This window comes from Ursus arctos, unplaced genomic scaffold (genome assembly GCF_023065955.2).
Source record: "Ursus arctos isolate Adak ecotype North America unplaced genomic scaffold, UrsArc2.0 scaffold_6, whole genome shotgun sequence".
Taxonomy (NCBI): domain Eukaryota; kingdom Metazoa; phylum Chordata; class Mammalia; order Carnivora; family Ursidae; genus Ursus; species Ursus arctos.
The window spans coordinates 27,745,978-28,034,335 of NW_026623078.1; the positions used below are offsets into that span (position 1 = coordinate 27,745,978).

The window sequence follows — 288,358 nt, forward strand, 5'->3', positions numbered from 1 at the left end:
CATGAGAATACCAAAGCCAAACATTAATTTCCTGTACAGTATCTTGAGGCTCATTCTTAATTGTAACATAAATCAAAACGTGTCCTTATGATTGCGGGGGTCAGAGATGTATAATATATCTTTGAAGCCCATTTTAGGACTTCTCTAAGTGGGCATTTGCAAATATACCTAGTCATGTCTTTGAGGTTAACAGGAACTGTTTGTGGTTTCCCAAAGAGACTACATTTTGATAATAGGTTTAGTTTGTTATGGAGATAATTCTACACTTAAGTGTTATTTATTGTTTTAAGACGCAAATTTTATTTTATGAAAGTAGACCTAAGTAATTTTTAAAGATATAAACTTAGTAGATTAAGTTTATACTAAACCTCAATTGGTAGAACATAAAGATCTACATGGTGTAGGGGACTTGTAATTTTTTTTCTTCTAGATATGTTCCTTTGATGGTAGACAAGGATTAGAGAAAAATCAAAAGATGTAGTTTGCAGGGTTGTTATATTTTCTGTTTGCCTGACCTAGTACAGAGCTTGAAAGCTACCTTTATTATGGCTATTATTACTTTTAAAAATTAATTTTGATAGATAGTAGCTGTAGAGTCATAGACATCTTTCTGAGTATCTTGACATCTTGGCTTGAACCAGCAATTGATTTTCATTCTGTTGCAGAAATTTTGATTTGAAAGCCCAAAGATCTGAGTTTGATTCCTTGCCTTGACTTTATTACCTCTGTGACTGTGATGTATCATTTAATCTCTCAGTTTCTGTGTATGTTGAATGAGAATTCTGCAGTAACAACAACTATCTTCCTGGGCTATTGTGAAAAATCAGCGAAATACCATATATGATAGTGTTTTATAGATTGTAACCATTTCTGAAATTTTCTGTTTTTGACATTCTTCCCCCAGTATGCAGTATATTTGGAACTTAGTTTTGATGTCATTATACCTTTGTAAAATTGCTTCCACATGTACAAAATATGAATACTCACATAAAAAACCTGGAATTATATCACAAAGAAGTTTAACCCTTTTGTGTGTAACAACATCTTAGTTTTTCATTATTTTTTTTCTTGTGTAGTGTGTATTGTTTCTCATATGTAGACAGTAGGATCGATAGAGACTGCTAAATACAACTAGTTATTGATGAGATCAGGATTAAGGCTTAAACTGCAAATCACTTTCTGGCCTTTAGAAATATGCATGAATATGTGCATGTAGTGTATATATGTGAACATGCATTTTTTTTTTTTAGTGGGGGAAGGAGCCAAGGGTCTTTACTGGAAAGAAGAAACTTTACAATTTGAGTAAGTCAGTGCAAAGGCTCAGTGGACCAACTGGTGGGGGCATTAGCTAGTAATGGGTTCCACAGCTAGGGCATTGCTAGGTCTCCCCTTTATGCAGCCACACCAGATGATGTTTACTCTTCACAGATGCAGCCCACTATTGTTTTTTGGTGATAGGTGGGACTAAATTAGGGACTTCCTTGGTTCCTGAAGCTGCCTGGGGCTAGCATATTGTATGGGTCCAGTCCCTTCTGTTCAGCCATCATAACCTTCCTGTCTAGCCCATCCACCTTCTTGCCATCAACAGGAACACCACTTCCAGATGCCATGGACTGCAGGGACTGCATTGGGACCATGGGCCCCGAGGGCTTGTGTGACCAGCACTCCAGCTCCACAAAGAACCTTGAAGCCATCATGCCTATTATAATGCATTTATATGAATGGTAAGATTTCATTAAATAATTGTTGGTAAGTATTATTTCTCTTAATTTTTTATGGACCACAGAATCTCTTAGGTATGGTTGCTTTAAGATTAAACACTAGTTTTACTTACAGTTTTTGTTTTTTGTCTAGTAGTATGTCTTGCTAAGTAGATTATAAGCTTACATAGATCAGGGATTATATTTCTGCGACCCTCAGAGGACTTTGCATAGAGTTTGCAATAGCAGCGTAGTTATGTTACTTTTCTGATTCCCTGGAAAAACCAATAGAATAAATTTCATTCCATAGAGCACTAGGAAAATCATCTGATTCTTTTTGGGGGCAATGAATCAAACTATCAGTGTTTACTTCTGAGGGCTGTCTGTGTTCAGCACTGTGCTAAGAGAGGGCTTGGTAAATATCTGTTGCTTAATTGATCGATCACCTCCAGACAGTGATTTGTGTTTTTGTGGTAGTCAGTGGATGAAAAGTCCTTTTCAAAAAATTTTGGGTAAAAAAACTTGTTTGCATTTTCCAAAAATATAAAGATTATTGTGGTAGTCTCTCCTTTTGAAAAAAATAGCTTTATTGAGGTATAATTCATATACAATTCACCTATTAAAATGTATACAGTTCAGTGTTCTTTAGTGTATTCACAAACATTTCAACCATTACCACAAGCAATTTCAGAACATTTTCATCACTTCAAAAGAAACCCTGTACCTTTATCTATCCGTCCTGTGATGGTTAATTTGTATGTCGACTTGGCTGGGCCACACACAGGGCCCAGAAATATGGTGAAACACTATTATGGATGTTTCTATGAAGGTGTTTTTGGATGATATTAATATTTAAATATATGGACTTCGAGTAGTTAGTCCTCTATAACATGGGTGGGCCTCATCTAATCAGTTTCAGGGCCAGCATACAACAAAAGACTGATTTCTTCTAAACAGGAAAGACTTCTGATCTTCAGACTTGAACAACATCATCAGTTTATCCTGGGTCTTCAGCCTGCTAGCCACCTTGCGGAATTTGGACTTAAGAGCCTCCACAATTGCATGAGTCAATTTCTTAAAATAAATGTCTTTCTTTATATATACACATATCCTATTGATTTTGTTTCTCTGGAGAACAGTAATACAACCCTCCATTCCCATCTTCCCTTCCGCTGCTCCCAGACCTAGGCAACTACTAATCTACTTTCTGTCTATGGATTTCCCATTCTGAATTTTCATTTGAATGGAATTATATAGTATGTAGCCCTGTGACTGGCTTCTTTTACTTAACGTTGTTTTCAAAGTTTATTTATGTTGTAGCATGTATTAGTACTTCATTTCTTTTTATGCAGAATTATATTCCATTGTATGAATAGATTATATTTTGTTTATCTGGTTGTTCATTAATGGACATTTGGGTTGTTTCTGCTATTTGGCTATTATAAATAATACTGCTATAACCATTTGTACAAGTTTCTGTGTAGTCGTGTTTTTGTTTCTCTTGAGTATATACCTACAGGTGGAATTGCTAGGTCATATGGTAACTTTATGTTTATTTGAAGAACTGCCATTCTTCACCAAAGTGGCTGCACCATTTTATATTCTTATCAGTAGTGTATGGGGATTCCAATTTCTCCACATCTTCACCAACACTTATATCTGAGTTTTTGATTCTAGCTGCCTAGTGATGGTATCTTATGGTTTTGATTTGTATTTCCCTGATGACTAATGATGTCAGGCATCTTTTCATAAACGTGTTATTGGCCATTTGTATATCTTCTTTGGAGAAATGTCTATTCAGAACCTTTGCTCATTTTTTTAGTTGGGTTATTTATCTTTTTGTTACTGACTAGTGAGTGTTCTTTATATATTCTAGATTCAAGTCCCTTATCAAATATGATTTACAAATGTTTGCTCCCATTCCATGGGTTATTTTTTTCACTTTCTTGATGGTGTTTTTTGAAGCACAAAAGTTTTAATTTTGATGAAGCATAATTTATCAATTTTCTTTTGCTATTCATATTTTTGGCATAATATCTAAGAATCTTTTGCCAAATCCAAGGTCATCAATATTTTTTTTTAAAGATTCTATTTATTTATTTGACAGAGACAGCCAGCAAGAGAGGGAATTCACAAGCAGGGGGAGTGGGAGAGGAAGAAGCAGGCTCCTAGCGGAGGAGCCTGATGTGGGGCTCAATCCCAGAACGCCAGGATCACACCCTGAGCCGAAGGCAGACGCCTAACGACTGCACCACCCAGGCGCCCCCAAGGTCATCAATATTTGCCGCTATGTTTTCTATTAAGAGTTTCATAGTTTTTATTCTTACATTTAAGTCTTCAATCCATTTTGAATTAATTTTTGTATATGGTGGGAAGAATCCCACTTCATTCTTTTGATCCAATTGTCCCAGCACCATTTGTTGAAAAGACTATTCTTACCCCAATGACTGGTCTTGGCACCCCTGTTGAAAATCAGTTGGCCACAGAAGTATGGGGTTATTTCTGGACTGTCAACTCTATTCTTTTGGTCTATGTTGTCTTTGTGCCAGGACCACACTGTGGTGACTACTGTTGCTTTGTAGTAAGCTTTGAAATTGGTAGTGAGTTTTGAAATTGGGAAGTGTGAGTCCTTTTAGTTTTTTTTCTTCTTTTTCAGAATTGTTTTGACTATTCTGGGTCCTTAGCAATTTCATATAAATTTTAGAATCAGCTTGTTAATTTATACAAAGAAGTTGGCTGGGGTTCTGATAGGGATTGAATCCATAGATTAGTTTGGGCGGTAATATTATTTTAACAATGTTAAGTCTTTCAGTCCATGTTTGTGGGATGTTTTCCCATTTATTTAGATCTTCTTTAATTTTTTTCAGTAGGGCTTTGTAGTTTTTAGAGTATGAATTTTTTATACTGCTTTTGTTAAATTTATTCCTAAGTATTTTATTCTTCTTGATACTGTTGTGAATGAAATTGTTTTGATTTCATTTTCAGATTGTTTACTGCCAGTGTATAGAAATACAACTAATTTTTGTGTATTGATCTTGTGTCTTACAAACTTGTTAAACTCATTTATTAGTTCTAATAGTTTTTTAGTGGTACCTTAGGATTTTCTATATAAAAGGGCATATCATTTGCAAGTAGGAATGGTTTTACTCATTCCCTTACAATCTGAATGTTTTTTATTTCTTTTTCATATTCAGTTCTCTTGGCTAGAACTTCCAGTACAGTGTTGAATTAGAAGTGATGAGAACAGATATCTTTGTGTTGTTCCTCATCTTAGGGGGGAAAGCTTTCAGTCTTTTACCATAAATCATGATTTTAGTTGTGCGTTTTCATGAATGCTCTTTATCAAGTTGAAGAAATACCCTTCTATGTATGCCTGATTTATTTAATGTTTTTTATCATGAAGGGGTGATGGATTTTTTTCAAATTCTTTTGAGATGATTTTGTGATTGAGATGATTATTGATGACTTGTTTTTTGTTCTGTTGATATGATGTATTACATTACCTGATTTTCCGATGCTAAACCAACCTTGAATTCCTGGGATAAATCCACTTGGTTATGGATCTTTCTTTTCTTCTTTCCTGGCACTGTCTTTATCTGTATATTGTGCTTAATGGTGTTTCACATTTCTCTGAGGCTGTTTATTTTTCTTCATTCTTTTTCCTCTGTGTTCTTTAGTTTACATAATATCTATCAATCTATCTCCAGGTTTATCAATTTTTTCTTCTGCCAGTTCAAATCTACTGTTGATCCCCTTCTAGTAAATTTTTAATTTCAGTTATTGCATTTTTAACTCCAGAATTTCCACTTGATTCTTTTAAAAAACAATTTCTATCTTTTTTTTGATTTTTCTATTTGGTACAAGTGTCGATATACCTTACTTTACTTCTTTAAACATGGTTTTCTTTATTTCTGTGAACATATTCATAATGGCTACTTTGTAATATTTTTCTTTTAAATCACACCTCTGGTTGCTGTTACAGGAAGTTTCTGTTGCCTGCTTTTATTTTTTCTGGAGTATGGGTCATACGTTTCTGTCTCTTTGCATGCTTCTCAATTTTGTTGGTATTATTGATATGGTAATTTTTATGGACAATTTACATAATGTATTTTAGTAACTCTGGGCACTGGTACCCTTATTCTGGAGCTTGTTATTGTTACTTACTTGTTTATTTGTTTAGTAATTGGCTGGATCATTTTAGTGCAATCTATCCCCCCCCCCCCCCCCACCAAGGTTAAGAATCTGGTGTTGCTCCTCTGGGAGGCATAGCTTTTAGGTGTGCCCACAGTCACTTTGGGATGATCCAGCAGTGGTAGGGCCCTTCACCACTCTTTCCCTGACCATACTCAGCTGTTAAAACTCCAGTAATTGCTTCCTGATTGCTCTGTTTTTTTTTACAAAAATGTCCTAGGGCATAAATTCCTCTACAAATGAATCTAATCGAACTGTGGCTCTTTAGACAGAATAGTTTCAGAGATCAGTATGATATTTGTTCTGACCCCAGGAGGGCTCCTCCCAGCTGTCTTATTCCTCAGTTCTCTAAACTACTAACCAGCCCACAGCCTAGGCCTTTTCTTTATTACATACACAGTTCTCCTTCCAATTGCCTTTTACCACAGCCTCCCCTATTCTTGAGAGGGCTCTTAGGTTAAACTTCTCCAAGATCTTTTGCAAATGAACTCAATTTCTTTGTGGAGGGATCAGGAGCTATCTGTTTTATGGCTGCTTCTTCCTCAGGCAAAATCTCTGGGCTAGGACTGTAGCTGGGAGTGGGAACAATGGCAAGCTTCTCTATTAGTGACACTCCACTGTAGGAGCCTCAGTTCCACAAGTAGGAGTTTGGTGAAAGGAGGGAGCTCCCACCTCTTGACCGTACTTTCCTGGGACTTACCTCCAGCAATAGGCAACTGGGGACAAGATGAAAAACACTGAAATCTTGCTAGCTTCCAGGAAGAAAGTTCCTCCCTCTGGGAGACAACTAGGGAAAGAAGGAGCCACGTGTTTCTAGCTACAGCAGTCTTGAGTGGAGTGTCTGCCTCACTGTGCTGGGTGTGGGGTGGAAGAAGTAAGTGGTCTTAATTCAAATACCACAGACTCTCACCTATCTTTTTTTTTTTTTTTTAAAGATTTTATTTATTTATTTGACAGAGAGAGACAGCCAGCGAGAGAGGGAACACAGCAGGGGGAGTGGGAGAGGAAGAAGCAGGCTCACAGCAGAGGAGCCCGATGTGGGACTCGATCCCGGTACGCCGGGACCACGCCCTGAGCCGAAGGCAGACGCCTTAACGACTGCGCTACCCAGGCGCCCCTAAGACTCTCACCTATCTTATAGGAAATTTCTTAGGTTTTGTTGAATAGATGTTTCTTCATTTGCTGTTTACACATAGGATCATTTCCAGAGGCTTTAATTGCTTGCTTTTTAATAATTCTCTCCAGTTTGGGAGTGAGTCAGTGGAGCTCTTCGTACTGTTATGACACTTTCATAGCAGTCTGTTGCTCTTGACAACTGTCCACTAACCTGATATTGTGAAGATTCATTCAACTCAAGACAATGAAAAGTCTCTTAATTCATTATGGTAATTCAGGGCCTTTCAGGCGCCCATTTAAATAGAACTTTTTCATATGAAACTGTCCAGATAATATCAAATCAGTGATGCTTGGAGACCCAACTCCCAGTTCAGTTCTTTCTAAACACTTTTCTTATGATACTATGGTAACATTTTTGTCTTTCTCAAATAATAGTTGTATTTAGACATTGACCTTTTTAAGTCAGTCTTGGTGACGTGGTTTCTTGGGTTTAAGTTTGGAGTAGCTGAACAGCTAGCATTTTAAGTTGTCACTCACCCCCTTGTTTATGTTACTAGCAACAGTCAAGCCGGCAGGCTTGGGCAGTGCAGTTATAGAGTAAAATAGAATTCTGCATTTGTGCTCTTACTCAACTGGTACTTTATGTGGATTTGGCTGGCTAATCTAGAGGCAAATCTCTGACATGTTGGCCTGTATTACTTGTGATTATTAGGGACAGGCAGAGATCCTTCATTTTCTACTGCTCAGTAGTAATGTGTAAACAAAGAGCAGAAGCCCTTTTTAGCTCTATTGTATGGGAAAGCATAGAATTTCTTTTTTTTTTTTAAGATTTTATTTATTTATTTGATAGAGCACAAGCAGGAGAAGAGCAGAGAGAGAGGGAGAAGCGATTCCCTGCTAAGCGGGGAGCCTGGACTCGATTCCAGGACCCTGGGTTATGACCTGGGCTGAGGGCAGATGCTTAACTGGTTGAGCCACCCAGGCGCCCCAAGGAAAGCATAAAATTTCTATTTCCATCCCAGAAAATACTCAAATATCTTTTTATTGTATGTATCATTCTTCTATGAAGGAAGAAATACTTTACCTACATAGAAAGCAAACCTGAGTCATTAACAGACAACAAGGCAAGATTTAAAATGCTTATAGATTAGGGATATACTGTATGGTGACTAACATAACATAATAAAAAGTTATTATAAAAAAATAAAATGCTTACAGATAATTGTAACAAATTCGCAATATTAAGAGACAGAATTCTTACGTTTTATTTTATTTACCATGCTAATCACTCAGATCTGATTTTTTCGCATCTTTCACTAGGTTTAGATAAGCTAATGTCAAGAAAATACCTTACTCTTGGTTATAATATACAAACGTGTGCTTTCATTATATACCTCATTCCCCTCCCTGTTCATGGTTGGTACATTTAGCCTATATAGGGACTTCGAGAAACTTTAGAGTTAAAAGTTTTTCCAGTTTTCAGTTGAAATGAGTTTGTGGTTTTGCCAGAATTGTCTTGCCAACTGTTTTCTTTTTGACATTGAAGAATGTAAACTTTTATCATGGAATTTCTCATACAACTCAGGTCCATGCACTATATAGCTGAATTGTGCTGTATTGGCCCACGTATACTAGGCCTTATTAATAGAACTCACTTCTTCAGGAAATAACAGCTATTTAAAAGGGGGATAGAAGACAAGGAAGGGAAGGAAAAGAAGGAAAAAAGAGCAATTCTTCTAAGGACATAGTTGAGACATGGGATATATGCAGATGGATTTTTTCCCTTTTTGTGAAGAATTTCGAAAATCAACGGACAGATCATGTATCATTCTTGATCTTGTCATTTTATTTATTTATTTTTTTAGAGAGGGAGAGAGGTGAGGAGGGGCAGAGGGAGAGGGAGAAAGATAATCTTAGGCTCCATGCCCCACACCCAGTGAAGAGCCCAATGTGAGGCTTGATCTTACAAACCTGGGATCATGACCTGAGCCAAAATCAAGAGTCAGATGCTTAACTGACTGAGCCATCCAGGCGCCCTTTGACCTTGTCATTTTAATCTAGCAGTAAATAGAAAACGAATGTGTTTCTTTTTCCTTTAAGGTATGGCCACAACATACTGCAAAAGCATTTTCAGTAAATTAAAGATAATCTATTTTTTCCTCTGTTTTGGCTACTGTCATTGTGTAGAAGGACAGCATTCCATGGAGTTGTTTTAATTACCCTGTTGGTATGCACCGTGACATCTGGTGGCATTGGTGAGCTCACCTGATGGAACACAAAGAAGCCTGATTTATGAACCTATAATTGGGTTTCCAATAAACATTTGTCAAAATAATGTATTAGTTCAAACCAAAGCCTTCTTTATTTATTCATATAAAAGAGCACTTAACTTTCAACAAAGAATTGCCTATATCAAAAACACTCTATAAATGAATCAAATTTATGAAGACACGGTTCTAGAGGGTGACCGCTCACAGACTACAGCTTATTTTAACTCTTTAGAGGACTTAGTGTCCTAGCTTGCTTGTTTTCACCATATACTTTCATGTTTTTACTTTCAAATAATGTGTATTTTAATATTCACTTGTTAAGGTACTTGTTCCAGAATGAATACAGTGACTTTTAAAAATATTTATTCAGTTGTGAAACTAGCATGTCTGTAGCAGGTATTATTCTATAGCTATTTCAAATTCTGTTACAACATATTTTTATCTGTTCTTATTCTGTGTATTAAGTAAGAACAAAATGTATATGCAAACTAGTTTGCAAATTGCTAAGGCTTCTGATGAGGAAATTATTACTGATCTTTATTTTAAATATTTTAGCAGTTTTACTTGTTTACTCATTAATAGATTAGTCTGTTTCTGTTGAAAATTCACACTGATAAGTAAGATATGTAATTTATACAGCATGTATCCCTTGGAGACTTCACTTCGTAGAGTACATTATTACAAAGCACCATATAAAGCATTATTTTAATGTTTAATAGTTACTATCTTCTTTTTTTATTGTAGTATGATGTACATAACATTTACCATTTTGACCAGATTTTTTAAGCTTTTATTTTAATTCCACTTAGTTAACACACAGTGTTGTATTAGTTTCAGGTGTGCAATATAGTGATTCCCAGTGCTTATCACAAGTGCACTCCTTAATCCCATCACCTATTTAACCCCTTCCCCCACCCACCTCCCCTCAGGTAACCATCAGTTTGCTCTCTATGATTAAGAGTCTGTTTCTTGGGTTTGTCTCTCTTTCTTTTTTTTCCTTTGCTCATTTGTTTTGTTTCCTAAATTCCACATGTGAATGAAATCATATGGTATTTGTCTTTCTCTTACTGACTTATTTCACTTAGCATTATACTCTCTAGCTCCATCCATGTCATTGCAAATTGCAAGATTTCATTTTTTTTATGGCTGAATATAATATTCTATTGTATATATGTGTGTGTATATATATATATACACACACATACATACATACCACGTCTTCCTTATCCATTCATATGTTGATGGATGTGTGGGCTGCTTCCATAATTTGGCTATTGTAAATAATGCTGCAATAAGCATAAGGGTGCATGGATCCCTTTGAATTAGTGTTTTTGTAAGTTTTGCGTAAATACCCAGTAGTGTGATTACTGTATCATAGAGTGGTTCTATTTTTATCTTTCTGAGGAATCTCCATACTGTTTTCCACAGTGACTGCACCAGTGTGCATTCTCACCTACAGTGCAAGAAAGCTCCTTTTACTCCACATCCTCACCAACACTTGTTTCTTGTGGCTTTGATTTTAGCCATTCTGACAGGTGTGAGGTGGTATCTCATTGTGGTTTTGATTTGTGTTTCCCTGATGATGTGTGATGTTGAGCATCTTCTCACATGTCTGTTGGCCATTTGTATGTCTTTGGAGAAATGTCTGTTTATGTCTTCTGCCCATTTTTAATTGGATTGTTTTTTGAGTATTGAGTTGTATCAGTTCTTTATATATTTTAGATATTAAATATTGAGTATGTCATTTGCAAATATTTTCTCCCATTCAGTAGGTTGCCTTTTGGTTTTATTGTTTCCTTCTCTGTGCAGAAGCTTTTTATTTTGATGTAGTTTATTTTTGCTTTTATTTCCCTTTCCTCAGGAGACATAGCTAGAAAAATGTTGCTGCAACTGGTGTCAGAGAAATTACTGCCTGTACTCTCTTCAAGCATTTTTATGGTTTTAGGTCGCACACTTATCTCTTTAAACCAGTTTGAATTTATTTTTGTGTATTTTCTAAGAAAGTGGTCTGGTTTCATTCTTTGGTGTGTAGCTGTCTAGTTTTCCCAACACCACTTGTTGAAGAGACTGTCTTTTTCACATTGCATATTCTTTCCTCTTTTGTTGAAGATTAATTGACCTTATACTTGTGGGTTTATTTCTGGGTTTTCTGCTGTGTTCTCTTTATCTATGTGTCTGTCTTTATGCCAGTGCCATACTGTTTTGATTACCACAGCTTTCTAGGATATCTTGACGTCTGGAATTATGATACCTCTAGGTTTATTTTTCTTTTTCAGGATTGCTTTGGCTATTTGGGGTCTTTTGTGGTTCCATAAAAATTTTAGGATTGTTTAGTTAGTTCTGTGAACTAGAATGCTGTTGGTATTTTCATAGGAATTGCATTAAAATTGTAGATTGCTTTGAGTAGTATGGACATTTTAACAATATTTGTTCTTCCAATCCATTAGCATGTCTTCCCATTTCTTTGAGTTGTCTTGAATTTCTTTAATCAATATTTTATAGTTTTCAGAGTACAAGTCTTTCATTTCTTTGGTTAAGTTTATTCCTAGGTATTTTATTCTTTTTCGTGCAGTTGTAAATGGGATTGTTTTCTTAATTTTACTTTCTGCTGCTTCAATATTAGTGTATAGGAATGCCACAGATTTCTTTACATTGATTTGTATCCTGCAACTTTACTGAATTCATTGATCAGTTTTAGTAGTTTTTTTGGTAGAATCTTTAGGGTTTTCTGCATATAGTTTCATGTCATTTGCAGATAGTGAAAGTTTTACTTTCTCCTGAATGATTTGGTTGTCTTTTATTTCTTTTTGTTGTCTAATTGCTGTGGTTAGGGCATTCAGTACTATGTTGAATAAAAGTGGTGAGAGTGGTTGAACTTCTTTTATAGAAAAATGTGTGATCAAGTCAGATCTGTGTCTTCATTTGTTAAACAGACATAAAGGAATTTAGAAAATCCTTTTCTCTCATATAAAGCCTGACTTTAAGGACTATTTCTTATCCACATTGACTTGAAAATTCTATTTTGTGGTCCAAGTGATTACTAACTTTTATTTCTCTTTATTTTAATGCTGCAACAACCTTCATATCACCCCAATTTACAAGGAAGATAGATAATTTAGGATGTCTTTATGCTATATAATATATATATATATATATATATATATATATATATATATATATACTTCAAAAAATATTATGCTTGCTGTCTGTAGATCAAGTGACTATTTTGGTTAATCTGGCTTGCTCATGACATTAGCCTATAAATGAAGATGAGGTCAGAATAAAATGTGGCCTATGGCTATTGATAGTAGACTGGTAATACATAAAATATTCCTTGGCTGTGTCCACTAATGGTATGCTGTGTTTAGACCTTGAGGGAACCCACTCAAACTTGTTAAGCCCTGTGTCCTGAGATTTGAGTAAAGCAGATGGTCCAGTCCTGCTATAGCAGGAAACTTTTAGACCTGGCAAAAAGACAATTTTGGATATCGACAGGTATTTGTAAGATCTTTTAAAAAATAAATAAAAATTGGCTTATAAAAAAGCCAAGATAATTTTCTAAATGGGTTTTAAGCAGAATAAAATATACAAAATAAAAATGTTTTGCTTGCCATATATAATGTACTGTTGAACACTTTTATAGCTAGAGTTTATTTAAGATGGTCCAGCTAAGTACCAAACTTTCGTTATACATGGGAAAGTTAATACCATAACACCCTGAGAATGTCTCTTATGTTTGTGTAATTAAAGGATGTTTTTCTCTGTTAGACTATAAGCAACTTGAGACCAGAACTGTGTCTTAATTACTCTTGTATTTATGGAGTCTAGTGTGATAACTGGAACATTGTAAATACTTAAGGTATGTTTGCTATCTGTGTAGATCTTTCTTGATCTCTGAACAAAAGACTTGTGAAAGAGAACACAAAAGAAATGATGTACATCTCTTTTTAGTGTTATATGCTTGAGATAATACCCCATAATGAAGGAACCTAATGATTCAAATTTCAACTTGTGTTGGCCCTGAAAGGATTTTGAATGGCCCAGTTTAATGATAGGCAGGGATAGTAGGGAGAAACAGATTTCTTGGCAATCAGATATAGTATAAAACACTGTGAAATGCTTTGGTTATCACAGCCTCCACAAGCTAACAAGCCAGGAATCCTATAACATTTATGACACTGATAAGAGTTTAAAAACGTATGCTGTGTAAGGTTTCATTTGATGGACTGCAAATATTCTGAATGGTGATATCTCCTGGATATAATACCATACTGAAATACCATGGCAACTCTTTCTTTTTATTCATACAAATATTTACAAAAATAAAAATAAAAAGATCTTGTGAGAAGGTGAGCAGAAAAATTAGTCCTTTGATTTCTAATTTATGAATTGTAAGCTTTCACTTTTTAGGACTTGAAAAATCTTTCAAATTTCTCCATTTCTAGCCAGGTATCAAATAAAGGGGGATAGTTTGGTATGAAAGTTTAAAGACTTTTAAGGACAAAGAATTATTGGCTCCAGTTGAATAATTGTTTTGAGAATTGATATTATTTTCTTAATGTTATGTCCATAAGTTTGATAGGAAATTAATAATCATGAGAACATTAAAGGTTATTTATGCATGTATGGGAAATGTATTTTTTTAAAAGATTTTATTTATTAGAGAGAGAGAGCATGTGCGCAAGCATGAGGTGGGGGAAGCAGGGGCTAGGGGGGTGAGGAGGGGCAGAGGTAGAGGAAGAAACCAATTCTCCACTGAGCAGGAAGCCCAACACAGGGCTCTTTCCCAGGACCTTGGGATCATGACCTGAGCCGAAGGCAGACGCTTAACTGAATGAGCCACCCAGGTGCCCCAAGGGAAATGTATTTTTGTAATAAACCTACTACACAGTAATTACTATGAGAGGTCTTGTTACTTTGTAAAAAGCCCCAATATTATGATTACTGAGTGCTCAGAAATGTTCCTTGAGGTTATAAACAGATCTAACCAATAGATATGGTGAGGTAAACAATTTATAAATGTCTTTGAGGGGTTTTTAATTTGGGTTGCCCAGCTGAAAAAGGAGTATTATTTGGCATGTCTATGGATATAATGGTATGCAGGGCAACAGGGCTATGGCCTAATTCAGCCAGAGAACATGCGTTAACATGTTGGCTCTGTCCATGATGAATTATGCCTGAAAGAAGTTAACTGAGTGTGATCTACTGGCCATGGTCATAGAGCAACACAGCTTTTTTTCTTCTTCCCAGCAGGCTGACTTTTCTTTTGGCACAGCACTTAACAAACTCCACATGCAAAATTGGGATCGTGATTATTGTAAAATGGACTCAACTTGTACATTTTGGGAAAAGGAAGAAGTGCTTGGATTGAATCTTGTGTGTGAATTTTTTGGAATGTGTGTGGATCAGACTCTGGGAAGGAAATTGATAGCTTCATGGTGAAATTTGGCATACTATTTCTAACTTCCATTTGTCAGTTAAAAAGAGGAAGTATTCAAAGTCAAAAACACAGATTTATTCGCTACCTACAAAGACAATGAATGGAAAAAGTGTGTCATTGTAATATTTGGAATTAAAGTCCAGCATGAAGTCAAGCTATTTAATTAGTCCTTAAGCCAGTTGGTTGCAATGGACTCTTCATTTCTTTGTAATCCTTGTTAGGCTTAGTAAGAAAGCAGAGGTTGGCTGTTAGTACAGAGTCATCTTTATGTAGAACAAAAGTATGGAGATTTAAAATCTAGAGCAGCGGTTCACTAGAAATTATTTCATATAATTTTCTTGGGATTCTTTTTTTTTTTTAAAGATTTTATTTATTTATTTGACAGAGATAGAGAGAGCCAGCGAGAGAGGGAACACAAGCAGGGGGAGTGGGAGAGGAAGAAGCAGGCTCATAGCGGAGGAGCCCGATGTGGGACTCGATCCCAGAACGCCGGGATCACGCCCTGAGCTGAAGGCAGACGCTTAACCGCTGTGCCACCCAGGCGCCCTTCTTGGGATTCTTTTAATAATACCTTTCTACTTTTTTTTTTCTTTGCCCAAAGGATAGACACGAGTCACCTTTAACAGCACATTTGTTTATTGAGGTCATACCTCCAATTTCATGCTTGATTGAAGTTCTCAACTGATGAGTTGCCAGCTTTCTAGATTAAAAGTACCACTTAAGACCTTATATTTCTAAGAAAAATAGCCTATGAAATGTGTATACAAAGCATTTATTACAGACTAGACTAGAATATGCTTCAGTAGCAAACAATGCCCAAGTATCAGTGGTTTATCATAGCAAAGACTTAAGTCTCGCTCATGCTACATATCCACAAAGGATCTCTGCACAGCTTGACAGAGATTCCCTTTTGACAGATGCTTTCATGATTACACGGGAAAAGGAACATGTTATATCATACCCTGGCACTTAAAGCTGCCACTTCGTATCCATTCACATTTTATTGACCAAAGCAAGTCAATATTTGCCTATCCCAAAGTCTCAAAGATATTCTCCTGTATTTTCTTCCAGAAGCTCTATAATTTTCATGTTCAAGTCTGTGAGCTATTTTGGGTGATTTTTGTTTATGGTATGAGGTAAGGATTGAATTTCATTTTTTTTTTCATATGGCTTTCCAGTTGTTCCAGCACGATTTGTTGAAAAGACTGTCCTTTCCCCTTTGAATTATCTTAGCACCTTTGTAAATAATAAATTGACTACACACACACACACACACACTCAGCACACACATACACACACACACACACACGCCCATAGCTGCTGGTCTCTCCTGTTCTCTTGCTCTGTATGTCTGTCCTTAGGTCAATACATACTGTTCTGATAACTGTACCTGTAAGTATTGAAATAAGTAGTGTAAGTTCTACAAGTTTGTTCTTCAAAATTATTTTCATTGTTCAAGGTCTTTTAATGTTCCATATAAATATTATAATTAACCTGTCAGCCTTTACAAAGAAGCCTTCTCGGATTTTAATTAGGATTGCTTTGAATCTTTTTGGATCAGTTTAGGAAGAGATGATTTATGTCCTCATCTGTATAGGTCTTCAATTTTTCTCAGCTATATTTTATAAATTCAGTGTACATATTTTATTAAATTTATCTTTAAGTATTTAATTTTCAGGCTAATCAAATGGTATTATTTTCTTAATTAATTTTTCATGCTAGGCTATATAAATACAACTAATTTTTAAATATTGGTTATATATCCTGTGAACTTGCTGAGTTCACTTATTAATTCTAGTAGCTTTTTCTTCATAGATTTCTTAGCATTTTTTATGTATACAATAATTTCTTTCACAAATTAAGACAGTTTTACCTTTTCCTTTTCAAACTGTATGTCTTTTGTTTCTTTTTTTTGCATGATTTCACTAGTAGCACCTCAAACACAATGTTGAACAGAAGTTGTTAGAGCAGATATCTTTGCCTTGTTCCTGATTGTTGGGGGAAAACTACTGTCTTCATTATTAAGTATGATGTTAGCTGCAGGTTTAGTAGATACCCTTTATCAAGGTGAGGAAGTTTCCTTCTAGTCCCAGTTTTCTGAGATTTAAAAATTATGAATGCATATTGAAGTTTGTAAAATGCATTTTCTACATTTATTGAGATGCTCAGATGTCTTTTCTCCTTTATTCTGTTAATATGGTGAATTACATTTTTTTTCCACATTATACTAACTTTGTATTCTTGGGAAAACCCCACTTGGTCATAATGTATTATACTTTTTATGTATCACTGGATTTAATTTGCTTATATTTTATTAAGATTTCTACCTCTATGTACATGAGAAATATTAGTCTTAAATTTTATTTTATTATAATGTCCTTGCCTCTTATTATTATCAGGGAAAGAATTGTCTCATAAAATCAGCTGAGAAGAGGTCCCTCCTCCTCTATTTTCTAAGTTCTTTCTAAAGAACTGATATTATTTCTCTCTCAAATATTTGAGATAATAATAACTCACTTGAATAAGTGAAGCCATCTGGGCCTGAAATTTTATTTTAAGAAGGGTTTAATTCTAAACCAATTTCTCTAATTGATATGGCAGCTATTTAGAATTTCTATTTCTACTATAATCAATTTTGGTAATTTGTGTCGTTAGGAATTTGTTCCGTCTAAGTGATCAAAGATTTTTTTCCTTAAATTTCTTTGCAGTGGTCTTTTATTCTCTTTTAAGTGTCTGTAGGATCTTCATGATTTTCCTTCTTTTGATCCTAATATTAATAATTGAGTTTTTTCTTTAAACTAGAATTTCTTTTCAATTTCATCAGAATTTTCAAAGAACTGGTTTATATTTCATTGATCTTTTTCCTTTTGTTTGTTTTGTTTTTATTTTGTTCCACTCTTTTTTTTTCCATTTCTTTTTGTCCCTTTTATTTATTATTATTTTTTTAATTTTTTTTATTATTTATGTTAGTCACCATACAGTACATCCCTGGTTTCTGATGTAAAGTTCGATGATTCATTAGTTGCATATAACACCCAGTGCACCATGCAATACATGCCCTCCTTACTACCCATCACCAGTCTATCCCATTCCCCCACGTCCCCTCCCCTCTGAAGCCCTCAGTTTGTTTCTCAGAGTCCATAGTCTCTCATGTTTCATTCCCCCTTCTGATTACCCCCCCTTTCTTTATCCTTTTCTTCCCCTACTGATCTTCCTAGTTCTTATGTTCCATAGATGAGAGAAATCATATGATTGTCTTTCTCTGCTTGACTTATTTCACTTAGCATTATCTCCTCCAGTGCCGTCCATGTTGCAGCAAATGTTGAGAACTCGTTCTTTCTGATAGCTGAGTAATATTCCATTGTATATATGGACCACAACTTCTTAATCCAGTCATCTGTTGAAGGGCATCTCGGTTCCTTCCATGATTTAGCTATTGTGGACAATGCTGCTATGAACATTGGGGTGCATATGGCCCTTCTCTTCACTACGTCTGTATCCTTGGGGTAAATACCCAGTAGTTCAATGGCTGCGTCATAGGGTAGCTCAATTTTTAACTTTTTAAGGGACCTCCACACTGTTTTCCATAGTGGCTGTACCAACTTGCATTCCCACCAACAATGTAGGAGGGATCCCCTTTCTCCACATCCTCTCCAGCAATTGTTTTTTCTTGCCTTGTCTGTTTTTGCCATTCTAACTGGCGTAAGGTAGTATCTTAGTGTGGTTTTGATTTGAATTTCCCTGATGGCTAATGATTTTGAACATTTTTTCATGTGTCTGTTAGCCATTTGTATGTCATCATTGGAGAAGTGTCTGTTCATATCTTCTGCCCATTTTATGATTTATTTGTTTCTCGTGTATTGAGTTTGAGAAGTTCTTTGTAGATCTTGGATACCTGTCTTTTATCTGTAGCATCATTTGCAAATATATTCTCCCATTCCGTGGGCTGCCTCTTAGTTTTTTTGACTGTTTCCTTGGCTGTGTAGAAGCTTTTTATCTTGATGAAGTCCCACAAGTTCATTTTATCTTTTGTTTCTCTTGCCTTTGTAGATGTGTCATGAAAAAGGTTGCTTTGGCCAATGTCGTAGAGGTTGCTGCCTATGTTCTCCTCTAGGATTTTGATGGATTCCTGTCTCACATCAAGGTCTTTTGTCCATTTGGAGTTTATCTTTGTGTATGGTGTGAGAGAGTGGTCAAGTTTCATTCTTTTGCATGTAGCTGTCCAATTTTCCCAGCACCATTTATTGAAAGACTGTCTTTTTCCCACCGGATGTTTTTTTCTGCTTTATCAAAGATTAGTTGCCCAAAGAGCTGAGGGTCCATTTCTGGGCTCTCTATTCTGTTCCATTGGTCTATGTGTCTGTTTTTGTGCCAGTACCATGCTGTTTTTGTGATCACAGCTTTGTAGTACAGCTCGAAACCTGGCATTGTGATGCCCCCAGCTTTGTTTTTCCTTTTCAACAGTTCCTTGGAGATTCGGGACCTTTTCTGGTTCCATACAAATTTAAGGACTATTTGTTCCAGTTCTTTGAAAAATGTCCTCGGTATTTTGATTGGGATAGCATTGAAAGTGTAGATTGCTCTGGGTAGCATGGACATTTTAACTATGTTAATTCTTCCGATCCATGAGCATGGAATATCTTTCCATCTTTTTATGTCTTCCTCAATGTCTTTCAAGAGTGATTTATAGTTTCTAGAATATAGGTCCTTTACGTCTCTGGTTAAGTTAATTCCAAGGTAACGTATGGTTTTTGGTGCTATTGTAAATGGGATAGATTCCCTAATTTCTCTTTCTTCAGTCTCATTATTCTTGTATAGAAATGCAACTGACTTCTGAGCATTGATTTTGTATCCCGCCACGTTACTGAATTGCTCTATAACTTCTAATAGTTTGGGAGTGGCTTCTTTTGGGTTTTCCATATAGAGTATCATGTCATCTGCGAAGAGAGACATTTTGACTTCTTCTTTGCCGATTTGGATATCTTTTATCCCTTTTTGTTGTCTGATTGCTGTTGCAAGGGCTTCTAGTACTATGTTGAATAATAGTGGCAAGAGTGGGAGTCCTTGTCGTGTTCCTGATCTTAAGGGAAAGGCTTCCAGCTTTTCCCCATTGAGAATGATATTTGCTGTAGGCTTTTCATAGATGGTTTTTATGGGATTGAGGAAGGTACCCTCTATCCCTACACTCTGAAAGGTTTTAATCAGGAAAGGATGCTGTATTTTGTCAAATGATTTTTCTGCATCTATTGAGAGAATCTGTTGTAAATTCTTGTATTCATCTATGTATCTATTTTTCTGCTGGTACGCTACCATTTTGATTACTACAGTTTTATACTATAACTTGAAATCTGGAATTGTGATACCTCCAACTTGTTTTCTCTAAGATTATACTGGCTATTTGGAGTCTTTTGTCGTTCCATACAAATTTTGGTATTACTTGTTCTAGTTTTATGAAAAATGTTTGTATTTTGACAGGGATTGCACTGAATCTCTAGATTTCTTTGGGTAACATGGATATTTTAACAATATTAATTCTTCTAATCCATGAACATGGAATATCTTTTCATTTGTGTCATCTTTAATTCTTTTAATCATTGTTTATAGTTTTCAGAGTACAGGTCTTTGCACTTCTTCTGTTAAGTTTACTCCTAGGTATGTTTTGGGGGGTACAATTATAAATGGGATTGTTTTCTTAATTTCTCTTTCTGCTTCTTCATTATTAAGTGTATAGAAATGCTACCAATTTCTCAGTATTAATTTCGTATCTTTTAACTTTACTGAATTCATTTATTACTTCACGTTTTTTTGTGTGTGTGTGGAGTCTTTAGGATTTTCTCTATGTAGTATCATGTCATCTGCAAATAGTATAAGTTTTACTTCTTCTTTACTGAATTGGAATGCTTTTATTTCTTTTTGTTGTCTACTTGCTATGGCTAGGACTTCTCTTACTATGTGGAATAAAAGTGGTGAGAGTGGACATCCCTGTCTTGTTCCTGACTATAGAGGAAAAGCTCTCTGTTTTTGCCCATTCAGGATGATATTAGCTGTGGGTTTTTCATAATTGGCCTTTATTAGGTTGAGGTATGTTCCCTCTAAGCCTACTTTGTTGAGGGTTTTTATCATGAATGGGTGTTGTACTTAAGAGGCCTTTTTTGCATTTATCAAAATGATCGTTTGGTTCTTATCCTTTCCTTTATTAATGTGGTGTATCATGTCGGTTGATTTGTGAATATTGAAACCACCCTCACAACAGGAATAAACCCCACTTGACAATGGTGAATGATTTTTTTAATGTATTGTTGGATTTGGTTTGCTGGTATTTTATTAGGAATTTTTCCATGTTCATCAGGAATATTGGCCTGTTGTGCCCCCTTTTTAAATGGAGTTTTTATATGATTTTGGTATCAGGATAATGTTTGCCTCATAGAATGAATTTGCAAGTTTTCCTTCCTTTTCTATTTTTTGGAATAGTTTGAGAAGTATAGGTATTAACTCTTCTTTATATGTTTGGTAGACTTTACCTGTGAAGCCATCTGGACCTGGACTTTTGTTTCTTGGGAGTTTTTTGATTACTGATTCATTTCTTTGCTGGTTTTTGCTCTGTTCAAGTTTTCTATTTCTCCCTGTTTCAATTTTGGTGGTTTATATGTTCCTAAGAATTTATGCATTTATTCTAGGTTGTGCAATTTGTTGGCATATAGTTTTTCATAATATTCTCTTAGAATTGTTTATATTTCTGTGATATTGGTTGTTATTTCTCCTCTCTCATTTGTGATTTTATTTATGTAGGTCCTTTCTTTTTTCTTTTTGATAAGTTGGGTTGAAGGTTTATCAATTTTACTATTTTTTTCAAAGAACCAGCTCCTGGTTTCATTTATCTGTTTTATTGTTTGTTTATTCAGTTTTAGTTTCTGTATGATTTATTTTGGTTGTAAGGTTATTATTTCCTTCCTTCTGCTGGCTTTAGGCCTCTTTTACTGTTCTTTTTCTAGCTCCTTTAGATGTAAATTTAGGTTGTTTATTTGAGATTTTCCTTGTTTCTTGAGGTTGGTCTTTGTTTCTGTATACTTCCCTCTTAGGACTGCTTTTGCTGTATCCCAGAGGCTTTAGGCAATTATGTTTTCATTTGTTCCCATGTATTTTTTTTATTTCTTCTTTGATTTCCTGGTTGACTCATTCATTTTTTTAGTAGCATCTTATTTAACTTCCATGTATTTGTGGTCTTTCCAAAGTTTTTCTTGTGGTTGACTTCTAGTTTCATAGTGTTTTGGTCAGAAAAGATGCACATTATGATTTCAATCATTTTGAATTTGTTGAGGCCTGTTTTGTGATGTAATGTGTGATCTCTTCTGGAGAACGTTCCATGTGCACTTGAAAAGAATGTGTATTCTGCTGTTTCAGGATGGAATGTTCTGAGTATATCTGTTAAGTCCACCTGGTCCAGTGTGTTATTCGAAACCATTGTTTCCTTGTTGATTTTCTGTTTAGATGATTTGTCCATTGATGTAAGTGGGGTGTTAAAGTCCCCTAAAATTATTGTATTACTATCAATGAGTTCCTTTATGTTCATTGTTAATCGTTTTATATATTTGGGTGCTCCCATGTTGGATGCATAAATATTTACAGTTGTTATATCTTCTTGTTGGGTTGTCTCCTTTATGATTATATAATGCCCTTCTTTGTCTCTGGTTACAGTCTTTGTTTTAAAGTCCAGTTTGTCTGAAATAAGTATTGCTACTCCAGTTTTCTGTTGACATCCATTTGCATGATAAACGTTTCTCCATCCCCTCACTTTCAATCTGCAGGTTTCTTTAGGTCTAAAATGAGTCTCTTGTAGGCAGCATATAGATGGGTCTTGCGTTTTTGTTTTTTTTTTTTAATTATCCATGCTGACACTCTATATCTTTTGGTTGGACTGTTTAGTCCATTTAAATTCAAAGTAATTGTTGATAGACATATTTATTGCCATTTTATTACTTGTTTTGTCATTGTTTATGGATATTTTCTCTGATCCTTTTTTGTCTTTGTCACTTTTGGTCTCTCCTTTGAAAGAGGCCCCTTTAATATTTTTTGCAGGGCTTGTTTAGGGTCATGAACTCCTTTTGTTTTTGTGATTCTGGGAAACTCTTTATTTCTCCTTCTATTCTGAATGGTAGCCTTGCTGGATAGAGTATTCTTCACTACGGATTTTTCCTATCCAGCACTTTGAGAATATCATGTCACTTCCTTCTCGCTTGCCAAATTTCTGTTGAGAAATCTCCAGCTAGCTTAATGGGTTTTCTCTTGTAAGTTAAGGACTTCTTTTGTCTTGCTGCTTTTAAGATTTTTTTCTTTATCACTATATTTTGCAAATTTAATTACAATATGTTTTGTTGTTGGCCTGCTTTTTTTGATCTTATAGGAATTCTCTGTGCCTCCTAGATGTCTGTTTCCTTTCCCAGATTAGGGATGTTTTCTGCTATTATTTCTCGAAATAAATTTTCTGACCCCTTTTCTCTCTTCTGGGACTCCTATAATATGAATATTATGTTTGATGGAGTCACTGAGTTTTCTAAGTCTTTTCTCATGGTTCTTCTTTCTTTTGTTCACGTTCATTATTTTCCATTATTTTGTCTTGAGGTCACTACTTTATTCTTCTGCTTCTTCCAGCCTGCTGTTCATTGTATCAAGCCTGTTTCCAGTCTCATTTATTGCATTCTTCATCTCTGATTGATTCTTTTTTTTAACTCCTTTATCTCTTTGTAAGAGTCTCACTGATGTCTTCTTTTCTCAAGTCCAGTGAGTATCCTTATGATTGTTGCTTTAAATTCTCCATCAGGCATGTTACTTATATCTGTTTTGCTTAGATCTCCGGCCTTGGCCTTATCTTGTTCTTTCATTTGGGATAAATTCCTCTGTCTTGGTATTTTGTCTGAGTCTCTGCATGTCTCCTGCTCCTGAAAGTAATGGCTTTGTAAAGAAGAGGTCATGTAGTGCCCAGGGCCTGGCCCTTCAGGGAGTGTCTCCGGTGTGTGCTATGTATACTCTGCTCTTGTGTTTTTGCTTCTCTGTCCTCCAGGCCAGTCATCTGTGGAGGCTCTCCTTGCCTGCTGTGGGCAGTGTTTGGTCCCTGGCCTGAATGTGGTGAGTTTTAACTAGGTGTGCTCTGGTCTGCTTGTGAAATGAGACCTGACACCAACACCACCAGGAACCTGTGGAACTCTGGTTGAGAGATGTGGTTTGGGCAGGCATTTGTGCTAGTCTACTGGGGTAAGGGCCCACTGCATTGGGACTGAGGCAAGCTTGACTGGGAAGGGCAGTCCCACCAGAGCACAGGGTGGTGGGGCTTGGTGTAAGCAAGTTAGGCAGCCAGTGTCAGCACTGTCTTCCTGCAGGTGGCTCTATGTTTATGCTGAGGGGAGAGGATGGGGAATGGCACTAGAGGTATCTTCGGGAACACTGCCACTTAGGGATATGCTCAGAGAAGAGCAAATAATCTCCCCACTGTGTGCCACAGGCTTTTTTCTGATCACTATTTCCACATTGTGCAATGTTTGCCTGCCTTCTCTCAAGAAGCAGGGCAGTACCCTCCAGGTTCTATCCCAGCCAAACCTGCCAACATTTAAAAACTCCAGGCTTTAAGCCCTGCTAGTTGCAAAAACCCACAAAATTCAGCCCCTTTTGTTTTCCAAGCCAGTGGCTTTGGAAAATGTTCTCCTTGTGCATTTCCCTGTGTGCTCCTCTCTCTCTTGCCCTTGTCTATGACCACAGCTCCCTCCCCTCTGTAGCACCTGTGATCCATTTCTTTCCTAAACTGTATCTCTGCACTTCCTACCTTCTTTAATGTGGCCTTTTCTCTCACTTTAGTTGTGGAGTTTGTTCTGTCAGTCTTCAGTTGATTTCTGGAGTATTTAGGATGATTTGGCAGTTATCTAGTTGTGTTGGTGGGACAAGATTTGCCTAGGGTCCTTTTACTCCACCACCATCTTCCTCTCTTTATCAAAGTCTTTTAGAGTAGAAGGTTTTAATTTTGATGATGTACTACTAGTCAATTTATTTTTTAATGAATTGTCCTTTCTGTTTTATCTTTAAGAAATTTTAGCCTAACCCAGGAATCAGCACACTGTGACCTGTAGTCCAGATCTGGCCTGCTGATTGTTTTTGTATGATTTGTGTGCTAAGAATTATTTTAATTGAAATTTTTGAGATAACTGTAGATTCATGTGCAGTTGTAACAAACTGTAACAAGGTGTCCATGAGCACTTACCCTAGTTTCTCCCAATGGTAAGGGTTTTTAAAACTATACAATTTAATATCACAACCATGATATTAACATTGACACTATCCACAAACCTTATGCAGATTTCCAGTTTTACTTGTACTCATTTGGGTAAGAATGGTTTTTACATTTTTAAGTAAACTCCGAGCCCAATGTGGGGCTCGAACTCATGACCCTCAAGAGTTACATGCACTATGCACAGTTTTTACATTTTTAAATGGTTGAGCAAAATCAAAAGAGTAATATTTCTTGATGTATGAGAATTATATGAAATTCATATTTTAGTGTCCATAACTTTTATTGGAGCATAGCTACATTCATTCATTTATGTATTGTCTATGACTGCTTTTGCCCAATGATAGAAGAATGGAGTAGTTGTGACTGAGACCGTATGTGGTGATCTCATTGCCTTCTACTGCTGCTTAGTGGACTATAAATTGCAGTGATGCAGTTATAACTTGACAGCATTTTGTGTACCATGTATCACTGTAAATTGACATTATATTTACTTTTTAATTATCAGTGCATTCCGATCATGTCACAGCAAGAAGAGAAAAGTGGACTTTGAATACCATGTCTATAAGGCACAATGGAGGTTAAATTATCTTGTTAACAAACTGGATGGTAAAGCATTGTATTTATCGTGCAATGACACCATAGCTGTGCCGAAAGAATGCAATATACATAGACACTCTCAGACCATTACAATATTCCCAACTCACAGGAAAGAAATAAGAAAAATTAGAAAATTCAATGTGGAATATCTCATCATGGTAAAATTTCTTTCCAAAAATAAAAAATAAGGCTGCAACCAAAATAAGTTTTTGAGTGGCCCATTTGTTAGCCAAACAAGGATTTCTGATGGTGATTAATTAAATCATGTTTGTAACATTTGAAAAAAAAATGTGTCTAGAGAAAACATTTGTTTAAGATAATTAGTCTTTTGACAAAAGCAATTTCTCAAAGACTTGAGGACATTAAGAGTAACATCAGTAGTCAGTTACGAAAGAAGGCAAATTATTTCAAATGGCTTTCCTTGGCTCCTGATGAGTTGAAAATGTTGTTGGTATTTCTCAATCATTTCTGTTTATTCAAAGATTAAATACCAAGTTTGAAGTGATAAAAGTATTAACCCTATGAATAGTCTGCATGGAATAGCTACAGGTGAGAATATTTTCAAATAAGTTATGAAATGCTAATCAGTACAAACTGAAGGTGGTATCTGCTAAAAATGTATTAACAACTGATAGTGGTAAAAATACGTGTGAAGCAGGAAAGTTTTGGTTGAACAAATTAACAAAGCTTTTGGAAAGCAAATCTGTTTAAAGCCTTTGGTTATTCAGTAGTACTTCACAGGAAATATTTTAGTCTATCATTTGTTATTGAACCGGTAGTGTTAAGAGTGAACTTCATTCACTCTTGTGACTTAGCCACTGAGTTCTGTGAATTTTTTGTCAGAAACAGAAATGAAATATCCTAGCTTGCTCTTCCACATAACAGTTCAATGATTTAGCAGTGGTAATGTTTTATTGTGATGTTTTTGAGCTCAAGGCCAAGATTGAAATTTTTCTGAAAGAGAAGAATCTCTTTGGATTACTATTATCAAGTGCTGAATTTGCAAATTGGCTTTTGCTGCAACTTAATAAAGTTTATTAGTGAGTTCAGTCTAAAATTACAAGGAAAGCAGTGCTTACATGAGTAATTTGTAGAAGGCAGAGTCATCTTCGTTTCTGTTGTTTGAATCACAAGTAATGTTAAGCTACTTTATATACCTTCTGTACTGTTGAAAGTTAAAACAAGAAATGCAATCTTCATTCCTACACACATTTGTAGCAGATATTTTTTCCAGCAGCATTTTTTGGACTATGATGCAAATGTATAATGATAAATACACTCAATTAAAATCATATAATTCTAGATCAGCATCAGTATTTGGTAGTGCCTATCTGTGTGAAAGACATTTTCAAAGGTAAAAAAATCTATAAAATCTCATTACAGGTCAACATTAACAGGTGTACACTGCAATTATTTTTTAAAATTTATTTTTTATATTGAGATATAAAGCACACATCATAAAATTCATCTTTTTAAAGTGTACAACTTGGTAGTTTTTAGTATTTTCACAAGGTTGTACAATTACTATCTAATTCTACAACATTTACTTCTGTACCAAAAAAACACCTCTTACCCATTAGTAGTCACTAATTTTCCCCTTCCCCCATCCCTTGCAACCACTGTTTATTTTCTGTCTCTATGGATTTGCTTATTCTGAACATTTCATATAAATGAAATAATAAATATGGCCATTTGTGTCTGGCTTCTTTCACTTAGTATAATGTTTTCAAGATTTATCCAGTGGTATCCAGTTTCAGTGCTTACGTTCCTTTTCCTCGTTGAATAACATTCCATTGTATGTGTGTATCACATTTATCCACTCATTAGTTGATGGGCATTTGGGTTGTTTACATGTTTTTTGCTATTACGAATAATACTTCTAGGAGCATTCATGCACAAGATTTTGTTTGAGTACCTATTTTCAATATTTTTTAGGTATATACTTCATAGAGGAATTTCTGGGTGTTGCGGGTTAAATTGTACCTTCCCAAAAGATATTTTGTAGTCCTAACCTTTGGTACCTGTGACATGACCTTATTTCGAAACAGGGTATTTGCAGATGTAATCAAATGGAGATGAGGTCATACTGGATTAAGGTGAACTCTAATCCAATGATGAATGTCCTCATAAGAAGAGGGAAATTTGGAAAGAGAGACGGACATACACAGAGGAGGCAGCCACATGACAAAAGCACAAATTGAAGTGATGCAACTCCAAGCCAAGGAAGCTAGGATTGTTGACATCGGCCAGAAACTAGAAGAGACAAGGAAGGATTCTTTCCTAGAATCTTCAGAGGGAGCATGGTCTGAAATCACACATTGATTTTGATTTTTTTCATATGTATGAAAGAATAAATTTCTACTGTTTAAGTCATCCAGTTTATGCTAATTTGTTATGGAAGCCCTAGAAGACTAATACAGTGGGTCATATGATAATTCTGTTTAACTTATTTAGAAATGTCCAACTGATTCAATAGCAGGTGCACCATTTTGCAATCCCATCAGCAATGTTTAAAGGCTCCAGTTTCTCCACATCCTCACCAACGAATTTTTTTTCTTTTCTTCCTTCCTCCCTTCTTCTCTCCCTCCCCCCCTTCTTAATTAATTAAAATTATGGACATTCTAGTGGGTGCAAAGTGCTATCTCATTGTGGTTTTGATTTGCATTTCCTTAATGAGCAATGATGTTCAGCATCTTCATTCTTTTGCACGTTGATATCCAGTTGTCCCAATACCATTGGCTGAAAAGATTCTTCATTCTCCACTGAATGATCTTGGTACTTCTATCTAAAGCCAATTGACCATAGATATATGTGTTTACTTCTATCTCAACTATATTCCTTTGATCTATATATGTCTTTATACCAGTATCACACTGTCTTGATTACTATTGCTTTGTAGCAGATTTGAAATCAGAAAGTGTGAATCTCCCAGCTTTGCTCTTCTTTTTCAAGAATGTTTTGTCTAGGGGCACCTGGGTGGCTCAGTCGTTGGGTGTCTGCCTTCGGCTCAGGGCATTATCCTGGCATTCTGGGATCTAGACCCGCATCGGGCTCCTCCACTGGGAGCCTGCTTCTTCCTCTCCCACTCCCCCTGCTTATGTTCCCTCTCTCGCTGGCTGTCTCTCTTTCTTTATCAAATAAATAAATAAAATCTTTAAAAAAAATGTTTTGCCTATTTTGGGTCCGTAATTCCGTGTGAATTTTAGGATCAGCTGGATATTTCTGTAAAAAAAAAAAAAAGGCAGTTTGAATTTTAAAAGGGATTGTGTTGAATCTCTGGATCGATTTGGGGAGTACTGGTATTTTAACAATATTAAATGCTCCAATCAATGAACACAGGATGTCCACCTATCACTTGTGTCTTTAATTTCTTTCAATGATATTTTGTGATTTTCAGTGTAAATTCTTACACTTCTTATGTTAAATTATACCTAAATATTTGGTTTTTATTTGATGCTTTTGTAAATGAATTTGTTTTCTTCATTTTCAGACTGTTCATTGACAGGGTATAACTGATTTTTGTGTGTTGATCATGTATCCTGAAACTTTGCTAAACTTACTTATTAGTTCTAAGAGATTTTTTCTTTTCTTTTTTATTTATTGAAGTGAAATTGTTATATAACATTGTTTCAGGTGTACATTATAATTTGACATCTGTATATACTACAAAGTTATCACCACTAAAAGTCTAGTTATCATCCATCACTATACAATTGACCCCCTTTATTCATTTCACCCACTCTCCACTCTCATTTTGGTTACCCCCATTCTGTTCTCTGCATCTATGAGTTTATTTTTTGTTTTGTTTCATTTGTTCTTTTGTTTTTTGTGTTTTTTTAGATTTCACATGTGATGAAATCATGTTGTCTTTTTCCTCTGACTTATTTCACTTAGCATAACTTCAAGGTCCATCCATGTTGCCACAAATGGTTTTGTTTCTTTTTTATGGCTGAGAAGTATTCCATTCTCTATTCCACATTTTTTTCTTTAAAGATTTTATTTATTCATGTGTGTGTGTGAGAGAGAGAGGAAGAAGAGCACAAGCAGGGGGAGGAACAGAGGGAGGAGAAGCAGACTCCCTGCTGAGCAGGGAGCTCGATGTGGGGCTTGATCCCAGGACCCCAGGATCATGACCTTTAGCTGAAGGCAGACACTTAACCAGTTGAGCCACCCAGATGCTCCTATACTCCACATTTTCTTTCTCCATTCATTTATTGATGGGTATTTAGGTTGTTTCCATTTCTTGGCTATTGCAAATAATGGTGCAATGAATATAGGGGTGCATAGATCTTTTTGAATCAGCATTTTTTATTCTTTGGATAAATCCCCAGAAGTGGAAGAGCTAGATCATATAGTAATTCTTACCATAATTTTTTTGAGGAATCTACATACTGTTTTTCTTAGTGGCTATGCCAATTTATATTCCCATCAACCATGTACAGTGGTTCCCTTTTCTCCACATCCTCTCCAATCCTTATTATTTCTTTTCTTTTTGATAATAGTCATTCTAAGTGGTGTGAGGTGATAGCTCATTGTGAGAGCTTTTGATTTGCATTTCCCTAATAATCTGTGATGTTGAAGATCTTGTTGTGTGTCTGTTAACTATCTGTATGCCTTCTCTGGAAAAATGTCCATTTAGCTCTTCTACCCATTTTTTAATCAGTTTTTGTTGTTGTTGAGTTGTGTGAGTTCTTTATATATTTTGGATATTAACCCCTTGTCAGATACATGATTTGGAAAAATCACCTCCCATTCAGTAGTTTGTCTTTTGGTGTTGATAATGGTTTCTTTTGTGTTCAGGACCTTTTTGGCTTGATGTAATTCCATTTGTTTATTTTTGCTTTTGTTTCCGTGGCCTTTGGAATCAGATTCACAAAAATATCACTAAGACCAATGGGAAGGAACTTAGTGCCTATATTTTCTTCTAGGAATTTTATGGTTTCAGGTCTTATATTCAAGTCTTTAATCCATTTTGAGTTAATTTTTACATATGCTGGAAGATAGTGTAGTTTCTTTCTTTTGCATGTTGCTGTCCATTTTTCCCAACACCATTTTTTGGAGAGACTGTCCATTCTCCATTGTATGTTCTTGGCTCCTTGGTGGTAAATTAATTGTCCATATATGTGTTGGTTTGATTCTAAGCTCTCTCTTGTTCCATTGATTTGTGTGTCTGTTTTTATGCCATACTGTTTTGATTACTATGGCTTTGTAGTATAGTTCAAAATCAAGAAGTACAATACCTTCTGCTTTGTTCTTCTTTCTCAAGATTGCTTTGGTTATTTGTGATTTTTTGTGGTCCCATACAAATTTTAAAATTATTTGTTCTAGTTTTGTGAAAAATGCCATTGGAATTTTGATAGAGATTGCCTTGAAACTGGCCTACTTTAATGGACACTTTAACAATATTAATTTTTCTATTCCATAAGCATAGAATATCTTTCCATTTACTTGTGTCTTCAATTTTTTTCATTACTGTCTTATAGTTTTTAATGTATAGGTCTGGGGCGCCTGGGTGGCACAGCGGTTAAGCGTCTGCCTTCGGCTCAGGGCGTGATCCCGGCGTTCTGGGATCGAGCCCCACGTCAGGCTCTTCTGCTATGAGCCTGCTTCTTCCTCTCCCACTCCCCCTGCTTGTGTTCCCTCTCTCGCTGGCTGTCTCTATCTCTGTCAAATAAATAAATAAAATCTTAAAAAAAAAAAATAATGTATAGGTCTTTTATATCACTGGTTAAATTAATTTCTAGGTATTTTATTCTTTTTGATGCAATTATATATGGGATTGTTTTCTTCATTTCTCTTTTTGATAATTCATAGATATTAGGGGAATATTTTGTGGGAAGTTTTGTGATTACTAACTAAATATCTTGTTATATGTGTATTCAGGTTTTTAATGCCTTCTTGAGTTAGTTTTGGTAGTTTATGTCTTTCTAAGAATTTTCCCATTTTATTCATCTAATTTGTTGGCATTCATTATATTCCCCAACAGTCCTTTATATCTGTGTGTGGTTAGCAGGAATGTTTCCCCTTTTATTCATAATTTTAGTAATTTGAGTCTTCTTTCTTTTTCCCTTTGTTAAAGATCTGTCAATATTGTTTATCTTTTCATAGAACCAACTTTTTATTTCATTGATTTTCTCTATTATTTTCTATTCTCTATTTCATTATTTTATCTATAATTTTTATTATTATTGATTTAAAATTTAAAAAATAGGCATGTACAGCTATAAAGTTACCCCTGAACACTGCTATTGCTACATTCCATAGATTTTGGCATGCTGTATCTTCATTTTGTTTCATTTCAAACTATATTTAAAATTCCCTTATGATTTCTTCCTTGATCCATTGGTTAAAAGTGCACTAAATGTTTAGTTTCCACATATTGTAAATTTCCCATATTTTCTTCTCCAGATCTTTCCTCTCAAACTATTTTTGTTTGATTTCAATCTTTTAAAATTTATTGAGACTTGTTATATGGCTACAATGGAGAATGTTCCATGAGCATTGGAGAATGTGTATCCTGCTGTTCTATAGATGCCTGTTGAAACTAGTTGGTTTATATTGTTCAGCCTGTGATTTCTTTGCTGATTTTCTGTATAGTCTTTCTATCCATTTTTGGAAGTGGGATATTGTTGAATTGTTTATTTCTTCTTTTAATTCTGGCAGTTTTATCATGTAATTTGGGATGGTTATTGGGTGCCTATATATTTATAATTGCTATAGCTTCTTGATGGATTCTTGCTTTTATCATTATAAATGTCTTTCTTTGAGTCTAGTAATAATATTTGCCCTAAAGTCTAATTTGTCTCATATTAATGTTGACTCTAGTTCTCTTTTGCTGACAATTTGCATTGTATATATTTTCCATCATTTTACTTTAAGTATATTTTTGTTTTTGAATTTAAAGTGTTGTGTAGTCAGTATATAGTTAGATCATTATTTATTTATTTATTTAATTGTTTTTAGAGAGGGAGAGGGAAGGGGAAAGGCAGACGAAGAGGGAAAGAGAATCTTTTTTTTTTTTTTTAAGATTTTATTTATTTATTTGACAGAGATAGAGACAGCCAGCAAGAGAGGGAACACAAGCAGGGGGAGTGGGAGAGGAAGAAGCAGGCTCATAGCAGAGGAGCCTGATGTGGGGCTCGATCCCACATCACACCCTGAGCCGAAGGCAGACGCTTAACCGCTGTGCTACCCAGGCGCCCTGGGAAAGAGAATCTCAAGCAGGCTCTATGCCCAGCGTGGAGCCTGACTTGGGGCTCCATCTCACAACCCTGAGATCATTATCTGAGCTGAAATCAAGAGTCAGACACTTAATTGGCTGAACCATCCAGGTGCCCCTAGATTATATTTTTAGAATCAAGTCTGCCGATTTCTGGCCTTTAAATGGTGATCTTCATCCATTTACATATAATTACTGTTAAGGTTAAAATTCATACTTCCCATTTTACTTTTTTTTTTTTTATATTTCCTTTTTCCCCTCAGTTCCTTCGTTAATGCTGTCTTTTGTGTTAAATAGATATTTTGTTCTACTTCCTCTGTAACTGGGAATGTGAGCTGTGACTTCCTTCAGACTGAGCTGTGACTTCCTTCAGACTAATTGGGCTGGGGTATGGGACTAGTGCAAGTTAAAACAAAGCTCAATTTCTACTGAGATTTAGCTTTTTTTCCTGATTAGATGTTTCTTGGATTGCTACAAACCTTTTGTTAATTTCCAGAGTTCTGAAAAAGTTAATTTTGACAGTTTTTTGGGCCATTTTTTGGTTGCTTTTATGGAGGGCCAAACTTTTGGAGGTACTTACTCTGCCAGTTTTGTTGATGTCACCCTGCAATCAGTTTTGATCTTAGAAAACACTAACTTTGACATCCAATTAAATGAAGTATTAACCCCTTCACTCCAAGTTCTATTCATATTCATATCCATATTGTGGACCACTACTACAAAAAAATTGCACTCAAGTTATCATGGTTATATTTTAAATTTCTTCAAAAAATTTGTGGAAATTTGTTTTCTTTCTTGCTATATAAGGAGCTATATAATATTTTCATTTTTTTCTTCTTGGTCCAAAGCTTAAAATATTTATCTGGCTCTTTACAGAAAAGGTTTGCTGACCTCTGGTCTAATCCAGGGTCCAGAGATTTTCTTCTATGTTTCTTCTAGAAGTTTTATAGTTTTAGGTTTTCCATTTAGATCTATGATCCATTTTGAGTTATTTTTTGTTGTTGTTGTTGTAAGATATGGATCCACATTCATTTTTTCTATATGGATATGCAGTTATTCCATCACACTTTATTGAAATAGCTGCTTTTCTCCACTACATTGTCTTTGCACCTTTGTCAAAAATCAGTTGTCTGTCTATGTTTGGGTTTATTTCTGGGACTGTATTATTTTCCCTTGATCTATTTGTCTTATATTTATGCCAGTACCATGCTGTTTTGATTACTATAGCTTCATAATAACTCTTGAAATAAGTAGTATAAGTCCTTCAACTTTATTATCACTTTTTCCCCCCAGAATTGTTTGGCTATTCTAGGTCTAGCATTCTTTTTAGGTCTTTAACATTTTTATATGCAATTTAGAATTAGTTTGTCAATTTCTACAAGAAAGTCTTGCTGAGATTTTTATTGGGAGTGTGTTGAATATATAGAGCAATTTGAGGAGAGTTTACATCTTAACAATATTGAGTCTTTGGACCTATGAACAAGGTGTATCTCTTCATCTGTTTAGGACTTCTTTGATTCTCTCAGCAGTATATTATTTCTAATTTCAGAGTCTTGGAAATTAAGGACTACACACACTACAGTATTAAACATAAACATGGGAGCTCTGATTTTTGAGCCATGTTGCCTGGATTTAAATTTCAGCTTTCCAGTTTACCAGCTGTGTGATCTTGGGGGAACTCCGTGACTTCTTTGCTTCAGTTTTACCACTTATAAAATGGGAGTGATAGTGCTTATTCACAGGATTAATATGAGTTAATATATATAAATTTCTTAGGACACTTCCTGGCACAGATTAATTACTATGTAAAGATCAGCTTTTGTATGCTGTGATAAGGAATTAATATATACATTATTTGATTAATACCATTAATATTGAAGGATGGTATGCCTAAAACTTTCTTACTGTACACAGGCAAATAGAAATTAAAGATATAGCAAGTGGCAATAACTCCAAAAACATTTTTCTTGAACCACAGTCTTTATTTTTTCCAATTTTTAAATTTAAATTCTAGTTAGTTAACATAGTAGAATTCAGTGGTTCAGTAGTAGAATTCATTGGCTCATCACTTACATACAACACCCAGGGCTCATCATAACAAGTGCCTTCCTCTGCCTTCATCTGTTTTGTTTCTATAATTACACATATGAGTGAAATAATATATTTGTTTTTCTCTGACTGACTTATTTCACTTAGCAAAATACACTCTAGCTCCATCCACATCACTGCAAATGACAAGATTTCATTCTTTTTGATGGCTGAGTAATATTCCATTGTATGTATATGCTACATCTTCTTTATCCATTCATTAGTTGATGGACATTTGGGCTCTTTCCATAATTTGGCTATTGTTGATAGTGCTGCTATAAATATTGAGGTGCATGTACCCCTTCAAATCTGTATTTTTGTATCCTTTGGGCAAATACCTAGTAGTGCAATTGCTGGATTGTAGGGTAGTTCTATTTTTACATTTTTGAGTAATCTCCACACTTTTTTCCAGAGTGGCTGCACCAGTTCGCATTCCCATCAACAGTACGAGAGGGTTCTCCTTTCCCCTCATCTTCACCAACACCTGTTGTTTCCTGTGTTGTTAATTTTAGTCATTCTGATAGGTGTAAGGTGGAATCTCATCATGGTTTTGATTTGTATTTCCCTGATGCTGAGTGATGTTGAGAATCTTTTCATGTGTCTGTTGGCCATCCGGATGTCTTCTTTGGAAAAGTGTCTGTTCTTGTCTTCTGCCTGTTTCTTAACTGGATTCTTTGTTTTTTGGGTGTTGAGCTTGATAAGTTCTTTATAATTAAAAGCTTCATTTACTGTTCCTTTTCTAGCTCCTTTAGGTGCAAGGTTAGGTTGTGTATTTGAGACTTTTCTTGCTTCTTAAGGTAGGCCTGTATTGCAATATATTTCCCTCTTAGGACTGCATTAGCTGCACCAAAATGGGATGATTGTTAAATGAATTAAATGATATTGTGTATGTAAATACACACCTGGTATATTGCTGTTGTGATTAAATAAAAATTGGGAAACAACTTGAATATATAAGGTTTAGTAAAGGCAGGTGGTAGATATGTTATCCACAGATAAACAGGGACAAGGAATAATAAAACATACTCTTTTCTCTAAAAATGGTAGTTTTCATACGGTAGCTGAATCTAGTATGTGTAATTGCCAAAATATATCTTGAATCTGTTTACATTTTACTCCATCTCTGCTGCCATTTTCTTAGACCACTATCGTTTCTTGCATAAACGTCAACATCATTTCTTGAATGAACAACAACAGTCCAACTGGTGTTTTTTTGGTCTTATCTCTTTCCAATCTATTTTTGCATACTAATGAGAGCAAATGGCTTTTAGAAATGTAAATAGGTTTATGTTAGTTCTCAGCTTAAAACACTTGTTTCCCATTGTATTTATAAATAAAATCAAAACTTCGTGACTACAAGTCTTACATGTTCTACGCTATGATACATACCTTTCTAATTTCAAAATGTTCTTTTTCCTTATTCTACTCTATCCACAGTGGTCTCCTCTCAGGTCTTTAGGTGTCATACTCTTTTATGCTTTAGCATTTTTTTTCAGGTCAGCTGCTTGTGATGAGGGATAGAAGCAGAAAAATGTTCACTTTTAGCCCAGAAGGCTGACCTGTAGCCTGTATAGTTTCAATAAGGATCAAATACATGCTGGTTGCTATATTCTTAAAGGGTCTCATGACTGCATGTACATCTCACTGATCATTAATATCACGCTGAATGATAAGCACCAGAGAAATCTTGTAAAAGTTGTTTTATGAGTAGAAATTCAAAGAAAACATTTATTATCTATTACTCCCTGTACCCTCCCCACCCCTGAGCACTAAGCATATAACCACCAGCTTCAGAGAGCAAAAGTGAAGCTCTTTCTTCCCATGGGTCCATTCCCGTGCTACTTAAATAAACTTACTAAGTTGCATCGTAAAATGTCTCAAGAATTCTTTCTTGACCATTGTGCTCAACAGTCCCACAACATTTTTAGTGGCCCAGACAGGGACAATGGAGTGAATCCAAGAGTGTCAGTGCAACTTGTTAAGTCTTCTTTACTGCCATCTTTGTTTCTTAACTGTTTTTTCTCTTTTTTAGAGATGTCCTGAATAGTACAACATTTCAAAATATGTCTTGCCTGAGTGCTCAGAAAAGAATTTCTTTCTTGTGGCTACCCTATGGAGAGGGACAAACTCCTGCCACACAGCTGGACACCAGTACCTTGGCTATAATGGTGTTGGGCTCAGAAATCAGCTCTCCCTCTTTTTACTTGTTCTTTCAAATTTGTATTCTTCTCAGGCACTGGATGGACACAGATGTCATTAGGACAGTCGCCGATCTTAAAACTCCCGTGTAAGGCTTCCTCCTGAAAAACCCAGTGGGATCTCTTGCTGAGCATAACATCCAAGATAGTCTGACTGCATGCTTCCCAAAAGGCACCAGCTGGAGCTATTACCTAGTTGGGGCACTCATCCAACTGGGGGCCACTCCCTTGCGACTGGATCATGGATAAAGCTCACAAGAAAGTTGTCTGGATTAGATAGGAGTTCCATACCTTCCTTTTTTTCATGTCTTTCATTTGTCCTTACCCATGGGCTATTTGGTGTTCTCGGTCCTGCTTTCAGATTGAAAGGACTTCTAACTTAGATAGGTGATACTTAATATGATATAAAATAGCTGCCTGTTCTTAACAAAGGCCAGGATCTACCCCATTAATAACTAGATCTAGAGGCTTACAAAGGATATTATTATTGGTCACCAAATATATCAATTACCCCCAAATAGAAAGAGGCAGCCCCAATCTCTGGGGGCATTTCAGTCCATTCTTTGGCACCTATTTTGTCTAGAATGCAATGGGGAACTGAAGGGAGGTAGTACAGAGGTGTCAGAGTGGTCAGGAAAGAGGATCCTCTTGCCCCTCTGAACCTCAGGAAGCTTCAGCAATATTCCTGATGGGATGCCGTTTAGAAGCGAAGGGGAATTTTGATAATGGACTCCTGGTTAATTAATGTACTCTCCTCATTTTATAAGAATTAACTATGGGATCAACTTTCTTGATCTCAAAGGACTTCTTGGGCTGTCTCCTAGCACATTGGAGTCAGTTTGGATTTAGAGAAAAAGCACCCCAAGCTGTTGGGCTATAAAAGATAGAAACCGACCCCCCCAGGGTGTACAACTGTCTTGTAAACAGGTTGCTGCAAAGATCCTGTACCTGTCTCCCTCTGTTTTTTCCTGAGTCATGTGTCTCCTCTTTGTTTCCTTCTTTTTTTGTGTGTGTCAGATCTGGAATATATCTTGAAAGAATTGTTGCTTGACTCTCGTCATATGTGGGGTTTTCTCCCTCATTCATTTCCTGGGTTAATGGCTATGATAATTGGAGCCAATTGTCTGGTTAGTCTACCTTGGAATAGGGACTTGAAGGAATATTCTAAAGCATCTGCCAAAATTCCTTTTGTTTTGGGGAGGTTCCCTGTCTTTTCTGGCCTGACATGGACTGCCTATTTTCACTTTTTGTTGGTGGGAAGAAAACGTATCTGTTCATCTGTCTGATCTGACAAGCTTTAGGGTTGGCAGTTGTCTTTCTTTGCTCTCTGGGCTTTTATCTGCTTCCAGCCTAGCTGGCAGCACCTCAACTCTTCTGCTTCTTCCTCTCCCTCCTCCTATTTCTGCATTACCATAGGTATGGCTTGCCTAACTGGCTCCTATACCATCTTCTGTGCCTCTGGGACAGACTCCTATTCTTACTACTATCACTATCACAGAACAAAGGGCACCCCAAGCTGCTGGACCACCTCCTTATAGGTTCAAATTGGAGCACCTCCTGAATCAACATGAAAGGGTCCAAGGGTTCCCTTGGACTTAAACTTCCACTTCATTTCCCCACAAGTGCCCCTGATAAAGATTGACAGTGTGGAACAAATTGATTGACTTCAGTGGATCCAGGTGCAACATATTCAGTATTTGAACTAATTTAAGTTTGTTAGTTTAACTGGGGTATACATGTCTTTATATTTATCAACATTTACTATAAAACTTTTATTCTTCCAAAGTTTACTAAACATCAATCAAATAAGCTCCCATTATCTCTGTTGCAATTTGTCAGCAATTAAATGATGGTTAATTTTGTCTGTCTTCATGGTAATTGTTAACAAATTGGTTGAATAAATAAAAATGTTTTATCAGTAAAACTTTTAAATAGCTTTCAAAATTTTTAGTAACCCGAACCTTTGAAATTCTGATAAGTTAAATGAAAAATTGTATTGAATTCATTGGATATCTAAGTCTTTTCCAAATAAGATAAAATACTGAAGCATTGGTTATTGAACAAGGGTTATCTCTTTTGGCTTCTTTCATGGAGAAACTGAGGATACTTGGGTTTGTTGGTAAATATGCTTTATGTTTTATTGAAAGATTGTACTATGGAAAAACATGTTTTATTGAAATTATGAAATGTATTCATGAATTTCAGGTCTAAAGAGCTCTGGTGTAACAGTTCACAATTGATTACTATTTAATTTTCTTGGATTGTTGATCTCTTGATAAGAAAATATAAACAAAGTTTTTTTCCTTATCTGCTCAGAAAAACAAAAGTTCCTATGGTTTGTCTTTATCAGGTCTTTGATTACTTAAGAAAGTTAAAACTTAATGAGCTAAGTTTTGCTAACAACCAAATAGCTTCCTGTAGAATTTCTTATTGACACTTTGGTTAAATATAAATATTGAATTTATAATGATCTGTAATCCTGTTTAGGTATGTGCTTTAAAACTTTCTAAGGTTTTTAACAAGCCTCCCAAGATTTAAATGTTAAATTAAATCTTTTTGACTGATTAGGTTTGTTTTATTTGGTATGTTAAGCTACTTGGAAAGCACTGTCAAATCAATAATGATAAGCCTTAGGTTGTATTGTAAGGGTAAATGCTCTAACTCTTCTGGAAAATATATGAAATTCCTGAAGTTTTAATATGTCCTGGTATAAGGTCATTACTTGAATTATTGAAATGTATGTCACAGAAATAACCAAATTTCTTTGTTAATTTCATTATAATGAATTCTCATATCAGATCTTTAACCATGTCAATTTCTGAGGTGTTTTTTTTTTTGTCATTAATAGTCATTGTTCTGATGCTCTTGCAAAATGTATTTCATTTCAAGGAGATTCATAAAGTGGACTTTTCACAAATATAGGTTTTTGATATCTGTAAAATCGTTATGCTGAATTGGGTAAGAATTTCCAGAACTAATGGGAAAGCTTCATTCAAACAGAGCAAAAATTAGTAACACAGGACTGAATGAATTGAGGAAAATGATTATTGTTTTTTAATGACTCTTGTTGGAAACATTGCTGGTTCTTTAATGTTTGCACTTCCAGATATAAGGAAACTTTTTCTTAATATATCCATGACTTACAGAAATATGATAAAATATTCCTTTGTGAATAAATTGAAACTTCTTACTTTCCCCCCTACCTGAACCCTCCAGAATTCAGAAACTGTCAATGAGTATTCCTTTCTTTCATGGCAATTATGATTATTTTCATAAGTTCAATGAGAATCTGTTCTCCTTATAACAGGACACCATTGGAAACATTGGTTATATTACTAAGGCTTTGACTGGAATGTCATATTTGAGAGAGACATGCATAGACTCAGGTATGGAATTAAGGTTGACTTTATGGAGCCAATAAAAGCCCCTTGAGAATGTTGGCCTGATACCTAGCTTACAGAGTCCCCACCAGCCTTACCAGGTGAATAAAGAATGTCACTTCATGGCAGGTGCAGGAAACCTTAGGATATTTTGGGGACCTGGAGAAGAGAAATATCCCCAAATCCACAGGTATTGCGGGCAAGTCTGGCAACAAATATTTGGCTTGGCTCTGGCCTTGAGAGGCAGTTAGAAGTTCAATCTAGAGGTTCTTTATAAAAAAAGTTCTAGCAAAGCAGATTTTAAGTGATTTTAGTGATCAATCACTACCCTTCTGAGCTTATATAAATAATTAAGCCAAGTTTGTTAAAATTGGATTTGTTTTACAAATTAATTAGTCTTGACTTGGTTATCTTTAGAAATAAGGGTGAATTGAGAGAGAAAAATTATGTTTCAATAATGCATCCTTATGGATGTTAAATTCTAGATTTGATTGTCTTTAAATATTTGTTGTTTACCTAAGCTAGACAACTGGAGGTAAACTTCAGAGAGATTGCCACAATAGCTCATATATAGACGATGTTCCTGCTTGTTACTCTGTGGGGACGATAAAAGGAACACCATGGACATATGATTATTTAAACAGCTGGACAATAGGATGGGTTCCCCAACAATTGTGTAACCCAGCTGTCACCTTTATGAATTCTATGTGGCTGGGATAACAAAATTGTTCCTTAAAAATCAGAGTATAACCCACTCCATGGGGTTAACTATGAACTTGTGGAGATAATGGATGGCCCTACCTTCCTTATAATTGGATTGGGAAAATGCACTTGGGGATGCCCTTATCTATCAGGACACATCCTCTTCTACTTGCCAGTAATTTCTTGTAATTAGGATATTGTTAAGGCTAGACATCAGGCAAAGAAAGCTTCTTAATGGTTTTATTCCTTAGCTATATTTGTCCTGGGAGCCGACTTTATTGATGTAAGATTACAAATAGAGGCTTTAGCCAAGCATACCTTAACCAAACTCAAAATGAAGTCACCCCAATACCAGCACATACAGCGATATTTCTGTTACTAAAAATAATGTTTCTTGCTGGCCTATGGTATATGTTACATGAGACTTTTCAGGCCATAAGAGGCTTTTTTGTTTTTTGTTTTTTTTAAATCCTCAGACTATCAAAATTTTAACTGAATATGCCAACCCACAGATAGGCTCAAGACAACAAATTCTGTGACTATGTAGTCTTTCCTATCAATATACCCAGGAAGGATTATATCAAATATGGAATGTATATATGTGGCTTAATCCTACAATAGGACAACTAAGAGAAAGGGTTTATTTATTTATTTATTTATTTATTTATTTATTTATTTATTTTTAATGCTGGAAACAGAAAAATCATATCCTTGATTTATGGCCCAAAAATACTTGCCAACTGGGAGAGCTCCCTGCAGAAGCCTGTGACCATACCATTATTTTATAGGCAGCTGATTGGTTTACTACTGACTGGACAAGGGAACCAGACATCAGATGGTTAGCACGTAATGGAACACAGTGGTAATGTAGGCCAAATTTGTGGCCATGGATTCCACCAGGTTGGATTGGAACGTGTACTGTAGGTCATGCCCGGATGCATGGCTGTGGCACTAAGACTACCATAAGTCCAGCTGATCTTCCATATATAAAACAATGATGGACAAGATCCATGTTCTGTTGGTATGACCATCTATCTGACATTGATTTTTCTTCTATCGTAGGTTTAGAAAATGGCATATGGCATATGGAGGCCCTTAATAAATACACAAGACCTTAAATGACTCAAATAGCATTACATTATTAAACACTAAGGTAACTCAAATGTGTGAAACAATTCTACAAAATAGAATGGCATTAGATTTCTTAACAGCAGGACAAGGAGGAACATGTGTTATTATTAAACTGGAATGTTGCATCTACATTTTAGATTATGACAAAAGTATAACAGGATTATTTACTGATATAAATAACCAAATTGGTACTTTTAAAAGCCCTACATAGCACTTAATGATTGGTTAAATTCCTGGTTGGGAGGTGGACTGTGGTCTACCCTAAAGGGTTTCTTTGTCATATTTCTTATTTTTATTGTAGTATTAATCCTAATATGTTGTCTCTTTTACTTTGTTCTCTCCTATTGTTGAGATACATGCAATCAGTTCCTGACTCCTTCATCCACCTGACAGATAATCCTTATGACTCGAAACAAATTCACCCTATGTCCACTCTGTACTCTGCAGCAATGGTCTTCTGTAATAGTTACTTGTAGGGACAGTAGTGACCAATTTTGTTTTTTTTTTTTTTTAAGATTTTATTTATTTATTCGACAGAGATAGAGACAGCCAGCGAGAGAGGGTACAGAAGCAGGGGGAGTGGGAGAGGAAGAAGCAGGCTCATAGCAGAAGAGCCTGATGTGGGGCTCGATCCCACAATGCCAGGATCACGCCCTGAGCCGAAGGCAGACGCTCAACCGCTGTGCCACCCAGGCACCCCCCAATTTTGTAGTGACAGATAGGGGCATCTTTATAGCCACTGTCAGCTTGAAGAAATTCAAGAGGATGGGCCCTTTGCCCTTCAACAACCTTAAAGATTTAAGGACCAAATATTGGTCAGGGGGAAATGATAAGGGATAGAAGCAGAAAAATGTTGAGCTATAGCCTGCATAGTTTCGATAAGGATCAAATACATGCTGGTTGCTATATTCTTAAAGGGTGTCATGACAGCCTGTACATGTCACTGGTAGTTAATATTGAACTGAATGATAAGCACCAGAAAAATCTTGCGAAAGTGGTTTTATGAGTAGAAGTTCAAAAAAAAAAAAACCATTTATCATCTAATATTCCCTGCACGCCCCCTCCCCCTTGAGCACTAAGCATATAACCACCAGCTTCACACAGCAAAAATGCAACTCTTTTTGCCTATGGGTCCTGTCCCTGTGCTACTTAAATAAACTTGCTAAGTTATACCATAAAACATCTCAAGAGTTCTTTCTTAACTGTTGTGCTCAATAATCCTGCAACGTTTGGAGTGCTTTTTAATGTGATTTTTTACATGATTAGCTCATTTTCATCTTTCAGAATTGAGCTAAAGTTTTCAGAAAGTCCTTCCCTGGTCACCGTATCTAAAAATCATTTCCCATTCAGGCACTGTTATTTCCTATTACAGTGCCTTGTTTATTTTTCTTTTGTAGCATCTTTCTTACCTTATAATTACATTCTGTTTATTTGCTTATTTAATCGTTTATGGACTATCTCTTACCTACACTGAAATGCTCATGAGTATAGTGATTATAACTTTTATTTATTGTAATATAACCAAATCTTAAACTGTGATTGTTTATCACCATATAACCAGTGTCTGGAACTTTGTTAAATGAATGATTGAATGAATGTATCTGAAGGTTCTCAGAGATTTTGAAGCAATCTATGAATTGGGGGGCAAATGGCCATACATATTGGTAGCATTAGACAATATTTGTGCTGTGTTGTAGAGAATACATTTGATGGTCTGGGACTTTCATTTGTACTAAGTTGCTAGGGATTGAATGGTCTTAGAGACTGTGCCATTTTGACATACCTCTCCTAAGTTATTACTAGAGAATTGAGTTACACTGGCCTATTTACAGTGTGGTTGCAGTTTGGCAAGGCCAGATCTATGGCTGGCCATCTGTGTCTTAGGTGCTTCTGGTAGCTCTGGAGTGGTGAGACAAAAGCACTCCTGTCTTTCTAAAGCTGATGAAGAACAGACTTCTTCCCTGGAATGGGGCCGAATTGTAATGTGCCTCTAAGGACTGCACTGAGTAAACCTTTAGAGCAAGGTACAGTCAAAGCTGATTAAAATCACACTATTTCATAATACTGCTTAGGGGCAGAGACGTACACCAGGAAGCTGCAAAGAAAGAGAGCTGGCTGCCCAATGAACAGCAGCCTGGATCTGTTCTTTCACCCCTTGAGCCATTTGTTTAGTATTGCATAGAAATTGATTTCCTGCTTTGTTTATTATACCTCCAGCTTCCTCTCTGAGTCTGACTTATTGATAAGATGCCTGTAGATGTCTTAGTTGAGATAACATGACTGTTTCTCTGTTGCTTCCTTGAAAGAAAAGATTTAGTGATATCTTAGGAAAATTGAGAAAAAAAAATCATACCTCTTAGAAGTCTTTAGTATGTTAATAACATAAAGAGTTGCCATTCTTTCTCTGAGAGGCAGGACCATATTTCTAGGAAGCTGTCCGCTAGCATTCTAGTATTCGGTCTCTGAGTAGTGATGAAAAGAGTGTTGCTCCTGGAGTTTATTTTATTATTATATTATATTATATTATATTATATTATATTATATTATTTATTATTTGATGTAGTGTTCCCGGAATTTAAAGAAGAGTTCAAATTATCACTGTTACTTAACAATGCGAGCACTTTAGGAAAGCCACTTAACATCTCTGAGCCTTAATTTCCTCATGTAAAATAGAAATAACAGCTGCTTTACCTAACTCATAGTGTCGTTTTAAAAATCAAATAAAATAATGGATGTGAGGATACTTTGTATGCTGTAAAGCTCTTTGCAAATGTAAAGTACTTTTGTCCTTACCAAAGCTTTCTTCCTCTCCTTTCTTTAAAGAAAATGTTAACATTTTCCAACCATTAGTTAATTATTCCTCTAAGGCCACTTTTTTTTTTTTCTCTTCAGATAGAGCAGGTGTCAGCCTCTATGATTTGATTTGGAGGAAAGTGGAAAGGAAACCCTAGAGTCTTTTAAGTGAACTGCCAGCTTTTAAAAAGAAGGCTGGTTCATATAAAACCCTTTTTCTTGTCATGTCTCTTCTAGCAAGGCCCCTATGGAAGTACAAACTTCAGATAGCTATACTTGGAAGAATATCATTAACATGTATTTATTAAAGGGAATTCTAGATGCATTAATTTAGTAGACCTAAACCGTTACTTCACTGTAAAGGAAAACAAACACTCTCCACATATATATCTATATATCTGTATCTATTTATGTATATTAAAATACACATAATTAAAATCAGCTTAATTATAATTAAAAATCAGTTTAATTCATTGTATGGCATATTTTAAACTATTTTTTCCCAAGCAACAATTTTTTATTAAAACCAATCTTATTTTCATCCTCTAAATTTCATCAGTACAGTTTTAGTGGTTTAATTATAGGTCTTGTTCATTTATCCTAATTGTCATAGAAGAAGATCTTGTCAACATTATTTTAGTCTAGGAAGAGTAGGAATATTTGTGGCCATGAGTAATACAAGTAGAAGACAAAGGATTCTTTCTTAACATTTGAATTTGCTATTTTCCCCCAGACTATTATACTTACTTACATTTGCCACAAAACTTAGAAATATAACTTACTGATTATATTTTTGTAATAATTTAATAATGATAAATAATATAATAATTTATATTAAGAAAAGAAAAGGGGCATAGGTTCAAATTCTGGCAGCAGAGATATGGGTTAGATAATCACTTTAACTTAATAACTGTCCAGGAGAGTGAAATGGACATTTTCAGTACTTTGTGAAAGTTGGTTCTGAGCAATCATGTTAGCTTTAGTTGTTGGCAACAAACAAGCTGTAGCTTGTTTCCTTCCATCCCTGCTCCCTGCCCCATTTTAAGGCTTTACCTACTCTGAAAATGTAAAAGAGCAGAGTCCTTACCCCATCCCCAACACACACACACACACACACACACACACACACACACACGCACTGATGGCCAAGTTCCTAAAAAATTCTTTGGTAGGAAAATTCACAGTTAATGGATATAAGACATTATCAGATAAATAGAGTTAGAAAGATTGAAGATTTTAGGATCCTATAAAACTTACAAATAATCTTAAAGTGAAGAAAATAAAACAATATAGTACATGAAATAGAGAACAGTCAGTAACATTTAACCATTTGATATTAATAATAATAGACTCTTTACAATTAATTTCTATCAATGAACAGCTTGCTTCTTTTTTTTTTTAAGATTTTTTATTTATTTGAGAGAGAGAGAGTGCAAGTGGGGTGGGGGGCAGAGGGAGAGGGAGAGAGAGAATACCCAAGCAGACTTCCTGCTGAGCATGGAGCCCAATGCGGGGCTCAGTCGCAGGACCCTGAGATCATGACCCGGACTGAAATCAAGAGTCGGACATTCAACTGACTAAGCTACCCAGGCGCCCCTCAACTGCTCGCTTCTTAGAAAATTTTCAGGACCTCTATCAGAGTTTCAGTGAGATGTAAAAATATGTCCAATTTGCCTTATGGGAGATAGCACAAATACTAAAGGGCTATTTTTTGTGTGTCTGATGTCCTGTTGGAATGCCTTTTGAACTTTAATGACCCAGAATTGTTGACTCCAGTCTCCGGTTTCCACTGTGGTCCCAGAAATACAGCATAATTTAGAGACCTTACATTTACCAACCTTTGTGTAACCTTATTTTACGTATTTGGCATAACTAAATAGAAACTTCCTAAGTTATGTCCTCAACCCAAGATTCTATATCCTTGGCTCTGATTATTGCGATGTGAATAAAAACACACCACCAGCTTTTATGTGTAACTCACCTTTCTCCCTCCTTACAGAAGTAGAAGTGCAATTCCAAGGCCCAAGGTTACTTTTCCTCAGCTTCCTTTATCTCTGGAGGAAGGGCCGATGAGAAAACTTCTGTTGCTGCTTTGCCATCCATTCTGTTTTTTCTAATCCCAATCACTAGTTTCTTCTTTTTTTACTTATCTCTCATAGGAATGACTTATAACTTATGGACTCTGGAATTCAATTGCTCATGGTTGCTGAAAAAGGTATGCAGGAGACTAGAATTTCTGGTAAGAGAAAATTGCTGTTGGAAAAAGATTTTTGTGCTCGGGGAGACATGTTTTTATTTAATATTTTTTTAGTATTTTCTTTTCTCAATTAGATGGGTTTATGAGATTGTTCCTTGAGAGAAGTTTTGGATGGGGATGGAGTAGGGTTGGGGCTTAGGGAAGAATGGGGAGCAAGAGCTCTTGAGTCCTTGATGAAGTGGACAGGGGTTTATATAAAGGAGTTGGGGGATGATGCTGAAGGAAGGGCACTTGGAACACTGAAGATAGACTGTCCATTTCACTGTCCATCTTAACTAGAAATAAAGTCTCCATTCTCAAAGAACGTGAAATCTAGTTTTTATATCAAAACTTTCTTACAAGGTAATTATGAATCACTGGAATACATTATCAAAATAATTTGTAGTCTTTTGAGAATTTTTATATGAAAAAAGTCAGATCATAATATCTTTAGAAGTGGATTAGCTTAAATAGAATACTGTGCAGAGAATACTGGAAAAAATGAGTTGTATACACTGATTCTGAGATTGTGACTAAGGAAATATAAAACAGGCTATTTTCATTTAGGAAAAACAGATAATTTTCAGCCGTTGTGTCTTTTAGAAAAGGAATATCTGAACACTTCATTAATTTTATCCTCTATTGTACCTGTTTTAAATGTTGTTAGTATGGTGTCTGGCACATAGTAAGCACACAACACTTGTACGTTGTTTTTAGCACAACATGACACAAGATTATTGTTTTCAATCTAAAATTTAGAGAAACTGAGACTTATGTTTGCTTTTCTCTTCATTAGGTTTTATAGCTCTGTTCTTTATTCAGGACTGATGCTTCTTACTCAGCTTTCTATTTCCTAGCCTAATAATCATATTTTAAGTTTTTTTCATTACCATCATAGTAGTTTATTAGGGCTGCCATAACAAAATACCACAGGCTGGGTGGTTTAAACAGCAGAAATTTGTTTCATCACAGTTCTGGAGGCTAAAAGTCTACCATGAAGGTATCAGCATATTTGTTTCTTCTGAGGCCTGTCTTCTTGCTTTGCAGATGATGCCTTCTGGCTGTGTCCTCACATGGTCCTCCCTCAGTCTCTGTGTGTGTTGTCTGTGTCCTAATCTCTCCCTCTGATAAAGACCAGTCACATTAGATTAGGGCCCATTCATATGACCTCATTCTACCTTAACTACCTCTTTAAAGGCCCTATCTCCAAACACAGGCTAAAATAATGGGGGTTAGGACTTCAACATATGAATTTGGGGGGAACACATTTCAGCCCATAACAAGCACATTTTAAAAAAAGATTTATTTGAGAGAGAGAGCATGAGCAGCAGGAGGGACAGAGGGAAAGGGAGAGAGAGAATCCTCAAGCACATTCCATGCTGAGCAGAAGCCGGATGCGGGGCTTGATCCCAGGACCCTGAGATCATGACCTGAGCCAAAACCAAGAGCAGAACACTTTAACTGACTGAGCCACCAAGGCACCCCCATAACAACCACCTTAAGAAAAATGCTTTTTACTGCTTCAGTTTAGATAGACCTCCAAAATAGGTATATGTAAAAAACTCAAATGAGACTATGTTTATTTGAAAATCTTAAGGGGATCGTAACCTCTTGCCAACAATATGTTTAAGACCTAAAAGAAATTGGACACTAAGTTTAAATAACCTTATATATTTTCTCTTTCAAGTTCTGTATAGGAGTTATGGGCAGACACTTATACCCTAGAACATTAGGAAGGGCAAAAAGTAGCATCTAGTGAATAGCTATGATTATATTATCAACACTATTTTATAATCTTCTTGAATTGTGGTATATGGTCTTAGATTTTGTTTGGCTCAATTTAAATGAAAGCACTTCTTGAGAGCTGTAACTATCACTTACAAAAGCTCATTAGGGCAGCAAATACTCACTAGCATTAATAGAAATGTTAATAATAATAATATCACAGAGGTCCTGCAAGATTTCTGGGCTTTCTCAATCCTCAGTTAAGGTTAAAAGGTCTGGTAGAGTTTCAGTGGCAAGAGTATTTTATTCTGAGCTGAATGATGTTCCATATTCATCATGATTCTCTGGTTTTTCCTTTGTGTGGACTCTTTGAAACATGGTAGCCTGATCTTTGACTGAAGTTTTTCTAGAAGTTCTCTTTGCTCTGTTTGAGTTATTTGGTGAATGATTAATTGTAGTCGGTAGCTCTTCCTCCCACCCCTCCCACCTTGTTCTGCTCCCATACTGATCATATCTCAGGCTTTCTTCTTCCTGCTGGAGTTCTCAATTGGACTTGGGTGATTTTCTCATCCTGACTTCATTAAGTAGCCTGCTCAGATATCTTGAAAATTTGTTAGCCTGAATTCTTCTCTAAATCCCATTGCCTGGGAGGTTTATTTCCTCTTTTTATGCCTTCCCTCAACGTTTTCCTGGATATAATAGAACATTTTAAACTCATACAATTCTTTCACAGAATCTTGACAAGATATCATATCTTGGAAAACTTATCTTCATATTCTAGTAAAAAGGACATTTCCTTGAGGACCGGCTTAGTAGTTCTCTCTTCAGCTCCTGGAAACACCAGGTTCCAATGGTTCTTTCATGGGACCACCCTGAAGAGCTTCTTTTGATGGGGATTCAGTCACTTCTGTGTCTCCCAAACACATTGTACAGCCATGTCTGTGAATGTCATTGCCGTCATCTAGAATTTTAATAGACAAGCCATGGGGAAATCTACCAGACACCTGGAAACTTAAGAATCCTTTGAAAATTGATCATTCATTTGGGGGATCCATGGACACGCTCTATTAACTATCCAACTTCCTTCCTCTTTCCTCTACTCCTGCAAAGATTATGCTAGAAAAAGGAATTTGCTGCAAAGAAATTTAAAAACAAATTATGTTTCCTTCAGAAAGGTCCAGTTTATTCTTTTGATGATATCATATGTACACATATATTTATAAATTATGTATTTATGTATAGCATATATATATAATTTATTTTGTAATTGATTTTAAATTGGGGTATGTAGTTAGAATAAATAATTCATTAGGAAAAATTAGACTCAGAGACCTCAAAGTAGTAGATAAATGTATGTTGATAAAAGAGAGGTTGTATTACAGCTTATTTTGGGTCTCTGTTTTCTAAAGAAAAACTATATTACCTGTGTGTTGGGTCAAGGCATTTGTACAATAAACTCTCAGATGTTGAAATTCTACTTTGGTTTCCCAAGTTTTGACTGGATCTTGGTATATCCCCTGAAGTGGACTGTAGAAATCAGGAGATGAAATTTGAACTAATTAGTTTGTGATATGTCAGAAGGCCTTTGTAAAAGTTCTATTTGCTTTTGTTCTATTAGAAAAATCAAATACTGACTTCTTTTGGTTTGTCTACTACGTTTTTTCATTGTTAAACAAATTTCATCCAATGATAAAACTAGATAACATAAATTTTGCCTATTTTTGGGTAAAAGACATCAGTTTAGCCTAATTTAAGTCAGATAAAATGGCCTAAATGGTTCTTATATTTAAATTATGAGAAATTTAGAGGCATGGAAATTTAGAGGCATGGAAACTTTATTTTATCCACGTAAAGTCTTTTATATTGATTTATGTTACTTCCTTTAAGAATTATAATACCTCAGTCTGGCTGATTTTCCATTGTCCATATTGGACATTGTCTCAGTCTGGTAGGCTTTCCATTGTCTATATTTAGAAGGTCTTTTTCTGTTACAGCTAATTTGAGAAACTCTTCAGGTAACACTGCTGTCCTAGCCTCAAATATTGTGTATGTAGAAATGGAGCTTAGCTGTTTAATATATTAATATTAATAAAGGGCTAATTACTTTTAAAATAAAAGTACTTATAACATTAAAAATGAATAAATTTTTGGTGATGTATTTGTTTCCTGTTCTGAGTATAGCTTAAAAAGAAAAAGAATTCCTTGAAGCTACTTTTTGAAGATCATTTTTTTAAAGATTAGCAAGTAAACACAACACAGGCTATAGGCTCATAATACGTAGCTTCTCTAATGATCCCCTAACTTTTAAAATTTGTTAGACATAAAAGCGGTGCTAATCTGATTAGTAACTGTGATTGAGTAAATCTACTGTAAAAATGGACCGTGTTCTGGTTTTTAACATGATACCATGAAAGTCATTTGAGAACTGCCTCTGTAGAACATAAAAGTCTCTTTGATGGAATATTTATTCCATGATTAAAATCTATCTTTATATACATACATATATATGTATGTGTATGTGTATATGTGATTTGTATTGTTTATTTTCATAAATAATTATAAAATTTAGTTCTTGAAAAACTGATAGGCAGGAAGGAGAAACAGTATGACACAAACAAATGTCAGTCAAGTCTCGATGTGAGGGTGGTTACCAAACACAGAGACTTGAGATTATCCAGTGCTCGTTTAACTTCCACCCTGTCCTTCTCCCTGCCTCCAGCCATAGGTAGAAAGAAGAGAACTAATGTCTGAGAGGCTATTGTGTAGAGGCTTTTTACATATGTACCTCATTTAATTAGAAGGGTAGAAGGAAGGACGGAAAGCTTGTGATGTTGAAAAAATCTGTTACCTATATTGTGAGACATCGGAAATATTCCTCAAGCCTTCTATCTAGGCTGTAGCATATTTTTACATGTCACTTTAGTAGTTACAGATACTTCTTTTAAAGCAAAAAAATTCATTCCTTGGCATCCATGTACACTGCAATTAGACTTTTGGCAACATGCCAAAAGTCTCTGGCAGTTTAAGTGAAGTCCAGGGAAATGTCAGCACTGTTTATTAATGTATTTATTTGAAAAAAGGAGGTCATTTTCATATTGTTATTATGTATGAAAATATGCCAAGAAAGGAAAGGTTTTAAGCAAGTGAAATAAAAATATTGCTTAATTCATAGTTAACCTAGAATTTAAATGGAAGTTTCCATTTTTATTAGTTAGATATCTGTTAAAATATCAAATTTTGTGATTCTGTTTTATTTTTTATTTATTTATTTTTTAAAAGATTTTATTTATTGATTTGACACAAAGACAGTGAGAGAGACAGACAGTGAGAGAGAGACAAGCAGGGGGAGTGGGAGAGGAAGAAGCAGGCTCCCAGCAGAGGAGCCTGATGTAGGGCTCGATCCCAAAACCCTGGGATCATGCCCTGAGCCGAAGGCAGATGCTTAACGACTGAGCCACCCTGTTTTAATATTTCTTTATAAATCCAGTGAACACCTTATTTATAAATAAAACCTTTTATAATGCTTTTTGCACAATATTTTCATTATTAACAATGTCATAAAACGTGAGTGCTGAACATTATGTAGGATACTTTATAATATATGACATAGGAACAATGGGCTGAACAAAGTTAGGTTTTTATTTCAACTTGGCTATTGGCATTTTCCCTTAGTTTCATGGCACTTTTTGAAAGAATTGATTAAGTTCAGTACTCCTTTTAGAATTTCAAACAGTACACTGTTCATTTTATGGAGGAGTTTTCCATTTTCAAAGAAGATAAAGGTTAATGAAAAGTTTTCAGTGAAAAAAGAAGTAAATTCCAAGTAAACTTTGGATTTTAGATGCATGGTTTATCAATTCATACATCCCTTAGTTCACGGTGATATCATATGATTGGTCTCCCTGTTGCAGCTTATGAATATATAAGGAGAAAGCCAGTAGTGGGGATACCATATGGGGAGTAGTGGGACAAGGACTTCCAAGGTTTGGGGCTGTGGGTCGAATACCTAACGATTTGATTTAATGTATAAGAAGGATTGGTGAGGGTGGAGGGAGGAAATGGTACTTAGGAGAATAGAGTATATAATGACCTTGAAGATTAAATTATGCCTAGTCATATTATCTGTTGGGTCATTAAGAGTCCTGAAATAAACATTCTAAGATTTTTACATACATTATTTTTTTCCATCTCTACATATTACTTCCCCAACAATTTTCCGTTATTACCATGTAGAAGAAATAAACTGCTTTCATTGTCAAGAGAAAGGGAAATTCTCCTGTGGAAAGCCATAATAATTTTTACCAACAAAATAAATGGCACATAAGATATTTCTTTGGCATGTATTGTCACAAACGCTTGTGTTGTGGTTCATCATTTAAAAAAAAAAAAAGAGTGGAATTTATTGCCCAAGTGTGAACTAAATCCTAGCTCCTCTGCTTACCAAATGCGTAACCTTTGCAAATCATTTAATCTTTCTCTGGCTCAATTTCTTATTTGAGATAAAGAAGATAATAGAGTTTCTGTATAAACAGGAAAATATAAGTAAGACGCTTAAAACAATTAGTACAAAGTGAGTGCTGGCTACAACTATTATTGTTGTTGTTTGTTATTACATACTTTAGTTTCCCAGAACTTCTGGGGGTCTTTAGGACCTAGTTCTATGTTAAGAAGTAGAATTTTTGGATGAAAGTTTTGACTATCTTTAAGCCTCTTGATATGTAATATTCACTGTTTCCCCAAAAAGGTTCTACTAATTTGTGTTTCCAAGAAACCTCGGAAAGTTCCCATTTCACCTCACCAGCGCACCATTATTAATAATATGAATCTTTATTAAAGTATGCTCAAACATGATACTATTATGGCTTTAATTTTTATTTCTTTGATGATTAAATAGGTTGATTTAAAAAATGAACTTATTTATAGAAGATCCTTGTCCTATTTTTATTTGAGGTCTTCTTGTTTTGCTTATTTATTTTTATGAGGCCTTTGTTTATTAAGGACATTAGCCCTTTATCATATTTGTTGTAAATATTTCTTCCTTTTAATTTTATATTTCATGTACAAAAGTTTTAAGTGATTATATAATGAAATCTCTTGATCTTTTTCCTTTGGGATTTCTTCCACTGAAAAGCCACGATTCTTAAGATTTATGAAAACAGCTGCTAGTTCAGACCAAGTCCTGATTAATAGAGTAATTTACTCGTCAGCTTCAAGGACTTGGAATCATGTCTTTGTGTGAGCCTAAGAAGTCACTTACTATTCCTGTAATTGAAATTTATCATCAATAATCATAGCAAAAGACTCTTATTAAATATAAATTTATATAAACCAATATATGTAAATTTATATATTTATATACTTATATAAACCAATTAGGTATCCAGTATCTGTTGATATAGCACATTACAGTTTACAAAACACTTCTAACATACATTCTGTAATTTTATTTCATATCCTACAACTACCTTATGGAGTGGAATAAGATGAAATTATTATATTATTATTTATCTAATTCTCAGAAAGAGTTTACATTATACGTAAAGAGTTTAGGTTATACGACTAGTATATAGCAGAGTTTGAACTTGAACCCAGATCCTCCACTTCCAAATCTGTGTTTCACTCATTTGTCTTCATGTTTTTGAAAATCTGTATGTATACCAAGTAACTTTTTAAGGGTCTAACTTCTTTGGGTTTGAAAATTTCAATTCTTGCTGCTCCAGATACCTTGCTAGAGGAAAGGAAACAACATTTGTTGAGCTAATATTTATATTTAAAATACTTACTCTGGGCCATCTACTTGATTAAAGTATCCTTTAATTCCTTTTTTCTCCCCCCTTTTAAGAGATTTATTTATTTTAGAGATAGAGAGAACGCATGCAAGTGAGTGAGTGGGGAAAGGGCAAAGGCAAAGGGAGGGAATCCTCAAGTAGGCTCCCCACTGAGTGCAGAGGCAGAGGTGGGGCCCCATCCCAGGACCCTGAGATCATGACCTGAGCTGAAATCAAGAGACCGATGTTTGAAATCAAGAGACTAAGCCTCCCAGGCACGCCCTTTTTCATTTTCCCTTTATCAGGAACTATATCATGTCTTATTTGCAATGACTCCTTCTCATTTATCTCATCTCCATGTTATAAGCCCCCCCCCCCTTTTTTAAAATCACCTTTCAGTGAGGCTCTGCATTTTTAGTCCTGTAGCAACCTGTGTTGATCTGCCAAGTCAGTCACACTTCTTTCTCTGTCAATGATAAAACCCATGTTTGGTTCCCATAAATATTTAGACTCAGGATGCTATGCATTCATCATTATCTCCTTTCATTTCCAAAGTAGTTCATAAGGTAGATGTTATTATCATTTTTTCCCTTTTTATTGGTGATGAACAAACTTAGAAGTTACCATCTTGCCCAAGGCCTCACAGTTGGTAAATACTGGAGCCATGCTTGGAGTTCAGGTGTTTTCCTGCTGCATCCTAGTGACTCCTGGCAGGGATGATTGAAATTCTTTTCACCTGTTATGATACTGGAAGCAGTTTTTCTTCTGTGTCTGAGCAGCTGTAAATGCACTTCTTGGTTCCCATCCCATAAACCTAATTCCATCTCAGGGTCATTCTGCACAGCTTGACTTACACATAAAAATTAACTTTTAAGAGGTTTACTTTAGCTTGATAGCCATCTATTCACTGATCTAGAAAGCAGGTATCCTGAGTGCAATTTCCTTTCTATAAATGAATACGTTGCCCCACTCTTCTATGAGCTCATTCTTATAGAGTATCACATTTGCATTATTGTTCCAGACTAGATGAGGACATAGTGACCTACAGTTTTCAAACCCTCTTGGTCTTCAAATTTCTATAAACAACTAGGTTTGGGTATTCATTAGACCTGGACATTGAATTTTTTCTCTCTTTTGGGTACAACTAAAAGAAAAGTGGAAAGTACTTAGCAAAGAAAGACGAGAATAGCTGTTAGAGTGGAAGAAAAGATTTGTAAAAAAGGATGAAAGGAGCTGAATTCCCACAACATAGACCAAAGATAATTGGGGGGAGTCTTTACTTATAGGATATTTAAAAAGGGATTACGTTGAGGAGAGAATGAGCTGAAAGGAAATTTAGTTGTAGCAGTTTTTAACATAAAAAAATATAAAAACTTGGAATGCTGTGAAATCACTGGGATATTCATATTAATATTACTAGCTAACCTCTATTAAATGTGCTAGACAGTTAACTCATTTACTTCTCAAAACAACCTGTGAGCAAGGTACACTTTGATATCTGTTTTAGAAATGAAATTTAGAGAGGTTAACAACTTGGCTCAGGATCACAGAACAGGTCAGTAGAGGCCCTGCTGCACAAACTGAATAGCACCTCCCATGCTTTGTTATTATTCACTTGTTTACTGTCCACTTTCTCTTCCAGAATGTAAGCCCCATGAGGGGAAACCAGTATCTGTCTTTTCAAAAACTGCTGTATCCCCAGTGCCTGGCTCAGGGCCAGACACTTAGAGCTTGCTCAATACATATTTATGAAATGGACAAATGAATGAATGAGTGAGTAAAATCATTCTAATCTCAGAACCATACTAATACTTTTGCAATAATGTGTAAAAGGTTTCTCATTGGTTAGATGAATGGATAAAGAATATATATATATATATATATATATATATATATATATATATATATAATGAAATATTATTATGCCATAAAATCTTGCCATTTGCAACAACATGGATGGAGCTAGAGAGTATAATGCTAAGCAAAATAAGTCAGTCAGAGAACAACAAATACCATATGATTTCACTCATGTGGAATTTTAGAAATAAACGAACAAAGGAAAAATTAAAGAGAGAGAGACAAACCGAGAAATGGACTATTTATTTACTTACTTTTTAAGATTTTATTTATTTGACACAGAGAGAGTACAAGGAAGGGGATTGGCAGGCATTGGGAGAGGGAGCAGCAGACTCCCCACTGAGCAGGGAGCCCAATGTGGGACTTGATCCCAGGACCCTGGGATTATGACCTGAACTGAAGGCAGATGTTTAACTGACTAAGCCACCCAGGTGTCCCCAAGAAATGGGCTCTTAACTCTAGAGAACAAACTGATGATTACCAGAGGGGAGGTGGGTGGGGGATGGGTGTAATAGGTGATGGGGAGTAAGGTATAGAATGTTAAATAATGTGTAGTAATGTATAGAATTGTTAAATAACTATATTATATACCTGAAACTAATATAACCCTATATGTTAACTATACTGGAATTAAAATGAAAAGCTTAATAAAAAAGTTTCTCATCAGTTAGTCATATCTTCCTTCATCCCTTTGTATAATTTCCCTGAAGCTTTTGTAGATTCAGGGGAAAGGTTTAGCTAATCAATATAGGATTCCTTCCTGCTCCCAAATATTGAGCTTCCCTCCATGTAGAGATGGTGGAGAGAATGTTTAGAATTTTACCAATTTGAATCAAATCAGAAATTTGGATTTCTCAGAATTATGATTTATAGCAATTATTTTCTATAATTTTCATGAAATTCAGGTGAATGGGCGAATAACAGTGTCACAGCAATGACCGAGATGGACAGTCTGGGCCTGCATGGAACTTATTGTTTATTTATTAGTTTTGAGATTTCTGTCAGATCCTCATTAATTTTTGAATTTAATTTAATGCAGGACAAACTATTTTGCAAAAACATTTTAAGTATCAGAAATAAAAGGTAAAATATATGTAGATATTACTCTGTGATTTAGGATGTGTTAGATAGCAAAAAAATCATGAGAAATGTGAAGTGTCTTGTAGAAGGTATAGTCCCCAAACTCTAGCCCAGTGTTCTCAACTCTGCTGTACAATAGAGACAGGGGGAGTTTTAAAAATATGCGTAGGACTTATCTTAGACCATTATATCAGAATATCTGGGGCTAGGACATTTTATGTTTAAAAAATACAACAATTTTTTACTATTTGCAGATGACATGAAACTATACACAGAAAATCCTGAAGACTCCACCAAAAAACTAGAAGTAATAAATAAATTCAGTAAAGTTGCAGGATACAAAATTAGTAGCCAGAAATTGGTTGCTTTTCTATACGCTAATAGTGAAGTAGCAGAAAGAGAAATTAAGAAAACAATTCCACTTAAAATTGTACCAAATGTAATAAAATACCCGAGAATAAACTTAAAGAGGTGGAAGACCTGTACACTCACAACTATAAAACACTGATGAAAGAAATTGAAAGGACACAAATAAATGGAAAGATATTCCATGCTCATAGATTGGAAGAATTAATATTGTTAAAATGTCCACATCACCCAAAGCAGTCTACAGATTCAGTGCAATCTGTATCAAAATTATCAACAGCATTTTCCACAAAACTAGAACAAATAATGCTAAAATTTGTATGGACCCACAAAGGACCTCAAAGAGCCAAAGCAATCTTGAGAAAGAAAAATAGAGCTGGAGATATTGCAGTTCCAGATTTCAACGTATACCACAAAGCTGTACTAATAAAAAATCAAAAAACAGGTTTTTAAAAACTATTTTCACTACAACATGGATTTGAATACCTTCATAGTGCCTTTCCCTCTCACTATACTTCCTTTTTTCTATATCTTTTCAGGGACACTTAGTGTCCTGAAAAGATCATAGAGGTCAATATATGGTCTCATTAGTGTAATGCAGAGACCTTTAATTACCCTCTTTCTTTAAATGCAATCTAAGAAGTAAGAAATATCATATAATACTTAAGACATACAAAGAGATATAAAGAATAATGCAATGGATATCTGTAGATTCACCACCAGATTAAAGATATGGCATATTATCAAGCCCTAGTTGAAACTTCCTGTGTACCTCCCTCAAATGCGCTCACTTACCCAAAGTAACCATGTGTTTTTCTTTTTTTTAATCATATACTCATGTATTGCTAAGCAATACATAGTATCATTATGCATTTAAAAATTTTGAAGCTTTATAAATATATATATATTCTTTTGCAATTTACTGTTATGTTCGTGAGATTCAACTATGTTGTTATGTGAAGTTTTTGTCCATTGATTTTCACTGCTACATCATATTCTATTGTAGTAGCTATATCAATATTTATCCTTTCTCTTCTGATGGACATTAAAGTTGTTTCCATTTATTTTAATGTCCACATTCATACTACTTTTTGAATAACCAGCTCCCACTGGTGATTAATGTTTACATATGATACTGCTAATTATGATTTACCCATCCTGTTGCAATTCATTTTCTGAAAAAAATTTAATGCAAGACCTTGTATTTTGTCTCAATTATATTTCATGTTTAAATTTTTGAGGTAGAGTTTTCACTTAAAAATCTATCTTGTTAGTTTTGTCCGATGTTTTCAGCTGTCAAACTGTTTTTTGGATTAATTTGGTTACCTGGTATTTTAACTCCCCTTTCATCTTAGTGTTATTCACAAATTTGATAAAAATCCTTCTTTGTATTATTTAAGCCATTGATAAGAATTATGTTAGTAGGATAGGACCTATTACCCAATGAAGCAGAGTCTATAATTTACCATGCTAGAGTATGGATTTAGCATGGATCAAAGCAAAAACACTGAGTTTATTGTTGAGAATTAGATTTGAGTAGCTAAGTCATGCTACTTCAAACCACCACAGATTCAAGAAAGATCCCGAGACTAAAAATCCTACTCTGGATTATCTCTCAAGTAACACTCATTGACACTCATAGTTAATAAGATGAATGAGTGAGCACCTATGGAAATGGAATAAAAGCAAAAGTCATATTGGTGTTTTTCATCTCGGAGTTAATCCTAACATGATGACACCAAATTTTTTTTTTAACTGTTTCTGTGGTTGGAATTTAAGGGTCTTACATCTGTCAACCACAAGGAGGAGCTATGGTCTAATAAGGAAGAAACTTGCTTCTGATTGGGAGTGGCAGCTCAAAGTTAATCTTCTAGAAAAGAGGCCATATCTTGGAAAATGATCTTTCTTAAAAATGACATTTATATAGGAAATTTTAAACGCATAAGCTAGTCTTTGTTTTCAAAGGAAAAAGAAACAAGACAGCTATATGTAATTCTAATATAACCCCTCTACCAAGAAAAGAGTAAGTTTCCTTTTCTTTTTCATTTGATTAGATACATGGAATAGACCAATTAGCTAATTCTTTAGTTCTTCATCCAGAACCATTAGGCTTCAGAATGGACAGGGATCTCAGCATCATCTGGTTTACCCCTTCACCTTAAAGCATTCAGGTATTAAGGTTTTAAGATACATAATGTGGGGTCAATAATTATTTACTGAATGAATGACATAAAAACCTGTAGGCCGGATAGGTTAATTAAGTTGACCATGAGCAAACAAGTAGTCAGCCAACAAAGTAAAGGTCTGGGAAGAGAAGTGATATCACACCAAATCCCAGGTTTCTAATTCCTTGGATTATACTTCTTACACAAAATCATGCTCTCCCTCTTGTATGGCCTGCTTAAGTACAGTCTAAATGAAGTTAACTACTTTTAGCCATGTTCAGAGATGCAGTAGTCTACCTTGGGGTGTAGCAAGCTCCCATGCACTGTCCATATGTTAATTGAGGCTGGGACCATCCACTTGTTTCAGGAGGTTATCGAGGAAATTCCTGCACTAAATGTGATTTTAGAATAGATGATCTCAAAGACTTTTTTCAACTGTAAGATTTTAGTTTATTTTGTGTCATTCTATTCTCATTTAAAGAAAATATTTTTATTATGGAAAACTTTAAGCATACATAAGAGTTGAAAGAATTTTACAATGAATATTCATATACCCACCACACAGACTCTACCACTAACTTTTTGCTATATTTGTCCTATCATATCTATCCTATTGTTTGGTGCATTGCGAAGTAAAATATAGACATCAGTATGTTTCCCTTTAACCATTTCAGTATGCATAATATATAGGTAAATTCAATATTTGTTTAGCTTTTTTTTTAGGTAAAATTTTCACACAAAAATACAGAAATCTTAAGTGGACATTTGCTGAATTTTGACACATGAATACACCTGTGTAACCTAAACTTCGCTTAGATAAAGCATTATCATCACACTAGAAATTTCCCTCAAGTCCCTTTGCAATCAATCCCTGTTCTTTCCCAAAGGTAACCACTGTTCTCTTTTTTTTCCCTTCACATCAGATTTGTTTGCCCATTACAGAACTTCATATAAATAGAAGTACATTACCTACTTTTTTGTGATGGCTTCTTTTATTCAGCACACTATTTTTGAGATTCATCAGTATCGTTGCCTGTCTTGGTAGTCTCTTTTGTTTCTTACTAGTATTCCATTACTAAATAAATACACCACAGCTTTTAAAATCCATTATAAGCCAAATATTGATGGATAGTTGGGTTTTTCCAGTTCTTAGTTATTACAAATAAAGTTTTGTACCAGTATTTCTGTGGACATATGTCTTTGTATCTCTTAGGTAAATATCTTGGTGTGGAATTGCTGGGTTATAGGTAAATGTACATTTGGTTTTATAAATATTATTTCATTGTTTAAAAACTAAATATTTATCGGATACCTAATATGTCAGGCACTGTGTTAGGCAGTGGGGATACAGTCAAGATTAGTTGATATCTTAATGTGCATCATGTTTTTTCCCCTATTGGGTTAACATATCATTTTAAGGTTTTCTTTTATGAAATTGATCAGGTACATTTTCTAAATTATTTAGTGATTTTAATTTCAAAGTAATAGGCCTCATTAGAGACTACTCCCACTACTACATAGTGGTTATGCCCACAGGCTCTGGAGCCAGAATACCTGGGTTCAAATCCTAATTCTACCACTCAGAGCTGTGTGACCTGGAATAGGTTATTCAACTTTATCCCCCAAATACCTGCTGTTATAGCATCTTGTATATACCTCTATTGCCACTCATTTAGTTTTATTGCAATTATTTGCACATGTATTTGTTTCCTCTACTAGCCAGTGGCCTTCTTGAATCACATATGTATTTCACTTATGTACATAATGCTAGTACAAAGTTTACTACAGGGAAAATAGCAAGTGCTCAGTAAATGTTTGGTGAATAAATGACTTACTACAGCTTTTTGGGGTTAGGACATAGTTCTCAACAAGGATTTGTAGGTATTTATTTTTTATTTTTATTTATTTTTTTAAAAGATTTTATTTATCTATTTTTACAGAGAGAGAGACAGCCAGCGAGAGAGGGAACACAAGCAGGGGGAGTGGGAGAGGAAGAAGCAGGCTTCCAGCAGAGGAGCCTGATGTGGGGCTCGATCCCAGAATGCTGGAATCACGCCCTGAGCCGAAAGCAGACACTTAACGACTGAGCCACCCAGGCGCCCCAAGCAGGTATTTATTTTTTAAATAGATTTTTATTCACTTATTTACTTGAGAGAGATACAGAGACAAAGAGAGTGAGAGAGAGAGTGTGTGAGTGATGGGAGTAGCAGAGGGAGAGGGACAAGCAGACTCCACGTGGAGCACAGAGCCCAAAGCGGGGCTTGATCCCAGGACCCTGAGATCATGACCTGAGCCAAAACCAACAGGCGGGTGCTTAACCAACTAGGCCACGCAGGCACCTCAGGGATTTGTAAGAATTTAAATGAGAAACTTTGAAGTAGGAAACCCTATAAACACATGGTATCATATTATTGTGAATTTGTCAGATTATAGTGCACAAAGCAGGGAGCTGAAGAGATGGGACAGAGGACAGAGAAATCTTTTGGAAGTGGGATATAAAATAGAAGGCTGCCCTGGAGGCAGGTCATTGATCCTGAGCCCTGGCAAAGGGACTCAAAGGTACAAGGTATCGAGTAAAGAACTGAAAACGGAGGAATGGATCAAGAGAAACAAACAGCAAACTTCACAATTAGTCAAGTCCTGCTTATACTGGTCTCAATAATGGTTTGGAGGCAACAAAAACACCTAACTGAATTATTGTTACCCTTGGATTTCAGTAGCTCCTATAAATTGAGAGAGAAGCAGTGTTCTCTTAGGGTCTCCAGGCCATGAAGAATGCACATTCTCTCTTTTTGTTTCTCTATTTCAACATTGAACTAATTAGAAGCAGCTAATGTGAGGGTGACGAAAACAATAATCAACTAATGTTGATAGTGAATGAAATGTCTTGAGGTTTTTAACTAGTATCTCTTGTTTAAATGTTCATGATCCTTCACTCTTACGGAAAATCACCTTCCTAGTCGGGGCTTGAAATCTTGGTATCACTGCTGAGACAAAAGTTCAGTGGTTTGATGTTAATGGTCTGACAAGAATATTGGTTCCTTTAGAGAAGACTTAAAGAATGCTGAAAAGACCAGCTGATCTAGTACCAGGCATGATTATAGATAATATTTTTCAAGAGATGACTGTTGAATATATTCCTGAATAAGAATAACAATGATAACAAATTTGTTCAGTACTAAGTGCCATGTTCAGTACAGAACAATTTTATATTTATTATCTCTCTTTATTCTCACAACCCTTTTATGTTGTTTTAGTGCAATATTTTATAGATGGCAAAGTTGAAGTTCAGAGAAGGCAAAGAAAGAGCACATATCGGGTATTTTATGATGTTATTTTGTTAGGCACTTACCATCGCCCTCCATTTTATAGAAGAGAAAACAGACCACAGGACAGTCAGGGAATGAGCACTGACTGAATACCTACGATGAGCCAGGCATGCTAAGTGCCTTGTCATTGTTAGCTCGACTTCACAGCCTCATAACAACCCTGTCAGGTACCTGTACCCCCAAATTATAGATGAGGAAACTGATGCTCTGGGACTTTAAATAATTGGCCCCAAATCATATATTCAGTGAACAGAAACAAAACCAAACTGAAAGTCAAAACCAGTCACTTCTTTTCCCAAAGTCCACGTTACCTCAAAGTTGTGATGTTCCTTCTCTGATACTTCATTTGTCCGAGGTCACAGAATTAGAAGTAGGGTGGAATTTCTTACTCAAAGTTTGGTGGTTCTTTCTACTCCGTCCTGCAGCTGTTCTCTGGTTTTAGTGTGTGTCATCATTATGTCCTTTGCAGAGGTAGAGAAAACAGGTCAAGGGTTTGCTCTTTAGAAGACATTTTCAAATCCATGTGATTAAGCAACTGCGTATACTCCATCTTGCTAGACTAAATACTGTGACTTTAACCTTCGCTTATAGATCATGTTTGCTTATCTTTTTCAATTGTGATAAAATGAAACAGAACATAAAATTTACTGTCTTAACCATTTTAAGTGTACAATTCAGCCAGGTTAATTATATTCACGTTGTTGTGAAGCAGCTCTCCAGAACCTGTTCATCTTGCCAAACTGAAACTCTATATCCGTTGAACACTAACCACCCCTTCCTTGCAAGCCCTTGGCAACTACCTTTCTACTTTCTGTTCTTATGAATTTGACCAATTTAGATATCTCATGTAAGTGGGATCATGCAGTATTTGTCTTTTTGTGACTGGCTTATTTCCCTTACCGCAACATCCTCGAGATTTATCCCTGTTGTAGCCTGTGACAGGATTTGTTTCTGCTTTTATTTTGATTTTTATACTGTTACTGAACATTAAAGAAATGGCATAAACTTGTCTGTTCTGAGGGGCTGTTTCCTGATATAGAGGCCCTGCAATGTTGTTAAAGAGAAGAGTGTTGTTCTGAAGAATAAAATGTGGGTGAAATAGTATGACCTAATTCCATATTTCTTACACTTATGTGACTTGGGGATATATTGGACAGATAGTGAGGGAAATTTCATAGTCTCAAACCCATATTCTATATCCTGAAGGACTGAGTTTTGCCTGTACAACTGTATTTACAATACAAAGCAGTATGCTTCCAAGGAATTTCACTAAAAAATGGGAATTTTAACCTCTGTTTTGAAGGCTGAATCTGCACCTTTGTGCTTGGAAGCTAATGTTTCTCTTTTCTTTTTATATGCCACATGGAAAATATATTCCCTGGGAGATTAGGACTCTTAGAAGATTTTAAGACTTGGTCTTTAAATATATGGTCAGATAAATCAATGTACTATGTCTCTACTTTTCCAAACATAGGAGTCACCATCCGTTTTATAAAAATTGGATAATACTTACTTAAACATGAAGACAATTTTATCTGCAGGATTTTAGTGTACCACTTGGACAAAAACTGTTAGTTAGCAAAGACAAAAATGCATTTGTCATCTATTATTTTTTCTCTTTTGTATTTTGAGATATCCTGCTCAACTTCCTCAGAATTTTATATCTGTCTAATTAACAAGACAGTCTAATTTTAACAATGAAAAAGAAACTACTACTTGCTGAATGGTCGTGTATATCCTGGGTTAAGTAAGGCACAGTCCCTAAATTTCAAGGGTATCTGTCCCTAAGAAGAGAGTCACCAGCAGATGGCAATCCCCCTACATGGAATCTCCTTCCAGACTCATGGCAAGTACCTAAGTAAACTGATATCCCAGGGAAGTCACATGCCATTTCAGAGAAACCTGATAGCTTTGGTTGAGTAGGACCCCACTTAACATTATCTCTCAGCTATCATCTCATCTCTCCATTCCATCTGACAATTCTCCAACTCAGCATTTTGTGTATGCCATCCTAAAGGTCAAACATGGCTATTGGGGTGGGTGCTTTGAATGTGGCCCCTGGGTTTGGTCTTCGAACACATTTTTAACAAGCAGCTTATGTTAACTGCTCTCCACAGTGACCTTGATGGGGCTATTTGCTGTACTCACCTCTGCAATCTCCTGGGCTTGGCTAAACCATGTTTTGGGATGCTAAGCATTGAGTTACCATAACTTGTGAGCAAACCTTGAGGCAGAATATGTTGTTGATGTTTTATATAAATAAGAAACTTGGAGATTTCCCCACAACAAAAAGGCTTTTGAATTCGGTTGGGTGGTTTAGCTCTCTTCATGCCCCTCCTTAGTCTTCTATGGACCTCTGTACTCTTGCTTACAAAATCCACCTATGCAATACTGTACCATTCCAGAAACTGGTTGAGATATGGAAACTCTTAAGTAATTTGAGGCCTATGGCTGATATTTTCTTTTATTTTAATACGTATTTTAAGATTTATCCCCTTTGTAGGAGATTTTCTCTGATCTTATGCTTTTTTCATTGATGTTTATGTATTGAAATATGTTTGACAATAACAGAAAACCTATCTCAAATTAAATTGAAGATAAAAATATTTGTTATTTTCTATAATAGAAAATCCTGAAGTAAAACAATTTGCAGGGTTGGTTAATTCAGTGGATAAACACTGTTATTGGACACAGATTCTTCTGTATCTCTACTTTGTCATTCATAGCTTCTGCTCCATCCTTAGGCTCCTTCTAATGGTCATATTATAACTGTTAGCAGGCCAGCATCATCCGGAGAAAAGATTCACTTCTGTAATCCCAAGCCCCATGAGAAGCCTATGCATCCTTGAATCAAATACTGGCAAGGGGATAAGAGATTAGTATGTTTGATTAACAGTAATTCTTTGGACTGGAACGAAGGTTAAGGTGAAACGTTTACTACAGTATCTGTGGAATTCATTTGTTTCTCAAATCTATTTAGAAGTTGATCTATACACTCTTTTAGTCCCTAGGAAATTTGAGGAACAAGTGTTAAAGTAGTCATTTCTAATGAAAGAATAAATGCCTTTTATGTGAGTAAAAAATTTTGAATCTAAATTCACAGAGTTTAGGATAGGTCAGTAGATGAAAAATGTGTATCATTCTATATGGAAATTACTTGAGGCATTATTTGCACTGTGAGTATGGGCTTTTGCTTTAATAATTTTAAAGCATGAGAGAATAACCTCAAATTTTTAAAAGAAAACATTACCTATGGATAATATTCTGTGAATCTGATGAAATCAGAGCATTCAATTTTTCTTTATTTTCTGGGCCTCAGTTTCCAACTGCATAAAAGAAGGATGGGGGATTTCTTAGTTTTTAATAAGGATATAATTAAAAATACATTATTTCTGCCTATTTAAGTACTTAATCAGATTTCTATGAACTTTCTGGTTAATGTACAAATTACTATTTAGTCTTAAGCTGTGTCATATTCAACATTATTATCTATTTGAGATTTTAAGAAGCAATTTATTTGGCAATAATATCAAACTTACAGAAAAATTGCAGGAACAGCACAAAAATCTGTATATTCTTCACTTAGAGCCTCCATTGAAGTTTTACCATTGCCCCAGTGATATCCTCTGTAGTTTAAGGCTCCGGGATCACACCCTGCAACCAATTGTCATGTCTCCCCAGGTTCTTTCAATCTGGAACGGTCCCTCAGTCTTCCGTTGAGTTTCATATCCTTTTCAAATTTAAGGTCACAGATCAGTCACTTTGTAGAATGTCCCCCCATTTCAGTTTTCGAAATGTTTCCTTATGATCAGGTTATGCAGTTTTTGGCAAAAATGTTACAGAAGTGATGCTCCATTCCAATTGGATGGCACATGATGTTGATTTACGCCCTCATTGGTGGTGTAAATTCTGACCATTTGATTGCCAGAGGAGTCTCCACTGTAAGGTTGCTTTTTTTTTCTTTGTAATTAAGTGTTTTTGGTGGAAATACTTTGAAACTATATAAATACATATTACTCACCTCACTTTCACCCACAAGTTTTAGCATCCGTTGATTTATCATGCTTGAATTAATTATCAGTATGATGGTTTCTAAGTGGTGTTTTTTCTAATTCTGTCATTTCTTCCACATTTATTAGCTATTGTTCTATTATAAACAGAGCTTTCTTTCCTCTCCGTTTATTTATTCACTTCCTTACTTATATCAGTGTAGACTCATTGATTCCTATTTTATTCAATAGCTTACAATCTGTTATTGTCATTATTATTTTGACTTTCAAATTGACCCAGACTTGACCTTAAGTTGCTCCTTTAAACTGGCTTCTGTGTCCTTTTGACATGTCTTCACCATTCTTTTAGCATTTCCTTACTTCTGGGGGCCAAAAAATATTTTAGGCTCATCTTGTACTTCCCTTGCCTAGCCCTGGATTCAGCCATTCCCCCAAGAAGTCCTAGTTCCTTTTAGTGTAAAGTGGAATTTAGAGTGCTCATTGCAATTGGGGTGTTGTTGTTCCCAGGCCAGAGCTAAGAAATACACACAAGTACACACATCCATTTGCATCTATATTTATACATTCTGAGGCTATAAGTTCATATTAGTAACTCCGATACCATGGGGTTCTTGGTTTTCATTATCCTAATATATATACTCATTTGCTCAAGCCTTTTTATATAGCCAACTATTGATCTTGTCAGACTATGCTTGCTGCCCTGTTCCAACACCATCTTCACATGGGCTGTCATTACCAGCTGTAACCAGGCTTCCTTCACCATGTGGTTCCAACACCATCTATAAGAGGTGCCATTACTGAACTGCTTAGGCTGCCTTTTCTCCACAGCTTTGATGTCATTGTCCTGCAGGCCACCATTACTGTCCTAATGAAGTCTGTCTAATGAATTTTGGACTGAAGAAGGAAGAAAGGAGGGAAGGAAGAATGGAGACTGAAGAAATTATAGATCAAAATAGTTAACAAGGATTTTAACAATCACTAAAATTAGGATGCATGCCCATGGTTTGCTATTTATTCTTTACTAGTTTCTTTTAAATTTCATATTAAAGTGTACTTTAACAGAAAATTAGCATAATCCTGTCTTTATTTTTTTTTTAAGATTTTATTTGTTTGATAGAGAGACAGTGAGAAAGGGAACACAAGCAGGGCGAGTGGGAAAGGGAGAAGCAGGCTTCCTGCTGAGTGGGGAGCCCGATATGGGGCTCGATCCCAGGATCCTGGGATCATGACCTGAGCTGAAGGCAGATGCTTAATGACTGAGCCACCCAGGCACCCCTAATCCTGTTTTTAAAAAAGAAATATACAGACTTAAAATACTATTTAAAAAAGCACAATGAAAATGATTGCATGTGACCTGGATTTGGCATATGAAGTCACACATACATCTAATACAATAGACAAATGCAGCACTATGCAGACAAATTCCCACTATGAATATCTTAGAAGTAAATTTAGCATGGGTTCTGTCTTAAACTGCCTGAGTTGCCTTTTGTATGATTGATTAAGTGCACTAAACTCTATGTTCCTTAGTTTCCTCATCTGTAAAATGTAAATAGTAATGGTATTTATCTTTCAGAGTGATTTTGAGGATTAAATGAGTTGATAAATAAAGACCTTAGAATAATGTCTGAGACTTAGTAAACATTATCATAATTGTTGCTATTATTATTGTTTATATTGACAAATCCTTTTTTATACAAATATTTGTTATTTCATTTTTTACTGTCATATCTCTAACTTCTTTAAAAGCCCTCAAAACCTTCTCTAAACTTAATCTGCAATGTTTTCTACATGAACTAATGATTAGATTTCCTCCTTTTCCTCCTTCTACATTAGGCGTTGTCTTGGAAATTAGTAAATCTGTGTCACTCATCCCTACAACTCAAATCTGCTTTGTTTTTACCCATTGTATCCTGTTTGTACATAAATATCTTACCTGAGTTCTGGGGGCTTTGTAGAATCTAGAACTTCAGAAGATCACTTAACAGTACTTTTGTTGTGGGCTCTGAACTCAGCTGTGTGGCTTTGTGAAAGTTGCTCAAATACCTTGATTCCCAGTTTTCTTCAACTATAAAATGAAACTAAGTAGTGTTACCTCATAGGCCTACCTCATAGGGCCAGTGTTACCTCATGGGTTACTAATTTAATTAATTGGTGAATTAATTAAATTTAGATATAATTGACATGTAAATTAATTTCAGGTCTGCAACATTATGGTTCGATATTTGTATATATAGTGAAATGATTACCATCATAAGTCTAGTTAACATCCGTTACCACACATAATTACAATTTTTTTCTTGTGATGAGAACTTTTAAGATTTACAGCCTAAGCAACTTTCAAATGTACAGTATGGTATTGTTAGCTATACCATGTTGTACGTTGTATTCCCATGACTTATTTATTTAATAACTGGAAGTTTGTACTTTTTAACCCTCTTCAACCATTTCACTTACCCCACCGCCCCCAGGTCTTACAACTACCAATCTATTCTCTGTATCCATGAGCTCGATTTTTTTGTTTTGTTTTGTTTTATTTAGGTTCCACATATAAATGAAATCAAGTGAGATTTGTCTTTTTCTTGTCTGATTTATTTCACTGAGCATAATGTCCTCAAGTTCTATCCAACTTGTTGCAAATGGCAAGGTTTAACATTCTTTTTTATGGCTGAGTAATATGCCATTGTGTATGTGTGTATCTATATATACACACTTCTTTATCCATTCATCTAACCCTTGAGTTGTTTCCATATCTTGGCTATGGCAAATAGTGCTTCAGTGAACATGGGGGTGCATAGATCTTTTCAAATTAATGTTTTCATTTTCTTCAGTTAAATACCCAGAAGTAGAATTGTTGAATCATATGGTATTTCTATTTTTAATTTTTTGAGGAAACTCCATACTCTTTTCTATAGTGGATCCTCTAATTTACATTCCCATCAACAGTACACGAGGGTTCCCTTTTCTCCACATCACATCCTTACCAACGGTTGTTATTTCTTATCTTTTTTGATAGCCATTCTAATCATGTGAGGTAATATCTCATTGTCGTTTTGGTTTGCATTCGTCTGATGATTAGTGATGTTAAGCACCTTTTTATGTACCTGTTAGCTATCAATACGTCTTCTCTGGAAAAGCATCTATTCATATCTTCTGTTCATTTTTGAATCAGATTGAGTTTTTGCTATTGATTTGTGTGAGTTCTTTATATATTTTGGATATTAACCCCATATCAAATATATGATTTGCAAATATTTTCTCCTATTTGGTCGTTGCCTTTTCATTTTGTTGGTGGTTTCCTTTAATGTGCAGAAACTTTTTAGTTAATTTTTGCTTTTATTGCCTTTGCTTTTGATTTCAAATCTAAAAAATCATTGCCAAGATCGATATCAAGGAGCTCACTGCCTATATTTTCTTCTAGGAGTTTTATGTTTTTATTTTTAACATTAAATCTTTGATTCATTTTGAGTTAGTTTTTATTTATGGGGTAAGATAGTAGTTTGGTTTCATTCTTTTGCATGTGGCTGTCCAGTTTTCCCAACATCATTTATTGAAGACTCCTTTCTTTATTGTATAGTTTTAGCTTATTTGTTATAAATTAATTAACCATATGAGTGTGGGTTTATTTCTAGCCTTGCTATTCTGTTCCATTGCTCTATGTGTGTTGTGTGTCATTTAAATGAAACAATTTGATAAAGCACTTAACACAATGTTCAAAAAATGTTAGCAATGATTATGATTATGATACCAAACTGGGGGAGTTGATTCTGTAGCTTTCTCTATTTTAACTTTCTTCTCTTCCTTGATGTCTTTCTTCCAGATCTTAAATATTAGTTCTAATGCTGAGAAAAATGAACATATGCAGCTTGAAAAAGTTATTGGTTAGTGTCTGTGGAAAAAACTAAAATTCTGGATGTTTTAGAGTGATCTGTGAATTTAGGATTGTGGAGTAAAAGGCTAACAACTATTGAGAGCCAGTATAATGTTTTTAAGAGGGTAGAATCTAGAGCCAGACAGCCTGGATTTCAATCCTAGTTCTTCTGCTCACTAGTTTGTGTGACCTTGGGCAAGTTACTTAACCTCTCTGTACATCAGTTTCTTCATCTATAAAATGGGTTTGAAATATTTGAAATATTTAATAAATAGTTATTTATTAAACAGTTATTTTGTAAAACTGTTGTAGAATTCAGTCAGCTAAAATATGTAAAAGTAGCGGGGTCTAGCCCTTAGTAAGCACTGTACACATGTTAGTTCTTCAACTACTGATCTTTAATGACCTTTCCATTAGCATAGGAGGTTTTCCTGTGACCACAATCAAATCATTTTTATTTCCAATTATTTCAATGTTCTTTTCCTTTATATTTAGAAAGTTAAATTTTTGTAGGATATATGTTACATATATATTATAATGACATACATATTATATAATTTATATGATAATTTTTTTACTTAACCATTTTACTGTTACAATCTGGTTGATTGTGGTGTGGGAGAGACTTTTTCTCTTTAGCCTCTATCTGTATGAACAAGCAAGATGAACAAGCAAAGCACATCACTGATGTGATTCATTGGAGGATGTCTAGAAGGCTGAGAAGCAGTGATGGATGTCTCTCCCTTCCTCCACGTACTCAGATGCTTAAACAGGCATGGAGAACTTAGTCAACTGAATGTTTTGGCTCAGTCCATTTTGTTTGTGGCATAAAACTCAACACAGTCTCTTAAATCTCTGGTGCTTTTTTCTTCTAGCTGATTAGTGTACCTGGAGTTTTATATTTTAGACTCAAAGTCACTAGCAAAAGAGATTTTTTTTTAATGGGTATCATAATATTTTGGTATAATACCTATTTTTTGAAAAGTTGTTTGTTTTAGATAAATTGGGCCAGTACAGATTAGGCTTTGGATATAATTGCTCTTTAAAACATAGATTATAATTAACATCTGTTCAGATTTTTTTTTTGAGGCAGCATGGAATGATAAAAAAAATTCATTCATTGAACAAATATCTTTAAAGCTTCTAGTAAATGTCAGCCAGCTGTGCCGGGTGAAGAGAAAGTATGTGTGCACACACACATTGCCGCCCCCTCCTGCTCCTGATGAAAAGATATTTCTTCTCTTATAACTTACATCTGATGGACAGACAAATATTAATCTAAGAATCATGTAAATAAAAGAATAATTAAAACTGGCATTAAAAACATGGTATTGGAGAATATACTGTATATTAGGAGAGGCCAAAGAAGGCTTCCTGGAGCAGTGAGACTTGAGCAGAGAATAACACTGCAGAAGAGTCTGGGAGTTAAGGACATTATTGCAGACAGGAGCATCTGTATGCAAAAGTTGTGGCAGGAAGAAGCATGGATTGTCTGAAGAGTCCGAAGAAGGTAAGAGTTGCCAGAGTTCAGAGGCAAGGAGTGTAGTGGAATAATGAGGCTATAGAATTAGTTAGGTAGGAGCTCAGAGCAATTAGGGCCTGTGAGTACCCATGTTATTCCAAGTTCTCTGGGAAAGGACCCCTCAGATGTTGAGGGAAGCTTAGGCCATGGATTCTGGTAGATGGAAAGATATGAAGAAATGCTAAAAAAAAAAAAAAGAAAAGAAAAGGCTAATAATTAGGGCTTTAATTTTAATACTCTCAAAATATATAAAAATGCAATTCAGTATAAGCCTGTTATTCACAAGAAATTTACAGTATTTACAAAAGATCAGTTTAAAGTATACTGCGGTGGTATGATTTGGTAATAGGGCACCAATTTAAAGTTGTATGATGAGTATCTTCTCTCAATCCTGGCACTGTATCTTTGTGACTGTATATATCCTCATTTGGAGGTAGGGCCAAATTTCAATCTGTGGCTTTTCACGTGGTCTCCGTGACAGGTTGTGAATAAGGAACTATTGACATGTCATACGCAAGGGAAAGTGATGCAGGCAGACATGTATATTAAAAAAAAAAACTCGCTAATGATGTACTATATGTTGGTTAATTGAATTTAAACAAAACAAGTGCTCAATATAAATGGACCTGATTTTAGAGGGGCCATTGAGAATTTAGAGAGATCATTTAGGAGACTATGGCAGTGGTTCCAACAGGAGATGCTAGAAGCATGTTGTAAGTGATGGCAGTGGAGCTGGAAACACACAAATGGCTTGGTTTGGTCATTGTTTAGGATGAACCATAGAGAACAACCACAGTTTTGGACTTCATAGAACCAAATCCCCAAATTAGTGCTAAAATGAGGGAACTTGACTGAAAGGTAAACAAAAATCACTAAATGACACCAATATAGTGATGCTTTCTTTTTCCTCCACATAAAAATGTCATTTTATGTTTACATATCTGGATATATTTTAAACTTTTCATTTTCCAAACAGTTATTTGCATGGATAAATAATCACTTGGGTATGGAAATAACATTTGCACATGTCAGTCCTAGCACATACTAACACTTTGGCTTTGTTTTTAATGCAGAACTTAAAATTTGCCAACAAACATTTATTGAGCACCTACTATGTGCCAGGTAATAACAGGTTTTAGCTTATGATCTGTAAATTTGTATCCCCACCCCCATACTTTTATAACATGAATGATAATTCTGGAAAAATTTAAACCATTTCAACTTCGTTTTAAATAGCTTAGAGGTTAAAAATATTAAAAACGTAAAGGGAAAAAGAAGTTATGTTTTTTAGTTCTTGACTATTGTGTGCCAAATGTCCTAAATGTTTTAAGAATCCTTTTAGCCTTTTCACCCTGCCTTCCCACTGTGTGCCCACAATAATTGATTATCCATGTGTGATCCTACAAGCATTGCAGCAGAAAGGGCAGAAAACAATGGACAAAGATAATGGGATTTCACATTTTGCTCTGCCTTTTTCTTTCAAACTAACCTAAGTTAATAAAACTTCCCATGAAAGCCTTTGAAATTTCATCATGGGTTTTGTGAAAGAGGTGAAAGTTGACCTAGAAGGGCTTGACCTATAACTTGGCAGCTACTGGAAGTCTGACCTCATAACTCAGAGATCCAGTGACAGCTTTGCCTATAAACTCAAGTGTTCATTTCACTGATATGTTCAGGTTTAGTCTCCTTGAAAATGCTAACAAAAGTGAAGCATATCATTTCTCTGCTTGGGATAGTAATGGTGATGTTTATGGAACCCTTTGCTGTCTCAGGGGTAATCTCCCGGATAATTTGGATTAACCTTATCGGGTCTCTTGATACTACATTACCCAGGGTGGATGATCTCCAGAATAACCTTTCCAGATCCTAAAATTTAACCCCAGCACCATGTTTTATCAAAAAACTCTCAACAGAAATTCATTGAAAACTATCCAAGCAGGCTTACTTCAACCCTTTTAGTCTGATGTGGCCTTCAGTCAGGCAAGAAAACATACTTTCTGTTAATAATTCTATTTAGAAAGTAGGGCAACCTGACATTTTCCTCTGTTTACTTTTTCCATGAGACAGTTGTTATGTATTGATGTGCCTCACTCCTCCTATTTGTCCAGGTTTTGAAATTGACTACCTGAAAAAGGGGGGGTAGTGCTTTCGTTAGTTTATTTGCTGGTACAGAGAATTTACTTAAAGGAGTGAAGAATTTTCCCCAAGGAAGAATTTGTCTTTTGGACAGGCAACAGAAAGAATCTTTTATGTGTATTGATCAAAAGTCCTTCTGGACTTTTTTTTTTTTTTTAAGGAAAGAGGGAAGTCAGATGCCTTCTGAAGCTGGGATCAACCCTGAAATTCTGTCCCACTCAAGACCTCTACATCCTAATTAAGCTTGCTTTTGTGAAATTTAAGTATGTTCATAATTACTTTTTAATATTATAAAGCTAGAGCTTATAGTTCTAGTACAAGACTATGAATTTTACTGTCTCAGAACTGAAAAATAGAAATTACAATTATGAATTTATTTTATTTTTCTGCTTTTTAGAAAGTGCAGACCCAGGTGATTCACAACAGTTTTTCCGGAAAATATTCATCGCATTTGAATCAGTTTAAAGAGGTAGACCAGAGTAGCTGTGGCTAATAAAATTAATGTCATATCTGGAATAGATAAGAGTACTCATGGTCTCAATTGAAAGGATAATAGAAGGAAAAAATCACTTTGCATTTTCCATATTGAAACCTGGCCTGTCCTTCTGAAAGTGAGGTGTCTATATACCTTTACCCAATGCTTATTTTTTTTTCTAAAATTAATCTGATTAGGGTGCATTTAAACATAGGGTGAAGGAAAGTATTGATGTTGTCTGTGCTCAAAAAATAAGATCCTATTGTTGGTTTACTTTATAAAATAGCTTGAACTGATCAAGTTGTGAGATCCAACAGTTTAACCTTAGAAGGGACAGAAACACATCAAAATAATGACAGTTTCTATTTGCCTGAGATTTTCCTTTGTGCTAGGTACTTTGCATGTATAGTCTCATCAATTCTGACAACATTGAAAACTATATATTATCATCTCCATTTTATAAAGGAGGAAAACTGAGACTCAAGAGACCAAGATATCTGTCCGAGTTCACTTATCTTGTTTGAAATTCTGCAGTGGAGGAGCTGCCATTGTAACCTGAAGCCCATGTTCTTTCCACCATGCGCCATGCCTACAAAATGCTTGGTTACCTCCTGTTGTATCTTCTTGAGGATGAAACTGGAGAGGTTAAGGGGGAAGGCCAGAATATGGGGATGGAGAATGGAAGTGATTACGGGTACAGTGGTGTTTTCACTGAAGAGTTACATATTTGGATAATGTGTAGAGCTGTGGCCAGGCAATAGAGGATGAGCCAGTTAAACTAGCTAGAGGAATTTCCATAGAGCTTGGGAGCACAGTTTATTAGAAAGATTAATTTAAAGACTGGTTGGACCTTGTCTCAGACCAATGGAATAATGGGAAGAAATTTAGCATTCCAACAACAGAACTACTCCCTGCTAACACTGGAGTGTGACATTTAAATAATAAGAACGGTAGTTACCATTTATGAGACACATCCTAAGTATGAAGCTTTTTAAAAATGTATTATTTTCTAACCTTAGAACACCCTTGTAATGTACGTTTTATTATTTCTGTTGTACAGATGGGAGAAAAACAAAGAAATCAAGTATCGAGGAGGTCCCCTTAGGCTGACAAATAGGTTCATCTTGATCTTGAGTCTGCATTCTTTTTCTCCAAGGAGAGAAAGACACACTTCCTTATCCATTGCAGAAGAAAACTGAGAAGAAAAACTTTAAAACCATATTTTGAGTGACCAGTTTTGCATATCAGATTGGAGGTACTGGTAAGGCCACCAGCATGTTAGGTGGGATAGAGTAGATCTTAGAGAGGAGAAAACTTTTCTGACTTTGCTTTGGTACCTTAAGATAGTGTGGTCTGGAAACAGTGGTGGAAACCTTGGTGGACCATTTTGCTTTGAAGTAACTGAGCCGCCTTAGACAAGTCATGTAACCTTGCTGGGTCCCAATTCTCATGTCTTTCTTGTTTTATTCTCAGCTCCTAGTTCAGTGCTTGGCACATAGTAGGAATGAAAATGATACATTATATAAATGAAGAAGCTCAGATTGCTATTTTTTTTTTGAATTCTTTCAGTTCTAAATTCTGTTACTCAGGCATAGTAACTTTGGTTTCTTTACTCTTTCAAAGAGGAAAATTGTGCCAATCTATTTTGCAAAGTTATCATGGGCATTAACTTGTATATTTTCCAAGTTATGGAGGTCTTACAGAAAAGGATAAGAAGACTACATTTGCTTTCCTTTTAAATAGTTATGATAACTTTTATTAATATTTTGCATTCATCAAATGCCACAAATGTGTCAGGTACTATAAAGAAAATAGAACCTTCCTAACAAGTTCATAATCTCACTACACGAGTAATGGCACTAGTACTAGTGACTGAGTTTATTTATTATTTTTTAAAATTTATTTATTTATTTGAGAGAGAGAGCAGAACAAGCAAGAACATGAATAGGGGGAGGGGGCAGAGGGAGAGGGAGAAGCAGGATCCCCACGGAGCAGGGAGCCCAATGCGGGCTCGATCCCTTGACCTGAGCTGAAGGCAGACATTTACACGACTGAGCCACCCAGGCGCCCAGTGACTGAGTTTAAAAGTGACTTTATGCCAGTGTTTGAGAGAATATGGTCACATATACTGTAGCACAGGAAAAAATTAGACTGGCATCAGTCCAGACATGGCTAGGAGGAAGAGAATTGTCCGAAAGCTTGTTCTATTAGTGGGACTTTTGCATTGCTTCTTGTCTTTGTGGTTTGGAATGGTAGCCACTAGTGCGTGGTCTCATAAAATATGGAAGCCAGGTGCTTTGTGCTCTAGGCCTGGTAATTTGCCATGTGAAGGTCAATCATCCATCTTGGTTCTCAGTTTATTCATTTTTGAAAAGTTGATAGTAAGGTTTACACCATCAATTTATTGTGGAGATTGATAATGGTTATAGAATGATCTGAGAAAGTTCTATTTCTATGGTAACTATATGGATATTACATATTTGCCAAGCCTCTGAAAGATCAAAATAAATTAGAAGCTCATATTTACTAAAATGTTCCAAGTGGAACTTGGACCATATGATTTTATCACTCACTTTTCTTTCCTAAAGCCTTATGAGCAAAAGAAAAGAAAAGGGAAATAAGGGGAAGACTGTTTCTCTGCTGGCAATGAGAATGTGTCATTAGCAAAATCTCCTGAAAGCATGGTATTTTCTTCAGCCACAAGAGTGGACTATTTGTAAAAGTGTTAGTGGATTTCCCAGATTTGTACTAATAACATACAGTGATTCCAAGTTGCCATGTATACCTTACACTTTACTTGTAGAGAAACTGAATCAACAAAAATAATGTTATATAGGAAAAATACAAGAGTCAGATGTTGGGTAATGATTTTCCATTAATTTAAAAAATTCATTTATTCATCTCTTTATTCAACCATACATTTATTCATTTAACCAATATTAAGTTCCCAGTACTAAGCTAGGTGATGAGGATAAAAAGATAACTAGTCTCATGTTTTTTCACTTAATTTGTTCCTTATTATTATTTATAACCTTTACTTCGATAAATAACTTATGAAAGTTAAAAATAAGCTATCCTGGTATTTCTGTTAATATGCACGTTTCTCTTTATTAATGAAGAAATTTATTCTCTGCCAGAGATCCCGATGAATGGGGGAAAGCCTTGAATACTCTGAAGTATCTGTGATGAGAAATATACACAAATTAAGAAATAAACAATAAAATATTAACACAAAAGTATGGTGCTTGCTAGAGACTCTCCCCATTGCAAACAAAAGAATATTTTAATATTGAAACATGAGCTATGTGACTGTAGTATTGACTCTCTTCAAATATTTTTAAGTGTAAACCATGAGTGTATCTTAGACTAATCCTTTAGAGAGAACTTTCTTTTATTTGATAACTAGCTTAAAAAAAAGAAAAAAATAATGGCGAGAGTGGGCATCCTTGTCGTGTTCCTGATCTTAAGGGAAAGGCTTTCAGCTTTTCCCCATTGAGAATGATATTCATGTAGGCTTTTCATTGACGGTTTTTATGAAATTGAGGAATGTACCCTCTATCCCTACACTCTGAAGGGTTTTAATCAGAAAAGGATGCTGTATTTTGTCAAATGCTTTTTCTGCATCAGTTGAGAGGTCCTTCACTCTTTTCTTGTTGATATGATCTATCACACTGATTGATTTGTGAATGTTGAACCAGCCTTGCATCCCAGGGATGAATCCCACTTGTGAGATTATTAACTTGTTAGGAAGGTTCAATTTTTTCTATAGTACCTGACACATTTGTGGCATTTGATGAATGCAAAATATTAATAAAAGTTATCATAACTATTTAAAAGGAAAGCAAATGTAGTCTTCTTATCTTTTTCTGTAAGACCTCCATAACTTGGAAAATATATGAGTTAATGCCCATTATAACTTGTGGGAACTGTTCCAGTTCCAGCTTCTTGAGATGAGATATAAAAACTGCATTTTAGATTTTTCTATTCTTTTGAGTGAGGCTTGGATGGCTATGTATTTTCCCCTTAGGACTGCCTTTGCAGTGTCGCACATAGGTTTTGGACCGATGCGTTTTCATTTTCGTTGGTCTCCAAAAATTGTTTAATCTTCTTCTTAATTCCCTGGTTTACCCAATCATTCTTGAGCAGGATGGTTCTTAGTTTCCAAGTGTTTGAGTTTCTTCCCAATTTTTCCTTGTGATTGAGTTCCAGTTTCAAAGCATTGACTAACAGACACATGAAAAAATGTTCAAAATCATTAGCCATCAGGGAAATTCAAATCAAAACCACATTGAGAACCACCTTACGCCAGTTAGAATGGCAAAAATTGATAAGGCAAGAAACAACAAATGTTGGAGAGGATGTGGAGAAAGGGGATCCCTTTTACACTGTTGGTGGGAATGCAAGTTGGTACAGCCACTTTGGAAAACAGTGTGGAGGTCCCTTAAAAAGTTAAAAATTGAGCTACCCTTTGATCCAGCCATTGCACTACTGGGTATTTACCCCAAAGATACAGACGTAGTGAAGAGAAGGGCCATATGCACCCCAATATTCATAGCAGCACTGTCCACAATAGCTAAATGGTGGAAGGAGCCAAGATGCCCTTCAACAGATGACTGGATTAAGAAGATGTGGTCCATATATACAATGGAATATTACTCAGCCATCAGAAAGAACAATTACACAACATTTGCAGCAACACGGACGGGACTGGAGATTATGCTAAGTGAAATAAGTCAAACAGAGAAAGACAATTATCATATGGTTTCACTCATTTATGGAACATAAGAAATAGAAAGATAGGTAGGAGAAGGAAGGGAAGAATGAAGGGGGGGTAAACAGAAGGGGGAATGAACCATGAGAGACTACAGACTCTGGGAAACAAACTGAGGGCTTCAGAGGGGAGGGAGTGGGGGACTGGGATAGGCCGGTAATGGGTATTAAGGAGGGCACATATTGCATGGTGCACTGGGTGTTATAAGCAAATAATGAATCATGGAACACTACTTCAAAAACTAAGGATATACTGTATGGTGACTAACATAACATAATAAAAAATTATTATAAAAAAAAAGAAAATAAAAGATTGACTCCATATCTGAAAACCCAAGACCTTCACTCACATGGTCTGATTCAGGGACTCAAATGATGTCAGTAAGGTTGTCTTTCTCTCTTGGCTCTGCTTCTCTGTATTGGCCCCATTTTTTTGAGCAGGCTCTTCCCTCATGGTGATAAAACAGCTGTCAGTAGTTCTAGGTTTCTGTCCTATTTTGCCAACAATTCAAGTGTAAGAAAATGTTTTTCCCCCAATAGTTCCAAGCAGAGTATAAAGATTGATTGAGTTTCATTGGCTCTGGTTTATCTGTCTTGAGATGCTCATCCTTGGAGCTGTTTAGTGTTAGTCTCACCCAAACCACATGAGCTGAGAATGAGGAATATCAGACTTCTGTTGCTAGAGGAGAGGGCATGAAGACAGTTGTCTATTACCTTATTTTTAGCAATATGTAGTATCTAGAAAGATCCTATCTGTTCTCTGCCTTATATCATAGAAGAGGATTCCACCGTTAGCTGCCTCTGTCTCACCCCAGTGCACAAATTTTTCCCTATCTTACACATTTGGGTGTGCTCATTAGTGTCTTTATGAGACCATGGTTTACAACCAGGGATTTTCAGGACTGCGAAATCCTTAAGTAGTGAATGTTTCCATTTATAGCAAAAAAATTGCTCCGTGCTATTTGGCCATATGGACTGCCTTAGTGTGAAGACATGTATTCTTATGTCATCAAAATCCCTTGATATTGATATAAAATCAACTTTTATAGAGCAGGATACATATTTTGTATCTGCTTTACAAAGAACATTTAATAGTGCATATCCTCAAAGAAAAAACATCATGAAGTTTTATAAATTACATTAGAAATCATTTTTCATTTGAAAATTAAATTTTGCGTCCAACTGTATGGTTGTACTTAATCTAATGGATTTCTGAGTGTTTAAAATAGTAACATCTGCCAGCAGACTCATAAAGGAATCTATACATCATAACAATCAGAACAGTATGAATCTGTTAAGTTTAACTTCCCATGAGGATGCAAGATCAGTATACTCCGTTAAAGAATATATAAGGAATTACTCAATGAAGTTTCATTATACTGCTGACCACCCATCAGTAATTTATTTCTGTATGTGTTTCTGCAGTCCCAAAGACTAAAACTCTTTAGTTAAACTAGCCCTTGTTATAGCGTGAGACACCCAAGATTTTAAAAAAACCTCAGTATTTAATTTTAACTATAAAATGCTTATTGGAGGTGGTAGAAACTGAGCTAAATTCCTAGTATATCAGTAAACCATAAACATAGAGGAAGAAAAACTCAGGACTTAAATAGAGCATAATAGGCACACAAACACCCCAAAATATATAGCACAGAAATAATTACAACACAATATAAAGGTAATACTCTTAGAGTGCTATGAATTCCATATTCTGAAATAAAGCATAAAGTATCTGAAGCATTCATACTACCATACTACTACTTTTAGAACTACTGAGGAGTCCATTAAGTCTTGGATGCAGGGGGGTAGGAACCTCAGAGAGTTTACTTTTGTTTATCAGAAGATTTATTCTTAGCAAGTGAGTGGGTGGGCAAGTACCCTTTTCCTCTCTTAATTCTCACATAGATTTGGCTCTTAGTTTAATCCCACCAGCATGAAAAATGGTCCCTAGTTTATATCAATAAAAATTTCTGCTGTGAACTAATCTGGACAACCTTACTATATAAACTCCCTAAAAGAAAGAAATCCATAACTGACACAGATTCCAGAAGACTGGTTGGAAATTTCATGAATGAGAACTGTGATTTAAGAAAAACCACAAGTAACACCTTTACTAGGAAACTTTGATTTGGTGAGTCTGAAACTATGTCTTGCATTGGATTCTCTTACGGGGACAACTTTGTCAGAGATTTCATCTCAAATCCATTGCAGTGTTTTCCATTTTGTTTTTCAATGGAGTAGATTTTAGGAAATGACTGCTAGTGCTCATTATCATAAAGAATGATCAGTCATAGGATATTATTTTCCTTTTCCAGTTTTATTTCCTTTTTGTTTGACTGTTTAAAAATCATCTGTGGGGGCGCCTGGGTGGCTCAGTTGTTAAGCGTCTGCCTTTGGCTCAGGGCATGATCCTGGCGTTCTGGGATCGAGCCCCACATCAGGCTCCTCCGCTGGGAGCATGCTTCTTCCTCTCCCACTCCCCCTGCTTGTGTTCCCTCTCTCTCTGGCTGTCTCTCTCTCTCTGTCAAATAAATTAAAAAATCTTAAAAAAAAATCATCTTGTGCTTTTTATAAAGTGTGCAGTGTGTGTGTGTGCGCGTGTGTGTGTGTGTGTGTGTGTGTGTGTATGGTGTGTGGTAATATTGCAGACATTATGAATTCTGGACTATGAAACATTCCAACCAATAATGCAGTACTGATGTGTGATGAATATAAATTTTATTATTATTGCATATATAATAACTATTTTCACAATTTTTTTCAATAGGAAAGTAGTCATTTATTAACTGAGTAGATTACAAAAATAATCGTGGTAGATACTTTAGTTCATCCTTGTAATAAGCCTATTGATCTGGTCTTCCCTGTTACCAGCATCTCCACCTTCTACAAAATGGGTGGTCTTTTTCTTCATTCCCCTTCGTGGAGAAGATAATTTGAAGGGCCATAGAAAATTGTTTGCTTCTTTGAAACATTTTCCAACGGTATAGATCTGGTGAATCAGATCCTCCATGCAGATGATGTCATATTTACCAAGAGGTCGAGCAATCAATGTGTTACCTGTCAGGGCAATTCACTTGTTGATTTTGCTGTTACCATGCTTGTAGGTCAATTTGTTCACCACTTCAGAGTTGGGTCCCCCCATACTATATATGGTTCCACAATCCTTAGCATGTTAACTGGACCCTTGTTGAGTTTAACAAAGGTGCCATTGAAGAACTGGCAAAGGTGAAGGAGCTGTAACACTTTTCAGACCTTTGGGCTCACACCACTGCTACCTCTGATCCTGATGGCAAATGCCAATTTGGGTTTCACAGGTATGTAGAAGTTGCCAACTTTTCTTGCCATCCTCGCCCTTTGAATCTCAGTTCCTTACATCTGCCTATATTCCTTGTGGTAATGCTTAGCTATTTCATAGATAAGCTTCCTCCTTGCCCTTTGAAGCATCTTTTGGGCAAACTTCTTTCTCAAACACTTGATCTTCAATTCTGTGAAATTCCTTTGCTTTTCCTTAAGGGTTTCTGGCGCAGTAGGAACCTTCTTTTTCTTCTCTTCTGTACCCTTATGGTTCCAGCTGGAAAAGAGGATTATTTTCACTATTTTTAATGTGCTACATATTATGCTAATAACTTTAACTTTCATAATAAATCCAGGAGGCAAATATTTATATCCTCATTTTACAGGCTAGATGATTAAGTCTTGGATAATTTGGATTGAAACTTGGGTAAGTGTTATGTTAGCTACAGATTTTTTGTAGATGTCCTTTATCAGGTTGAGGAAGTTCTCTTCCATTCCTACTTTGCAGAGAATTTTTACCATGCATGGGTGTTGACTCCTGTCAAAGGCTTCCTTTTTTCATTAATTCGGATTATCTACAATTAAAAAAAATTCTTAATAGTGAATTATATTGATTGATTTTTAAATATTGAACCAGCTTTATATTCCATGGATAAACTCCAGTTTGCTCATAATGTATTACATTTTTATATGTTGTTGAATATAATTTGCTAGAATTTTGTTGATGATTTAGGTATTTGTGGTCATATGGATATTGGTCTGAAGTTTCTTACAGAGTCTTATTTCTAGTTTTGGTATCAGTGTGATGCTGGCTCATAAAATAAGTTGGGAAATATTTTTTCAATTCATTTCCTGGAAGAAATAGCATAAAATTGGTATTTTTTCCTAGAAATGTTTGATAGAGGTCTCCAGTGGAACCATCTGGGCCTGGAGTTTTCTTTGTGGAAAGGTTTTCAATTTCTTTAATAGATATAGGAATATTCAGGTTATTTATTTCTTTTTTCAGTGAGTTTTGTTAATTTCTGTCTTTCAAGGCACCGGCCCATTTAAGTTCTTGAATTCATGAGCATAGAGTTGTTTGTTCTATTTCCTTATTATCCTTTTAATGTCCATAGGATCTCTTATGCCTGCTACTGGTGATTTATGTATTCTCTTTTTTCTTGGTCAGTCTGTCTAGAGGTTTACAAATATTATTGATCTTTTCAAAGAACCATGTTTCGGTTTCATCAAATTTCTTATTAAAATTTTGTTGATTTCTGTTCTCACATTTGTCTTTTCCTTGTTTCTATTTGGTTTGGGTTTACTTTGCTCTTCCTTTTCCACTTTCTTTCATTATTGAGACCTTTTTTTCTTTTTCTTTCTTTCTTTTATTATTATTATTTTTTAAGATTTTATTTATTTATTTGACAGAGAGAGCTAGTGAGAGAGCACAAGCAGGCAGAGCAGCAGGCAGAGGGAGAGGGAGAAGCAGGGAGCCCGATGCAGGACTTGATCCCAGGACCCCCAGGATCATGACCTGAGCCGAAGGCAGACGCTTAGCTGACTGGGTCACCCAGGTGCCCTAAGATCTTTTTTCCCTAACATAAGATTTAATGTTATAAATTTCCCTTTAAGAACTCTTTTAGCTGCATGCTGCAAATTTTGGTATCTTATCTTTTCATTTTCATTCAGTCAAAATATTTTCTAATTTCCCCTGAGACTTCCTCTTTGACCCATGGTTTATTTAGAAGTGTGTTGTCTACATTTTACAAATTGGGAATTTTTCAGATATATTTCTGTTTTTTTAATTAAAGATTTTATTTATTTATTTGTCAGAGAGATAGAGAGAAAGGGAACAAGCAGGGGGAGCAGCAGGCAGAGGGAGAAGCAGGCTCCCCACTGCTCAAGGAGCCCAATGAGGGACTGATCCCAGCACCCTGGGATCACGAGCTGAGCTGAAGGCAGATGCTTAACTGACTGAGCCATCCAGGCGTTCCTATTTCTGTTTTGATATCTAGTTTAATATCTAGTTAATTATGGTTCAAGAACATACTTTGTAAGATTTCTATCCTTTTAAATTTGTTATTGTCTTAGATTATCTTATTTTTTCCTTAGTTGAGAATGTCCTTATTTTGTCATCCTTCATGAAGGATATTTTTACTGGATGTAGAACTCAACAGTTATTTTCTTTCAATGTTTTAAAGATGTCCTACTGTCTTCTGGCTTCCATGTCTTTTAATGAGAATTCTGGAGTCAAAATTTTGTTCTCCTATATGTAATATGTCATTTTTCTGTGGCTCCTTTCAAGATTTTAAAAATTTATCTTTGTCGTACAGTTATTTGGTTGCTATGTGTCTGTGCATGCTTTTCTTTGAGTTTGTGCTGTTTAGGGTTTGCTGAGCTTCATGAATCTCTAAATTTATGGCTTTCAACAAATTTCTTCAAATATTTCTTTCTGCATCAGTCTCTTTCTTCTCTCCTCCAGGGACTTTAATGACATAAAACAACAGAACAATAAAAAAGAATAAGTGGGTGTCTCCCATACTCTTCAACTCACTATGATCCCTTTTCCCAGTCCTCTCCCCAGAAAGATAGTTTTTCTCAGAGCTTTTGCTGCCTGTATCCACTGCTCAGTTTTGCATTCGGGTCACCTTGGGTCAAAGCTGGATGATAAAGGAGGAAATAAGATGGCAAAACTCACTCCTATTATAGATCATTCTCTAAGCTTTGGTTCCCTTGTGCAATTTGGCTCCAAATATTACTTTTTCACAGTTCCCTTGTAGTTGCTTTTTAATTTGTATAGCGTTTTTAGTTACACCAGTGGGAGAGAGAGCTGTAGTAGAGTTACTCCATTTTGGCTGGAATTGTCATCTTTGATTTTTAAAAATTTACATCCTGCAGATACTTCTATATCAACACATACCAATTTGTTCATTTTAAAGTGACAGAATACTACATTTTGTGAATATCATAGTTTATTTAAGAAGTTGTTTATACATTTTTTGCTATTAACAAAGATAAGACAACCTCTTACACATGTGTTTTGGAATATTTTGTGAGTATATCTGTAGGGTAAATTGCTAGTTAGGGAATCATAGTCTGAAGGATATGTGCCTACACCTTGACAAACAGTTGGAGACTGCCCATTTCTCCACAGTCATGCTCAACTAGAAACTTAAAAATGTTTGCAGTTTGATAAATGAAAAAGCTATCTTGTTTTGATTTACATTTCTTTTTATAATGGTCAAGGCTGAGCATTCTTTCATAAGAACAATAAGACCATTGTGTGCCTTTTTCTGATAACTGCTAAGGGTTTGTGTTTAGTTAGAAGGGTCAATTCCTCCCCACCCTCAACCCCACCCAGATTTTAAATAAAGTCACTCAGACCTTCCTCTGGTTTCTTTATGATTTTATTCAGACTACATTCTTCACCATTGGCAGCCAATGCAAAAATGGTGTACGAAAAAGAAACCCCAGCATGTTAGCATACTTGGCTCATGCATCTGTCAGTAGAGTTTTTATACCTGTCTGATAGGTCTAAGTATAATTCTGGAATAAAAAGAACTCGATTATGTGATTCCCAGACTTGAGCATATTATTAAACTTTATAGAACATCCCATGAGGGCTGACAAAGCAAGATGGAAAAAAAAAATAAAAGCACATTAACTTCTGTGCATGCATGTAGTCCTTATGGTTTTAGGACTAAAAGAAGGGACACTGGTGGGGTGTATTCTCAAGGCCATGCTGCTTTTTCCATCTGCTGACCTGAGGGGATTTCTGAATCTACTTGATGGCTATAGTGAACATTGGCTACAGAAGCCATTGGCTGCAAAGTAAACACTTATCTACATAAATTATTTACCATTCACCTTGAATGGTGAATCGAGGAAAGAAGTAGAGAAAACTATTACTATTTCTGTGTTCATTCTGAAATGTTGGCTCAGGAGAAATGGGGAGAATAAATGTGTTCTTTTTAACAGACATGCTTTTCTGTGGTGATGTCTATATAAAATATGTCCTTTTCTCTGATGAATGTATGAAAAGTTTTCTAAGATGAATTTATATGTATACAGTATTTAACATTTCTTATTTTAAAATTTACATACAGTAGGTTGGTTTATTTACCCTTAGACTTTTTGAGTCATTTTAGAGTCTTGGCATTAAATATTCTTTTTTTTTTTAATGATATTTTATTATATTATGTTAGTCACCATACAGTACATCCCCGGTTTCCGATGTAAGGCTTGATGATTCATTAGTTGTGTATAACACCCAGTGCACCATGCAATACGTGCCCTCCTTACTACCCATCACCGGTCTATCCCATTCCCCCACCCCCCTTCCCCTCTGAGGTCCTCAGTTTCTTTCTCATAGTCCATAGTCTCTCATGTTTCATTTCCCCTTCTGATTACCCCCCTTTCTTTATCCCTTTCTTCCCCTACCGATCATCCTAGTTCTTATGCTCCATAGATGAGAGAAATCATATGATAGTTGTCTTTCTCTGCTTGACTTATTTCACTTAGCATTATCTCCTCCAGTGCCGTCCATGTTGTAGCAAATGTTGAGAACTCATTCTTTCTGATGGCTGAGTAATATTCCATTGTATATATGGACCACAACTTCTTAATCCACTCATCTGTTGAAGGGCATCTCAGCTCCTTCCACCATTTAGCTATTGTGGACATTGCTGCTATGAACATTGGGGTGCATTTGGTCCTTCTCTTCACTACGTCTGTATCTTTGGGATAAATACCCAGTAGTGCAATGGCTGGATCATAGGGTAGCTCAATTTTTAACTTTTTAAGGGACCTCCACACTGTTTTCCAGAGTGGCTGTACCAACTTGCATTCCCACCAACAATATAGGAGGGATCCCCTTTCTCCACATCCTCTCCAACAATTGTTATCTCTTGTCAATTTTTGCCATTCTAACTGGCGTAAGGTGGTATCTCAGTGTGGTTTTGATTTGAATTTCCTTGATGGCTAATAATTTTGAACATTTTTTCATGTGTCTGTTAGCCATTTGTATGTCTTCATTGGAAAAGTGTCTGTTCATATCTTCTGCCCATTTTTTGATTTGTTTATTTGTTTCTCGTGTATTGAGTTTGAGAAGTTCTTTGTAGATCTTGGATACCAGTCCTTTATCTGTAGTGTCATTTGCAAATATATTCTCCCATTCCGTGGGCTGCCTCTTAGTTTTTCTGATTGTTTCCTTGGCTGTGCAGAAACTTTTAATCTTGATGAAGTCCCATAAATTCATTTTATCTTTTGTTTCTCTTGCCTTTGGGGATGTATCATGTAAAAGGTTGCTTTGGCCGATGTCGTAGAGGTTGCTGCCTATGTTCTCCTCTAGAATTTTGATGGATTCCTGTCTCACATCGAGGTCTTTCATCCATTTGGAGTTTATTTTTGTGTATAGTGTGAGAGAGTGGTCAAGTTTCATTCTTTTGCATGTAGCTGTCCAATTTTCCCAGCACCATTTATTGAAGAGACTGTCTTTTTCCCACCGGATGTTTTTTCCTCCTTTATCAAAGATTAGTTGCCCAAAGAGCTGAGGGTCCATTTCTGGGTTCTCTATTCTGTTCCATTGGTCTGTCTGTCTGTTTTTGTGCCAGTACCATGCTGTCTTTGTGATCACAGCTTTGTAGTACAGCTCGAAATCCGGCATTGTGATGCCCCCAGCTTTGTTTTTCCTTTTCAACAGTTCCTTGGCGATTCGGGGCCTTTTCTGTTTCCATACAAATTTAAGGACTATTTGTTCCAGTTCTTTGAAAAATGTCCTCGGTATTTTGATCGGGATAGCATTGAGAGTGTAGGTTGCTCTGGGTAGCATGGACATTTTAACTATGTTAATTCTTCCGATCCATGAGCATGGAATATCTTTCCATCTTTTTACGTCTTCCTCAATGTCTTTCAAGAGTGATTTATAGTTTCTAGAATATAGGTCCTTTACGTCTCTGGTTAAGTTAATTCCAAGGTAACGTATGGTTTTTGGTGCTACTGTAAATGGGATGGATTCCCTAATTTCTCTTTCTTCGGTCTCGTTATTCGTGTATAGAAATGCAACTGATTTCTGAGTATTGATTGTGTATCCCGCCATGTTACTGGATTGCTCTATAACTTCTAATAGTTTGGGAGTGGATTCTTTTGGGTTTTCCATATAGAGTATCATGTCATCTGCGAAGAGAGACATTTTGACTTGTTCTTTGCCGATTTGAATACCTTTGATCCCTTTTTGTCGTCTGATTGCTGTTGCAAGGACTTCTAGTACTATGTTGAATAATAGTGGCGAGAGTGGGCATCCTTGTCGAGTTCCTGATCTTAAGGGAAAGGCTTCCAGCTTTTCCCCATTGAGAATAATATTTGCAGTAGCTTTTCATAGATGGCTTTTATGAGATTCAGAAATGTACCTTCTATTCCTACACTCTGAAGCGTTTTAATCAGGAAAGGATGCTGTATTTTGTCAAATGCTTTTTTGGCATCGATTGAGAGGATCATATGGTTCCTGAGTCTTTTCTTGTTGATATGATGTATCACACTGATTGATTTGCGAATATTGAACCACGCTTGCATCCCAGGTATGAATCCCACTTGATCGTGATGGATAATCCTTTTAATGTACTGTTGGATTCTATTAGCAAGTATCTTGTTGAGGATTTTGGCGTCCATATTCATTAGGGAAATCGGTCTGTAATTCTCCTTTTTGAGGGGGTCTTTGCCTGGTTTGGGGATCAAGGTAATATTGGCCTCATAGAATGAGTTTGGTAGCTTTCCTTCTGTTTCTATTTTTTGAAATAGCTTTAGGAGAATAGGTATTATTTCTTCTTTGAATGTTTGGTAGAATTCCCCAGGAAAACCGTCCGGGCCTGGAGTTTTGTTATTTGGAAGGTTGTTTATCACTGACTCAATCTCTTCATAATTAATTGGCCTCTTTAAGGAATCAATTTCTTCTGGTTTCAATCTTGGTAGTTTATAGGTTTCCAGGAAGGATTCCATCTCTTCCAGATTGCTTAGTTTATTGGCATATAGCTGTTGATAAAAATTTCTAATAATCCTTCCAATTTCAATGGTGTTCGTCGTGACCTCTCCTTTTTCATTCATAATTTTAATAATCTGGGTCTTTTCTCTTTTCTTTTGGATAAGTGTTGCCAGTGGTCTGTCAATTTTATTGATTCTCTCAAAGAACCAGCTTCTAGTCCTGTTGATCTGCTCTACTGTACTTCTGGTTTCTGATTGATTGATTTCAGCTCTAATTTTGGTCAACTGCTTCCTCGTGCGTGGATTAGGCCTGTCCCTCTGTTGCTGTTCCAGCTTCTTGAGGTGAGAATATCAAAACTGCATTTTAGATTTTTCTATTCTTTTGAGTGAGGCTTGGATGGCTATGTATTTCCCCCTTAGGACTGCCTTTGCAGTATCCCATAGGTTTTGGACTGTTGTATTTTCATTCTCATTGGTCTCCATAAATTGTTTAATTTGATTTTTGATTTCCTGGTTTATCGAGTCATTCCTTAGCAGGATAGTTCTTAGTCTCCAAGTGTTTGAGTTTCTTCCAAATTTTTCCTTGTGGTTGAGTTCCAATTTCAGAGCGTTGTGGTCTGAGAATATGCAGGGGATAATTTCAATCTTTGGTATCGGTTGAAACCTGTTTGGTGTCCCAGAACATGGTCTATTCTTGAGAATGTTCCATGGGCATTAGAATAGAATGAGTATTCTTTGGTTCTGGGGTGTAGTGTTCTATATATATCTATGAGGTCCAACTCGTCGAGTATGGCATTCAAAGCCTTTGATTCTTTGCTTAGTTTTTGCCAGGGTATTCTGTCTATTTCTGATAGTGGAGTGTTGAGGTCCCCTACTATTAATGTATTTTTATCTATATGTCTCTTTATTCTGGTTAAGAGTTGGCTTGTGTATCTTGCTGCTCCCCTGTTGGGGGCATATATATTTATAATTGTCATATCCACTTGTTGAATACTTCCTTTAAGAATAATATAGTGCCCTTCTGCGTCTCTAACTATAGTCTCTGGTTTAAAATCCAATTTATCTGATATGAGAATTGCTACCCCAGCTTTCTTTTGAGGTCCATTTGCGTGAAAGATGGTAGTCCATCCCCTTACTCTAGTCTGAATGCATCTTTGGGTTCGAAATGAGTCTCTTATAGACAGCAAATGGATGGGTCATTTCTTTTTATCCAATCTGCAACCCTGTGGCGTTTATGGGATGGTTCAAACCATTTACATTAAGACTGATTACTGAGAGAGGCGCCTGGGTGGTACAGCGGTTGAGCGTCTGCCTTCGGCTCAGGGCGTGATCCCGGCGTTCTGGGATCGAGCCCCACATCAGGCTCTTCCGCCATGAGCCTGCTTCTTCCTCTCCCACTCCCCCTGCTTGTGTTCCCTCTCTCGCTGGCTGTCTCTACCTCTGTCGAATAAATAAATAAAATCTTTAAAAAAAAAAAAAAAAGACTGATTACTGAGAGATATGATTTTAATGATGCCATGTTGCCAGTAAAGTCTTTGTTTGTATTGGCTATGACTTTCTGTTCTGTATCACTCTTGGGGCCTTTTTACTTTTATAGAACCCCCCTTAATATCTCCTGTAGGGCTGGTTTCGTGGTTACGAAATTGGTTAGTGACTGGCGATTCTGAAATGTCTTTATTTCTCCATCAATTCTGAATGACAGCCTTGCTGGATAAAGGATCCTTGGCTGCATGTTTTTCTCTGAAAGAGCTTTAAATATGCTCCCCCAACCCTTTCTCTCATTCCAGGTCTGTGTAGACAGGTCTGACGTAATTCTGATGCCTTTGCCTTGGTACGTGAGAAATTTCCTTGCCCTGGCCGCTTTCAATACTGTATCCTTGGATCTAATATTTGCAAATTGCACTATGACGTGACGTGGCGTAGGTTTGTCGTGGTTGAGCTTGGGAGGGGTCCTCTCTGCCTCTTGGACACGAATGTTTGTTTCCCTTGCTAGATTAGGGAAGTTTTCAGCTACAATTTGTTCAAATATCTCTTCTAGACCTCTGTTTTTCTCCACCCCCTCGGGGATGCCGATGATTCTAACATTGGATCGTTTCATTGAGTCAGTAATCTCCCGTAACCTACATTTGTGGGCGTGGATTTTTTTAAGACCATCTTCAATTTTTATTTTTTCCTCTATTAACCCATCCTCCAATTCACTAACCCGTTCCTCTGCTTCTGTGACCCTGGCCGTCAGAGCCTCTAGTTTTGCCTGCATTTGGCTCATAGAATTTTTAATTTCTGTCAGATTCGCTCTCATTTCTGTCCTTAGGGATTCTATATTCTCAGTAACCTTTTCGTTAATATTTTTTCAATTCTACTCATCATTTTGACCATCGTTACTCTGAATTTCATTTCTGATACTTTGCTTACATCCATATCCATTATTTCTGTGGTAGAGGCCACAGACTCACTGTCTTTTCTTTGCTGGGAGGGGCTTCTCCTTCTTGTCATTCTGATGAGGAGAGGTTGCGGGGTTGTCCAGAGCCCAATTTATTGACTGGGTCCCAGGCCGTGCCCCTTGTTTTATAGGGATCTTAGGGATGTGGGCTTCTTCTTTAAAGATTTTATTTATTTATTTATGTGGCAGCCAACCAGCGAGAGATGGAACCGAAGCAGAGGAGTGGGAGAGGAAGAAGCAGGCTCCCAGCGGAGGAGCCCGATGAGGGACTCCTTTCCGGAACGCAGGGATCACGCCCTAAGCCGAAGACAGGTACTCAATGACTGCGCCACCCCGGCGCCCGGGTTGTGGGCTTCTTGATTTTTCAGCCTGCCTTCTGGGGGAGGGGCCTGCTGCGCTGATACTCAGGCAACCCTGTTTGGGTAGAGTCTCCGTGTCCCCTGCGAGGGGGGATGGGGATGGGCACTCTCTGAGCTGGTATTTCCAGGCTTTTGTTCTCTGGCGGCTTTCCCTGGCGGTTTGCTGTGCCTCTTCTGAGAGTCAGAGCAGCAGCGGCCAAATTTCAGCCTCTGTCACAGAACAGAGGGATTGCGGCCTGTTCTCTACTAATGTTCTGGCCACTTTAACTCTGTTACTGTTGGTGCTGCTCAACCCTGCAGCGTCCCGGGATGTGCGCCCCACACCCGGCGTCCCAGCCCTCACCTCCAGGGCCGGTGCGTCTCTGTCCTTTGTGTTTCTAATGCCGCCAGCCGCCAGCCGCCCCGCGCGCGCTCCGCTCTGGAAGCTCCCGGTCTCAGTCTGGATCCATTGAGCGCACCGGGATTCCGGTGTTCCTCAAGATGCCTGGTGGCGCGCACCCGGCTCACGGTCTCAGTCTGCTGTTTTGCGGGTGCCGTCCGTGAGCCCCGCCCGCTCCCCCGTGCAAGTGGCTACCGCTTCCCGGCGCCTGAATGCGGCGGTCCCTCCCCCTTCCGTTTATCTTCCGATATGATATCTGTGCACGGTTTCATGGCTCCCCGCTTCGTACCTCAATACTCAGCACTGGAGATGTTCATTTGTAGAGATCCAGATGCATCTTCCTGCGTCTCAGGCTGGTTCCGTGGTTGTTTAGGCTGGTCTGGTACCTATCCAGCTCGACTCAGGGGACCGGCTGAAAAAGGGGTCTCCTACTCCTCCGCCATCTTAACTCCTCCCTCCGGCATTAAATATTCTTAACTGAAACTGGAGTCTCTGCCTCCATCAGAACTACATTTCTTTTTTTTTTTTTTTTAACTTTTTTTTTTAAGATTTTTTATTTATTTATTTGACAGAGATAGAGACAGCCAGCGAGAGAGGGAACACAAGCAGGGGGAGTGGGAGAGGAAGAAGCAGGCTCATAGCGGAGGAACCTGATGTGGGGCTCGATCCCATAACGCCGGGATCACGCCCTGAGCCGAAGGCAGACGCTTAACCGCTGTGCCACCCAGGCGCCCCAGAACTACATTTCTTAGCTGACTTTTTATAACAAAGATTTTTTTTGTTTGGTTACTTTTTACCATCAAAATTGTCCTCAAAACGTGCTTCCCTTTATATACTTTATTTTTATTTTACCTATTTTTTATCTTACCATTATATTCTCTATGTCAAGTTTTCTTAATTTTTACTTCTTCTAAGGGCCCTGGTTAGGTTTCATTTGTATGTTTAATCAAAAATAGTGCATTTCATTTGGCAGTTAGAGCTTTTAGTTAACAATTAGAAAATAACATGGATTATCTATGTAATATTAGAAAGTTACTGCTGATCTAACCAAGTCTTATCATCTCATCCATTGTGTATATCAACTCAATTTATTCTAAAAACAATTAACAATATATATATTTTAAAAATTTTGCATATAATCAAATGAGTTCCTTTCAGTGCACAACTCTGTGAGTTTTGATAAATGTATAGTTTGCATAACTACCACCACCATCAAGATGTAATTCTTTCACCCCTGCATGTTTCCCTGTGCTGCCCCTTAGTTATCAACCCTTTCCCCATTTCAAACCTCAGCAACTGATGATCTGTCATCTTACAGCTTTGCCTTTTCCAGAATCACGTGCAACATTTAAAAATGGAAATGCGAAACATGCTAACACGTTTCAGTCACCATTTCCCATGAAAGTTACTATGCTCTGCCTGCCTGAGACCTATAAGGATTCTAGTTGAAGTTCCATGGACTGTTTCATCTCTGGCCAATCTCTGTGAACTCAAATGCTTTCTCAAGAAGTCAGTCATCTTAGATCTTTGATCAAAGTATTGTTGTAATGCTGTTTTGTATAAAAGTTGGTGCAGTTAAAAACAGTAAATAGTAATAGAATAGATTACACTTCTTATTTTACATTGCTTTTCAAAATTCAGACATGCCTTTATGACAGTCTGGACTGATGCCACACTCACTGACATGACTAAGGATTTTCTATAGAGTAATGTACCCATATATGTAGAATTCCTCCCACTTTCTCCACCTTCTCTTTCTCTTCTTGTCTCCACAACAGCATATGCACACTGAAGGAAGGTGGAAAATATTGATGAGCATAGCAGAGTTGGGAGGGGGACATAATCTAATTAGTATCAATTCTTGTACAATACAGAAATAGTTAACTATGATTGATATCTAGATCTACTTTAGACACCACAATAATAATTTGTGAATGGTTGTTACTTTTTCTTTCTTTCTTTTTTTTTTTTAAAGATTTTATTTATTTATTTGACAGAGAGAGACAGCCAGCGAGAGAGGGAACACTAGCTGGGGGAGTGGGAGAGGAAGAAGTAGGCTCCCAGCAGAGGAGCCTGATGTGGGGCTCGATCCCAGAACTCCAGGATCACGCCCTGAGCCAAAGGCAGATGCTTAATGACTGAGCCACCCAGGCGCCCCAGTTGTTACTTTTTCTTATATTCAAACATGACCTCTAACTTAAGTCTGTTTTGATCTTTATTATTTATTTAAAATATCACATCATATTTATTCTTTGCTTTGTAAGTTTTGCAGACCCTTAGCCAAAAAAATAATATTCTGATATAACCTCATCTTATCTGACTATTTGAATTAGTGTAAATGCTAAAAATAGATTTATAAAACAATTTCTGCCAGAGTTAAAAGGAAACTATTATTTCAGAAAATTGAGTAACTAAAAATTGACTTTTAATGGCAATTGTCTTGTAATTTATTTATAATTTTCTCTAACATTGCTCATCTCTGGAAGTCCAGTCGAAGTGAAACCTATATTTTTGTGCAGGTAGATAAGGCCCACTTTTCCAAAGTTTTCTGTGGCACTGAAATGAACATAAACGATTTCTCAAGTACCTTGTATGGAGACTGCTTAAATGAGGAGTACTTAGTCATGTATTCACACAGTAAACTCTTACTGAATATCTTTACTGCATCAGATTCAATACTAGGTACTGGGGATATGGAAAGGAGATTTCATTCTTTGCATTCAAAGAGTTCATAATAACAATCTCTAAAACACATGGTTTTAAATCCATATAATCTTTCTTTCCTTCACCAATCACATCTAAACAATCACGAAGTTCTGTCAATATAACTCTCTAAGTCAGCCATTTTCAACACTGGCTGCACAGGTTAAAGCTTACCAGGGCACTTAAAAAAATATACTGATGCCTGGGTTGTACCCCCAGAGATATGACTTGGAAATTGCAGATGATTACAATGTGCAGCCAAGAGTAAGAATGACTGCTTTAGATCAGGTCTTAGCAATTTTTCCTCCGAGGGACTAGATAGTAAATATTTTAGGCTTCGGGGCCTTTAGGATTTATGATCCTTGTTGCTACTACTCACTTCTGCCATTTGAGTACTGAAGTCATCATTGACAATATATGAACATATGAGTGTTCAATAAAGCTTTATTTATGGACACTGAGATTTGAATTTCATGTAATTTTCATGTGTCATGTAATATTCTTCTTGGTTTTTTCAACCATTTAAGAACATAAAAACCGGGGCGCCTGGGTGGCGCAGTCGTTAAGCGTCTGCCTTCGGCTCAGGGCATGATCCCGGTGTTCTGGGATCGAGCCCCACATCGGGCTTCTCCGCTGGGAGCCTGCTTCTTCCTCTCCCACTCCCCCTGCTTGTGTTCCCTCTCTTGCTGGCTGTCTCTGTCACATAAATAAAATAAAATCTTTAAAAAACAAACAAAAAAAACCCCATAAAAACCATTCTTAGCCCATAGGCTATACAAAAACAGGCAGTGGGTCTGATTTGGCCCATGGCTGTAGTTTTTTAATCCCTGCCCTAGAACAGCTCAGAAACCAAGGTGCTCATCAGAATTGCCTATATCTTTTATAAAAGTGCCTGGCCTTGCTCTTGGGGATTCTAATTCAGGAGGTCTGGATGGGATCAGGGGATTTTATGGGGTAAGCAGGGTTTAAGAATCCCTGTTCTAAAGATTCATTGTATGGTTCTCTTCTGAGCCTCCACCACCATTTTCCCATTTCAGGTGTTTATTACCTTGCACCTGCACTATGGTGATAGCATCTACCTATGTTTCCAGTCTTCATGCTCACTAATTTATCTTCTTCATTGTCATATATTTTTTTTTTTTTACCTCTTGCTTCCAACCTTCCAATGGCTTCTGCTTCCTACAGGACAAAGTTCATATTCTCTAGCAAGTCATACAATGGTTTTTATTATCTGGCTTTCGTTCGTGAAGTTCTCTCTTCATACTCTTGGTTCTTGGAAAAAGGGCTACTTGCAGTTCACATGGCACTATTTCTTGTTGGTACATTTGGGCTCATGTTGGTCCCCCTGCCTGGAAAGCCCTCTTTTGCTGGCACCATATCTACTTGTTCTTCAAGATATGGGAGTATTCTTCATTTCCTTTGTCTTCATGTCTGGGTTAGATGTCTGAATTAGATGACCCTTCCCGGAGTTCTCATGGCCCATCTGTTTAACTTTTGCCTAATATGTATCACATAACATTGAAATAATCTGTTTATAAATAAATAATTTCAGATAGGGAACCCAGGTATATCTTTTTATCATAGCACTTAATGCAGTACTTAACATGTAGTAGGTGCTCAAGAAATGCTTATTGATCTGAACACTGTAAAGAAAGCAGGACAGGTAATATTTTTCCCATTGTACGATAAGAGAACTGAGGCTCTGAGGCAATGAATGACATCCTCAGGGTTCACCTAACTACTAAGTCAGGGAGCCAAGGAGTTTCTGGTTTCTTACTGCCATCTGCAGGCCTTCCCCCTTCTCCCTGCAGGCCATTCCAGATGCTTCTTTATACAGCCGCAGGTCATCTGGGGATGTGACAGTTACATGAGGTTGTCAAATGAACACTAGGCTGGTAGTTATGAACTGGCCCCAAATTGCAGCTTTTTTTACTAATTAGGGATATGGACCCCTGTTTTCTAGTCTGAAAAATAAGGAGATTCAATTAGAATAATTTTAAGATTGTTCTCAATTCTTAAAAAAATTAATTTCTGTCAAGTAGTTATTTTTACTTAATTTATCTCCAAGCCCGTTTATTAGTTAGAACCTGATACCAAGCTAAAACGTTAATGTGAAGTAATTTGTTCAGAGAGTCCCTGCAACCTGGTGGTAGAATAGGAAATGAACCTGTTACTTTTCTATTGCCACCCTGATAAATTACCACAAATTTAGTAGCTTAAACCAACACAAGTTTATTATCTCACGGTTCTGTAGGTCAGAATTCTGGGTGGCTCAGTTGGCTTCTCTGTTTAGTTTCATGAGGCTGAAATAAAACTGGCAGCTGGCCTGGGCTCTTATCTGGTGGCTCTCAGAATCAGCCTTCAGGGTGACGCAAACTGTTGGCAGAATTCAATTCTATGTGGTTGTAGGACTGAGGAGCCTGTTTCCTTGTTAGCTCTCTGCCAGACGCTGTGCACAGCTTCTGAGGCCACCCATATGCTTTGGCTTGTGGCTCTCTGTTTTCACCTTCAAAACCAGCAACAGGGGTAAACTCACTGATCTCTTCTGTTGGGTCTCTTCTGCTTTCCTGCCTTTCTCTTTTCTTCTTTAGGGCTCATGTGATTATATTGTGTCTACCTGGTTAATCCAGAATAATCTCCACTTATTAAGGCCAGCTGATTGGTAACCTTAATTACAATGGGTGTCTTTTTTTTTTTTTAACTTAATACCTCCTGGAAATCGCTTTATACAGTTCATAGAAATCTTCCTTTTTTTTTCTTTTTTACTTAAATTTTAATTGGTTAATATACACTGTAATATTAGTTTCAGGTGTATAATATAATGATTCAACACTTTCATACATCACCCAGTGCTCATCACAAGTGCACTCTTTAATCCCATCACCTATTTCACCCATCCCCCTACCCACCTTCCCTCTGGTAACCATCAGTTTGTTCTCTATGGTTAAGTGTCTGTTTCTTGCTTTGCCTCTCTCTCTCTCTTTTTTTCCTTTGCTCATTTGTTTTGTTTCCTAAATTCCACGTGAATGAAATCATATGGTATTTGTCTTTCTCTGACTGACTTATTTTGCTTAGCAAAATACTCTTCAGCTGCATTCATGTCATTGCAAATGGCAAGATTTCATTCTTTTTGATGGCTAATATTGCATTTTATATATACACACACACACACGTATATATATTCCATTATATATATATATGTATATGTATATATACACATATATGTATATGTATACGTACATATATGTGCATCTTTTTTATCCATTCATCAGTTAATGGACACTTAGGCTGCTTTCATAATTTGGCTACTGTAGATAATGCTGCTATAAACATCAGGGTGCATCTATCCCTTTGAATTAGTATTTTTGTATTCTTTGGGTAAATACTAAGTAGTGCAATTGCTGGTTCGTAGAGTAGCTCTATTTTTTTTTAAAGGTTTATTTATGTATTTATTTGAGAGAGAGAGAGAGAAAGAGAGAGCCAGCGAGAGAGGGAACACAAGCAGGGGGAGTGGGAGAGGAAGAAGCAGGCTCCTAGCAGAGGAGCCTGATGCGGGGCTTGATCCCAGAACGCTGGGATCATGCCCTGAGCCGAAGGCAGACGCTTAAGGACTGCGCTACCCAGACACCCCCATAGCTCTATTTTTAACTTTTTGAGGAACTCCATACTGTTTTCCAGAGTGGCTGTATCATTTGAATTCCCACCAACAGTGCAAGAAGGTTCCTTTTTCTCCACATCTTCGCCAATACTTTTTGTATCTTGCATTTTTTATTTCGGCCATTCTGACAAGTATGAGGTGATATCTCATTGTGGTTTTCATTTGTATTTCTCTGATGGTCAGTGATGTTGAGCAAGTTTTCATGTGTCTGTTGGCCCTTGGATATCTTTGGGAAAATGTCTACACATGTCTTTTGCCCTTTTTAAAATTGGATTATCTGTTATTTGGATGTAGAGTTTTATAGGTTCTTTATATATTTTGGATACTAACCCTTTATCAGATATGTTATTTGCAAATAGCTTCTCTCATTCCATAGGTTGCCTTTTAGTTTTGTTGATTGTTTCCTTCACTGTGCAGAAGTTTTTATTTTGATGAAGTCCCAATAGTTTATTTTTGTTTTTGTTTCCCTTGCCTCATGAGACATATCTAGAAGGAATTCACTGTGGCCCATATCAAAGAGGTTACTGCCTGTGTTCTCTTCTAGGATATTTATGGTTTCAGGTCTTATATTTAGATCTTTAATCCATTTTAAATTTCTTTTTGTGTTTGGTGTAAGAAAGTGGTCCAGTTTCATTCTTTTGCTGTCCAGGTTTTCTAACACCATTTGTTGAAGAGACTGCCTTTTTCCCATTGCACACTCTTCCCTGCTATGTTGAAGATTAACTGACCATATAATTGTGGGTTTATTTCTGGGTTTTCTATTCTGTTCTGTTGATCTATGTGTGTACCTTTGTGCCAGTACCATACTGTTTTGATTACTACAAACTTTGTTGTATATCTTGAAATCTGGGATTGTGATACCTCCAGTCTTGTTGTTCTTTCTCAAGATTGCTTTGACTATTTGAGGTCTTTTGTGGTTCCATACAAACTTTAGGATTGTTTGTTCTCGCTGTGTAAAAAATGCTGTTGGTATTTTGATAGGGACTGCATTAAATCTGTAGACTGTTTTGGGTAGTATAGACATTTTAACAATATTTGTTCTTCCAGTGGAATGTCTTTCCATCTCTTTGTGTCATCTTCAATTTCTGTCATCAATGTTTTATAGTTTTTAGAGTACAGGTCTCTCTCATCTCATTCCTAGGTATCTTATTGTTTTTGGTGTAATTATAAATGGGATTGTTTTCTTAATTCTTTCTGCTTCTTCATTATGGTGTGTAGAAATGGAACAGATTTCTGTACATTGAATTTGTATCCTGAGACTTTATTGAATTTGTTTTTTGGTTCTAGCAGCTTCTTGGTAGTCTTTGGTTATTTTATATAGAGTATCATGTCATCTACAAAGAGTGAAAATTTGATTTCTTTCTTACCCATTTGGATGTCTTTTATTTCTTTTTGTTGTCTGATTGCTGAGGTTAGGACTTAAAGTAAATACTATGTTAAATAACAGTGGTGGGATTGGACATCCCTGTCTTGTTCCTGACCATAGAGGAAAAGGTCTCAGTTTTTGCCCATTCAGGATGATATTTGCTGTGGGCTTTTCATAGCTGGCCTATATTATGTTGAGGTATATTCCTTCTAAACCTACTTTGTTAAGGGTTTCTATCATGAATGGATATTGTATTTTGTCAAATGCTTTCTCTGCATCTATTGAAATGATCATATGGTTCTTACACTTTCTTTTAGTAATGTGGTGTATCACGTTGATTGATTTGTGAATATTGAACCACCCTTGCAATCCAGGAATAAATCCAGCTTTATTGTGGTGAGTGATTTTTTAATGTATTGTTAGATATGGTTTGCTAGTATTTTATTGAGAGTTTTTGCATCCATGTTCATCAGGAATATTGGCCTATAGTTCTCATTCTTAGTAGAGATTTAGTCTGGTTTTGGTATCAAGGTAATGCAGACCTCAGAATGAATTTGGAAGTTTTCCTTTTTCTATTTTTTGGAACAGTTTGAGAAGAATAGGTATTAACTCTTCTTTAAATGTTTGGTAGACTTCACCTGTGAAGCCATCTGGCCCTGGAGTTTTGTTTGTTGGGAGTTTTTTGATTACTGATTCAATCTCTTTGCTGGTTATTGGTCTATTCAAGTTTTCTATTTCTTCCTGTTTCATTTGGTAGTGTACACATGTCTAGGAATTTGTCCATTTCTTTCAGGTTGTCCAATTGGTTGGCATATAGTTTTCATATTTTGTATTTTCATATTTATATTTTCATAGTTTGTATATCTATGGCGTTGGTTGTTATTTCTCCTCTCTCATTTGTGATTTTATTTATTTAGGTCCTTTCTCTCTTTTTTTTGATAAGTCTGGCTAGAAGTTTATCAGTTTTACTATTTTTTCGTCAAAGAAACAGCTCCTGGTTTCATCAATCTATTCTGTTGTTTTTCAGTTTCTATATCATTTATTTCTGCTAGGAACTTTATTATTTCCTTCCTTCTGCTGGCTTCATTTGTTGTTCTTTTTCTAGCTTTTTTTTGGTGTAAGTTTAGGTTGTTTTTTTGAGATTTTTCTTGCTTCTCAAAGTAACATCTGCAGTGTCTTTTCACAGCAGTGCCTTGAATAGTATGTGATTGAATAGCCAGGGAATGGGAATCTTGGGGGACATCTTTAGAATTATGCCTACCATAAAGCCCAAATTACCTGATTTTTAAACAAAGATGCTAGCTATCATTATTTATTTCTTAATACAAGTTTGTTTTTCTTGGTATTAAGTAATGTTTAACACATCCCTTATTTACATAATTTACAGACATACCACACACACCTCATATATTAGATAATACATATTTAAAATATCTTTTTGGTAGAGAAGTTATTAGGGCCATCTCTCTGTTAATTCATCAAATGTTTATTAGATATATACTTTGTGCCAGTAACACGGGTTCTGAGTGCTGAGGATACAATGATATAAAAGTTGGAAATTTTACATACAAAGGACACATACTTTTGTTTGTCTATCACATATTTATCTAGGACTTATGTGTCAGGGACTCTTCTAGGTTATGGAAATACTATGGTGAAATAAGACACATTGCTTTCATGGAGAGTATATCATATGTGGGAAATCTGAAACTAAACATGAACAAATGAATAGATAATACTTTGTTGGGTGTTTTTTAATACCATGAGAAAAAGTAAAGCAGAGTAAAAGAATAGAGAGTGATAAGATTGGGGAGTAGAGGAGTTGTAGAGTGCTGTTTTAGATAGGGTAGCCAGGGAAGATTTTTAAAGGTAGAGACTCGAGTATTAGAAAATTTTAGTTGGAAAGAGAGGAAAAAGGCCAACGGTGACCACCCAGTGAGATAAATGCTATGAGAGAAGTGAAGATATATATGAGAGAATAGGGGCATGCAGAGGGCTAGCATCTATGTCAAAGACCAGGGAAGCCTGGAGGAGGAGTTGATACCTAAGTCAACACTTGAAAGATGGGTGTGAATTAGTAAGACACTTGCATGGAGGAAAAGCATGTTCAAGGCAAAGTGAGCAGCACATGGGAAAACATATGTTAGAAGAGGCAGAAAGAAAATTGTATATGGTTCAGAATGGCTGTGCTTGTAGCTTGTGGTTTTATAACATCGCTGGAAGCAGTGTGAAATACAAATATGGAAATGGAAAGACTAAAGGAAGGGAGAACTACAGCCACACTATATGAAGACTAGACCAAGGTGGCTCTGATGGGGATAAAAGGAGTGGCAGAATCTTGAGATAACATGGGCATGCAATCAATAGGATTTAAAAGTCTTCTGGATGTGGACCCTGAAAAGAACGGAATTAAGTGTCTGTCATGGTGGATTTGTTATAGTAATTCATGGAGATAGGAAATACTGGAGGAAGAATAAACTTGGGGTCAAAGTTAAGGAGTTTGGTTTTCGACATCTTGAATCTGGGTTCTCAAGGGATAATTTTTTTAAAAGACTTTGTTTATTTGTTGAAGAGAGAACAAGAGAGTGCATGCACAAGCAGGAAGAGTGGCAGAGGGTGAAGGAGAAGCAGACTCCCCGCTAAGCAGGGAGCCTGACGCTGGGCTTCATCCCAGGGTCCTGGGTTCATGACCTGAGCTGAAAGCAGACACTTAACCAACTAAGCCACCCAGGTGCCCCTCTCAAGGGCTAATTTAATGAACACTTTCAACAGGCAAAATTGGATATTCTTGTTTGGAGCTCAGACTGAAAAAATTAGAGATTGTCATCATATTAGTGGTAGTTGAAACCACAGACATGAATGAAATCACCCAGGGAAAATGTACAGAACAGGGAGAGAAAATGGGCTAAAGAGAGAGGGGGAAAAAGAACCTGCAAGGGAAACTAAGAATTGACTTAAGAGGTAAGTAGTATCACAGAAGCTGAGAAAATTTCAATAATTCTTTCTTTTTAATACCTTAAAAAATCTACTATATCTTCTGACATGACAAAATAATTAAGCAACAAAGATTAAGCAATTCAAGTAACAAAGAATACCATCCTTGCCCTGACTTCTTACTCTGCTTTCCCATAATAATACAGATCCAGTGGAAAGTTTTGTAGCACACACAAAAAGTAAGAACTCATGGAAAATTAAAAATCACCAAAATGAATGGTTCATAAGAGTGCTTTTCAAAGAGTGATAGAGGATCAACTGCATTACAACCAGTTGAGGTATGTATGAAAATGAATGTTCCCAATGTCTATCCCAAGTCCTGCTTAGTCAGAATTTATGCTGTGAACAAGAAGCATGCGTTTTAAACAAGTTTCCCATGTGATGTTTATGTATGTTTATCAATTGAAAACCAACGGTCTTCAAGAAACAATAACTTTTCAAATGTTGAAATCTTCTGGGGCACCTGGGTGGCCCAGTGGTTAAACCTCCAGCTCCTGATTTCAGCTCAGGTTATAATCTTAAAGTGATGAGATTGAGCCCCTTGTGGGGCTTTGTGCTCAGTGTTGGTGTTTTCCTTCATTGTGCAAAAGCTTTATTTTTTGTAGGCCTAATAGTTTCATTTTGCTTTTGTTTTCCTGCCAGAGGAGACATATTTAGAAAAATGTTTCTGCGGCTGATGTCAAAGAAGTTACTGCCTATGTTTTCTTCTAGGACTATTACGGTTTCAGGTCTCACATGTAGGTCTTTAATCCATTTTAAGTTTATTTTTGCATATAGTGTAAGAAAATGGTCCAGGTTCACTTTTTTGCCTATAGCTGTCCAGTTTCCCCAGCTCTACTTATTGAAGACTGTCAATTTCCCATTGTATATTCTTGCTTCCTTTGTCATTGATGAATTAACCATAAAAGTGTGAGGTTATTTCTGGACTCCCTATACTGTTCTATTGATCTGTGTGTCCGTTTTTTTTGTGCCAGTACTATACTGTTTTGATTACTTTGTAGTACAATCTTGAAATCTGGGATTGTGATACCCCCAGCATTGTTTTTCTTAAAATTGCTGTTGTTATTTGGGGTCTTTTGTGGTTGCATACAAATTTTAGTATTATTCTAGTTTCGTGAAAAATGTTGTTAGTATTTTGATAGGGATTGCATTAAATCTGTAGATTGTTTTGGATAGTATGGATTTTTTAACAATATTTTTTCTTCTAATCCATGAAATTGGAATATCTTTCCATTTATTTGGGTCATCTTCAGTTTCTTTCATCAATGTTTTATAGTTCTCAGAGTACAGATCTTTCACCTCTTTGCTTAAGTTTATTACTAGGTATTTTATTATTTTTGGTACAATTGTAATGGGATTGTTTTCCTAATTTCCCTTTCTGCTACTTCATTATTAGTGTATAGAAATGTAACAAATTTTTGTATATTAATTTTGTATCCTATCACTTTACTGAATTCATTTTTTAGTTTTAGTAATTTTTTGGTTGAGTCTTTAGAGTTTTTGCTGTATAGTATCATGTCATCAGCAAATAGTGGACAGTTTTGCTTCTTCCTTAGTAATTTGGATGCCTTTCGTTTCTTTTTGTTGTTTGATTCCTATAGCTAGGACTTCCAGTACAGTGTTGAATAAAGGTGTTGAGAGTTGACATCCTTGTTCCTGATCTTAGAAGAAATGCTCTCAGCTTTTCACCATTAAGTATGATGTTAGCTATGAGATTTTAACATATGGTCTTTATTATGTTGAGGTATGTTCCATCTAAACCTACTTTGTTGAGGGTTTTTTATCATGAATGAATGTTGTACTTTGTCAAATGCTTTTTCTGCATCTATTGAGATGATCTTATAGCTTTTATCCTTTCTCTTGTTAAAGTGGTGTATCACATTAACTGATTGGTGAATATTGAGCTACTCTTGCATCCCTGGAATAAATGCCACTTGATTGTGGTGAATGAATTATTTCTTACAAAGTATTGTTGGATTCAGTTTGCTAATAATTTGTTGAGGATTTTTGCATTTATGTTCATCAGAGATATTGGCCTGTAGTTTTCTTTTCTTTTCTTTTTCTTTCTTTCTTTTTTTCTTTTTTTTTTTTTGTAGTGTCTTTATCTGGGTTTGGTATCAGGGTAACTCTGGCCTCATAGAATGAATTTGGAAGTTTTCCTTCCTCTTCTATTTTTTGAAATAGTTTGAGAATGATAGATATTAACTCTTTAAATGTTTGATAGAATTTGTCTGTCAAGCTATCTGGTCCTGGAGTTTTGTTTGTTGGGTATTTTTAAACTGCTGATTAAATTTCATTTCTAGTAATCAGTCTGTTCAATTTTCTATTTCTTCCTGTTTCAGTTTTGGAAGGTTATGTTTCTAGGAATTTATCCATTTCTTCTAGGTTGTCCTATTTGTTTTCATATAATTTTTCATAATATTCTTATAATACTTTGTATTTCTGTGGTGTCAGTTATTATCTCTCTTCCTTCATTTCTGATTTTATTTATTTTAGTCCTCTCTTTTCTTGCAATAAATCTGGCTAAAGGTTTATCAATTTTGTTGATCTTTTCAAAGAACCAACTTCTGGTTTCATTGATCAGTTCTTTTTTTTTTTTTATAATAATGCTTTTTATTATATTATGTTAGTCACCATACAGTACATCCCTAGTTTTTGATGTAAAGTTCCATGATTCATTACTTGTGTATAACACCCAGTGCACCATGTAATACATGCCCTCCTTAATACCCATCGCCAGCCTATCCCATTCCCCCATCTTCCTCCCCTCTGAAGCCCTCAGTTTGTTTCCCAGAGTCCATAGTTTCTCATTGTTCATTCCCCCTTCTGTTTACCCCCTTTCTTCTTCCCTTTCTTCTACCAATCTTCCTACTTCTTATGTTCCATAAATGAGTGAAACCATATGATAATTGTTTTTCTCTGCTTGACTTATATTGCTTAGCATTATCTCCTCCAGTCCTGTCCATGTTTATTACTCAGCCATCAAAAAGAACGATTTCTCGGGGCGCCTGGGTGGCACAGCGGTTAAGCGCCTGCCTTCAGCTCAGGGCGTGATCCCGGCGTTATGGGATCGAGCCCCACATCAGGCTCCTCCGCTAGGAGCCTGCTTCTTCCTCTCCCACTCCCCCTGCTTGTGTTCCCTCTCTCGCTGGCTGTCTCTATCTCTGTCGAATAAATAAATAAATAAAATCTTTAAAAAAAAAAAAAAAAAGAACGATTTCTCATCATTGATCATTTCTATTGGGTTTTTTTAGTCTCTATTTCATTTATTTCTGCTCTAACCTCTATTATTTCCTTTCTTTTACTGGCTTTGGGCTTGTCTGTTCTTTTTCTAGCTCCTTTAGATATAAAGTTAGGTTGTTCATTTGAGATTTTTCTTGCTTCTTGTTATAATCTGCCTTCTTAGAATAGCTTTGCTCCATCCCCAAATTTTTGGACCATTGTGTTTTCATTTTCATTTGTCTCTGTATTTTTTATTTCCTCTTTAATTCTTTGGTTGATCTATTCATTGTTTAGTAGCATGTTATTTAACCTCCATGTATTTGTGTTCTTTCCAGATTTTTTCTTGTGATTATTTCCAGTTTCATACCCATTCTAAACACATTATATCTCCCCCCACCATGTTTTATGTATAGGATATCATACTTTACATATTTTAATTTTGTGAATCCCTTGACTGATTTTTATAGATTGAATTGATTTTACTGCTTTTGTGCTTTAACCTCCATACTGGTCTTATATCTACTATTTTTATTATGTTTGTATTTACCTGTGAAATTTTTTCCTTTCATAATTTTCTTTCTGCTGATTATAAACTTTCCTTTCCGCTTAAAGAATGCCCTTAAATGTTTTTTGTAAGACTGGTTTAGTGTTGATGAACTTAGGTTTTATTTATCTGGGAAACTCTATCTCTTCTTCTATTCCTAATGATAGACTTGCTGGATAGAATATTCTTGGTTGCAGTTTTTTCCTTTCAGCATTTTGAATATATCATGCCACTCTCTTCTGGCTTATGAAGTTTCTGCTAAAAATTAACTGATGAGTTGGGGTACCTGGGTGGCTCAGCCATTAAGCATTTGCCTTCAGCTCAGGTCATGATCCCAAGGTCCTTGGATTGAGCCCCACACTGGGCTCCCTGCTTGGTGGGAAAGCCTGATTCTCCCTCTCACACTCCCCTTGCTTGTGTTCCCTGTCTCGCTGTCTCTCTCTGTCAAATAAATAAATAAAATCTTAAAAAAAAATTAACTGATGACCTTATGAAGTTTCCTTTCTATGTAACTATTTTCTTTTCTCTCACTCCTTTAAAAATTCTGTCACTACTTTTTGCCATTTTAATGATTACATGTCTTGGTGTGGCCCTCTTTGTGTTGATTTTATTGGGGGTTCTCTGTGCATCCTGGATCTGGATGTTTATTTCCTTCCCTGGATTAGGGAAGTTTTCAGCTTTTTTTTTTTAAATAAATTTTCTTCCCCCTTTTCTCTCTTCTGGGATCCCTATAATGTGAATGTTATTATGTTTGATGATGTCACTGAGTTACCCTAACCTATTTTCATTTCTTATTATTCTTTATTCTTTTTGCTGTTCAGCTTGGATGCTACCCCTTACTTTGTCTTCCAAGTCTTCTGCCTCCTCTAATCTGCTATTGATTCCTTCTAGTGTATTTTTAATTTCAGTAATTGAGTTACTTGTCACTGATTTGTTCTTTTTTATATTTTCTATCTCTTTTTTGAAGGTCTCACTGAGATCCTTCACTCTTTTCTCAAGTCCAGTAAGTATCTTTATGACCATTACTTTGAATTCTTTATCAGGCATATTGCTTATCTTCATTTCATTTAACTTTTATGCTGCGGTTTTGTCCTGTTCTTTCATTTGGGACATATTCCTTTGTCTCCTCATTTTGTCTAACACACTGCGTTTATTTCTACTTATTATGAAAGTCAGCTACATCTCCAAATCTTGAAAGTAGTGGCCTTATGAATAAGAAGTCCTGTGGTGCCCTGTAGTGTAATGTCTCCTGTTCACCAGAACCAGGTACTTCAGGGTGTCTCCTATGTGGGTTGTGTGCACCCTAGTGTTGTGGCTGAGCCTCATTTGCCTCCAGTCCAGTCAGTTGCAATGGCCCACTTTGCATGTTGTAAGTGCATGAGGCAGGGTTTGGTCCCTGTTCTGTTAAGGGGCCAGTCTGGGGCTTCCATGGGCTTATCATTGAGCAGTGTCAGCAGTAGATCAGATGTCTGCCCTTAGCCTGTTTGCTGGAGCTGTAGTCACACCAAACTATAGGTTCTCTCTGTGCTGCCCTCTGAGAGATTTTTTTGGGGGGGCAGGGCCAGCAGTCAGATCATATGTCTGGCCCCAGTTTGTCTTCTGGGGCTTCAGTGGAATGGGTGCATGTGGTTATCTTTCACTCTCCTCAGGGCAAGGGTTTCTTTGGAGTAGTGCTGGCCCCTAATGGGGCTGCTTGCAGATTGTGACATGGCAGGAGCCCCTTTGGAGGGACTTACTCCTGCTAAGTGGTTGGATCTGCAGGAGAATGTGAGTACAGAGAATGCAGTGTTAGCAAGGTAGGTGTTCATACTGGTTTCTGCAAGTGTCCCACTACCTAGGCTGGGGGTAGGGGAGAGATACGCTAATAACGGCTAATAACTCTATTTTTTTTTTGAGAAGTATCCTAAAGTTTCCTGCCCCTACAGCACATGCTCTGAAATTAATAAACAAATCTTTTCATATACCCCAGGTACTTTTTAAACTTCTGTTTCTATACTATATCTCTGACAGGGTTATTTGTTATGCTGCCTTCTTAAGGGCATGGACTCAGTTTCCTGTCACCCTCTGGTTCTCCTAGAGTGAAGCCTGATGATTTTTAAAGTACCCAGAGTTAAGCCCTACTGATTGTAAAACCTCCTGAAGTTAAGACCCACTTGTTTTTAAAGCCAAATGCTAAGGTACTCATCTTCCCAGTGTAGGTCCCCCATGTCTGGGGTGCCTGGCGTAGGGTCTGCTCCTCTCCCTTCTCTGTGCTTGTGGTACCCCTCCTGTTTGTGGTTAGTCTCTCAAGGAGTTTGGTTCCGACCGCATCTCCACCCCTCCTACCCTTTGCTATGTGGCTTCCTCTCTACAATTAACTGTGGAAATCTGTTCTGTTAGTCTTTGGGTATTTTCTGGGTTGGTTGCACTAATGTGGCTGTTATCTAGGTGTGTCTGTGGGATGGGGGGAGCTTAGGATCCTTCTATTCCACCATCTTCCCAGAAATCCAGCCCTATTTAGGTCTTTCTTATTTCTTTCAGTAATGGTTTGCAGTTTCCTGAGTGGGAATTTGTGCATCTTTCATGAGGCTTGTCCCTAGGTATTTGATGTTTTTGATGCTGATGTTAATTGGTATTATTAAACATTTTTATTTTCTAGTTGTTTACTACTGATATATTGATGTGTTGTTCATTTGTGTGTGTGTGTTCCCCTAATGTCCAAGAGTCTTGCTAAATCCACTTAATTCTAAACAGTAACCTGTAACTTCTTCGGGATTTTTTATTTATATAATAATGTCACCTGTAAATAATGAGAGTTTTATTTTTTTCTTTCCCATATTGTAACTTTTATTTCTTTATCTTGTCCTATTTGCTTTGGTTAAGGTTCAAATATACTGTTAAATAAAAATGGTGCTAGAGGGCCTTCTTATTTTGATGTAGATCTCAGAGAGATGTTTCCAACATTTCACCATTAAAGATGATGTTTGTTATACTTTTTTTGTAGATATACTTTATCTTGTAGACTTTTACCAGATTTTCTCTTCTTCATCTATTACGAGAATTATATGGGTTTTTTTCTTCTTTTATTCTTTTTTTGTGAGAAATTACATTGATTGATTTTCAAATGTTAGGTTATCTTTGAATTCCTGAAATGTAACCAATTTTGTTATGATATAATAGTCTATTTACACAATACTGGCTTCAGTTTGTATATACATACATATATATTTTACCATATATATATTTAGAATTGTTCATGAAAGAGATTAGACCATATATTTTATTTCCTTGAAAAATTCAGTTTTGATATTAAGGTTATAGTGGTCTCTTTGCTTGACTTTGTGTCTTAAATATTTCACTATTCCCCAGAGAGTCTGTCTTTTTGAAGCTCTCTTACCTTTATTTCATTGTCATTTTTACTTGGATGCATGGGAAGAAAGATAGTAGAGCATTCTCTGTGTTCTGATTAGGCCTCAGTTTTAGGCAGGCACCGAAAACCTAGGTTTTAGGGGTATGGCCTTCACTGGTGTTCTGCATCTTCTGTAGATGTGGTATTGGACTGAATCCTTTCTCCATTCTCAGGAGTAGAGCTTCTTGGCCCCCATCCCCCTTGTTTCTGTCTCTTAGATGCAGTGGGTTTCTACCAATGCTCTCTGGCCAGTTTTTATATACTTTCCCCTGATGTTTAAGCTTTTGTTCCATAGGGGAGATCAGGGAGATAGGTCTGGATGTTTTGGTAGCGGCTGTTATTCCCTTCTCCAGAAATGACCATGAAGAATGAAAGATCTCTCCCTCTCTCTCTCCCTCATTCCTTCCCTCCCTTCCATGTAAGGATAAAGTGAGAAGGCAGCTGTTTGCAAGAATCCGGCCATGCTGGCACCTTGATGTTGGATTTCTAGCTTCCAGAACTGTGAGAAAATAAATTTCTGTTGTTCGAGCCACTCAGTCTATGGCGTTTTGTTATTGAAATCCAAGACGACTAATAGAGTTGTTCATATGATTTTTACTTGCATCTGCTCCAGATAAGCAGATGCTCAGCTCCAGTTTCTCCCTGCAGGTGCCAGTCTCTCTTACTTTGCAATTAGTTGTTCTGTGACCTCAGTTCTATGACAGCTTCAAGAAAAATAATTAATTTTCAACATGTCCATCTTTTTTCTTGTTTTAGGTATAGGAGTGATGCTCTTTCAAGCTACTTACTCTCTGAGCTGAACCATTAAGGTTAATTAATGACCTCCTGGCTATGTTGCCCCAACCCACTTCAGCAAAACCTACAATAGAAATTTATTTCAGATACAGTACTCAAATGGTAGCATTCTGCACAAGAGATCTGCTATAGGGCAACCCATAACAGGAAGATGAAGGAAAATAAATAGAGACTGAATTGGCCGTCTCTCCCCTCTTCAAGTATATGTACCACAAACAACATGTTCGTTCGTTCGTTCGTTCGTTCTTTCTTTCTTTCTTTCTTTCCTTCCTTCCTTCCTTCCTTCCTTCCTTCCTTCCTTCCTTCCTTTTTTCTTTCTTTCTTTCTTTCTTTCTTTCTTTCAGAGAGAGAAAGAGCATGAGTGGGAGGGGAGAGGCAGAGGGAGAGGGAGAGGGAGAGGGAGAATCTTAAGCAGGCTACACACCCAGCATGGAGCCTCTCACGGGGCTCCATCTCAGGATCCTGAGATCTTGTCCTGAGCCGAAATCAAGTCAGCCACTTAACTGACTGAGCCATCCAGGTGCCCCCCACAAAAGCATTTTCTGAACTAATAATGGGAATCTATTATCTGATACATGGTATATAATATCACCAAATATTTGTAAAGGGGCTGTCTTGGAAAATTTGTTAAGTATACAAGACATAAAGTAGAATTGTGGCGGATACTCCACTTAAGTCCCCCTTTAAGGAAGGGCTTGCCACTCACCTGTGGAGAGTGTTATCAGTAGGTTGAATTCGGGCATCAGCTTTTAAAGAGTTGCTTCAACGACTGAGGGCTGCCTTGCTAGAAGTCATACCTTTCCCAGGCATCTTGTGTCCTATGACTGAGAGGTGGAGGTTATTTCTGATGGGCAGTACTCACTCCAGGGCACCCTACCAGGTTGGCCAAGAATTAGTCATCTTTAAATTGCAGTTTAAATTCTCCATCTGCCCAATCCTGCTTCCTTCTCTTTTCTTTCATGGTGTGGATCCTTAATAAACATCTAGCCATCCAAATTCCTCATCAGTATCTGCTTCCAGAGAATCCAACCTGAAATAACAATGTACTTTAATTTTTCCCTTTGTAGTTTTTTATCTTCATATCATTCAGAAAGGTTATCACGCTGTAATGCCCAAGAATGTGTTCATTGTTGTTGACTGATTTAGTTGATTAGAATCAGTGAAAAATGGGACAGTTGTCACAAACTTAGTTTATTGTAGGATGCAGTGTACTACATTTATTTTTACCCTTGATTCCATTATTGATACTTCCTTTCCCTTATTCCCCACATCCAATCCATCCAGATGTATTTGAAGTCCTACCTTCATATCTCTATCTAGCTATTTCTTTACGTATTGTATTCAACACCCTAGTCAAGCCATTGTTATCATTTGCTCGGACAACTGCAGGAGACTCCCTACTGTTCTCCCTTCTTCCATTCTTTCCTCTCACCAACCAATCCTTTATTAAAAATTTTTATTGAGATATAATTGAATCCTTTAAAATATTTTTCCAGTCAATCCACTTTTTACAAAGAAACCAGAGAGATCCTTTAAGATCCCTTACATAAAACTTTTTGATAGTTTTTCATTGCTCTTGGAATAAAGTCCAGACTTTAATGTGGCCAGCCAAACTTTGCATGAGCTAGTTAGGCTCGTTTCTTTGGTATTATCTTCTGTTCTTCTCCCCTTCACTTCATGTCTGCCTGTTCCTTAACCCCACCTGTTCTGCCTCAGGACCTTATCCTTATAGTCCTTTAACTAGAATGCTTCACCAGACCATTGGCTGGGTCAGTGTTACCTTTCAGTTCAAATAACACCTTTTCTGGAAGACTTACGCTGATCATTCTACCAAAAGTAGTTTTTCTCTTTTAATCATATTTCCCTTATATCGTTTTTTTATTATTTGAAATTTCCTAATTTGTTATTTGCTTATGATCTATTTCACTCCAGTAGAATATCATCTATAGGAGGTCAGATCCCTTATCTATCTTGTTCACTTCTGTGTCTAGTTCCTAGAATGTTATAGTTCCTATTTTTTAATTTTAATTTTTATTTATTATTATTATTTTTAAAGATTTTATTTATTTATTTGAGAGAGAGAGAGAGCACAAGCGGGTGGGGGAGCAGAAAGGAGAGGGAGAAACAGACTCCCTGCTAAGCAGGGAGCCCCACATGGGGCTTGATCCCAGGACTCTGAGATCATGACCTGAGCCAAAGGCAGACACTTAACTGACTAAGCCATTCAGGTACCCCATATAGTTCTGGTTTTATACATATTTATTCAAAGAATAAATAAATGACACAGTTGAAACTGTCAACTTTTTCCAAATGTTAGCATCTTATAAACATTGATTACCATAATCTTTAAAAGTATAACAGTTAAACATGTGGACTTTTAAGCTAGATTTCTTGGATTCAAATACTAGCTTTTTGGATTCCTAAATTATGTGATAGTGAACAAGTTACATCTCTCTCTGTAAGCCTCTTTCTTCACCCTCCTCCCCACCATGGGGATAATAGTAGCTACTATCTATCTCAAGGTTATGACGAGGATTATATGAGATAATCCATGCAGCATACTTAGAGCAAAGCCAGGTACTTAAGTGCTCCAAAAACATTAGATATTAATTATCGTATAGGGAGTTACATGGAGATCTTGCCTTAAATGTAGGTAGAACCAGCCGTCATCTGTAGGGTAAGCTTTAGGGGCAGTGGGAAAATTTTCTTGCTTCAGAATCTTCTACAATGTCTGCTAAATTGCTTGACATTTTATCTTTGGGAGATTTTTCCTTTGTATTTAGTCATTGTTTGTCCCTACCAAGCAGTTACGCAGGTTGGACAAGAAATGATTGATAGAGAGAAGACAGAGTACCCAGAGACTGGGAGAGACCAATGTAGAAGGAAACCAACAAAGATGGGTGCAGGTAGCAAATAGATTGTATCAGGGAGATCCAGAGAAGGTGAGAACATAGGTGAGGGACTGTACATAAGAAGCAGGGCTCCTGTCCTTGGAAAGACTTGCAGGAAATAAAGCCCTCAGATATATAAATATAAATATAAAAATATATTTTATATATATTATATATATAAATATATTATATATATATTTTTATAATACATATAAAATATAAAATAAAGCCCCAGGAACTGGATCTAGGAGCCAAGTCAGAGGTTAGGTCACGGATGATCTCTAGTTCCTGGACTGGAATATAAGATAGTTAATACAACTAGGGAACAACTCAGTTGCCCTCAGTCCCAGCCAAAAGGTCTTACAGAGCTCCTGTAAAAGGAACAATACTGGTCTCAGATTTAGTCACTTGGTTATAATAAAACTAGAAGTATTTAAGAGCTAGCATCCAAACAGATCATGGGATCTTTATGGTGGAAGCATGGTTCGTATGGTAACAAGGACTTGGGCTAGAGTCAGACACTTACATTTCAGCTCTGCTCTTTACCATCTGTCTTAATTTGAGTGGGTTACGTAACTTCTCTGAGCCTCAGGTTCTCTACCTGATGAAAAAAGAACATAATAATATGGTTCTAATAGATGTTTTTGGGGAAGATTAAGTGAGCTAACATGTGAAAGCATTCTGTAGAGTTTTGGGTACAGCATAGAAGTTCAATAAATGATAGTTTTTCTCCCTATTACTGGTCATTTATACTTTGGGATGAATGTTTTTACATTTTCTCTATTAATAATAGTTCTTTTTGTCTGCCAAGGCCAAAAACATTTGTAGCAGTGAATGGTTTGATTAGGGGAAGGTGGGGAAAAAAAAGGAAGAAGTAATAATATTGACGGTCGGGCCTGGATGGGTATCCAGTGGGGTACTACTGATATGCTTTAGTAGCTTGGAAGAGTGGCTTGCATATACTCCAGTTAATTCTGCTCATTTTATCCTTTACTTCCACAAGGAAGTATTCTCTTTCCTTATTTCCTTGCTGTATTACAGTGATTACAGAGTGTACCTTTATTCTTGTGATTATTTGCTTACCAGCTGTCTTCCTCACTGGGCTGCTTGCTCCATGCAGGCAGGCAACGCATTTGTATGCAGTGTGCCCACAGTATGCAAAATGACCATGACAGCACCGAGCATATAGGCAGGGGGCACCATGATTGGGAAGAGGAACATTCAAATATTGAAAGTGTTGAGATAATTTAACTTTTCTTTCTTTATAGTTTTGCCCAGGGCTTTCAGAATTGTTAGAATGCTGTACGGATATTATGATTCACTTGAGGGATGTTGGAGATTTAGAAACTCTTATTATTATCCACATCATGGGTACCACTTTCTGGAAGATCTTGATATAGTTATACTTATAAAATGTCTGCTGGTATCAGCAGCAGTGCATGTAATGCTTATGAGGCAACAGCTATTCATTATGGCTCTTGTAGGTGTTTCGAAGAAGAGAATGAATTATTAAGATTGTTTATACCTTGATAAATTTTTAGAAAAAATATATTAACAATATTTATTTTTCCCACCTATTTTTAGGGATACATGTGTGTTTTTTCCCCATCAATAAAATAATATTCATTACAGTAACTAAGAGTAGAATTTCATTATGAAATTACATTAATGTTAAACATCACATTAATAGTGGATATTATATTACTGATAAACAAAATTTTGTCAAAATATTAAGTATGAGACTTGTTGAATGAAAACATAAATTCTCACATTAAAAAGTATATTGACAATAAATTATGTTCCCATATTAACTTTTATTAAGATTTTTTATTTGATCATGAACAATAATCTGAAAATTAAACAACACTTTATTTACCAGAACTTTTTTTTTTTTTGGTATTTGCAAAAAAATGTAGGTTGTTAAACTTGAATAGCTAAAGGTTTTTCTTGGAGAGTGGATATGAAATATGACATCTTCTTTTTTGGTAGAACACCAAAAATAATGATGTGGAATTAAATGAGTTCACTAGTTTCCAAATGAAAATAATTCAGGGAAAAGAATGCATGAGAGGTCGTCACTTAAGGAAAATTTTTGCACTTACCTATCTCAAATTGTTAAGATATGATTTCGATGTTTTCCTAGTAACTGTCTACATTTTTGAGTAATTGTTTCCATTATCTTGAAGTGAAGCAAGCAAGAAAAAATATTTTAACTTCTCTTACCGGAGTAAGTGAAATAAACAATTTCTACATGCTTTCTTTAGCTACCATTTTTTGACCCTCTGTTGTGCATCAGGCATTGACCAAGTCCTTTAAATATGTTCCCTCTGTCTTCAAAATAGTTCCAGATATTATTATTCCTATTTTTATAGATGCAAAAACTGATGCTTGCCCAAGGTCACCCAATGAGTATGAACAGCCTGAATTTTCACTCAGACCTAAGTTTCCATTAAAATATGTTATATCTTCCAAATTAAGATTCTAAAACTGTTAACATGAAAAATATAATTTTCAATTCTAAACAGAAATCAAAGAATTCAACAAAACCAAGCAACTTATTTTCTAAGGTGTTCAATTCATAAAAGGAGCTTATATGAAAAGATTTTTATGTAAATCTTTTTATATCTATCTCAGATAATGGGTCACTACAGATAATGTCACTGATTTGTAATCCCTATATTGGGAATAATTACCTATTGAGGTAATCATAGTGATGACATTTTTTCTTGAATAGAAAGGAGAGTGAAGACATTTATCAATGTAAACATTCATCCATTTAAAATCTTTTCCCAGTGGATTATGGAGTATTATCTTTGTTGATGCAATAAAGAGGCCAAGATAAACTCATCATAAACACCCGCCCCCCCCCCCCCCCGCCCCGGCTGCTAGGCAAATAGCTTATCCGACAGAGAAAGGATATGCAGTCCCTCAAACCCACAATGACAGAATGCTCCCAGGGACAGCAGGATCCCTCTCTCTGCTCTTGCCTTGTGTGGCACATGACAAACAGTAGTGAAAAATTAGCGATTATTGGCATTTGTCAAGTCTGGTTCTGTGGCAGGAAAACGGAAACAGCAGCAATCATGCTCAATTTAAGTCTCCCATGATGTCAGGCTTTTCACAGACTCACATGGACATCTGAAGAGACTCGAAAAGGTTTACAGATGTGCAGTCAGCTATGACAGTGATGCTGCCAACGTGGCTCATGGATCAACTAACGATTAAGATATCAAAAGCGATCCCTGTAGCTTGCTGACAGCTGGTTCAATTGTTTGCACCTGTTTTCCCTGCATTACACATGTGTCTGGAATGGATTATTCTGGCTTGCGTTAGAAACATTTCACCTTTCCTCACTGTGACATCCTCCAGGAACATCACTGCCAAAGACCAGGTGGCTCTCTGCAAGGGTCCATAGAGGGAAGAAACTCACGTGCTTTTGAAAATCGCTCTGGGATGTTGGGCCTGACAAGGCTATCAGTTAAGGTTAGTTCTTGTTAACAGTTAACAGTGATAATATGAACAATGTTTGCTTCCACCAAGAGTAAGGGAGAGAGCTCTGTGATCTCACAGGTATATTCAACCCTCATCTCTTCTTCAGATAATAGTGTCACCATCCATCCAGCCATCTTGAATCTGTGGTTGAACTAGGTAGAAGTATAAGTAAGTAAATCAGTGAGTCAATCTCTGGGCCCCCTGGTCTTCCTGTTGCCCAGGATACCTCTCTCATCTCAGAGCCAAATTTACCGTGAAGCCGAGGAAGCTCAGGCTTCAAATTCTTGCAATTGCATGGGCTCTTTCCCAGGTTCTGAGAGTTGCCCTCACAAGGGGTTCACATGATTACATATTTTTGTAAAATGTGCAAAAGTAAGACATTTTAACCACAGTGGGTTAAGACTGCTGTTTCTTTCCACTTTGACTTCTCCTCTGACATACTTCCCATCATGTGATGTGGTGTTGGGGTGGTTGTGGGCACTTTTAGTGTCTGGCTAAGGGGAAGCTGAGTTGGGGACACATTTAGGTTGGGTTTAGTGGGATATTTTTATGCGGTTTGCAATCACTTCCGTGTATATTTAAGTTATTGCTGGCTTCCAGGAATACTCCCTACTGTCCATTATTTATGTCTAATTTTGAATTCATAGTTCTATATTCTTAAGGAGGATCCTTTAAATTATAAAAGTTGTTAGCCCCCAAAACCCTGATGTCTTCCACTTGCACCTTATATCTAGTCACCAAATCCTGTCCATTCCATCTAGCAGTATGCTGGTCAACTGGTTCTCAAAAAATAAAAAGCTCTGATTTATAGCGTGTGCTAATTTCTGTGGCCAATTTCCATCACAGCTACCAAGCTACCAATGGTTTAACAACCAGCTCATGGCATTTCTTTTTTTTTTTAATTAATTAATTTATTTTAGAGAGAGAGAGTGTGAGTGAGCAGGGGAAGGGGCAGAGGAGGAGGGAGAGAGAACCTTCAAGCACATTCTCCGCTGAGCATGGACCCTGACATGCAACTTGATCCTAGGACCCTGAGATTATGACCTGAGCCAAGTTCAAGAGCTGGACTTTCGCCCACTGAGCCACCCAGGTGCCTCCCGGTATTTCTGAATATGTAACAACTGACCATTGCAAGCTGGTACAACATGGCTCCAATATGCCACTACTGCTTCCTCAGAAATAATTTTATGAACTGGCCTCTCTTCTTCATTTCTAATTACCTTAGTTCAGACTTTCAGATTTCCTCAACCCCATCATCCCAAGACCATTCTCCACAGCTTCTTATCTTGTTTTCACTTACCTAGCTGTTGTGAGCACAGTCTACCTTCCAGAATACCACTAGATTTACTTCTTAAAATGCAAATTTCACCATTTGAGCCTCTCACTTTAATCCTCCTCTGGCTTCCCCATTATCCATGGGGGAAAAATTTAAATTCCCAAGCTTGTTTATAAGTTCCTTCATGTTCTGGCTCTTACACATCATCTGGCCTCATCTCCCTCCATAGCCTTGGAGCTTCCTGAGTGAACTCAACAATTCCCAAACATGCTGAAACCATCACTTTTCTGGGCTTTTGTTCATGCTGTGCCTCTGCTTGGATTCTGCTTCTTTCCTTTCTCTGCTTGGCAAACTCCTATGCATGCACATGTCTATACACTGGTCTGTTTTTCAGACTGTGAAAAAGTTTCTCTGCATGACAGCTACCTGAAGGATGTCTTCTGTGGGGACTCATTAAATTCACAAAAGTTCACTTGAAGACCCAAGACAAAAAGAGGAACAAAAGAATGAAATATCTCCATATCAGAAGTTACATTTCCCCAAATTCCTTATGTATCTCACCAAACAATACCATAGTGTTGTCCCACTAAATGAGACCACTCTTTCATTGACAGCTCTAAAACATATCATTTGCCATTGCAGGATCAAAGAAACTGACTTTGGTTTTGGGATCCCAGGCCAGGAGTGTGAAAAGTTAACTTCAGGTTTTCTGCCCAAATAAGCTTCCAGAGATAGTCATTAAAATAATGTTCTCTGCCTGTTGAACTGATAACCTGTATCATATTGTCACATTCCAAAACCATTCTGTATCTCTTGTACTTTCAGTTGCATTCCTTGTTAAGGTTACTCAACTTCATAAGGTTCTTGGGTCCTTCGGCAGGATTCTTTCCATACTTTTTATAGCACTCCTGAGGATGTACATAACCATCTGTTTATATGCCTATCTCCTGGGGCTAGACTATAACTCCTCAAGAATAGGAACCAGGTCTTGTTAAACCTGATATCCTCAATGCCTGACAAGATGGACCTCAATAGCATGTAGAAATCCTCAATAAGTATGTGCTGAATAAAGAATGGATGAATAGATATATGAATGAGAAGATGAAGTAGGCAAGACAGTGGTCAAGGAAGGAGAGATAAATTTTTCCTAATTCATACAAGTGGCAATTAGAATATATCTAGGATGATAGAACCAAATGACAACTCTGGAAATAAATAGTGGAAGCTCTTTGTTTTATGGCTATTAATGTTTATAAGTATAAGATCTTTATGAAATTAATCTTTATTCTTGATATGATAAATTTTTTAAAAAGATTTCATTTTTATTTGAGAGAGAGAGAGCGTAAGAGAATGAACATGAGCAGAAGAGAAGGGCAGAGGGAGAGGGAGAAGCAGGCTCCCCGCCGAGCAGGGAGGCCAATTTGGGGCTTGATCCCAGGACCCTGAGATCATGACCTGAGCTGAAGACAGATGCTTAACTGACTGAGCCACCCAGGCACCCCTTGATATGATAAATTTTAAGCATTAAAAAAAGAGATTTAGTTGGGGGACACCTGGGTGGCTCAGTTGAATGAGTGTCAAACTCTTGATTTCAGTTCAGGTCATGATCTGAGGGTCATGAGTTCGGGCTCCATGCTCAGCGTGGAGTCTGCTTGAGATTCTGTCTCTTCCTCTACTTCTGCTCCTCCCCCTGGTCTCTCTCTCTCTCTCTCTCAAATAAATAAATAAATAAAATATTCTAAAAAGTAAAAAAAAAAAAAAAGAGAGAGAGAAAGACATAGTTGGGATAATAGGAGAAACTACTAGAATTAAAGCCCAGCTCATGCCTGTAGTGAGTACATGATAAGCACTTCATGAATACTAAGTGTTGTTTAAGAAAAGGGGGCACAGGGCCAACTGGGGAAAGAGGTGGTAAGCTAAGAGAGGAGAGACCAAAAAGCAGTGTGGAAAAGAAATGCAGAGAGGCTATTGTGATAATAAAGAAACTTGCTATTGGCTCTGTAGGAGGAAACTGGGATGGGGCACAGGAATATAGGAAGGAACAAATACCGTAGACAGAAAGGTAGCTACTAAACTAAGTGAAAAAAAAAATGACAGCAATTTCTGAAGTGGGTGAGTAGATGGTTGCAGGCACCGATTTCAATAGACTGATTTGCAGAGCACTTTCTTATACGTTATAAATACACATCATATGATTGATGTTTCTAGACTTTATGACAGTGTTTCCCAAACTATGTTTTGTGGAACACTAATGTTTTCAAGATGGTAATGGTTGTTTCATTGGAAAAATACTACATATACCTTATAACCAAACTTTGCTCTCTTAGATATTAAAGGCTTTGGGAACTTGAAAAGCATTTATTGCCCCCCTTTTTGTTTTAATTTATCCCATTTTTAACCCAGCTTTTCCCAGACAGTTCTAACCACTAAACACTTCTTTCATTAAACATCTAATGAGACAGCAAAGAATGAGAGTTTTCCTCAGAACATAGTTTAATAAATATATGTGTTTCATCTAATTCACTTCAAGAAGGCCCCGAAGTGTGACATGGAGGGAAACTGTTGATTTCAACCAATCTTAATTTTTAGTAACCACAGACACAAAATACGCACAAGTGACTTACTATTTGAAGCTCGGTTTTCTTCTCGGTAGTATTTTCTTCTCTCCCCCACCAACTCGTGGTGATGATGGGAATAGCACTTTTGAAAATGCTTTGGAAAGGTTTAGAACAGCTGCTGGAAGGCAGTGACCAGACCACTGGACTAGGAATCAGGAGACCTGGTATGCCTGGCTTTGACAGTTAATCTTCCATTAAGTGTGTGGGTTTACAAAAGTTATATGAACTGCCAGGATATTACTTTCACATATATATTGCACACAAGCATGCAAAGGACTGGGTTTAAAAGCTAAAAGGTCCTGAGCTGAGATTGTTTGACAGTAAGCTGAAAACAGGATGGGACACAGGGTAAGTGCCCAGTCCAGGTTGAGAAGTAGTAACAGCTGGGAGTGCTACAAGGTAGACATGGGAGTTAACTAAGGGGAAAGGAAGGATGGACCCACTTTTGCTGGGTGAAGAACCTCTCTGGGTGCTTGGCAACAATACCAGGAGTGGAGGGCCATCGACTCCACCTCCTTTCCTGGCCCTAACCATGTACTTATCATCCCCATGTCAGCTTGAGCCTATCTTGGCTGTCTGTGATGTCTATACCTTCTGCCTTAGGCCATAGGCCTAGGGTGCTGGATATGGTGGTACATAGGAAACCCTCTCTACTGTTTTATAAGAATGGTCTGGAAATGGTCTGCTATCCTCTACTTATCTCAGTTAGACTGCACTGAGTGGCAGGGCCCATTCGAACCTGGAGCTGTAGACTTCCTGACCATTAATACATGTTTGTGGTCTGTTGTGCACTATGTATAGGTGTAGAGCCCTCTGACAGAATCTGCTGTACCTAGTTTTCCTGCTCCATTTTCTCTGGTATGTGGTTTTTCCTTCCCTAGAAGGACTTGAGTCTAGATTTGGCCTTTTGTCTAATTCCTGCATTTTCCTTTTCTGCCAGGGTTTAAACCAAAATCTGATTTCCAGATTTCTATTACGACATTTCGGCATTTCACTGTGTAGTCTTCTCATAGCCTTGGAGACATTCCTAAGCACCTTCACCTTGGGGTGAAGTCATCTGTTGCAAAATTTTTAAAAAAGGCTTAAAATATGAATTTTGTTGTTGTTGTTGTTCATGAAATGTATACAAATGACAAAAGTACCTGATATAACACGGACCAAAATCTTATCACCTTTTAGGAAGACAATTTTGTGGCCTACCATTTACACTTTGATGAATATCTAGAATCACTGCTACCTCAAAGCCTGGGTGCTCTTCCTTTGTCTGTGTCTCAGTATTATCCCCACACCATTAGCCCAGGTCATACCTCCCTGGACTTGGTCTTAAATTGCCAAAGTATGCTTCCTGCCAAGCTGGTCAGACTCCAAAGTCAGTCCCAGCTTGTTCTTGTTCCAATATGGCCCAGACATGTGGTTGCTAGCCTGGTGCAAAGAGGGAGTAGGAGGGGTCTGTGGAATGACATCATGTGCACATTTAACTAAAACATGTCCAACTATAGGAGTTCAGAGAGATCGGGTGGAGATAATAGCATAGATTCTACCCACCATTTCACAAATTGATCGTGCATCTGGGCACGAGCAGGAAATGGAAGGCAGAAATCAATTTTCCTTGATCAGTCTTAGTTCCCTTTTGTTTCTCTATGGTGTGAGCATAGTATTAAAGATACACATTTTACTTACCACATGGTCCTTTAGTTCAACCCTATTATATCATTTGCTGCTCAACAAAAGAAATAGCGTCTGGGCCAAAGCTGTAAGAAAGCTGATTCTTTTGGATCTTCCAGAGCAGTACTGTCCAAAAGACCTTTTGGCAATGATGGGAAAGTTCTATGGTTTATGGTGTCAAGTATGGTAGCAAGTAACAACATGTAGCTATGGAGTACTTGACATGCGGCTCGTGTGACAGAGAAATTTAAACTAATAAAAATTCATTTCAATGAAATAGCCTCATGCTACTTACTGTATTGAATGGTATTAGTTTTCTATTTCAGTATAGCAGATTACCGCAAACTTAGCAGTTTACTTACCCTTTTATCACCTCACAGTTCTTTAGATCAAAAATCTGGGATACTTCTCTGGTTAAAATCTGGGAGTTCTCTGGTTAAAATCTCAAAAGACTAAAATGAAGGTGTTGGTAGGGCTGGGCTCTTACCCAGAGACTTGGGGCAAATGCTGCTTATAGGCTAATTTAGTTTCTCATGGTTGTAGGTCTAAGGCGCTTGTTTGCTGGCTGACTGTTGGCCAGGGGTCACTCTCAGCAACTAGTGGCCAGTCTCTGGTCCCTCCACGTGGCACCTTTCATCTGCAAGCCAGCAAATGGCTTATCGATTTCTTTCAGTGCACTGAAACACTCTTATTTCTCCTTCTGCTATCAGCCTGAGAAAACACTCTGCTTTTAAAGGGCTCACTCGATTGGGTCAGGCCTACCCAATTAATCTGCCATCTATTTCATTTTAAGGCCAACTGGTTAGGGACATTGCACCTGCAAAATCCCTTCACAGTGGTACTTAGATTAGAGTTTGGTTGAATAATGAGGATGGGACTCTCAGGAGGCCACCTTTAGAATTCTGCCTACCACAGTCACCTTCTTAAGATTTCCAATGGTAATTTTTACCAGGCTTGATTTTTGTATTTCACATTAACTTTAGAACCCAACTCCTTAGTAAAATATGATCTCACAGTAGATAGAGTGACTTCATTGCTTGGGGCTTTAAATTCTTTTCTATTCTTGAGGATCACTTTAAAAATGTAGAAACCTAGAAGTTAGTGGCTGGAAGTTGTAGGGGAGGTGGAGCCGGAGAAGGTGAGCCTGTATCTACTAAGACTTTAACTTTTTTTTTTTTTAAGATTTTATTTATTTATTTGACAGAGAGTGAGAGAGAGAGAAAGAGAGAGAGCACACAAGCAAGGGGAGTGGCAGTCAGAGGGAGAAGGCAAGGGAGAAGCAGCTGAGCAGGGAGCCTGATGTGGGGTTCGATCCCAGGATCCCAGGACCCCAGGACCCTGGGATCATGACCTGAGCCGAAGGCAGACGCTTAACCGACTGAGCCACCCAGGTGCCCCTAAGACTTTAACTTTTAACACTAGGTAAGATGAGGTGATATATGGATGAGATAGGCTAACTGAACTGTGGGGAAGGAGGATGGTGGACCAACTGAGGAGGGCCGGGAGGAGGGGACAACTGGAAGGACTTAATGGCTACTGAAGGCCAAATTCATCTCTCTCAAAATTATCTACCACTTTGGCATTTGAGCTATAGGTTGCCACTCCATCACTTAGCAGAATTTGAGGGCTATTAAGGTCAACAAACAGAATGATTTGTTAAAAAAGAAAAGACCCCTCAAATCCTTTCAAAGTGATATCAATCTGCGTTAATGGAAGCATTATGTTCTAAACCAGAAAAAAAAAAAAAGAAAAATTATTTCCAGCAACTTGGCACTAGTCTTGCCTGAACATATTTCAACTGCTTTTAGTTTGGGATACCACATGTTGAAAAAGAGACAAATTAGAGAATATTCAGAGAACGGCAACCAACATGATAAAATGTCTAGTTAAAGGTCCATGGCGTGGCTCAGGGGATTGGTAATGGGATGTAAATCCTCTCTCGTCAGCACTTCATTTTTAGCAATGTCTATCTAATGGCTGTCGTCACTGCTTATATTCAGAGACCAGCATGGAAGGAACTGACGGTCAGTATATGGTTCAGAATGTTGTAGTTCATGTTCCAAGTAGCATCACTGTTAGAGCCTTTTTCACCTTCCCGGTGAAGAAGTGAAGAGTTTAAACACAAAGGCTAAATTAGGTATTCACTCTGACCTGAGCTAGTTGGTTCCAAGTTTGGTGGGTATACGCTAATTACTCTGAGCAGTAGGCATTGCTGTATTGAGTTTGAATTAGGAGTGAAATTCTTTTTCTTGAGTTTAAATAAATATCCACAGTAGTTGAACTGTTTCCAGGAAGTTCACAATCTGCTTCATGTTTAAGTTAAAAAAACCAGAATGTCAATCTATTTAACTACAATGAGAAATAAAACAATAATCTAAACTATGGTGCTCATGTTGATGAGATCTGTGCGTTCTGTACTTCTAGGAAGACCTCCAGTGGAAGCCAAATCATAATCTGATGGTTGCTCTGTGTCAGCACAGTGTTCTTTAGATGATTATAAAATACCTGGATGTGTCTGTCCATCTATGGCTTTTGATCAAGTCTGCATGACTGTCCAGATTGCTTGGTGGGATGAGGTCTAGAATTCACGAGACTTCTGTTTTAGTCATGGATCTGATATTAACTTACTGAGTGATGCTTGGTAAATTGGTAAAATAAGAAACTGGTAATAATTGGCTTCCAATACCTTTTTAATTGCAGAATTCTTTGATTTTCTGTATATTCTCTAAAGGCAGCTAAGTAGATAGTTAGATAATTAACCGTCATATTCCATTTGCTAAAGACCTCCAGGCTTTTTACAACTATCAGTGAATTTAATAAACATTTGTTGGGACACCTGGGTGGCTCAGTCAGTCAAGAGTCTGACTCTTGATTTCGGCTTAGGTCATGATCTCATCAGGGTTGTGAGATCAAGCCCTGCGTTGGGCACCAGGCTGGCTGTGAACCTGCTTAAGATTCTCTCTCCCCCTCTCCCTTTGCTCCTCCCCTCCCCCTCTTTCTCTTTTGCTCCCTCTCTAAAAAACAAATAAATAGGGGCACCTGGGTGGCTCAATTAAGTGTCTGCCTTCAGCTCAAGTCATGACCTCTGGGTCCTGGGATTGAGCCCCGAGTTGGGCTCCCTGCTCAGTGGGGAGTCTGCTTCTCCCTCTCCCTCTGTCCCTGCTCATGCTCTCTCTCTCAAATAAATAAATAATATCTTAAAAATAAATAAAAAAGTAAACAAATAAACATTTGTTGATGGCTTCCTATGGGCAAATATTTTATTAGGCATGGAATTGGACATGGTCTCTTCCTACAGGAAATTTAAATGGCTAATTAAAATATGAATGTTATCTTACAAATTAATGGAAATAGTAATGAATATGAATGATAACATGAATATGATGGTATAAAATGAATAATGACTGATGACAATATAAGAGAATTAAATAAAACCAGCAAAAGAGGTGCAGACACCTGTGGGATTGGATATTGGGTAGTGAAAATACGTATTTAATGTATAGAGATTAGAGAAGAGCATAATATTTAAACTGGATTCTTAAGCATGGGTGTGTCGGCACAATGAGAACCACTGGTCTGGAGTCAGTGTCAGATCTGCTGTAATGGTGATGTGAACTTCAGTTTAGCTGGTAGGAGTGGAGGATACAGGAAGAGCTTCAGGGCCTCTCAATTGAATGGACCACTTCTTTCGAAGTCTACTAGGGCTGTCATAACAAAATTTCACAGACTAGGTGGCTTAAACAACAGAAATTTATTTTCTCACAGTTTGGGAGGTTGGAAATCCAAGATCCAGGTGTCAGCAGGGCTGGTTTCTCCTGAGGCCCCTGTCCCTGGCTTGTAAATGGCCACCTTTCCTCTGTGTCCTCACATGGCCCTTTTTTGTACATGTACATCCCTGGTTTCTTTGTCCATTCTTAGAAGGACACTAGTTATATTGGATCAGGGCCCTACCCTTATGACTTCATTAAACCTTAATTATCCCTTAAAAGACCCTATCTTCAAATATAGCCACATTGGGGATTAAGGCTTTAACATATGAATTAGGGGGTTGGACACAAAATAATTTATAACAATTCTAAGGATCTTAGAGGAGATCTGCCCTTGAATTCACATGACGATATGCTTTTTGTGAAAAGTAAGATTTTTTTTTTTAGTATTCTTTGTCTTTAAGAGTGCCCCAAATAGGATAGATTTTAAGGCCCCATAAAATGTGTGTCCACCTTCTGCCCAAGAGCAAGCTATTCATTAGGTCCACTGTTCAGCAGGAGAGGTAGACCTGAGATGGGATGCTGTGTGGGGGAAGTGGGCAAGTGTGAGATTCCTCAGTCATTTGACATGGAGGACTTAGGGACTGATGTGAAAATCCCAGGTTCCGATGGAGCTGTGAAAACTTTTAGACTGGGGGATCAATACATAAGATTAAATATGCAGGTCTACAGCCATCATCTTAATCTTGCAATCCTACACCACCCCACACCAGTGTCTAAAGGAACCAATACTAATGGGAATCCAAAGGAACAAAACCTAACGGAGCACAAAGTGCATTTCGGGGATAGTGGAATGTGCTATTACAGCTGGGAGGAAACATAGAGTTGGTGCAGATCAAGTGGGAGAACCATTTTGATTCTTTTTTTTTTTTTCTGACATGACATAAATATAAATTAGATTTAGGAAAATATTTCTTGGTCTCAGAGTCAGGAGAAAACAGTTAATGTTAGTTAAAGAGTGAAAGGTTTTGGTGGGGGTGAGTCATGGATTCTATTCCTCTCCTTCCCTCTGCTGCTTCCCAAGGTCCTCTGCTGTTCCTCCTCTCTCAAGCTTCTTGTCACAATCACTTGGGCTGCTTTTGAAGAAAGAAGATTCCCAATTCCCATGTCTAATCCCAGACAGAATGAATCAGTCTTTGGAGGGTGGGGTCCCTAAATCTTCATTTTGAAGGCTTAGATTTGATTTTTTTTTACTCTCTAGAGATTGGGATTTACTGCCCTGCAGAGTACCCCTCTTGGCTCTTGCTACCATTAATATCTATGGATTACAACAAGAAACTACTATTTTTGGAGCAGTTATTTTAAGCTATGCACTGTTCTAAGCAACATAGTCACTTGATTTTCACAGTAAACCTTTGTGGTCATACCATTACTCCCATCATGCGGATGAGAAACCAAGGCTTGGAAAAGTTAAACAGATTAAACAGGCCATGGAAAGCAGCAGTGTGCAAAAGAGTGAAAGGGAAAAAGGAGAAGGAAGATTTGGTAAGCATTTGCACATTTTCCTGTTATGTAAAAAATGACGTTAGCGTTATAGATTCCCTTACTTGTGTGGATGGTGTAATACACATGAACTCCCCGGCTCTTGCCTGCTCGGGCATTGCCGAGCTATACTGTTCAGCTGATACTCCGATGAAATGGCATGCCAGGAAATTCCAGGCACTTGCGGCAGAAGAAATAGATTTCATGCACTTTTCTTGCCAATACTAACATCCCTCTATGACACTTATGAGGCTGTGGAGACTTGTGTGCTTGGCTAATGTTCACATTTTTGGTTTGATAAGAAATTTGGGCAGCTTTAGAAATAAGGTATGTAGCTTTGGAAAATAGGAACAAAAACTTACTGTGTGATAATCTCTTCTCTCAGTAGGCTATGAATCGGTAAGTAGGTGTTTTTTTTGTTTTGTTTTGTTTTGTTTTGTTTTGTTTTGGTGAAGCAAAATGAAACAACTCATAATCAAAACACTTATTGGGAACATGATAATATTGCATCCCTTCAGTCCTCCACAGTTTCATTTAGAAGAAGAAAATTCCCATTCATTGGATCCAACAACATAATAAAGCTTCTTGAGGTAACCCTTGCAATTGCCATGTGACTTTATAACACAAGCAATGTGTGTATTCCTTCAACAAATTTACTTTTCAAATATACGGAAAGAAATAAAATATCCATGTTTATTATGTTTAGACTGACTGGATATCGGCTATAAGAGATGGCAATGGAAAAGAGTCCAAGTAGATGTAACTCATTTTAACAAACATAGTTCTTCTGAAATTAAGAGGTTAATTATTTCACAGATTTTTTTTTATTTTTTATTTTATTATTTATTTGACAGAGATAGAGACAGCCAGCGAGAGAGGGAACACAAGCAGAGGGAGTGGGAGAGGAAGAAGCAGGCTCATAGCAGAGGAGCCTGATGTGGGGCTCGATCCCATAACGCCGGGATCACGCCCTGAGCCGAAGGCAGACGCTTAACCGCTGTGCCACCCAGGCGCCCCCCACAGATGTTTTATTTCTGCAGATGATGAGAATAAATATTGACTTATTTTAATATTTATTTAAATATAGGTTTCTGGTTTCTAAACAGTTTTAGAGTTTAAATATATTTTGAAATACACAGCAAATTCAAAATCAAAATACAAATCAAAATCAAAATAGAATTCACCTGTTGTCTATGTTTGGCTTTTATTAATAAGGAGTTAAAGACCCCTTCCATCCATACATTTTCTTCTCTCAAGGTTAAAAACTATCAGGTAGCTATTTGATGGATATTCTTCCTTTTCCTAGGTTTATACTTTATATGCATTTATACGTTGGATACCCTTAATCAGAATATTATTAAGTATGCTTCTCTGGAATCAGTTTTCTTTACTGTAGTATAGACATTTTTCTAGGTCACTTCATGCAGGATATTTTTTTAACATTTTAATATTTGTGTTGTTACTATTGAACCATTCCCCTATTTAATTTTTTAATTTTTATTTTTTCCCTTTATTTAGTTTTTTTTCTTTTTGCTCTTTTGAACAATTTTTCAATGAATAGCCTTGCCAGGTATGCATGTTTCGAATTTCAATAAATATTGCCAGCCAAATGACTTTCCACAAAATTTGTATATTTTCCCCATGATTTGTATTTGTATTTTTGTATTTGTATGCTTTCCCCACATTTGCTAGAGCTGGCTGTTAGCAGTCTTCTAAATCACTGACTGCTGAGGGCAAATTGTATTTTGTTTTACTTTGCAATAAAGAACTGGTTGATTCTGAATATTTCATATGCTTAAATTTTTTCTGGTATAATTCTAAAAGGTAAATGTACTCCAGAGTTAAGAATAAGAAAAACGGATGCTTAGTTAGGACTAACTACCACTTAAAATAACTACTATTCACATTTTTAGTCTCAGATTTAAAATACCTTTTATTTGCCAGGATGGGTAATTAATTCAAAATGTTTCCGACATTAGCCTCAATTTTTGATACTTCTGTAAGGGAACTAGATGAGGAATAAGTAATTCTGCTTGTTCGAGAAATTCAGGCAGTTTTTGTTTTGTTTTTCCCATCTGTACTTTGTTATTGGGAACAATCTTCATGTTTATCACCCCACGTTACAAATTATATTTTTAACTTTGAAATCTATACAAAACACCAAAGATTATGATCTTGGACAGTTTATGACTAGTGTTAATTTATTGGAGCTTTTTTCTTTTGCATTCTCATAAATTAAAACTACATTTTTTTCTTTAAAATAAGTTATTGGATCTTGGTGGATAAGAAACTGAAATGAGATGCTCTTTCCTCAATCAAACCAGCAAATACCTCTGCAGGCTTAGTCATAAAACCCAGCACGGAAATAATACTCGTCTCACAATCAGGTCAGAAATGATAACTGAAACCATGGACGCCTTAAGATAAGCTACCTGTGTAAGCGGGGGAAATAGCTGGAAGTCTAATAGAAGGCTTTGTGTTGGAGGACAGTGATTGAAGTTCAAAAGGCTTAGCAGAGGTCAAGTTGGCAATGTCAGGTATTTCCCCAAGTTTAGTTCATTCAATTAAGTTGAAACAATCTGCTCCTGTGAGAGTGAGTGGCTTTCCTTACACTGGGAGGCCCAGGCAAAGGGATGCTCAGTTTCCTCTGCACCAGAAGCCATGTCTGGCATAATTTTTAGAAAGAGATTGAGTCGATTTTCAGGAACTCTCCGTGGGGAACTTATGTGCAATACAGTGCTTGTAAATCTGGTGAATTTAGCGAATACATTTGAAAGGGATGGACGAGACAGTTATTCATCTGCATGTATCGGCCAACTCTCAGAAACCAAATTCTTCTCAAACTTTTGTTGTTACTAAATGGGATGACTCTTCCTGTGTCTGTCACATTAATGGAGCTGGTTTTCTTCCCTGAGTCTAAACTACTGTTGATTGCCTTGACCTCTGCCCAGCTGAGGGACTAAATGCCTTGGACTGAGGGCTTTCTTAGGAGTGCCTGTATTCTCTGCTCAAGGCTGCTGGATGCTGGCAGATTTTTAGGGTAGGAAAGTGTGCAAAACTGCTCCTTTAAAAACTAAATTTCACGCACTTAGGATTTTGTCTTCTTCCTTGGTATGTTACTTTTCTTTTCCTTTTTGAAATGTACTGTTTTATTTCTTAGCTTGAGTAATGATTTTACAAATATGAGTGAACTTTGTGGAGGAATAGAAATGGGACATACCCTGACTGCAGCAAATGATCAGATTACAGAGATAAATTGATATATGAGAGGTTCCGGAATACTGGGTAATTACACCACATACCTCCAGGAAATTCACACACACACACACACACACACACACACACACACACACACACACACACACACATTAACCTCCTGCATATGTGTATGTATGTGACTATATAGATTTTAATTATAAGAAAAGCTTAGGGTATTTTTAAGTTGAATGGCACCAAATGTCATTATCAATTGGTTTCTTACCATTTAAAATGTATTTCTAAAAGCTCCTAATCCCAATAAGTTTTCACTAGTCAGATGCTAGGAAAAGCAAACATGGACAAAATGATTTTATCCAGTAGTTCCTAAACCTGGCTAATTGTTAAAGTCACTTGAGGCCACCCAGGCCTCCACAATTAGAATCTCCAAAATGGAGATGCAGCAATCTGGTTTAACAAGGTCCTCAGATGATTCTGATGATCAGCCAAGTTTGTGAAGCCTAAAAAGTCAGTCTAGAATAATAAGTCATTTTGTTGGATCAGTTTGATTTTGAAGGCATTGTACAGCTTACTAAAGGGTCACTAATGCATGGTTTTGATAATGCACATAACCGTGATAGTCATAGACTCCTATGGGAGCTTTCCAATAGTAACCCCGACTTAGCATTGTGAGTCCCATTTTACAGGTGAGGAAACTGATACCATTAATATGAATAATTAGTACCACAAAGTTAATAACTAGGAAAATCGAGATTCACTTCCCAGCCTTCTGATTACATGCCCATTGACTTCCCGTAGCTTTAAGGTGAAAATCAGTAAAGGCCTTTTTCCCACGGGATCTCTAGTTTAGACCTAGCATTTTGTCTGTCATCCTAAAATAACTTTGAGGTCAGTGTTATTTCAGTTGAGAACCCATTTATGGGGTTGCTCTATGCCTAACTTTGTGTTGAGGGGGTAGGCCTCAGAGGGGCAAGCTTTACGCTCACGGAATCTCGTTGGGTGGTGAGGTTTACTTGGGACAAGAGGAGAAAGCAACAGGTTATAGTGACAAATACTATGTGGACTGTCCATGCCATAGCAGCAAAGGGACAGTCATTTTGGGCTACAGTTTTTAGGGAACACTCAAGGAGAAGCAGGATTCCATTTGGGTCTTGAAGAGAGGGGTTTGGAAGGTTCAGGAGAAGACATTCCAGGTGTGGGAACAGCAAGAGCACAGGTGTGAGTGTGTGTGTGTGTGTGTGTGTGTGTGTGTGTGTGTGTGTGTCTGTGTCTGTGTATGCAGTCAGTCAGTGCTCAAGAGAGGGCTGGTCCAGCTGAGAGCAACGAGAGCGAAGGAAGAGGGTGAAAAATATGGGGCCATGCCTTGTCCTTCCAAGTGGACAGACTCCATCGGGCACTGAGATTGTTGAGTTAAAAGGTACCTTTTGCAATCATTTCCCTCTGCTTCTATGTGTTTATTATTCTCTCATGTATGTGCTCCCAGCCCCCAGGAAATACTTTAACCTAATGCTTCAAAAGCCTCTGCCATTGTCCAGAATCAAATTAAGCACAGTGAAAATGACCATCGCTCTGAGACACATGGGATTTGGGATGTCAAAAGACACAAAAGCCTCAGCATAATAGAGGGAATCAGCAGGTTCCTGGGATATGACTAATTTTTCTCTGGCTGTTTAGTAACAGGTGGTATTTATCTAAGCAGACTGCCCTGGGCAGCTGGTTGATGGGTTCTTCCAGCTGGACATCTTCTCCCCATTTAGTCCAACCACACCTGCTTCAGACAGCAAACAAGAGGCTTTCTCATCTCCAGTATCTACATGTGGGGGGTGGGGGTATAGATGAACCGTTCAGCTTCCAGCTGTAGTGTTTCATGATGTCCAAGGATCCCATCTGGCCTCCTACCAGGAGAAAAAAAGAAGTTTTAGGTTTAGAGGTGGGCTTCTTTTTATTTTATTTTTTTCCCCCTCTCTTTTTCCCGGGGGAGTGGTTTTGTCCTATTAGGTTGCTTTCTTTTAAAAAAGAGATTTTTATCATTGGCTTCTATCATGTGATCAGATTTATCTCCCATGAAAACTTCCTTTCCTTGAAGCATGCACTGACACGAAGGTGCCTGTCCCTTCAAGCTCTTATCATATTGCATTGAGGAATAGTAGAATAGTCTCATGAAAGATTAATCACTTCCTGTAAGCATCTTGTACCTGCAGACAGGCTATTACTGAAGTATGTCTGAAAGAAAACAAGGAAGGATGTTAAAATGTATCAGCCAGGTATTTTTTGGCAGTGTGACTACAAACCTTGTTTGGGTGCCAGCTTTTTTGGAGCCAAAAAGGACTTCTGTGCTGAGTTAATGGATCATAGTTTGTTTTGTACAAGAGTAGCAATGTTTTCTTTGTAATGATAGCCAAAACCTTGACACTGCACAGGTATTTCTCTAGAGGCTGTACAAGTGTGTGCATTCTTATTTTTTTCCCCATCTAAACTGAATGATAAATCAACCATTTGGACTAAATTTAGTCCTGGCAGTTTAGAGAACCCTGTATCCCCAGTGCCAGGCCTGCCAGCTAGTAGGTGTTCAGTAAATATTTGATGACTGACAATCTCTGTTTTATAGTTGTCAAGGAGTTTACAACAATTTAGAGGATGGCATAGCCTCAGTCGTGAAAATTCCACTCATCAATAGAGTACTGGGTCCACTACCACTACCACCACTACCACTGGGTCCATTACCAACTGTAGGCTGGAGATTAAAAAAAAAAATATATGGTCCTTGCTTTTAAGAAACTGAGAATTCCTGATAAGGGAAATAGTAACACAACAACATCAGCAACAAAAACAACATTTATTGAACACTTTCTGTATTGTAGGCCCTTAAGCACTTTGTAGGTATTAATTCATTTGATCCAGAATTATTATTCATATTATTCTATTATTCTAGTTTTTCAGATATGTCAACCAAGGCACAGAGAGACACACACCCTTCTGTAATTTACCCAAAGCTAGTAAATGATGGAACTGGGATATGAATAAAGATCCAAAACCAAACACTGAGTTTGTGGAGTGCTCTGATGGGTAAGTGCAGGGCACAGAGAAGAGGCTCTCTCATCTTAGTATAATGGGGGTTGGGGAAGGGTTTCGGGAGCAGGTGATGGCTGAGCCTTTTTCTCCTCACCTCTGCTTCTGGCCCTAGGATTTGGGATCTGGGATCTGGGATCTGGGATTTCTGTTACTCTCCAGATATGGTCCCAGTTTTTTTCCATGGCCTTTGTTACCAACAGAGAACATTGTGCTCTACTTCATGACATCTCTTCACTGATGTCTCAATACGTTGTTCAACTTCCAGCAGCTGTAATGATGTCCTTTATGACTGACAGTCTGCTGTCATGGCAAAAATGTAGGTTCTGGAATCAGACACACTTAGATTTGAATCTTGTCTCTTCCATTTGTAAGCTGTGCAATATTGAGCAAGTTATGTAACTCCAAAGGATTCATTATACTCATCTCTTTGATATGTTTAAAGAATTAGAGATAATATATGTAAAATTTCCATCATTAGAAGGTGCTCAAGGAACAGTAGTTTTATTTCTCTTGTAAGACCATGCCTTTTTTCCCCCTTATGTTTCTCCCTGCACCTAGCATGGTTCCCACAAATAACAGATAATTAATACGTGTTTATTAATTTGATTTTATGGGTGACAAGAAATAATTTATGTCAGTGCTATATTATGAAATCATTATGCACACATCTTCCTGAGATATTTTTCTCTTCCCTTTTCTTTCCCCACCCACATCTGTCTTCCCGCTTAGTTTAAATCCTACTTGACTTTCAGGTCTTGGCTTAGCTGTCATCCTCTCCAAAAAGTGTTCCCTGCCTGAGTTAGGCTGCCCTTCTCTCTGCTTCTGTGGGACCTTGGGGTCTAGGAGCTGTTGGTGTCAGACAAGCTTTGTTGCTATTTTTTGTATTGAAGTAAAATCCACACAACATAAAATTATCCATTTTGAATGGTACAGTTCAGTGGCATTTAGCACATTCACAGGGTTGTGCAACTCCCACCTCTCTAGTTCTGAAACACTTCAACACCTTAGAATAAAACTCCATACCTATTAAGCAGTACCCACTGCTTAAGCAGTAGCCCTACCCCCCTCCCACTAGTCTTTGCCAACTACCAATCTGCTTTCTGTCTCTGTGGGTCTACGAGTCCTGGGCATTTCCTATAAGTGGAATCATACAGTGTGTGATCCTTTGTGTCAGGCTTCTCTCACTTGGAATAAAGCTTTCAAAGTTATAGAGTGTATCAGGCCTTCACTCCTTTTTTATGGCTGAGTAATATTCCTCTGTAGGTATATAACACATTTTGTTTATTCATTCATCCATTGATAGACATTTGGGTTGTTTGACCTTTTGGTTCCTGAAAACAATGGTATCATGAACATTAGTGTACAAATATTTGTATATGTGTTTTCAGTTATTTTGGGTATATACCTAGGAGTGGAATTATTGAGTTTTTTGGTAATTCTGTGTTTTACTTTTTGAGCAACTATCAGCTTTATTATTTTTTAATTTCAAAATGTTGCCCAAGTCAAACCTACAGACAAGCCTGGGATCTGGAGCTCACTATATTTAGAAAAAGCCCAATTCCAACAAGTCCTGAAAACTTTGGATTAGGGAAGAAAGATACCAAAGGTTGTACATATAAATCTCTTTTGTAAAGATAATTTTGTTTGTGTGAAATAAAAACAAAGTACAACAATCCATGAGAAATTCCAAGGAGGGGCGGAAAGAGTAACTAATTTTTTTTTTAAAGATTTTATTTATTTGACAGAGAGTGAGACAGCCAGCGAGAGAGGGAACACAAGCAGGGGGAGTGGGAGAGGAAGAAGCAGGCTCATAGCGGAGGAGCCTGATGTGGGGCTCGATCCCATAACGCCGGGATCACGCCCTGAGCCGAAGCCAGACGCTTAACTGCTGTGCCACCCAGGCGCCCCAAGAGTAACTAATTTTAACCTAGCTCCCCACCCCCCCAGTCCTCCCAAATCCTCTGGGTTAACTTTCAGCAGATGGGCTCCCTGAGGTTTCACTGTTTATTTACACCTTTCAGGTTGCATTTTAAAGAGTATTCATATTAGCCTAGAAACTCTAGCACCATGAGCTGTCCTTGGAGTGTAGAGAACTCAGGTTCTGACTTACTGAGCAGTTACTGTGTGGAAGGTGCCATGATGGGTGCTGACGCAAGTGCAATTTGGGGATGATTTTGATGGATTTGGTCATATGTTAGTTCCTCCACTGGGAGGACTGGTAATTTTTGTGAAATTATGACTTAAACGTAAAAAGATTTTTAGCTGTTTGAGGAAATGTGTGATTGTGCCACATGAGTGCTTCAGAGGAAGAAGCAAACACTTTCCATGAGATTATCAGAGGAAGTTTCAACAGTAAAAGGGAGACTTGGGCTTTATTTAAAGATATGCAGGCTTTGTATATAAAGAGGAGAAGACGAGGGTTGATTTCCAGGTAAGACATGGCCTGACTTAGGCTAGTAAGTTTGGTTCTGAGCAGGCTTATCATTTCAACAAAACTTAAAAGAAAACACATAGCAGGTTACAGTCACTGCAGAACAAGCCAATGGAGATAGCACATCCAAAGAGGGGAATGAATTTCCTTAAGGAAACAAAGAAGTACAATCTGGGTTGGAAATTGTGGCTAATTCAACTGCTGAGGGGGAGTTTACTGCTAAGGAACCCCAGGTGAAGGAGCAGAGTTTCTTTACAAATGGTCTCAGATCTTAAAATCAGATGTGGAGGGGCACCTGGGTGGTTCAGTCGGTTGAGTGTCTGCGTTCGGCTCAGGTCATGATCTCAAGGCCCTGGGATGGAGCCTCGAGTCAGGCTCCCTGCTCTGTGGGGAGTCTGCTTCTCCTTCTCCCTTGTGTTCTCCCTCTGTCAAATAAATAAAATCTGTAAAAGACAAACAAACAAACCAATAAACCAGATATGGAAGTGTCTCTGATAATGGCCTGAAAACTTCTACATCCTTCTTATGTATGTCATAAGAGCAGTTATAAGGCTATCCTGATGAAAGTTAGCATTCTCCATCTCTGTGGACTTAGCAGTATACAATCTCCCTTTGATAAGTTGCCTAACTGCAAAAAGAGTAGATGCTTCAGTTTAATGAGCTACTTCAGCTCATGGTTATTAGATATTTACTTTGTTTTTCTTGGAAGGGCAACCTGGAGAAATAAAACTGTACAAGTTGTGGGCTGGAAATAAGAATGTACTTGCTGAGAAAGAAATGATACTCTCTCCTAAAGCTTCTAACTTCCCTCACCCTAGGTAAGGAACCATATACCTGCTGCTCTCAGATCATGATTTCTGTTACTGAAAATGTTTTTTTTGTCTTTTCCATTTGGGTAACATGCATATTGAACAGTTATATTTTCATTTATGATTCTGCCTAGTCTCTGTGTAAGGTAAGAAAGTGTCTTAAGCAAGCTCTCACTGTAACAGTGGGATCAGTCTAGTCCTAGGGTAATAGAGACCTGAGTTGTTTCCTTGTATCCTAGAAATACTTCATCTTGCAGCTAGTTAAAAAGTGATCATAGTTGACAAATGTATTTGACTTTTGTGGTTCCCCAGGAGCTTTTCTATGGGTAATATGTAGATTCAGATTAGAGGTACCTTTATAACATCGTGTTTTATGGGAGCCTTGACATTAATCTCTTACTTACCCTCCTTGGTAACCAGAAAACAGCTCATAAGCAAAGGCGGGAGCAATTGTCCATGGAGCAGGGTGGGTTGGGAAAATCTTATTAGGGAGAAGTGACTGCTTGTTTATATTAATAATATCAAAGGCCTTTCCCACAGCAGTTTCATTTAGGAATGCTTAAGAGTACCAGCTTTGGACACACATAGTCCTGAGGTTTAAATCAGGGCTCACCTTACCAACTGTGTAACCTGGGGTCACTTAGTGGAACTTTCTGAACTTCAGTTTGCAACTCTGCAAAATGGGGATACAAGTATTACCTCCTAGGGTTTTTTATGAGGATTAAATGAAATAATGTATATAGTACACAGAGCACAATGCCAACACATGTCTTAGTAGCTGTTGTCAGTTCTAGGATCACATTCTGTGGCCAGCTCCTAAGTCTTACCTACTTTTTACTGGTATTTTCCCATTTTAAATGGGAAGTTTCATTTTGCTAATATTTTCCATACTTTTAGTAAACATATGCATTATTTCAAAGTCTGGAGGGATTTACATTTCAAAAATGGTTTATATAGAGCATAAGAGAATTTATAAAAGAGCCTAGAAAATGTATGAAAATTGCATTTATATTGGCCAAATTAATACTTGGAGGAAAGAAAGTCTTTCTCTGGCACTGGGATAAAGTTTTCTTTTTCTTTTTCCCCCCCAGTTTTATTGAGATATTACTGATATACAACACTGTATAAATTTAAGATGTGCAGCATGGGTAAAATTTTCAGTTATTACTTACTAGTAGCGTTTAAAAACCTATTTAAGTAATATCTAGTTGTTTTTGAGTTGTCTCCTACTTGTCATTCACTTATTCATTCATTTATTAAAGTATTTCTTTAAGATCTAAAGGGTTCAGGTTTGTAATAAATACTCAGTTTTCCAAATTCATGATTTTACAGTTGTTAGTCAAATACAATTTAAAAATTAAATGACAAAACCTGGAAACCAGTTAAGGCTTTTTAGCTGCCAGATGATCTTCCAAAATAAAATGTTAAAGAATTGGGAGAGATAGACTAGGAACATATGGATTTCATTTTTCTTGAAATATAATTTTGATTCAAAAATTAAGGGAAAACTGGGACAATTTTTTAAGACGTTTTTTAAAAAGGTAAATATTTGGCTAAATACTAAGTAATACCATCTCAAATATTTAAGTTTTAGGCACTATTGCCAACGGCCAAAATATTTTTTTTTTAAGATTTTATTTATTTATTTGACAGAGGGAGAGAGAGGAAGAGAGAGAACAAGCAGGGGGAGTGGGAGAGGGAGAAGCAGGCTCCCTGCTGAGCGGGGAGCCCTATGTGGGGCTGGATCCCAGGACCCTGAGATCATGACCTGAGCTGAAGGCAGATGCTTAACCTACTGAGTCACGCAGGTGCCCCCAAAATATTTTTCTTAAGTGACAATGAAAGGTAATAGGTCTCTCTTTACCAAAATCTGATTTCTTCTTTTCTTTCCCATATGTTAACAGACCTTGGGGAAAGAAATTCCAAGTAAATCTCCTTTGTTCACATAGGGGACTGGGAGCTTGAACATTTGGGTACCACATTTCTAGATGAAGACTTAACGAAAATTTCCAGGGACCAGGTACCATGGACTTTTAAATTAAAATCCAATTTTAAAACTTGATAATTTGGTAACTATAGTGAATGCCATCTTCAGATTTTATCTTTTCTCATAATAGGAAAAATATTTTTAGTAAAGTTATATTCTGCTTTAATTTCTTATTAAGTAGTACACATCAGTAATTTTAAGAATTCAGGCTTGTACATCTGAGTATTTCATAAAAAGAATAAATAAAAATGTTTCATAATTGTCCAAACTTCCAGTAATTCATAAAACTAATATGTTTCTATGAGTCTTTGTTTTGGGCGGAATGTTCAACTCCATCTTCCATGCATACATCAGGCAGACTTGTACTTCTCAGAGACTGAGAGAATCATTTCTCCCCAAAGAATTGTATTGCGTCTTAGAGACCTGCACCCAAACCAGATTTTCACCTGAGGAACGAGCTATTTCATAGTGTTAAAAAGAGAATAAATCCATCTTTAGAAGCAGATGATATCCCAGTTCCCAGTGTAAAATATATATAATTGCCTAGCTTAAGACAAAAACAACTGGGTTTTTCTAGAGAACAAAGAATTTTGCCAAACACGGGGAAACTCTGAGTAAAAACAAAAACAAAAACAAACAAAACACCTAAACATGATCTTCTTCAGAATGTTAAGGATATGAAGTTATGAGAGGAAAACTACCCAGAAAGGAGAGTGGATATGGGTGTGGGGTCTTATCTGAGTTTCCAGTTCTTACTTCAGGCTGCGAAAATTCACCACAGCTATGGATCATCTCTATGAAGACTACTTCTCATCTTTTCTCTGGTCTCTGTTCCCCATGAGTCTCAGTTTACATCCTATAGCAGCTGGGGTTGAATGAAGAATTTCCTTTCTCTCAACAGCAGGTAAGTCTCTGCCTAGGAGCCCCCTCTCTGTGAAGGGGAGACCAGTTAGCTGCAACAAGCGAGGAAGGGTTTGAGGAGAGAAGACACAGTTGGAATGTTCATTTACATGAGCTTCTCAAGAAGGGGATTAAGTTCTCCCTTTATATTCCATCCCCCTGGCAACAAGCATATACACAGAAATCTCTCTGTAAAATTGCCCCCTGGGTCCATATTTTCAGGCTGTCTTACAGTTGAGCCTGTCTTGTAATGAAAGAGGCTCTCTGATACTGCAGGAAATAGCAAATGCAGGGCCACCTACGATGGATGGTCTGTTATTAAATCCTGACCTGTAGGGAATACAACATTGGGTAAGCCAAACAATGCAGTAAGAAAAAAAATACCTGCCAGCATGGCATTGGGTACAGATTATTTTCCTAAGGACTACTTAATGATTGAACAGTGTTCTAGTGATGATTTGGTATAATTCATACTATAATACTTCACCATTGCTAATTTGCATAGATCTCTCTAGCTACACTCTATGTTCATTATGGGTATGAGCATGCATCTCTCTGTGTTTTGTTACAAGTATTTACTTAATTGATAAAGGTTTGTTGTACGTAGTGCATGGGAAAATAATTAATGACAAGACCTTGGGCATCATGAGTCAGTATGCTTAAAGCCTGAAAACATATGATGATCAGTGGGTACTGACTTTGTCTTTTAATGCTGAGTAAAGTCTCATAGAATTACACTAAATGAGAAATGAAACGTGACACTTCTGGCTTCAAAATTTAATTTTGAAAAAGGGGATCATGGCATCCCCCAAATGGCACATGTCTGCTGACTAAGCAGTGCAAGATGCTGTAACTAAATCCTAAAAGTGAAGGCTGAAAATAGAAATAATTGGAGAAAAGGAAAGAAAATTGTGTTAGTAAATTCAGTAACCACTAATCCTTGTTTTTTGATCAAAGGCGTCTAGACACTACCTAAGTCCATCCTAGACTTTATGACTGCTGCAAAGGAGTGTGCATTCTTATTGTCTTATTTACAGTGTTAGAAGATGTCTGTGTAAACAAACAACTCCTGAGCACTTGTCCATTTGTCGGAGTTGCCTGTTCTCTGGGCTTATTTAGAAATCTGATTTGGTGTTAACTAGCATTCTCATGGAAGGCTACACCCAGCGGCCCACAGACTTACTCCAACTGAAAAACTGACATTGTTTAGTACTACAGATGAGTTGCCTATATGGATTTCTTGGAGACAATTCTGACCCCAGATATTTTCGTCCTTTTCTCTCCCCATGTCATTTACACTTTTCATGTCCCAAATACATAGTTTTTGGAACAAAAAATATGATCCCCATATATATGAGTGCCTCTGTCTTTCCCTTGGAGACAATAATGCCAACATTTATTTGAGAACTTACATTCCAGTTACCCTGCATCCATATTCCTTACAACAATCCTTTGGAGTAAAATATCACTATTCTTGTTTTACAAAGAGGCAAACTGAGAACTCAGGAAGGTTAAGTAGCTTGTCTAAGACCACACAGCTAGTAAACCAAGACATCAGGATTAAACTGAGGCCTGATTATACAGCCCCTGTTCTTCTGATTACATGACTCTAGGAAGTGTCACTGGTTCAGGCCAATCTTGGGAGTATGTTGAGTGGAAGTCCTCTGTGGTATGATTTATTTGCCTGTGAATGTCCCCTGCTTCCAAGTTTCTCCTTTGTCCAGCTAGGCATGAGAAACTCCTTTGATGTGAAACATTGCAGCACTGGGGAAGGAATGGAAATTCCCATTCACAACTTATTATGAATTAGTTAACTGCATTACCTGGCAGAACTCTGAGCATGGAATACAGGATGATGGGTTTTAATCTGGAGTGGCCCAGGAAGGGGACTTTTTAGCTCCAAGGGGCTTAATTGCCATGCAAGAGGCTTTGCAGGGTCTAGTTTCTGCCGCCAGGGGTCAGTGTGCAGGTGCTAGAATTCTGGGCACAAGGCAGCTATGGGAAAACAAACTTGCATCAAAATGGAAAATGGAAATGAAAACTGTATTTCAGTTAGGAAGACTTGGCAAAGACCCCCTGTGAGGTTAGGCTCCAAACTGAAACTATAAATAAGAAGTTACTTATGATTGGGTCTGTCCGAAGACCTGAAAGTATATCCTGATTAGGTGAAGGCAAAGTGTACTTACTGTTACGGTTGCTAATAAGTGATGCTCTTAAATGGTAATGTGACTAGGTTATAGCACACAGAGAGCTACTGACAGCAGTCTTTTCAAATTTATTAAAAATTCCTTTATTGATTACACTTTATGGTGATCACATGACAAGGACAATAGAGAAAGAAAGAGGAGGGCCAAAAGTTGTATTTTGTAAATTATCAAGATGTAAGCACAAGCATCTCATTTTTTAAAATGAAAAAGTACTCTGTAATGTGTTAGATAATTGTTAAAGGCCACTTCAATCTTTTATCACTTCATTCTTTTAGGCACAACAATATAGGCAATAAAATATCCAAGTGATATTAAATATTTAAGAAAATACATCCCCTAACAAAATGTCATATTCAGTTTCATTGCTTCCCAGTATTTTATTTTTACCTCAGCTCATTTGTGAACTATTTTGCTTGGTTGTACCAAGGCTGTTTTGCAACAGATGCTCATATCCTTTTATTTTTTTAAAGTTTTTATTTATTTGTTCATTTAAGTAATCTCTGCACCCAGTGGGGGCTCAAACTCATAACCCCCAAGATCAAGAGTCACACGCTCTTCTGACTGGGCCAGCCAGGTGCCCCCTCATATTCTTTTCTTTAGACATAGCTATTTCGATTTTTTTTATATGGTTTGAAAATTAGAGGGTTTAAAATTTTTGTATTAAAATAATTACTCCAGGAAACTAGTTGTAAGGTCTTTAGTTCTCTTCTTCTTTTCCTAAATATAAATACATTCATCTAGTAGTTGGGGAAACATATTCAAAATAATAGTTAGCATCCTTCATGATTTAATAGGAGCATGTGTCTGCTAAAGAGCATAGAGAAAGTTAATTGCCATCTACTTGGAAAGCTCGAAGCAGCAGAGTTTGCCTCTGGCAAGATGATTTTACAAAAGCGGGAACAAATAATGAGCCAGGCTGTCTCTCAGCCATTACTGTGTCAGATGAAAGCTTCTCTCTCTTTCTTTACACACACACACACACACACACACACACACACACACACACAGAACTTAAGAGAAATACATTCAAAATGACTGTTTATGATCTAAGCAGCAAAAACCATAACACAACACATAATTTCATAAAAAACTTCATCTGGGCCAGTGAATTTTGAGTGATGTATTTCTGGAGTTTAAAAGCACAAATTATCTTCTGGCTAAAATACCTGGCTGCATTAGCTTTGACTTACCTCATGTAGGTCTTTCAGCACGGGGACTTAACATTCTGACCTAACATTTAATGTATTAATCCTAATTTTAATCCGATACCAAGACTCTCTGTTGTATTGAATCAATTCAGGTTAATTCAGAATTATGTTGCTCCCACCCAGAATCAATAGGCCCACTGTTGGTTCTCTCCAAAGCTGACCACCCAGTTTTGTGAGAATCTGCAGTGAATTAGAAAATCTGTCATTGCTGAGGAGACTGGGCAGCTCAGATATGGCACATCATTCTCTCTGGTCTATACAATACCCACTCTTTGTCTACCGCCTCCTAAACTAACCTGACCAAACTGAGCCTGCCAGTCAATGAGATCTTTATTCTTCTGGAAGGAATGCCTTGCACACCAGTGTTATTAAGAAATTTCTGGACAATGTTTAGTGGCTGAAGAATAATCCAAGGTTCTATTAAAAAGCCATCTGGGTAATTAATAGCACATTTGTTCTCAGCCTCCTCCCAATTTGTCCATTAGTGGAATAAAAGCTCAGGACAAAGGGTAATGTGGTTCAGTTATATTTTACAAGAATTCTTCAGGAAGTTGAAAACACATGATAGTTTTCCAAAGATACATATGTTTATGGGTTCTTAGAGCAGCAAATGGGAAAATCCATGAGCTTTAAACTGAAATTTTTTGCTGCCACTGGCTATTTAAATTAAGAAAAAGGATATGGAGTGTTGACAGTCTATCCTCAGAATTGACGAGGATGCTGCTAGCATGCCCCATAAACATGGATAGGCTAGGATGTCATATTAAAATTTTAAAAAAATTTTCCCTCGAATATTTACAAATTTGAAAAAGAAACACAGAACTTTTACCCTTTTACCTGGTAGTTGAAGGCTTTTCTGGGATCTCTTTCTAGTGCATTTTCATGAGTAGTAGCCTCAGGCAGCATAATTTTGCAACATTGCCAGATAAACTGTTTTTGTTATTGATGCTTTCTCTCTTAGCCTGCCTTCCCCCCCTTCACTGCATGTACAGAGAAACTTTGAAGTTCTAGATATTTGAGGATAAAAGTTAAAAACACCTCTGCAAAGTTAAAGGAGGATGTTTTTCTCTCTTTTAGATTTATTTTAAGGCAGTGGCTAGCTAAACAGCACAGGAACCTAGAATTTATGGGAATTACATTGCCACAGAGTATATCTCTGTGTGTATGTGGACGCGTGTGTTGGGGGAGGGGGTGCAGTTGGGATCAGGGCCATGTCAGGTCACACCAGTGTATCTGTAAATACACACCAGTAGGTTGGGAGGTGATCAGGCTCAGGTAGAGGGGGAGAGGCTCTATGGCTTGTGATCACCCCTCCTTTCCTCAGTTTACCCCGCTACCTCCCTTTTTCTTCCTGGAACATGGAGTCTTTGTACTCGATAGTCTTTACCTTGACTATCCTTTCCCTATCTTTTTATATGACTGGGCTTTCCCCTTTCCAGTAAATGTTCTAAGAAAGCATGCTTTGGAAGGGACAGACCTGAGTGAAGACCTAAGCTTCATTCATTCATTCACTCATTCATTCAATACTTATTAAATGCCTCTTATGCCCCAGGCCCTGATGAAGGCATAAGAGCTAAAATATTTCTGACTCTTGTCCTCACAAGCTTACTGTTTTGTCAAGGCAGAGACAATCAAATACCAACACAGGTGCACAAACCGAACCCATGACGAGTGTAGATAGGAGGAGAAGGGCCGGATACCCCGACAGCCTCTACTCAGGGACTTGAACTGGACAGGAAATTAGGAAAGCTGTTCTTGAGAAACCAACGCATGGGCTGAGGGCTGAGGGATGGTAAGGCATTATCTAGTGGAGAGGGGAAGGAAAGTGAGGTGCAGGCAGAAGACAGTGACGACCTGGTTCTGGGAAGGGGTGTGGTGAGTGTGGCTGGATTAGAGAGAGCAAGGGGAAAGTGAGTAAGATCGAGAATTGGGGGACTGGTGCCACAGCTTAGAGGACAAACACGAGCTCTATCTTTGAAGCAACGGGAGGCCACTGGAGGGTTGTGATACTTTGTGGAAAGTAGAAAAGGTTGTGGAAAAGCTCTTCCCTTCTCTTCCTTACCTTTCCTCTGCCTTGGCCTCACTTTTCCTTCTCTCTGCCCGGACTGAGATCTTTCAGGAAAGTAACTCTGTCATTTCTTTGCATCCCAAGATTTCATTGTGACTTTCGTGGCACCCTTACCGCCCCCTCCAGGATGCCTTCAACATCATGAGTTTAGAAGACGGTCTGGAGGGCTCAGCAAAGAGTGGTCACTGCTACACTAGGACAGTTTCAGGTGTGGGCTGCTCTGACCCAGCAAACACATGAAGGAAAGAACCATTTTATTCCTAAATTAAGTTCTGTTTTAGAAACACAGACTCTGAGATAAGCCAAGGAATGAAGCTGTTTAAATATCCATTGGTGACTAAGTGTTTTTTTAATTTCACTGAGTTAGGAGGTCAGCTGCCTTGGCTGCCAAAGTGTGAGGGGAACGCAGAGCTTGTGACCTGGGGCCCTCACCCAGGCTGTTCTTGGCCAGCCCCAGAGTCATCCCAGCCTGGGAGGGCTGGGCTTCTCCCCAGCAGAACAAATATTTGTTAGCACTTTACACAAGAATACTCTTGAGCTCATCGTATTTACATTGCAAATGCTCTGTAAATAACAAAGCAGTTATGTGTACCTGAAATGTGTTATTTGTTTGAGGACACTATATTCATAGAAGATGTGGAAAAACTAAGTATGGAAGGGAGAGGAGAGCCATGAAAAAGCAAACAAACCTAAACCTTCAGCAGAACCTCTCTTTGCCAGGACAGATACTTACAAGGCCACCCAAAAATGAATCCCAAGTGAACACTCCCTCCAAGTCTCTCCCTTGGCAGGTTACGTAGACCTAGAGTTATAAACCCAACTGTCAGTACAACCTGTCTCAGAAAAGGAGATGTCAGCCATGCCCTGGCTCCATAACAGGGGACTCTGCAGCATTATGGGTTTTTTCTCTCTTTAGGATTTCCCAGTGCCCAGCACCTGTGGCCTATAACTCATGAGCACCTCAAGAAGAGAAGATAACACAACCCCCATCTGCTAAAGGTAATGCGTCTTCAGCACTTTCAAGGACTAGATTTTCATGTCAACATAGGTCAACACATGTGGATAGATTTGGGTCATACATAAAGAATACTCTCCTATATGTTTTGGGATCATGCTTTTCCATTATAAGATGAAAACCCAAAAACATAGGAACACATTTTAAATAAAGAAGAGTGGTTTGAAAAGGCAAGGGAAACAAAAGCAAAAATGAACTTTTGGGACTTCATCAAGATAAAAAGCTTCTGCACAGCAAAGGAAACAGTTAACAAAACTAAGGGACAACCCATGGAATGGGAAAAGATATTTGTAAGTGACATTACAGATAAAGGGCTGGTATCCAAGATCTATAAAGAGCTTCTCAAACTCAACAGCCAAAAAACAAATAATCAAGTCAAAAAATGGGCAGAAGACACATGCAGGCACTTCTCCAAAGAAGACATATGGATGGCTAACAGACACGTGAAAAAATGTTCAACATCATTAGCTATCAGGGAAACTCAAATCAAAACCACATTGAGATACCACCTTATACCAGTTAGAATGGCAAAAATTAACACGGCAGGAAACAACAAATGTTGGCAAGGATATGGAGAAGGGGGAACCCTCTTACACTGTTGGTGAAAATGCAAGCTGGTACAGCCACTTTGGAAAACAGTATGGAGGTTCTTCAAAAAGTTAAAAATAAAGCTACCCTATGACCCAGCAATTGCACCATTGGGTATTTACCCCAAAGATACAGATGTAATGAAAATAAGGGGCAATGTTCATAGCAGCAATGTCCACAATAGCCAAACTGTGGAAGGAGCAGAGATGCCCTTCAATAGACAAATGGATTAAGAAGATGTGGTCCATATATACAATGGAATATTACTCAGCCATCAGAAAGGATGAACACCCACCATTTGCGTCAACATGGATGGAACTGGAGGGGAATATGCTAAGTGAAATAAGTCAAGCAGAGAAAGACAATTATTATACGGTTTCACTCATATGTGGAACATACAGAACAGCATGGAGGACATTAGGAGAAGGAAGGGATGAAGGGGGGGAATCAGAGGGGGAGATGAACCATGAGAGACTATGGACTCCAGGAAACAAACTAAGGGTTTCAGAGGGGAGGGGGGTGGGGGGATGGGTTAGCCTCGTGATGGGTATAAAGGAGGGCACATATTGCAATTAGCACTGGGTGTCATATGCAAATAACGAATCATGGAACACTACATCAAAAATTAATGAAGTACTGTATGATGACTAACATAACTTAATAAAAAAAAAAAAAAGAAGAGGTGGTTTGAGAGGAAAAAATTTGCTTCCACAAAATAAAGGCAGTGCTGTTCATATTGTGAGGGAAATTTCTCCAGTCTTTTTGTCTACGCAGTTTAAAATTTTTATTTATGTATATTCTACATAAGAATTATCCCTACATAGTGTGATGCTTCTGAAATTATCTCTACCATTCTCCCAAAACTGTTGCCAAACTAAAGCATCTCATCATTTATAGTAATATATATAATTAAACGCTAATAGTCTTACTTGTTTGAAAAGCTTTCTTGAGATATAATTAATGAACAATTTATCCATTTAAAGTATACAGTTCAGTGTTTTCTATTGGATTTACAGGGTTATGCCATCATCATCACAATTTAACTTTTTTCATCACAATTTAATATTTGATCATTTTTGTCTCTCCCAAAACAAAAAGCCCATGCCTGTTAGCAGTCACTCCTCATTTCCCTCAGCCCACTTCACCCCAGCTGCGGGCAACCCCTAATCTACTAGCAATCTCTGGAGATTTGCCGATGCTGGACATTTTACATAAATGGGATCATACCATACAAGACCTTTTCTGCCTGTCTTTTGTCATTTAACGTGTTTTCAAGTTTCATTTACCAGTGAATGGACCTTTGGGTTGTTTCTACTTTGTGGCTGTTATGAAAAATGCTGCTTTAAACGTTCATGTTTTGTGTGTGTGTGTGTGTGTACAGATGTTTTTATTTCTCTTGGGTAGATACCTCAAAATAGAGTTTCTAAGTCCTATAGGGAACTCTATGCCTAACATTTTGAAGAAATGCCAGACTGTTTTCCAAAGGGCTACACCATTTTATGTTCCTGCTAGCAGTGCAAGAGGGTTCCAGTTCCTTCCCATTTTCACTGAAACTTGCAACTGTCTGTCTAACGTTTCTTTATATAAAGCATTATTCTTCCTTTACTTCTATTTTGCAATTCAAATCTCGTCTTTATCCCCTCTCCTTCCCTTCTCTTATCAAGTCTCTAACACGGTATGGGGACCTATATGAATTAGTTTATAGAATGGTTTTCTTGTGAAAGTAGGTTTTTCTTCAGTGCCCCTCTGTGCCAGATTGGGCTGGAGAGAAAGAGCTAGAGGGAACAGGCACCAGAAGGATCATGGGGCTCAGGGGGAGCCTGACCACCAGCCTTGGCCCTGGGTTGGAGACAGGGTCATGGGTGGGTAAGCACACCTCTGGTTCCTTGAAGACACGGGAAGAGGTGTATCACTTGTCTGTAAGCTAAGTACACTTTCAGATTGTTGGAACTCAGAGCAATCCAGCCTGGTGGAGCCCTGTTCACAAGCTCTGGCTGATCTCTACCCCCTACTCAAAGTGTGGGTGAGAGCTCTTGTTACTGGTCCATGACAACAATTGAAAACAAGTGTTTAGAAACATTTTTAACAATATGACATTGCTGTGACATCCCAGTGTGATAAACTCATGATCATGAACTCATCTCATTAAATGGGGTTTAACTTGTTCGCTCGTCAAATTCACAGAGAAAGTTGCAGGTGGCAGGAGCTGCATTCTAGACAGAATGGTAGGACCAGTATGGATCGGAAATCAAAAGTGAGATTAGTCCTTGGACACAGCATGAGAACCACCGCAGCCAACTCATGCTTTTCAGCATTTTCCTCCCCTCAGCTACATTCGAACTTTAAAAAATTTTATTTGTTTGAGAGAGAGAGAGAGAGAAAGAGAGAGTGAGCATAAATTAGGGGTAGGGGGAGAGGGAGAGGGAGAAGCAGACTCTGCACTGAGCAGGGAGCCTGATGTGGGGCTCAATCCCAGGATCCTGGGATCATGACCTGAGCTGAAGGCAGATGCTCAACTGACTGAGCCACCCAGGCGCCCCTACATTCAACTTTGATACAGGAATGGAGGAGATTCAGGGTGTATGAGAATAATGATGATAACAGACACTAACTGGGCGCTCACTAAATGTTAGGCTCTGTGCTAAGCGCTTTATTCATATCAACAATTTAATTTATGCTATTACTGTTTCCATTCTGTTGCACTATTATTATTTCCATTCCAGCAAACTGGAGATGGGAGGCGTAAGTACTAGTTCTGTGGGTAGGTTTATATCCCGATGGGTGAGTGGGGTGTTACCTGCCTCAGCTTCAAGTTCTTCCAGTTTCTGAGGGTCTACTCTTCTCACTGATTTGGATTCTGGCGCCTCTCCTCACTTCAGGCCCTGGCTCTGCCTGCTCCCGTTTGCTGGCTGATTTACTGGATCTCACAATATGGGGAAGTTCTGTGAGTCAGTGGGGTGGGAATGTAAATAGGAAGGATCAAGGCAGGAAAAGAAGCTGAGAAAGAGCCCAGAGGAGTAAAGGAGAGCTTGACTGTCCTTTCTCTAGGGGAAGAGTTATAGCAACTGCTGTGGAAAGTAGAAATCTGGGGGGAAGAAATAGGGGTTTATAGAACTAAGTGTGAGGTATTCACTTCCTCTGTTTATTCACAACCTTGGGAAAAATCCACAGAACTTACTGTGCTTTTGGAGTGAGGCAGGTATTTTCCTTTTGCAAACAGGGTCCTGAGTGAGAGTGCCGGGCAGGCTGCCTGGCCACTTTTGGATTACATTTGGACAACTCAGAGCCCTTAACTCCCATTCCCAGCTAGTGTAGCGTGGGACACGTATTTACACCAAAGGGAGAGAAGACTTGTAGTTCTCTCTGGTCTTTTAGAAGAGCTGGGTTAGGGATAGGGAGGGTCAGTCTACCCAGTGAGTAGCCACGCAGGTGTGTAACCATTCCTTCCTTCCTTGCTCTGTCTGCATGTTGGCTGAAGGTTACCCTGCTGACCTCTGTTTTTTAGCCAGCATTATCTTGGCTTGATGCAGATTTTCTATGGTGGGCTTGTGCTAAACTCCTTCGCGTTCTGTTCCATCAAAACACTTATTTTAAGGATTTGTAAAGTTGTCTTATTATTTGGGGATCTGAGGTTAGTGACCCATTAGGAAGAACTGCTAACCTTGAGGGAACTTTTGTAGGCTTTACCCTCAAGTTCATTTCAACTCAGGGAGAGTCACGAGGCCCCCCCTACAGCTCTCCGCAAAGGTATATTGGTCGTTTATGTCCGCATGCCACGTGAATGCTTTTAGGGGGAAACCTTATACACAAAGCCTTAGACTTTTGCAGTCCAGCGAGCAGTGCTGTTCTTTACCAACCTTTCCAATAAGTTGCTAGAGCCAAGATGTACTACGTAGAATATTTAGGAGAATTTCCCGAGAGATTCTTCGAGATGCATAACTTGGCAGCTGGAGATGACATCAGTCTTCAGTAAGTCTGAGATTTTTCAATTTTAAAATGAAATATTTTGCTTCTGGGGACTCCTCTCCATGGAATTTTAAAGTGCCCTTGTGTCATTGTGTAATTATTCAACAAGAGCTTTGCCTTGGGAGCATTGCCGTGGCTGGGAATTAAGAAACTTCTGTTTCAATTCCAGCCGCACCAGTGACTTCTGTGTGACCTTAGGGAAATTAGTTAACCTCCTTGGGTTTTATGTGTTTCAAAATGAGAATCAGACTATTACCTCATAGTCTGGGCTCAAGACTCAATACGGAGCTGAAGCCCAATGAGCTCCCCAGGTGAAGACTGCTAACAGTAACCTGGTGCTTCAATGCGAAGGCCCTCCCTCTGTTCAGAAGCAGTTAGTAATCTGTCAGCCTGCAGGCCTTTGGAAGGCTTATTTCATACTAACAATATGTTATATTTGAGGAGTGCCTTCCGATTTTTAAAAGAATACTATGTATTTAGTCTTCTAATTTGATTTTCTCCATCCTGGGGAAGGCAGGATTTATTATCTCCTGAATTCTATAACTTCAGTTAGGGCAGGGAACTTCAAAGGGATGTTACAAGTTAAAGACTTCGTAACATATAGGGCAATGCTTATTCTTCCACAATCTAGCCCCATGGAAAGAGTTTCTATGGCGATATTTACATTTGTAGTGTAGATTTCTCCTTGATAGGACACTAGATTCGCCATCAGAGTGGTTGTGTTTAAATCTTGCTCTATCAGTGAGGAGCCTTAAGCAATTTACTTAGCTTTTCTTGGCTTCATTCTTCTCATTATAAACTAGGATAAGGGGTGCCTGGGTGGCTCAGTTGGTTAAGCCTCTGACTCTTGATTTCGGCTCAGGTCATGATCTCAGGGTTGGATGGAGCCCTGCACTGGGCTCTGCCCTCAGCAGGGAGTCAGTTTGAGATTCCCTCCCTCTCCCTTTGCCTGCCCCCCCTTGCGTGTGCTCTCTATAAAATAAATAAATAAATCTATCTTTAAAAATAAAGTAAAATAGGGATAATAAAAGTACTCATCTCATAATCTCAATCCTAATAATAAGGGTTACATGAAATAATATACATACATATATATAAAGTGCTTAGTGTGTTGCCTATTGTATAGTAAACTCCCAATTATTATATTGTGTTTATTTTTATCTTCTTATGTACCATCAGGTTATACCAATATACAATCAAGTTATTCTTCTTTTAAGTATACACTTTAAAATGTTTAACACACATTAGTCTTTTCATAAATCAGAACAGCACAAAGAAGAAAATATAAAAATGATTTGTGTTCTTCCCACTTAATCCCTGTTGACATTTTAAAGAACAAGCTAATACATTTATAAGGTTAGAAACATGAACTTGTAGAGAAGTGTATACCTTGGAAAAATGAGGAACCTCTTTTTTCTTTTTGCAAGGTAATCCCTATTAACTGTTCGATTATTTTCAGGAAAATATGCATATTTCCACATATGTGCACTGACCTTTCTCCTGTTCACACATGATTTCGTACAAAGCATACTGTTCTGTACTTGTTTTTCTCCACTTCTATATCTGAAATCTTTTCCACATACAGATCTACTTCAATCTCTTTAATGTTCTCCTAGTGTTCCATTAGATAGATGCATCATAGTTCGTTTGTTCTGTTATTTGTTGATGGACACTGGGTTGTTTTCAGTTTTAGTTGGTTTGTTTGCAATTTAATTATGCTCTAGTGAATATCTCTGTATTTATGTCTTGGGGGACTTTTTGCAGGTATGTCAGTAAGGTAAATTCCTAGCTTAGGGTCACTGAGTGACGCATTTTAGCTTTGATAGTTATATGATACATCCTTCTCTACCAATTTATACCAATGTAATACTTCTGCTAAAGGCTGTTTCCTATACACTTGCACATACCAGGTATCTACCAACCATAAGCATTTTGAAGATTAAAAAATGGCATCTTGTGATTTATATTGTTGATCCGTGAAGAACATTATCTCTTTTTTATTGTGATTTTTCTTATGAGTACGGTTGATTAGCTTTTCCTATATTTGTCTTTTTCACTGTAAACTCCATGTTTGTATACTTTGCCGATTTTTCCATTAGGTTATTTATGTTTTCTCCTATTTATTTATAAGCCCTCTTAAAAATAAATATGTGGTTTTAAGAGATATGTTAAATCATATGTAATTTTATGTATATCTTGGGATAAAATAAATTTGCTTGGCAGCTATAGTAGACAAAATTTGTGATTGTTGGTCCAGCATCTATTTCCCCTTCCACAAATACTATCCAGAATTTCCTGTTGGATTACAGTGCATTTTTGGTCCATGCATTTTGGGTTTCTCTAGGTGCAGACACATGATCTAGACTTGCCCACCAGAGACCTGCAGCCCTCTGGCCACAGTATAGAGGCAGAGGCCCATGCTGACCAATAGGAGCCTTTTCTGTGACTCTGCTGCATTCGTTTGACAAGAGGGGAACTTTCATTCTGCTGCAGTAGCTGAGAAGGACAGGATGCTGTGGAAAATACAGTAAAGTGGAGCCTCAGGTCAGGAAGTAGGAGTAGGCAAATGTATAATCAATAATTGGCTTCTCTACTACCATGGGTCTTATGGGCGAAGTTGGCTTGGTTTGGAAATTTGATATGAAAGGATGCACCAAAAATACGCAAGGGCAGGTGGGAGAAATGCTTTTAGGATGACTTGAAATTCAAAATACTCCCGGCAGAGCCATGAATGCCAGGCAACAATTTACTCAGGAAGGGGAAATTGAGGCTCGTTTTGAGTCATTGCACTATGACCTCTACATTGTGAAATGGCCAAGTCTTCACAAGAGACTGGTTTAATAAATAGGAGTCAGGCTATAGCTTGCAGCCTGAGGGATGAACTTCCTGTATGTGTTATTTAATGTGCTTGAGTATCGTTTTGGTAAAATCACACACATTGATAGCTACAGAAGCATATGCAATGAAGGATGTCTCTTGTTTTTTGTTTCTTTCTTTCTTTCCCTCCCTTTCTGTATTAATTGGGAGTTGGGGATTTGTGCTTCCCCATATGTCAGAGGGTGACGTACTACCATATCTCACATATTTTATTAGCCAGTTCAAGTTTAAAAACATGGAATGCTAGGACTTAGGAGTACAATTTCATAATGCTGCTTACTTTTGGCATTGAGTACCAGTTTATGACTATATTCCTTTTGGCAAGCCAGAGTTTAACTTCCAATAAGAAGAGTTAAGTGGTGAAAATGTGTAAGATAAACTCATAAAGTTAAGCTTCTAAAATAAGAATTAGCTAAGTGAAAAAAGCATAAACTCAGCTCAGCTCATAGTGAGTAAAGCTAGTAATTTATGTCCACTTAAAAATGTTTTAATTATTTTATAGTGTGATAGGAGCAGGAATGACAGATCGGCAAAATTCAAACCATGTAACAAAACCAGCCATACTGATGACATAGTTTACCAAATGTAGATTGAAATGATTTTCTCTCTTCAGGGTGAACTCGTTAGAAAAGTCAGGCCGGAACCACATGGGCTACATTTCAACCAAAGAATCACTGAGTTGAGAGGGGGAGAGCTGCACAGGGCCTTTCCTCCCTTTGGCATGTTTGCAATTTGACTGTCAGATGTAAGGCTGGGAACCAAGAGGGCCACATACCTACTGGCTTTTGTAAGTTCATTTATTGTGATGAAAGCTATTTTCCCAAATTCTCCTTTCTCTCTTTCCATATTTTTTATGATTATGTATAATATGACTATATTATAATCTAGCATTATTAGGAGTGAGAGATTTTAAATATGTGAATTTTCTTTTTTTTCTTTTCTTCCTTTTAAAATAATATGTTTATTTATTTGAGAGAGAGTGCACAAGAGAGCACATGCAGGGGGAGTGGCAGAGGGAGAGAGAGTGGCAGAGGGAGAGGGAGAAGCCTGATGTGGGCTCGATTGGATCCCAGGACCCATGGATCATGACCTGAGCTGAAGGCAGACACTCAACCCACTGAGCCACCGACCTGCCCCTAAATATGTGAATTTTCTAAGCAATTGTGGCACCTTAACTTTTATGTTTTAATTATTTTTAAAATAAATTTTAAATTTATTTTAAATGAAATAAATGTGAAATTATGTTTTAAAATAAATTTTAAAATACATTTTTAAATTTCTTTCATTTCTGAGAGAGGTCTCGAGTGCGGGGCGGGGCAGAGGAAGAGAGAATGGACTTGTGCTGAGCGTGTCACAGGGCTCCATCTCATGACCCGGGGATCACAACCTGAGCTGAAATCAAGTCAGTGGCTTAACCAACTGAGCCACCCAGGTGCCCCTGTTATAATTATTTTTAAGAAAACATTTTCTAGGGGCTATTTGTACATCCTTGGTATCACTATTAGGGCTTACTGTTCTTTGTGCCAATACAACTCTGTGTCTGCATGACAGCCCCTCATGTCAGGCTATCAGCTGTCACTTACTTGTCATCCGTTGTTGCTGCGTCCACCAGCCACCATCAGCTCTTCTAGTTTAAGGCCTCAAATATGAAGTGGTGAATATCTTACTTGTGAGTCAGGCAGGGGCCATATTTTTTCAGCAAAGTGTGGACCACAATGTGTCGGCGTATTATGGAGAGGATTCCTATGCTGGGTGCGTAATTGAAATCGATGACCCTAGAGGGCTTCAGTGACTGGTTCCTCAAGACTTGGTAAGTAGAATTCTAGTCTTCCTTCTTCCTTGTTGCTTGGCTACCTCTTGCCCATTCTTTGATCTTGACCACTTCCTATAACTACTCTTCAAGCTCTCCTTGTGCACTCATGACACTGACTTCCTGTATCATCACTTAATGTTTCACATTTTATTGTAATTTGTTATTTAATGGTTGTGTTTCTTGGCAGATGCCACGCATGCTGGCATTATGCCCATTAAGTTTTCCCCAGCACAAGCACGTAGTTCTCTGCTCGTAGCAGGTGTTTTGATATATTTATTTTAATGAAAGAATGAAATTGAAGTGAATGTAATCCGTCTCACTGGTCACACAGCTAGGGTGAAGGCCATCCAGGGCCTGAATAATAATCACATTGGGAACAAAATGGTGATACTTTTATCTCTAAAAAAATATATCTATTTTCTAAGTTGCTGTCCTGCCCTGATAGTTGTAGGATGTTAAAACTCAGTTATTGTGGTGCCTGAGTGGCTCAGTTGGTTGACCGTATGACTTCAGTTCAGGTCATGATCCCAGGGTCCTGGGATGGAGCCCTGCATTGGGCTCCCTACTTGGTGGGGAGTCTGCTTCTCCTCTCCCTCTGCCTCCTTCCCCATGCTCATGTTTTGTCTCTATCTTTCAAATAAATAAATAAAATATTTTTTAAAAAACCCTCAGTTATTTTGGGGGCTCCCTTCTCTTTCCTTGATGTGCCAAGAATCTGTAAGGCTTCTGTGGTTGGTGCCTGGAGAAATGGGAGGGCCTCTTTCTCTTAACCCTTTGAAGCCACTTGCTTTCCCCCTTCTCTCCTGGCCCTATTATCTTAATTAATTCTGTTAAACAAAGACTATAAAACACAAGCCAGGAAAGATGGTGAGCTCTGAGCAGTTTCTGCTATCTCTGCCATAACACAAATGCCCCAGAGGAGAAGGTACCCAAGGCCTAGCTGTTTGCTTTAAGTGTGAAATGAGAAAGAACAAAATATAAATTAATAACAAAAAAAAATCACCCTGTACTACAATGGACTGAATTGCATCTCACCAAAATTCATATGCCGAAGCCCTAACCCCCAACATAATCATATGTGGAGATAGGGTCTTAAGGAAGTAATTGAAGTCATAAAGGTGGGGCCCTGAGCCAATAGATTAATATCCTTATAAAAAGAGGGAGAGAGATCAGAGCTCTCTCTTCTCTCCGCCATGAAAGGATACAGTGAGAAGGCAACTGTCTGCAGACCAGGAAGAAGACTCTTATCAGGAACAGAATCTGTGAAACCTTGTCTTGGTTTTCCAGCCTAAAGAACTGTGAGAAAATAAATTTCTTTTGTCTGAGTCACTCAGTCTGTGGTACTTTGTAATGCAGCCTGAACCGGCGAAGACATGTACTTAGTGTTGACTTCCTATCTCCATCCTGCAAAATCACTGGGATGCCAAGCAGAACCGGTCTATACATTAGGCACTCGAGGCATCATGTCAACTTCATTAAATGCTAAATTTAGAATCCATAACAACTTTATTACATGTGAAAGTAATTTGTAGGTTGGATTTTTCTCACTTCTCAAGATTTCCCAAGTATCACAATGATTGCTGAGAAGGAATTATTAATAATAAATGAGCTATTTATTGATAATTTTTCAAAAATGGGATAATTGTTTCAAAAACAAACTTATAAAAAGCCTTTTGATTTCTCAAAGAAAAAAGATATTTAATCTGAGGATGTGAAAACATTTTAATATGTTTAATATGGTATAAGATGAAATCTCTGAATTCTAAAATTCCTAAAATTTGCATATGCCTCCAGTTCCCTCATTTCCCTCCTAGTGTCTTGGTGATTTCTGCTTTGAGAGCGTAATAAAATTGTGATGCCAACTACTCAGAGGGTAGTAGCTACTGAGGGTTAGCTGAGTCTTCACAGGTTAAGGGCTCTCCAGCATGATTGCCCACACTTCTGACACTAGCCATAAGCTTGGAGATTTCCAGATCACCTGTACTTCCAACCAACTGGCTACAAATATGGGACTTCCCACTACCCATCTCAGGTTTGATAATTTGCAAGAACGACTCCTAGAATTAAGGAAAGTATGATACTGATGATTTCTCCTGGCACATCAATATGTATCAACAAGCTTCAGGTGTCCAGAATTTTCACTAGGGCTTCATTGCATACACATGGTTGGTTTTTCTGGCATGGCTAGCCGCCCCCCCCCCCCCCAAAACTCAGATATGGTCCTTGGAGCTCACCATAAATAACAAAGACATTCCCATCACCTAGGAAATTCCAAGGATTTAGGGGTTACCTCCCAGGAACCAGGAAACCAAAGGCCAGCCAAATTCTTTATTATACTTAAGAGAGCTATGGATGTCACACTCACTGAAATGAGTGAGGGCTCTGTCCCCACTTGTGTCACAATTATTTTCTTAGATTCCCCAAAGAGAAAGCTGCGTTTAAAATTGTATTAAAATCCTCTCTCTTAAGAAACTTGAGCTAATTTCTTTCAAGGCTTGGTTGGAGAACTTGTCCATGCCAAACATCAGCTCCCCTTCCTCCTTAGAGACAGCTGTTTCCTCTAGTTACCAAGCTTCTAAATTTTCTTCCCCATTTCTGTTGGGAAGTCCAACAGATCTTGAAAACTGGATTCTTGGTGGACTTTCTCTAGTTTGCTAGAGCTTCTGAGATGATTGTGAAAAAGCATCCCACCTTCCTTTGATATAACACAAATGAGACACGTATTTCCAAGGACTCCTTTTTTTTTTTAAGATTTTATTTATTTGTTTTACAGAGAGAGAGGCAGCCAGCGAGAGAGGGAACACAAGCAGGGGGAGTGGGAGAGGAAGATGCAAGCTCCCAGCAGAGGAACCTGATGTGGGACTCAATCCCAGACCGCTGGGATCGCGCCCTGAGCCGAAGGCAGACGCTTAACGACTGTGCCACCCAGGAGCCCCCATCTTTTTGTTTTAATCAAGGTATAGTATTTGCATTATTAAAGCATGAATTGTCTCCATCTAAAGGCCAACTGGATAAAAAGCACAGGGGACAAGAGTAGAAAGGAAGAGATTGTTTAGAAAATGTTGGCCTCTAGTTTGACTGAAAACCTGTTTTTTGTTTGTTTGTTTTTGGTGATACAGAAAATGGAAATGACTGAAAATCTTAATCAATGATTCCAATTTTGCTTTAAAATCACCCTATGTGCTCTGCCATATAGGATATAGTGATACTTAATTTTATGTGTCAACTTAGCTAGGTAATGGTGCTCAGTTCTTTGGCCAAATACTAGATGTTGCTGTAAATGTATTTTGTAGATTTGATTAACATTTACACTCAGGTGACTTTAAGTAAAGGGGATTATCCTCAATACTGTGGGTGGGTCTCATCTAATCAATTGAAGGCTTTAGAAGCCAAAAAAGAGAAGGAATAATGCCTTCTGCTCAAGACTGTAACATAGAAGTCCTGCCTGAAGTTTCCAGCCTGGTAGCCTACCCTACAAGTATACAGATTTTGGATTTGTGAGCCCCCACGATCACATGGCCAATTCTTTAAAATTTACCATCACCTATCTATCATCACTCTATCTACCCTGGAGAACCCTGACTGATACAGATGTAAATTTTGATTCACTTTCATTAGCATTCAGTTCTCATATAGGAAGATTAAAAAGAAAACAGTAATTGCTGAATAAGCAGAGCTGTCAATGGCATGTTTCAGTGTTGTGCTTTCCCTTCAACTTCCTTTTGCAAATGGCATGGGATAAGAAAACATAGGTATTTGCCTTTAAGACATGTAGTCTGCTTTTAAGATATCACTGCATTTATTATCACATACTTGGCTAGAGATTAATTTGAATATGGTGGAGAGAATCTTGAGTTGAGAAAACTTACTTTTAAGTTCAACTACAGTAGAAGCTCTCTTGGCCAGTTTCTACTTTGGATTAATGGAAGCTTGTAATTCCCTCCATGAATAAATAACACTCACTGTTGCTTCTGATACGTTGAAAGCTAACTGTAGGTAGCGTGTTTCTTCCTAGGATGCCTGGGCACATCTACTTCCATATTTACCTGGAGCCAGCTTAGTTTACCTGAACTCTCTGCATGCCAGTCCTATGGTTATTATTATTATGTTATTTAACTAAATATTGCGTAGACCAATGAAATGGAAGTGCTAAGACCAAGTTGAATGCTTTCAAAAGGCTCAGTAAAGGTGTTTGCTAAAAGAAATTGCTGTCAAAGTAGGCATGAGATGATTATAAAACAAGGAAAATGGGTGATAAAATTCTAAAAGGATTCTGCCCTTAGCTTGCTGTGCAAAACTCCTTGAGTATTCACTTAAAGAAATTGTAGTGGGAAGTCATAGGCAATGCATAAATGCATTATAGGTGTGGTTATGCAAGAAGGAAGATTTGGAACTCCAATTGGTGGGACCATTCTCAGAGAAACCCTTGGTCCAACAGTGACCAAAAAAAAAAAAAAAAAAAAAAAAAGGAATTTGCATAGATTTAGATATATTAAGAAAAAATATAACTGTAATAATTTTTTATGATTGTATATTTTAATTAGCCTTTTCTATTTACCAGCCACCTACTGGTTCTGTTTTCAGTGAATAAGAGGACTTCTATTTTATTTGATTACTAACTAGGTGCCAATTGAAGGTATGACATTGAACAGGTCTTATAATATTGCTGGGGCTATGTTTCCTAAGTTATAAAGTGAAGAGTGTTATTTAGGTGCTCTTAAAAGTCCCTGTCGGTTTAAAATTCTAGGATTGATCTGAGAGGGAGCTGAAATTGCTTTCATAGTGCTCAGATTGGATAGCTTTCACAGGGATCTGATTAAGCAGGTAATCCTTGAGTGGTATCCTGACAATGGGCTTTAGATTGCATCTAATTTTCTATTATCACAAAGCTGAAGTGGACAATCCTTGTACATCGTATTTGAACAATAATTCTAGCATTTCTGAGAACTACTTTATTTTCAGGCAGTGCTCATAACCTCTAAGAATGAGCTGAGTGAGGAAAATATGTATCTCTTTTCCTTTCTTTCCACACCTCTCCCCCCATTTTTTCTTTCTAAATTGCTTTTCTGTAGAAAATTGAAAAATATAACACCAAGGAGGAATCTGGGAAAAGTGCCGTCTTTTTTGAAGGCAGTCATTTTATGCCTTTGCTGAGAACACTGTAGACAGCATGCACAAATATCATGTAAAAAAGGAAATAAAATAATGAAAATAATCTATAATTCTTCTTCCCAAATAGACATTTTTTGACAAAAAATGTATTTTTATTTATTTATTTTTGATTTGCAGCTAAGTACTCTTTGTTAAGCTGAATACTCTTTTGTTAAGCTGATGCTAATTTTAAAGTCATATTAATATTGAAGTCTAGTAGATAGGCAATCAAAAGGTTAGAGAGGGGAAGTAGTTAATATGGGAGAAGTTCCTTATATCAAGTAGCAAACAAAATTTATTACAGACCGAGTGATAATTCAGGTCACACTAGAATTCTTATGGGTGGCTGTCAGTTAAGAATCCGACCCTTGATTTCAGCTCAGGTCATGATCTCAGGGTTGTGGGATTGAGCCCTGCATTGGTGTCTGTGCTCAGTGTGCAGTCTGCTTGTCCCTTTCTCCACACCCCTCTCAAATAAATAAATAAATCTTAAAAAAAAAAAAACCAATAGAATTCTTATGTTTTACAAAGGTAATGGAAAAGTAAACTCATGTTAAATAATCAGTAGGGAGACAATATGGAGAAAATAGTGATTTTGGAGCTAACAATTAAAATGAAATGCTTGTTCTGTTATTTACTCTCATTGAAGCATGGACAACTCAATCTTTCTTTGCCTTAGTTTTCTCATCCATAAAATAGCAACAAAAACACCAACTTTGCAGAAAAAGTAAATTAAAGTAGATAAAATAAGTAAATTAAAAAATAAAAGTAAAGTAAAAAGTAAAATTTAAAGTAAATTAAAAAGTAAAAATCCTGTTTCCCCACTGTATATTACGTATTGGAGATAGGTTCTGGCGAAAACTTTTTCACTCTGTCTAGTGGAACGGTAAAGATCTCATGTATATAAGGGGAGAAAAAAAACACAATTCCTGTGTGTTAGACATGCTTTGTTCATTGACCTGTCTAAAGCAAGGGGCATCTTTGCATGTCGTAGAACCTAGCTGGCAGTGAATTGACTTCTCTCTCTCAAGAATTCAAAGTGGGAGACATACGTTTGCAGACAGCAGGATTTGCACAGAAAGTGGGCAGCGAGGGCAGCCATCCTGTTGGGTCAAGTGGAAGCTAATTAATAAGTAGAGAAAAATAGACTATATATAAAGGAACTCTGCAAAATACTGAGATTACTCCATTCTGGATATTGTTTTAAACACTTCACTTCTTTAGCCCCGCTTACAGGTGATGAAATTGAAGAAACTGAGTTAGTAAGAGATAGATCTAACTTCAGGCAGTCTCAGTTGGAGTTCAAATCTAAACCATCAACCTATAGCATACAAATGAGGCATGGAGAGAGGAGCCTCAATTCTCATCCACCTCCTGTGAGACCCTGTTGGGCAATGAGCCCCAATCATGGATTTCTGCAGTACTTACTATACTCTTTCAATAAACTTCCATTTTTTTGAGAAGATCTCTGTTCTTTAAGAAAATTATCCCTGACTAGAATAGCCAGGAAAATTCTAAAATTCTACCATGCATGGTAAGAAACAAACAACAAGAAACAATAACATCCTTTCAAAGCAAACATGTTAATTGCCCTTGGATTGCTCAGTATTGAACAACATCTTTACATATTGGTCCTGGAGTCATTGCATGGGCTCATAGCCTGCCGTATGTGATAAGGACAAGAAAGATGCTTTGGTGGAATTAAACATTGGCTCCCTTCATGTCTGACTCTTGTTTTGGAATCAATAAGTGTGAGGGCTTTAGCTTTGTTCTCCTTTTTCAAGATTGTCCTGACTCTTTGAGATTCTTGAAGTGCCATGTGAATTTTAGGATTTTATTTTTATTTCTGAAAAAAAAAATGCCATCGGAATTTTGATAGAGATACCATTGAATCTGCAAATCCCTTTGGGTAGTAAGAATATTTTAACAATATTAAGTGTTCTAATCCATGAGTACATGGTGTCTTGCATGTAATTTATATCTTTGATTTCTTTACAGTAGCAAGAAATACTACAGATGTTTTGTAGTCTTATGTATACAAATCATTCACCCCATTGTTAAGTTTATTCTTAAGTTCTATTTTTTTTTTATGCTACAGTAAATGAGGCTGTTTTCTTAATTTCCTTTTTGGATTGATCATTTTTAGTGTATAGAAACACAAATGATTTTTCTGTGTTGATTTTTGTATTCTGAAACTTTGCTAAAATCATTTATTATTTCAAGAATTTTTTGGTAGAATTTTAAGGGTTTTCCAATTATAAAATCATCTCATCTGTAAACAGACATAATTTTACTTCTTTTCCAATTTCGATGCCTTTTGTTTCTTTTTCTTGTCTAATTGTTCTGAATAGGACTTCCAGCACTGTGTTGAATAGTAGTGGTGGGAGTGGATATCCTTGCCTTATTCTAATCTTAGAGAACATATCTTTCAGTCTTTTACCATTGAGTATGATGTTAGATGTGGCCATTTTATTTTTAAAGATTATTTATTTGAGAGAGAGAGGGAGAGAGAGAGAGCACGTGCACAGGGGAAGGGGCAGAGGATCTCAAGCAGATTCCCTGCTGAGCATAGAGCCTGACTTGGGGCTTGATCTCAAAACCCTGAGATCATGGCCTGAGCTGAAACCAAGAATCAGACGCTCATCCGCTGAGCCACTCAGGCGTCCCAGCTGTGGCCTTTTTATATATGGCTCTTATTATGTTGAGGTGGTTTTCTCCTATTCTTAGTTTGTTGCCCACTACCTTAGGGTACTTGATCTTGCCTTATGGATTACAGACCGTATTGGGCACTGACTTGTTGAATTTCAGGTACAAATCTTGAAGGTGCCTGTCTTGGGCTGGATTTCAACACCTGCCCTAGCCATGACTTACATGTTCTTTCTGTTTAGAAGTAATGATCTTTAAATTTTGACACCTGAACCGAGTTTTAAACTTACCTTAAGTAGCTTCTACATCTAAGTTTAGTAACAATTATTCTGTCTTTTGCCACACTGCCATCTCCGTAAAGAAGGGAATAGTTTTACTCACATATTTTTAGTGCCTCACATAAAACATGTTCAGTAAACATGTCTTTGCATTGCTTCTATCACTGAAACCTTCTGTCACTAACATCTTTAACAGTCAACACAATAAATATTTATCAAGTAAAGAAATAAATGAATTGCATGTTCTTAAACAGGCAGAGATAATTAAAGAACTGTCTATTCTCTCTTTCTCTTTCCTAACAGTGCAAGCTTGCTACAGTGTTTGTGGGGTTTTGTAGCTGACAGAACTTAGGTAGTATCTATAAGCTTGAGTGAATTTATAGATTATGACTGTTGGAACCATGATATTGCATGCTTGGAGACTTTCCCCCAGTGAGGATGGTTAAAACCTCAAATCAGTACTGTTGAAAGTAGCAAATGATTGATACATATTTTTGGATAATAACTAATGATCAGAATTTAGAAGATTTTATATGGAAACTAGCATTCTATTGATAGCAGTAGCAGAGTGTAAGAAGAAAGCATGGAACTCCCCAAATTATTTACATAAATTATATGATAAATTTATTTATATAAAAGAATCCAACATTAATGTTTACTCTTTTTAAAAGCCCACTTATTGAGATATAATTTATGTTTTTTGCTCTTTTTTTAAAGATAATTTAATAAATGTATTTAAGTTTGTTATGCAAGGAGTATCTTTAATGTTTCTAAGATTTTTTAACATAATAAAATTCTTTACAAAAAATTTTCAGCATAGAATTGCTATTTTATGATTCTTTAGTCTTAAAAGTGACATGACTCTTTTTTCTAAGTGTCTAGTTAAGACTTCACTTGCCGAGTTGTTGGTAGTAGTTGGATGAATCTGAGCCATAGCAGACCCCCAAGGGGGGGCAGTGAATGAGTGAGAAAAGAACACAGGATCTGTAGTTAGATGCCCTGGATTTAGGTCCTCCTTGCCTCTTATCCCTGTGTGTTCCAGGACAAGCCATGTAACCTCTCTCAGTCTCTGCCCTTCTGTGCAAAACAGAGGTGATAGTAATAGGATCTGCTTAACTTCTGTCATGGGTTATTTGGAGAGCCAAATGAAATCATATCACTGAAAATAGTTTATAAGCTGTAAATTGCTATTAATGTTAGTTACTCTAATTTTGACAACTCTCCTTTATGTATTTCTTTTTTTTAAGATATTTATTTATTTATTTATTTATTTATTTGAGAGAGAGATAGAGAGAGAGCGCCAGGGAAGGAACAGAGGGAGAGGGTCAAGCAGACTCTGCACTGAGCATGGAGCCTGATGTGGAGCTCCATCTCACGACCCTGAGATCTCGACCTGAGTCAAAATCAAGAGTCAGACCCTCAACTGGCTGAGCCACCCAGGTGCCCCTCCTTTACATATTTCTGATAGTAGAGATCCTGTTCTCTGACATAAATTCTCGCATCACATAGTGCTTCTTCTCTGATATGAAAACAGGGTGATCAGCCTTTCAATGATGTCTGGAACTTGAGGCAACATTTGGAAATTAAAAAATGAAACTGGGATGTATTTAAATACAATCTTCCAAAAAAGAAAGACTTATACCTTTCTGAAACAAAATTTAGCTTGCCTGCATTCCATAAAAGCAGAGTTATATTTGTCATTCTTAACTGATTTGGGCTTTCAAAATTTCTGAAATGTTATTCTGCCACTTAATATTTCCTAAAAGTTCTCCACTTTAGTTCAGTTCTATGAAACTACATTCCATTTTAACCCAAATTGCAAGTTTGCTTTCCAACCCTTTAACAGAACGTGATAATAGCCAAGAGCTAGTTTTGGAAGGGAGAGAGAGAGACAGGAAGAGAGGAAGAGAGGGAAGGAGGGAGGCAGAGAGAACAAGCATGTGTATTTTATGCATTTACAAAGCACCATCTGGGAACTTTCAGAAACTCGGGGTCATTTTATAGTTTGCTTTCAAAATAGGTGTAGAGAGACACCCATCTTTCCTCAAACAATCAGGTGGAGTAAAATTACCTTGGAATATGTTAAAATTGCCATCGGTGAGAGATGTGCTTATCTAATTTCATAATGCATCAATAGGTATTTCATCTTCTTAAACAGGTCCATCTTTTATTTTAGCCAAATTATATTTAGGTTGGGAGGCCAGAAATTCTGATTTAGTAAATCCTTATTTTTCCCTATTTTTTTCCCCCAAATGGTCACCAATTTTGGAATTTTGGGAAAACAAGGAAGAGTCCAATATACCCATAAGAGCTGTTAAGCTGCCTGTGAGCAATTGTATTGTGTCTCACCAGAGGGAAATAGTTCATGTGAGTTGTGTGGGTCCCGTCCAGAAGTAACAAGGGGCCAGTAAGGCAGCATGGGAAGGGGAGTGTTGCTCACCTGGCCTGTCTTTGGCACCAGAATCTTGCCTGCAAGTAAAAGTTTGAAGCCATCAGATCTGGACATTTTTAAAAAATGACATCTAGAGGGGTTTTACATTTTGATTTTATTAAGACAACAAGGGATTGAAAAGAAATGAGTTTATTCTATGAAATGGGGAATTATATGCTTTTTATAAACAATATATAGCAATGTATTGCAAACCGTGTTCTGAAAAAAAAAAAAAAAACAAACATTCAGGGAGATGCTGATTGAAACCAGGCTTCTTGGTTGAAATAAATGGAGGATACGCTGAGTTGAGGGTAAGCCATTTCTCTTTACAGCAAGGCTCTCAAGACCTTTACTATGCTAATATGAATCCTGAAGCACCCAGCAGACCACAGAATACTATTCCTTTCAGAGAGTACATCTTAGAGCCACATGCCCCTCTTGAAACCTCATCTGTCCAGCACTAGCTTGGGAGCTAATTTTTAAACAAATATTATCAACTGCCAGTCACATACTGTGGGATTTTATTAAGTTTGTTTTTTTTGTTTTGTTTTAGTTTAATATGTGCACTTGATTTTTTTATTTTATTTTTTTGAGTTTGATATGAACTTTGGATTCTTCTCCTGTGGTGATCAGTAGAATGCTTAGTTTGGTGCCGAGGAGCTACTCCTGTGCTCGTTAGGTTTGGTTGTCTCTGTCCCTTGTCGACTTTTCCATGTGTCCCCAGTTCTCATGTCCCTATCTGCCCTGCATTTGCTGTGCCCTTTTTCAGAGCCTTTAAGATTAATTGCAGAGGACTCTTGGTACTTCAGTCTGTAATTGATCCAAAGCCAATATATTTTTTTTAAATGATTTTTTATTATATTATGTTAGTCACCATACAGTACATCCCCGGTTTCCGATGTAAGGCTCGATGATTCATTAGTTGTGTATAACACCCAGTGCACCATGCAATACGTGCCCTCCTTACTACCCATCACCGGCCTATCCCATTCCCCCACCCCCCTCCCCTCTGAGGCCCTCAGTTTGTTTCTCATAGTCCATAGTCTCTCATGTTTCATTCCCCCTTCTGATTACCCCCCCTTTCTTTATCCCTTTCTTCCCCTACTGATCATCCTAGTTCTTATGTTCCATAGATGAGAGAAATCATATGATAGTTGTTTTTCTCTGCTTGACTTATTTCACTTAGCATTATCTCCTCCAGTACCGTCCATGTTGTAGCAAATGTTGAGAACTCGTTCTTTCTGATAGCTGAGTAATATTCCATTGTATATATGGACCACAACTTCTTAATCCAGTCATCTGTTGAAGGGCATCTCGACTCCTTCCACGATTTAGCTATTGTCAAAGCCAATATTTTTAGTACAGAATTCCAATGACTACTTTTTTTCTTTTCTTTTCTTTCTTTCTCTTTTTCTTTCTTTTTTCTTTTCTTTTCTTCTTCTTCCTCCTCCCCTCCTCCTCCTCCTCCTCCTCCTCCTCCTCCTCCTCCTCCTTCTTCTTCTTCTTCTTCCTCTAGAGAGAGCAAGAGAGCACAGGGCAAGGAGGGGCAGAGGGAGAGGGAGAAAGAGAATCTTAAGCAGGCTCCATGCCCAGCATGGAGCCTGATGCAGGGCTCGATCTCATGACCCTGAGATCATGACCTAAGCTGAGATCAAAAGTCGGACGCTTAACAGACTGAGCCACCCAGGTGCCCCTCCAGTGACTATTTCTAAGGAGATTTTCCTTTCTTCTCATATGTACTGCAAAATGCCCATCACCAGTTACTTAGGAATGAACTCTATTAGCATTTAATTCTGCAAATTTATGCTTGCTCTTTGATCTCTGTGTTCCATATACCTGGAGCCATACATTGAGTGGGTGAAGCATTATATCATTTTTAGACTTTCCCCCAAAAGCCATTACTGAGCCAACCTCTTAAATTAAAAAATCAGAATATTTTTGCAACCTTTTTAGAAACTGTGAGAGGTAGCTATCTTTTAATAGATACTTAGGAGGTGGCTATTCCTAATCTTCTGGAGTTCTCATATTCCCATGTTTGGTCGCTGGGCAACCAAAATACTGTGCTTTTTTCCAAGCAACCCAATTTCCTCCGGACGATTCCTTCAATCAGTGTGTTGGTCTTGGTGGAATGACGTACCAGTGATTAAGCAATTGTCTGTCAGCTCTCATTCAAGCTGCTATACCTGGCTTGTGATAGTGGGGCTGGGATTATGCAAATTCTCCCTTGCTAGCTGACTTCCTGTTTATAGAGGGCCTAGGTGGAGACTAGGAGGTTTACTTGCTCTTCCTGTCTTCAGTGCCCCAGGAATGGTATTTCACCCCTGCAGCTGCTGTTCGTTCTGGATTGCATCTTCTTGCAGCACTTCTTGCTGGGCTTAGGCCTACCAGCAGGAACCTGGCAGAGCACCCCCTCCTCAGAGGTCTGAGCCTAGATTTGCAAGCCCTTCCTTTGAGCTCTGAAGACACCAGCAGCAGCTGGACTCTGCTCTCTTTCTTAGCGGTTGGACTTCAGCAGTGCAGAGTTTCTCCAAGCTTTTGGATTCTGATAACCCAACCTCTTCCCTTTGCTCTGGCAACCCTGGGATGGTAAATGCTTCCTGCACTTACTACCTCTGTGTTTCTTCAGCACTCTTGTTTGACTTTTCAGTCCTTCAATAGCCTATATTAAAATCTCTCTGGTTAAAATATCTAGTGTGGGGCACCTGGGTGGCTCTGTCAGTTGTGCGTCTTCCTTCAGCTCAGGTCATGATCCTAGAGTCCTGGGATCGAGTCCTGCATCTGGGTTCTTGCTCAGTGAGGAGCCTGCTTCTCCCTCTGCTGCTCCCCCTGCTTGTGCTCTCTCTCTCTCTGTCAAATAAATAAATAAAATCTTAAAAAAACAAAACAAAACTAGTGTGGCTTCTGTTTTCCTGAATGACTCTGATTGAGATAGAGATAAAGCTGCCTGCATCCCCCAGTAAAGGTCAGAAACCCTAGAGTCCAGGCTGTCCTTCTCCCTCTCACAGCCAGTGTGTGTCCATGAACTAAGCACAGACAATCAAACACTTCTTACTGGAGGTTTTGGATCCTGAGGAGGCTGGATCCTGAGGAGGCTGAAAATAAATAATAGTTGGAGTATGTTCATCACAGCAGGGGAAAATTGACTTTACTCTTTCTGTTCTGAGATAGTTCCTATTTCCTAGCTGTCTGGAGCTCCCTTGAGGAATCCTGTTGCCAAGGTTGGTTCTCTAGCCTTCATTCAAGCCTGTGATTTCTCTGATGTTCTTCCCAAAATGTGCCACGTTAGCCAGAGTCATATTTAGATGCCCGCGGCCAGGGAATCCAGACTCTAAACATGTTAAAATGCACTTAAAATTCAGGTACTTCACTGCCATCTTTATTGTGCTAATGATGAAAAACTCCAAGTTTCATAGGATTTATCCAGGATGGGATTTTTTTTTTTTATTCAAAAGGTAGGATCATAGAATTGTAAGGTTCCAAGTGATTTTCAAGGCCATTGTTTTCCTACCTCTCTCTTTTCCTGGTCCAATGAAGGGTGTACTCTACAATATCATTTCCAGTCATCTTTCAGCCTGTGCTTGAAAAATTCTACTGTTGAAGGCATCACTACTTTCCAAGCAGAGCACCCTGTGTTTGGACAAGTCTAATGCTTAGAAAATATATCTTTTTTTAAATCTGAATTTACTTTTCTGTAGCTCTTAATTATTTGTACCATTTCTGCCCTCAGGAACAATGAAGAGTATTTCTGATTCTTCTTTCTTTTTAAAGATTTTTATTTATTTATTTGAGAAAGAGTGCATGAACATGAGCATGAGCAGTGGGATGGGTAGAGGGCAAGGGAATCTCAAGCAGACTCCTCACTGAGTGAGGGGCCCAACATGGGACTCGAGCTTGACATGGTACTCTGAGATCATGACCTGAACTGAAACCAAGAGTCGGATGCTTAACTGACCGAACCACCGAGGCACCCCATGCCTGATTCTTCTTTGACAAGATATCTTCAAATATTTTTGTATTCTCCACCATGGCACCCTTCCCTGCTCCTCTGCCCCTAGTCACACACATATGTACACATAAGCCTTCTCTTTTCTGGATTATATAGTTTACTTCTGTCTTTCCCTTCTTGTATTGAATTACATTTCAGCAACCTCAGGCAAATAATTGTCTATAATTTTAATTATTATTTTTAACTGATCTAAGTCCAAGTAACACTGTACCACTTCACATGTAGTACAGATACTTTATAAAAGAGTAGTCTCAATTTTTCCTTCCCATCCCTATGACAATGCTGTCATTCATTTCACTTATCCATATACCCAAAACATTGTTACCCTTATTAGTTATGCTTTAGAAAAGTTAAGAATAAGAAAATTAAAGATTTTATTTTAACTTCATTTATCTTTCCCCAGTGCCTGTCCTTTGTTTACATCGATCCGAGTTTCTGACCTTGAAAAACAGATCCAAATTTTCTTCTCCTTGAGACATTCTTTTAACATTCTTTATAGGACAGTTCTGCTGCTGATGAGGTCCTTTAGGTTTTGCTTATCTGAGAAAATCCTTCCTTCCTTCACTGTTGGTGGGTACTTTTGCTGGGTATAGAATTCTAGGTTGGTGACTTTAAAAAAAACACTTTAAATATTTCATTTTGTTCTCTTTTTTCTTGCATGGCTTCTGCTGTAATTTTTATCCTTGTTCCTCTATAAATAAGGTATTTGTTGTTCTTGTTTCCTAACCTCTGGCTTCTTTCAAGATTTTATCTTTGTCTTTGGTTGTATGAAATTTGAATAAGATATATTGAAGGTAGGGTTTTCAGCATTTAACTTGCTTGGTGTTATATGAGTTTTCTGTATCTGTTGTTTGGTGCCTGTCATTAATTTTGGAAAATTCTTAGCCATTATTATTTTAAATTTTCTGTTATGTTCTCTCTCTCTTCTCCTTCTGGTATTCCAATTATATATATATATGTTATACCTTTTGAAATTATTTCATGGTTCTGTACTTTTCTTTTTCATTTTGTTTTTCTCTCTGTTAAATTTTAGTTTGGGAATTCTAGTGATGTAGCTTTCTTTTTAATTAAGTGAAATTCACAAACATAAAATTAACCATTTTAAAGTGCACAATTCAGCGGCATTTAGTACATTCACAGTATTGTGCAGCTACCATCGATAGCAAGTTCCAAAAATATTTTTGTCACCTCAAAACTATTTGTTCAGTAAGCAGTTACTCCATACTTCCCTCTGCTATAAGCTGTTGGTAATGACTAGTTTACATTCTGTTTGGACTTCTCTATTCTGGGTATTTCATACAAGTGGAATCAAAATATATGACCTTTGTGTCTGGCTTCTTTCACTTAGCATACTTTTGAGATTCATTTCAGTTATAGCGAGTATCAGTTCTGCACTCCTTTTTGTGGCTGCGAAATATTTCATTGTAAGTATAGATCAAATTTTATTACCCATTTATCTGCTGATAGACATTGGAGTTGTTTCCACCTTTTGACTATTGTGAATAGTGCTTCCAGTGAGCTATTTTGACTATTTTCTTAAAAAATCTCATTTATTCTTTCCTCTTCTGTATTTATTTACCGATGAACCCATCAAAGTCATTCTTCATTTACAGTGTTGGTAATTTATAGCATTTGATTTTATAATAGGAACTGAGGTAGATAGACCTGTGTGGTAAGGCTGTATGTTAGTCTAGTTAGGAGTTGGACTATATTTCTTTTTGTTGTAGCTGTAGGTGGCAGAGGCTTCACGTTCTTCTAGTCCTCTTATTTTTATGTCCTTGTTGACTCTGGGCTTCCCTAGGTGCTCCTCCTCAGAGAAAATCTGCATCTTGAATTTCTTTCAGCTGTAATCCACCATTATGGGAGGACTTTTGGTGTGGTGGTAAGGTGTGAGGGAGGAAAATCATTCTATAATCTTATGATTAAATGCTAGTCTTTAGTGAGTCTGTGACCTTCACAAATGTTTCTTAGCCTTCCCCTACTCTCTTAGGTAAGATGAGAAGGCTAGATGGGGCTAGGGAAGGAGAAAAGCCTTTTCCCAAGGTGGAATAAAGCTCTGATAAAGTCTTTCCCCTGGAGAGTAGCCCTTTGTTGTGGAGAACCTTCTGTGAGTATTTCAGTGATTACACTTATCCTCCCTCTGCCAGAGCCACAGGTAATCTTTATCAACTCCTGACTGAGAACCTAGTGGCATTCTGGAGGTAAGCCCCACAAAACTTGGTGGGGAACAAGACTGCTGCTCCCCAGGAGTTTCTCATTTTTATGCTAGTCTACACTCTGCTCACCTCAGTTTTCAAAATTACTATTTAAGTTTTCTTACCAGTTTGTATCTCCAGCAGCTTTTGCTTCAGGTAAATAGATCTAGGCTGTGGTGTTCTGGATTTACCTGTCTCTCCAGATTTTAAGGTGGTCCTTTACCCTGTTATTTCAGTTCTTTGATGGGTAAAAAAATTTGTTGATTTTCAGTTTGTTTAGCTTTTATGTGTAGTAAGGACAAAAGTGACAACTTCCAAGCTCCTTACATATCAGCTCTGAAGCTGAATCATTATTTTTAACTCAAGAAATTCAAGAAAACCTTTTTACCTTGATAATGTACATTTCAGTTTCTCAGAATCCTCATAGAAAGTTCTTCTTAATGTCTTGCCAAGTTTTCAAATCACATTGCTTCAGACTCTCTTTTTCTTACTAAACATTGAGAATAGCCATAAACCTAATTATCCTTTCACACTTGCGAGAGACTTTTAGGTCTCTCCCAGCTTTCTCTTCTCTAAGCTAAATAATGACAAGTGTTCTAAACTTCTTAATGGCATTACTTTCTGAATCCTTACTTTTTTTGGCTGTTCTTTTCTGAGGCTTCTGAATCTTTTGTTGTTTTGAACTCTGCTTGATTTCTTGGGCTCTTGGCAAAACTGGTCACTGCAGGAGTAGTTCTGGACATACCCAGATTTTTAAACCTGTCAGGGATTTATAGTGAAACTAGAGAGTAAGGAGAATTGTATACAAAGATAAGTAAAAGTAGAAGGTAGCAGGTACTGAGTATAAATGAATGGCACAGACAAGAGGGCTAGATAGTTCTGAAGATGGAGTGACTGTGGAGGGCTGGTTTGGTGAGCACATGTTGATAGAGGATCTAAAATGTGACCTGGTTCTTAAAGGAATAGTAGGGCTTTGATAAGTAGAAATGGTCAATGATGGAATTGTGGACAGAAGGACTAATACAGATTTAGGCATAGGAATAAGTGTGTTCAAAGAACAAATAGTTTGCCTGGCACAAAACTCTCATAGGGACATACCTGGAGGGACACCAGTGGGCCTGCTTAAGGAGTACAGGTTTCTTCTTGTGGGCAAAAAAAAGTCCTTTAAGATGTTTGACAAAGAGATGTATGTTCAAGGCTGGGTTATAGAAGATGAAGATGAGGGTGATATATTTAGTGGATTGCCCCAAAAGAATAAGTGAAAGCGAGAGTTAGTCCAGGTATCTTTGGGGCTATACATTATTGTCAATTAGAAAAGTAAATATAGGGGAAATTCACTGTTAACTACAGTGATGGTTATAGTAAGAACTATTGGGGGTTTTGCATTAATATTTATTTCTTAATATCTAGGAGTAGACATGGGCAGGGGTACAATAGTGTGGTGTGGGCTAGCATGAAAGTGGGAATTATCTCCCTTTATAAATGCTTAGGCCTGCACTGCATCCTCTCTCTTAGTTATGATTTCTCCATTTGCTTTTTTTCTCCACCTAATTTTGATCTTTATATTCTGGAGGAGATTTCTCTTATTATGTCACATGGCTGTAATTTTTACAAGAAGAAAGGACAGAAAAGCCTTTTGCTACCATCTTGAAAAACACAACCCTGAAATAGGCAGTTTAAGTATTACCTCAGTAAATATTTACAACCACCCTCTGAAGCAAGGATTACCCCTTTCTGTAGATGAGAAAATTGAACAAGAGTTCGGCGGAGCAAAAATCCAAACTCAACTCTACTTGACTCTAAAGCTCATGTCCCTAAACCCCATGCTGCTCTGCTTTAGGGTCGTAGGACTAGCTATGTGCGTAGTTCTATCATTTCTGTTCAAACTACTTCAGTGGCAGGACACCTGAGTGACTCAGTCGGTTAAGCGACTGACTCTTGATTTCACCTCAGGTCATGATCTCAGGGTTGTGAGATTAAGCCCTGCTTCAGGCTCCCCACTGAGTTGGGAGTCTGCTTGGGATTCTCTCTCTCTGCTCTCCCCCTGCTCATATGCTCGCACGTGCATGTGTGTGTGTGTGTGTGTGCGTGCGTGTGAGCAGATGCATGTGTGTTCTCCCTCTCTCTCTCAAAAACAAACAAACAAAAACCTCCAAAAACCTCATCAGTGGCTTCCCATCTTTCTCAAAGGATCAACCAAGTCTTTGAAATGGACTGAAAGGATCTACATGGTCTGCCACTCCCTCCCTATGACTCTTTGATCTAATATTCTACCACTCCCCCTTAGCTCCTACTACTTCTGCATAGGCCCCTTTGTGTTCCGTGTACCAAATAGACTTTCCTGCTGTGTAGCACTCTTTCCTTAAATATCTGTTTTGTAATGACCTCACCTTCAAGTCTGTGCTCAAATCTTCACCTTCTTTTTTGGGACTATCCTGATAATCCTATTTACATTGTAAACTACCTCGCCACCCTCTCACTTCCAAACCCTCTTACTCTGATCTATTTTTTTCCACAGCATTAATCACAATCTTATATACTGCATAATTTACTTTATAAATTATATTTATTGTTTTTCCCAAGTAGCATGGAGGCACAATTTTTTTCTCTCTTTGTTGTTCACTGAGGTATCTCAAGTATGTAGAAAATACCATCTAGAAACATTGTAGTCATGTAAAAAAATCATTGAATGAATTATTTTTCTTGCATTTGTATATTCTACAGTTCATCCTAAAACTACTGGGAGTGTTATAAAAGTCATGTCATAGCTAGAATGTCTCTTTATGTATTGTCCTGGGAAGACATTAACGAATATTTGTACAAGTTGTAGCAATAGGCTGGATTCCTTCCTTTCAGATGTGAAATTAAGATATGAAGTACATGGGCTATCTGTTACTCAGGTATTCTTCGTTGCAAGTTCAAGAAAAATTATTAGGACCTGAAAGTTTGATACCTATTTTTTGATTAGTTGAGCAAATTTTAATTGCCTGAGAGTTTTTATCACTCAATATTGTGCACTGCTTCTATATACAGTGATTTAAATGAGAAGACAAAGTGGAGTTGTCTCCCCCATCAGAAACAAACACAATACAATGTCACAGCATTCCCGAGTTGGTACCTTTGAATGTATGCATTGCAGGATAGGGGGTTGGTTGGGATTGTTGCTCAAAATGGAATTTAAGAAATATATATATATGTATACATATATATATATATATATACATATGTATATAATTTTTTATTTTTTATTTTTTTAAAAGATTTTATTTATTTATGTGACAGAGAGACAGCCAGCGAGAGAGGGAACACAAGCAGGGCAGTGGGAGAGGAAGAAGCAGACTCCCAGCAGAGGAGCCTGTTGTGGGACCCGATCCTGGAACACCGGGATCACGCCCTGAGCCGAAGGCAGACGCTTGACGACTGTGCTACCCAGGCGCCCCTTAAGAAATATATTTTAATTCATTTGGTGAGCAATAATCCCACCTCTCCCATCATCATTAAATCCATGTTAAGAGCCTATGCTGTTTGTAATTAAGTTATTTCTACTTAAAAAAAAAAATGCTAGATTAAACAATAGTTACCAAATCCAAGACGCTACCTCCATTGAAGTAGCATTAAAGATGCGCTCTAGACTTCAGACTTCAAAAGAGTTCTTTTTTTTCATACTTAGCAATAACAAATGTTTCTGTAACCAGCCTTTTAGCACTCTATATTTCTTAGTACCTCATAGATCCTCAAATTTAATTGAACATGCACTCTCTAATTATCCATTTCTACATGAAGCATGTCTCAATTGAGGGACTTCTACAGACCTGCAGGCATTTCGCATGCTCTTTGGTGCATGTGCTTTCTCTCCGAGTGATTAGCAGTAATGACTTCAACTGTCTCAAGGAACACCGGGACTCTGCTTTTAAGTCCTCCAATTGTACTGATGGTTTGCCACCCTGCCCCCGCCCCCTAATGCTTTCTATCTGAAATGGAAAATGAATACTTTCCTACCGAGCTTAAGATGTACACCAACATTTAGTTCCTGGGGTCAGAGTCAGATGCAAACACCTTCTTTTTCTTTAAAGGACTAGAGACAATATGGATAAATTTGGGTCCATTTTGAGTCCGCTTGCTCTCAGATTTTCCTGTGAATAAGAATTGCCTGAAGAGTGTGTTAAGTAGTGATTTCTGGATTCCACCTGCAGAGATTGTGATTCCTTCAGGGTGGAGAGGAGCTCAGGAATTTGTGTGTCTAACAAGCACCCAACAGATTCACGTGCAGATGTTTTGAGCAACAGGACAGCTTCTTGTGGGACAAGCATTTCTTGGGTGGCATTGAAACAGTCCATGACCGTTCCCATGTGTAATACCATGAATGTAGCTGTTGGTGCAACTTTCTCCCCCACTGCTCTCTTTTTCTGTATTGGCAGTGCCTGATGGTTAGTGAGCACAGAAGAAAAGGATGAATAGTGATACAACAATATCATTCTGATAAAATTGACTACATTCAATAGTGTCAGAGTGAGAAACTTTTTTTAAAAACATTTTAAGGATTTCCCCCGAAGATCACTTTTTCTTTGTATTTCTTTATTCATAGATACTGTAGGGGCGCCTGGGTGGCACAGCGGTTAACGTCTGCCTTCGGCTCAGGGCGTGATCCCGGCGTTCTGGGATCGAGCCCCACATCAGGCTCCTCAGCTATGAGCCTGCTTCTTCCTCTCCCACTCCCCCTGCTTGTGTTCCCTCTCTCGCTGGCTGGCTCTCTCTCTGTCAAATAAATAAATAAAATCTTAAAAAAAAAAAAAAAAGATACTGTAGCCCGTAAAGTTGTTTGCAACTCCTATATAATGAGTATGTATCATGCTGTAGCTCATACATAAATGAGCCGGCTCCCAGTCCTTTTCTTGTCTCTGCCGTGCCATGAGATCTGTATGTCACTCTTAATTTAAAAATTTTATTATGACCAAAGTCACTGAGCTCTTCTGGCCTACTGCTGGCATTTTAGACAGGAGGGTAAAAAAAGTAATATAATCACGAACCTAGGCAAAAGTAAAATACCAGTGTTCCACCAAGTAGATTAGTAATTATACTAGCAGAAATAAAGGACAGACATGGCTTCAGGGAGTCCTTTTGATCTGTTTTTCATGGTGGAAAACAACTTAATGTGTTCATACATGATTCTCAGTGACTTCTAGAAAATGCCTTTGTCACTGAAAGATGGAGCAACCACAAAGTAACAGGAATCAGACAATTTTGTTCTTGTAGTAGCTGTTTCATGTCATTTACAAATTCAGTCCCTTGAAACTATCAAAGTAATTTAGTGACAAAGTGGTCAGTTTCAAACTCCAGTGCTCCTTTTTTTGGAAGTGGCACCATATTCCCCCCACCAAAACCATGTTTTTAAAAATAGCCACTGCATTCATTCCTATTATACATTTTGCAAAATATACATGTCGCTGCAGTAGCTTATATTGGTAGCTGCTAAGAAGCATTTCAGTTTTCCCTAGAACATGGCACCTTTTCTCCAATTAAAAATAATCATCTATTAAAGTGAACCAATTTCTCTCTCATTCTTTTTCACTAACTCTCTTCCAAGAAAAAAAGGTGATGTTAATTTTATTTGTAGTGCTCAGTGAATTTTGTGCACAGTTTACTCCCCTCAAAAGTTGTGAAGAAATTTCAGGTTATTTCACATTAAATTAGAAATTTTCTACAGACGGTTGTTGATTGACTCTAGATAGGGAAAATTGAAGTGCCTTAATTCACTATAAGAAAGTTATAGAGATAAAATTACTTATCATTATTAAGTGAAATAAACCCAGCTGTCTCATTCTGCTGAGAAAAAAAGTGGATAGAGTTTTTAATCTAACCGATCTGGGCAGCCACAAGGCAGTAAGTATTTTTAAAAAGCACCAGGGTGATTCTAATGCACAATGGTGCAGAGAGCCACCACTTAGATAAGTAGGAGGCGTATGGTAAATAGGCACATGGCCTCTGAACAAGATGAGGGTTCTGTTAGTGGGGGTTAGATGAAGTGGCCTGTGTTACAAGGACGCAGGTCTAAAGGTAGGAAAATAATTTTTATAATTGAGGTTTAAGTGATGTATAACATTATATTAGTTTCAGGTGTACCACATGACGATTTGGTATTTGTAAATATGGCAAAATGATCATCACAGTAAGTCTAAGTAGCATCTGTTCAGAAATTAAATAGCTTTTAATTTATTTAAGTTTAAGCTGGAAAGGATAGATTCTAAAAAAAAAAGATGGGATTAAATAAAATTTAGCCTCCTATTTATTTTTCCCCCTTTTTATAGGCTAAGAAATCAAAAGTAGGTGTTTTAGTCATGATTAAAAAGTAAATTGGAGGCAGAATCAGGGTTATACTTTGTGTCCCTACATGCCTTAGTTTCTTGTTGGACTGACAGAACTTTCTGCCTTCTTTGTGTCCCATTTTCGTGTTTGTCAGGCTCGGGTTTATCATATGGTCAGCGGTGCACATGTCTGAGTCTGTCACAGGAGGATGAGCCCTTGGGAGCTAGAGGCAGTGTCATTAAATGCAGAAACGAGAGAGCTGCCCCTTGAAGGCTTGGGAAGAGTAATGAGACCTCGCAGAGAGAAGGGCCCTGGACATAGACTCTGGCGATCTCGGCTGCAGCCCCGCCTCTGCTGCTTGGTAGTGGGGTGATTGGGACCCAGCGGAATCTCACTTTTCACATCAACAAAATGGGAAAGCTATATAGCCCATACTCTTTTCACATGGATCCAGTGACACCGTAAAAAAAAACCTAACAGTTTGTGGATTAACAACTGCTGAAAAAATATATTATGCATGATGACATAGTGTTATCAATGGCAAGGGAAATGGATCTGGGACCAGAAGGCCTGGCCCCGATACCAGCTTGACCACTTATTATCTTTCTGTGTACATATCATTTAACTCCTCTGATCTCTAGAATAAGGATATTTCTACCTGGTATGCCTACTTGAATGAAATTACTCATTATATAAAAACAAAGGTAGTTAGCATTTAACTGCAGCAGGCATGAGGGACACAGGCCTGAATAAGACAACTCGGTCCTGCCTTGCTGGAACTTACAGGCTCCCAGAAGATAGGATGCATGGAAAACTACTTTGTGAATTGTAAAGTGGCAAGCAAATGTGTGGTATTATTGTTATTGTTACCGTCACAAAAGAAGGGCATTCTAGATACACTTAAAGAATTAACCATGTATCTTTTTCTGTGGTTCCGAATGTTCCAAATCGAAGCAAACTCTCAGCAGTTTTTGAATTGGTGTTCAGAGATACATGAGATCAATTTTAAAAAGCTGGGTTGGTTTGGGTTTCCATGTTCAACTGTCAAATGTAAAAATTTTTAGCAGAGCATTTCAAATGCTTAAGAAAACATGGATGTGACGACACCGAATCAGATTCTTTAATTGAATACTGGCTATCACAAGGACCTAAGAATTCCACTCCTTTTTTTCAGGTCACTGGGATACCACATAAGGAATTCCCTGTCATTTCAGTAAGTTCTGTCATGTCCTGATAGGCTCTGTGTTGCCGGTCATACTGCCATGCTCATGCCAGGGAAGTCGTGGTTGACCATAGCTTACAGATCATGAGGAATGGGCTAATTGGACTTGGTAAGAGTTTGTTTTAAATGATTTTAATTTAATTTAATGATTAGGATAAAGACTAATGTTCTAGTAAGTTTTTGAGTTTTTAAAAAATATTTCCCATGGTATTTATTTATTTTTGTTTTCAGCATGTTCCGTCCCTCTACTGACAGCTCTCTAATTCTGTTTGTTGTATCTTTGAGTGAATTTATGTGAAATGGACTAAAATAAAAGGCAAAGCATTGGCACTGAACAGGCAACTTCTGTTTTATCGAAGTCTCCCTTTTTATTCTTTCTTCTTGATATAATTGTAACTGCAGTAAAGAAACGTACTCGCCTTTACATGAGCAACCGGGTGGAGCTTCAACACCCCTGAAAGCACAGGTAGGTGAGAAGGCTGAAGCTCCCGCTCTGAGAAATGAATGGCGACGTGCAGCTCCAGGTCCTGAGCACCGAGGCTGGGAGACACGCAGACATGGAAGTAGGAACCAGAGGGGAGCCCGGGCTGAGCAGTGGGATGGGGCTGCCACATCGCTCAGATGCCTATTCCCATGGAAACGGCTTTGCGTTCGGTCCAATGAAGCTCCTCCTGCCTGGGCAGCAGGAGGTGATTTCTCCATTTAGGGCTGTGTTAGGCTGCCCAAGCGGAGGGTCTCATAGGGCGAGGGTCTCATTTTGGCACCAGTTCGATCAGCTGAGAGGGGATGACGTTTGGCATCCATGGGCTGTGCTCAGCCATGTACTTCAAAGCAAACCTTTTGAGCAATTTCCAAGTTAGTGAGCACATCACACTCAAGTCCTGTCTGGTGCTTCAAAAAGCGTTGCTGTGTTTTGCATGTGATCGCTTTCACACAAGGCTGATTTTTGGGTCATTAAGGGAATCAATGCTCAGAAACTCCATAAAATTCTGGGCGTTTTCATCCCAGCTTTAGAAGTCATTGGCCTGATCCTCTCCTGTATAACATAAAGGTCTTGAAGCAGGAAGCTTCAAAGGCAAAGGCTTACAAAGAAAAAAGTAGGAAAAAAAAAATCTCGTGAAATAGTGAACCATTCTTCAACAGTTCCTCCCTTAATTGTAACCATGACACATGTCATTTAACCAAGTGGGGCAGAGCTAGAGAATGAGAGTGCAGTGTTTTCCTGGTTGAAATTGGTTTTGGTTCTTTTTTCAACTCAAAGCTTATTAATGGGTCACTTTTCTGCAAATTCTCTAATAAAGTAATGGGGCTAAGACCTAACTAACCCCGGGCAATGTTTTGCTGAGGAGACTCCCCTGTAAAGGCTCTTTGTTATTTTCTCTATCAGGCCATGGGCCCCTGGCTTACGGCTGTATCCCCAGCTCTTGGAGCCGTGGCTAGCACGTGTGAGGCACTTGATACCTACCAGTTGAATAAATGAACACATATGTCCCCTCTGTCTCGAAGATACAGCCAAGAAGTATAAAGGTATCAACTTTACCTAAAGTTGATGATTTGCATTTCTGGGGACCCACAGACTTGCTACAATAACTACCTTATTAAGTCTCTGACTTTCCCAGGAATGAATACCCTCATCAAAAAAAAAAAAAAAAAAAAAAAAAAAAAAAAAGAATTAATACCCTCCCAGGTGGTTCTTCAGAGACAAAACTTGTAAACGACAATAGTATTACGAAACCTTATGGGAGCTCAGAGAAGGGAGCATGAAGTATGTATGGAGGAGTAGTTATTTAGCACGATGTTAAGTCTGATGAGTTTACTGGATGAAGATGAGGAAGGGCATCATGAGGTAGAGAAAACAAGGTGTTGCAAAGGAAACAGCATCAGTGAACTTGGCCCTGGGTGGGGGGGTGGGGGGGGTGCAAGAAAGGCTGGGGAGGAAATCAAGCCAGTGGTGTCAGCCTGGGAAGGACCATGCTATCACATGTGAACTTCCTTAAGGTACCAGGAAGGAAGTTGTAGAAGAGTTGTTGGAGGCAAGGGGATAGAATCAGATACTGAGTGATTTCTGTGTAATCCCTAAGAGGGCTGGGAATGTGCCGCTGTCCTGACAGGCAGACAGCCAGTGGACTTCCGTATCCCAGTTAACGAGAACCAGTAACGTGGCCACACAAGGAACTTCTGAGCAGCTCATTTGCCTCCATAGAAAGTATGTGACATAAAAGACATTATTTTAATAATGTGTGAGGCGATATTGGGTGTTGGGGATATAAAGATGACTAAAATGGAAAGACAAATAATTATGAACGAAGACAGAGGGGCTGCCTTTGAGAGGCTTTTGGTTTAGTTGGGCGATAGACTTGTAAGCAGCGCCTTACCAGACACTGGGGGAGAAAGAAGTGCAACATATGGGAGAATCTTATTTCTGTGTTGTCTCCTTTCTTTAATAGGACATAGGTGGCTATTTCTAAGTCTGCCATGGAAGCTGTCCCAGCTTGAACAACATAAGCTTTTGCGAGGTTTGATCCAAGTCAATCGGCAAGAAGCTGACAGCTGCATTTAGTGGCTCTGGCCGGGGTAGGCAGGTGGTCAGTGTTCACTGCAGGTGGGAAGAACTGTGTCTTAAGTGGGAAAAATCTCTGACCTGAAAACACCAAGGCCTGGATTCTTGACTTTATTCTGCTCTTAACCCTGTGGTTTTGGGAAATTCATTTCACTTTTCTGAGCCTCACTTTCCTTATCTGTAAAAGAGAAGGACTGACCTAGATGATTTCTAAAGTAAGTGGTATTATTTATGATTTCATGAGCTGCAAAAAATTCTTCTCAGCAGCTAGGTATGGAAAATAGGGGGAGTTTTCAAATAAACAAGTGGGGCATTTTGGCTTCTGATTGAATATGAACATCAAGGCATATTCTTTGTAGCTTATTAGAAAATCAAGATGAGAAGGAAAGGTTTTCATTCCACAAATCTTGGAGTTCAGCGTCTGAGGTCTACCAGGGTCTGAGATTGGAGGACCGGTCCATCCTCATAGTTGTGAGGATAAGTCCTCCTTAAAACTGCCAAGATGGTGTCCTTCCTAACCTCCAGATGAAAAGGGGTCAGTTTTGGATCTTTACATTGAGGATTTTATTCAGCCACATTCCACAAGAAGAATGTTGTTTATAAGAAGGGAATTTTCAGAGACTCTGGTGAGTTTGGAATAACTCATCTTAGTATTGTTAGTTGTATGACTTGACAGAAGTGAGCAGTCTAATTTATTCAGATAAAAGCATGGAATGGCTTTGTTCTTTTTGATATGAAAGTTTTTAGGCCTTTCAGACCAAACAATTAGCCTAAAGGGGAGTAAGAAATAAGTGGCTAAGTGAAACATGAAATGGCTAAGGATAGTTAATGCAAAATGAGGATGTCTCAGGAACTCAAAACCTTAGCTGGATGAAGGGGAGGGGAGGGCACTATGGTGGTAGACAGCTGGTTGGTAGATGGGGATGTCATGGAGACAATAACACCCGAAAGAGTGAATTCCTCTCTTGAGTTGGCCTCCAGCTGGCTGACATATGAAGCATAGAAAGTGAAAGAAATATTAAGTCAGGGTAATCAGACTAATCAGGTTATTTTTCAGGGATCCAAGCCAGTCCAAAATGGCATCTAGTTCTATGGGAAGAAAATGATTGATCCACTCCTCTGTATCTTAAGACTTTTGGGGTGGAAAACAGGTGTGTGTGTGTGTGTGTGTGTGTGTTTGTGTGTGTATACACACACACACACATATACAGGTGTGCCTGGTGACTCAGTTGGCTGGGCATCTGCTCTTGGCCTCAGCTCAGGTCTTGATCTCAAGGTTGTGAGTTTGGGCCCCATGTTGAGATCCACACTGGGCATGGAGCCTATTTAAAAACAAAATGAAACAAAACAAAATAACAAACCCTGAAGCAGTCATTGTTGTGGGATGTAAACCCTGCAAGGGACGCTCATGCCTACATTAACTTACCTTTGGTTTTCTTAATAAAGGGGTAGAGTTGGGGAGACTCAGATACTAAGAGGGTTCTTTGGGCACTCTGCTTAAATAAATGATGGGTCATATCATTGGTGGTAGTATGGAGACAAGTGGATGTAGGATTACAAATTCTTGGTTGAGGAGCCAGTAGTAATGGCTCTGTTCATGGAGTATTATTGGAAAGTTCAATATCATCGGGGTCCTTGTTCAAATCAGAGACGCTTTACCCTGAATGTAGCCTCCTTCTCTCCTTCGCATCGTGTTGTGAAACAACCAATTCTTTCTGAATGTCTGTGATTATATATGCCATATATATTATATATATGTTGGGTCATATCACTCCCATTGTGTGGGGTTGGAGGAGATGTGGGTGGAAGTCATATGGCTCTAGTGGCCCAACCATGCTGCCTGCCTGGGTAGAATTATTATAATCCCGGGTTTCCTTACTTGCTTCAAATAAATTTCAGTGATTTACAGTGACTCAACATTGAGGGAGGATTTGATCTCCATTATGAGGAGCTTGAGGGACTGTTGCAGTGTGAGTTTTCAACAGTTCCTGTGTGGAGAATCCTTCTGTGGGTCATTCATAGATGCAGAATGAAAAAAATTGAAAATAAACCCCCCTACATAAAAATAAGCAAAGTAAATGAAAAAATTAAAGTAATAACAAGGACTATACTTAAAAGCTGGAATGAAGATAAATAGTACGAGAAAACTATTAGAAAACTAACCCCGTGTCAGGCTAAGAAAAACTGAAATATGGTGTAGACAATGAAACCAAGACAGCAAAGGTGAGAAAGCTAAGCTGGAGACTTAGAAAAATGACAAAATAAGAATATACATAGTTTAAAAGGATAAAAGTAGACAAACTAAGAGGAAACAGAATATTTTGCCAGGAAAATAGTCTGAAAATGTATACATAGGTGTTGCTTGTGATTATCTTTGGGTGAGTGGGAGTAGGATTTTTTGAAATTATTCATCTTGCTTGTTTTAATATGTGATTTCTCTGATATTATCTTGTATGTGTAATAAAAATTATATGAAAAAGTGCCCATGAGATACATGAAATTAAAATAAGCAGACAAATAAAGAAGCAAAAATGTAGTTAGTCTATATGGTAAAAACTAAGACAAAGAAAGCAGAGAAAATAAATATTCCACAAAACAATACAAAGCAGAAATTGAAAGATTAAAAAATGTACTAACACATATAAATATTTACAAAATTTCAGAGACTAGGGTATTTTTAAAAATTAAAAGGCCCAAGGAATTTTTGGCTTCAGGGCTCTTTTTAGGGGCTAAGCTGGGGCACCCCCCTCAGCTTGAGGTCCCCGCACATCCTCAGGGAGGATGTCCAAGGACAAAGAACACCTCACATTAAGGGTCCTGCCTCTTGTGTCCCTCTAAAAATGTCTAGCAAATGTTGTGGCAGAATCAAATTCCCCTCACTCCAAACCCAAGTGATAAAGCGGTCAGGAGGGAAGGCACGGGCACGGTTTCCAAAACATGCCTTGAATGTCGCTGTTAGGAGCTTGCTGTCTTCATTGTCTTGGCATCTTTCGGTCTGTGCTCAACTGCCATCGCAGCACGTGGAGTCCGACCCGGAACTGCACACGGTCCAAGAGGAGAAAGAAGAGGATGAATTTGTACTGGGCAAATATTCTGGATCAGGAATCATCTATTCTGCAGGAAGAGTATTACTGTGCTCTTTCCTTTGGTCTTGACCATGTCTTATAAGGTACATATTTTAATGCCAGTTTTGAGACTGAGGAATCAGAGGCAGAGGGAGGTATATAATTTGCTCAAGGCTACATCCAGTGGTGGAAGTGTGACGCTAAGATCCCTGGAACTTCTACCATGCCACACGGAGAAAATGCTCTTAAGCAGAGCTGCTCCATGCTCCCTTCTAGAGTAAAGAGGAAGCCTGTGAGAATGGAGGCTTTTCACTGAAACCAAGCTGGGGCATGGCAGGTCAGAACACATCTGCCTGGCAGGGCCAGTGAGGAGGGGGGCCTCCAGCAGTGGGAGAGTAGCGGAGGGCCTAGAGGTCAGGTTGGCAGTGGTTCTCAAAGGGTGACCTCCAGACCAGCAGCATTGGCATCACCTGTGAGCCTGTCGGAGAAAAGCAGAGTCTCAAGTCCCACCCTGACCTACTGAATTGGAGTTTCTGGGGATGGGCAGAGGGGAATGGACAAGCTTTTTAGGTGATTGTCAAGCACAATAAAGTTTGCAAACCCTTGCTGTAGGGGGACCAAGGAGTTGGATGAGGGTTTTGGGGGCAGAGTAAGGGAGCTTCGATGTTGGGAAAGAGGATGGCAGGTAGATGAGACTCTGAACTCGTCAACAGTATGAGAGAGAGCGCGGGCAGAATAAGAAACAGCTGTGGGGGCGATGGAGACAGGTGTGGGGGTGGGGAATAGCCTGTGGTCAAGACCACGTTTGACCTCATCTCCGTCGCCAGCAGCAATCCCTGTCCTGACCCTGAGCCTCACTTCAGGCTTGGGGGATGGTAGGGCTGTTGCCACCCACCCCACGGGGTAGCTGGAAGATTGCAAAGCGAATTAATATCAGTGTGTATGCCCAATATATAGTCAGTGCTCAAAAAATAGTACTTGAATTTGGATTTGAGTGCATGGGGGAACAGTGAAGGGGGCAGTAGTCTCTTTCACTCTCGTAGTGACCCTAGGCCACTCAGGCAACTCTTGTGGTCGAAACGTTCCCTCCAGCATCCAGACAGCCTGAAGTTACCTAGAAAGGTAAGTTCTCAACTTGGACTTATTCGAACAATGAAGCAAATATTTTGCCTGTCCTTTGTGGAAGCAAAAGCTAAGTACATCCCTCAAAAGACAAAGAGGATAGGTTTTCTCCAAGTTAGAAACTTTGTGCAGGGTGGCGGATAGAAAAGTAGCCCGAGCAGGCAGGGGAGCAGTGTGGCGTGATGAAGAGCATCGGGCACCCAGAGAGGAATCAGCCCTGGTCTGTAACCCAGCTGGGCAACCTTAGCAAGTGATTGACTCTTTCCGAATTGTAGGTTCTTCATTTCCAAAGGCGGAAAATTCTCCAACACTGGGTATTGTGAGGATTGGAGAAAACATCCCTGATGGTGCCGGCACCTGCCAGCCGATAAGAAATGTTTTCTGAATCTCAATTCTATGCTTCGCCTTTGCCCAGAAGAAAGCCGGGGAAGCCACCCCGCGGCTGCACTCCAGCAGTCCCACCCCTGCAGGGTTTGCTAACGTGGGCTCTTTTGAGAAAGTCATGTCTGTAATGATACCTTATGTGTTTACGTGACACAATTCCTTTGCCCTTGGATACTTCATACTCCCCAGTCTTTACTGGGTAGGGAAGGATATTTACCAAGCCGATTGGTAGCGTCTCTGTGCAACGTAAGATGTTTTGGGCACTGTCTCTTTCTCCTGCCTGTTCTGGAGTCAGAGCGGCCCTGCCCCCTTCTCTCTTGTGTTTGGAGACCTTTGAGCTGGGAATGGGTCTCTTTCTGGCCGATGTGAACAAGACTAAGACAAGAAGCTGCTGGGAAACAGCATCATTTCATGGGCATTGATTTTGTTGTAAGGCCGGGGCGGGGGTGGGATGGCAAACGGGGACATTTTTAGTTTCTGTAATAGTCCCCTCTAGAGGCATCGTGAGAGAGAAAGAAAAATCACTCAGTCTGCTCTCTTGCCCCAGGCTCCATAATTTGCCTTTTACTTTCTGCATTTTCATATTGGAGTTTGAAAAGCAGAGGACCCAAACAATAAGCAACAGATGTCCTCGTGTAATCTGCACGGTACATGACTTCAGTTAGCATGCAAATTGTCATCCTAGGGCGGTTCCAGGGGACTGCTGAAAAGACAGCAGGCCTGCTTTGCAAAATAGAGAGAGGGCATGATTAAAATGTCTGGATCCAATCATATGTTTAATTACAATCCCTTTTTTATCTCAGCTACAATGACTGGTAGCTATTATGACACAATATTGAAAATGTGTATGATGCATGGTGGCACTCAGAAGGCTGAGAGGTGGTCTGTGTTTGATCAAAATGATCAAAGCTCCTTGCCATGGAGAGCCCCTCTCCTTCTGCCTCGTCTGATCCACTTAGATGAGCAAAATATGATTTATAGGAGACAGTTTATGTGATTTTCATTCCCCGAGAGCAGAGGAATAATTTTTGCACCACCATTTCCCCTAGAAACGACAGGAGCTTGACAATTGCTTATAAACGCACAGTAACAGACCCTACTCAATGGTTGTCTACAAGGCCTCTCTCAGGCTTCAGCTTTAATTTACTCTATGTTCAAACACTGTTGAGTTTTATTATTGGTATAATCAGAAAAAGACAAAAAAAATCTTAAAAGCTCGAGAGAAGAAAGTGTTCATTATTTCAGTCTATTCATACATCCAGTTTGTCTTTTGTCCCCAAAAGTTAGTTTAGATAAAACTAAAAGTGATTTTTTTTCACAAGATGATAGGAAGTTTTACTACTTGGTTGAGATAAAGACTGAGTTTCATTATGTAAACTTGTGGAAGTAGCATCAGCGGAGAAAGCTGTGTTGTGTCCCTTCTAAGAACAATGTATATTGTTTGTTGGTTTTGCTTTTGTTGTTTTGTCCTGTAGCTGAAACTCTGGAAGGCAGAGAGAGCTAAGACTAACTTGGTCTGCGTGCCTCATCATGGGTATTTTAAACACTTAACCAGCATTATGGGGAGAACTAAGTTTGCTAACACCTTGATGAAAAAATCTAATTTGGGCTCAATTTTATCAGATAAAATTCTTGCACACATTTCACAGTGGGGTAGCAGTATATTTTTCACATCTCAAAGCCTTTTGGTGAGGACTTCATACAAAATTTGGGTTGTGGTTTCACATATACTTCTCTCTTTCAGAGGTGTCCTGCCTATCTTGTTCTTTTACCTTGGTTATTGTTGTATAAAGAAAACAAAAATATTCTTAACTAACAATGAGAAATTGAATTAAATATTTCTTTATCGTGCTGCTGCCTGGCACTCAGCACTGCATGGGGGACCGCGGGGGGCGGGGAGGGGGGTGCCAGCTGACATGTTAAGGCTTGAATCCTGCCCTCAAGGGCTTGATAGCTTAGTGCAAGTTCTACAGTGAGTCACACCTAAGGAGCAAAGATAAAGGGATGGATAGACAGACAGATCAAGAGAGAGATTGGAAGTTGGAGACAGAGGGAGGAAAAAGCTTGAGCAGAGAAAATGAAATGGCTGGAATCCTCTAATCCCTTATCAGCTGTGTCCTGCTATGACAGATTCCCAAGGAAGGAGGGAAGGGACATTCTGTGGAAAAGTGCCTCGGCTCCAAACAGTTTTGTTGAAATCCCAGCCATGACTGGCTGAGATGTACCCTGGGTGAATCACAAACACTGCTTTTGGATCTGTGACCTAAGGTTTACCCCCAAACAGGCTGAATGACCTATTGAGCTCTTACCTTAGTTCAGCCCTTTAGATCCTATACTGACAACTAACTTTTATTGAGTTCTTGTGGTGTGCTAGGCATTATAGGAAGCCCTTAATGGGTGTTTTCTCACTTAGTCCTCATAAAACTCTTCTTTGAGGTAAATACCATTTTCCCTCCAATGGTTCAAATGAGACACAGAGAAACTAAGTAACTTACCCATGGTTAGGGCTCAAGTAGTCAACATTCAGAACTTGAGTGTTTAACCGCTATACAGAATTATCTAAGTGTAGACTGACGGTGAGAAGATAAACTCAAGCAGAGATGGCAAAATGTCACAGGAGAAAAAGATGACATTTACCCAATACAGTCTTGCCATATTCCTGCCACTGAAACTCCATGCCTTACTCCAGTGAAACAGGATGGCTGGCTGGCTCAGTCGGTAGAGCATAAGACTCTTGATCTTGGGAGTCATGAGTTCAAGCCCCACGTTGGGTGTTGTGCTTACTTAAAAAAAATATGATGAACCAGTTTTATTCTAGTCTCTGCTTGCATCCAATCTCACTCTCCTCTTTGAGAGAAGGAGAGAGTTGGGGGTGTGAGATGCCCTTTGTTGCAATGTGTGTACTGTTAGGGCAGGATAAAAGGTTGAAGTTTGATCCGGAGCAGATCTTAAGCTGGTCTTTGAAGAATGAGGAGAAACTGAATTTGTAGTCAGGAAAAGAAGGACACGCTCAATTTGTGGAGGTAGGCATGTAGAAGAATGGAGGAAGCAGCAGGAATGAAACAGAAGGGCCAGGACCAGGGTGGGGTCTCCTCAGAGTCACAGCAAGCACATAGCAGCAGAGGTGGATGGCTTGTGTAGGCGAGGTTCAGGGACATTGTTGAGCATCCTATATCAGATTCCTTCAACTTTCCAGGTTGCATGTCCCCTCTCCTCCTCTTGTAAGCTGATAGTATTTGGAAGAGACCGGGTACCATAACGGTGTAGCATGGGGCTCTCAGATAACCCCACAGTGGGACAGATACCAGGATTGCCATGGGGATAGAAGGGAGTCTTCAGAATTTCTCTCAGTTGTTCCCAAGCTTGTCCTGGTGTCCCAGAAAGCCTTCAGGATTGCTGCTGGGCCGAAGTAGATCATAAGGAAGCCTTAAAAAAAGACAACCAGCAAAAATAGTTGGCAGGAGCTAGCGGAATGTCTGGATCACCACAGCTGCATCAACGTGTTAAAAAATACCAGCCACTTTTATTTCCTAGGAAATGCCTTTGTGTTTCAACCCTTGCTCCTCCTGGTGCAGTGACGGGAATGGCCACTAAATGTCACTGCTGTAGGGGTGTCAGAGCCTCTTGTGTGTTCAGAAGGACTAGATCAAGACTCCCCAGAGCCAAGTACATGTATGCAGTGACTCTGATGTGCTCTCTAAACTCAGCTACCTCACAATTAAGAGAAAGACTTTAATTTCCTGGTGTTTTATACTTTATTACTATGCTGCCCATGTGTGTGGTCAGTATGAGGTGGTTACCCCACCATGAGTCAGACTGAGTTTTGCATTGTTTTCTAGGGCTGAAGATCTGCTCTTCACCTCCCCTGCCCACTCCCGTGCGCCCATTCTCCCTCATGCCCGTCAAGCTTTGCTATGAATTTAGGTTCTGGGTGATTCTGTGACTTTGGAGTTTTCACAACCTATGTCAATCTTCCAGGCAGAATGAGAAAAACATCTTTTCACCTCGAGGTTCATCTAGAACCTTTTCCAAAAGGAAGCCTAAATGTCTTCTTGGGTGAAGTAACTCACAAAGCATTTAATTCAGTTCACATTTTTAAAATTCTAACATACTAAAATATCAAATTGCCACAAACTGGGTAACAACAGAAATTTATTCTCTCACAGTTCTGGAGGCCAGAAGTCTGGAAATCAAAATGTTACCAGGGCCATGCTCCCTCTGAAAGCTCCAGGAAGAGTCCTTCCTTGCCTCTTCCAGCTTCTGGTGGCTCCCAGCATTCCTGGCTTGTGGCTGCATGACTCTGATCTCTGCCTTGTCTTCACATGGGCTTCTGTGTGTGTGTGTGTTCCTATCTCTCCTGAAGACCTTTGTCATTGGATTTAAGGCCCACTTGGATAATCCAGGATGATCTCATCTCAAGGTCCTTAATTTAATTATATCTGCAAAGATCCTTTTTCCAAATAAGGTCACATTCACAGTTTCCCGGGGTTTTGACATGAACATATCTTTTGGGGGGCCACCATTCAATCCATTACAATCATTCTCCCTAAATAGGCTACCTTGAAGAAAGATTATGCTAGCAACTGTAAGATATAGCAAATATTTAAATACACTAGTAATTTTGAAGATGTAGAATTATTTAAGAATATTTCTGGTCAGAGGCTAGGAAGGATGTTGGCATTTCCCTGGGTTTGAGACCTGGTCCACTATTTACCAGTTGCAGGCTGCTCTGTCCTCTGGCTCAGCCTCAGCTCCTTCCTCTGTCATAGGAACTGATCACTTTGAATGTTAGGAGGATAAAATTCCATGTGACTTACTGTGCAGACTGAGGAGTAGTTCACAAACATAGGCAGCGGAGTTCGATGCTGTTAAAAGGATGTGAGAACTTGCAAAGTAGTTCACTTTTGGGGGGCATACTACCAAGATGCTTTTTTTTTTTTTTTTAAGATCTTATTTATTTGAGAGACAGAAAGCATGAGCAGGGGGAGGGGCAAAGGGAGAGGGGGAAGCAGACTGCCTGCCAAATAGGGAGCCTGACGTGGGGCTGGACCCCAGGACCCTGGATCATGACCTGAGCCGAAGGCAGACAATTAGCCAACTGAACCCCCAGGTGCCCCCCAAGATGCTTCTAAGTCCATGAAACCATGCAGGTTTGTATTATACCACTTGAATTAAACACTTTTGGTATGAAGCAGATAACTTTGAATTAGGAGGATTTCTTCATATTGTATATAGTCATGTGCTTTACCAAAGAACATCTAATGGTAAGAGGTTAGATAATGAAGACTTTCTTTTGCAGTCCTTGGCACATCCTTTTGACCTCAGAAAACCACTTTACGTTGAGAAAACTGTAGTAACAAAAGAGGAATCAGCAGGTAATGAAGGCACAACAGACTTAAGGGAGGGCAGCTTTGTTGGGTAAACACCTTTAACTGCAAGGTTTTTATCACTACAAAATCATACACAAGAGAAATTTTAACTCACAGAAGTCATCTTTAAAGTGTAAGAGCAGATTTTCAAAGCCATTTGTTTTAATGGTTCCTCATCAGCTGTTAAAAAAACCTTTTTGAGTCACTATTTTATCTTACAAATGTTAAGTATTCTTTGTAGACAGGAACTGTCTGTTAAAGTAATATTTGACATCTAGTGAATCAAAAATACTTTACAATGAAAGGCTGACATCTGTTTACTATATAAAAAAGAGTGCTGTGTATTTTTACTAGAAGAATTTTCCTTTAATAAGGCAGCCAAAAGTCATCTACACATACCGAACCAATTTACAGCCAAAACCTGTTGAATACCAACACAGCATCGTGGATGCTTAGCAATCCATTTGTACCCCCCCGCCCCAGTATTTCGCTGGTTTGGGATTGGATTTGTATAGGAAATAGTTTATATTTTATATTTTTGAGGGAAAGAATGTAATAATAATAAAAAACCTGGGTTAATTATTGACTTGGTGAGCTTCAATCTTTTCAGTGCTCTTAATTTTGACTCCATTACATTGGCAGTAGATCTTCTTTATGTAAAGAGAGCAAACTGCAAGGGAGCTCTTTTTGTATTTTTCAATGTATGTAGTAGCAAACAAAGTTTGTACGTTTAGCCAATTCCACCTGAGATCTGTCTAAGTCACTACAATTAGGAAGAGATCAGACAGAAGGCAGTCAACTTGGTAAAGAGTTTAAATCTGTGTGTAATCTCATACAGGTGCTGCTTCCTGTGCTCTGGAAAATCCCTCATCGCCAAACAGGCCAACTGAGCCACACCTGGGTTTAAGCAGAACATCTGGACCTACTCTTTCCTACTCACTCATGTTCTTCAAATCTTCCCTAAACAAATGGCGCTTTAGCACAAGTCTGACACCAGAGATTTGTAAGCCCTATGTGCACTGCCAAATCCAGTTTGATACAAAACACAGCTACCCTTCTTGAATCAAATACATTACAGAGATGATACCCCAATCATATATTTCAATTAGTCAAGCCTCAAGCAATTTATGGAGGTCATTTCCACCAGTAGTAATAAATTTCATTGTGGCATTAACAATTAAACAGGGAATTTGAGGGAAGGTTGGAATCCAACATCTATTAAATATTCTAGCATTCATTGGTCATAAGCTCTTTGTTTTTAACCACTGGCTGGGAAAGTCCTGAAAATTAAAGATGGGTGTGGATATAATTAATGGAATGCCGGTAGGTCTCAGTTTCCTTAAGGAAAAGCATATACCTGTTAAGCTCCTAAATTTCTAACTTTTACTTAATGAAGCCTCTTAATTTTTAGATATACAATTCTGGTAGAGCTTTGTAACTAATTAATAACTATGTGTTATAGGTGTGCACCGGACTTAGCATTATGTTAGAATAACTGAACTTACGAATGAGCCAATGAACTATCAGTTAACTATCAATGTAATTTGTGTAGCCTTACGTATGGCCTTTTAGTAAGTGTTTTATGTGGAATTTTGGCATTTCAGTTTAGGTGGATGCTAGGGAATAGGAATGGTCAGCATGAAGAATGAATGGTATGGAGTAGGTATGCCTTTTATGGCTCCCATAAAATATGCAGAACAATGGAGATTGTGTGATCGAGATCATTAATAGATATGTACATTTTGGGTAAGCACATCTAAATATATCTTCTAGTGTTAACATTTTGAATTGCTAACTGGTTCACAATAGAAAATTTATTACAATTGCAATGCTGTTCTGTTTTTTGTTTGTTTGAATTCTTTGGATTCACTTGGTATCAGTCAAGCTCATCATCTCTGAGAGAACTTGGGGATTGAGAGCAAGGTGGGATGGAGTGAGTGATGGAGAAAGAGGAGCATAAAGAGCACCTCTCACTCATACCAACAAGTAATAAACCAGAATGCAAGGTCTGGAATGTTCAGAAAGCAATCTCAACTCTAAAGGGGTATTGCTAGTTTAGCAGGTAGCTCTGAAACACCAAGCGATACCTTATATTCTTGAAGGATAGAATTGAGAGACTCCCCAGTGTATCCCATGGATTTCAGTGTAACTTGGGTCTGCTCCAGATGCTCCCAAGGAAGGGGTAGTGGGAAGGCCTTCTGGGTGAGCAGTACATCTGCCTCGACTTAGTAGTGATGTTACTTGGCAATGAACTGAACTGAAGTGCCTCTTGGTAATGTGGCCTGGTCATTGAAATAATAGAAGGTCTTGATTTCGTTTTCCAGAAGCTCTCTGGAGCATGGTTTGTTTTTGGTTGGGTGGATGCAAGGTTATGGTATGGAATGTGTGAACTAAATACGCATTCAGTTTTGAGAAATCTCAAGTTGGTAGTGTTTGTAAAAACTTACTTTGCTTTCAAAGTCATGGAAATCGTAATGGGTATTTTTTTCCCCTCTGATCCGCATATTTTGTGATGGGATTGGAAAGTACCTGTATCAAAGTTTAAGTTTTCTTGTGTCAATTTCTTGTATCTAGAAGTGAAGGACAATTAGGAACAGAAAGAATTACAGACAGCATGGGAAGTGGGCAAAAAGATCAAAGGTTTATATAAAGAAAAATAACCAGACAGAGCACGAATACTCAAAAATGAAAGCTGAAGTTTCTAGAACACTGGCATAAAGGTGGCCTTTATAAGATTCCCAAGAAATATAAAGGATTGGAAAGAAAAGCTGATGCCCAAATGATGCCCATTTTGGGGGAGAAATGGCTCTCTAAGAGGAAGATGTGATATATTACAGACATCGGATACCTGTCCTAAAATTGTGTGAAGGTCAGAGAATTTTTGGCAGGGAGGAACAAATTCCAAAATGGATACCTAACGGAGAATCTGTGGGAGCTTCCAAAAGTGTAAAGAAAGTGGAATAACCCAGGTTATAAAAAATGGGGACAATGCGTTGTCTGAGTAGTAGGAAATGAGTTTTATGGAGGCAGAGATCATGGCAGGAAATCTTTGATTTCCCAGCTCTGGCACAAGGTTTGGCACAGAGTAGGTAATCAGTGTTTGAAAATGAGCACAGCTGTAAAGGTGTAAAAATCAGCCAAAATGGGCAAGGATGGGAAAGTGTTTGTTAAGGCAATAAGATAAGAACAGGAGACAAGAGATGATTTTCTGAATTAAAAAAACCCTGCAAAGGTGACACAAATTAGCCATTTTATGAATGAAATTTAGGTAGATATTAATCCTAAAAAATTTTCTTGGAAATCGATTCAAGTTTCAGATCATGTTTCTAAGCAAAACATACCCACATAAGCCGAAGATAAAATTAAATGGCCCTGTCAAATAGTTCAGGAACAAAAAGGCAGAGAAAAAGTGGAATATCATTCAGGTCTGTGATTGACAGCTACATTCCAAACAGTGCTGATACCTCCAAAGCGGAGAGAGCCCAGCACACCTGCTGTCTGCCTGCTGAGTAGTAGCTGGTTGATTTCAAGTTCATTGAATACCAAAATTATTTTGGTAAAGCTACCCAATGCTTTCTTTCTGCACCTACCTTCTAAAAATGAGAAAAAAATATATGATTTGAGATATATATATATGAAAATGAGTATATATATGTAAAAATGAGAATATATATATGTGTGTGTATATGATTTTTTTTCTACATGAGATCCAAGTGAGAAATGCCCTCTTTTTTCTTCTTTTTTAATTAGTCTATACCTCCAGGTGCTGTCAATAAAGAATTTAACAGAGGGCACAAACAAGGAAGAATCTGATTGATTAAGATACCTGAGGTCTGTAGAATTGTAGTGAAATACTTGGAAATAATTCACCATCCTCTTTGCTCAGGAGTCAAGGCAGGGAAAAGAGCCTGAACGGGAACACTAAGGAAATCTAGTGTTTACTGAAAGGACTAATCTAGAGGTGTTAGGAAGACCGAAACGTTCAGGATTTCAGTCTTTATTCCTTCACAAGCCGTACAGGAGGCTGCCTGAGAAGCTTCTCCTCCCTGGTCTGGCTGGCAGAGGTTCACACCTGCAGGCCGGCGGAGGCGCTGCCTCTCGGTGCTGGATCCATAAAGAGATCAACCTCTTCACTTTCCCTTAGAGTCTTTAGAAGAACACAGGTTGGTCTCAGAGCTATTTTTTTCTGTTTTCGTTAAATCTCTAAGGTTGAGGTTGATTAACTTTTAAATTAAGCCACACTCTGAAATGAAGTTTAAAATGTCTTAACCTTCAGATAGGAGTGGAATTCTCACCAGTCATTATGAGAGCTCGCTGACGTTACAAATTTGTGGACGGATGTTATCCATTAAGGTGAAAGCAGAAAGAGGCTATAAAGTTGACTCAGAAGGCTAAGTGCTTTACCTTCAGGGAAGCATATATAAAAATCTGTCCTGAACCGTATATAGAGTAATAGTTAAAGCTTTGAGCACCTGGTTCTTAACTGGCCAGGCAAAGTCATATAAAATACTGACATACCTTCTACTTACTGTTATTTTGATCTTTAGGCAGGTTACTATTTTTATTATACATGCTTAGGAATTTAGCTTCAGTGATCAGTCAACCCAGAGGGCATTTACTGAATACCAACCATGTGCCAGTATAAACCTAAGATAATGCTTTAAGTCAGGACTAGGTTTCTCAGTACCTGCCTTGGTCTAATTCCTGGACTAATGGAAATAATGGTTAAGTTCAGTAGTTCTTAACACCCTTTCACAGTGATTTGACAAGTTGACATTTTTCAGAGAGTTCAAAATCTGCAAGGTGCTGGCTTGCCTGGCTTAGTTAGCTGAGCTGCTTGGAAACATGGCACTAATGAGGCCAAGGTTCAATTCCCATATGGCCCAGGTTGTTTTGAAGGCTAACACTGCCTAGCTTCTTGATTTCCCAACAATAGCCATGTTCAAAAGGAGGACCACTCGAGAGAGGATGGGGCTCAGGGAAAATTCTTTATTGCTCCTGGAAAAATAATTTAAAGTTCACAAACTGTGATGAATTAATTCAGTAGTATCACCTCTGACAACAAACAGCAATTTAGTGGCCTAGACGAACGGGAGAGAGTGGAACCCAAGATGATGATTATAAAAAGCAAATTTCTGTGTGTGTAGTGAAGTGTCTGGAAAACAGTAACTAATTGTTTTGAGCATTTCTTACCCATCTGCTAGTGTTCTAAGCTTTTTGATATATATTAACTTATTTCATCTTCTTTTTTTTTTTTATATTTTTTTTAAGATTTTATTTATTTATTCGACAGAGATAGAGACAGCCAGCGAGAGAGGGAACACAAGCAGGGGGAGTGGGAGAGGAAGAAGCAGGCTCATAGCAGAAGAGCCTGATGTGGGGCTCGATCCCAGATCGCTGGGATCACGCCCTGAGCCAAAGGCAGACGCTTAACCGCTGTGCCACCCAGGCGCCCCTAACTTATTTCATCTTCTTAAGAGTCCTATGAAGTAGGTACTTTCAGTAGCCCTATTTTATGCATAAGGAAATTGAGGCAAAAATACCTTAATCAGTTTTCTGCAAGGTCATGCAGGCAGGCTGATTCCGGAGTTCCTGTATTAACGACTACACTCAATGCAGGCACTGTCTAGAGAGGAAATGCGCTAGCTTGCCAGTCAGCTCTGAAATAGACAAGAGCTGTCAAAGGGCTAACTGCCAGTTCACTGGCGAATGGTAGCTACGTAATGGTTTGATTAGTTTGACTCTACTGCCGGACCAGCAACTTCATCAATTAGTTAAAATTAGGAAATTTTCATCCTTTCAACACTCATAACACCTTAAAACCAAGAAAATGTGCATTTGAATGTACCTTTGCAAATGTTCTTGAGTATTTTTTAAAAAGTCTTCTAAATTAAAAGTTTCTTTATTATCCATTCAATGAAGGACCACAGAAGTTACCGCAAAAAATCAAACTAGACGTTCAAAATCAAAATGAAAGACTTGAGTTTCCTCTGTTGTCTTCTTCTCTTCAGCCGCACAACCAAATGCAAGTCTCCCTCACGGAAGAAAGCCTCCTGTTGGCCTAGCTTTCCAGCAAGCTGCTCACATCTGAATGGCCTTACTTTTAAGCTGGACTTCTGAAAATCATTCTCTTTCCTTAATTTACTGTGATGTGCTTCTTGCTCTATCCTATTGCAGTAAGTCCTCTAAACATTACCAGTCCTCTCTTGTAAATTAACTCTAACTATCTTCACTTGGTCTTTTTATGTTGCCTGCCTTCTTCATGTTTGATCTTTCTCCCCAAGCCAGCCTTCCTATTCATTATGCTTTGTCATTCCCTGCCGTCTGAGTTTCTCCTACTTTTCCTGTCCGGTTCGCTGACTCAGCCTGGCTCAAACACATGCCCTGCCTTAAGTTCTTGTCCTTAGGCCTCTCCTCTTCTCACCCTCTGTTCTCACCCTGGGTGATCTCATTTCTATCCATGCCCTCAACAGTCCTTCTACATGGCTGATGCCAAAAATCTAATCTGTGTAGTCTCGACTTCTCTTCCAAGCACCAGACCTATTTTTCCATCTCCTTGCTATTTTTCTTCTGGTTGGCCTACCAATATTTCAGACTTAATTTGTTCAAACCATGTCCCTGCCTCCAAACTATTCTCGAATTCATGCCTTCCCAAGCTGGAAATCTGAGTTATCTTTGGCTTTTCCCTGTCCCTTATTCCCTGCTTCCAGGGGTTTGCCAAGTCTTGTTGATTCTCTTTCTAAAAGCTTTTTGAAATCAGTGTTTTCTAAGTCTACTTCAATGCTAATAACTGAGACTTTTCATCCAAAATTACTGAGCACCTACTAGGTGTCAGGCACTGGGCAAAGGATACAAAGTAGATAAGGCTGCCCTCCCACGTAAGAGAGGGGACAGAAGGAAACAAGTCACTAGTGTGACAGGTGTTATAATGGAAGGAATTATGTACAATGTGTTCTGGGAATACAGAAGTGGGAGAACAATGTGCTACTGGCACAGGGAATGGAATTGGCCAAACATGTTGGAGGTGTTTGGCTGTACACAGCAAACGACCTCTCTCTGAGCACCGAATAAACACAATTACCAACGTTTCCTTAACCTGTTTTACCACACTAGCTGGGTTTTTTTTTTTTTTCTTCTTATGATATTTATTGTTCTAAGTCTGATCTGCCTCTCCTTCTGGTAGTGAAAGTTTGAGTGTTATGAAAGTCTGTCTGTTCTGTGGTATGTGACCTATGTGAAATTTAAGAGTTGCCCTGTGATTTTGTATCACTGACAGTAAAATTCAGGAAATTCTGTCGAAAAAGAACCACCCAAAATTGTCACTGCTGCTCTTACTAGAACCAGAAATAAAAGAAATGTGTAACAACATTGAAAATATCTTTTTAATATGATTTTTCATTTAAAAAACATTTAGAAACTTAATTTACTTAGTGGTGAAAGTATAGATTATTAGCTCAAAATTTCATATTTAATCTGAATATTCTTGTGCTTGGGGTTTTACATTATTAAAATTATTATTGTACATCAAAATGGTTAAATAATGGCAATTTTATATGGTTCAACCTAAGAAATCTACAGTTTTTTTTTTTTAAGTTATTGGGATTAGTAGAATTGAGTGTGTATTATGGTTCTTAAGGTAATCAAGGAGAGGTCATCTTTATGGCTCAATCATCAACACTCTTTATTCTTATTTGATCCTCTGATTTTCTTATTCCAGTAGAGATTCTTGAATGTTTAATACTTTACTTTCTATGACATGAATATATTCAAGGGGAAGATGGTCTCAAACCAAGCACCATTTAGAAGATCTTGCATAGGTAGTTCTTGGATTTGGAGCTCCCTGAGATAGCTATGGATGTTAGAGTTGTAAAGAACTAGATCTCTCTTTTTAAAGACAAAGCATCTAAGGGTGTTAATATACCTAAACCTATGCACTAAGGATTGATAGAACTGGGATTAGAGCTCTTTCTGTTTGCAGAGAATAAGGATGTATCAAGAGTCGGGAGAGAAAGAGAGAGAGGGAGAGGGAAGAATTAGAAAGATTTATTTTTTTAATTTTTATTTTGTTATATTAGTCACCATACAGTACATCCCCAGTTTTTGATGCAATGTTCCATGATTCATTATTTGCGTATAACACCCAGTGCACCATGTAATATGTGCCCTCCTTAATACCCATCACCGGCCTATCCCAATCCCCCACGCCCCTCCCCTCTGAAGCCCTCAGTTTGTTTCCCAGAGTCCACAGTCTCTCATGGTTCATTCCCCCTTCTGTTTACCCCCCCCCTTCATTCTTCCTTTCCTTCTCCTACCTATCTTCCTATTTCTTATGTTCCATAAATGAGTGAAACCATATGATAATTGTCTTTCTCTGCTTGACTTACTTCACTTAGCATAATCTTCTCCAGTCCCATCCATGTTGCTGCAAATGTTGTGTAATCGTTCTTTCTGATGGCTGAGTAATATGACAGTATTAAAGCATCAACTTTGTCTCTAGGCAACCATGACTTTCAAGATTTCCATTAATCCATAATCCTATAGGCTACCTTCTTACATGATTTTCCCCACCAGATCTGTAGCTTTCCCATTGGTCTCCAGATCACCAGATGAACTGTTTGGTGGCAGGAGGAACAGATTCTTATGGTTCCAGGGGCTAGGATAAAATTTGGTCTTTGGTTCCAATGATTGGGAAATACAAAAACATTCCTTTAAAGAAATCAGGTTTCAAATGCAAAATATTCAGTTACTTTGACATATGTACTATTGCTCTTATTCCTAAAGAGCCAGATAGAAGATTTAATGGAACAAACATTTCAACTACTTTCTGGTTCACGTGAACTTTAGAAGTGTACTCTAGGAAATTAATTTTTTTTTAAGATTTTATTTATTTATTTGACAGAGAGAGATAGCCAGCGAGAGAGGGAACACAAGAAGGGGGAGTGGGAGAGGAAGGAGCAGGTTCCCAGTGGAGCAGGAAGACTGATGCGGGGCTTGATTCCAGGACCCTGGGATCACGCCCTGAGCCAAAGGCAGATGCTTAAACACTGAGCCACCCATGCGCCCCTCTAGGAAAGTAATTTTGAAGAAATTTGCAGATTACCAACTATACTCAATGTGAGTTTTATTTACTTATTAATATAATGAAACTCTCAGTTTTCTGGCTTGTCAAAGTGTGTTATCCAAAGTGGAGGGTATAATTTCTTAGTGTGATACTGTGTTCTAGAGTCTCTCCAGACATAAATGATATTTCAGAGTTGTCCTAATAATAGAAAACTATTTTGAAAGCATAAGATTGTCAATAGGGCAAAGACATTCTAAAATTATTATTCTACTTTCAGGGTAGGCATATTTTAAAAGTGTTAGTTCGGGAAACCCAGCAATTGAAAACATGACCCTATTCTTCTGTAAAACATATAAAAGACTATGGAACTAAAATGTATTTTGCTGAAAAAAGTCACTAGTCATCTTGGTGCACTGACAAAGTACTCGTAGTTTTCTTTGAACATTTAAAAGTCTGTTGTATCATGCTCTAGACAAGCTTTTAGATTTTAAAAAAGTTAGCTAAACGATCTCTTTTAAACTCTTCTCACTGTGTCCCGAGCCTGAGGACCAGAGTGCTCTTCTAAAGAGCTGGATTTTTTATGAGGTGTTAAATCAACATTGCCAAATGTGACTTTGTGGAGCTCTCGTCAACCCCATAGTAGTAGGCTGATGCAGACAACTTGATCATTTGTGTATCTTTAATAGTCTGCAATTAACCCTTCTTATAAGGAAATGTGTGGATGTCTTGGTTATATATAAATCATCATGAATAGAATGCATTTGTATTTATATAGGATGGAGGCCAGGAATCCCTCCACGTATCCATTTATATTTGTTCTGCAGACTTAAAAATGCTGGCAGGACAGGCTGCATGCACGGCATTTTGAGTAGTGATGCATTCTTGATAGACTGATGAAGAAAAATGGGTAAACCAGCTTGGGTTTCCTAGAATTTTCAAGGGAAGGAGGGATTTTGTTTCCAGAGTACAGCAATAATCTCTTACCTCCATGGAGTGCTCTCCAGGTCACAGTATGTATTAGCTCATATGTGCTGTGTTGCACAATCCTGAGTAGGGTGGATAATACCCTCAATTCAAACTTGAGGAAACCAGCACCCAAGAGAATTCACTTGAAAATGTAGTGAAAGTGGTCTTCAAGTCCAACATCCCTTCTGGTACTTTCACCACATGAGCCTCATGGTGTGGTCCCAGGAAATTTGAACAGATGAAACTTTGGCAATCTTTAACCTGCAGCATTTGGCTGCTCAGGCCTTAGACTAAGCTGGTGGTTCATTTTTCCAAAATTGGGACTTCAATGATAGAATTACCAGAATACTTGAAAATGTAGTTTAAGAATAGTATGGGAATGCACAGTAAAGGCAAAGAGGCAATTTAGGCATCTGATCCTCGTGTTAAATAGGTAGAGATGAAGAGGAAAGAAAACTCAAACAAATAGTTCAATGATTCCCAAGTTACTTTTTGAAGAGTTTGAATTCTAAATACACTGAAGGCTTGTTATAACATTGTTTTTGAAGTTTATGTTTTAGAATGACCTTATAGGTGAAATCTTGACCCTCTTTGGGTAGAGTCCCAATTTCCCTAATTTAATGAAAAATGTTATAATCATAGCCTGATACTAAGGCTATGCTTACTTTCTTGATAAAAGAGCAATTTCTTCTCTTTGATCGTGTTTAGCTAAATAAAGAGGAATCAATTCTTTTCTTTCTTTTGTTATTTGGATATTTGTATGTGTCCTGCCCTTCCAAACTAAATAATAAATTCTAAAAAATGGAGACTAAATATCTGTATACTAGTTGTACAATAAATATTCATCGAATTAAATTACTTGTATAAAATTTGCTGGTGACTTTCAGACAAATACTTATTATATATTCCATGTCTCTGTGCAAATGATTGTCCATGTCTCTATGCAAATGATATTTTGTGTAATTTTTTCACCATTTTTATTGAGAAATAATTGACATACATCACTGTAAAAGTTTAAGGCATAGAACATGGTTTGTTTTACATATACTGTGAAATTACCACAGTAGGTTTCACTGACATCCATCTCCTCATATAAATACAATAGAAAGAAGAGAAAAAAGGAAAGAAATTTTTTCTTGTGATGATAACTTTTAGGATTTACTCTCTTAACAACTTCCCTATATATGGTACAGCAGTATTAGCTATAGTCATCATGTGCATTACACCTCTAGTCCTTATTTATATCTGGAAGCTTATGTTTTTCGACCACCTTCCTCCACTTCCCTCTCCCCCCACCTTCTGGCTGTGGTAATCACAAGTCTGATTTCTTTTTCTATGATTTTTTTTTTTTTTAACATTTCACATATAAGTGAGATCATGCAGGGGGTGACTGGGTGGCTCAGTCGGTTAAGCATCCAACTTTAGCTCAGGTCATGATCTCAGGGTCATGAGATGGAGCCCCATGCTGGGCTCTCTGATCACCAGAGAGTTTGCTTCCCCACTCCCTCTACCCCTGCCCCCCACCCCTGCTCATGCTCTCTTTCTTTCTCTCTCTGAAATGAATAAATAAATCTTTAAAAAATAAGTGAGATCATGAAGTATTTGTCTTCCTTTGTTTTGCTTATTTCACTTAACAAAATACCTTCAGAGTTCATCCATGTCATAAATGGTAGCATTTCCTTGTTTTTTTTTATGGCTAAATAATATTCCATTGTACATATATGTGTGTGGAGATATATATATATATATATATATATATATATATATATATATATATATAATTTCCTTGTTTTTTATGGCTAAATAATATTCCATTGTACATATATGTGTGTGGATATATATATATATATATATATATATATCATAACTTCTTTATCCATTCATTCATCAATGGACACTTAGTCCATTCCATGTCTTGGCTATTATAAATAAGGCTGCTATGAACATGGGATGCAGATATCTTTTCAAGTTAATGTTTTCATTTCCTTTGGATATATTCCCAGAAGTGGAATTGCTGGAACATATGGTATTTCTATTTCCAATTTTTTGAGGAAATTCCATACTGTTTTCCATAGTGGCTGCACCAACTTACAACCCCACTAACAGTGCATAAGGGTTCCCTTTCCTCTACATTCTCACTAGCATTTATCTCTTGTCTTTTTGATGGTATTGTGCAATTTTTAGTAATGTTTCTTTATAATGGCTCTAAGTTCCTTGTGCATATATAAAATATCTGCCTACTTAAATAAGATAGATTTTGACGTCAAATTTTATGTATATGAATGTGCAGAATGTAATGAGCACATGGCCTTTACTAGTATGAAGATCACTGTAGTCTCCTTTAGTTTTTTAATGCTGTACTTGGTTTGCATTTGAGCTCTGAAATGCCTTGGCTGTGACACTCTGGGCAAATGACTGTAGTGTTCTAAGCCTCAGTGCCCTCATCTGTAAGATGATGAAGAGAGCTCATATGAGTATTATAAGGATTGAATGAGGCGATGCACAGTACTTGGCACACAGAAAATTGTCCTATATGTTATTTAGATTATATTGAATTGAATATATTTAGTGATGGATAGACAAATGCGTGTTCTAAATAAGACGATTTTAAGATAAATGATATCCTTGAGTGGCAGTTGAATTGCTTTCACAATTCTTTCCAATCTGAATAAAAATGTTATAGATTTTATGTTTCAAGATAAAAATAGATGTTATAAAATGCTTGGAAAGTGAAATCTCACTACCATTCACAGTTCTAATTGATTTTTTTTGTCACAACTCTGGCTATTAGGTCCTATTTAAAGTTATTTTTTAGGCAGTAAATACAGATAAGTATTTGCTTCCTTTGACCTGTACAGTTCACTAATATTTGCCTCTTGTGGCTTGTTCTCACTGCTACGTTGTGTTTTCCAGAGATGACGCCTCCCATCCCACGTGTGTCCTGCCTTACCTGAAAACACTGCCAAAGTTACTACAACTCTAAGATGGTAAATTACGTTTTAGGGCTGCCAGGAATCCTTTCACTGTCAAATGTTTACCAGCCTTTAAGAGGCAAGTACTTCCTTATTATATAAAATCACTAGTTATACGGTTGAGTGGTTTCTTTTGAGTAGTTCCTGACAGCTGCAGCAAAGAGAAGGAAAAAGAAAAGCCAAACGGATTTGAGAGAACTCAAACTATTAATATACCATATAGTAGTGATTCCTAACTTGGCTTTTATAAGTGTTTACTAAAAATGCAATTACCGGGGCGCCTGGGTGGCACAGCGGTTAAGCGTCTGCCTTCGGCTCAGGGCGTGATCCCGGTGCTCTGGGATCGAGCCCCACATCAGGCTCCTCCGCTAGGAGCCTGCTTCTTCCTCTCCCACTCCCCCTGCTTGTGTTCCCTCTCTCGCTGGCTGTCTCTATCTCTGTCGAATAAATAAATAAAAATCTTAAAAAAAAAAAAATGCAATTACCTAGGCCCCTTCCCTGGAGATTATAAGTCAGTGGGTCTGGGGTGGGGATCCAAATCTGTCTTTTTAACAAGTGTGTCAGACAGTGCTCCTGAACTGGCCACTTTGGAAAACACTGCATATAGAAACCTGTGAGAGTACAAGAAAAGCCTCAAGGAAATTCTTTATTTTCCCATTTTAGAAATATAATAAGCAAAGAGAAACAGCAAGAAAAATAACCTATAATATTATTTCTTAGGATTATTGTGACTGTTAATAACTATTATGAATGAGGGAACCAGACTGTGTGGGTTCAAATCCAGACTCCCCATGACAAGTGAAAACTTGGGCAAGTTATATAATTTCTTTGTGTGGTGATTCTTTATTTGTAAGAAAGCAATGCTAATATAACCTCCCAGGGCTACTTTGAAGGTTGAGTCCATACATATAAAGTCTTAGAATAGTCCCTGGACGTCATAATAAGTACTCAACAAACATTAGTCACCATTAAAAATAATTTCAGAACTACTAATAGTAGCATACTACTACAGTATAGTACGTTGTATTTTCCAAAGATGACAATACTTCCCATCTCACATGTTCTTCCACAGTGCGATCTTGCTACTCCTCACATCAAGAGGAGAGTCTAATTCCTCCTTTCTTGAATACAGGTAGGCCTAACTGCTTTGGCTCATAGATTACAGTGGGACTTCCAAGGCGTGGTCATAAAAAGTGGTGCCACTTATTGGAATATTCATGCTTGGGGTCCTGGGATGACATGTGAGAGCTCTGATTATTCTGAGGCCACCATGCTGGGGGTGGGAAGCCAAATCACGTGGAGAAGCTGCATGCAGGTGCTCCGGTTGACCATCCTATTCTTTGACTCATCCCAGCCCAGGCGTGTGAATGAGGGAGGCTCTAGGTAATTCCGACCTTCTGTTGTGGAGTCATCTCTAGCTTTCAAGTCTTCCCAGCTGAGGTCCCAGACATCGTGGAGGAGAGATACACCATTTCTTCATGACTTGTCCAAACTTCTCAGCCACAGAATCTGTAAGCATAATAACACAGTTGCTATTTTAAGCTACAAAATATTGGAGTGGTTTGTTATGCAGCAATAGGGGCTGGAACGTACATCTTTCCAGCTCCATAAATGTAATAACCATATGTCTTGTTCACTACTCAGTCTTCATCACCCAGCACATAGTAGCCCTCAACAATTTGTTGAATGATATACTATATTTTAAACAATTCCTCATTGTTGGGCGACTGGATAGTTTTCCATTATTCTCAGTGATTTTATTTTTCAGAATATATACCTGGAAGTGGAATTAATTGCTATGTCATAGAATCTTGCAAATGGTTTTTATATGGAGATATTAAAACATTCAATTGCTATTATTACCTACTGAGAATTGTCTAGAGAGAGCCTGCCAAAGTTAAACCATCACTGTGCACCTTAAAGAACTAACAGGTGCTAATGAAATGCACATGACTGACTTATAAACAAGAACAGTGACTTTTGAACAGAATACCAATGTATTCATTTTTAAACAGCTAGCCTATGGTTTTCTACTTGATGACTAGATGTCCAAAATAGTTGTTAAAAAGGGCCCATAAGCTGTGTTAAGTATTTCTGCAAATCTAACTTATCTTATGTGCTCTAGAATCAAGGCAAGATGCTAGCTAGCATAATGAGTTTCATTTCTTTTGGTTAAACCTGTAAGTGATCCTGTGCTGCTGAAGCATTCTGATATTGAAGTCCTAGGGATTTTGAGGCATAGTTGCTATAGCATATACTATTAGCAGAGCCACAGATCACTTTCTTTCTTTTTTTTTATAATAATTTTTTATTATGTTATGTTAGTCACCATACAGTATATCCTTAGTTTTTGATGCAATGTTCCATGATTCATTATTTGCGTATAATACCCAGTGCTCCATGCAATATGTGCCCTCCTTAATACCCATCACTGGCCTATCCCAGTCCCCCACCTCCCTCCCCTCTGAAGCCCTCAGTTTGTTTCTCAGAGTCCATAGTCTCTCATGGTTCATCCCTCCTTCTGTTTACCCCCCTTCATTCTTCCTTTCCTTCTCCTACCGATCTTCCTGCTATTTCTTATGTTCCATAAATGAGTGAAACCATATGATAATTGTCTTTCTCTGCTTGACTTATTTCACTTAGCATATTCCCATCCAGTTCCATTCATGTTGATACAAATGGTGGGTGTTCATCCTTTCTGATGGCTGAGTAATATTCCATTGTGTATATGAACCACATCTTCTTTATCCATTTGTCTATTGAAGGGCATCTCTGCTCCTTCCACAGTTTGGCTATTGTGGATATTGCTGCTATGAACATTGGGTGCATGTGCCCCTTCTTTTCACTACCTCTGTATCTTTGGGGTAAATACCCAGTAATGCAATTGCTGGATCATAGGGTAGCTCAATTTTTAACTTTTTAAGGGACCTCCACACTGTTTTCCAAAGTGGCTGTACCAACTTGCATTCCCACCAACAGTGTAAGAGGGATCCCCTTTCTCCACATCCTCTCCAACATTTGTTGTTTCCTACCTTGTTAATTTTTGCCATTCTAACTGGCATAAGGTGGTATCTCAATGTGGGTTTGATTTGAATTTCCCTGATGGCTGATGATTTTGAACATTTTTTCATGTGTCTGTTAGCCATTTGTATGTCTTCATTGGAAAAGTGTCTGTTCATATCTTCTGCCTATTTTTTGATTTGCTTATTTGTTTCTCATATATTGAGTTTGAGAAGTTCTTTATAGATCTTGGATACCAGTCTTTTATCTGTAGTGTCATTCGCAAATATCTTCTCCCATTCCGTGGGCTGCCTCTTAGTTTTTTTGACTGTTTCCTTGGCTGTGCAGAAGCTTTTTATCTTGATGAAGTCCCACAGGCTCATTTTTTCTTTTGTTTCTCTTGCCTTTGGAGATGTGTCATGAAAAAAGTTGCTGTGGCTGATGTCAAAGAGGTTGCAGCCTATGTTCTCCTCTATGATTTTGATGGATTCCTGTCTCACATTGAGGTCTTTCATCCATTTGGAGTTTATCTTTGTGTGTGGTGTGAGAGAGTGGTCAAGTTTCATTCTTTTGCATGTAGCTGTCCAATTTTCCCAGCACCATTTCCTGAAGAGATTGTCTTTTTTCCACCAGATGTTTTTTCCTGCTTTGTCAAAGATTAATTGCCCAAAGAGCCGAGGGTCCATTTCTGGGTTCTCTATTCTGTTCCATTGGTCTATGTGTCTGTTTTTGTGCCAGTACCACGCTGTCTTTGTGATCACAGCTTTGTAGTATAGCTTGAAGTCCAGCAACGTGATGCCCCCAGCTTTGTGTTTCCTTTTCAACAATTCCTTGGCAATTTGGGGCCTTTTCTGGTTCCACACAAATTTAAGGGCTGTTTGTTCCAGTTCTTTGAAAAATGTCATTGGTATTTTGATCGGGATGGCATTGAAAGTGTAGATTGCTCTGGGTAGCATAGATATTTTAACTATGTTAATTCTTCCGATCCATGAGCATGGAATATTTTTCCATCTTTTTGTGTCTTCTTCAATGTCTTTCAAGAGTGATTTGTAGTTTTTAGAACATAGATCCTTTACCTCTCTGGTTAAGTTAGTTCCGAGATAACGTATGATTTTTGGTGCTATTGTAAATGGAATCGATTCCCTAATTTCTCTTTCTTCAGTCACGTTTGTGTATAGAAATACAACTGATTTCTGAGCATTGATTTTGTATCCCACTATATTACGGAATTGCTCTATAAGTTCTAGTAATTTGGGAGTGGAGTCTTTTGGGTTTTCCATATAGAGTATCATATCACCTGTGAAGAGAGACAGTTTGACTTCTTCTTTGCCGATTTGGATACCTTTTATCCCTTTTTGTTGTCTGATTGCTGTTGCAAGGACTTCTAGTACTATGTTGAATAATAATGGCGAGAGTGGACATCCTTGTTATGTTCCTGATCTTAAGGGAAAGGCTTCCAGCTTTTCCCCATTGTGAATGATATTCACTGTAGGCTTTTCATAGATGGTTTTTATGTGATCCTTTTAATGTACTGTTGGATCCTATTAGCTAGGATCTTGTTGAGAATTTTGGCGTCCATATTCATCAGGGATATTGGTCTGTAATTCTTTTTGATGGGGTCTTTCGGGTTTGGGGATCAAGGTAATACTGACCTCATAGAATGAGTTTGGTAGTTTTCCTTCTGTTTCTATTTTTTGAAACAGCTTCAGGAGAATAGGTATTATTTCTTCTTTGAACATTTGGTAGAATTCGCCGGGGAATCCGTCAGGCCCTGGAGTCTTGTTTTTGGGGAGGTTTTTGATGACTGCTTCAATCTCTTCATAATTAATTGGTCTGTTTAAATAATCAATTTTTTCCTGTTTCAGTCTTGGTAGTTTATAGGTTTCCAGGAAGGCATCCATTTCTCCAGGTTGTTTAATTTATTGGCATAAAGGTGTTGATAAAAGTTTCTAATGATCCTTCCTATTTCATTGGTGTTAGTTGTGATCTCTCCCCTTTCATTCATAATTTTATTAATTTGGGTCCTTTCTCTATTCTTTTGAATAAGTCTGGCCAGTGGCTTATCAATCTTATTTATTCTTTCAAAGAACCAGCTTCTAGTTCTGTTGATCTGCTCTACTGTACTCCTGGTTTCTAATTCATTGATCTCTGATCTAATCTTGATTAACTGCCTTCTCGTGTGTGGGTTAGGCCTGTTCTTCTGTTCCAGTTCCAGCTTCTTGAGGTGAGAATATAAAAACTGCATTTTGGATTTTTCTATTCTTTTGAGTGAGGCTTAGATGGCTATGTATTTTCCCCATTAGGACTGCCTTTGCAATGTCCCATAGGTTTTGGACTGATGTGTTTTCATTTTCGTTGGTCTCCAAAAATTGTTTCATCTCCTTCTTAATTCCCTGGTTTACCCAATCATTCTTGAGCAGGATGGTTCTTAGTTTCCAAGTGTTTGAGTTTCTTCCAAATTTTTCCTTGTGATTGAGTTCCAGTTTCAAAGCATTATGGTCTGAGAATTTGCAGGGAATAATCTCAGTCTTTTGGTATCAGTTGAGACCTGTTTTGTGACCCAGTATATGGTCTATTCTGGAGAAAATTCCATGTGCATTTGAAAAGAAGGAGTATTCTGTTGTTCTGGGGTGTAGTGTTCTGTATATATCTATGAGGTCCATCTGGTCTAGTATCTCATTTAAAGCTCTTGTTTCTTGGTTGATTTTCTGCTTAGGTGATCTGTCTATTGCTGAGACCAGAGTGTTGAGGTCCCCTACTATTAACGTATTATTATCTATATGTCTCTTTATTCTGGTTAAGAGTTGGCTTGTGTATCTAGCTGCTCCCCTGTTAGGGGCATAGATATTTATAATTGTCATATACACTTGCTGGATACATCCTTTAAGAATAATATAGTGTCCTTCTGTATCTCTAACTACAGTGTTTAGTTTAAAATCTAATCTGTCTGATATGAGAATTGCTACCCCAGCTTTCTTTTGAGGTCCATTGGCATGAAAAATGGTTTTCCATCTCTTCACTTTCAGTCTGGATGTATCTTTAGGTTCAAAATGAGTCTCTTGTAGATAGCAAATGTATGGGTCATGTCTTTTTATCCAATCTGCAACCCTGTGGTGTTTTATGGGAGCATTTAGGCCATTCACATTGAGAGTGATTATTGAGAGATATGATTTTAATGATGTCATGTTGCCTGTGAAGTCTTTCTTTCTATAGATTGTAAATTTCTGTTCTGTATCACTCTTGGGGTCTTTTTACTTTTATAGAACTCCCCTTAACATTTCTTTTAGGGCTGGCTTGGTGGTCACAAATTCCTTCAGTTTCTGCCAGTCTTGGAAGGTCCTTAACTCTCCATCAATTCTGAATGACAGCCTTGCTAGATAAAGGATCCTTGGCTGCATGTTCTTCTCAGTTAGAGCTTTGAAAATACCTTGCCAACTTTTCCTGGCCTGCCAGGTCTCTGTAGACAGTTCTGACGTTATTCTGATATTCTTCCCTCTGTACGTAAGGATTTCTTCCCCCTGGCCGTTTTCAAGACTGTATCCTTGAATCTAATATTTGCAAATTGCACTATGACGTGACGTGGTGTAGGTCTGTTCTCATTGATCTTGGGAGGCATCCTCTCTGCCTCTTGGACACGAATGCTTGTTTCCTTTGCCAGATTAGGGATGTTCTCAGCTACAATTTGTTCAAATATCTCTTCTAGACCTCTCTCTTTCTCCACCCTCTCAGGGATGCCGATGATTCTGACATTGGAACGTTTCATTGAGTCAGTAATCTCCCATAATCTACATTCTTGAGATTGGATTTTTTTGAACCAAGTTTCCATTTTTACTTTCTCTTCTATTGTCCCATCTTCTAATTCACTAATTCATTCTTCTGCCTCATTTACCCTGGCCGTCAGAGCGTCTACTTTAGACTGCATTTGATTCATAGCATTTTTAATTTCTGCCAGATTCGCTCTCATTTCTGCCCTTAGAGATTCTATATTCTTGTTAATATTTTCGTTAATATTTTTTTCAAGCTTACACATCATCTTGACCATTGTTACTCTGAATTCCATTTCTGACAATTTAGTTATATCCATATGCATCAGTTCTGTGGCAGAGGCCACAGTCTCTGTGTCCTTTCTTTGCTGAGGGTTTCTCCTCCTCGTCATTCTGATGAGGAGAGGTTGCGGGGATGCCCAGAGCCCAAATTATTGACCAGGACCCAAGGAGCGGGCACTTGTTTTTAGGGACCTTAGGGATGTGGGCTTCTTGATTTTTCAGCCTTCCTTCTGGGGGAGGGGCCTAGCACGTGGATATTCAGGCAACCCTGTTTGGGTAGAGTTGCCCCATCCCCTGTGAGCGGGGATGGGGATGGGCACAATTTGAACTGGTATTTCCAGGCTTTTGTTCTCCGGCGGCTTTCCCTGGCGGTTTTCTGTGGCTCTTCTGAGAGTCAGAGCAGCAGTGGGCGTATCCTAGCCTCTGTCTCAGAACAGAGAGATCGCAGTCTGCTCTCCACTGAGCTCTCCTGGCCACTCTAACTCTGTTTCCATCAGTGCTGCCAAAAACCCTGCAGCGTCCCGGGTTGTGCGCCCCACAGCCTGTGTCCCAGCCCTCACTTCCAGGGCCGGTGCGTCTCTGTCCTTTGTGCTTCTAACACCGCCAGCTGCCCCCGGTTCCTGTGCGCACTCCCGAGCTCTCTGTTTCAGTGGTTCGGGCGCGCTCCAGGGCACCGGTTTTCAGTCTGGTCGAGTGCACTCCTGAGCTCCCGGTATCAGTCCGGTTACAATGAGCACTCCGGAGCTCCGGTTTTGAGTCAGGTCGCGCGCGCTCCCAAGCTCTTGGTTTCAGTCTAGTTCGAGTGTGCGCTCCGGAGCTCCAGTTGTCAGTTTGGACTGGCGCGCACTCCCCAGCTCCCGGTTTTAGTTCGGTTCCAGTGAGCACTCTGGACCTCCGGTTTTCAGTCTGGTCACACGCGCATTCCCAGGCTCACGGTCTCAGTCTGCTTTCTTGCTGGTGTTGGTCTGCAAGTCCCCCGTGCAGGTGGCTACCGCTTCCCGGTGCCCGAGCATGGCGGCTCCCTCCCCCTTCCGTTTATTTTCCGATATCTGTGTGTGGATTCACGGCTCCCCGCGTCATACCTCGATACTCAGCGCTGGAGATGTTCATTTGTAGAGATCCAGATGTATCTTCCTGCATCTCAGGCTGATTCCATGGGTGTTCAGGGTGGTCTGGTAGATATCCAGGTCAATTCAGGGGACCAGCTGAAAAAAGGGTCCCCTACTCCTCTGCCATCTTTTCCCCCCTCTGCCAAAGCAATCATTTTATGAAATTGCATATCCTGCATAGCACCAGGTCTTCACCCATTTCCTAAAACACCTTGAAGTACAAGCTGCAGGAGCCAGTAATCCACAGATCACTTTCTGATTTGAACACACCCCAGACCCATTATCTGACCAACTTTGACAAGATACAGTGTGGTAGCCAAAATTAAGGGCCTAATAGCAGTAAACAGTGCTTAAGTGTCTAACCTCTTATTTAAATGAATTGCTTACTAACATCACAGCTACATTAGTAATTTATATGATTTCTTAATATTACTGGGAGCACTTGCTAGTTTTGGATCTTCTGGTAAAACTCAGATTTCGTAACAGAGCACACATTACCTAATACAACCTGTTTGGTCATCAAAAACCTTTCAAATCATGTAATCTATATGGACAAAACAGATATGTGCATGGGGATTCTCATTTGCAATTGCTCCAACACTGGGGAACATATTGTTTATAAGCATGAACTTATAACAAAGGGAAATCATGTTTTTTTCATGTCTAAGGTAGTTAGAAAAATCTTGCTTTTTTTAATTCACTGAAGAGTAAGCATAATAGATTCAAAAACATTGGGTTTTGAGGTCAGAGGGGTCAGACTCTAGGTATGTGATCTGGGAGAGTCCCTGGACTTCTATGCACCTCATCTGTAATATTGGGATAATATTATCTCACAGAGTTTTATGAGGACGAAACGAGTTAACATATGAAAGATCCAATCACAATGGATGGCACACCGGTGTTCAATGAATGTTGGTGGAATCCAAGTTTATCTTTCTACCCTGTCACTGGCTTTCATAACTGGGGCATCCTCTTCCTTGGAAATACTGTAAACATTCTGATTTTTTTCTAGCCACCAGATAGTTAGTTCAACCTTATGGCGATCTGCAATTCTGTGAAACTTTCAGGTAAGATTGCATCTCTCTTTACGTTAGTCGTGTTACTGACAACCCAGGGAACACCGCATTTGAAAACTACCTCATAACATGAGGTACTAGATGATGAGTTGCATCTGTTTTGTCTTATTTTTAGTGTCAGTTCCAGCAGTGACTTTTTCTGATTCTGTTCTTTTTCTTTCTTTCTTTCTTTTTTTAAGAGACCATGGCAGGGAGGGACAGAGGGAGAGGGAGAAAGAATCTTAAGTAGGCTTCATGCCCAGTGTGGAGCCCAACCTGGGGCTCAATCTCACGACCCTGAGATCATGATCTGAGCGGAAATCAGGAGTCGGTGGCTTAACTGACTGAGCCACCCAGGTGTCCTCTGATTCTATTCTTAACCTCTGACATTATATCTTATCTTCCAGAACTTGTAGATTGCTATGCATCAATAATACCCCTGAAAGAAAATGTAGTTACAAAAATATTACTGGAAGTCAACTTAGAATTCATTTGGTTTTGTTATAATTTTCATTTTACTGCTTATGAAACTGATGTCCAAATAGGACAAATGCCTATGGGGTGAAGCAGAAGCAAACTTAGTAACCATGTAACAAGATGTTTTCATTTTATGTGTTTGGAGGGCTAGAGATTCACTGTGGTAAGACACAGGCACTAGCTTTTGGGAATCATGTTTCCTATTTCAGAGCATTTCTCAATAACTTTCCTGTGATTTTATAAGTCATACATTTGATATCATTAAATTAATGAGAAAATGTAGATACCTAGCTGCTAATGGAGAAAATGCCACTCACTAGGTTTGAATAAGGTCCCTATGAAAACACTGGGCAAGATTTAATGAGTCCTCTTGCTATAAAATGAATTATGAAGTAAGACATTTTGAGTTGGAACATAAGGTGACTTTACAGTTTGACAAGTCTTCAGGTGAGTGAAATAATCTTAGTGTCTTCTGTATACTTTTTCATTTTGTCTTGAGTCTTAAATCCCAACAAAGTCACTGGAATAACAACGGAATGAAGTCAGTTCCTGGATAGATGTGAAGCTCAATTTGACTCCTTATATGGACAAAGCACAGTAATGCTCACATCTGTCTTTGGACAACAGGAGTATAAGAATGTACATTAAAGTTGATAAAAATTAGATTTGTTTATTTTCACAAAAAAGATTTGATATTGTCTTGCTTACATAGACACTGAAAACAAGTATGTATTTACATGTGAAGGGTTTATACCTTTTCTCCTTTTTCTGTAAGTGAATTATCATGATTTTTTAAAAAGATTTATTTATTTATTTTAGAGAGGAAGAGAGTGAGCACACATGCAGGGGGAGGGGCAGAGGAAGAGGGAGACAAGCAGACTCCTCAATGAGCATGGAGCCTGCTTCGGGACTTGAGCCAGGACTCCGAGATCATGACCTGAGCCAAAATCAAGAGTCAAACACTTAATTGACTGAGCCACCCAGGTGCCCCTAGAAGTGAATTATTTTTAAAGATTTTTTTTTTCTGAGTTCTCTCAACAAAATGCTATCCGATCAGAACAACTTACCAGTTAACCTTTATCAACTCAGTAGCAAGCAGGACAGAATATAACGTGACCTTAGTGCTGAGAGCGCACCCTGGGTTCAGATCAACTGATTTCTTTAATCATTTTTTTCTATTTGTTATTCTTTTTTGGTTATAGAACCTTATCATAAAACAGAGGGAAACTTACATTGTTTTACTCCCACAGTTCTCATGAATAATTTTCCCAGCTTGCTTCCTATTTAAAAAAAGTGAGTGAGACCAGGACCCCCTTTCTGGCTACTAATTCTAACAACGCTAACTGTGCAGAGGGCCAAGGTGGAAGTGAGAATTTTATGAAGGTGATTTAACACAGTTATATATTTATTCTTTGTAGTAAAGGGACTAAAAAAGGAAAAAGAAGAAAGAAAAAGTAGATTATTTGCCAAAAAATGTTTGTCAGTAGATTGTTGCCAGAGAGCTTCTTGTAATATTGAAAATACTGCCCAACTGTTTTGAATCAGTTCCAAGCCTCCTGACATCTATTCCCTGCCCATCCCTGGCCAGACGACACAAGGTGTTTATTGTTCGTTAATTGGGAGCAGGGAAGGGGATTGTGATGAGAAAAAGGGAGGGAAATAAAAATGTTTTATTTGCAAGCAAGGACCTTCCATTCAGTATTCCCCACATTGTGTATATGAAAGCAAATGAATTGGAAGACCACAATAAATGATCTCAGGATATTGCAAAGGAAGCGTATTTATAATAGAAAAGCCACTATAGCTTTTAAGTCATCTGGTAGTTTTCTCTTTAGGTAGTCGGGTGTTGGAAGCAACTTCTTATCTAGTGACTATGATGGCTACATCTCACATAATGATCTACAAAGAAGGTGTAAGAATCACAAGCTTCTCTGGCCGAAGCCCTGAAATATGTTTACGTTTACGTGATGACAGCAACATGGGAAGAGGTCGGTTACAGGTACTTTTATTTTTTGGCAATATTGTGTCAAATATCCAGTTGGATTTTCTTCAGACTGAGTATTTGACCACGAAGGGCTGGAAGGGAGGGAAAGTGAGAGTGAGGGTAAGAGAGAGAGAAGGAGGGAGGGATTTGGGAGGTAGAGATTATTTCATCCTGATCTTGAGCAACAGGTAGTGGTAGAGGCTCATTGGCTGTGTTGGATTGAACCATAAGAAACTGCTGTTTTTCTTGGCCACAGTGCTTAGATATCAGCAGTTTCATATAGTGCACTGTATTAGGCAATAGCGAACATGTATGCTCTCATTCTTTACTGATTTAATAAGTATTTATTGAGTCCCACCTTATATAAGAGAGTGTCAAGGACCAAAGGCTCTTCCACAGCCCTTGGGCTGGGACTAGTGTATTTATTTCTCGCCTTTTTGATGAAGTCCTGCTAGTCCTTAAGCCTGGGCTCCGCATCACTTTCTCTGGGAGGTAGTGTTTTTTTCCTTATTTTTTTGCTCTGCAGGGTTCCTGATAAGGGCCATTAACTCATACGTATAATTTTTGTCTTACTTTTCCATGTAACCTGAGAAAAATATTCCATGTCATAAAATTTTCATAACTATATTTCAGGGTCTATAAAATATTCCTTTAAGTGGATAGTTTATTAGCCATTCCCATATTTGGAAGATGTTTAGGTAGTTGGGTTACTGTCTTTGTGCATAAAGTTTTTTCTGTTATTTCAGGTTATTTCCCTAGGATGGAGTCCCCGAAGTGGAATTACTTGGTCAAAGGGTATGAACATAGAAAAATCTCTTGATACATGTCAACTGGAAATAGCTGTATTTTTAATACTGCTTGATATATGAATGTTGACTCCTCATCAGTCACAGGGTATGTTAAAAACAGCTTAAAACGACCTGCAGACATGGTGGTCCAAATCCATATTCAATGACAATGTCATAGTCTGGATAAAGGAAAAGGTTTGGAGTTGCTCGTATCAAAAGAACCATTAGCTTTTCTCAAAGGGAATAACCTCTGAATAAGCTGATACCAGAAAGAAAGACCAAGATCCCAAGGCGTACAAGATTGCTTAAAGTTCTGTTTGTAATTATTTTGCCTTGACGAAAGAGGAAAAAGGAGACCAAGTGTCAGTCTATGTTTAAGTAATTTTCTAAAGAACAAGTTACAACTTTCACACCTTGGGAAAGAAGAAGTAAAAGACAGAATATGTTTAAGTTTAGATACTGTGTTTTGGCCTAAAATATACGGTAAATCAGAGATAATTTGGTACCAGTCAATGATATCTATCAAGCATATTTTTAAATTCCCATTCACTTACTAAATGTTTCTCCCTAAGTAAGATAAAACAATGAAACTAATGCCAATTCGACTCTAACTTCTTTGGGTCTGAGAAACAATAAGCTAGTGAGAAAAGATGTCTACATCTGACGTCATAGCATTGGGTGAGATGGGCAGTGGGGAACTTGGGGAGAGACAATGAGCCACAGAATCAAGGAGTGGCTGCTGTGAATGTTGGCCACTGCTTGTTCAGATGATGCTTTGAGACCGCTTACCCTAAAACCCAGAAATAGGGCCCAGCAATCATCAAATCATTGTTCGAGGAGGGTCGTTAACATCACATGGCTCACAGCCACATCCAGCAAGTGGAAATGCCTGAGCCATGAGAATACCCTGCCCTGGGGCCAGGGTAAAGCATCAGAAGACAGGTTATTGTCAAGACCTCTCAGAGCCACTTCTGTAGGAAGAAGTGTATTGGTTTGGAGCATGGACTCCAGATCTAGATAGCTCAAATTAGAAACTGGGGACCACCCCTTACTAACTATGTGACCTTGAACGAGTCTATGCTTTAATTTACTCATCTGTAAGATGGGGATAATAATAGTCTTTGCCTCTGGATGGCTGTGAGGATGAAGTGATTTAATACTCACCTGGTGCTTACAATGGTGCTTGGCATGTAGTAGGTGCTGTATACTTTTCCTTCCCTTTACTTTTTCAACCCTAAACATCCAAATAAGATTACAGGAAACTTCTAGTTTGTTTTGAATGTGTACATTTAACAAATGCACATTTTACACATACAGTACAATGTCTATACGGATATCTTCACTTGGGGATCAAGTCAAAGTCTAAACCCAAAGTCCTCTGTGATGTGAGATATGACAAATGGGTCTCCTGGTGCAAACCCCTGGCATTTATGCCATTGCTCTCTTCCTTGAGCACTACACTGATTAAATAAGTGTCTTTTTAAAAGTAGCTGATATTGAGAGTGCTCCACTCAACAGCACCATTTGTCGGACTGGGGAGCAACTTTGGTGAAGTGTCTCTGCCTCCCCAACTTTTTCAGCTATTTCAGAGTAGCCATTTAGGGCAGAAAGCATATTGTTGAGGCTCCGTCCATTAGCGCTCTTGAGATCTGGATGACTAAGTGGTGTCGAGTGTTGAGTTCAGAACCGGAGAAAAAAGCAGCCAAATTGGGCTCATTCACGGAAAATTCATGTTCTTTTGGTGCCCTGACACTGTGTGGTTGAATGGAAAACCAGACACTAGTTATAGGAAATAATGCAGAACAAGAAGACAAAGGGTTTCCTTTGTTTTTACCCTGGTCAGAGGAAATTGAAGAATTAAGACTTAATACCAGGCACCCCATGCTTTGGAAGGCAGTTGGGAGTAGCTGTGCTTGAAATTTTCCACTTCTGGGTTAAAAGTAGGAGATATTACAGGACCTTCTTTGGAATTAGACATTCAAAAGAATATTATAAAACTTCATACCTGTTTACAAGGTCTTTACAGAGGTCTGAAAGACCTCAACTCTTGATCAGATGTGCAAAAATCCTTGTGCATTGAGAAGAGAGGTGTCTGAAACAGGGCCCAAGAAACCCTGGGCATTTTTGATATTCCAGAGACCAGATATCAAGGAAGGGTGTGTTATTTCATCTCCGAAACATGAACACCTAGAGTTGCAACAAAGAATTGCTGTTGCCTTGAGGTCACTTGTATGTGACTGTAGTAAACTTAAGCTTCTTTACTTTTCTCGACAATTCAATTTAACCATTATGTAAGCTCTTTTCATAGCTTCCTCCTCTCTTGGATAATCATTTTTCCTTGTTTTTCAGTATCAGTGTCTCACAATAAAGCATCTAATTATGAGATGCCAAAAGTATCATTGACATTTTGTTTTTCTTTAATATATACTGATATGTAAAAGAACAAATTTATAAACAATGTTGGGTTTTACTTAAATTATTTTTCAACAGTAAAATAGACTCTAGTAGACCTAAAAGATGTAATTACTTTTAAAATGACTGAAGGTTAAGCAAAAATTTAACTATCTGATTCCAGTGCTATTAGCTATGTGTGAAAAGAAAAACTTCAAAATGTGAGTTGGGAAGAGTCAATTAAAATTCATGGCAAAACTCACTGGGAGTGAGTCAAATTGGAAAATATTGTTGAAGCCATAGCAGAATGTGTGTTACGCCTCTAGGGGTCATTCATTTGAAATCTTTCTCACACACGCATGCCATATACATAGAGTTTTATCTGCTCCAAGTGTATTTGAGCTCATAGAAGTATGTGAAGTCTTCTCAAAAGAGAATTTCTCCATTGTTCTCGAGGGTTATTTCTACTTTGGTCTCACATATGCTCTCGCCAGGTAGTTCTTTCAGCTGTTGAGATCACTCAGTTGGTGTGCTGCTTTTTGTCTGACAGGAAGAGTAACAAAACAGCCTCAAAGATAAGGACTAGTTGGAGCTATCATGGAAGATGCTGGGAAAGATTAAAGACAACTGGAGAATTTGCTGGAAGAGCATGAAAAATAAATTGCGGGAGTGAAGTAATGATTAATGAAGCCACTCCTAGAAACCAGCTAAAATTGTTAAAGACTATTCTTAAATACTTTTAGGAGTGATTCTTTTTAAAATTTGTATATGCAGGGAAATTATATTGTATATTACTTCTACTTTCAATTTAACCTAGAAATACCTTTTTTATTAGACTTAAAAGAAATTGGAATATGCTCTCTCACTGTTGCAGGATTCTGACTTCATTCCTTATGTCTTGCCAACAGCTTTGTGAACTGTGAAAGTTACTGGTAATCTGAAGAATAATTTAGTGTATTGTCAAGAATTATCCTCGAAGTTAATAGTTAACATACATTGGCATGTATTCATTAACTTTTCTTCACGGGCTATATTATCCTCACAAATAAAACCAGTATATTTTATCAACTGATGAGCAAAAAGCTTCGTTCATGGGGAAATGTCAGCAAAACTTGTGTAGGCTAGAAATATTTAACATATTTATAAAAATATTGGAATTTCTGAGATGAAGATCTTATATCAATATACACTTAAATTTTGGTGAGGGTGAAGAGAACAGAAGGTGGCTAAATTTAAGTTTATAAGTTGGTGTGTGTACTTTCTCCATGTGAGGAGAAGGAATACATAGAGTTTTAGGAAAATAGATTTCCACTTCCAAACACTCTGTTTCATATGAAAGTAATTTTTCAAGAAAGTGTAAGTTATAAATCTTTAGCTTATGGCTACAGCAAGGGCCTCAGCTAAAACCCCAACTATACGCTCTCTGGGATTCCAGCATATCTAATGCGCTTGTCATGTGTTTGTCAGGGGACTATTTGAAAAAAGTCCAAGAGGCCTCCTGAGAAGAAGTGAGTCATCCTAAGGAAGCGTCATTCTAAAGCAGAGAAAAGGTTGAGAAACAAAGACGTATATGAATGAGGGGGTAGTTTTGCGTGTGTGTTGCTCATCTTTGTCTTCCACACGTCCTCATTTTTCTTGGGGATTGTGCCAGATCCCATGTATAAGATTCAAAGCGAAGCCAGTAAGAGAGATTTTTCACTCAAATGTCTGAGATACTAGCGAGTGTAACATGGCACCATTTTGTGACTCAGTAGCAGAGTGTGTGAGGGAGGGAGGTACGCACCTGAGAGATTCTGTGTAGTGCACAGTTCCGGGATGGTGGTCTATCACGTGTGGACTCAGAGGCAAGGGCCCTCAGAGGAGGCGTTCTCTCTGCTTCAGTAGGGAGACCCCTGGTGTCGGGAGGGACATCAGGGACATCAGGAACTCTTGAGACTGCCCCAACGTTGGCAGGAGGCAGCTTTGATGTTGTACCTTGGGGCAGAGAGAGCTTGAGAGATTGGAGTGCTTTTGGAGAGATAATTGCCTCACACACAGTCTGAGTCTGTCTCTTATACCAGTATTAGGAGAAGTCGTAGCAGGAAGGGTGCCGTGTGGGAGCTAGGAGGGGTCGAGTGTGCATCCCCTGAAGATACCCAGCAGGGACTCCAGGCTAGTAGCTGGAAAATTGAACTGAGGGAAAGAGTATGAAACTAAAGAAGAAAGTGTTTTGTGACTTGTACCCTTACATGTAACCGTCCAGCTCATGTGGCTTTTGGAAAAGTGGATGTTTTGTATTATAATCATTTTATATTTTAGAAATAAAAACCAAGAACTTATTATTTGGTAATAAAGAATATAATTGTCACTATTTATTGAATGGCCATTAAGTGTTAGGGGACATCAACCTTTCCTTCTGTGCCAGTGCATAGACTTCTAGTATAGTTTCTTCCTGAGGGCTGAGATGAGCCCAAGTCTGAAAGGGTGGTGTGCAGGGATGGCTGAGATTCTCAAGGCTGCTATATGGATATTTCAGGCAGCTGTGTCCCTTCTGTGCATACATGCCCACTCTGTGCGGCCACCTCATTTCTACTAAGATTACTTTTCAAATCAGAGACTTAACCCGTTCTCAGAATGGATATGTGTTGTCCCCTTCCCTCTCATCTGTAACCGCCTGGAATGGTTCAGTAGGTGCCCTTTTACCCATCTGATAGATGGCAAAGTTGAGGTTCGTCAGAGTCGAACAACTTGCAACTGTGATTCAGTGGAGGAAAAGCCACATGACTGAATCATCCAGCCAGTTCTCTGATTTGGCAAATCTTCAAGTTGTGGTTGATTCTCTTGACTCATCCTCATATCTAACTTTGTATAAACGCTATGAAGATGACTTTTCAGTCCTGAGAAAGAACATGGCCTCTAATTGAGGTCTGTTTCTTTATGAAGCAAGATGACATGGGCTTTACCACAAACATGGAGAAATGTGAACCCGAGTTTGGTTTCTTGCTATGTCCATCTATTAGGATAATTACTTTGTTCTTGTTGTTGTTATATTTGTCTATATACAAACAAATGGAAAAACTTTATAAGAATTATACATGGGTATTGTCTCTTGTGCAAACACATCATTAACAGGAAAAATTATGGGAAAGAAGATTGGGTAAGAATACAAAGTGATTCATACTTGGCTTTGGAAAAGCTAGAGATCCTCGTACATAACCAAATACTGCTCTATCTTGTTATTTAGCTGTCACATGTGTGATTTTCATTGTCTAATTAAATTATAGACTCCCTGAAGGTAAACATTCTCACTTATTCTTTGTTTGTACTCTTTGCAGTGCCTTAGGACAGGGAAAACAGAGTGGACAACCATGAGATTGTTTTTGTATTGAAAAACATACTTAAAACGAATCTGAGTCTTAACTCCCGATAAGGTGTATGTTCTAAAAGCCCCTCCTCTACGTCCATTTATTTGACCTTGAAAGTGATCAGATGCAGGAAATGAAGTTATCCGCTTGTCCTGCGAGGTTTGGACTAAATGTCAGCTTTTCCAGAAAGCCTTTTTAGGCTCCTCACTTTGGGCTGGATGCGTTCTCTCTGTGTTTTGTTACTGAATTTGAGGCATTTATCTCATCATTTTAAAATTGATTTGATTTGCCTGTTTTCTCTATGGGCTTGAGAGCTTGAGGGCAAGAATCACAATTTTCTCTGCACCCACAGTGCTTTCCCCAAGTCCTTCTACTCGCTACATAATAGGTGCTTAGTTAAGTGTGAATGAAAGGTCCTCACAGTCCTTTTATAAATGACAATTCATCTATATCTGGAAATAGACTCATTTCCCAGTGGAAACATTTATTTTTAAATGGGTGAACCAGCTCTGCACTAATATGGAGTCACTAAGATCCATTAGCTCTGATTTAAATACAATGTGAGATAACTCTTAAAGAGGGAAGCGTAGACACTAAACTCAAGTCTTCAGTATGACCATATTGCTGGGATATTATATATTCCTATCTCCATTGGCTTCTTCCATTCTGGAGGGCATTGGAGGGCTCTCACATTCTGTGTGCATGGAAGCAACTGGAAAAAAATGAGAAGTCAACAGTTCTGTGATGTATAAATGTGACATTATTTATTTGAATCTCATCTACAACTGTTATGTAAAGAAACTGCTGCTGTTTGACTTTGCTTTTTATACGTAACTTAAGTGATAAGACTTCTTGAGGATGTATTTCTTTTTCTTCGTCCTGTCCAGCAACCTCAGTGTCTATGGTTTTCCATTCATGACACATTGTCTAAGTTGAGCTTCCCTGAGTCCTTGAAATGTTGATTCTCTCCATTTTCATTTCTGAGATAATAGAAATCTATTAATAATATATATTAATAGTACATTTTAAACAAAAATATTTAGATAATATTTCCTATGCAGCGTATCTACTAATTTACAAACGTAACCTCAAATGGGTCTCTTGTTTGATTCTGTTTTTAACAGTTATGAGACATTTGATACCTCCATTATCATGGCTGTATTCTCAAGTATCTAGGTGTTATGTTTGAATTGCCTGGATGGTTTCCTGAGTTTGTATGTGGTTCTTAACTTTGGCCTGTAAAGCACCATATAACCATACGATTTTGGTTCTTAGTATAAGTCAAATATGTGCTTCCATGTCCACATTCCATGCATCAAGAAGAGGGATTTTTCTTCTTCATTTATAATAGCTAATAATAATAATTGCTAGGATTTTTTTGAAGCATAGCAATAGGATAAGAGCTAAGGAGTTGTGTTGGTGCAGCTTGCTGTAGCTAAGTTTATGAGTTATAACTCTTAATCCAAATGCAATACAACTTTATTTGAGGTAGATCTGCAAGTGGGAGAATGACTATTAATTCTGTGATTCCAAAATAACTAATGTACTTGGTTTGAAGCCAGGTACACTGTGAGTTCTGGACTTAAGTGCTCTTGTGGGAAATACAGAGAGAGATTTTTAACATATGGATTCTCAGAAGAAAATGCAACTGTTCCATACAAGAAATATTGAGTTATTCTTAGTACTTTTTAATGTGTGGTTGACTATATATTTTTGAGTGGTGCCATTTTTAACACTTGGCAATTTAAGCCAAATATCTTCATTTCCTGGGGTAATTTTAATAACTTACCCATTCATACAGCAAGCATTTAGTAGGGATTGATGGTAATGCCCCGTACTCGATTTGATGAGAAATGCCAGGAAGGTAGAAGCAGGATCTGTCTTCATTGGATTTCAATACTGTTGCAAAATAAAACTCATACATACTTACGTGTGTGTGTATGTACACATGCACATACAATAAACAGCAAATACGAGAACTGCATGTTGCTGTATTGAGAAATTCGCATCAACTCCCTACTATGTTGTGATATGGGCAGAGGTTTTGTAACACATGCCTCAGAGGAGCTCACAATCTGACGGTATATGTGGGGGGCAGGTAGGCAGGAGGGGTGTTAATCGAGGGATGAGCCAGCCGTCTGAGTTGTCATGAGAACACTGTGGGTCCAGCTATACAGTCTGCCTGTGAGAACCGAGAGGAGGCTTCAGAGAAGGATGAGAGTTTGAGGAGGTTCTTGAAAGAAACTATAGCCAAGTTGGGTGTGTACACACACACACACACACACACACACACACACACGCTGAGAGAGGGCAAAGAAGAAAGGAGGTTCCTGCAGGGTCAGAAATGCTCCTTTTAGAACTGAGCTACATCTTGCAAGAAGTTTATATGTCACAACGATAAATATTTTTAATTTCTATTATTGGATATATGCATGACCAAGAGAGAAAAATGTCAAGGGAGCCCAGGTAAGAAAATTCTCAGTGGCAAAGATGTAAGAGGTGGAAATACGTACACAGAAGGAGTGGTCCACTTAAATGCAGGTCCTTTTACTAGAAAGAGAGCAAATTAGATGGATTTAAGAATAAACAGCATCTGACTGAAGAGTTGGGTCAAATGAGAAATGAGAGCTGTTTAAAAAATACAAAACGTTACGTGTGTGCTCGTTATTCTGGGGGAGGCAGCATGGCGTATTGGTTAAATGCATAGACTGGGTTCGAATCGTGACTCTGTTGCTCCCTGGCTGCGTGACCTCGGGCATATTATTGATCCTCTCTGCCTTACTGTCCTCCTCGATAAAAAAGGGGGTAAATGATAATTCCTACCTCACAGGGTTGTTATGAGGATTAAATGAGTTGCTATTTTTTAAGTGCTTAAAAAAAAGCCTGGTACATTAGTACATAGGTTAAATAAAAAGTTATTCAGTAGGCAATAGAAATGATTATGGGTTCTTAAGCAGGGGATGATATAATAAAATAATGTATGGTTAAGTTCATTCTGGTAATGATATACAGGACAGACTCAAGTGAGGGAAATTTCTAGAGGCTGGAAGATGAGATGGGACAGATTTCATGGATATCTGGATAAAGACCGTGGGGGCTTGGAGCAGGGTAGAGAAAAACTAAGATATGAACAGAGGGTATTTCAAAGAAAGAAAGAGCTGTTAGAACTTGGGGGGTGGACATGGGGATGTGAGTTGTTGTAGCCAAAGACTACTTCAGTGTTGAGGTTTTGAGAGACTGGGGAAAGCGTGGTGCCATAGACAACAAATGGGGGGAAGTTATGCATGGATGGACCTCAAAGCTTAGTAAATGAAATCCACTCCACTTAGCCTAAATTTGCTCAAATAATAATAATCATTAGCTAGAATTTCATCTTCCTTTGTGCTTTCGTGCAATTCTTTTGCCATCTGTTCTAAGAAAAATTCAGGATGTCATTGCTCTTTGAATGGAAAGCATGTTCTAAAAAGAGAGATTTCTTACAATCTGTCTTCCCAAGCATTTAACTAAATTAAAAATAAAACAAAGATAAGGAAGAATTTAACTCTGCAACCACTTGGAATTTTACAGAATAAAATGGGAAAAATTATAAGTGAAAAATTATTTTTAGTTGGGCATAAAAAAACCCCCAATGAAACAAAATAAAACAAAACAAAAACTAGGTCAAGAAATGACCCTGAGGCAAAGTCTTAAATCTTAAAGGTCAACAGTTCACTATACTTTAAAAACTGTAATTATAGCTCTTAATTCTTCCACAGGCTTACCGTGTCATGTTAAGGTTATTCACTCCCATATACCACGGCCCATAATGTCACTCGAGGTATCCTTATGGCTTCTCCAGGTATTAAAGAAGCTTGATATGTTTTTGTTTCATTAATCTTTTCTCAGAGGCCAGTGATGAGTTCATCTGACTCTTTTCCATCAAGTTGAAAATTCTTTTCAATTAAAAACTCATCTCTACAGATGGTATTAACATTAGAAGAGGCCTATTCTGTCTAAAATAACAAATATTGAGATAGTTCAAGAATAGCTCTATAAATCATTGGAAATAGAGTTGACTAAAGAGTTTCAGTTGTGTGTGTGTGCGTGTGTGAGTGTGGGGGTGTGGGTGTGGGTGTGTTTAAAGTGAGTAAAAGTTGCTCGGATGAGAATCTGGCCCCTATGCTTTATTGTTGCTAGAACGGATCAGTTTCATCTCAGTGCCTGAGCAATTTTGTTGCACATTAATGTGAAATATTGTGAATGTTTTAACCAAACTATCAACTATGAAATACTTTATCCAAAACATTATGATTACAAAGGTGATAATAGAAACAGTTGAAACCAGAAGAGAATGCTCTGTTAAAGAGGACTAGAAAGACCATTTATTGAATAGTGTGGATTTCTTCCAAGGCCGTGTGTGCAGAAAGCATGCAATGCGTGAATAATTCATCTAGAAATTCTATCATGAAGTTGTATCAGTTTCCACAGTAAAACCTGGCCATGGAGGAGGAAAATACATCAACATCTGTGACAAGCTCTATGAAGAGACAGTGGCAAAGCCTTTCAGGCACCAGGAGCAAAGCAAAATATAATAAATTCACTTAAGTGTCAAATCTGTGTCGGCTGAATAATGACACCATATGTCTGGGTTGCTATGTCACCATAGGCTGCTCTGAAAAAACACATGGCTTTATAGAAACGGCTGTCAGCCTGGGGAAGAAGCTTGGCCGGCTACTGCCTTTCTGTCCAAGAAAATAAGTCAGCCCAGTAAGCGCGGGGTCCGATTAGCAGAAATGATTGAGTTTGTTTTGTTTTGTTTTGTTTCAACCAATTTGTCTGCATCTAGAGTGAGCGTGCTTTTAGACTTGGTGTGTGTAGTTTAGAGAGGCTGTCTTGGGTGTGTTCCTTCACGTACTTCCAAGGAGTTGCAGCAAGGCTTTGAAACAATCAGTTGGCCTGCTTTGCATGGGTCTTAATGATACGCCTCATCATCTAGCTCTCTGAGCAACCGTCCTCACAGGATTTTGTAGGCATTGTTTCACTGCTTGCCTCACAGCATCCCCAGGAGGAATCAAGGACTCAGATATTAGTTTGCTCCTGGGCAAACTGAGGCACGGAGAGGTTCTGGTCACATGAGCTCTTAGGAGGCATGATTCTGGAGACAACTCAAAATTCTCGATGCCAGGCAGTCGATGAGACATGGCAGACACTCTTTATGGGAAAGAGGATGTGTCCTTCTTTTCCGGGCCTCTGCCTCCTTTCTTTTGTCATACCGAGTGCTGGCCAGGTGCCCACTTCGTGGCTGCTTCACCACTCCCAAGGCGCTGCTCAGCGGCTCCACAGGTTGCACAACCAGACGCCATTACCAGAGTTTTCATGCTTGGACACTGACCCCAATGTCTGGCAGTTATGTGCTGGGCCACTGCTCTAAGCAGCCTGGGGCTCTGCAGAGCACACAGTGCCACCACACGCATGGGCATCTGCAGCCCCAGCTCAGCTGCACGCGTGGCTTTGTCTGTGCCCTGCTTTTCCACCACCATTAGTCCAGTGGTACTTAAAGTAGATTGTGGCAAAGATAGAGCACTTGGAATGGGTTATGGTGAGTTTTAATCACAAGCGCGTACGTAGGACCAATGTGTGAATGGATCTGTTACAAGGAAAACTGCATATGTATTCGTTTTCCACGGAAGACCCTTCCCCCACCCCCAAAGGATTTAAAAACACTAACTTTTAAACAACGACCATTTTAAGAGTGGTTCTCCCCCAAATGGGGACTATCTGAATCGCGTGTAGAGCTTTTGTGTGTGTGTGTGTGTGTACCCTCAGAGACACTCTTTCACTGGATCTGGAACATAGCCTGGGATTAAAAAACAAAGAGCAAGAAAACCCCTTCCGCAGGTGAGTCTGACGTGAGGTCGGTGATTCTTCTGAGGCCTGCACATGCCCTCGTTCCTCTGGCCTTGCCCCTCGGGAGTAGAAAACATCAAGTGCAACATGAAACAGATAAAAGAGATTTGTGGTTTCCTGACCAGACAGAGGTGTTTCCCATTCGGCAGTATAATGTGGAGAAATGGAGAAGATGGTATAAATGCAGCGGTTCAGACCCAGTCGGAAAAGCGGAGCTCCAGGCATGTAAAGGGAGCCTGGGAGCAGCCATGACTAGGATGGTTCTGATTGGTTCCCTCCTTCCACCACCACCCCAGGTGTTTGTCGGCTGCTTACCCTCTCTTGAAATCAAAGGACAGAGCTTGTGCAGAGGCAAGATGGCCACAAATTCGGAAGGGCAGCCTATTTCTCTACTTCCCAGAGCGGGGCTGAACCTGTGACTGCGTATATCAGAAGCACTGCGGTCTCAGTTCGTAGTTTACATCTTTGAGAAGACTGGCTGCTTACGCTTCTCCTCTCTTCCAACACCGACTCTGGGTTTCTCCCTCTTCAAACCCAACTGCCATTGCTAAGAAGCCTGAACCACGTGGAAAGGCTGCGTCTACAGCAGTTTGCTCCACAGCCTGAGCCAAAGCTCCCGGCCGAGAACCGGTATCAGCTGTCAGTCAGGAGAGGGAAGCACCTTGGGCATTCCAGCCCTGCTGAGCCCCAGGTAACTGCAGCCCAGTCAACACCGCATGGAGCGGAAGAACCACACAGGTGAGCCCGGTCAACCCCCAGAATCACAAGAAGTAACGAGACAGTCGGTGTCTTATGCCCTAAAGAATATGGCAATAGATAACTGAACGAAGGATCAGTGTATTTTCCAGTCCACAGACGTCTGAAGGTAAAAATTTGATCCAAATTACAATTTCAACGTAGTATTTCTGGCTGTACTTTCACCTACCATGTGGTAACGCCACCCCCTTGTGTTCTTCCCATATCATTTCTCTCAGGGATATCTGGAACATATGATCTGAGAACCAGCCCATTTGGGCACTGTGTGGCATTGGGTATATATTTTTATTCTTACTCTGATGAAATGTCTGCTCTCAGGTGACATCTCTTTTCTCTGAGGACACTGAGTAGCAGCCCGGCCCCAGTGTCCCTAAAAGCAGCATTGCTGTTGATGGCTGTGATGACTGAAGATGACTACGGGCCTGTCCATGCCCAGAGGTGAAAGCCCGGGGTCCATATCGAGGTGCCATCTCCATCAGTAATGTGGCCACTGGTGCCACTGTGGCTGATACTTTGGGTTCGTAAGGTCCCATGGGGATTTCAGGAAATAGGTCATTTTTGTAATTGGTGATGTAGTGCTCATGTCCTTATACTTAATAATTGTTTGTTCAATTAAAATAAAGAGTTGAGTCATTCTAATTAGATTTTTATTACTTTTTGGTGGGGAGGATTCAAATAATCTAAACGAAGAACCCTCTATCAGTGTTGCTAAAGTGGAGACATTTGGCCTTCAGAGAGACTGACTAGACAAATTGCTGGAATAGGATGAGGATGCTTCTCAGTCAGGTCTCCTCAGCAGGAATGCATGCTTTATCTGGGTGAGCTAAAGTATTTGAGTTGCTTTTTATTTTCAATAATATGAGTAGGAGAAGAAAGATTTTCCTCTTTGGACTCCACTGATAACCATAACAACATCCCAGCTTCACAAATAGGAAATACGTAAGACACGAGTGGAAACCCAGAGGAGAACCGTAATCTCTAATGTAGTAATTAGGTATATGTTTGATATCACACTTACCACACCAATATCTTGGGATTATTTCTAGGAGATGGTTTTACGTACTTTCATTTTCTCTGTTCTAAAGGGAGTGTGTCTCCCTCCAGGACCGAGGTTGAAACAGGTGGAATATATTTGAAGTGTGCTATCATTAATTGAAAATATGAGGATAAATACAAATTTAATGAGAGGAAAATATGGGAACAGGAGGGAATGAATAAACACTGAGCAAGAGGGTATCAAGGCGGAATTGTTTCTGAGTTTATGTTGTAGGACAGCTTGATTCTCTTGCATGTGGCTTTGGAAAATTGGAGGAAAGGAGAAAATCCACGTTTCCTGGGCATCTAGGCATTGAGAGATTAATGGGGAAGTAAAGGGGGACTTTTATGCTTGAAACAGAACCCTCTTTTGATGTTCTCCTTTGAGATACTCAAAGAAACCAGATCAGAAAAGGATTCTACTGACTGATTAGGGTACTTCCTATAGTAATGTGATGATTGGACAATGATTAATCCCCTGTGCCACTGATGCATTTTCATGTCATGGAACACCTTAGAAAAGTTAAAAAGTCAGAAAGAATTGACTTCCACGCTTTTTTTAAATCAAAAAATAAAGTTTTGGGGTCCATGTTCAGAAAGTTTAACACTAATGTTGGAGAATTATTGCTAGATATGTCTGAAAGTAAATTGAGTTCCTCTGAGTTATGTTAAACTTGGTAATTTTCATAGTAGAGTATAAATAGGTCCTTGCTTAGTTAACTTGGCTGTTTTTCCTCATAATGAACATCTGGTTAAATTCTTATATACAAATGTGAAAGAATTATGTTTTTTGGAGATACCGTTCTAGGAGTCCATTTGACACTTGGAACTCTCTTTAACCTGCCAAAGATGCTCTGATAACTCTCGAATTTTGAGACTCACTTTGTCAGACACATTGGCAAGAGGCCCACACTTGAGGAGTAGACCTTTTAGATGTAGGACCCCTTAGCCAATTTGGAAGATTTTGAATTTTTGTTGGAACAATGAAGTCAAGTTCTAAACCGTTTCCCCACATGTTATAAATATTAACAATGAAGGTAATGTGGGTGGTGGAGATTTTTTTTTGAAATGTGGATTTCAGTATTGGCTGAGATGATAATAAAGTCATTCACTGAGAAACAGAAGAGGAGGTTGTTCTAATTTTACATTTGCCTTATTTCTCATGAAGGAAAAAGGAATAAGAAACAGCTTCTGCATAGTAATCAAGTTTATAGAGTCAATACTAATGGATATAATGGGTTAGGCCAAATTACACAAGTATTCATAGTTTGAAATTTTAAGAAGGCACATTGCCTAGCAGTTAAGGAGGCAGGCTTTTATGGTCAGATTCCCTGGGCTTAAGCAATACCCAGCCACTTCCAAACTTTGTGAACCTGAGACATACAGAAGTGAAGAAACTTGTCCAATTTTCTCTCCCTAATGCCTGCTAGGTTAATAATAATACTTAATACTTAACTCATGAAATAGTTGTGAAGATTTATTTTAGTTCTTGGTCTCATATCTTGGGCAAAATAGTAAGTGCTCAATAAATATTAGTGGTTGCTATCATTATTATTGAGTAGAAAAAGGACCCATGGGGGCACCTGGGTGGCACAGCGGTTAAGCGTCTGCCTTCGGCTCAGAGCGTGATCTCGGTGATCTGGGATCGAGCCCCACATCAGGCTCTTCTGCTATGAGCCTGCTTCTTCCTCTCCCACTCCCCCTGCTTGTGTTCCCTCTCTCACTGGCTGTCTCTATCTCTGTCAAATAAATAAAATCTTTAAAAGAAAAAAAAAAAGAAAGAAAAAGGACCCATGAACAAATTTATGCATTCAGGGAGAAAAAGAAAAATAATTCCTTCTTTGTTCACATTTTCTAGTCTCTTTTAGACACTAAAAAGGAGGATGAGGGAATTGGGAGAATTTCCATTATTATGCATGTAACTTTAATGAATTATTCCTTAAATGAGAATCTTACTTATAATCCTTAATATGTTGGCTAATGGTGTAAGTCCTTTTATACGATTCCTTGAATAGATACTGGACTAGAACACCTCTTTTGCTTTGTTGACATGGAAGGTTCCCTAACATCCCTTTCCTTTTATTATTGAACAAAAATTATGGTGATGGGAAAGATGTTCCCTGAGCCCTGACAGCATTTGTGGTTACAGAATATTTTGCCCCTGCCACTTGGCTGGGATCATGGGAGCATGGCATACAGCAGTCAGGCACAGCAGAATGCAGTCCCAAATTTGGCAGCAAAGTCAGATGTCACTTCTTGAGGTAAAAATAAGAAGAGAAAACATCATGGATGAACCTGTTGTTTGCTCATCTGCGAAAGTGAGTCCTCCGACTGGAGTCTAATCATGAGCTGCCAATGAAGCCAGCGTGTTTCCGAATTGCTATCCAGGAGATGCAGGGTGTGTCACAAACTCGCTCAAGGGCCCTGGACCTTCTTCCTGAGTCCTGGCACAGTCATCAGGATGTTCTATTATTGTTGTTGTTGGGCGATGCTACTGTAATCTGAATATTGCTCTATCATTTAGGGATGATGGTGATTTACCTGAATTAAAAAAAACAGATCGAGAGGCTAATTTATCAGAGTGCCAACACTGACCAAAAGACGGTCCCTCCTGCCATTTTTGAGAAGTATTCCTGGAAGTGAAGTTGGGTGGCCCAGGTCATCACGCCTCGATGGTACCCATTAACATCACATTCACACTGCACTCACTAAACTCTTTCCAGTGTAATTTAGATTCCCATGCAACTTTTCCTCTGGAGGCAAGAATGATCTGATCACATTCAAGAACCACTTTGAGCCGTTGGGAGTTACATTTATCACTGTGAATGAATTCATTGGTGTTTTGAATCAGTCTCATAGGTATTTGGCTAATGTCAATTTTTAGAAGTTCATCACTCTGGGTCAATAGGAAAACACACACACACACACACACACACACACACACACACACACACACACAACCACATAATGTTGCACAGCTGGACCTTTTCAAGATGCAGCCAAGCAGGGTCAGGCTGGGACCTGCATCCCTCTTCGACCTTTCTCCCGTTGCCACTAGAGACTAGATCAGGGAAATTAAGCCTCCCTTTCTTGCACCCTCTATTCCTGCTGGGCTAGGCAATGTTCTGATTCTTCATAAATAGGCAGAGAGTGGGAAGAAAGTAATTCTAGGGACTGAGGAATTAGTGAGTATAACAGCTGAGATCCTGTGAGGCTTCCTAAGCTCAGCTCTCGTTATGATGTCATTGGCACAACGTCATTGGAGAAGCCACTTGATTTGTGCTGTATTGTCTTGGCTCTACTCCAATTCCATTAAAAGCTGAAGATGAATTTGTATTTCTCACATCTCAAATTCTTGGCAAATATCCAGAGACTATCAACACATAGTCACTATGTTTGTTTCAAGTCTGTCTTACTCAGTGGGGTGATACAAGGCTGACTGCTAAGGAAATAGGTCTGATAACTATAGAAAGTGAAAGCATATAATATAAATATGGCTAAAATTTCAACTCCTCCTCATCTCAGTGCCATTTGTTACTCAACATTTCGAATCTTAATGTGGTTATAAAAATTCTGAAACCAGAAGAAATAAACCAACTGCCAGAGTTGTTGGGGCCCAGATAATAAAAAGTCTTAATTAGACATATCCTGTTTGTTCTCAAAATCTAAAGAAAATATCAACTATTTTTGACTTTCCTGTTGGCTTAATTCATTGAGAAAGAGTGTCAAAGGAAATCCATATACCTTTTGGGAACCAGTTTTAAATGAGTAATACTTTTCCTTTTCTTAAAAAAAAAGCGCCAACCAAAACACAGCCTTGGAGTGTCAGCCTTTGCTGACAGAAGCTGCCCTCTGCTTTACCTGTGGAAAATCGCAGCAACCCCTGTGAGCCAGCCCAGAAAATGCCCTCAGGCACCAAACCTGCAGTCTCAGAAACCACTAACAAGGTGATTTCTTTTCACTGACACTCCCTCCCTCTTTGCCAGAAACGAAAAGATGAGCTACCTCATCAACTCTTGGCTACCTTTGCTCCTCCTGAAGTCACAAGTCCTTTGTTGATCTTTTCTTTGTGAACCCTGGGAAAAGCATATCAAAGAGATCCCGCTCGGCCAGAAGTTTGTGCACTTAGGAACTGGCGCCATGACAAATGCCTGCAGAGAAGAGAAAAGATTTCTGTGTTTCTTAGTGTTATTTTCTCCCTTGAGATGTTTCCAGAGACTTGAAAGGAGGGCTGAGCTGAAGAACCAATTAAACTTGCTCCTATTAAAAGCGAAAGTCGACGTGAACAACCAGCTCTCTCTGCCTCCACTCCTGCCTGGCCCAACAACCCAGGTGACTGGGATCACTTATCACAGAAATGAGAGCTGGACAAGACCTGTCCAGCCCTTTACCCTTTCACCTGGCAAGGAAAGAATTGTTTCCTGTGGTCTCTCTCCTTGAGTCTGGTTGAATTTTACAACATGCTTCAGGAAGAGAGTGCCCCAGATTTCCTTTGGGAGTGCTCTCCACAGAGGAAAATTTGGTTAATACGTTGAGGATTTCTTTGAGTTAGGCTCATCCCATTATTTTGAGACAGTCCTTGCCTCCTCTGTGCTTTGTGGTCTCATGAAATGATTCAGTTCTCCACTTTCTTCACATCTGAGGAGGAGAATTGTATCATCATCAAAATACTGTTTGGAAAGACTAGAAGGCTGGGGCCGTAGAGAGTGTTTATACCACCCCCTCCATGTAGCTTCAGTATTTCTTCAGAAAGCTCCACTTTTTCCAAAATCTAGAGAAAGCATTTGTGAAACTTGAAGTTGGCTTGCTCTGTTGTGGAGATGCTATGGCCCGGAACCTAGAGGATAATCTGGGCTCTGTAGCCTGTGCTGGGCCCTGAGCCTAATGGGACTGTCTGACATGAATCCTTGACCAAATTGAGAAGGTCAATAACATTTTTGAGAGCATTCATCTCCGCTTCTGAGGCCATTCTCCCACTTCCAGGTTCCCCCAGGTGTTGCTGACGTCACTCTATGGCCCCTCTGTCCAGTGTTCTTACCTTTACTCATTCTTTCTAAAATGGTCACTTTGGGAAGCATTTGTTGAACCACCAGAAATGCTGAGCTATTGGCTGGATACCCCTCTTCCCTGGCCACTTCATGACATTTACATTTAATAGCGAATACGGACTTTCAATAACGGAGTACTTTTTCAACTCTAAAATTCTAGATGCCTGGAATAAAAATGGCAGTTGTGGATATTTTTTTCTTTATAGAGGCATGGAGAAGAGGGCTTATCAGAAGAAACCTACAAATGTCATGCCGTCTTAGTAAAATGAAGACAACATCTGAGAGCCAAGAGACAGGTTTATTTAACTGAATCTTTACTTCTGCCCGTTAGGTGGGTAATGTTACGGTTCGTATTTTATGGGAAGCAAACTAAGTCTTGTGGAGTCTAAGTCACTTGCGCCAGATAACACAGTCAGAGTTGGAATTGGGTTTGAACTTACGTGGTCGGACTCCAAAATCCGTGTTCTCAAATCACCATGTAATTTTTAGTAGTGGTAATTGTAGTGATGCTAATTATAGCAACAGATATTGATGGAGGGCTTGTGTACCAGGCTTTGTGGTAAGCCTTCGTGTGTGTTATTCTATTTCATCCTCAGAACTATCCCATGAGGTAGGTAGTTTTAATATATCTCCTTTGTATATCCAAGGAAAATGGAGCACAGAGAGGCAAAGTTTATGTTCATTTGAGGTTATCTCATTTAAGGGCATAGTCTAGGTTACCTAGCTAGCCAGTTGCAGAGTTGTGGATTCAGACCCAAGCAAACTGACTCTAGAGTCTGTGCTCTTCCCTGCCTTCCTTGATGACTCTGTCTTTATCTCCACAGAGACAGAGGTAGCCCTGCTGTCCCAGTGGCCATTATGACAGTAGGCCTTCAGACATTGCTTTAGAAACTGGTCCAATCACAATTTACCACAAAACTCCTTTACCTGACGAAGACACAGTTAGCACCCACAAGAGGCAGCAAGAGGACGGAGTGGAGTTTCAGTCTTAGCCATCAATTCTCAGTTCTATCCGACCCGTCATCTCTGTGTTCTCTTATGTAATTACATATATTCCAGGTGGAGCCAACTCTCCACCTTGTCCTCTACTATATGTAAAACAGGGATCTGAAAATCAACCAAATGCTGTCTTTCAAAAGGCCCTGTGAATAGACATAACACCGGACAGTGCTAAAGAAGAAGAGTTTAGATGTTTTAAGCAGAGAGAGCCAGAGAGCAAGACAAAGAGAGAGCAGAGAGAGAGGGAGAGATTGGTGGCAAAGCGGGGGATTCTAGCTTGAAAGTCAGCTGGAATAGAGATGCCAGGTGTCTCCATCCCAAGGGACTGAGAAGCCACCCAGGAGAACCATTGACCTGAGGGAAGAAGGAACCAGGCAAGACGCTCGTCAGTAACAAAATTTTGTCACTAGTTGGGAAGACGAGATGACCATTCTGAGTATGGCCTGCTATATTTAGGAGCCTAGCATGGAGGACTTTAGGAGAAGGAAGGAAAAAATGAAGGGGGGAAATCAGAGGGGGAGAGGAACCATGAGAGACTATGGACTCCAGGAAACAAACTGAGGGTTTCAGAGGGGATGGGGGTGGGGGAATGGGCTAGCCTGGTGATGGGTATTAAGGAGGGCACGTATTGCATGGAGCACTGAGTGTTATACACAAACAATGAATCATGGAACACTACTCAAAAACTAGTAATGTACTGTAAGGTGACTAACATAATAAAAAAAAGTAAAAAAAAAAAAAGAACACTCCGCATAGTCCGCACCACTGTAGCATAAACAACACTGCTTGATTAGTCACGCATAGAGACAAAAAGGGCATTCTTCCTCATTTCTCCACTTCCTGGGCATTTAGCATTCCTGAGTTCATTGTGTGCCCCTGACCAAAGTAGTCCCTTCATGGATGACCGCACAATCCAGCTGGAACCAGAACTTGGTCTTTTTGTGAAAGTAACTGGTAGGAAGGAGAGCTTATTACCTCAGGGGTTTAAATCTGGGAGGAGATCGCCTCTGGCTGCTGGTGGCCATCTTTCCATCACAGGGCATCTGCAAATGAAGCCATTGTGAAGGATGGCAGATCGGAGAGAGACATCATTTGAGCCTCTGGATTAATATCCCTTCCTGCTTACACCAGTCTGATTTGGATTTTCTGACCTTTGCCACCCAAAGTTTTCACAGTGGGGTTGATAGTAATGGATTGGGTCATTTTTAAAACTAGATTTGTCAGGGAAAACCTCTTTAAGCATCTGGAAGTCTATGGATCAAGGTGCTAATAGTGTACCATTTCCCAAGGAGGGGGTTAGAGGTGAATATGTTTTTAAAGAAACAATTATTTCTTTGTTAATAGGAAAATATGATATATACAATTTCAACTTTTCCTAAAATTGTGAGACAGTCAACTGATCACACTGCTTCTTTGTCTCCAGCCACTCAGTATTTGAGGTGTAGCATTTGCTCCCTAAACTCCCAGGGATAATTTGTGAGAGAGCTCACAGATGTGCTTTTGCACTTACGCACACCTCATTTGTCTTCCTCCTATGAGGTGAGGTTTCGCATCTCTTCTAACCCAACGTGTTTCCAAATTCTCTAATCTTGTGAGGTCAATTGCAGAATTATTTGTCAAATAAAATAATGAATTTATTGTGGTATCTGCAAAGTGGGAGGTGATGGGGACTAATAGCTTCCAGAGGCAAGATGGTGTTCTCCAGAGAGAGGAGTGAGGAGAATCTGAGTGTGTGACCAGATTTGTTTTCCTGGCATATTTACCTCCTGCTCTCAAACACACTCCCACCATTCACGGGAGAGGTACAATGGGAAGCTTTTATTTGAATGAAAGCCCCTCAGGTAGGCTGGAGGCTCCACTTACACCCAAGGTCCTCTTTGTCCGCTATCTGGCTGCCTGTACTTCTGGGGAGGAGAAAGAATTGCATTGGAGAGGGAGAGAAGAGGGAAGCATGGGGCTCTTAAAATGACTGAATTTACTAGCTACTCTGAATTGGCTTCCTGTATTTCATCTTGGGGGGAAAAAAAATTCAAAGCAAGTGACAAAAAGCTACTTCTGGCTTTTTGAATACCCTCAGGGGGGAAGGTTTCTAACCTTTCAAAAACTCTTTCAAATTGAGGCTTAGAGAGAATGTGTATGTGCTCTTGTGTGCTTTCCGCACAAATTCTGCTTTTAATGTTAGTTGCATGTGGATTAAGTTCTCCTGAAGGTGCATCTTTGTATTTATTGTGGGTCAGAAAATGAATAATGCTGGCTATTGAAATCAAACTGTCCACTGTATAGCATTGTTCCTGGTGTTAACAATATTGTATTGTGTACTCAAGCATTTACTAAGAGGGTTGGTCTTCAGTTGGGTTCTTATCACAAAAAGTAACAATAATACATAAGAGCATGGGAGGAAAGTTTGGGAGATGGTGGATAGGTTCGCGGAATAGATGATGGTCATGGTTTAATGGTTTCATGGTTTCATGGGTGTATCCTTATCTTATCTCCCAACTCATCAAGTTGTATTCATTAGTTATGTACAGTTTTTTGTATGTCAAAAAAAAAATCAAACAGGCTTATCCTACTCAAAATGATATTCTTATTTTTTTAATTCTAAAAATAGTTATGATTGCTTCAAATCTGCTGATCAATGTGTACTCCTAGCAGCAGAAATTGGAAAAATGTGGTGTGTTTCTCTGAACAGATATATATGCATCTTTTCTCTGGTGTTCCTCTTACGTGGGCCCTTCATAAAACACTGAATAGCCACTTTTTATTAAGTAATGCACTATCAATATTTTGGTTCTAAGATTTTGGTAACTTCATGTCCTTCTATTCTTATTGTAAATTTTTAGATATATCTCAAAACATAAAATCTTTAGAGATAAAAGTACAGGGAATAGTGTAATGAACTACCATATACATAAATGAGATTTAATATATTATTTGTTCTGTTTTTTGATTTGAAAGTTCATCACAAACCTATAATCTATCACATTCCAAACCTCAATATTTACTTCCATTTGAATCTCTCAAGTAATTCTTCCATAATAACACTAGCGTCATCACACCTTTAAAAATGAACAATTCTTACTAAGAAATATAAGTGATAAAAGTTTTTTTAACTTTATGTAACAGTAAAAATATTTTACATGTTAAGTTTTTATGTTTATACCCAGAATCATCTAGAAATGCATATCACCATCAACAGACCATAGTTTTGCTTTTGACATTTGGTAAAAGCTCGATACCATATTATGGCCTAAAACATTTATTGTGTTTCATCTTAGAAATTTCATTGAAAAGCTCATTGAATGAATCTGCATCAGGTTTTTTCTGTCACATTCTTTAACATAATGTTTTCTTGTTCAAAATACATGCGCTTTTGGCACCGTGAATAATCATTTATTCCTTTATGATTTTTTTTTTTTTTTTGTAGGAGTTGATGGCTTACTGTGGGAACAGCTGAATCCTCTCTCAAGCCATAGTCCCGGTGCACTTGAGAACAGATGCCATATTAAACTGTTTCCATTTCGTGGGGTTTAAGTCACTAATGTGTTAGATGGTCAAGTATAGGTCTCTCTAAAGGACCTTATTAGAAGCTATTTGTTTTCACAGTGTCTGTAGATGCTTTATAAGGACAACTACTAACAGGTGACCAATACAGAAGGTGATCTTGGACACTGGGAAAGAGCTCTAGAATCCACACAGAAGATGTGCTGAGGTCTGGACAGCATCTTACTATATGAACTTGGGCCAACCAGTTGACTACTCTGAGCCTCAGTTTCTCAATTTATTAAATGGAGCAAATCACAAAGTTATGGGGATTACATAAAATATAAAAATTATTCTGCAAGTACAATACTCTTTATTGACATTAGGTTGATAGGGGGTGTGCTATGGGCTAATTATATCATCTCAAAATTCATATGTTGAAGCCCTAACCCCCAACGTGACTGTATTTAGAAATAGGGTTTTTAGGAAGTAATTAAGGGCAAATAAGGTCATAAAGTGGGGTCATAATCTGATAGGATTGGTGGCCTTATCTCCCTTTTCTCTGTACAGAAACACGGAGGGAAAGCAAGGGACGCCAAAGCAAGATGGCAGTCACCTGAGAGCGAGGAAGAGCACTCTCATCGAAACCCAGCCATGCTGATGTCCTGATCTCAGACCTCCAGCTTCCAGAACAGGGAGAAAACAGATTTCTGGTGTTTAAGACACAAAGTCTAAGGTATTTTGCTATGGTAGCCTGAACTGATTATCCACAGTGTGAGGGAAGAATATATCCTATGGATAGTAGCCTCCTCTCTCTTTCAACTAAACGAAGATCGGGAGAATAGGTTTACTTTTTAGTAGGAGGGAAGTAGATTGGACATCATGTAGCATGTAGAGGAAGAACACTGGTCAAGAATGATGAACTTCTAATTGAGCTTCTAATCTTACCTCAGTCAAGACATGGGAGAGCAAGCAATTAAACATGAAAGCCTTTGGGATCTCAGTTTCCTAATTTCTAAAACAAAGAGATTTTAACAAAATGTCTTTCAACATTTCTTTTTTCTCTTAGAGTTTCGTTTGAGCTCCATGATCTTTTTTGCCTTCCCTTGATAAAATAATGAAACGCTTGAGAGCTATTTGGAAAAACTATGGAGGTGAGTACTTTCTAAATTATGCGGAACCTCCCTTGCTTTGTAACATATGTGCTACATACCTGGAAATAAACCTGCTAATTTCTCTCTGGAGTTCTCTCCAGCCACCAGGGCTTTCGATGGCTGATCCTTATTATAAATAATAGATACAGTTTATAGATAGACATGATGGATTTCTAAATTCAAAAGACAAAAGTTGTCATGAGACTATTGATCCAAGTAAAAGTATGCTAACCCTTATTTAACACTTTGTTTGCTTATTTTGAGCCAAGCCTTGTCACAGTGATTGTGAACACACACACACACACACACACACACACACACACACACTGTTGTGGGTTGAGTGACGGCCTCTCAAAAGATCTATCCACTTGCAACCTGTGAATGTGACCTTATTTAGGAAAATGGCCTTTGCAGGTGTCATTAATTAAGGATCTTGAGACGATAGTACCCTAGATGACTCAGGTGGACCCTACCTCCAATGACAAGTGTCTTATAAGATACAAAAGAGGAGAAGACACAGATGGACAGAAGGCCATGTGACCACAGAGGCAGAGACTGGAATGATGTGGTCACAAGCCAAAGAACAGGAACATGTGAGTGGCTCAGCCATTAAGCGTCTGCCTTTGGCTCAGGTCGTGATCCCAGGGTCCTGGGATCAAGCCCCACATCGGGCTCCCTGCTCGGTGGGAAGCCTGCTTCTCCCTCTCACACTCCTCCTGCTTGTGTTCCCTCTCTCGCTGTCTCTGTTAAATAAATAAATAAATAAATAAATAAATAAATAAAATCTTTAAAAACACAAAAAACAAACAAACAAAAAAAACAAGCCAAAGAACATTGGGAGCCACAAGAAGCCAAGGGAGGGTTTCCCCTGGAGCCATCAGAGGGAGCATGGCCCTGCTGACGCCTTGATTTCATACTTCCGGTCTCCAGAGCTGTAAGAGAATACATTTCTCTTGTTTTAAGCCATTTAGTTTGTGGTAATTTGCTGTGGTGGCCCTAGGAAACCCATACACATACTCTTTATTACCCTTAACTTTCATTATATACCATTTCCCAACGGATACATTAACTAGATTTGAACAACTTTTTTGAAGATTTTATTTATTTGAGAGAGAGAGAGAGAGCATGAGTGGAGTGGAGGGTGAGGGAGAGGGAGAAGCAGACCCCCCACTGAGCAGGGAGCCTGCCGCGGGGCTCGATCCCAGGCACTGGAGATCATGACCTGAGCTGATGCTTCACCAACTGAGCCATTCATGTGCCCCTGGATTTAAACAATTTTTGCATCTTACAGAGAGTGTATTTCTAGAGTTTAATACCTAAACTATGGATGATTCTGGCATTGAAGGGTGAATAGATATCAGCATGTCAATGTGCTTTTGGTTGATTCTTGAGAGGAGTCTCCTAGGTAATCAGAGTTAATCACTTTTGAAAGTTGGAAGGGGGCATAAAAGTTGAGTGAGGAAACAGCTTTTAGTGTAAACAGAATTTTTCTATCTCCACACTATTGATGTTCGGGGCCTGGTCAGTCTTTATCGCGCGTGTGTTGTGGGGGCTGCCCTGTGAATGGTAGGACGTTCGGCAGCATCTCTGGCTTCCCTCACTGGATGCCGGCAGTACTCCCCTCACCCAGCAGTCGTGACAATCAAAAATGTCTCTACACATTGCCAAGTGTCCGCTGGGGGAGAATCACCCTTGTGGGACAACGACTAGCTTAGGAGATGACAAAAGTATAGGCTCTGTGATAAGGATGAAAAAAGTTACCTGTAGAAAATACTCATCACAATATTAAAATCCAAAGAATTTTCTAAGGAAAACCATTTTTCCCAGCAATATAAATGACTCTCTTTAGCCCAAAATAAAAGTGGCTCTATATGAGAAAAAACCTGCCATATCTAACATTATTACCCTCCCTGATCATTTTTAATGTCAAAGAAGGTCATCCTGTGAACAGAAGAGAGAGATTTTGTCTGAGCGCAAAAGGATATCCATGTACAAATACGTGTAGGTATATACATGTATATTCCTGTGTTTCTACATGTACGTGTACACAGATACAGGTATATGCCTACATACACATGTGTATGCACGGGTATATTAAATGCTTATTAGCACAGAGGGCTCAGGAGTTTGATATATGGCATTGTCTTGCTTGGGAATTCTGAAGTTTCAAAGTATAATTAATCATTTCTAATGACAATGAAGTAGGTTAAACGCCTTTGAGAAAGCTCTGTCAGAAAGGGCTACCCGTCACCTTGGTTAAGTGGACTGAACTGAAAGAATAGTGTTGCTATAGTTTTCAAAAGCCCTCATTTCTCGCAAGATTCGCCCAGCTAATACGAAAACAGAATTCTGTTATTTCGTTCTCTGCAAAGTGCTTATTGCCTATTTGGAACTTCGTGACCTTTACCACGCACTTGTGTGAGTCACGCAGCGGGGAGTCCTCTATTTACTTACACACCATTGCCTGACGTGCTTCAGAAGTCACGTATGATTACAGTGAATGGAGCTTGCTAAAGATACACTCGTGGTAAACTTGGCTTCTTCTACTTGTAGAAAAATGTTCACATGCAGGAAAGAAGTTTCCTTTGACAATACCCAAAGTCTTCTTTAGATTAGAGAAATATTTGTCTTTACCTTTAAAATATACATTTCAAAGGATGCAGATAGACTGAAAGTTGCTTAGGGCTGTTTCCCGGCTTGCGAATTGGACTGAGCTGGCTGATCTAACAGTTCACTGAGATCCCATTAGAATGACACCACTTCCCAGAGGCAACAGGAATCATGAGGTAAGGTCTGGAAACAAATCAAGGATTTTTGTGGAGAAACTCTTGTGGTCCCACCAAGCAAGAAAAAGTATAGGGAGTATCTTTTGAAACTGATTTTTAAAATTGAGGGTCATAAATCACAAGTGTTTCGAAGATAGTCTACAGATGTTATGAACACTCCAGATTTTAATTAACAAAAAGGTGATGTGCATAGAGATGTAGAGGAAGGACGTCAGGTCAACAAGCAGCTTAAAGGTTTTCTTGCACAGAGTTATTTCCCTTTTGAGAGAAAAATATATTTTCTTTTTCTGCTAATAGCACCATTTTCATTTTTGGTATTATTAGCAACTTGCTTGGGGCGGGAGCAGGGCACTCACCTGAGACCGAAGTCCCACTGGGAGCTGCCTCATTCGTGTAGTTTGAGAAATACCTCCATTGCCTGAAACAATTCTTTAGAGGCCCAGAACTGGCTACAGAATGCAGCAGCGTGCTTTTGAGGGAACCGGCACCTGCTCTTGGCCTGCGGCTTGAGGCAACATGGCGCAGCCTCTTCAGTGCCAGCGTGGCGACCACAGTGCGGATGTCCGTGGCGTGGGTTGGGTTTTTCCACAGTTAAGTGGGACCGAGAACTCATTCCTTACGTATACTTTTGCTTGTACAAGTGCTGGGTTTTGCCCACATGAGCAGCTCCAAACCCAAAAATGTAAGTCTCATTTGTGGTTCCTATGATGGAACCTGATGGAAAACTTGACCATAAGTACGAAAAAGTCATGTGAAGAAAAACAACAACAACAACAACAAAAAAAACGCCTCTGGCACAGAAATCAGGAAATAATTAAAAAAATATATTGTGTAACCACACTCACTTCCCTAACTTTCACAGCATCCTGTCACAGTGCATTTAGGGGTGTGTGACTGACAGCACTAACCACCACCACCACTTTCTGACCTAAATCCCCACACAGCAATCACTGGCCTCTCAAGCCCTCCTTGCAGAGTCTGGGGGAGTCCCCCCCCCCCCACCGCCTCTGCCCACCTCGTATACTCTCCTGAGGCAGCCTGAGGCCCATCTCTGCCTTGGAAGCTCATGTCACTGGCCCTTTCCTCACCTGAGCTCCAGAGGCTTCTTTGCTAATGTTGGGGCACGGCCCCTCTGTTACCACAGCAGTATAAGTTCTTATGTCTTCTGAAGCAGGATGGCCTTGCTCCTTCCCATTGGAAGCATCGTGAAGTCTCTCAAAACTCTCCTGCTGCCCCCAAGTTATATAGCAATAAGAGTAGCACCAAACATTTTTTTGATGTAATTACTGTTTCTCCTATCTTATAAGATATAACATTAATATGATATTTGTGATAAGATACTGTTCTTCTTAATATTATTAAAAATTGTACATGGACTCATATGTAGAAAACTTAGCTGTTTTGGGGCACCTGGGTGGCACAGCGGTTAAGCGTCTGCCTTTGGCTCAGGGCGTGATCCCGGCGTTATGGGATCGAGCCCCACATCAGGCTCCTCCGCTATGAGCCTGCTTCTTCCTCTCCCACTCCCCCTACTTGTTCTCCCTTTCTCGCTGGCTGTCTCTATCTCTGTCAAATAAATAAATAAAATCTTTAAAAAAAAAAAGAAAAAAGAAAACTTAGCTGTTTTTATCAAAGTAACAAAGCCTAAAGCAAAAGTATATGTTTAGAATTCAAACTCTATACTCCAACCAGGAGGCTTTTCTGGAAAATCTGGAGCATGTTTCTTTCAGGGTGGCTGGTGTTTAGTTTCTGTTTTCAACTTCTTGCAAACCATTCTTTAGGGGAAGTTGTGACTGATTTCTTGGGAAGTGGGTCACTGGATCATGAGAGTACCTCCCATCATCTCCTCTTTCATTTAATCATAAGTCTGGAATTTAAACCCAGGTCTGTCACCCCAGAGTCTGTGTTGCGTTTGCTTCCAAAGTCACCTTCTATCGAACCTGCTTATGTCACTGCTCTCCACTTTGGGAATAAAATCGAGCTGCTTTTCACTTCCCTTTCCTTCTTGTCTTCACATTTTGAAATAGAAAGCTCATCCTTAAGAGATTCCATGGGGGTGTACGGGTTGTAGGATGAAGCTGGGGGAGTTTGGCCTCTGGAGACCAACTCACTGCTTTAAAAATCTCTACCTTCCACTCTATTTGTTTTTTGTTGTCAAGACTGATAAAGGGCTTTACAGAGTCGGTGGGGTGGGAAGAAGAGGAACAAGGCAGGAAGTGTGACTCTCTTCCACCCCAGCACATCTTTCCCTCTACGTTTTGGTCCTCCTTGAACTGGAAGGTCTTCCTACACTTGTCTGTCAGGGACACGTAACCGCCATAGGTCAGATTCAGCCAGATACAACCCGTTTCTTATTTACATTTTGAGTCCACAAATGCTATGAGACAGGGCATTGGAGCTGCCTCCATCATCTTCCTTATTTCTAGAGATAAATGATTCTCAAAATGGAAACTTGGGGAATAAAAAAAAAAAATCATTTAATTACTTTACAATCACTGCTCTTTTCCTTTTAATTTCTCATATTTCATATAAGGTCTACATGGAAAGTCATGCTTTAAATATTCCTTTAAAATTCTCCTTGAAGTTTTAAAGCACTCCTAAAATCCCAACAAGAATTTTTGTCCATTCGTCTTTCCTTCTATCTATTCCCATTACAGAACATGGTCCTGTGGGGTTGGGAGCTCCAACAGCAAACTCTTCAGTTTTGTCTATCCATAGCTATTTTTAAATAAAATCTTATTTTTTTCTTGATGTGATAATAAGAAAGGTAGAAATATTGGAAAGATTTAAATTCTTAATTAGTTGATTTTTCCAAAACATTGGATGAATTTTTGAGCAGTAATCATAAAAGTTAGTAGAACTATCGGACTAGTGCATGGCCCAGCATACCACCTCACCTCTACCTGGTCTCACTGGGGCACGCCCTCCACAGTGCTCTTAAAATTAGTATTTTCATTCCTTCCATTGGATAAACGGTTAGTGTTGGGAGTAAAGGGATCAGATAGTATTTACTTCTAGGTACTTTAAGGTGATCCTGCCAGGAAATTTTTACATTTTAAACATTTGAGCTTCATAAACTGAAGGAATGGATCTCTAGCAGTTGAATGGAACAGGAAATGTCTAATATGCACCTTAGTCTCTACGCAAGTGACATTGCTGTAAGTAATAGGGACCCACACCCTTCACCCTATCCCCCTCAAGAAACCCCAATGGCTTAAATAAATCAGGGGTCATTTTTATCTCCTGCCAAGGGAGAATGGAGTCAGGTAGTTCGGGACTGGCACAGCAACTTCATGACAAATCAAGAATTTGGGCTGCTTCTTTGCCATCTTCCGGATGTGTCTCTTGTCCTCATGCTCCTGAGACGGTATCTGAGTCCAAGCCAACCTGTGCACATATCAGAGGGAAGAAGGGAAACGGACAAAAAAACACATGCCTCAGTTGCATCAATAGCCCTTAAAGATTTTTTGAAGCCTGTCCCATGCCTCTTACTCCTACACCACTTTCTGAATGATAGCTTGTGAGCACCCCTAGCGAAAGGAAGCTGGAAAGTGCAGTCGTTTCTTTAGTTCTTGGTCAATGAGCACATTGCAACCCTGAAAAAAATGGGGTTCTACTGGAAGGGAAGAAGAGGAGAATGAATTGGCTGTTGGAGAGATATTAGCAGCTTGGCACTGTCCTTATCTATCTTAACAAGTATACAAATATCCCAATTAGCGACACATTATAGAATAGAATCAACTCCTCAGCTTCGGTGAGGACTTTTCCATTTGCCCTTTCTTCCGTCTGTCTGCACCGCAGAATACGTTTCTATGGGATTGGGAGGTCTCACAGTAAACTCTTTTTAGTTTTGTCTATCCCCGGCTGTTTCTGAAACATTTCTCATCACTGGGACCATTTATATTTAAACTCATTCCTACTGGTAAAATAGCTCATCTAACAATCTTGGGTATTAAACACCTCCTTAAAATTACTCATATGGTTTACTCTTTAGCTTGCAACATGGCTTACACCGTCCTCCCCAAGAGGCAATCAAATTGATCATAGCCACCTGTTCCCCCACCCCCACATGACCCTTAGGAAGAAACTCACAGCATCAGCCTCTCGACCGCTGCTGAGCCCACTTGAAAGTCACAAATTGCTAAGCCATCCTGGTAGGAGTAGCAACAACTGTCCCTTTAACTGAAATATTTGCCTGTGAATTTCTAAGTTAATGTATTTTGACACTGACCTGGTTTGGGGCTTTGATTTTCTTCATTTCAAATTTGTGGTCTTAGCTCCTTAGAAATTCTCTGAACTTCTTTTTTATGATAAGTGGTGCTACCTTTTCATTGTAAACCCTGGGCTGTTGTCTTTACTATCCCGTTGCCTGCAAAAAAAAAAAAAAAAAAATACTGTAAAGTGTTTTTCCTGCCACATCAGCTATAAGGTAAATCATTCCTTTATTCTTACCGTTGCTAAATTATCTGCCCTTGGCAAGACATCACAAGGAAACTACAAACAGGGGTATAACCACATTGCCTGCGGTCCCACAGGTTTGGCCAGAAATACTTTCTCTTCCAGACGCTATCCCCTTTCATGTAGTTCTCTTCTCCGGAGGTTTCACTCTCCTATCATTTGCATTGTGAATTTCTCCCTTCTCTCCACCTGACTAGCGTGTTCCCCTTCACCCACATCATGTCATCGGCATTATCTTAAATAATGAAGAGAATAATATGAAGAGAAGTTATGAGCAAAGTATGAAAATGATTTTATCAAAGAAAACCAGTTAATGTTTTGAATGTATTTTAACCATGTAAACCTTTCTTTAAAAAAAAACAGCTCTCGTATCCACAAATTTGTTATAGATCCCATAATTACATCTTTTATACCAAATGCATTTAAAGTTTATTAAATTGTTCCAGCTTTGATGGAGAACTGAGCTCTGGAACGTGATTGTTTTGAGTGAGGCAAAGATTAGCAAAATGATTTCCTTTTCTCTACGCATGGAAAAGATTATGCCACATTTAGTAAGTACCTACTGGAATTCTTAACTGCAGTTAAATCATGTTAGTATTTTCCTTGGGGTAGAGGCAGAGTGGTTAAGCCTGCCGAATGATTCCATGTAGGTGAAAAGTTGGCGTGGAGCCTTGTAACCTCAGGCTGTGAATCTGAGCTCAGCCACACATTTCCACACATTCCCCAGCATCCCGTACAAGGCACATGGGCGACAATGTTTTAAAGAGGTAGTGGAATTATTCCTATTTACCCAAGAACTGCACAGAGCTATTAGGAAGAAATCTCAAGTCCTCTCTGGGATAAAAATAATTCTTCCACTGCTGTGAGACAGTGATGGAAGTTTTGTGAGCCAAGAGGAAAGCAGCTGAAAAGAGCTCAAAAAAATCATCATGAGTGTTTTTCCACTCTTTTAAGTCATTAAAACTGGCTTCAAATAAAGTGATTTTTTTTGGTTGTTCAAATGGCTCCTCCTACAAAACCTGTCAACATGATGGTTCCTGTTCTTTCTTGATTTTAAAAGTGTGGTATAGAAGCAAGAGAAGTGTATTCAGAAACTCTCCAGTGTCGATGTTTCTGGAAGGGTTAACCTTCTTCGATGTTCTTTTTCCTGGTGTTGCAGTTTAAAAGGGAACCGGTTTTGAGGAAAATTCTTGGCATTTGATTCTGCATTTATCAGCCATGACCCCGCACCAGTTGCAGACCCTCTTTGAGCCTTAGTTTTCTGAAAAAATTGGGGAAAATCATATCCAAGTTGCAGGCTGGTTGTTATGCTAACACCCCAGCAAAACGCTTGGCACAGTAGGGACTTATTAAGTGTTAATTGCCTCCCCGATGCTAGTGATATTATATTACACTGTTACTAATTATTATATTACTACATGTATTACATTATTAGTATTATATTACATGATTAGTACACTAAATTTATAAAGAACTAAAAGCAAGTAAGTTAGATGAGAGGAACAGTTTCTTAGTAGAAAGACTTTATTTTAGCGGTACCCATACTACTGGCCTATGTTGGCAGGTGTAGTGTGTTTGCAGAGTTAATGCTAAGTAGTGAAGTTACTGAGTCAAAAGGAAAGTGAATTTTTTATTTGGTAATTACTAGCAAATTCTTCTCCAAAAAGGCTACTCCAATGTTGATTCCCCCTAAAAGTGTATGCAAGCATCTAATTCTCTACACTTTAATTAGAGCTGGATGTTTTAAAAGTTTTTATTTGGGCGGGGGAGCGCCTGGGTGGCTCAGTCGATTAAGCGTCTGCCTTCGGCTTGGCTCAGGTCATGATCCTGGAGTCCCAGGATCAAACCCTCCATTGGGCTCCCTGCTCAGCAGGGAGTCTTCTTCTCCCTCTGTCCCTCACCCCACTCATGTTCTCACTCTCTCTGTCCCTCTCTCAAATAAATAAATAAAATCTTTTTAAAAAAGTTTTTATTTGGGAGCTACTAGAAGAGGTAAGATCATCTATCTGTAATTAATAATCATTAATTATGGCAAATAATTAGTACAAGATTTAAACCCAAAAGTGCTGGTGAACTACTAGAAGCTGAATTCATGATGTGCTCTATGTATTTTAATAATATGACCTACCTGTTTTCTTCTATAGACCTGTGCTTCTTTTTACTATGTAATTACTGGGTGAAGATACCCCTCCTTTCTTCTTTCGCTTCCACTCCCCAGCTTCTTATTCTTTTTCAAGCTTCTGCTGTCATGTTTCTTGGGCCAAAGTAACAGAAACAAGGAATGAGCAGACCCTTTATAACACAGCCCCTTATTGTTAGAGAAACTTCTCTAGGCTAGTCCCATACAAAATCATTAAAGACCGTGATACTTAAATTGAGTGTGTTTAAAAATCAGAGCACTTTGGGGGCACCTGGGTGGCTCAGTCATTAAGCATCTGCCTTCGACTCAGGGCGTGATCCCAAGGTCCTGGCATCGAGCCCCACATCAGGCTTTTCCTCTGGGAGCCTTCTTCTTCCTCTCCCACTCCCCCTGCCTGTGTTCCCTCTCTCGCTGGCTGTCTCTCTCTCTGTTGAATAAATAAATAAAATCTTAAAAAAAAAAATCAGAGCACTGTGAAAAATAAAGCTTTATGGGTTCTCCTCAAAGAATCTGATTCCAGAGATGTGGGATGGAGACTGAGTGTTTTTAACAACACCATAGGTGATGGGGCAGCCTCCAAACCACACTGTTAGAGGAGAGAGCCACTTTTTACCCAGCCAGACAGTCCCTGCGGAGATGTCCTTTATACTCATGAGTGACGGTTAGGCCCAGACAGGCGGCTGAACTTGCCTAGTTATTCTGTGCTCTTGGCTTTGGGGCTGTGATGCATCTTTGGGAGGTGCGGCTAACAAGGCAGTACCTGGTGGTAGTGAAGAATCTGTTTTATTAACCTGGTGGTCATTCCTGAGCCTGAAAGCAGCTCCTTGGCATGGCACCATCACAGAAGGACCATGACTGTGGTATAGAGTGCAGCTTGGGAGGGGGAGGAGGGAAATGCAGCATCCAGAATTAGCTCTTGTTTGTCCTAGAGTTTTCCAGCCCTTTAATTGAATTGGTAGATATTGGTGTTAATTGATTCAGCCGGCACGTGCTGCTGGCTTCTGACTCCATCTGTCTGCCTAGCCCGCACTTACCGCAGCTCCCCATGCATGTCATGTCATTAATAAGTATTTTTTGAATGTTCATACTTGCACACACTCCTTCAACACATTGCTTTCTTTTTTTATTCCTTTGACAAATTTCTATTGTGTCTGACGCTGGGCAGGCATTTGGGTCCTAGGGATAGAATGGTGAACAAGATGGACCTGGTCCTTGCCCTCATGGGGCTTACATTCTAATTGTCAAGTTCACTGCAAACTAAAGGTTCTATTAAGTGCTACAAAGAAGAATATGTGAGCTTTAGTGGGTGTGGGCATTCTAACTGGGAGGTCAGACTTAGACCAGTGTTCTTTCAGAGCATACAGAAACAAAAAGGAACAAACAAAAAAAATGATGAATGTTTTTGGTCAACGTGGTCATCTATTTCAGTGTATGTTAAGTTGAACTGTTTTGCAGGAGAGCTTCCCAGGATTGACATGTTTACCTTCTAGAGTAGTGCTATAATGTATAGGGCTTCTGAACCACAGCTGCTTGCTTCGTTCTCATAGGTAAGCCAGGGTTTTTGCCTCTGTTTGCCCAGTATCAAGGCATGGGCTAAGCTCCCTTTCCGATATCAGAGCTAATTTAGGCCCCAGCCATGGCTACCGGCCAGTGTGCTCACGGGACCACCTCCTGAATATGCTCTGGGAAGCATAACTACCATTCGAATGATGGTCTTGCTTCCCCGAGCCGCGTGCTTTACAGACAGACGATTCCACGGACGGATGGCTCGTGAACAGCTTGAATGTCTTTATGCGGTTGCTTTTGTGGCTATCTCTTCATCACCATATTTAGGGATATCTGCTGTTGGGGATCCTGTGAAATAAATTAATTTGTGGTTTGATCAGTCTGCCCATGTAACCTGGGTACGCTCTTTTGCTTTGCTCTTCCTATGCAAATGTGTAGTGATTAATACCCATTAAAGGGCTCCAGTGCTACTGACACAGTGACCTAACTAAGAATGCTCTCTTATCCTCAGGCAAGAGGCTTATAATACACTATTCCTGCTACCATTGTCAGGCTATGGGCTTAGAAGTGGCTATGGAATTGCTAAGTTACATTTCTCTGGGTGAATCCCATTTAGAATCAGTAAAATCCAGCAATACTCAATTTGGAGTATGTATAAAAATTGGAGTGTTTGTAAGGAATTAATGCCTTCTGGCACCATGAGGTGAAATGTTAAGAAGCAGTGGTTTACATTAATCTAATTCTGATGACACCTGTTTGGTATTTTGGAGGTGGCCTCAGGCTGCCTTAGGATTCCCGAAGTGACTCAGCCATGGTGCAGATCAACTCACGTCATCCTTATTAAACACCTAATCTGTTCTGAGAACCCTGTGCTGGATGCTGAGAGGTCACCAAAGAATGAATCAGGTAAAGTTCTCATCCTCAATATTTCACTAACCTGGGGACTTCGTGGGATATAAGTTACAATGCAGGTTGACCAGGGTCGAGATAGTTTAGTCTGCTCTTGCTTTTCACATGGGACACCAGGGAGTATGTGGGGCTCATTCCAAGGTGGTGAATAACACAATGACACCAGCCTTGATGTGATGACCAAAGACCATGATCTCATCTTAGTCTTTCCTAAGCTGTCCATATCTAATATGGCGAGGCAGTTTGGAACTGAGTGAAGTGTCTCTGCAAGTGATTTTCTTAGCTACCATTCACTTTTTAACATTCAGTGCAATTGTTGGCTCTCTTGTGTGGCTGCCCTGCCTGACTTCTCACTTTCATTCCCTATGTCTCTCTCACACTATACCCTCTACCTTCCCATGGCTGGGAAGGCTCAAAGGAAAGAACTTTGACTTCTGAGAATCCGCACACTTGACTATTGACAAAAGCAACAGAATTTCCCCCAGATAGTCTCTGAAGAACCATTCGGGGCCAGTTAGCGATTGCACAATTTCCTTGAAAACAGAAATGTACCTTTTGCCCCGGGGGAATGGTGGGTGGGGCAGGGAAGGTGGGATGCAGGAGTGGCAATCTCGAATAGGCTGTCCTGGTGTTACCGCTTGAGGCGACTAACGTTAAGGGGACCTTGAGAGGATTGCACCGTGGTGCGATGGTGAGGTGAGAACTAGGGTGACGTCTTACGGGGAGAGAGGCAGAGCAAGCTGAGCCAATACTCCTACGGGTGTCCAAACAGGTTTTTGGCAGAAGGATAACCCTTGACAAACGTATCCACAGGAGGCTCTCGATGGTACTACCGTGATGCCTAAACAGGGCCGCCTCTGGGAGGAAGAAAAATTTTTGAGTTCCTTGGCTAAGGAATTTGCGTGGATTTAGGGTGTCGAGCTGGAGAAAGATAGGTTGTTTCAGGTACTTTTAGGTACCCTGAAAGAGGTCATAAATGTGGCTGCCGAAGGCCCGAGACCTCATCCCGAAGGGCTCTGTTCATCAGGTCAGGGAATATGATTGTCCTGGGGGTAAAAGAAGCAGCACTCGTTCAGAAGGTGGCTGGAGAATAATAAAATAATTAAGAACTTACTTGGTACTCAAAACCAACCTGTGGCTGTCATGGATTATGTCATTTGGTTCTTGGAGTGGTGTGAGTTGAGGAATAGGCTTAAGTGATCGGCTTCCGCTGAACAGCTAATAAAGGTGGCACTGTGATTTGAGCTCAGCCCGACTCAGAACTCCAGTTCCTGCTCACTGTGTTATACAGCTGGAGAGCGATTCGGGGCTTCTCTGCTGCATGCCTAGTTACGATCACCCAGCGTCAGGTCTTTGTGTATGCGTACATTTTCTAGATTTTGTTTTAATGACCATCCTATTTCCTCCAGATGACTCTTCCTGTTTTAGAGTCTGTGTCTCATAAAGGAAATCTGACGAAATGTAAAGGGTAGAGGCTTTGGAGTCAAGTGGACTCCAAAATGAGATTTGTCTTCCAGTCCCAGCGAGGGCATTTGATACGGGTGTAAATTTGGGGCAAGTTACTGAACCTCATTAAGTCTTTGTTTCTTCATCTTCTGGGTTGAGAGGAAAACGCTTACTTTGTAGGGATTTAGTGAAGATTAACAATAGTGTTTATAAGGTATCTAATACAATGACTAGCCAAGAGCAGGCCCTGGATAAATGATTATAATTATTATTAATTTCCTTGATCACTGGCAGGGCTTTGGTCTAATCCCCTATAGTTCAGCTGCCCGAACTGAGTTACGGACATGGCAGAGAGCACCTTTCTCATTTCCGTGATCCTCTGGGGGAGTCCACTCTCCCTGGGTCGTGGACAGAATACATTTCAGAAGCTATTCTTTTCATTGCTGTGTTATATGCTTTAAAAAAAACAAAAAACAAAAAACTATTGTAAATGCCCATTAGAAAAAAAGAAGCTCAACACACAACAACCTCCCATGCCGTCTTAGACGCTCCCAAGCAGAGCTGCAATTGGTTGCCTTAGCGGTAAAGAATGGCTTCCCCTGGCTGCAGTTCTACTTGTGAAATTTAAGTCTCTGAATTGTGACTGAGCATGGCGAGAGGCCCTGTAATAATGGTGCGAGCTGGTCAGATGTCTTGGCACCAGATGAAGCAGGGTTTTACAGGACCTCATTACTGTACACATTTGGGCCAGATAGACCGACATTCTAGACCTGTTTTGTACAGGACCTTCTATTTTGTATTTGGAGAAACAGGCAGAACGGTTCTTGGGGGATGGTGGACAGTAAGTGTAAAATCATTAGCACACTGCTTGTATGCCCCTGAGATGTCATTTCATGGATGAGATGACCCCAGTTCTAGAGTAAAGGGCACACGCAGTTGCCTGCAAGCCATACTTGATGGTGAACTCACACTGTCTACTGTGACCCGGCTTTCTTTCCTATTTTCATCACTTTGGTACTGATTGCACCGAAGGGGCCCCTTGCTTCAAGGAATGCAAGGGTGACTAAGGGCTTCCCACCTCTGTGCCCAGATCTTGTGGGAGGGCACTGAGGGGCCCATCCCAAGGGTACAAATAACTACTATACAAAGCACTGGGCGAGAAATGCCTTAAGCGATATAACCGCCAAGTGCCGTGGAGATGCCAAAGAAGGCAATGTTAGATCCAGGGCTGGTGAGTTGAGAAAGTTTCTTGAAGAACAACTCCTTCCTTGTGGTTAGAAGATAAAGTGTTAGGTATCAGTAAAACAGGTCAGAGGCAAGTAGGTCTTAAATAAAACCCTACTCTGGCATTGCAAAAACACTCCTGGATGAACCCCCCTCAATCACTTTAGCATATAACAGAACAGAAAGCAGTGAACAAGGGCTCCCCAAGAAAAACACCATAGACTTTGTTTGAGGCAAGATGGCATTTGTAACGCACATAGTTACAGCTTATTTACCGAACACATGGAATCTAAAAGCCAAACCAAATGAACGATCAAACATACAAACAAAAAGCAGAAACAGAGAACAAACTGATAGTTACCAGAAGGGAGGGGTCTGGCGGAGGGGAAAAATGGGGGAAGGGGAGTGGGAGGTACTGGCTTCCAGTTATGGAATGAGTAAGTCATGGGGATGAAAGCTACGGCGTAGGGAATATAGTCAATGGTATCAGAATAGCGTTGTGTGCTCGCAGACGGCAGCTACACTTGTGGGGAGCACAGCGTGATGCATAGACCTGCCGACTCACTATGGCGTGCACTTGAAACTGATGTAATGTTATGTGTCAACTATACTTCAATAAACAGAGCAAAACCAAACCCCTCACACAGGGAGTGCACACATTTCTGAAGACCAGTACCTCTCTGGAAGGAGAATGGATGTTTTCCTGGAGATGTAACTGTGTCAAAGAAGCGTAAACCCACCACTCTGTGTTTAGCTCATAACACGCTCAACCCTAAAATAGAGCAAATCTGGCTTTACGGGCATGCTGACCTCGTCCTGACTGGCTTAAAAGGAACACCTCGTTTACTCTCTTTTAAGGAAAGACCTACTTTTTCCTTCTCAAATTATTTGTTGCAGAAGCATGGACATACAAATTAAACTAGGAAACACAGCCCCATTTTATCCCCGTTTTATTGTGGGCCTGGACTGGCCTTTATGATTCGCCTCGGGGCTTTGATTTCTTCTGGCTTGGCTGGAATTTTATAATTGAAAAAATTTCCATCTGACTTTGGCCTTTCGAGTAAATACTGTATAAGCTTTTCATTTTAAATCATGCTGGATTTGAAGGCAGTCAAGAAGATGTGCAGTCCCTGTTTCGCCAGGGACCTCACCCCGGGAAGGAATCTCAGCTGCTCCTGTTCTTGATCTGTGGCGATGAGTCTAGATAAAAAGTGATTTTGTAACTGTTCCATTCAGTGCCTTCCCATGTTACCCCATGACTCACCATCCACCAGGGACATCCCCCAAAACATCAGAGCTTAAATAGTCTTTCTTTCATCGTAAACACTGAATGGACCCAGCTCCATTCTTCCTCACTTCTGCTCTTCTCCCATGATGCCTCTCCTCCTCTTCTTTGCTACCCCCCGCCCCCGTTCTCTCTGAAACTTGACTTGCTGCCTGGGGTGCTCGTCACCCCACTGTCCATGGTGACTTTTCCAGATGTCCTCTATTCTCCAGCCCCATCACATTTCTCTTTTCTCTCTTGTATCTGCACTCTTTCCCTCTCCCCCTGGCTTATCCTTTACTTCTGTTTATAAACATCTTGTTTCCTCGTGTCTTAATAAAAACAAAGATTAAAAACCAGCAAAACAAACAAAGAAACAGCAACAAGGAAACACTTTTCTCGGCATGCTAGAGTCATTTCTGATTTCTTGGACATCCAGACTTCTTAGGGGATGGGGCTATATTTCTAAGCTGTTACTTCTTCCAAGAAATTCTACTTTCTTCTCCATGCACTCTAGAAAGACCGCTCTCCCAAAGGTTACCAGGTGCTTCCTATGATCAAATGCTATTGCAGTTTCTTTTCTCTCGGGTTAATTGACTTTATATTAAACCCGTAACTGTTGATACCCTCCTCCTACCCCCTGGTCCTCCTGTCCTTTCAAGATTCTCCTGGCTCCTCTTCTCCTATCTGTCCCTCAAAAGGCAAGGGTGTCTCAAGTTTCTGCCCCTGATCTTTCTGTTAGACATTTTCTCCTGGGTCATCTCATTTAAGTCTAAATCTTCTGATATCAAGTCTATGCTCATGACTCCTAAATCTAGATCTCTAGCCCTAATTTCTCTACTGATTACTGAAGGCTATTGAAAAAAATCTGCATGTGGTTATCATTCAGGCTCCTTAAACTCAGCGACACCTACATGCAATTTATCCTTCCAATTTCTTTTCCTAGATAAAGTTGCTTCTTTCTCTGCATTCCTCATCTTTGTAAATTACATCGATCTTAAAACTAGATAAGCTGGATCCCTTTGACATGTCCCTCACCCTCACTCTCATCTAATCGATCCAAAGTACTGCCAATGTCACTACCAAATGTTTCCTAAATTATACCTTTTTCTGTTTTTACACCGTTACTATAACGAGGGTTTGGATTATTCCATTGGTCCTCTGGATTCTAATCTCTTGCTTCCCCAAATCATCATTGTTACTGATTCTAAAGTTATCTTCTTCTTCTTTTTTTTTTTTTTTTAAGATTTTATTTCTTTATGTGACAGAGAGACAGCCAGCGAGAGAGGGAACACAGCAGGGGGAGTGGGAGAGGAAGAAGCAGGCTCATAGCAGAGGAGCCCGATGTGGGACTCGATCCCGGTACGCCGAGATCACGCCCTGAGCCGAAGGCAGACGCTTTAACGACTGCGCTACCCAGGCGCCCCTCTAAAGTTATCTTCTTAACACATAATTCAAGCCATCTCTCTTCTTATTTCTTGTTTTAAACAGCTTCTCATTGCCCAAATAATTAAATTTTAGCTCTCAAGCATGGCATTCAGTATCTTCCATTATGTGATAGATCCTTTTAGGTTTCTCTCCCACAGTATAACTTGTCTGTAACTTATGTGCACACCAGAATACACAGCAAACACCATCAGGTCCTCTGACCTTCGCTCTTGCTATTGTTCATATCAAAACGGCCCTGTGGTCTCCCTGCTCTGTCCCTTGCTCAGACACCACACCTTTCTTGAAGTCTGTCTTAATGCTCCAGACAGAACTGCCTCCTCTGACCTCTACAACGTATTGTAATGGACACAGCAGGATAGGAGGGAAGAGCCCTGCTTTTTGCTTTGGACAATCTGAATTTGAATTTTTCACCTTATCTTTGCAGCTTGCCCGGTGGTTTCCAGGCGGCCTGGAGAGATTTTTGCCACCCGCATGCCCATACTCTCAGAAAATGGCAACTCCATTCTTCCAGTCGCTCAATTTACAAACTTTGTAGTCATTGTCGACTCCTCTTTTCCCCACGCCCTACATCTAATCCATTAGCAAATTATGTTGGCTCTGCTTTCTACATAATCCAGAATCTGACCCCTTCTCCCCACCTGCCCGGTTACTACCCAGGTCCAAGCCATCTCCCTGCCTCCCCGGAGGTCTGGGAGCCTCCTCCTTCTCCCCCAGCCTCCACGCTTACCCTGCTCCAGGCTCTTCTCAGTTCAGCATTCAGAACTATCCTGCTATACTGTGTCAGAACTTGTCAGTCCTCTGCTAAAAACTCGTAATGATTTTCTCCCTCACTTGCAGGTTTACAGAGGCAAAGAGGCAAAGGCCTCACCTACACGTGCCCATGACCTGCCTGCCTGTACACTTAGTTTCCTCCTCATCTCATACTCCCCCTTCCCTTCCTCACTTCCCCATGTGCTTCCTCAGACATGTCAGGGACCATCCAGCCTTGGGGCCTTGAATTCACCCTCGTCTCTACTTGAAATGTTCTCCCCCAGATATCCACTCTCCTCAGAAAAATGCTCCTATGTCAAAACCTTCATGGAAATCTGTCGGGAATAAACACATGGACCACCGCCTATTTACCTCGGTATTTATCCCACAAGCATGCGAAGGGCAAGGTAACTCACATTTATCGGCCTCATTAATCTAGGTGTTGCGTTAGAATGATTTCGTTGCGTGATTCAGTTCTCACGGTGATCATGTATGCCCATTTTACAGGAAAAGAGAGCAAGGCTCAAAGAGATTACGTAATTTGCCTGTAATAGTGAAGAGAACTGAACTTTGAACCAGGGTCTAACTTCAAAGCCCATATGCTTTTTCGCTGCTCTTTTCATGATGTTACGTCATCATCATCATCACCACCATCATCATCATCCGTATCTACTATCTACCAGACACCATGTAAGATGCTCCAGATACTAAGGAATAGAAAGTGGGATTTGTGCTCAGCGAGCTCCGCTAGTGGGAGAGCCAGCCTCACACACAGCTCTGAGCAGTGGGTCGCTGTGCTGTGAGGGGACGTCGGTGTGCTGCTGGCAACCCAGGGTGCTCTGGAGGGAGCCGCCCGTCCTTCCCGTGGGAGGTGCCGTTGGGAATATGTGCAGCCTGTCGCCAGGGCCAGTGCGGTGAGAGACAGAGGGGGCCTCCCACACAAAGGGCGCAGAGCGCTCAAGTCCCCGCTGAGAATGAGCAGCCACTCTGTCGTCCACTAAAACCCTGGGTTTTAGGAAATAGATATTCTAAAGCGATGCCTCCAGTGTCAGTATCCTTACGAGTGACTGGGCAACAGTCAAAATGATTGCCTTTCTGAGAACCCAGTGCTCCCAGGTCTTCCATTTTCCTCGCCCCCTGCCCTGCAAAAGAATCTTGAAATATTAATGTGAAGTCACCCAGTCGGGTTAAATGTTGGCAATCAGTTCCTTTATATTAGGATATTTATATATATATATATATTACATATATATATTACATATATATTAGAATATATATATTGCATATATATTACATATATATTAGAATATATATAAATATATATATTACATATATAATATATATATTACATATATATATATATTAGAATATATGCTTGCCAAACGACATAGGTCTGCTGCCAAATTTGGCCCCTGTGGCCCCACTTTGTGAGCCTTGAGATGGGGAAAGGGTAGAAGAGTAAACAGATGAGCTAATTCCAAAGGCTTGGGGGGGGGTGACCTAAGCCTGAACAACCCAGAACCCAGCACTAGCCCAGGGAGCGAATGCCGAAGGCGGCATTGTCCGCTCTGTAGCTCCTGTCCCCTGGCCTAGCACGCCAGCTACGTCCCTCAGTCCCTTCCCTTCTGGAGCGCTGTGTCTGGCCGTAGGAGCCCGCCCGCAGGCAGGCTCCCCCAGAGCCCTACCCCGAAGGCCAGTAGGTGGGGCTGTGAGAGTTCCCCGGGCCACTCAAAGGGGATGGAGTGCGAGGACTGTGCTCGGGACACTCCAGACATTGTCCCAGAGAGACGTGCCATCAGCAGAACTGTGGGCACAGAGATTTGCAAAGGGGCGGGGGAAAGGGACTCAGATCAGTTCGGGAGGTGCCTGGAGACTTTGATTCCAGCATCCTTACACGGACTTCTCCCCAGCTGTCTCAGAAAGGCTCCCTCCCCTCCTCTGTGATTGTGTTTCTTGAAGCACACAGTTTTGCAAAAATACAGGATTAAAAAATGGAGCAAACTCAATGAAAAAGATTCTTTCGACCGTCAGTCTGTTCTCATCGCTCAGCAGCACGCTGATCTTTCTAAAACACGCATCCGGGGATGAATCCGCCTACTTAAAGTCCCACGGTGGCTCCCTTTGCCCTTTAGGATGAGGTTCATTATGGCCTCCGCCCAGAGTGCCTGAGGATCCACTCTTCCCTCACGTCTAGCATCTCCCCTCTTCCCACCCAGAGCCAGGTCCGCCCGGGCGTGTGAAACAGCTGCAGCTCCCACACGTCGGGACACGTCTCGTGTTGTGCCCAGCCCTCTTCCTGTTTCCCCCCACCCTCAACTTCCCCGCCCTCTTATTCCTTTAGAACTCAATTCAAATACCACCTCTTCCAGGAAGTCTTCCTAGTTCCTTCTGGTCAGATTCAGCCGTCTTTCTCTGCTGCTTTTATGTGCGCTACATGCCTCCATCTCAGCCCTTCCAAACTGACCGTAGTATTTGTAGATTTTTTACCCCTACCCCATCCCATGCCCAAACCCTAGACTCTAAGCTCTTCTGAAAACAGGGGGTGTTTCTTCTTTGATTTTGAACCCTCAGTCCTCACTGGCACTTCATACACCAGCACACTCTCTGAATGATGAGTCCGTTCTCCGTTTGTGACCTCTGCCTTTTTTTCCGAGCGCCTCCCTCCTCTTTGGCTCACTTTTTATCGCATGCATCCTGTCGCTTCTCCACTGCGGTCTCATCCCAGAACAGACTCGCAGACCTTCTCAGGGGTACTTCTCTGAGGTGCCAACCCGGGGCCTAATAAAGGCTCTTCTGTGCTGCCTGAATCTTCTCCTTTTCCACAAAGACCCACAGGGGACATAGAGTCTTCACACGCGGATGTGGGCACGTGTGCCGACTGTTGAGGGACTGTAGAACCGCTGCTTCTAGGTGCTTTAAATCCAGTGTGGTCAAGCCTCACAACATCCGCGAAGGCAACGAGTGTCCACATTTCAGAGGAAAAAGGCTCATCTCAGGCTGTCAGGGATTCAATCCCTAGTCTAGGAGAGGTGTTTGGAGAACAACCTAGAAGGAAGCTCTGCTCAGTGGCTCGGGCGCCGTGGACTGTGGGGATTGTGGTTGTGCCTCCATGGGAGGTGGGCAAGGAGGCAGAGAACCTGGGGGTTCAAAATGGCAGTGGGGGGACATTTGGAAGGTAGGGCAGAGAGCCAAATGTCTCCATGTCCAGAAACAGAGGGGCTGAGCAAAGTGGGCTAGACTCTGGGGCGGGGGAGTGCAGAGGTGGGGTGGTGAGGTGGTGGGGGGAAGGGCTGGGGAGATGAGGGGGCAGACGGCTGGCCCTGGGCTTTCCTTCATGCTTTTCCCCTTTTTTTTCAATTTCATTTTCTTTCTTTCTTTCTTTCTTTCTTTCTTTCTTTCTTTCTTTCTTTCTTTCTTTCTCTCTTCTTTCTTTCTTTCTTTCTTTCTTTCTTTCTTTCTTTCTTTCCTTCAGAATGAATTATTTGAGGGGCGCCTGGGTGGCACAGCGGTTAAGCGTCTGCCTTCGGCTCGGGGCGTGATCCCGGCGTTGTGGGATCGAGCCCCACATCAGGCTCCTCCGCTATGAGTCTGCTTCTTCCTCTCCCACTCCAACTGCTTGTGTTCCCTCTCTAGCTGGCTGTCTCTGTCCTGTCGAGTAAATAAATAAAAAATCTTAAAAAAAAAAAAAAAGATTGATTTATTTGAGAGTGAGAGAGTGGTGGGGAGGGCAGAGGGAAAGGGAGTCTTAAGCACTCTGAGCTGGATCTCAGGACCCTGAGATCATGACCCTGAGCCAAAATCAAGAGTCGGGTGCTAAAGCTACTGAGCTACCCAGGCGCCTGTCACTTTAATTTTCTGCCACTGCAGACCTCGTTTGTTTTTAAAATTTCAATAAAATTGTTATGAGTTAGTGCAGATTTACTTACAGTTGTAAGAAATAGGACAGAGATCTCATGAATACTTTACCGGCGCCGGTGTTAACATTTTGCAAAACCATAACGTAGCATCCCACCCAGGCTGTTGATGTTGGAACACTCCACCAATCTTATGCAGATCTCCCATTTTACCTGCGCTCACGTGCTCCCGAGCCGGTGGGGAGTGTGTGTTCAGTTCCATGTAACTTATCACACGTAGGTTTGCATATCCAGCACCACAGACAAGATACTGAACATTTCCATCATCAAGGATCCCCATTGTCATTCTTTTACATCCACACCGGTTCCCTGGGCGGGGGGGGCACCTTTAATCACTAATCTGTTCCCTGTAAATAGAATTTTGTCATTTCAAAATGTTATATAAATGAAATGATTCAGTATTTAACCTTTCAGGATTTTTTTTTTTTTTCTCAGCAGAATCCCCTGAAGATTCACCTAGGTTGAACCTATTTTTGACCATGTGGATGAGGTGGGAATCAGCAGGCTGGAGGGGGATAAGCAGTTACCCCTGAGAGGGAGCAAGTGTGTGGGTGGCTGGTCTAGAGGTCACGCGTTAGCCAGCTTGTGCCTGACTTGGGATGACTGTACTTCCTCCAGGTATCTATTTAGCCCTGAGAAGTGATTCTCATTTCATTTGTAAGTTATTTTCTTACAACTGAAGTTCTCAAACGCTAGGGAAGCCATAACTTTTCTGCCTTGTGGTATATTGAAAAGCCTCCAAATATCTAAAGGCCAGTGGTCTTTGGGTATGTTAAAAAGATACCAAGAACATTGTAGTGATTTTAAGTTCATTTTGAGACTCTGTAGCATCTGGTGATTTTAAAAAGAAGCCAAAGAGAACAAAGAAAGTGTTTGAAAATTCATGCTATCCTTAGAATTAAATTCTTTAAATATCCTTAGTATTAGTTTTCATGAAATTTTCAATGTTTGGTAAGATTTGAAATTTTAAAAGGGTTGCAAGTTTGAATTAGATGTATGATTTTAAAGTTTTATCTTAAAAACAATCTACTTTTTATGATTTACAAAATTCATATTAGTTCATACAATATCTTTTTTTTTTTTTAATATTTTATTTATTTATTCCACAGAGATAGAGACAGCCAGCGAGAGAGGGAACACAGCAGGGGAGTGGGAGAGGAAGAAGCAGGCTCATAGCAGAAGAGCCTGATGTGGGGCTCGATCCCGTAACGCCGGGATCACGCCCTGAGCCGAAGGCAGACGCTTAACCGCTGTGCCACCCAGGCGCCCCTAGTTCATACAATATCTTTCCTTTTTAATTTTGTCTTAGGAAAAAAGGAATGAGTTTTTATTTTTGTTTTTTTAAGATGTATTTATTTATTAGAGAGAGAGAGCAGAGGGAGGAGAGGGGGAGAAGGGGAGGGCAGAGGGAGAGGGAGAAGCAGACTCCCAACTGAGCAGGGAGCTGATCCCAGGATGCTGGGATCATGGCCTGAATCTAAGGCAGCCTCTTAAAAGACTGAGCCACCCAGGTGCCCAAAAGCAATGTGTTTTTAAACTAAAGGACTTAAATATGGAATGATGGAAAGTAGTAGTGTGAACTAAGAATGGGTTAAAATTCTTACTAGGCTCTATGACTAATTGAATCAAAGCAATGACTCCATCCTAAATATGGAATATAATTATATATCCATATGTAACTATGGATAAGAATTTAAAAATAATTATAACACATGTACCTTCTGTAAAACCCAAATGGCAAATTCTTTCTTTGTACATGATATTCAAAATTGTGTGTCCATGATGGCGTATGGCTAAGAGGTTGAAGTCATACTAGTGGAATTCAAATCATAGATTTGCCACTTAGTAGCTGTGTGGCTTTTGCAAGTTTCTGAACTTTAAGGCCTCAGTTTACTCATCTTTAAAATGGGGATAATCATAACAGTTACCCATTGGGGAACTTACTATGTATCAGGACTCTTTAAAACATTTTACATATATTATTGCAATTAATTTTCATGAACATTCCTATTTTGGTGATGAGAATCACAAAATCACAGAGAAGCTAGTAACTTGCTTGAGGTTGTGCAGTTAATTAGGGCTGTACCCATCCCAGCACAGTCTCTCTCTGTGTCCACATGCTTCACTATCTAACCACTCAGTTAAATCTCCCAACAAATATCTTAGGGTATCTACCTGGTAGGTTTGTGATGATGATTAAATAGAAAATCCATGTAAATGAGATTGTCCCCTAACTTGGATGATCTATTTTAAAGCCACAGTGTTTGGCACTTAAGTGTTCAATAAATGCTAGCAGATGAATTATTATTATCATCACCATTATCGTTACTTAGCTTTTAACTTGGCTGTCGGCGTGTATTTAAAATACACGGATTCCCTTGGGGCGCCTGGGGGGCGCAGTCGTTGGGCGCTGCCTTCGGCTCGGGGCGTAATCCTGGTGTTACGGGATCGAGTCCCACATCGGGCTCCTCCGCTGGGAGCCTGCTTCTTCCTCTCTCACTCCCCTGCTGTGTTCCCTCTCTCGCTGGCTGTCTCTCTGTCACATAAACAAATAAAATCTTAAAAAAAAAAAAAAAGTCTTAAAAAAAAAAAAAAAAAAACCCAAACAAAAATACACGGATTCCCGATCGTCTTTAGCTTTAAATCCTCAGAAGGGCCATTCCAAAGTACGCAGTTGTTTCTAATTCAGACATTTCTCTCTGGCATTCCCAGCCTCAACGCTTTTCAGTAACAGGTACTTTGATGTGTATCCTTTCTAAGCTGTGTCTTGAAAAAGATGTTCTGGTCCATTTTTTAAAAATGTCTAGCACAATTTATTGTTTTCATCTCGTAAATTCTTAAAGTGACTTCGGAATGAAAAGATCTTAAGGACCTACGCAATCAGTTTTAAAAGTTAATGTGAAGCAGTGTCGGAAATAAGAGCAAGGATAAACGTGATGGTATAGAAAAGGAGTGCTCCCCATCAAGACTGACACATTTAAAATTGTGTGTCAACCACAGCCGCAGGTCACCTAGCCCAGCGGCAGCACGGACCCGGCGGGGGGCGGGGGCGGAAGACTTCGTGTTGCCGCCTCCGCTCTTTTTCCTGTTAGCTCCATGCTGGGCAGCAGGTCCCGTGCAGCCTGTCGTAGGGGCCTCGGTTGCTTAAATCAACATCTCAGTTGTCCTAAACCTGATTTTGCCTTATAACGTGCCCTACCAAGACCTTTGCTGGTGAGATTTTTGGTTGACTGAGCTTCCCTGTAATATGAAAAACATCTTTCACGTTTGGCGATTTTCCTACTTCCAAATCCGCAGCTCCATTCTGAAATCTGAGTTTCTTCCCTAGTAAAGCTTTTATTTTTCTTCTTTATAGTTGGCTTTCTCTTTTCTAATATCACCACACCTGTGTCATATTATCCTATAAATGCATATTGAGTGCAAATGTATTTTTCTCTTTGAGGGATATAAAGTAACATGTATTCAGAAATATGAATCCATTTCTACAGAGTATATGCAATCAATCATTTCATGAATGAATGAAACTTTGGTACTCTTCTGGTACTTTCCAACAGCTTCTTTATAATAATTCTGGATATTGATAAATTAGTATGCCATCAAACTGCATGTATACGGCTCCCTTATGTAACAAGGACGTGTTTTATAACAGTTTCCCCCCAAAAGAATTTAAATGCTATTAGAGAATGAAATAGGTACATGTGGATAAATAAATATCTTAGAATGAATGGCTACTATGAATAAGAATCAGAAATGAATTCTACGAGTGGTGAATATAATTTCTGAAAGCTGTTAGTTCAGGGGACTTGAGTTTTTGCCTTTCAAAGATGAACCAGCTGTTTCTCACCTCTGCGAGCAACTGGGAGCATATGGTGAAACTCAATAATTTTAGTATATAGCACCTTTCACTCAGGCATGTCTAAAGACCTAATAGATGTTAAGCTCCTGCTAGACACCAACTCAATGGCACTTTTCAGAAAGTAAGCCATGCTCAACCGGTTACATTGGAAGATTTTGGTGGTAATAGGTCTGCCAAGTAATCTTGGCAATCCCTCATTTCATTACTATTCTCTGGGGTGAAAATGAACTAACTGCTGCATAAATAGTATCTTGAAGATCTCCCGATGGTAGGGGCGTGTGTACAGCACACTCGTTTCACTGCTGAAAACTGGAAGCCTCTGTCTACATCTGGGTTCAAAAAGGGGGGGGAGGCTGAGACCGCAGTGCAAATTAAACCTCGATTTCCCATTTAAACACAGTTCGAGCTTTTCCTGTCTAATTCTTAACCGGTTCAACAGTGCTGCTCCCTACTATTGAAACCCTCCTTCTCCCAACTCCTGTTTCCAGACTATCGTTTGATCACGACTGCTCATCTTCATCCTGGGAAGTCTACACTATGCAATTATATCACACTTTTTTCCAACTTCTTGTCTACCAAAGACTAAATGGTGCTCATTTCTCAAGGAGCCCCTTCTTCCATTTAACAAGTATTTATTGCAGGTGTGCTGTGATAGGGCCAGAGAAAAGATGGTGGTTATGCCCCCGCCTATGGTGAGTTGGCAGTCTAGATTTTTCACTCACCTTTATCTGTATTCTCTTGGATTCAACTGGTCATGACTTTCACATGATCACCCCAGCCCTTGCACGTGCAAGTGTTCCATGGTCATAAAAACATATTTAATTTCTAAATGTTGACACTGAGTGACAGGTCTTTACTGTTTATAAGAATGAGATGGAGTTTTGAGTCTGTAAATTTGAGAATCTACTTAGACCTTCTGAAAGCTGTACTTGGTCATAGATAATATGTTGTTCTGTCCATCTTTGGGCTTTTTAAGAATTGCATTTCAGAATAAAATTGTTAGTCATGTTTTTAATAACATACAGAAATGACCTAGATGTGATACTACTTTATTAACCATTAAGATGTGCCACAACGATGTGTGTGAGTAAAGGAAAATTCCAGTGCTCGAGAAGAGCCTAGTCTGGAAGTCAGGCCCTGGTCCCTGTGTGAATAACACAGCAATGGAGATTGGCACTAGGTCAGCAGGTCAGAGGCAAGCAAAAGTCCTCTTCCAGAGGGAGTAGCACATAAAAGGGGGCATTGGCCATCTTGCAAGAAGGCCCACGAGACCTGACTGCAGAGAGCAAGGGGAGTGGTTTGAGATGAATATGAAGAGATGGGCTGAGGTGGGTCATCAAGCCTTTGGAGCCACCTTGAGGACTTTGGCCTGTATCATATTAGGTTATCATTGTCTAGTCTCTTTCATCTCTCACCATTATTCTCAAGGGCTCCAACATCCCTTTTGTTAATCGTTCTCAAACACTAGCCTTATGATTCCTTAGCCTCTCTCATTATTCCTTCACAGCATCTGGGAATATAGCAGATAGCACAAAAATTGTTAATCTGTTCCATACAGAGTTCTGCAGAGAGCGCTAAGGAAGGGACCAAATAGGAAAAACTTCACAGAAGAGCTGACATTTGTCTATCAGCAATTTTTTAAAAGAATTTATTTATTTATTTTATTTTAGGTGGGGGAGGGACAGAGGGAGAAGAAGAGAAATCTCCAGCAAGCTCAGCAAGCCTGACTTGGGGCTTGATCTCACAACCCTGAGATCCTGACCTGAGCCAAAACCAAGAGTCAGTTGCTTAACCAACTGAGCCACCCAGGCGCCCCTATCCATCAGCATTTCAAAAGGTAGACATGAGCATTGTAAGCCGTTCCCAGATACTGAGGTCATTCTGCGCAAAGTTGGCCAGCAGAGGTTTTAACATAGGGTAGGGATGTGATCAATTTGAGCTCTTAGAAAGATAATTTTCGGAGGTAATTTGGAGAATGGACTAGAGCAGGGAGGGACTTAGGTCAGACATAAGGAGGACCTCAAACCCATGAACTGATTGGCAAAAGCAGAGCTACATGGAAGAGATTTCCAAGGGGAAGGACCTATAGGATTTGAAGAACAAGGAAAGCTAAGGGTAACTTACAAGAGTTCTTTCTTGGCTGAGAATATAAATAATGAGGCCAACATAATAGATGGCAGAAGAAGGATACATTTGGGGAGAAGAAGAATAATTAAATTGGTGAGGAAGAAGAAAGAAGGATCAGTGGGCTTTGGGGTAGATGGAGCTCAGAGTCTGATTAACAGGAAATCCATGCTGCCTTTCATTCCCCCACCCCCATTTCTCCTCGTATTTCTGTCTCTAATATTTCGCCGTTAACTCATTTCAGTCAACTGTAGGACTTTGGCTGGCATTTTTAGTTTCAATCTCTCTTCTGAGCTCCAGATACGCATTTCCAGGTTCCTGCTGCACATGCCCTGGGAAAACTCAAGTTCAACATATTTAATTGAAACCCTTCAGTCGTTCCCAAATCCATTTCCACACCAAAAGCCCCTATCTCAACTCAGGTATCCTCCCTTACCTACTCGCCAGGACTCAAGCCAGGGAGTTCGTTTCAGTGCCTCCTCTATCACCTGCACATCTAAACTACAGGCAGGCTCAGATGATTATATTTCCATGACTGGCTTCACTCCGGTTCCCTTCTTCCCCATTTAGGCCACTGTTGTCTCAGTTTGTGCCTTCATTATGTCTCAACTGTCCTCCCTACCACCACTCTCTCCCACTTTTTCATTTCCTCCTCCATGTGGATGGCCAACCCATTCTCCCAGCGCTCAGATCTAACCATGCTTCTCCAAGGCAAACAGCCACAATGAAACCACACATACACGCACAACTTTGATAATTCTCCTTTGTCTCATAAATTTTCTTATTTTCACAGACTCTGTGTTCCTTCACGCTTTGGCTCCAGCCTACTTTTCCCTCTCTTCTTCCACCATAGTATTTCCTGCACCCAATGCTCCATTCAAAATCAACTCCTTGCTGTTTTTCTCTCTGATGAAATGGTTCACCTCCGGAACCTACGTGATACCTGGATCGCTGCTCAGAGCACCATAGGTGCTTAGCAAATGCATTTGTGTTTCGAACTAAGGTGAAAATAGCTGTGTGGTAATGGATGGGTGACTTAGTCTTTTTTTTTTAGAGGTGAAACAAAACGGCAATGAAAAAGGTATAAGATTTAGAATTTCTTTTTATAGAGTCATTAACATTTAAAAATAGGTTTTGAAAGATACTATGAGGACATATGTCCATCATCAGAGTGAAGGAAATGTTTTATCTTGAAGCTTGGGTTAAAATAGAGTAGAAACCTCAGCTTCTAGTCATTTTCTTTGTTTATAAATAGCTTTATAGATTTGAACACATTTGTTCGTAGGGAAAGATGGGCAGCTGAAGGAATGCATTACTCTGTAATCTATTATTCGTTATTCTAATCATTCAATTTTCTCTTCTTTTTTAAACTATAATATATAGAAATCTACTCTGTTCCTTTTATGAAGAAGTCAAAATTATTAATTAGATCATGAACAATATATGCTTTGATCACTTAAGAGGTGCCACATGTACAAATACAATTTTAAGTGTCCTTGGCTAGATGAGGTTAAAAATACAGAGAAGGAGAATACTAAATCCCCAAACCTCATTTTAGGACATTTAGCTTCAACTTGTCTTCCACGCTAAACATTGTAAGAGTTCTGTTATAAATAGTGGAAGGGTACATTTCATATTTTAATCTCTTTTCCCCTTAGGGTAAGGTAAATATATAATTATAGAAGAAAATTAGAAATAATGGCAGAAACAGATTATCAGTATTATAAAAATTGAATATTCAGATATTGATCAAGTTCATTATAAATACCAGCTTCCATTTAAAAAAATGTTTTGACTCATTTTCCTCATTTCCACTGAGGAATATTTCTTTAGAATTCAGGGATATTAAGGATCTTCATTTCATGGTTGCATAAAAAGTGACCCAGAAAGTAGAGTGACTTATCCAATATCCCATATTTATCTGGTGGCATTGCTGGAGTGTCAGACAGGTACCTGCGTGAGCAGTGATTTCTAACTTAGGCAGGGGCGGCCCTCCATAGGAAGTTCCAGTGAATGTCTGGTTTGGGGCCAGGATGTGGAGGGAGCTCGTCAACGGTCATGATGTGTGTCATACTGCTGCCCAGTTTCGATTGCCCTGAATGCCCACATTTTTACTTTCTTCTCCGGGCTCGTGCATGGGTGATGGAGGCAGAGATGGTAGTGAGCTTGCCACCAGAGTTTGTGATCCCCCTGCAGTTCCAGAGAAGGCCTTTCATACATTACATAATTCAGATTATATTTAAAAACCAAAGTTTGGTTGAATAAATCAATGAAGTCTAGCGATCCTTTGTCTTTTTCTGCCTCCTGAGGATGGTCAGTTTATTATCTCAGGAACAGACAATATTTTGAATGTTTTTTTCTTTTTTAAGGATGAGTCTAACGAGTATGATGAACTTCTCATATAGCTAACGCATGTATAATCGTGTAACAAGAGACTCTTATTAAAAACGGTCTTGAAACAAGTTCTTAATAAAAATGTAAACTTGCTTAGGAAAATAAATTAATCATGCACACTGACTATTTAATATTGTAATTAGGTGTATAGATAGATGCATCATCGATGTGATACTAACACTTATTGGTCATGAATACATCATTCATGGCCACTGATACTGTGAGGATCTCACTCTGTTCTTATTAATGCTTTATTGTGGAAAGGTGGAAAGTTCATTAGACCACATGTATGTGTGTGTGTGTATTTTTTTTAGGCTAAGCTAAATGTTTCTACATTTTCATTCTTAGCTGTTTTCTCAACACACAACGGTGTTCTTTTATAGATTTAGAAAGAATTAGGGATGGCGTTGGAGGGAGAGACTGAATTGCAAGAAGGGAGCCTTGGGGTCATGTGAGGGAAAGGAGCAGGGGACAGCAAGAAGGGAAGCTCATTGGATATAAGGATGAGACCTGAGAGCAACCCGAGGGGCATTTGAGGTCGTTACCTCACCGGTTACCTCTCGTCACTTCTTCAGTATCATTACAAAAAAATTCAAAATTTAGTAGCAAGCAAGGTCAAACAGGACTAGAGGAGGATGCTGTTTTCTTTCCATTACAGGAAGATCTGCTTTCCTTCACTCAGCCTTTATTGCTTTTCTTGCTCTTCCCCTTTTCAGCCCTGTTTCATCTTTCCATTGCTTGCAGCTATTGTTTGTGCTGTCTGTGGGGTGGAAACAATGACTCTGATTTTAGAACCGGAGCCCTGGTCATATACGAGTGAGCACAAGAGTGGCTATATCCCTGGTTTCGAGGGCAGTTAATCTGGCAGGCAAACACCCATGGAATAGTCTTTCAAAAGAAGAAGAAGGAAAGAAAAGAAAAAACAGGATAAGCACTTCGTACCAATAAATTATCTGACTTCAAGGGTGCTTTGCTAAATAGACAAAACCAGTCAAAATTCGACTTCTAAAAGATCTCATTTTGTTCTGATCAATTTGAGGAAAAAACTCACTGATTTCTACGGTACTTCTTTCTCCAACAAACCATTTGTGTGTAAAATTCAGAAGGATACATGAAGTGGTTCGGGACTGGGAGTATTTGGGTGGGGGGTGGGCAATGTGGATTCTATTTTGCCATGCTGTTTAGTTTTAATGCCAAATTGTTTTATGAAAATCACATTGTCCCGACTCACTCATGCAGAATCTATTTGGTTGGAGGTCACGTTGGTTTACATTAATATTATTTCCATTTTTGAATAAATCAGGATCTTTTCAGTGGTTTAATAGTCTGTTTTAAGGAAGCATTGTTCCATATATACCTCAAAGGCTCATAGGACTATTATTTTTCATGTGTGATATATTTATTTGTGTTGGTTTGCATGGATATAGCGATGATTTGCATGGGGAAATGAGGAGATTTGTTAAAGCATTCATCTCTGTTAAGCATGGTAATAAATGTTTTCTCCTTAGTAAACATAAATTCCTATGAAGAAATTCAGTGGATGGTGTTGGTCATATCTTAAATTTTGAGTATGCTCATTTCCTGCCATTTTTCTCTCAATTGTGTTCTGACTGTTAAATTCCCTTCTGCCAAAAGTATTCTTAGAGATGGAATCCTTTTGAGTCTATGAAAGCAAATATAAGGTGTCTTTTCTTTAAAACATAAGAGCAAAGCAGCTCAAATGAAGGATCTGTAAAAATAGAAAATGATTCTTTAAAATTAATCTAGAAGCAGGAGATAGATCAAATGTTTCCAATTTATCTTGGAATTTGACATATGGCCTATTTACAATAGAAGATAATTGGGGTCAAACCCAATGGCCTTGTGGATTCTTTTGGCCACCCACCTCGCTTAGGGTCGACTTCACAGTGTCAGGTAGCAGGTGCTATGGATGGGCAACTAGAGCCAAACTCATATTTTTAAATCATTTTCTGTAGGACACATCCATGCTTTTTTTTTTTTTTAACTTGCTGTATTTCTTAGCCTAAACACTGTGAGAGTTTTATTCCACTCTCACTAGGATAATTAACCCTCACTTGCTTCCATCTACTGTTTGAATTTAAGTACACCTCACTAGATAGGATCCTTGACCACCTGTGTTAAGTATTAGGGTTTTCGTGAGATACTGAAGTGGACAGAAATGCAGAATTATGGTCTCTGAAAAATTTCCTTTGTCTGAAAGATGCTACTAGATGAATAGATATTTTTGCTAGGCTGTTTTTAGTGAAAAGTTGCCTCAGGTACTAAGTCCTGCATTCCCCTCCTCCATTACGCAAAATACAAATGGCAACGAAATCTAGTGCCATCTTTACCTTATCATTAAATAGGATATTCAAAGAGCTACTAATAATGGGAAACCTGACTTTCCTCAAAACTTCTATACATCATAGAGATAGGCAGCCCGTATAGGTGTGGCTCAGAGGTATACAAGTCAGGGTAAATGTGTGCATGGTGTGCATGTGTTGGGGGGGGGTGTATGTAATTACTAGAACTGCTACTAGCTATTGAGGCAAGAAGGACTCCAAAGGTTATTTGGGGCTAGTTAAGATTAATTTCATCATCACCTCTGCCCTTTCAAAGCAGTACCACTGGGATAGCCTTTAGGTATGGTGATGTTACCCTGTGCGCGTTTGCACAATAGTTTAGCCCTCGATCCAGCCTCAACGTGTACACTTTTATGTATACGTACTTAGCTCTGAGAATCCTCGGCTTTGCCGTTTTCTAGATGGAGGTGTGAAGATTTTAAGTGAGTTAGTTTTAAATAAAAGATCTGAAGGAAAAGATCTGAAATGAACACAAAGTATCTCTCATGATATTTTAAGCTAGTTTCTTTTCCTTTGAATTTCAAAGTTTATTGATTCCATGCCTAATAATGAACTTACATAGGGTATAATTTTTATTGAATGTGAATGAACACTCAATAGGAAAGTTTAACTGGCATCATCTTTTTCTTCCTGTTTACATTTTAATTCATTTAACAAGTATGAAATGAATGTCTACTAGTGAGTCAGAAAATAGATGGCATGCATGCTCCTATCTTCTCCTCTTAAGCTCAGAGCAGACATTACCAATCAATCATCTGCAGTCTCTCTTGGTGGAGTCTAGTTGTGAATTCATAATGTTTTTCAGTGTCCTTCCCCAGGCAGACGCTGCCACTAACCTGGAGGTAGGAAATAAGACTTATTTGTCATTCCTAATCTGTTATTTACTCCACACTGTGCAAGGTATTATAGAGAAACATGAGTATAAAACGTAATTCTTTAAAGAACTTATAATCTACTTAAGGAAAACCAAAAACAGATGAAACAATTAGAGAGCAGCATAAGGCTTCAAAATTAAATTTAAAATGAATTGTAATTAGAAGAGGGAAATATTTTAATCATCTGGCATATATTTAACCAAATAGCAGTGATAATGTTTTGTTTATTCTGATATAGTAGTTCCAAATTTGATATGTTCATTTCTTCAATTTATCGACAACACAGGGCATTCGGATAGCACTTAAAGAACATCTCTGCATCCTAGCACACAATTTCTTACACATTTTGAAGATGATTTTGTTTTCTTGGTTTCTTCGTGTTTGCTTCATTTCGGGATTAACATGGCTGATGAGTAGAAGGTAGACGGCCTAATCAAACATTGCGATGTGTTGTTAAATCTCAAGGACTTCAAGTGTTCGTGTTCAGAGATGTCTGTGAAGAGCTAGCTATAAAAAGCTGAATTTATAATAAATTCTCCTTAAATCAGATTAATTTGGAATTTGTAATAAGTTGATCAGGTCCTGGGTGGATAGTTACCAGTATGCTAAGTAAAGGACTTAGAAAGGACTTAGTAAATAAAGTTATAAGATAAATTCCTTAATTATGTAAGAGAACAAACTTTTAAGCAATTTTAGAAGCATCTACATTAACTTTTTACAGAATAATTGCATGTAATCAGAGACTTTCCTTTTAAATACTCTTTTGATATGGTAATTATAAGTTTTTCTACTCATTAGTAGACTGTGAGCCTCTCTAGGCATTTTTTCTTGGCTCATTCAAATTCTGTTTGTACTTAGAAATAATATCACATTTCATTAAAAAATTTATAACTCAGAAATTATGTAAATTCATTGGCTTCTTATACACTGTGAGATACTACTTTGGTGTTGGTGGGGTTTTTTTCTTTCTTTTTTTCCTTTAAAAAAATCATTTCCCCATCATACTTTAAGCTCCAAGAAGAGGCACTGAATCTTAAAGGTCCTTTGGAATCTTTTCCAGTGTTCTGATTGACCTGCATATATACTGATTTCACCTGTAAATCAGGTGTCTTCAAATTAGAAATCTAATGGAGGGGGGCACCTGGGTGGCTCAGTAGGTTAATGTCTACCTTCGGCTCAGGTCATAATCTCAGGGTCCTGGGATCAAGCCCCACATTGGGCTCCCTGCTCAGTGGGAAGCCTGCTTCTCCCTCTCCCTCTGCCACCCCCCGCCAGTCATGCTTTCTCTTGCTTTCAAATAAATAAATAATAGAAGGGATGGATGGATGGATGGATGGATGGAAGGGAGGGAGGGAGGGAGAGAGAGAGAGAGAGAGAGAAAGAAAGAAAGAAAAAAGAAAGAGAAAGAAAGAAAGAAAGAAAGAAAGAAAGAAAGAAAGAAAGAAGAAAGAAAGAAGGAAGGAAGGAAGGAAGGAAGGAAAGAAAGAAAGAAAGAAAGAAAGAAAGAAAGAAGAAAGAAAGAAAGAAAGGAAGGAAGAAAGAAATCTAGCTGGCATTATGGTCTTAGCTCCACTTCCTCAGGAGTGAAGTTGTAGAAAAAATATGAACTTTGAAGTCAATCAGACCTGAGACCAAATCTCTGGTTGGCCAGTTACTCTCTAGCTGTGTAAATGTAGAAACTTCATTTATTTCCTCACTAATGAAAAGAGGATGATTCCCACATCACAGGGAGTTGTTAAGTCAAGATTTAGTGTAATAATTTTCTAAAGAATTTCACATTGGGCTTATATATTGGTTAATATATATAAAATATATATTATATACATATAATATATATATTCATTTCCTTATTTACAAAATGAAGATAATATCTACTTCACAGCATTCCAAAACCAACACAGTATTTAGCATGAGACTCAGTAAATACTAAATTCCTTTTCTCTTATTTTCCCTACCACTTTATCATCAAACTAGCTCCAAGTAAGGGGAGATGTAGCACTAAGGGGAACAATATTGTGAAATACTAGTACTTTCTCATTTACCAGTATTTGGGCTTTGAAATAGTTTTCTTTTCTGGTCTTATGTATAAAACCAGGAGACCGAAACAGATAGTTAACTACAAAATTATATTCTAAGATTCATGTTCATATGATTAGCAGTCAGGAGTCTAGAATCTAGTATAGTGGAAAGTCAGGGTCAGACAGATCTGTATTTAAATCTTGAGTATGAATGACGTAAATTCTGATTCCATCTTTTGGCTCTTTCACTTGATAGCTGGGTGAGCCTCCTGAATCCCTCTGAATCTCTGAGTCCTCATTTGTAAATGTCAGGATAATGTCCTATCTTACAAGGTTGCTATTAGGAGTAAATGAAAAAGTTATATAAACTATCAAGAGCACTATTGTTCGGTGTTCAGTATAGAACACTCTTCAATGATGCAAACGTTCTCTCTGTTCTGACCAATATGGTAGACACTAACCACATAGGGTTATTAAGCACTTGAAATGTTGCTAGTACAGCCAAGAAACTGAATTTTAAATTTTATTTAATTTTAATTAATTTAACTTTAAAGTACTAGCTGTTTAAGAAATGCTTATGAGTCTCCCTTTTGTGGTCTTTTTGTATCTTATATTATTCATTAGTATAAAGTTTTAGAAGTCTAATACTTGAACATAAATGCTACTGAAAGTCTGTGCTCCCCCAAAATTCGTATGTTGAAACATAATCTGCAACGTCATGGTGTTAGGAGGCAGGGCCTTTGGGTGGTGATTAGGTCATGCAAGTGGGGTCTTCATGAATGAGATTAGTGCTCTTATAAGAGACCCCAGAGAGATCCCTCACCCTTTCCATCAAGTGAGGACACTGAGGAAACTCCGGTCTATGAACCAGAAAGTGGGCTCTCTTTAGACACTGGGTCTCATGGTTCTTTGATCTTGGACTTGCCAGCCTCCAGAATTGTGAGAAATAGATTTCTGTCGTTTATAAGGCATGCAGTATATGGTATTCCACTATAGCAGGCCAAAGGGACTAAGACAGTAGAGAATAAATAACATATAATCCATAGATTCTTTTCCATCTGACCCTTCTCCCACACACAAAACAGGAGCCTAGAGAAGTTTATGGGGCTGAAAAGGCTGATTAGGTAGGCAGTGTCCAGGGGAGAAAATGAACGTAACAATGTGCAGGTCATACAAGCACACCAATCCAAAGAGGCAGAGAGTCCAGTAATGAATGGAGGAGGACAAGCCAGGGGCACCAGGATGAAGGTGCAGGAATTCCCTAATCACAGGGCTTTTTATGGGAGAATGGGGAATTAGGAAGGCCAGCTATTTTCAGTGGGGCATTCACTGATTTGGGGACTCAGTACCAGACCTAGCAAGAACTGAGAACTGGATAATACTTTGATTAGCAAGAGCCTAGAAAATTGAAATTATTTCTCCATAGTCACCCAAGTGGTCACTGGTAGATCAAGAGTTAGTATTTCTTCCAAATGAACTAGTTATTGGACAGACGTAAAAATAGGCCTTTGGTTTTTACTGATGATGGTTTTACTTACTGATGGTTTTTACCGTGTTCACGCAAGTCATTCCAAGGAGCGCTGCAAAAGCAGGGACATCAGCAAATAACAAAAGGAAGTTCTTTCTGAGATAATTAATTACAGAAATTGTAGCCATGCAATGGCTCAAACTTCCCTAATCCCCAAATCTAATTTTTATAATCCTATCAGCAGTATCACCTTACATTTCCAGTGAACAATCTAATAGTAAAGAATGATAGTCGGATATAAAATTATCAAGACTTCACTGCCTTTACAAAAAGCATTAGAAAGCATTTACTGGCATGTTACGAGTATCATAAATAATTAAAATACATCTACTTATTAAAATATCAGAATGGATAGTGATGTTATCGCCTAGTTGTTTATTTCCTCGTGGTCATTTTTAAAATTCGATAACTTCCAGAAGTTAATTGTCATTAGTGCAAAATGGAAAAACATATGTGATTAATGGGTTGAAGAAAGAAAAAAATGGGGCATTGATTGTATGTTTTACTGAAAGACGGGAATACCAATTAAAGTCCTCTTTAGAAAAAAACAATTCAAGAATGAGTCAACGTTTTGCTAACACTCCTTTTAGAGATAATTATTTAAGTTCTACTTTTGAGTGGATTACAGTTGTAGCCAACTTTGCAATGCTGGTTAAATCTAAGTCTTTGTGAAAAACCATCAACATGAAATTTAAACTTCGAACTTCAAATACTTTTCCACTTGTCTTAAAATTAGTAGCTTCAATCAACACAGAACATGTAATCCAACCCTGACAAACTGTGAATCAAGAAATTCTGATGGATTTACAAATCATTTCTGCCGACTATAGATAACAACCAGCATTTGATTTTGAGCATGTATGAACACGTTGGACACCTGTGCATTTGAAATCACGTGTACATGTACATAGAGTTTTAAGTTGAAAGAGACAGCTAATATCATCCAGGCCAGCTTTCAAATTTTACTGATAAGGCCTAGAGTCATGTTCCTCAAAATTTAGCATGCACATAAATCACCTTGAGATCTTGTTAACATGCAGATTGTGATTCTGTGGGTCTAACAAGCTCCCAGATGGTGCAAATATTGCTGTTGGCAGAACCATACATTGCATAGCAAGAGCCTAGAGAACCGAAGAACTTGTCCGAAGTCACAGAAGCCAGAAGAATGAGGATTAGTGTCTCTGTCCCTTTCCTTCCCTCCCAACCCCCCTTCCTTTTTTTTTTTTTAATTTTAGCATGTGTGGCACAATAATGAAGAGTACCAACTTGTAAGCAGCCTAGCTTCAGTCCTACCCTCAGCACTTAACCTTACCTTGTTGTGATCTGGCACAAGTCATAGCCTTTCCTTTCCCTGTTTCTTCTTTTGTAAAATGGAGGCAGTAATAATAAAACACGTCTTCTTAGGTGGCATAAGAACAACACGATTCATGTATGGGTAATTAGAATAATGCTGGCAAGTAATAGGCATTTAATAAATGTTAGCCTCTATAATTATGATTATGATCAGTATCCCGTTCTTTCTGCCACATGGCAGGACCTCACTCTAGCAACCTAGGTAACAGACGGTATGGGAACAATGTCAGTCGGTTGTCTTCTTTGTAGGGAAGATGAGATGCATGAACAACAATTTAAATTATTTTTGCCCTAGGTGATTGTTTTGATAATGCAATTATATTTGAGTGGGACAGTGTGTGAAGTATTAGGAATTCATTTCAAATGATCAGGAACTGATTCTGGTAAATAGAAAAGCTGGCCAGTGTTTCTGCAAGGTCGCTCCACCTTCCTCCGTCCTGAAAAGTGATGGCCCTTTTTGACTGATGCAAAGAAATTTTTTTCAGTCTTTCGTTACGCAGAGGTAGGGATTGCATTTTTGAAGGGATTTGCCAGCGCGTAAACTAGAGCTAGGGGAGCTAAAGAACAGATCAGCTGCTACTGAAGTTCGGGACGCGCATCCCAAAACACACCACTTTGGCATGTTGATTATTTTAGCTGAAACACAAATGTTTAGGAGCCGGAGATGCAGGAAAGACTCTCTGACCTACACTTTTCTACCTAGAAACAGGCCATAAATTTTCCCATAAGAAAGGAGCCACCCCCCCCCCCATTCCAGGAAGGGAACATCCTTATGCCCCTCAACTGGGAATGGATGCTGAAATGGATTTATACATTTACTAAAATAACCCTTATCTTCACTAGTAATCCCTACCTCCACGTGTCTCCTAGTTGCTTCCCCGCCATTGGCTGTCCCCAGATGAACCCCTTCGTCTTGTCAATTCTTCACAAATGTATTGTTTCTTCTTCTAAAAGGTGGAAACTTCCTGCTCTGGTCACTTGTTCAGGTCCTCACTCTCTCGTGAAGGCTCTCGTGTACGTGTAAAAATTTAATAAAATCTGTATGCTTTCCTCCTGTTAATCTGTCTTTTGTCAGTTTAATTCTTAGGCCCAGCTAGAGACCCTGAGAGGGCAGAGGAGAATTTGTCCTTCCCTGCACCACTGTCATAAACTTGAAAGCAAGATTCGCTATGGATAAACCAAAGCAGAGAAATGACTGTGAAAAGAAGTCATTGAGAAAGTCTTAGGGAATCAGCTTTGTTTTATTTTTTGATTGTTTGATTTTGGAATTTGCTGTGGAGTCAGCTCTCCTGGGTTCTTCAGAACGGTGAGAGAATTAATGGGGCACCATACTGTTTTTCATTGTTTCCTGATGGGAGTGTCTTCCAACAACTTAATTGCTCCTATTTTGCTTTCCCCCGAGCCACCTAATTTTTATCCATGTCCTTAATTGCTCCTGCCACTGGCACCATATGTGTCAGCCACAAGGAACAATGTCAGTATCACTTGCGGCAAGACGATCCTCACTCCAGGTGGTTTCAGGGCAAGATGAACAAAGGCAAATGAGAAAGTAATTTATTTTTTGAAAAGCCAAACGCCAATTCACTAATGGACAATTAAAACTATAACTGTCACACCTACTCAAATATGTATCACTAAGAGTTGTGCGGATGCAGACATTCTGGTCTGCGTGACAGTTTCAGTTGTTATTGTTACTTATAAGTTAGAATTTGTTAGAGAGTAGACTGATGTATAAGGAAAGCCACATCGTATCCAAAGAATTCTTGGTGAGTAAAGGCTCAGAACAAGGAAAGTTTTTAATTTGAACAATAATAGTAATCTAAGCTGGGGCTCCAAATGGGTGAGCCTATTATGACTTTAGAGTAGTGCATTATTGTGGACCTGAAAATGAGGAGAGTGTCATTTAATCACATTAGGTCAAAGATAACCCTAACTTCGTAGGGGACTATCACAATAATATTCTAGCATATCTAGTCATTTGTTCAAGGACATAGTTCCTGAATCATAGGGACGTTAGGAATTTACATTTTACTTTGTGTTAAAAGCAGATATTAACACTTTTACATTGACAATTTTTGTGCATGCATCTCTATTTTATAATTTTAGTTAGCTGAACATATTCTTATTGATTTTATAACATAATCCAGAACCTAAACTAATAGTATTTATTAAAATTACCGTGGTATTTACACTAACATTTTATTGTGTGCTTGAAAAACCACAGGCAAACATGTATTAGTAATTTGAATCCATTTGTGAAAATGACATAGATTTGACTATATTTGAATGGCCAGGATTTTATTTATGATATTGCTAATATCTTATTTTCCTAGGCTTTGGACCACATTCATATTCATAAGTGCTGAGAAGTTTGAGGTTGTATTATTGAATGTAAATGTGATTTTTTTTGGAAGATGATAAGGAATATATGGCTTTCCAGCAAAACACACGCGTGTGTGCGCACACACACACACACACACACATGCTTTTTCTGTTTCAAAGATACAAAGAAAGGGTTGTCAGGGGAGTAAGCAAGATGGCAAAGTAATTTTGAATGATACCATGTCCTTTAAAACAAATCATTGAAGTCGTGTCAGCAAGCAAGAAGTCCGTATACTAAAAAAGCAGTACAACTGAGTCCTCTGTCAGTAATTCATCTGACAGTAATTCATTCATTTGTTCATGCTTCCACCCACCCACCAACCTATGGACCAGGCTTTATACTGGGCTCTACACAAGTTTCTATAAATGAAACTTGGTCCCCTCTATTGACAAGTATACAGTCAAGACTGAAATATTGTTTCATCAGTTCAGCAATAAATATTTCCTTAGGACCTTGGGCTTAGCTTATTCTTATATTATTATGTAGTTTGATCCTTGAACTTTGCTTTTTGTTTACCATAGCTCTAATTTTTTGGTTAATGCTTTCCATTCCTTCACCCTATCATCACTTCTTACCGAATTTCTCTGGACACATTTCTTGATAGGCAATCTTCTTAGTTTTACTCTTTAATTTTTTTCTTATTATGTTAATTCATGAATTGAGTTACTTATTTCTACCTTCGTTTTTTTAAATGAGATGTAATCGACATATAGCATTGTATGAGTTTGAGTTGTACAATGTAATGATTGGATATATGCATATATTGTGAAGTGATCATAGTAAGTGTAGTTAACATCCATCACCTCACATGCTTTAATTTTTTTTACTTGTGATGAGAACTTTTAAGATCTCCTCCCTTTGCTTTCAAATATACAGTGCAGTACTGTTAACCATAGTCCCCATACTGTGCCTTTCAACCCCAGGTCCTACTGATCTTATAACTGCAAGCTTGTACCTTTTTACCTTTGATGTTTCTTAATTGTTCTCTTTTGGACCTCACAGCTGCCTGCTGCTTAGTTATCCCTGCTCTCTTAAACCTCCTGCCTCTCTTGGGCCCCGCTCGTGTTTTACTGGAAGGCATACCATAGAGAGTATGCAAAATGCCGAAGGGGACTGGGGCCAGGTAAAGATGGTGACCGTGCTGCCATAACCATCGCCAGAGGCTGATGTTCGCCTCGCCGGGAAAGCTTTCAGAAGTCACAGCTTTAAAGGATTAGTGAATTCGTCCCAACAAAAAAACTGTCAAAAGATTATCTTGGCAATTGTTTCAGTGTGTAACTTTAGGATAAAAATGTTTTTTTAAAAAAAATTTTAATCAAGTTTTGCTGTAACCTCTTTTTTCAATAAAAATTGAGGAGCTCCACCCTCATCTTTGAGGCTTTGGAGTCAGATTTGTTTGGATGGAGAAACGTACTGAGATGGGCTTTAAAGGGAGAGGAAAAGCCTGATCATATTCAGAAACACTGCACCGTGGTGTCGTTGGGGTGAACTTAGATTTTCTTACTGCCTCTACCGACACGATGAATCCTAGTTACCACTCACAGTTAATGGAATGGCGCTCCCGTTTTTTCTTCAATGTTGGAATCCTTCAGGGTACATGTTGCTGAACTTCTGATCACGGCGTTTGTCAGGATTCTGAAACTTTGGGGCACACACAATTATCCATGCCCCTTTAAAAAATTCAGATTATAGACAGGGCCTCACACCAGACCTACTGAATTCATTTCTCCCTGTGGGACCTGCACATACACATTTTCCGTAAATCCTGTAAGTATTTCTGATGTTCCAGAGGGGTTGAAATCTGTACAAGCTTAAAGAATGTGACTGCGTGATCCTGAAGAAGCCCGGAACACCTGAGAGAAGTAATGGCATGCTAGTAATTTCCATAGGTTTATGGGAAAGGTGATTAGGGGAGTTTAAACTTCTGTAGACTTTCAGGTCTATTAACAAGTTACAAAGCTTCTGTAATTCTCCACAAAGATGGCCATTGATTCCGAACAATGATTTTTCATCACATTTGCGTGCCGAGCAGCACTTACGTATACTCTCAAAGAAAGTTACGTTTTGCCTCGAAAATGATTGATTTTTCATTTTAGTGGAGTTCCTTTCTCTTGCATTACACTCCAGGAAATGTGGGGGGAGGGGTGAAGTGTATTCAGCACGTGTTGCAAGTAAATCACGAAAGCCCTTGCGAACACACCTTAGAGCTGTCAGCTGGCTTATTCTCGAAGAATGGCTCTTTGGCAATGTATGTTTAAGCTGGCGACAATGAATACAAAAAATAGTGTTGAATTTTAACATATGTCATGCACAGGCAATAGATTATTTCACCTGGCTACTATTCATTCTGCTTTTCTAGGTGCAGCAAACATAAACTTTCAAAGAAAGTGATCTATCTATGAACACATGATTTCTAAAAATAGCTAGAGCAACGTGGCGTCTTGCTTACTGTGTTTACTCTCTCCCACTTGGGGGCAGGCAGGTGGAGGAGATCGCGCTCATCGCCCCTTTTACTGTCCGGAGAGGCTCTGTTAAGGGCCTAAGAAATGCAGGCGAGCTTATTTAAACTAATGATTTCAGAGTTAGGCCTACCTAAGCAGCAAATTTTGTTAGTCTCTTCTCTTTTTTCAATTGTTGCATTATCTAAAATAAAGTTAAAATCCATTCAGCCCTTTACAGATGAGTAAAATGGACACATAATTTACTTGATATGCTAGTTGGTGACTTTATAGTGGTTTTTTTTGTTTCGTTTTGGGGTTTTGTTGTTGTTGTTTGTTTGGTTTTAAACTAGGGTCCAGGAGGGAGAACTCACAGAATTTCTTCCTGGTGCTTACGCTCACTGGGTAGAATGAGGTCAGGCTTCTTACCTGCTGCTAGTGGCAAGGGCTTTCTGTTTAAATGCTGGCCGCTGCATCAGATTTCCAGTAATGCCCAGCAGTTCCTTTGTGGTTATTTTAGGAGTGACTCTTGGGAAGGGTTGCTAGTCGCCCACAATTTTGAAGACTTTATCGCTAAATTCTAAATAATTTTTCGAAGTTTATTTATTCTGCAACTATTTTGAGTGCCCTCTGCTCAGGTACCAGGCCCCAAAAGAGGCAGTGAGCTTACAGAAAGTATCCTGACCGCAGAGAAATCACAATCTAGTAGAGAACGCTGACTTGTCAATGACACAAGATTAATCATTAGTAATTTAGAAATATTTTTCTATATGCACGTGGAAATGGAGGCCTATAGCTTCCATGCTGGTGTGACCAGGTAACATGGGATTGGCAGTCTCTGAGAATCAATCCAGAAGCATAAAATATTCTTGGAAAGGGAAATGCCTTCACCTGTGAAGTAATTAATAAGCCCCAGGTGAGGCAGCCCAAACCTGACGGCAACCTCAGGCCGCAGGAAGAGCCCACCCTTCTTAAGAAGTTACCCGCCTTGCTCTACTATCCCTTCAGGTATTTCCCTGGATACAGCACTTCAGTGCGA

At 38.6% G+C, this 288,358-nt stretch overlaps 2 long non-coding RNA genes and 1 pseudogene across 2 annotated transcripts; 2 read left to right on the forward strand and 1 right to left on the reverse strand.

The window, feature by feature from the left end:
• The first annotated feature begins 39,974 nt into the window (after positions 1-39,974).
• On the forward strand, positions 39,975-183,711 carry LOC123000840 (uncharacterized). The gene is made up of 11 exons (XR_007188095.2): positions 39,975-42,330; positions 47,261-47,340; positions 62,239-62,407; positions 93,292-93,414; positions 104,708-104,839; positions 118,771-118,884; positions 135,850-135,983; positions 139,130-148,598; positions 156,659-156,832; positions 160,632-160,815; positions 182,043-183,711. It is a non-coding gene; the product is annotated as an uncharacterized LOC123000840 (long non-coding RNA).
• On the reverse strand, positions 83,219-83,896 carry LOC113252660 (60S ribosomal protein L7-like; annotated as a pseudogene).
• Positions 183,712-208,353: 24,642 nt separating the features above from the next.
• Positions 208,354-224,786, forward strand: LOC113252659 (uncharacterized). The gene is made up of 5 exons (XR_003314960.4): positions 208,354-208,721; positions 208,944-209,100; positions 216,757-216,811; positions 219,112-219,275; positions 220,007-224,786. It is a non-coding gene; the product is annotated as an uncharacterized LOC113252659 (long non-coding RNA).
• The last annotated feature ends 63,572 nt before the right edge of the window (positions 224,787-288,358 follow it).